The 211,064-nt window shown below is 40.2% G+C and overlaps 2 protein-coding genes across 7 annotated transcripts; both read left to right on the top strand.

Moving 5' to 3' along the window:
• The first annotated feature begins 4,136 nt into the window (after window positions 1-4,136).
• Window positions 4,137-155,000, top strand: DNAJC6 (DnaJ heat shock protein family (Hsp40) member C6). Of its 4 annotated transcripts, none has more exons than XM_045477706.1 (19): window positions 4,137-4,323; window positions 106,650-106,800; window positions 108,150-108,199; window positions 108,299-108,447; window positions 120,041-120,163; window positions 124,748-124,881; window positions 125,623-125,817; window positions 126,653-126,770; window positions 128,485-128,564; window positions 129,423-129,616; window positions 129,722-129,802; window positions 132,174-132,608; window positions 135,040-135,174; window positions 139,694-139,762; window positions 141,232-141,351; window positions 147,557-147,820; window positions 150,078-150,220; window positions 151,775-151,951; window positions 152,643-155,000. In XM_045477706.1, the coding sequence occupies exons 1-19, from the start codon at window positions 4,209-4,211 to the stop codon at window positions 152,742-152,744; spliced, it is 2,835 nt and encodes a 944-aa protein (XP_045333662.1). In that variant the 5' UTR covers window positions 4,137-4,208; the 3' UTR covers window positions 152,745-155,000. The 4 variants fall into 4 exon arrangements, with proteins under 4 accessions (XP_045333662.1, XP_045333663.1, XP_045333661.1 ...); XM_045477707.1 differs by lacking the exon at window positions 4,137-4,323 and adding an exon at window positions 14,415-14,632; XM_045477705.1 differs by lacking the exon at window positions 4,137-4,323 and adding an exon at window positions 52,723-52,933.
• Window positions 155,001-159,618: 4,618 nt separating this feature from the next.
• On the top strand, window positions 159,619-176,399 carry LEPROT. 3 transcript variants are annotated; one of them, XM_045477722.1, is made up of 4 exons: window positions 159,619-159,643; window positions 164,726-164,801; window positions 170,705-170,891; window positions 172,544-176,399. In XM_045477722.1, the coding sequence occupies exons 1-4, from the start codon at window positions 159,634-159,636 to the stop codon at window positions 172,658-172,660; spliced, it is 390 nt and encodes a 129-aa protein (XP_045333678.1). In that variant the 5' UTR covers window positions 159,619-159,633; the 3' UTR covers window positions 172,661-176,399. The 3 variants fall into 3 exon arrangements, with proteins under 3 accessions (XP_045333678.1, XP_045333676.1, XP_045333675.1); XM_045477720.1 differs by lacking the exon at window positions 159,619-159,643 and adding an exon at window positions 159,907-160,039; XM_045477719.1 differs by lacking the exon at window positions 159,619-159,643 and adding an exon at window positions 161,114-161,466.
• The last annotated feature ends 34,665 nt before the right edge of the window (window positions 176,400-211,064 follow it).

Raw genomic sequence — 211,064 nt, forward strand, 5'->3', positions numbered from 1 at the left:
ATACAGGGAAGGATGGTGGCAGATCCCAGAAGGAAATTTTTAGATTATCTGATTAAGTCCCCTCCACTAAAGGGAGTGAGGGTGGTTGTGGTGATTAAAGAAGTATAAGCTAGGAGAAGGGACCAATATTTTACAGATTATTGGGGTAATCAAGACTAGGTTCCAGGTGTCCTAACCCCAGGGTCAGGTAAGAGGACCTAGGAGCCAAGGGCAATCCTAGTCTAGGCTATGAGTTGGTGGCATGTGGCCACTATTCCTGAGTAGCACTGTTAATTAGATCACTTCTTCCGGGGCCTGTTTCTTTAGACTTTAGTCTGGATGCCATGGGGAGTGAAGGTTGGTGCAGAAGAAAAGTCAGCTTGTTGCTGATAGAGAAGATACTCGCAGTTTCCATGCTCTTCCCGGTCTCTTCCACTTTCCCTTCCTTATTGTGTATCTTCCTATTCTTCTGGATTAGAAAAAGAATAATATAGGACTGTCACATTAGTACTTTTTGAGTGTCATTTATCTAGACCACTAAGGGCCTCATACCAAACCGAAATGTTAATCTAGCCTTTCTTGACCGACCTGAGTCGCTGTGCTCCTGTGACCTTTCGAAGTCCTCCTGGAGACCTAGCAGATGGTCCCTGGCTTCCCACAGTGAGCCAGGGCTCATGATACAGTTGAGTGTAGCCATGAAGGCAATCTAGGTTGAATCCTGGCTCAACCTTTTTTTAGATATTGGAGCAAACTATACTAAATTGTAGATATGTAACTTTTTTAAAAAATTAAAATTTTATTTTAAAAATGATTATAGGTTCACATGCAGTTGTAAAAACTAAAACAGAGATCCCACAATCACTTGTTTTTAATATAATGGTAACATTGTGCAAAACTCTAATCTAAAATCACAACCAGTATGTTGACACTGACACAGTCAAGGTTACAGTAACAGTTCCATCACCACAGAATTCCCTGTGCTGCCCTTTTATAGCCACAACTACCTCCCTCATTCCTTGCATCCACTATATATTCTCTATTTCTATAATTTCTCCATTTCAAGAATGTTCTATAAATGGAATCACACAGTATGCAAGCTTTTGGGATTGGTTTTTTTAAGTCAAGAAAATTCTCTGGAGATTTATATAGTTTGCTGCCTGTAACAGTAGTTTGTTACTTTTTATTTCTCAGTATCATTTTGTGGTCTGCAGGTACCACAACATGTTTAACCATTCACCCATTTAAGGACATCTGACTTGTTTCCAGTTTTGGGCTATTACGAACAGAACTTGTATGTACATTTGTGTATAGGGTTTTGAGTGAACATAAGTTTTCTGAATTTCTGAGATGGGTACCCAAAGAGTACAATTGCTGGTCTTACAGTAGTTGTTTGTTTAGTTTTATAAGAAGCTGCTAAACTTTTCCAGAGTGTCTGTACCATTTTACATTCCTACCAGCAACGTATGACTAATCCAGTTTCTCCCTTTACATCCTTGCCAGCATTTGGTGTTGTCACTCTATTTCCTTTGAGCCTTCCAATAGGTGTGTAGTGATATCTCGTTATGGTTTTAATTTGTATTTCCTTAATGGTTAATGATGCTGCGTATCTTTTCATGTGCTTATTTACCATCTGTATATCCTCTTTAGTGACATATCTGTTCATGTCTTTTGTGCATTTTCTAATTGGATTTTTTTAATGTTGAGTTTTGAGAATTCTTTATTTATTATAAATACGAGTCCTTTGTTGGATATGTAGTTTGCAAGTATTTTTGCCCAGTCTGTAGCCTGTCTTCTCTTCCTCTTAAAGTCATTCACAGACCAAAAGTACTTAATTTTGATAAGGCCCAATTTATTAATTTTTCCTCTTCTGGGTCACGCTTTTAGTAACAAGTCTAAGAACTCTTTGCTTAGCTCTAGATACTAGAAGATTTTATCCTACTTTGTTTTCCCAGAATTTCTATAGTTTTACATATCACATTTAAGCCTGCAACTCATTTGACTTGATTTTTGTATGAAGTTTGAGGTTTAGTTTTGAGGTTCATTTTTTGCAATGGATGTCCAGTTGTTCTAGCATTACTTGTAGAAAAAGCTATCTTTCCTCTATTGGGTTGCTTTCACACAATGTCAAAAATCACTTGGGCATATTTATGTCTATGGGTCCATTTCTGGGTTCTTTATTCTGTTTCATTGATTTATATGTCTATCCCTCTGACAACACTGCACTGTTTTGATAATTATAGTTTTATTGTAGGCCTTAATATCAGGTAGAGTAATTCTTACCACTTTATTTTCTTTTTCTGTGGAACTTACAAAATATACCCACGTATCTTTATCCAGATTCACCTATTATTTACATTTTGCTGCATTTCCTTATTACTTGCCCCCCTACAAACACAAATGTGCGTGTGCGCGCATATATATATATATATATATATATATATATATATATATATGATACTTTTTTCCCCTAAACCATTTAAAGCTAAGTTGAATGCATCATGACCCTTTATTCCTAAATACTTTAATGTGTATTTAGGGATATTTTCTCACATAACCACAGTGTACTTATCAACTCCAATCAATTTCTCATTGGTAAACACTTTATCTACTCTGCTATCAATATTTCGATTTTTTTGAAAGTTGGCCCAGATGATAAAAGACTCCACTACTTGGTGTGGTCTAGGGCCAGGTATTTTTGTTGCCAGGTCTCCTTAGCCTCTTTTAACCTAGAACATCTCCACAGCCTTTCTTCATCTTTTAAGATGTTGGAAGAATACTGTACCACCCCCGCTCCCACTTTTTATTTTAATGTTTATTTATTTTTGAGAGAGAGTGAATAGGGGAGGGGCGGGGGGGGCAGAGGATATGAAGCGGGCTCTGCACTGACAGCAGAGAATGGATGCGGGCCTCCAACTCATGAACCCTGAGATCATGACCTGAGCCAAAGTCGGACGCTGAACGAACAAACGAACTGAGCCATCCAGGGGCCCCTACCATTCCCACTTTTAAAGTGCAGTCCTCATTTGGAGTTTACCTTAGATTTCCCTATGATTAGATTCAGGTTGTGCATTTGTGGCCAAAATATTACAAATCTGATGTGCCTTTCTCTAGTGTAACACATCTGGAGGCATTTACATTTTATCTGCCTCCTTTGGTGATTTTAATTTTGATCACCTGGTGAAGCTGTGTATGATATTTGGGCCTTGAAAAATGGCAGTTTCATGATTCAACAGGCATACAACTTTTATTAAGGCTTTATATGTGTAACCTGTCCTTTCTGATGCTGTTTGTTTTATCTGTAAAGTGTGGATATTAGTAATTTCTCTCCCCTTGAGTATCTTTGGGAGAGTTAAATAAGGTAATGTATGTAAAATCTGGCACATAAAAACCACCCCATAAATATTAGTTATTCTTACTGCAGCCAGACAAGCGTTAAGGGATCTTGATTTGGAGCTTCCTCCCAGACACTTCCAATTACAAGTAAAACGGAGACAGAGACAAAGTGGTGTGGGGCAGGGGGTCTCTGCTCTGCCATTTTGGGTTCCTCAATTGTAAAATGGGAAAATGCCTCCCACCCCACAGGATGCTGTGAGGTTTAATAGCATGTATGTAAAAGTGCCAAAAGTGACATAGAATGGGTTCTCAAAAAATCATGAGCTGTTGTAAGAGGAAAGTAGGAACATCTGTTAGATTTAAAAAATACATATTTTTTAAATACAATGTGGGATCATTCTGAGGCAACAGGAAGGTATGAAAAAATACAGCTAGAGCCCAGAACTTGGGAAACGTCACCATTTACCTCTGGGCGGACGACTTATAACCTCCGCGAGCTTCAATTTGATCATTTGCAATTTGGGGATAAAATCAGTGCACCTCCCCGGGGGTTCCGGTGTTAAGGAATGATGCCTCGCGGGACCTGGCACTCCATCGACGTCTCTTGAATGAAGGACGGGGGAACTAAAGCGTTCACCTGCAAAGCCGCCGGGCGCTCCGGGCTTCCCTGGGGGGCGTCTCGAAGCAGCGTCCGCGCGTCGGGCCGCCGCACCCCGCAGGCTGGGCGCAAGGCGCCGCCCCCCCCCCCCCATCCCCACCCGGCCGCAAGCTCCTCCCCCGGCGGCCGCGTCCACCCCGGCGACCGCCCGGCACCTGCAGAAGCGCGGCGGCGGGGGCAGCGCTAGGCCACCCTTGGGCGGCGGCGGCGGCAGCGGGGGAGGGGCGCGGGCGCACAGATGGGAGCAACTGAGAAGGGCGGCAAGAAGAGCCGGAGGCTGTTTTCTTCGCTGCGGCCGTGGAAGGCGACCCGGCGGCTGTGGAGGACGCGCTCGGCTCCCAAGGCGGCGCAGGGTGAGTGTGGTCCTGCCGGGGGACCTGTTACCGCGCGCGGCCGGCGCGGCCTCGACTGCAGGGGGGCCGCGGTGGCTCCCGCAGCCGTAGGCGGCGGCTCGCGCCCACCTCTCCGCCCCTGGGACCTCAGGACCGGGGCGGCGCGGCCAGGATGACCCTCGGCCCCTGTGACAAGACCACCCCCCGCCCCCAGCTTTCCCGGGGCTGCTCGCCGAAGTGCGGGGGCCGGTCTGGCACTGTCCCCTCTCTCCCTCCACCCCTTGGCCCCTTAGGCATCTGTTGTTGGGCCGGGTGGTTGCAGCTTGTTTCCCGCAGAAGCCCCTGTGTGTGCGTTTGACCCTGGACAGAAGGAATTCAGGGTGCCTTGGGGACACGGTTTACTCAGGTTTGTGTCTCGCCCGACACCTGGCCGGGTGCCTGCAATGCAGTAGCCTTTTGGGGGAATGAATCCGGACCCAAGGCTACCTTCAAGGTCTTCTCCATCTAGACCCACCCCCTTTCCAACCTGTCTGCGGTGATTCCCTGTTACCGCCTGAGCTCTACTCCTAAGAAACTACTTCCCAAACGCATTCCACCCTGTCCCCACGAGGGCCTTAACTCACATTTATTCAATCACCGATGCACTCCATTCATTGTGGCCACAGTTTTTATTGCGCTCTTGCCGTGTGCCAGGGCCTGGAATGAACAAGGTAGGCAAGGCCCAGCTCTTGGCACTACTTCTAGAGGGGGAAACAGACATGACACACCTAAAACGGCTTAACATCCCCATTACCAATTGCTGTGTGTGCTGGGAAGGAATCCCACAGTCTGCTGGGAGAGGGAAAAAGGCAGAGGCGCCCTGGCTTACACAGCCAAAGGATGGACAGGGAAGACCTCTCTGAGGCAACATGATTTAAGCGGAGACCTGAAGACTGAGTAGGAGTTACTCCAGCATGGAGCCTGGGGAGAGTGTTCCTGCCAGAGAGAAATACAAGTGGGAACATTCCCAGTGTGCCTGAGCCTAGCAAGGGGAAGGTGAGGGAGGCAGGACCTGGATCAGGGTCTGGGTAGGACATGAGGAGGAGCTTGGTTTTTCTTTCTAAAGTGAGCTGGGAAGCTACTGAAGCGTTCTAAGCCGGGACATGACCTGATCTGCTAGCTCGCTGCCTTGTGCGTGTTTGTAATGGCCATCCATGCCTTATTCCCTCAGCCCGCCTGTCCATTAGGGGTGCGCAAATGCCATTTTCTCTGTGAAGGCCTTCCTCAGGTTTCTGCCACCTGTAACCTCTTCTTTTAGTATGTCCTCACCTCTACGGCATCTGTCACTGTTCATCTGGTATTTTAGATTCCACGTGGGCAGGCTCTCATCTACTTCATCTTTATATCCCCTACCAGGCTAAGTCCGGGCTTGGTACCTTCTAGATACCTGTTTGCTAGTATGTGTGTGAGTGTGTGTGTGTGTGTGGTGTGTGTGTGTGTGTGTGTGTGAGTGAGTGTGTGGGGGGGGGGGAGGTGGGGGGGGGTAGGTTCTGTCTTGTTCTTTCTGTTTCCATCATCTGAGGATTCTTTTTCTGAGAGACTGACATGTCTTGATTTCTAAAATGGCCGACCTGACCCAGGGCAGAAACTACATTGCACCAGGGCCCTGTCATAGATACAGTGGTCACCCCACCCATCTCCACTGCAGGATTGTTTTGAAGATTAAATGAATTGATGAGCTGAATGTGTTAATCATTGTAAAGTGCTGGCACACAGTAAACATTCTGAAGCTAAATTGGTTGAAGAGCAAGAATTGTCTTTTAAATATTTATTTATTGCATTAGAAGACAAGCTTTTCTGTTGTCGGTCGTTAGAGCAACACTGGCTTGGTATGGTCATCTTGCTGGCTTTCAAAGAATGGGTTATTACTTTTAGTCAATGCACAATTAAATTCCTTCCACACTGCCATTGAACTGTTGTTGAAACTTCATAGGCCTGAAGGCTGACCACCCCTTTTCTTTAGTTTGCCTGAGGAGTCCAAGTGAAGGGTCATTGCAACAAGTATTCCTTGAGTGATAATTATATGCAGAGTGTAATTCCAGGTGTTGTGTGAACGTTTACGAAAGAGGACTAAATGGACTTTCCCACTGTAGTAAAATGGATTAGAATAAGTTTTCTAGTTCTATAGTTTTTTTTTTTTTTAATGTTTATTTTTCTGAGATAGAGAGCACCAGCAGGGGAGGGGCAGAGAGAGAGCGGGACAGAGGATCCCAGGTGTGCTCCACACTGACAGCAGAGAATCCCTGCAGGGCTCAAGCTCACTAACCCAACTGTGAGATCATGACCTGAGCCCAAGTCGGTGCTCAACCGACTGAGCCACCCAGCTGCCCCTCTAGTTCTATGGCTTTTAAAGCGAGGTCTATACTGTGTACATAGCTGTGCTGTTCTCTCTTCTTTGTTTCTGTCCTAGAGTTCACCCATGGCTTTTTGGGCATCATTGCCATGCCATACCTCTTTTTTCTTAAGTAAGATCTTGGTCGATCACTATATTTCTCTATTTCCCCCTCTCCTCTACAACCATTGTAATGTCTTACATTATATACTTTACAGCTTATAGAATAGGTCAACTATAAGATCTTGTTTCATTTTGACAGCACCCTGGAAGGAGGGAGGGCAGATGGTGTTTATTTCCCCCATTTTATAGATGAGAAGGTGAACCAAGAGACAGTGACTTGTGGGAGGCCATATGGCTGGTGAGTGGCAGAGTCAGGCCTGACTGCCCATACGTTCTTTCTGCCACATCTCCCTCCACGAAAATGCAGAGAAGTAAAATCAATAAATATCTTACAATGAAAGAAATCCATGTCCCAATTTTATTTGATATCTTTTTTAAAGGTGGTCTGAATTTCTCATAATGATGCGGCATCATTTCATAATTGATAGCCACCAATTTGGGCATCTAGAATCATATACTTTGGTGCCAGACTCTGATTTGAATCTGCCATCAGTAAGTGGCACAGTAATAAGCCATATGATCTTGGGCAAGGTGCTAAATCTTTCCAAAACTCAGTCATGTATCACATATGTAAATAAAATAGAGATGATATAAACATAAACAAAAGAGAGATGGTAATTCCTATGTCATAAGTTACGGTGATGATCAAATGAGTTAATGTATATAAAGTGCCTGGGACACAGCTCACAAGGTGGTAGTTATTATTTTTATTAACATTAGTTCAGATAGTCTACCATACAATCACATCCCAACGATGGTTAGTCACGAGGCTGGAGAGCTCAGTAACCTGTGGGAATAAAACATGGCTGGAAGCTCGTTAGGGGCAGCTGTTCCTTCTGTACTAACCAGGAGGTCTTCCACACCACCCTTTTTTTATTCCACCAGGGTTGCAAGTGAGAAGTAGTTTAGCTTTGGGGGACTCTTGGCATCTTTTCAGCCCAACACTGTGTCCTGAATGCAGCAGATATTCAATAAATTGTGTTTTTAATGAAAAGATCCTTTCGGATATGGAGGTATATCCAAAGAGAATGCACCTGAAATTTACCATATGATCATTTGTGACTGTAAGTAGGATAAATACCTAGAAGGACAATTACTGGGTTAGAAGTATATGCTTTTTTAATTTGGAAAGATAGCTGATCTCCATACACATGTGCTAATCTCGTTCCTACCAGGAGTGTGTACGATTCTTGATTCCTTACATCCTGTCAGACTTTTTAATGCTTGCCCATTTCATGAATGTGACATGGTGCTGCACTGTTGTTTTATATTAAATTTCCTTGACAAATAATGAAGTGAAGATCTTTTCACATGAATATTGGCTATGTGTGAATAAGGCCTATTCATCTCTTTTCCCATTTTTTTTATTAAAAAGTTTTTTTTAATGTTTATTTATTTTTGAGAGAGAGACACATACCAAGCACGAGCAGGGAGGGGGCAAAGAGAGGGAGACACAGAATCTGAAGCAGGCTCCAGGCTTTGAGCTGTCAGCACAGAGCCCAACGCAGGGTTCGAACTCATGGACTTTGAGATCATGACCTGAGCCGAAGTCGGATGCTTAACGGACTGAGCCACCCAGGCACCCCTCCCATTTTTTTTTTTTTTAACTTGATGGTTTGTCTTTTTCTTATTCACTTACAGTTCTTTAAATAGTCTGGATACTGGTGCACCTGGGTGGCTCAGTCGGTTAGGCATCTGACTCTTGGTTTCAGCTCAGATCACAATCTTATGGTTTGTGAGTTCGAGCCCCACGTCAGGCTCTGTGCTGATGGTACAGAACCTGCTTGGGATTCTCCCTCTTTCTCTCCTCCCCACTCCCCACACTCTCTCTCAAAATAAATAAATAAACATTAAAAAAATAAGTAAATACTCTGGATATTAATCATTTGTTGGCTTATATGTCCAAACAACTTTAAAAAATATACCTAAGCATTCAAGCTTTTCCTAATGGGAATATGAAGAAGCTGTTTCCAATGGAAATTAACCCTCCAAATGCTTCCAGCCTTTCTAAAAGAACTACATTTTAGGCAAATATCAAAACTTTTAGGTTACAGAGAAGGAAGTGAATAGTTGGTGAAAGTATTTTTTAAGAAGTAGACCTTGAAATAATGGAAGAAAACTGGCTCTGAGTTTCTCCCACCAGAAATTACCTCCCCCCAAGCCTTGGTGGGGCAAAGAGCCCTTTCCTGAGCTGCAGTCTTCCCCAGGAAAGACAGAGATTGGAACTATAGCCAGTCTCTGTCAGCATATGTGCTTTCCAGGACAAGTTACTTGGAGAGGAGGACAGGTGATCTTCAGTTAAATTCCTCACTGCCATTTTCTAGCCATATGCCCCTAAAAAAGTCACATTGAGTGGAGATAATGATTACTACCTAGGGATAATTGGAAAGATCAAATGGGATCATAAATATGAAAGGTCTATGTAAATATGAGGATATTTGCTAGGCTCTGTGAAGTAATCAACACTGTGACAGAGTGGAAAAGACTCACTGACCTGTGATCTTTAGGCTCTCTTTCTCCCCCTAGCATCTGTTCTGCATACAGGTGCATGATTGTTGAACAGTGGTTATCCAAGCGTGGTCTCCAGAGTAGCAGCATCAACATCTCCTGGAACTTGTTAAAAATGCAAATTGTTGGCTCCCACCTCAGAGCTACCAAATGAGAAACCAGAAGGAGGGTCTAGCAATATGTTTTAAAGTTGTTTTTTTTAAAGTTTATTCATTTTTGAGAGACAGAGTGCAAGCGGGAGGTGGGTTGGAGAGAGACGGAAACACAAAATCTGAAGCAGGCTCCAGGCTCTGAGCTGTGAGCACAAAGCCTGACCAGGGGCTTGAACTCACAAGCTGTGAGATCATGACCTGAGCTGAAGTGGGACACTTAACCAACTGAGCCACCCAGGCGCCCCTAGAGATCTGTTTTAACAAGGCTTGCAGTAATTTTGATGTATGCTAAAGTTTGAGAAACTCTGGCCCGGTGGGATCTGCAAAGGCTTTAAAGTCAGCAAATGTGGGTTCTAAATGTTAACTCTCCCATTTGCCATGAGTAACTTCCAGCATGACCAAGTTACTGGGCCTCTCTTGGGCTTGCAAACTCTCATCCATAAAAGGAAGATGGTATCACCTCCCTCACAATGTTGTTTTGAGAAAAAAGTATCCTAGCTGCACTTCTTTTTAGTTATGTATCCTTTGGCAAGTCACTTTTCATTTCTGCCTCACTTTTTTCTCCTCTAAAAAAGATGGAACGGCAAGTGTTAACACAACTGCACTGCTTGCTGTGTGCCAGCCACTGTTCAAAACCTGTGCTTATTTTTATGTTATTTAATTTTGATGGTAACCTTCTTTTACCACCTCTGTTTTACAGATGAGAAAATTGAAGCACAGAGAGGTTAAGTAACGTTTCCAAAGTTATGCACTGGGATGCAAAGCCAGGCAGTGTTCTGTGAAAGTCTTTGCTTTAAACACAATGCTTGGCAAATAAATTCCCAATAAACGTATGAAGATGATGTTAAGAAGAGTGCCTGGGACAGAGCTGGTGTTCCAAGTAGCAGTTCCTTCTTCGTTGTCTTGTAGCTTGGCTTCATGCCACCTACCTAGCTTTTCTTACAGTCATGCTGCCCTCCTCTGTGGTGACCCTCATCACAAACCTTCCTCCACCCCCAGTCAGCAATTTTTCTCTCTCTGTTTCACCTCCTTTATGGCCAGACAGATGCTCTGAGCAAACCATACAGGGGCTTGGCTGGATGGAGGAAGATTGAATGTGGCAGTGCCTGCCATCACCACCTCAGCATGTTTTGGGAATGGATGACTAAGCTAGAAGAGGGTCGGGGCAAGTCATTGAAAGGTCATTAGGTCTGCCTAATTTGGAACATAAGCTTCAAGTCTCTTTTGCTCTCAAATTTCCAAGAGAACGTAAAAGATCTTTTTTGCTCAGTTTTTCGTCAGAGTAAAATTTACAGCTAGGAAGTTGAACCCACAATATTAACAGCCACATTTTCTCTTTCGCTTTTGTTTGAAAGGGACAATAAAAAGCCTTATTCTTGTTCAGTTCAGGGTTTCACTCATTGTTCTTGAAAATTCCATTTGGTCTTGCTCTCAAGATGGCCTCCCTTACTGGGCATGAGTCACTGGTCTGGTGACTCAGAAGTGGCATCAACCAAGACAAGGCCTGTGCAGAGCTGTGAAAGGACTTGGTGGCCAGTGGAGCCTGTCTGAGCTTTCGCTAAATCCAGTTATTGAGATAGGGGATCGTTTCCATTAATGGCTGTTTACAGTGCTCCTTGGTACCAGCTTATTTAAAGTGTGGGGTCTGTCAGAGACATTGCTTTATTTTGGAAAGCTCCAAGGCTTGAGCCCATTCTTGTCTGGGTGGGACCTTGGGGTTTACTGTGGGGTAGGACAAGGCTTCTGAGAATTCGCCTGACCCTGCTTGGACTGGCCCCAGAATCAGAGGTCTAAGGCTTCTATAAATATTGTAGCAGGAGGGGAAAATAAAGGCTCAAAAAGAGCCTTTGAAAAGGACTTTGAACTTTGAACTTCCACTTAATTTTCTTTTAATTCAATTAAGGATGGATAGAGAGATGAACAGATACGTGATAAAGCAAATAGAACAAAATGCATCATGCAATGCTTCCAACTTTTTTGTATGTTTGAAACTTAAAAAAAATTTTTTTAATGTTTATTTATTTTTGAGACAGAGAGAAACAGAGTGTGAGTGAGAGAGGGGCAGAGAGAGAGGGAGACACAGAATCTGAAGCAGGCTCCAGGCTCCCAGCTGTCAGCACAGAGCTGGATGCAGGGCTTGAACGCACAAACCGTGAGATCATGACCTGAGCCCAAGTCAGACGCCTGACTGAGGCACCCAGGTGTCCCTGAAACTTTTCAAAATTCAATATTGGGTAAAATGTTAGGTACCCTAGAAATGACCACACTCTTGGAAAACATTGCTTCCTTTTTAATATAAATGGCAGCCCTTTTTTCACTTCCTTGTGTTTTTTCCTGGGAAGCCTACTTGATTAAAGCTCACCCCCTGGAGGGAACAAAGGCCTTTATGCCAAGGCCTTTATATTCTTTCTGATGTGTAACTCTCACAGTAGCCCTACAAGCTAGTTATTATTTTCTGCATCAGGCGCAGAGGGGTAAATTTGACCCAGGTCACAAGGTAGTAATATTAGTCTAATGGCATTTATGGAGCCCTCACTTTATGTGTCAGGCTCTGTGCCATGTACTTTATACATATACATATATATATGTGTGTGTGTGTGTGTGTGTGTGTGTGTGTGTATATGTGTGTGTATATATATGTGTGTGTGTATATATATATATATATATATATATACACATATACATATAAATAAACTCTTTTCAGCCTCACCCAACCCTAGGAGATAGGTTCCATTATTATCTGCATCTTACAGATCAGGAAATGTAGACAGAGAGAGGTGTAGGAAAGTGTCCTGGCTTACTTTAGGGGCCAGTAAATGACAGAGCCCATGTTTGAACCATCTCTCCTGCATTATGGCCCCTGCCCTTCTATTGAAACCCAGGCAGGCAGGCGTTGGCATTCCTCTGCTTAATCACTAAATCAGCATACCTTGTAGAAACCTCTTGCCCTGAAGCCACAAGCTTCTTGAGGACAGAATGCTTTGCTCAGCAGCTGTGTCATTCATTCCCAGTGTTCAGGGCAGTGCCTGGCACAATGACTATTTATTGAATGAAAGAGTGCACAAATGGTGGCCTCTCACCACCTACTTCTTGTCTCCCCTCTCTGGCCCTAAAGTGCTCCTAACTGGGCACATTTTGGCTGTCCTGGACTTGGTCCTTGGCAATGGAGTTGCCCGTTTCTTTTACGTGGTCAGTGCACCAACATGGTTCATTTGGTGGCCAGCAAGGAGTTCCAGTGAAGGCAGATTTTCCTCTCTGGTCTTAACTTGTCAAAGAGGAGCATAAAGGTATTATTCACTGCCAAGGAAAGATGGGAGCAAAAACCAAATACTAAAAATTTCCCCAAACTTTCAAGGAGTCTTTACAGTGTGGTAGCTAGAAATCAACTCCAGGACCCCTAGTGGCCAGGACAGGTTTTTACTCTGCAGCTATGTTTGACTCTTGGGCTACAATGACCAGATGAACACTAGCAGTTAGTTCTCTTAGCCCAAGTATGTTGCTAATTATACCTTGCTTTTGTATAGGACTTAGTGTACCAAGTACCACATCTGTTCTCCCTTTTGATCTTCTGAAAAGCCTTGCACACACACAGGACACATATGATTAGCCCTACTTTACAGATGAGGAAACTGGTGCCAGACAGGTTGTCACCTACCCTACACCACTCAGTTAATAGTGTGGAGACAGGTCTTCAACTCTGTTATCTTGACTCCTGCTCCAGCAAATTTTCCACGTCAATATTGTGTTTCACCCAGCAATTTCTGGGGATGAGAGCAACAGGTAGGTGTATTTCTTGTTATTGCTCTACTCACAACTTAGTGAGGTCCTGAATTGGGTCAGTTAATGTTTTTGGAGATCAGCTGACTGATCTATAGTGGGGAATAACCACTACCCATCACCTACAGAGCAACTACGGCAGAGGAGGTCAGCTCAGGTCATTATCTCACGGTCCCACTGAAGCAGGTCTGAGCCTGCTTCAGATTCTGTGTCTACCTCTCTCTCTGCCCCTCCCCTGCTCACACTCTGTCCCTCTCTCTCTCTCTCAAAAAGAAATAAACGTTAAAGAAAAAAAAAGGACAATGTCTGAATGAAGATGTTCCAAAGGGACTATGATGACACTGACCCATGTTTCATAAAATAAATACCTCCTCTAGCCACCCTGTCTAAAATGGCATGTGTGTTACTTCATTACCATGCTTCATTTTTCCTCATGGCATTTATTTTTATTTATTATATGTTTATATTTGTTTGTTTAGTGTCTGTTTGAATACCCCCACCAAAATGTAACAGCTATGAGCAGGATTTGGTCTGTTTTCGGTACTCTTGAATCCCTAACAGATGGAATTCTACCTGGCACAAATAAACATTTGTTGAACGAAGAAATGAAGGAATGAATCCTAGCTATGTAATGATTGAATTGGATGATTGAAAGATTTGCTTGAATCTTCCTTGGTCTCTAAGAGAGGGCTTTTATGGTCTCATCCCCATTTCTGGCTCAGCTTTAAGAATCAACTTACACCTGGATAAACTGGGTTCAATAATACGTGTCCATGCAGCAGACACAGGTCACCATACTACACTGTAGGTCTCTGTACTGTAACAGCCTGTGGGCAGCTTGAGGACAGGGACTGGTCCCCTTCACTGTTGTATCCTCACTACCTAGCATAAGGCCTGGTCCACAGAGAGGTGAAAGAAATATTTGTTGAATGAATGAATATGAAAGAGAAAGCACAGGTCTCTTAATTCCCTCCAAAATTAAGGTCTCTGTTTGAGAATACGCTGGGCACATGGCACATGGCACAGACATTCACCTTTCAACCGGAACCAAGTCTCTAGAGAGCCGAGGAGGCACTAAGCAGTTGGTTCCCTAACCTTAGAGAAGGAAAGGCAAGCCTAGACTCCAGATCCAGTTCCATGCCATGTTTTGGAATTTGTGTTTACGTCGGCCTTCATCCCCATCCTTTCAGCTCCAGCATAAGCAAAATTATCACCCCGCACACTGACTTGCATGCAATTATCAGAGCTCGGGTGCTCTTCCGTTGAGGGACTTCGCCCCTGAGATCGCTGACTTTCTGTGAATGACAAATCAAAAGTCAGGTTTGGAGAACCAGCCCGACTTTCCTGCTCATTTGCAGCAGAGGGAGGAAAGAGAGAATGAAAGATTCTGAAAATAAAGGTAAGGGGTCAACTGCAGAGGGGAGGCTAAAAGATGCTAGGGATGAGATGTCACTCCACAGATATATTTAGTTTGTATTAATGGCTGACTATAAATTACTGTGTATATGTTAGTTTAAAATTCTAGTTATATAATAAACATGACTTTTTTTTTAATGACTGGCTTTTAGTTTCCAAATATTGTGTCATTCAGTTTTCCATATTTGTGCTACCAAATAGAACAATATTTTTGCATTCTTCATTTAATCCTGGCTGGGTTACAGATACTTCCATTTCACAGATTTTCTTATAATAGCTCCCAGGATTTTGACAATTTTATTTTGGGAGAGTTCACAATAGTTAATTAATATGTAGGCTTTCGATGCATTATTGCAATTGGAATATCTGAAATACTTCGGACTTCTGCAGTTTGGGTTCACAAGAAAAACATTGACAGATAATTCCTTAACGTCAATCCTTTAGGGAGGACCCAACGGAGAGCCATCATTGACCTTCAGAACTGTTTATCTTGCAGAGATATTCGGATGCAAACTACCCCCACCCCTCCAGCCTCCAGCCTAGAGACGTCCCTGGTACCTTACCCCCTACCCTCCAGCCCTTCACTCTATTTCTGTCTGAGCCATGGAGGGAGAGAGAAAAGGATTTAAATGAAAACTCAGGGAAGGGCAGGGCTCACTAAAATGAGCCAACCAATTTTTTAGTTCAACAACAGGGATTCTGGAGGATTCTGATGTTTTAAATTCCGAGGCTCCTTAAATTTTCTGCCGCAGTTGGGGGAGGAGCGATAGACCCCAAGGTCTCCGGAGACTCCACGTGTTCCCAGACCCTGTTCCCGGAGGGAGCCCTTCCTTCATGCTGCGTTGCTCCTGCTCCTTGTCCGGGTGCCGGTGGAAGGCTCAGAGGGGCCAGGCTCCTGGGGAAGCACACCCCCCTTCCCCCCGCCTCCCTTCCAGGAAAGCTCCTGGGAAGCCGCCGCAGCAGAGGACGCCATCTCCGCGCCACCGTACCCAACCCCTGCTTCCCGAGCGCTAATTTTAGGGTTTGCCGGTCTCCCTTTGCCCCCCCCGCGGGCTGTCGGTTTGCTCGCACCGGAGCCACTGCGCAGCAGTTAGCACCCTACCCTGTTTTCCCTGTGCGCTCTGCGTTAAGGAGGCCCCAGCATTTTGCCCTTGGGCACCCGGGCTGGGGTGCGCAGGTGGAGTCTGGCATGCCGCGCCCCGGGGAGGTTACTTGCTTCCACTGGGTCTCTCTCCCACGCGAAGTTGTTTGGGTGACGGGGGAGACGACACATGCCCCCAGCCTTTTCCTTCCTGTACGTAGGGCCGCCCGGCTTGGGCTTCCCCAGACCAGTTCCCAGCTGCTCTCTGGCTTGTTACAAGATTCTTACCGTGTGGTGGCCAGTGATGTTTATTACACACCAAAAAATGAAAAGGAAAAAAAAAAAAAAAAAAAAAAGCCATAAACAGCCTGAGGCCAGTGAGGAGACTGGCATTTTAATCCACTAAACTATAATGAAGTCTCCAAGCAATGCTACTTTCTGTAGTGAAGCTTTAAAAGAGCCAGGGGTAGCTGATGTTGGTAGTTATCAACATCTAATAGGCTCTGGATCATTCACATCCATGTATTGATCTGTGTGGTTTTGATGTTCAAATTTTAATTAAGCAGCCATAGGTGAGGGAAAAGAGCTATGTAAGCATGGGCCTGGCCAGTGGAAAGAGGGCCTCTCCACTGCCGTTTCCTAAGCCAGCCTCTGGTGAACAAATAAAACCTGTGCCTATGTAATTAAAGTATTTCAAATGAACTTGAGAGTGTTGGCTTCCCCTGTGTTGATTTCAGTCAGTGGCCAGAGAAAGGGTTTTTGGAAAGAAAAAAAAAAATTGCTTATATGCCATGTCATGCTAGGCCATGCTCATGTTTTAGAAAAGTTAAGACTGCCTCAATTGGACGCTCAGGATGAGGCTAATATTCAGCATGGTTTGGAATTTTAACACTCAGTTTCTCAGCGTGTCAGTGTGTTTTAAGGTTCACGTTTCTCGCTGCTTTTTGAGGGGAGGTGGTATTTAGAATTTTTGTTTCCCTTTGTTTTGGAAAGAGCTTTGAGGATAGTTAGGTTCGGGCTTGTACCACCTAACTTATTAAATGTGACCAAGGACAAGACCCTTTGTTTCTTTGGATCTTAGTTTCCTTATTTCTAAAATGAAGAAATGTTAGACTGGATCATTGCTCTTATGATTGTGGGTGTAAGAAAAGAATCTAGTGAGTCTCCAGCAGCATTTTAGAAAGATGACGTAGCACAGAAGGTATCAGACACCACTGCACCCAGTGAGGGTAAACACTGTTTTCTGAAACTTGTTTTAGATTCTGTGCTTGTTTATGTATGTAGGTATGGGCTGCCTTGATATCAGGTCTGTTTCTTACTGTGAATCCCAGCCGAGAGTTTTAGAAACGCTGAAATACAGCACAGCGTATTAACGTGGTTTTCCGGGAGTCTGTGAAATGCAGTCTTCTATATGCATGTCCATTTTGTTTATGTTTGAGGAGAACGTCAAGAGTTTTCCTCAGATTTTCAGAAAGTTCTAAGATCCCCAACAGGTTCAGAATGATTGTTTTTTTAAGGTCTCCCAAGACCCTTCCAAGCCAATTTATTAATGATCATAGACTCTTTCCAGGGCCAGGAAATAGGTGTGTGTTGACAGAGACCAGCTGAGTATACAGTGTGAGGTGGCCATGCGCATGCGCGCGTGTGTGTGCATGTGTGTGCGTGTGCGTGTGCGTGGCATCTGTGCCGGGTCGTGAGGAAAAGGTGTGACCATGGTAACCAGACCATGAGAGCTATTTCTAGGTTCCAGAGTACCAGTTGGTGACCTGAATATGAAACGTAAATATCTAAAAATTAGTGTTTTTGCTGAAAATACCACAGAAAAACTATTACAATGTTGTGAATTATTTCAGAAGACTGAAAACAAAGAATCAGATAAAATCTGAAGAGATTGTCAGGGGAAAATAAATTATCCAGGTATTGGTAGGCAGAAACTGAATTTTTATAAGCTATCCTCACATGACTAATGTTCAGTAAATGTGGAGTTGGGATTTAACAAATGTCTTTCTTTCTTCTCCTTTTGGGACATCTTGTCTTAAGACGGTTCAGTGAGGCTTTTAAATACAAAAGGTATTGTATAACATTTGCCCTGCATATCTCAAAATGGTTTGTAAGCCAAAAGAAAATATTATGTATGAGGCACCTAAGAAGAAAATAGTTGAATGCATTAATAAGTAGATATTGGCAAACTTGACAGTTAATTAATAATAATAACCATAGCTGCTACTTGATGAACAACTAGTATGTGAAAAGCTCTCTGTGAGGTGCTTTATTGTCACAACGCTGTAAGGCAGGGGGTATTGTACATGTAAAGAAATGGATTAAGAATTTTGTAGAGGGACACATAGTAAGTAGCAGACTTAGGATTCAAACCCAGATAATTTTACCTCCCAAATCATACACGTGGTAGTCAAGGGCTTGAGCATAAGTCACATGGTGAAATTGCATACTTACTACTAAAATTTTCAACGTCGTCTATTATTAGAATTAACTTACTTACTATAAAAAGGCATAGGAGAGCCTTGAAAAATGATGGCTTTTGACTAATTTTCTGGATTGTTTATTTGGAAAATAGGTGTTCCAAGTCAGCTTGAAATTTCCCTTTTATTTTTAGTAAGTTCTCTGAGTATTTTATGCAACAAGGTTTTAAAAGTAGTGATATGAAGGAATAGGAGGGGAGAGTTTGAAAATTTGGTTGGGAAAAATTTTTTTTCTCCAAGAGTTTAGGGCAAAAAGTTCTTTTGAACTTTGTTATTTTTCCATATTTTATCTCAGAATAACAAGCATGACATTTTTGGAGCAAATGAAGTTATATATAACATTTTAATGTGGTAAAACCAGGTGTAGAGCATTGTCTAGAGCATTGTCTATGTGGCAGTTCTTGAAAGAATGTGATTTTTCAGTGAAAGTTATTATAAAATCTGATTGAGTGTTTGAATATGGACAGACCTAGACTTCTGGGTGCTAAATATTAAGAAGACTGTGGTGTACATCCCCTCAGTCCATAATCCAAATACAGTAAGTGTAAGGAAATAAAAAAATGTTGTGACTTTTCTTAACCACTATGACTCTGTTGATACTTTTAGAGGAAACTCAAATTCCTTCAGGGATTTTTGTCATTGCTGCTTGTGACTTGGGTAGGTTGGAGAAATGATATGTTGGCTGGGATGATCTGTAAATGGTTGACTGATTTCTTAGTTTTCAGGGTTAGCATGTGATAAAACTGGGTTTTAAGGCTGGTCTCTACCAGTGGTTTTCAAATGGGCACAGTACTGCTTTCTGGGGGGCACACTGGAAATAAATAGGGGCTCTAGAAGCATTCATTGGGAAGAAACCAGAAATGTGGTAGATGTCCTGCAATGTTCCGGACTGTTGCATTCAGTGACCAATTATCTTGTGTCCTGTGCAACTTTCGAATGTTTTGCTGAACAGGTAAGTGAAAACCCTCTATACTTTTCTAAGCCTAGAACATGCACTGGTTTTACTCTGAAATATATATACACTGAAATTTCCAGGATTACAAATGCTGTGTAAATTGAGGAGAGATTATGCTTAATTTTGTTCAGAAAAACTACTTACCCAAAGCAATGCTGCTTGTATTTGAGAAACCAGTAGAACGCACCTGTCTCGTTCAGTCTAAAGTACATGTGTGTGACTGCGTTATTATATATTCTAATATAGTACTGCTTGAGCATTTGCATATTGAAATCCATTTGGGTTTTTAAAAAAAAAATTTTTTTTTTAACGTTTATTTATTTTTGAGACAGAGAGAGACAGAGCATGAACAGGGGAGGGGCAGAGAGAGAGGGAGACACAGAATCTGAAACAGGCTCCAGGCTCTGAGCTGTCAGCACAGAGCCCGACGCGGGGCTCGAACTCACAGACCGTGAGATCATGACCTGAGCCGAAGTCGGATGCTTAACCGACCGAGCCACCCAGGTGCCCCCATTTGGGGTTTTTTTTGAGTTTATTTATTTTTGAGAGAGTGCACAAGTGGGGGAGGGGCAGAGGGGCAGAGAGCAAGGGACAGACAGAGAGAGAGACAGAGAGAGACTCCCAAGCAGGCTCCGCACTGTCAGCACGGAGTCCGATGTGGGGCTCACATGACCAGAGCTGAAACTAAGAGTTGGACGCTTAACCGACTGAGCCACCCAGGCGCCCCTGTTTTATTGTAAATAACGTTTCTTTTACTTCTCTTACATTATAGTTGGCGTATTATATATATTTTTAATTTTGTGTATTATATATATTTTTTAATTTTGTTTAATTTCAGTTTCATTTTGAGATACTACACAGGGAAATACAAAATATTTTTATATCTTCATATATTTGTGTTATTCAGACTATATAAAATGACTTTATTTTGACCTCAATGATTTTAAAGAATTTGAGCCAACATTACAACTTTTGAAGATTATATATTCAATTCTATATTTCTGGTTCCTTAAAAAAATTAGAATAATCTACCACAATGGGATTGAGCTGAGCATAAACTTCCCTCTTTATGGCAGAAATACTGGGATATAGATGTCATAAGTCTTCTTAGAAATGATGTCACTGGTAATTGCTTTTATTTATGCTACTGTAACTGGTATTTTAAAATTTTATTTTCTATTGCTTGTTGTTAAGAAATATAGCTGATTTTTATTTGTTGACCTTATTTCAGTGGCCTTGCCTAATTCACGTATTAATTTTAATAGTTTTTAGATTTTTACAGGCAGTTATATTTCTGTGAATAATGACAATTTTATATCTTCCTTTCCAATCCTTAGACTTTTCATCACTTGCATTAGCGCACTAGCTAGGGTCTCTCTCACTATATTGAATAGAAGTGGTGATGGTGATTATCCTTATTTTGTTCCTCATCTCAGAGGAAAAGCTATCAATATTTGACCATTACTTAAATACAATATTTGATGCAGGATTTACCTAGGAACTTTTTTTTTGTTTGTTTATTTTTGAGGGGGGATGGTGGCAGAGAGAGAGGGAGACACAGATTCCAAAGCAGGCTCCAGGCTCTGAGCTGTCAGCACAGAGCCCAATGCGGGGCTCGAACTCACCAACTGTGAGATCGTGACTTGAGCCAAAGGCAGATGCTTAACTGACTGAGCCACCCAGGTGTCCCACTTGGGCATTTTTAAAATTCAGATTAGGAAAGTTATCTTCTATTCTTAGTATGCTAAATTTTTATCATGAATTTTATCGAAAGTTTTTTGTGTTGTGATATCATATGATTGTACTATTTTAATTTGTTAGTATGAATTACCTGCTTTTTGTTTATTTATTTTGAGAGAGAGAGAGAAAGAGAGAGGAAGAGAGAGAGAGAGAGAGAGAGCGAGCATGAATGGGGGAGGGGCAGAGAGAAAGAGGGAGAGAGAGAATCCCAAGCAGGCTCTAGGATATCAGCACAGAGCCTGACTTGGGGCTCTATCTCACAAACCTCGAGATCATGACCTGAGCCAAAATCAAGAGTTAATGCTCAATGGACTGAGCCACCCAGGTGCCCCTATGTTGATTTCTTTTTTGAGTATTAAATTAACTTTGCTCAGCTTAGTTGTGATATGTTATCCTTTGTTCATATTGCTGGATTTGACTTGCTAATATTTTATTGAGGAATATTTTTGTTCACAAGAGAGATTAATCTGCAGTTTTCTATTGTTGTGGCCCCTTGCCAGGTTTGGACATCAAGATTTTGCAGACCTTATAAAACAAGTTAGATGTTTCCTCTTTATTCTGTTATCTGGAACGGTTTTGTAAGATGGTATTATTATTTACATGTCTGGAAGAATTTACTGGTGAAACCATATGGGCCTGGAAATTTTGTTGTAGGAAGGTTTTAAAATATGGATTCATTTATTTTAATAGATATATATTTATTCAGATTTTCTATTTCTTTTTTGTGTAAGTTGTGTTTTTCTAGGAATTTGTCCATTTTATCTGAATTTTCAAATTTATTGGTAAAAGGCTTTCTTTATATCCTCTTAAGATCTTAATGTTTGTAGGTTATGTGGTTTATTCCTATTTTTTTTGTTGATGTCAGTATTTCTCTCTGTTCTTTTTTTATTTATTTTTATTTTTTATTTTTTTAAATTTACATCCAAATTAGTTAGCATATAGTGGAACAATGATTTCAGGAGTAGATTCCTTAGTGTCCTTTACCCATTTATCCCATCCCCCCTCTCACAACCCCTCCTGTAACCCTCAGTTTGTTCTCCATATTTATGAGTCTCTTCTGTTTTGTCCCCCTCCCTGTTTTTATATTCTTTTTGTTTCCCTTCCCTTATGTTCATCTGTTTTGTCTCTTAAAGTCCTCATATGAGTGAAGTCATATGATTTTTGTCTTTCTCTGACTAATTTCACTTAGCGTAATACCCTCCAGTTCCATCCACGTAGTTGCAAATGGCAGGATCTCATTCTTTTTGATTGCCGAGTAATACTCCATTGTGTATGTGTGTGTGTATATATATATATATATATACATTGTGTATGTGTGTGTATATGTGTGTGTGTGTGTATATATATATATATATATATATATATATATACACACACATACACACATACGTACACACACACACACCACATCTTCTTTATCCATTCATCATTGATGGACATTTGGGCTCTTTCCATACTTAGGCTATTGTTGATAGTGCTGCTATAAACATGGGGGTGCATGTGTCCCTTCGAAACAGCACACCTGTATCCCTTGGATAAATTCCTAGTAGTGCAATTGCTGGGTCGTAGGGTAGTTCTATTTTTAGTTTTTTGAGGAACCTCTGTACTGTTTTCCAGAGTGGCTTCACCAGCTTGCATTCCCATCTCTCTGTTCTTTATACTTGTAATTCTCATTTTTTTGATGCATATGGCCAAGGTTTTGTGAATTTTATTTATCTTGGCAAAAAGCTAGTATTTTTAATTTGGTTGTTCTTTTATATTATAAATTTGTTTTCCATTTCATTTCTTACTTGTATCATTATTATTTACTTTTACACTCTTTGATTCCAATTTTCTGAAATTTTTTCCAGTTTCTTAAGATAGAGGTTTACATCTCTGATTATCAATTTTCTTCTAAAAAATATTTTCATTTAAGTGTTTTGGTTTTTCTCTAAATAGCTTTAGCTGCATGCTGTTAGTTTTGTTATGTTTTTATTGTCATTTAGTTTAAAATATTTTATAATTTTTGTATTATTTAAATTTATATTGTTTAAGTTTAAAATATTTTCTAATTTCCATTGTGTTTTTTTTTTTTTTTGACACACAGGGTCATGTAGAAATGTACTTCTTTTTTAAAAAATCATTTATTTATCTTAATTCCAGTTAGTTAACATACAGTGCTATATTGGTTTCAGGTGTACAATATAGTGATTCAACAATTCTATACATCACCCAGTACTCATCAGAAGTGCCTTCCTTAATCCCCATCACCTATTTCACGCATCCTCCACCCACCTAGAAATGTACTTCTTCATTACCAAGCACCTGTGGAGTTTCTAGTTTTTTTGTTTTTTGTTTTTTTTTTCTTTGCTATTTGTTTCTACCTTACTTTACCTGTGGTCAGAGAACATACTTTGGATGATGTTAGTTCTTTGAAATCTGTTGCAACTTGCTTTGGGCCCTGTATATTGTCAACTTTATATATGTATGTTACATGTCTACTTTAAAAAAATGTGCACATTGAGGTTATTTGGTTCCATGTTCTGTATATGTCAATTGTCTCAATTTTTAAAATCTTATAGCACAGATCTTATGTATCCTTTTTTTTTTTTTCTCATTGTTTGTTGAGAGAGATTAAACTGTCCCATAATGACTTTGGATTTGCCTGTTTCTCTTTTTATATTTGCTAACTTTTGCTTTATTTAACTTTGAGTCTGTGATTTTAAGTGTGTACCATATACATTTAGAATTGTTGTATATTTATTGTGAAATGTCTCTCATATCTAGTAATGCTTCCTATGTTAAAGTCTATCTTTCTAATATTAATGGAGCCATCCAGTTTTTTTGGGCTATATATACATATATATACAATATGGTATATGTTTTTTGTTTTCTTTTTTTCTTTCTTTTGAGAGAAAGAGCGTGCGCACATGTGCGCACATGCATACACAGGGGAGGGACAGAGAGAGAGGGAGAGAGAGAGAATCTTAAGCAGACTCCATGCTCAGCGTGGAGCCCAATGTGGGGCTTGATCCCATGTCCCTGTATCATGACCTGAGCCGAAATCAAGAGTCAAATGCTTAACCAACTGAGCCACCCAGGTGACCTTGTAGATCTTTTTTCATCTTTACACTTCAATTTATTTGCATTTATGTTTAATCTGCATCTTTTGTAAGCAGCGTATAAATGAATTTTTAAAACTCCAGTCTGACAGTTTAGTTCAATTATTTAAAGCATCTAATGTAATTATTGATATATTAAGGTTTATATGGCTACCGTGTTCCTATTTGTTTCTATTTGTGTCCCATCTGTTTTACGTACCATTTTTTTTTCCTTTTGCTTTCTTTTGGATTGATCAAGCCTTATTTTAACTTTCTCTTTTTCCCCTCTGCTAGCATGTTACCCGTTTATTTCTATTTTACTTTTTGTGTATATGTGATTAGTCCAATCCTACTTTTACTTAATCACATTCCGGACAAAGGTGGGCTCTGAGGATACTTTAACTCTATTTACCCTGTCTTCCCTTCTCAATACCCCCTCCCCTTTTGTGTCTTTATTATAATTAATTTTAATTATATATATTTATGTATGTATATTTATTATATATATTTATATATATATACATATATACATATATATATTCAATCCTCCATGAGACATATTGTTTTTTAGTCACTCTCCATTGAGATTTACTCACATATTTACCCTAGCCATTGCTTTTCATTAATGCAGTATTTTCCCTCTGGTATCTTTTTCCTCTGCATAACAAACAAACAAACAAACAAACAAAAAACATTTCTTTTAGTATTCCTTGTAATGCATATCTGGTATAAAAGAATATTCTTAGTTTTTTGGTCTGGAAATGATTAGTTTTGCCTTTACTTTTGAAGATAATTTCAATGGATGTATAGGATTCTGGGGAAAAAGATCCTCCCCTTCATCCCCAGCACTTTAAAGATTCCATTCCAGGGCGCCTGGGTGGCTCAGTCCGTTAAGTGTCCAACTTCAGGTCATGATCTCGCAGTTTGTGAGTTTGAGCCCCACATCGGGCTGACAGCTTGGAGCTTGGAGCCTGCTTCAGATTCTGTCTGCCTGTCTTTCTGCCCTTCCCCCATTCATACTCTGTCTCTCTGTGTCTCTCAAAAATGAAAAAAAAAACATTAAAGAAAAATTTTTTAAAGATGCCATTCCATTGTTGCTGGCTTTCTTTCTTGGAAAATTAGCTTTTTTTTTTTTTAAGTTTATTTATTTTGAGAGAGAGAGAGAGCACACTCACAAGTGGGGGAAAGGCAGAGAGAGAGGGAGAGGGAGAATCCCAAGCAGGTTCTACATGGTCATTGAGCAGAGCCCCATGCGGGTCTCGAACTCATGAAACTGCAAGATCATGACCTGAGCTGAAATCAGGATTTGGATGCTTAACCAACTGAGCCACCCAGGGAGCCCTGGATATTAGTTTTATTGTTGCTGTTGATGTTGCATCATTTTTCCTTGGCAATTTTTAAAGACTTTTCTTCATATATTTGGTTTTCAGCAGTTGTCCTAGGTATGATTTTCCTTCTGTTTATCCTGCTTGGGGCCTTCAGCCCTTCTTGAATCTATGTGCTTGATGTTTTTTGTAATTCTCATGATTCTCTGCCATTATCTTTTCAAATATTGTTTCTGCTTTGTTCTCTTCTCCCATTTTGGGACTCTAATTACTTTTATGTTAGAACTTTTTACTCTCTTCCATACGTGTCCGATTCTATTACCTATACTCCTATTCTTCATTTCTCTGTTCTATTTTGGGGCTCTATCCCATGACTGTGAGATCATGACCTGAGCCAAAATGAAGAGGTGGACGCTTAACCAACTGAGCCACACAGGTGCCCTGTAAAGACCATGTTTATTAACTCCTATATTTGGGTCACTTGTGAGTCTGTTTATATTTTCTGGTTTTTTTCCTTGGTTTTCTTTCTTCATATGCCTGGCAATTTTTAAAAAAAATTTATTCATTTTGAGAGAGAGAGAGGGAGAGAGACAGAGTAAGAGTAGAGAAGGGACAAAAAAAGGAGACACAGAATCTGAAGCAGGCTCCAGGCTCTGAGCTGTCAGCACAGAGTTTGACGTGGGGCATGAACCCACAAACTGTGAGGAACCTGTGAACTGTGAGATCATGACCAGAGCTGAGGTCAGACGCTTAGCCAAGTAAGACACCCAGGTGCCCCTGCAATTTTTTGTTAAATGTCTAATATTGTGTATGAAGATGTTCTGGATGATGTCATCTCCTTTATGAGAGCATTTACCCTATTCTTTGCCCACAGTAGAAAGATCACCTCAATCTAATCAAGCACTCAGTCTAAGTGTGTTTTGCAGACTTTTAAGATTTGATCTACTTCTGGGTTTCCTAGGCCCCCGGGAGTACTGATTGAGAGCCTGAGATGTTTCCCTCAGCAGGTCCTAAACTCAATTTTTTGTCTTCCTGATACTGTGAGTCCACCGAATACTCTCCACGACCCAAAGTGCTCGTTCTGCCTTTGATTTTCTTGGCTTCTGAGCCTCTTATCCTGTGCAGCTCAGTTAACAATACTTCAAGGAGAAAGCTCATGTCAGGTTCACTTCTTTGAGCCTCTCGAGGATATGCCTTTTCAGTCCTGAACTCCGCTTTTTTGTTGCTGCAGCCCCATAAGAATGTCAAAAGTTCTGCAGGCTTCTCTGCCTTTTAGCAGCTGCCCTCTGCCTGGCTTCTCAACTTCTTGCCCCATGCCAAGAACTGGCAAATACCCTACAGAGAAAAATGGGCTTTCAGAAAGCTGGGCTTACCTCAGTGTGCCTCATGTCTCCCCAGGATCTGGATCCTCAAATCTTGACTGATCAGTAGCTCTACCTTTGCTTCAAACAGATGTTTTTGGATTTTATCTGTCTTTCTGATTGCCCTCAACAGAACTATTGGTCTGCTATATTCCACTCTGTTATAGCTGAAAGTTGAACCAGACCGTTTGTTCTGTTTCATTTATTTTTTATTTATTTATTATTTTTAAAAAATGTTTATTTATTTTTGAGACAGAGAGAGAGCATGAACCAGGGAGGGTCAGAGAGAGAGAGACACACACACAGAATCTGAAGCAGACTCCAGGCTCTGAACAGTTAGCACAGAGCCCGACGCGGGGCTCAAACCCATTAACTGTGAGATCATGACCTGAGCTGAAGTTGGATGCTTAACCAACTGAGCCACCCAGGCGCCCCTGTTCTGTTTTATTTTATTTTATTTTTTTAATTTTTAATTTTTTTAATTTTTTAATTTTTTTTTCAATATATGAAATTTATTGTCAAATTGGTTTCCATACAACACCCAGTGCTCATCCCAAAAGGTGCCCTCCTCAATACCCATCACCCACCCTCGCCTCCCTCCCACCCCCCATCAACCCTCAGTTTGTTCTCAGTTTTTAAGAGTCTCTTATGCTTTGTCTCTCTCTCCCACTCTAACCTCTTTTTTTTTTTCCTTCCCCTCCCCCATGGGTTTCTGTTAAGTTTCTCAGGATCCACATAAGAGTGAACACATATGGTATTTGTCTTTCTCTGTATGGCTTATTTCACTTAGCATCACACTCTCCAGTTCCATCCACGTTGCTACAAAGGGCCATATTTCATTCTTTCTCATTGCCACGTGGTACTCCATTGTGTACATAAACCACAATTTCTTTATCCATTCATCGGTTGATGGACATTTAGGCTCTTTCCATAATTTGGCTATTGTTGAGACTGCTGCTATAAACATTGGGGTACAAGTGCCCCTATGCATCAGCACTCCCGTATCCCTTGGGTAAATTCCTAGCAGTGCTATTGCTGGGTCATAGGGTAGGTCTATTTTTAATTTTTTGAGGAACCTCCACACTGTTTTCCAGAGTGACTGTACCAATTTGTATTCCCACCAACAGTGCAAGAGGGTTCCCGTTTCTCCACATCCTCTCCAGCATCTATAGTCTCCTGATTTGTTCATTTTGGCCACTCTGACTGGCGTGAGGTGATGTTCTGTTTAATTTTAATGTGGGCTCTATTAAAAACTAAAAACAATGGAGCAAAAAACCCCCAAGATATCAATGATATTCTAAACATCTTCTGTAAATAATAAAGGGTGGGTGCAATTGATAGTTACAGTTTCTTGCTTTTTAAAAGCGTGTCAGTATCTTCTTTCCCCATATTTTCTCTGAAATGTATATATATTTGCGTGCCTTGTTCCAGAGAATATGTGTAACTAAAAGCCTTTTTCATTTTCCCGAGTCTGGTCCTCCATCCAAATGTTTAATATTTTTGTGATTTTATGATTTGGAATTGTTAACTCTTACCTCCCAAGTTCTCTGTGATTCTAAAATTCACAAAATAATTTGAATGCTTACATTACCGTAAGTTTTAGAAAAACTGATTCAAATATTTTACTATAGCTGAGTAGGTGTTTTTTTCAAAGTCCTTGTCCAGATGCAGGGTCATGCACAGTGCTGGCCACACCCATGAGCTTCATCTTGCTGCCCGTGTCCTCAGTTTCTCGAATTCAAGTTCAGTTCATTCTCTCGCTCATATTTTTTGAACACTTGTGCACTATACTCCTTCCTTCTCAAATACACATTTTTATAGTTCTAGGAAATAGGTCAGGGTAATAAATAGCTCTCCTCAAATGTGGCATAAAACTGAAGGGTGACTGAGTGATTGGTGCATTACCCATTTGTGGAAATGTTTTTCATGTTTCCTCAAATTTCCTGTTAAAATCAAACAAGCTAGCACACATTTTTCAGTCTTTTCAGATGTGTTTCCCTACTCCAGTACTGGTAATGTTCTATTCCTTATTTTGGCTACTGTTTTTTTAGGTCCATTCAGTTTGTGAAAATTCATGAAGCTGAACATGATTGGATCACTTTTCAGTATGTCTGCTGTACTTGAATAAAAATTTTTGAAAGAACTAACGTTTTCATGTTAAATACAAAAAAGGAAGTGTCAAGGACAGAAGAGCTTAAGAATCACTGATCAAGGTTGTCCTCCAAATCCCTAAAATGATTAGGAAGGAGGGAACCAAAGCTTGGAAAGGGGAAGCTGCTTGGGGGTGTGCAGGGACTGTCAGCTAGGTTTCTTACTCCTGGTTCTGTCTTGCTTTTCTAGGGGGTTGATTCAGAAAGAGGACAAGGAAAGATCCAGCCTGCACTGGAGCTGGATGACATTCTCAGAACCCCAAATGTACCTCACATGAGTCAACACTTAACTCCCCACCCTTTTCCTGCCCTCTTCAACCTCTTTCCTGGTCATTAAAAAACAGACACTTTTATTTCGTGTGACCTTGAAGATGGTTATTACCTAAGAATCACTTGACTACATATGCTTAGAAAAAGGTAATTTGTGTCTGTGAAATCTAACAGGATCCCAGCACAAGGTACTTTGTTTCCCTTTTAAGCCATTTTTAGTTTGGTGCCTGTGGTTTAAATTTAGAATACTTCTTCCAAACTGGGGGTGGGGGTGCAGAGATTGAACCCAGCTGTGACTCTTGCTGCTTGGAATAAATGGGAAAATATGGGAACCAGTGTTAAAAGGAGAGGATTTCAAAAGAAGGGGCTGCAAGGGAGGGAAATTGCCTTAATTGGGATAAAGGAGGGGAAGGAACAGTGGTTGGTATCTCCTCTTTCCTTCCTACTCTTGCAGGATTTGGCCTACTGAAGATGTGGTGAGGATGTTTTATTTACACACACACACACACACACACACGCACAGGCACACACACATACATAGACTCATAGCCCTTGGAATTGATAGTGGATCATTAAATCATCCTGGATTCATTTTACTTTCTCAAAGACTAGAGTTTTGAGTTCCCAGCATGCTGTTCCTTCTGTCTGGAATGTATTTACCCTCCTCTTTCCAGGCTTAGCTCTACTCTTTCAGGTAATAGCTTACTCTGTGAGGCTTTCTTTAACTCCACATCCCCTCCGCATGCCCTGCCTTATAGCATACTTCCCGAGGATCCTGTGTTTTCCCTTTCATGTCACTTCTCATAGATTTAGTTACTAGAGTAAGTTCTGGCACACCATCAGCCCTCCGTACATACTGTAAAATGGAAGGAAGGAAAGAAAAGGGAAGAAGGGAAGGAGGAAGGGAGGGAGGGGCAGGAAAACAAAACAAAAAAAAGAAAGCCATGTTTTGTCCCTGCTCTTAGACTAACAAAGTGGGCAAGTTCCTTAACTTCTGAGCCTTAGTTACCTCATTTTATAACTGAAATAGTAATACCCAACTTATAGGGTTGTTGTGAAATTAGAAATAATACATAAAAAGCACCTAGGACTGTTCCTGACACATAGTCGGACACAGGACTGACTCCATTCAGTGTAATTAAAATGTATATATGTTCTCAAAAGAAAGTATGAAAATTCAGAAAAGCACAGAGAAAGCTGTAAAACCATCTATTAATCCATACTTTAGAGACCACTATAAAAATTTGGATGTATCCCTTTTCTGTGCATATTTTTGTATTTCCATATATGTGCTTTATCTTGTTGAGGCCATATTTACTTTTTTCCTACATGACTGCTCAAACATCTTCAACTCTTTAGTATCTGCAAAATACTGCAATATTCAAAATATTTCACAATAGTAAATAGGCCTTCAGTTGTTATAAGAAGATTTAGGGGGCGCCTGGGTGGCTCAGTTGGTTAAGCATCCAACTCCTGATTTCAGCTCAGGTCATGATCTCATGAGTCTGTGAGTTTGAGCCCTGTATCAGGCTCTGCTGTGGCCGTGCAGAGCCTGTTTGGGATTCTCTCTCTCTCCCTCTCTCTCTGCCTCTCCCCCGCTTGCTCTCTCAAAAATAAACAAATAAACTTTAAAAACAAAAGAAAAAAAAGAATATTTAGAAACTGGCACTTTCACCTTTCAGACTCTCCTTTTAACAGAACCATGTTTAATTTAGGAGAATAATCCAAATGGCAGGGTAGACAAATTATATATGGGATCGTGCTCGCTTTGGCAGCACATATACTAAAATTATATATGGGATAGGGTACAAATTGACATATATATATACACACACACACACACACACACACACACATATATATATATACACACACACACATATATATATTTGTTTACATAACCTTTCTTATTTATTTTGGTGAATTGGAGGATTTTTTGAGATGTTTAAATAAATGAGGAGGCCAGGGAGAATGAAAACTCCATTGACCTGGAGGTTCAGAGGCCTGAATTTTTTCCTACTTACAGTCTAGGTCCCAACGCAGCTTGACTCAGTGACTTCACATTTGGGTCTTCTTTTCCCCATCTACGTAAATGAGAGAGTGGGTTTGGATATAGAGATTTCAAGCTGGGCTTTCTCGAGTGCTAGAGTTCTGTGGAGATTTTTTTTTCATATGGGGTAAGATTTCCTCTGAGGAAAGAATTGTACGGCTTAAAACAAAGAAATAAACAAACACCAAAAAATTTAAGTTGAACATTTCTAATAAAATTCCAATGAGCTCTTTTCTTTTTTCTTGTTTTACTGAGATATAATTCACATACCCTAAAACTTGCCTTTTTACAGTACTATACAATAAAGAGGTTTTTTAGTATATTCCCAACGTTGTGCAACCAATCACTGCTAATTCCATAACATTTTCATTGCCTGCAAAGAAACCTGGTACCCATTCATGCTCTTCCCTCTTTTCCCCTTTTCTGCAATCCCTGGCCACTGCTAGTTCACTTTCTGTCTCTATGGATTTGCCTTTCTTTGACTTCTCATATAAATGGAATAATACAACATGTGGTCTTTTGTGTCTGGCTTCTTTCACTTGGTATATAGTATTTTCAAGGTTTATTCATATGGATAAGTACTTCATTCCTTTCTGGTCAAGCATTTTAGGAATTTTTTTTCCCCCAGGCTTGGAAGAAAAGTTGATCAGACTACTAGAGGAAGTCCCATAATAGTAGATTTCTTTATCTGTACTGTTTGTTGAGAGGTAAACCAATTTCAGTATTTCAGGCTTTTAAGTAGAAGGCTCTATTTAGTGCATGTGAAAAACCATTTCAGCTCTCCACTCCCCCCCCCCCCCCCCCCCCCCCCCCCCCCCCGTCCCCACCCCAACACTCCTTAAAGCCACGAGATAGATATACTGATTGGTCAGTTTTGTTTTCCTTCTTGGGTCTGGGGGAGTCTTTTATTGCTGAGAATGTATGAAGTGATTCTTCCCAATTCAGTTGGTCAATTAAATGTACTCTTTCTGAATTTTTAAAAATTTTGTTTATTTTTGAGAGAGAGAGAGAGAGCATTAGTGGGGTAGGGGCAGAGAGAGACAGAGAGAGAGAGAGAGGCCCAGAATTTGAAGCAGGCTCCAGGCTCCAAGCTGTCAGCACACAGCCCTGACACGGGCCTCAAACCCACAAGCAGTGAGATCATGACCTGAGCTGAAGTCAGTCGCTTAACCAACTGAGCCACCCAGGTGCCCAGGGATCTACTCTTTTTGAAGACCCATTTTGAAGAGTAACTACTAATGTGAGGTCTACCACTATAGATTACTTTTGCTTGTTTTTGAATTTTATGCGAATGGAATCATTCAGTACCGAATCTTTTGTTCTGGCTTCTTTTTCCCCAGTGTTGTATTTGTGAGATCATCCGTGCTGTGTGGTGATTGTAGTACATTCTCATTACTATACAGTATTCCAGACAGTAAATACACCACTTTACTTTTTTCATTTTAATTTTGACAGACAGAAATTTAGGTAATTTGTGGTTTTGGCATAGTACAAAAAGTACTGCTATGAACTTTCTCTTTGTGTCCTTTGGTGCACTTATTTCTGCTGGCTGTGTGCTAAGAGTGAAATTGCTAGATCATAATGGACGTGTACATTAAGCTTTAGTAAATACCACCAAACAGTTTTACAAAGTGATTGCACCAAGTTTTACTTCCATCATCAGTGTATGAGATTTCTAGTTGCTCAACATCTTCCCAACATTTGATATTACCTGTTTTATTTTTAGTTTTATTTTAGTGATTCTGGTGGGTGTGTAGTGGTCTATCACTGTGGTTTTAATTGGAATTTCCATGATGAATCTGAGATTAAACATCTTTCCAGTAGTTGATTGGACATTTGTGTATAGTTTTTTGTGAAAGGCCTGATTATGACTTTTGCCAAATTTTCTGCTGGGTTGTCTGCCATTTTCTTATTGATTTGAAAATTTCTTATTGATTTACATATTCTGGAAGTGAATCCTTTGGATATGTGTGTTGCAAAAGTTTCTTGCACATGTGGCTTGCCTTTTCTCTCTCTTAATAATGTCTTTTTTTTTTAAATTTTCTTTTTTCTTTTTTAAAATTTATATCCAAATTAGTTAGCATATAGTGCAACAATGATTTCAGGAGTAGATTCCTTAATGCCCCTTACCCATTTAGCCCATCCCCCCTCCCACAACCCCTCCCGTAACCCTCAGTTTGTTCTCCATGTTTATGAGTCTCTTCTATTTTGTCCCCCTCCCTGTTTTTATATTCTTTTTGTTTCTCTTCCCTTATGTTCATCTGTTTTGTCTCTTAAAGTCCTCATATGAGTAAAGTCATATGATTTTTGTCTTTCTCTGACTGACTAATTTCACTTAGCATAATACCCTCCAGTTCCATCCACGTAGTTGCAAATGGCAAGATCTCATTCTTTTTGATTGCCGTGTAATACTCCATATTGTGTGTGTGTGTGTGTGTGTGTGTGTGTGTGTGTGTGTGTGTGTGTATACACCACATCTTCTTTATCCATTTATCCCTCAATGGACATTTGGGCTCTTTCCATACTTAGACTATTGTTGATGGTGCTGCTATAAACATGGGGGTTCATGTGTCCCTTTGAAACAGCACACCTGTATCCTTGGATAAATTAATAATGTCTTTTGACAAACAAATTCTTTAATGTATACTTTATTAATTTTTGCTATACTTAATACTTTTGGGGTCTTGTTTAAGAAATCTTTGCTTGTCTTAACATCATAAAGATATTGTTTTATGCTTTTTTCTAGAGGCTTTATTATTTTAGAGTGTTTTTATCTAAAAACTTTTAAAATTCATTTGTTCGTATGTCAGCCTGATCTATTAAAATCACTAAATAGATGATGTTTAAAAAACATTAAATAAATTTAGATAATGACTTTGCCACAAACTCCCTACCTGTATGATCTTTGGCAAGGTAGATTAGCATTCTGAACTTATCCTCAACTATAAATGGGATTAATAGTATCTACCTAAAAGTATTGTTGTAAGCATCACATGTATATGTATACATCTATATGTAAGGTATTAACAAAAATTCAGCTGTTATAAAAGACATTTTGGGGACAATTTAGGACATTTGAATAAATATTAGGTATTAGATACATGGGGGAATTATTATTAATTTTGTGGTTGTGTAGGAGAATGTCCTTATTCAGAGATGCATGATGAAGAATTGAGAGAGAAAGTAATACGATGTCTCAATTCATTTGCAGTAATTTCAACAAAAAGAAAAAACCCTCAAATATCTAGATAAAGCAAAATGTTTTCAGTTGTTGAATCTAGGTATTAGATATGTGGGTATTGTGAAATTCTTTCAACTTTGTAGTATGTGTGAAAATTTCATAATAAAATGATCAGGGAAAAAGTTAGTTATTAGTGAAGTTATGGCAGGGTGCCTGGGTGGCTCGGTCAGGTGAACATCTGACTCTTGATTTTGGCTCAGGTCACGATCCCAGGGTCATGAGATTGAGCCCCATGTTGGCCTGTGTGTTGAGCATAGAGCCTGCTTAAGATTCTCTCTCTTTCTCCTCCCTCTACCCCTCTCTCCTGCTCATGCTTTCTCTCTCTCTCACTCTCTGTCTCTCTCTCTCAAAAAAAAAAGTTGTAGCATTCTATTATTTAACATTTTTTCCCCAAAGCTAAAAGTACATAAGGACATAGTTAAGTGGATTTTAAGTAATTGACTTTGTTCTCTTAGAAAGGAGATGAAAATGTATTAAGAATAAATGTGAATTCAAGTATTGCCATCTTGAGTGGGATAAAGCTGAGCTATTTCCATAAAATAAAGGCATTGCTGGGACTATAAGGAAGGAGAGGGTTAGGAAAGGATCTAGGATGTACTTAGTGCCCATTAAACTACTCTGCTAGATGCTATAAATATCACCTTTAATTTAAAAAAAGCAACTCTTTGATGTAGGCAATATTAGAAATGTTCAACATGTTTTGAATAATTTGGCTAACACAGCTACTGGATGGTGGAGTCAGGATTTGAACCCAGATCTATGTTTTGTCTTTTTCCTTTCCTCTCTCCCTCCCTTTCTTGTTTATGATGAAGATTGTATTGTTCTGTTTTGTTTTTTATTTTTTTTAATGTTTATTTTTAAGAGAGAGACAGAGCACGAGCAGGGGAGGGGCAGAGAGAGAGGGAGACACAGGATCCGAAGCAGGCTCCAGGCTCTGAGATGTCAGCACAGCACAGAGCCCAACGTGGGACTCGAACTCATGAACCGCCAAATCATTACGTGAGCTGAAGTTGGACGCTTAACTGACTGAACCACCTAGGCGCCCCTTGTTTTGTTTTTTAAATGCATGCTATGCTTTTCATTGTAGAAGCTCTATAAAACACATATTAATCATTTAGGCTTGCTGCATAACAAACCACTCAAAACTTAGTGGCTTAAGACTGTATTTATTCAGCTCACAGTTCTTTTGGCCAGGAGGTGGGCTCTGCTGGGCAGTTCTGATCTGGGCCCGTCTTGGCTGTTGTCAGTGAGGCTTGCTTGCTGTCATGTATGGGATGACTGGGCCAGTTCTTCCATGAAGCCTCCCAACCTATGGCAGACTAGTTTGAGGTCATTCTCCTAGGGAAGGGGAGGGGAGTCCAAAAGAGCAAACACGAGTACACCAGGCCTGTTGGTTGGGTCTAGGCTTAGAACTGGTACAATGCCACTTCCTCTCTTAGTCCCTTCCAATAGACTGGGTAGTCTAAACAACAGACATTTATTACTCACAGTTGTTAGGCTGGGAAGTCCAAGGTGCCAGGAGATAAGATTCCTGGTAAGAGCCTTCTTCCTGGCTTGCAGAAGTCCACCTTCTTGCTGTGTCCTCACATGATGGAGAGAGAAAAAGCTCTCATCTCTCTTCTTTTTATAAGGAAATTAGTCCTTCACTGGGGACTAATCACTGGGGTCCCATGCTCATGACCTCACCAATACCTAATTACCTCCCAAAGCCCCTACCTCCACATAGCATTTGGGGCTACAGTAGATGAATTTGGGGGGGACACAGCCATTTAGTCCATAACACCCTCTGTTGTTCAAAGGAAGTTTTAAGGCCAGTACAGATTCAAGGAGTGAGGAAGTAAACTCTACCTCTTGATAAGAGGAAATGTGAAGGAATGTTGCAAAGTGGTATAGATGGCAAGGAGTGGCAGTGGGAGGTGGGGGATGAATGCAGCCATTTTTGCAAACAATCTTCCAAAACATACAAAAGCAAGCATCTTTTAAATAATTCTAAATACTACTATGAAAGTATAATTACTGTTAGTATATTGGTGTATTTCCTTCCATTGTTTTGTCTATGCACATATAGAGACAGACCTTTTTCTCTTGTAAAAAAGAATATGATTCATATCTAGAATCTGATTTGTGTTCTGATAATTTCCCTTAACATTATATTGTAGGTATTTCCCAAGCATTAAATATTTCTTGACAGTGTGGTTTAATCTATGATGCATAGGAAGCCAACAATAAATTTCTGTGTTCTAGGCACTATGTTAAGCACTTTCACAGTTATCTTGATTAGAAGCAAGTTTCTTGTTAATTTCCAGGATTTATAATCTGCTGCTTCAGTGAAAAAACAATGCATTTTATGTGATGAAATGATCCAGAGAAAATTATAATAGTTAAGATATTATCAGCAATTCCCATTTTTTCCTGTGAAAGCTTAGCCTGTCAACTATAACTGCTGAGGAAAGGGCAGTTTCCCCCTTGTAAATGGTGGGAAGATTGGGACACTGACAACAGATGAAAGTTTGTGCTCTGCATTTCTCGCTGATGCTTAAAGACACCAGTTTGCTGGACTAGTTCAGGTGTTAAAGTTACATTGTTGGCTGTTGAAGACTGTTTTGGTGAACAATTTTATTTGCAAAATTTTGATTTTGATTCTGCGAACAGAGTGATAGCTAGTTAGACAAAAAGGTGTAGTGGAGGGAACACTTCCATTTGTGATAGTAAGAGATTCATGATGCTCTTGAATCAATAGATACAGAGAAGTTGGGATTGTTCCCATATGAGCACCTCTGTCCCATTGGCAGGCTCTGTGTCCTGAGTGATCAATCAGAAAATATAGCACCCATGCTCCAAGGCCACCTGTCCAACCCTTTCATTTTATAGGTGAGGCCACATCATTATTACTTATTTGATCTGGCTGTATTTCAGAGTCATGTTGAGCATCGGTTCTTACTGTGCAGTTAGCATAATGTGATAAGGAGCATAAAATTTGGAGGCCAAAGACCAAGATTCAAGCCTCGGCTTTCTATTTTCTAGCTGTCAACTATGAGAAAATTACTTAATTTCTTTGAATTTCAGTTGTCTCATCTATAGTTATAAAAGCTTCAGTCTTCTTAGAGTTACTGTGGAGATTGACTGAGACAATTTATATCTGCACTAATACAGTAGCTACCAGCTCCCAGTGGCCTTTGAACACTTGAAATGTGTGGCTCATCCAAATCTAGACGTGTTGTAAGTGTAAAATGCACACTGGGTTTTGAAGCCTTGCTTGAAAAAATATAAAGTATCTTGCTGATTACTGATTTCAACATGTAGACTACATATTGAAATGGTGATATATTGTGTTCCTTGAAGTAAATAAAATATATTAAAATCAATCCACTTGTTTCTTCTTCTTCTTCTTCTTCTTCTTCTTCTTCTTCTTCTTCTTCTTTCTTCTTTCTTCTTTCTTTTTTCTTCTTCTTCGTGGCTATGGGCACCTGGGTGGCTCAGTCAGTTAAGCGCCTGGCTCTTGATTTCATTTCAGGTCATGATCTCATGGTTTGTGAAATCAAGCCCCACGTCAGGCTTTGCACTGGTAGCACAGGGCCTGCTTGGGATTCTTTCCCCCTCTTTTCTCTCTCCCTGTCTCTCTGCTCCTTTCCTGCTCTTTCTCTTTGTCTCAAAATAAATAAATAAACATTAAAAATTTTTTTTAAATGTGGCTACTAAAGATTTAAAAATTATATATATGGGGGTGCCTGGGTGGCTCAGTTGGTTAAGCATCCGATTTGGGCTCAGGTCATGATCTCACACTCTATGAGTTCAAGCCCTGTGTCGGGCTCTGTGCTGACAGCTCAGAGCCTAGAGCCTGCTTCAGATTCTGTGTCTCCCTCTCTCTCTGCCCCTCTCCTACTCCTGCTGTCTCTCTCAAAAATAAATAAACATTAAAAAAATTACAAATAGAACTCATATTTGTGGCTTGCATTATGTTTCTACTGGTTAGCACTACACTGCCTGGAAATTTCCTGTAGAACATAGTGTACAGAATAAGTGTGAGCTATAGCCACAAAAAGTATGGAAGGTTTGAATCGGTAGGGATTCTAAGTGATAGCATAAGATTATTATTTTACTAAATTTCTAATGCAAGCTTTATTTAGGCATCTTAATTTTTCCTCTTAAAGTGTAGCAGGGAAAAGAGAGGAGTGATAATCCAGCTATGTAAGCAAACAGTAACGCCAGTACATTAAGATGATGCAGGCATTGTGCTAAGTATTGTCTTAGGTGGGATTCCTTTGGTACGTGTGGGCCTCTTGAATTCTTAGTATATAACTGCTGGTTTTTTTTTTTCTTCTCTCTTCCTCTCAAATTTACTTCTTCCTTCTTGACAACAGTGTTCTCTCAGTTGACTTATCTCCCTCCACATTTCACAAAGTGTGGCTCTTACTACTCCTGACCGTCATCCTTATTCTAGGAGAGGACTCAGACCTATTCTCCCTGGTTTTAAATTGAAAAGTCCTGTGAAAAGGCCAGGTTGACCTAGCTTGGTTTCAGTTAGCTATCCCTGGGCCATGGCTCTAATTCCAATGCCAGACGAAGAAGATTTTCCGGTGAAAGACTTGGTTAATAAGAGATTGAGTGTATACTGCACCTACCTTAGGTAATTTAATAAGTACAGCTATTCTGTGGGGTAATACCTCAATTTATAAATGAGGAAACTAAGGCTCAATGATGTTATATATTTTGTCCAAGTTTAAACATCCAGGCTGGAATCTCAGATCTGTCACCAAAGCCCATGTTCTTAACCACTACACTGACAGAATTTGAGAAAATTGGGTTGTGTTGACTTAAGTTTTACTGAATTAGCAATTTGCTATTTTCTCCCCGACCAAACTGTTTTCCACTGAAATTTGTGATAGGAATGAGGGTAAGGCAACTGGCCCCACAGTAACATGCAGTAAATCTTTCCTGAATTGAAACCTATACTCCTGTGCTCTCCAATCTTGTATCCAAAGCTTTAAAGGTCACAAAAAAGGTCTACATTAATTATCTTTGTAGTAATGAATTTAAAACATATTTATCACCACTTGGGCATTTGCTTTTGTAATTTTTGATCATACACTTTTTTCTTTTTTTTTTGGTGCCTGTCACATAGTTGGCAATAAATATTAGCTACTGTATTTACCATACTAGCAAATGTTAGCTATTATATTTACATTAATAAATGTTAGCTATTATGTTGATTACATTAATACATATTAGCTACTATATTGTTAAAAATCATATCCAATTATACCTTATAGCATTTCTAATATCATTATTATTTTTTGCAACAGCTTTATTGAGACCTGATTTATGTACCATATAATTAACTCATTTAAAGTGTATCATTCAGGGCTCCTGGGTAGCTCAGTCAGTTAAGTGTCTGACTCCTGATCTTGGCTCAGGTCATTATCTCACGGTCTGTGGGATTGAGCCCCCATCTGTGCTGACAGTGCAGAGCCTGCTTGGGATTCTCTCTCTTCCTGTCCTTCCGCTGCTCTCTCTCTCTCTCAAAATAAATAAATAAACTTTAAAGGAAGTGTATCATTCAGTGGTCTTTGATACCAGAGTTGTGCAGCCAATCACATACTTTCTTTTGAGAACTTTTCCATCTCATTTTTCACCAACACATGATTTCCTACAGTCTATACAATATGGGCATAGTGATTTCAGAGGCAAAGATGAAAGGGCCATCTTATGTTATTTATAAACAATACCTGGCTCAAAGGAAATACTCTTTAAAAATGATGATCCAGGGGCCCCTGGGTGACTCAGTTGATTAAGCATCTGATTCTTGATTTCAGCTCAGGTTGTGATCTCACAGTTCATGATATTGAGCCCTGCTGTTGGGCTATGTGCTGGCTGACATTGCAGCAGCTGCTTGGGATTCTCTCTCTCCCTCTCTGCTCCTCTCCTTCTCACATGCATGCACTCTCTTTCAAAATAAATACATTTAATAAAATAAAAAATAAAAATGATGATCCATAAGTCTTGCAAGAAGATGATCTTGAGTATGTGAATCTCCTAGTCAGGTTAAAAAGTACATTTCAAACAAAAATGATTTTTTTTGAATGTTTATTTTTGAGACAGAGAGAGAGAGAGAAAGAGATCATGAGCGGAAAGAGAGGGAGACAAAGAATCTCAAGAAGATTCTGTACTATCAGTGCAGAGCCCGATGGTAGGGCTAGAACTCACGAACCATGACATCATGACGTGAGCAGAAATCAAGAATTGGACACTTAACCTACTTAGCCACCCAGCTGCCCCCAAACAAAAATATTTCAAAATACTATAAATCTAGGCACTTTCCATTACTCAGTAGAAATGGTTTTATTTACATAGGAAACTAGCAATAAGTGACAGTACTGGCAGAATCCATATTAAGCAGTGCAGTGGAAAGCTAAGAGCTCTGACCTGTGCTGGTCAGAAAGCCAGCCAGTCCCTTATATGTAGTTCTGAGGTGTGACGTAGAAACAAATGCAGTGACTAATGTTCATTGGATGCTAGGCAGTATACAGAGCAACTTTCCCTTATGTCTTTCATGGACTCTTCTCGGTGGCAGTGATCATTCTTCTATTTAACATGTATATATCCGTGTCTGCATTGTGTCAGGCATGGAGTTAGAGCAAGCATGGCTGTGCCATCATGAAGCTTATAATCTGATGTGGGAAGTCATACATCTAACAGGAAATTTCAATACAAGTGTGTTATAAGTGCTATGTTAGATGTACAGTGTTCTGAGAACTCTGGTTTTGAGAACTTCGTTGGTTTCCTTGGGGAAGTGCTATCTATGCAGGGATCTGAAGGGCAAGCAGGAATTGGCCAGACAGGGGATCATAAAGAAGCTTTATATTTAGACTTAGAATGGAGAGAGGGGCAAGTGGTGAGGGCTGAGTAGCTTATCTTAAAATGTGAGGAGTTCATGATGTTAAATACCTTAGACAGAGGGCAGCTGGAAGCCCTCAAATGGTTTTAAGCAGCTGAGTCACATAATTGGATTTGCATTTCAGAAAGCCAAAAGTGAATCAATTTGTTCACTTCCCGGTCTCAATATTCTTATCTTTAAATTGAAAGGAATATCCTGCCCTTTATAGCTCCGTCCAACTTTAATATTCCATAAATTTCTGCTATCCTGGAAAAACTTAATTCCATGCTGATTTCCACATCTTTTGGGCAGCAAGGCCTTACTAAGATTATGATTAGTACTTGAAGAGGTGAGGTATGTGGGGATAGGGGTGAATGAAAGTAGGGACAGGAAGCTGAATGGATGATATATTATTTCCACTGGGAAATAAGGAGACAGAAAGGTTAGGCAGGTTCCTCTGATAGTCTCCTGAAAGGGAACTGGTGGGTGATTTTAATTTCTCAGTACACAGTGGAAGGGCACCTTGCCCCATTACAATATAATGAAATATGATGTTCCAAAAATTAAAGTGCTTCATATTGAGATATTTACTGATGAAATAACAGAAAGTCTGGAATTTGCTTAAAGGTAGTTAGGGATTTATACGTATAAAACATGATTGGCTGTGACTTGGTAATTGTTGACGCTGAATGATGGGTACAAAGGGATCAATTATATAAATTCATAATTTGTATATGTTTGAAATTTTCCATGATAGTAAAAGATAAAATAATAAAATAAAGATCCTCTGACTTATTATCCAAATTCCTTATTATTTTTAGCATGAATGGAGAAAGAATCAGACTCTCTCTCCCTTGTTCATATTGAAATAGACTCAGGACTACTATATCATAGCACTGACACTTTGCTTTAAGTTTTGTATCAACTTTAGTGGCTTAAAATGTTACAGACTGCATTGAGATTATGTGGGCAGATCAAGGAAAGAGAATTACACCCCACAGAAGGAGCACTTCTTTTAGGGATTTCATTGATGACATAGGCAGAGCTCTGTAGCTCCGGGCTGGGTCTAAGAAGGCAGTCTCTGGATAACAAGGTGAGGTGGAGAAATCACTGGCTTTGGAGTCAGGCATAAGAGACTCAGCTATGTGTCAGTTGAAGGATAGTGACAAGAAATAACAAAATAGATAACGTTCATTGTATTGTGCTAAGCTCTTTATGTACTTTATATCATTTGATTCTAATGACTGCTCTATGAGTTAGATGCTACTATTTTACAGACGAGGAAGGTGAGGCATAGAGAACTTATTTGTCCATAGTCATATAGACTAAATAATTGCCAGTAAACGTTGTGGCAAAAAAACAGCTGAAATCCAATGGTTAGGTTGCATTTTGTGTCACAGTGAAGATTAGCTTTGGGTGCACATCACAGAAAAAAGCAAGTAACAGTGGCTTAGAACAAAATAGTTTTATCTTTATGAAGTCCAGAGATAATCAGTCCAGGGTTGTCATGGTTCTCTGGGAATCAGGTTCCTTCTATTGCTTCATGTGGAAGTCTTCCAACCTCGTTTACTTCATGGTCCAATATGGTGCTGGAGCGCCATATTCCAACCAGAAGAAAGGGAAAGGAATGGAAGAAGAACATGAAACCCACCTCCTTTTCAAGGATGCATACCAAAAATTGCACATATCATTTATACTTATATCACAAAATCATTATTATTATACCACAACTTAGTCTCACGTGTATACCTAGCAGATTATAGAAAACTTGCTTCTGGCAGGTCCAAGACATGAAAGATGACTGAGAAATATATTTGTTGGAATAGATGGCCATGTGCCCACCCAAAGATCAAGGTTAGCATAGAAGAAGATGGAAAAGAATATTGAGGATCACTGACAATCACTGTTTAGCTCACGCTCAGCTGTGTGTAGATCTCTGGTCTCCATGGGTATGGTAATCCTTCTCAAAAGACCTTTCAGGTTTAAATGGGTAAATAGATTAAAATAATAATAATAAAACCCCAGGCAATTTCGTGCCCAGGAAATGCTAGTTTTTTCCCCCTTCAGTGAAATAGGATTAAGTGGGTAGCAGTGGTTTGGTGCCCTGGACACTCAGCACCCAAGGAATGGATTCTACCCACATCTGAGGTGATCATTGTTTTCCTTATCACCATCATATAGGATTTGTCACATGCACTAGGGCTCAAACTTTAGGCACCAAAGGGTGGTTACAGAGAATAAGCACCTACATGTTAAGGATGTTGAACATAAAATCATATATAATGAACTCAGGGTCAAACATGGGGATATCTAAGATTCAGGGAAACTTTTACTTCAGTGTAGATTTGTACTTGCTTTGAGGAGCTATTTACCACATGAACATTTTCAGTTTGTTATTCCTTAGACTGAGAGCAATTGAACACAGGGCCAGTTTACGGTAGTCTGTCAGTGTCTGTCCATTTAAGAAGCTGATTTCCTTGCTCATAAAATGACAAATGAAAGAAACAGGGGCTTCTATGAGTTACTCTTGAAATGGTAATGTAGGTGTTACATTGTTAAACCATGAGCGGGTCCTTGAAAAGTCAAGGGTAAATTGAATCTTAGCAAGTGGAGCTGCGTTTTAAGTGAGCTTACTAAGAAACCCATGGTGAATTTTTCTGTAAGTTAAAGACGGCCTTTCAAACTTTTTTTTTTTTTTTTGCATTTTCATTCGGTTAGCAGATACTGAACACCGATTACTTGGCAAGCACGACGTTAGGCCTGGTAAAATGTGATGAATGTTGTCTTTAGCTACCAGAGGTACTCAAAATACCTGAATTATAAATAGACAAATAATATTCTCAGGTTAACAGATAGTCAAATAATAGTAAAATTTGTTGCATCAGTTCTAAAACAGCTTTTAATATATTAACACTTGTGCAATCTTGAAACCTTTTAAAGATGTCATATGTATATCATAAGTCGTGTATTTTTCTTAATGCTTTTCAAAATGGACGATTTCTTAGATTTGATGAAATGCAGCATTTGAGTAGGGCTTTAGTGTTAATTATGTGATTTCCTGGACCTTATTTCATTTGATTCTTTCTGTGAGGGAGGACAAGTAGTCTCTTCAACTTCATGGAAAGGGAATGTGGCTCTGAGTGGGAAATTAGATTATAGAACACCTACATGTGGAGAGTCCTGAACTCATAGTTGTATTTTTCTTCCCAAAGAAAAAATGTCTTTTTAATCTGCATACACATATATTTATACATGTACACATGTGCAAACACAACGGGGGGATAACCTTCTTTCAAAGCGAGGGGCTTTCTTTTAATGAATATGAAGATTATTTTTCCTTCTAGTGATTAAAACTAGGCCAAAGAGTAGCCAAATATCAATTTTCAGGAGCACAATATATCAAGTCCTCTAAGCCAGATAGTTACAAAACAAGATTGCCTATTGGGAAGCCACATACATTGAAAACTTGCAGGTTTCACTGAGCAGAACCTACCCTGTGGATAGTAAAGCAAGGGGAGTTCTGGTAAGGTGTCCCAACCATTTTTCACTGGCCACCCTTAGGTCAGATCCAAGAAATGACCCAAAGAGCCATTCAGCATTCACTTTGACCCCTGGAATTGTCCCCTCAGACTGGTGCAGTGGCCAAAGCATAATCAGAAAGACTGGATTTTGAATACTGATCGCTAGCTGTATGAGCTTGGGCGAGTAACTTAACCTCTCCAAGTTTGCCTTAAAAAAAGGGGTAACACCTTTGCAGGTGGTTGGGAAGGTGGAAATTATGGTAGATAAGGTACCTGGCAAATGGAAAGTAACTAGTGACAGTTATTTTTATTACTGTTAGAGATTCAAGGAGGCACAGGTTTGGGGGTATTGAGTTATCTTAAAAAAAATGCCCTGGCTGGAAAATTTGTCCTGTCTTGTAGGAGACCCAGCATTCCATCAGGCATCAGGAACAGACAACCTCATTTCCAAGGAACTATTGTGGAATAGTTGAGGTTTTCCTCTATTAAATATTACCAGCTCACTCAGTTTTTCCAGCATATTTCCTCATCTCTCTTGTGTATTGCTCTATGTGTAACTCTTGACAGCTGCCACTATTTAAGCATGTGTTCTGTAGTAAAACCTTGATTAACTGGGACTTAAAACTGGAACACTTAAACGGTCATGGTTTTTCCCGCTGGGCTTCATTTGGAGAAGGAAGGAAATGACAGCTAAAGTTTTGAGAAGGATAGGAAAATTTGAGAACTAGCAAGAATCCTGTAATCAACACCTTCAGTTTTACTGCTAAGAGGAGAATGATTATCAAGGCTACTCTGCTGATTAATAATAGAGTCAGGAGAGGATTCCAGCCCATTGCTCTTTCTTCTGGACTGTGGCCTAAAGATGTGGCTTTTGGCATCTGTCTTGGTGCTGTTACTCCTATAGTTCTGGCCACTACTGTAGAAGTCTCAAATTCAAATGCCTTCAAGGGCTGACTGATGGTAAGAATGAGTGGGGCAGGCTGGGTATTTCACATGGGGAAGTGGTGGTGAACTATGGCACTCAAGCTGGAGCCTATGTACCTTCTGTGGAGGCATGTAAGCTTACAGTGAAAAAAAAAAAGACAAACAAAACATGTTTGGGGGCCAGACATGGCCTGTTGGTCCTCAGTTTGAGCACTTTGCATTGTTTATATCCATAGACCTTTATTCAATAAGGACATAATCTGAATTATATACCTGAGGCATGTTGCCAAAGAGAGTTTCAATGCTATTCATTGATTTATGTTAAAGCATTAAATTGAAGAAATGCATTTTATTTTATTTTTAAATTTATTTTATTTATTTCAATTAATTAATTTATTTTTTTAATTTACATCCAAGTTAGTTAGCATATAGTGCAACAATGATTTCAGGAGTAGATTCCTTAATGCCCCTTACCCATTTAGCCCATCCCTTCTCCCACAACCCCTCCAGCAGCCCTGTTTGTTCTCCATATTTAAGAGTCTCTTATGTTTTGTCCCCTTTCCTGTTTTTATATTATTTTTGCTTCCCTTTATGTTCATCTGTTTTGTATCTTAAATTTCTCATGAGTGAAGTCATATGATATTTGTCTTTCTCTGGCTAATTTTGCTTAGCATAATACCCTCTGGTTCCATCCATGTAGTTGCAAATGGCAAGATTTCATTCTTTTTTTTTTTTTTTAATTTTTTTTTCAACGTTTATTTATTTTTGGGACAGAGAGAGACAGAGCATGAACGGGGGAGGGGCAGAGAGAGAGGGAGACACAGAATCGGAAACAGGCTCCAGGCTCTGAGCCATCAGCCCAGAGCCCGACGCGGGGCTCGAACTCACGGACCGCGAGATCGGGACCTGGCTGAAGTCGGGCGCTTAACCGACTGCGCCACCCAGGCGCCCCGAGATTTCATTCTTTTTGATTGCCGAGTAATACTCCATTGTGTGTGTGTGTGTGTGTGTGTGTGTGTGTGTGTGTGTGTATACCACATCTTCTTTATCCATTCATCCCTCGATGGACATTTGGGCTCTTTCCATACTTAGGCTATTGTTGATAGTGCTGCTATAAACATGGGGGTGCATGTGCCCCTTTGAAACAGCATACCTGTATCCCTTGGATAAATACCTACTAGTGCAATTGTTGGGCTATAGGGTAGTTCTATTTCTATTATTAATTTTTTGAGGAACCTCCATACTGTTTTCCAGAGTGGCTGAACCGGCTTGCATTCCCACTGGCAGTGCAAAAGAGATCCTCTTTTTCTGCATCCTCACCAACATCTGTTGTTGCATGAATTGTTAATGTTAGCCATTCTGTCAGGTGTGAGGTGGTATCTCATTGTGGTTTTGATTTGTATTTCCCTGATGATGAGTGATGTTGAACATTTTTTCATGTGTCAGTTGGCCATCTGGATGTTTTCTTTGGAGAAGTGTCTATTCATGTCTTTTGCCCATTTCTTCACTGGGTTATTTGTTTTTTGGGTGTTGAGTTTGATAAGTTCTCTATAGATTTGGGATACTAACTCTTTATCTGATACGTCATTTGCAAGTATCTTCTCCCATTCTGTCGGTTGCCTTCTGATTTGCTGATTGTTTCCTTCCTGTGCAGAAGCTTTTTATTTTGATGAGGTCCCAGTAGTTCATTTTTGCTTTTGTTTCCCTTGCCTCCGGAGACGTGTTGAGTAAGAAATTTCTGTGGCTGAGGTCAAAGAGGTTTTTGCCTGCTTTCCCCTGGAGGATTTTGATAGCTTCCTGTCTTACATTTAGGTCTTTCATCCATTTTGAGTTTATTTTTGTGTGTGGTATAAGAAAGTGGCCCAGGTTCATTGTTCCGCATGTCGCTGTCCAGTTTTCCTAGCACCACTTGCTGAAGAGACTGTCTTTAATTCATTGTATATTCTTTCCTGCTTTGTCAAAGATTAGTTGGCCATACGTTTGTGGGTCCATTTCTGGGTTTTCTATTCTGTTCCATTGATCTGAGTGTCTGTTCTTGTGTCAGTACCATACTGTCTTGATGATTACAGCTTTGTAATACAGCTTGAAGTCTGGGATCGTGATGCCTCCTGCTTTGGTTTTCTTTTTCAAGATTGCTTTGGCGGTTCAGGGTCTTTTCTGGTTCCATACAAATTTTAGGATTGTTTGTTCTAGTTCTGTGCAGACTGCTGGTGTTATTTTGATAGGGATTGCAAGAAATGCATTTTAGAAACCTGATCATACATAATAATTTTTGCATTTTGCCACAGAGAGAACAGAGCCAGAACTCTTTGTTGTCCAGTTATGTAGGCAAGTGCATTCAGATGTCACAGTGGGTAGGACATTTACAATTGGGACCCTAGGACCCCTTACTACTGCTATACATAGACATTCAAACATTTATAATTAGAACCCATAGTGAAAAATACATTTATGTCATTATTGAGGAGAAACACAAACATACTTTCACCACACAAACTCAAAACAGTAGTTCAAGAAACCATATCTTACCATATGCCAAAAACCGATGTTTTCTGACCTGTTTCATTTAATAATGGTAATGAATTGCTAAGTTTATTTTATAACCTAGTAAACCACAACGTACAGTTTTTAAAAAATCACTAGACTAGGTGACACAAATGCATTTTATTTGTTAATTTATTCACTACTTTATTAATTCAGTAGATATTTACTCAATCTCTAGTGGGTGTGAGGTGCTCTTTTAGACATCATGAGGGATACAGACATTAGAAAACATGGATTTTGTCCTCAAGGAGTCTGAAATCTAATAGGAAAGAGATGCATAAAAATATCTAAAATGTCAAGGCAGAACAATTTCTACATTATACATAACGTTTTTATATTAGCCTAATTTTACAGATGGGAAATTACAATTTTTTTTAAAAAGTTACTTATCCTTGGGGTGCCTGGGTGGCTCAGTTGGTTGAGCATTAGACTTCGGCTCAGGTCATGATCTCACGATTCATGAGTTCGAGCCCCGTGTCGGGCTCTGTGCTGACAGCTCAGAGTCTGGAGCCTGTTTTGAATTCTGTGTCTCCCTCTGTCTCTGCCCCTCCGCCGGTCACACTTTGTCTCTCAAAAATGAATAAACATTAAAAAAAATAAAAAAGTTACTTATCCTTATAAAAACAGTAGAATGATAGTGATAGCAGATAACATTTGTTATGCACTAACTATATGTTAGGTACTGATTTAATTCTCACTACAGCCTTATTCTGATAGTACTATTCTTATGCTCATTTTACAAAGGAAGAAAGTGAGGCAGAGAGGTTAAGTACTTTAGGAGATACAGCTAAAAGAGTCTGTGGAAATAGGTTTCAATCCTAGGAAATATGGTTCTAGAACCTCAATTTTAACCGGTATGTTATACCTGGAAATTTAAAAGCATGGATCATATTCCCAGATGGGTCATGGCATATATCATCTTCTACTCCCACCACAAAATATTGTGACATTTGTTGTGATGGGAGAGTATTTTGAGGGGGTGGACGTGATGGGCAGGAATAGGGCCTGAACATTCCTCAGTGTGGATAACCTTTACCAAGTTAGTAAAAGTGACTTACTAAGTCAGCAGTAGAAAAGGCAAAGGGAAAGAATGCTACCCCCAGATCCCTGAAGAGGGCATCTAATTCTTTGGCTCTGTTCCATATGTGAGGTCGTATTGTCGAGATAAAATAAATTGTGGAGCAATCTTGCTTTTGGAAAAGCAGGAGAGTTTGGCTCTAAATGTTCACCTTGGATTTTACCAGTGCCATCTCCCTTCCTTAAGCACAGGTCCTCATTCAGAATAACACAGACAAATTTCCATTAGTATAATCCTGGAAAAAATAATACTGTCCTTTATTGAGCATCCCCCCAGGGAAGAACTAGGACTATTGTGCATTGAGGACACAGCCGTGCCCAAGCCAGCCCAATAATAGTGATAGTAGTGAATATTTGTTAAGTACTTACTCTCTATGTGTTAGGTACTAATTTCTTACTTCAACTATACAGTGATGCTGTTTTTACTATGCTGTATTTTATGGAGTAGAAAAGTAAGCTCCTCATGCATAAGTGAACTCTTTATGAATTTGATCTTTAGGATAGTAAAGACAATTTTAGTGTCAAAATTGGTGTGTATTCCAATTTAAGCCCCAAACTAGTTTTTAGACTGTTGTAAATTAACATAGTTATTGTATTTTCCTGCCTTTGTATGTTCTTTATATCCTTAATTTTGTAGGGTCATTAATAGTTACTCCTTTAAAAAAATGTTTATTTATTTATTTTGAGAGAGACAGCAGCAGCAGAGGGGCAGAGAGAGAGAGAAAAAGAGATCAAGGGTTTTGGGGGGGGGGCAGAGAGAGGGACAGAGAGAATCCCAAGCAGGTTCCATGCTGACAGCATGGAGCCTGACGTGGGGCTCATCTCACAAACCATGAGGTCATGACCTGAGCCCAAATCAAGAGTTGGGATACTTAACTGATTGAGCAACCCAGGTGCCCCAACAGTTATTCTGATTAATTTTATTTATGTTAAATTAATGTCAAGAAAAAAATTCAGTGGTCCCTTTAGCCCATTCATGTTTTTCTTTAAATTTGCAAACTGGGGAGATAGATATCCAGAAATACAAAGGCATATGTTTCATCTTAATTTCTTCCAGCAGTATGTCTGGAACTCTCAAAACAGTTGAACAAAAAGAACTGAGAGAGCTCTTTTTGAAAATAATTATTTTTCACTTTTGAAAAGTGGTCATGTCTAAATTCTCTTAATCCAGTGATTATAAATCCAGAATTTGCCAAGGTATATGATGGATTCTAGGTATTTACTCTCCCTGTGTCTCAGTAATGAATTAAGAGAGAAGGAAAAGTGCAGAAAAAGATGATTTAAAATGTTATTGGAAAATATGTATTTTCTAGACTTCATAGAGTATTACTTTAGTCAAGTACATAAAATAGCTCAATCTGACAGATTTGGAAAATTAAAAGTATGAAATCTGTGTTTAAACTTTTATTACAGTTTTAACTGCTCTCACTCAAGTTGTTTGATCTTGTAAATGAGCATTAACTGCAATTTGTGATTTGGGTCACACCAGACCTTTTTCAGATACTGCACTTTGGAAAGCAACTGGTCAGGGAATTGAGGTCTTCCCAGAGGGACTGGAGGAATCTGCAGCATTCTTGGCCTCTACTGATTCATCCTATTCTTCTAAGACTTTGTGTTTGGGTGGTCCTTGAATAGGCAAATGTCTTTCAATCCAGTTAATTTATGTAGATCTATGTAGAGCTAGAGTTTCTTGGAAACTTAGGGTCCCAAGTCATTTGGACCCAAGCCTCTTAGACGTTGTTTGATTTCATGTCCTTAAGTGATCAAAATAACAGCAAGAGAAAGCCACGAAAGGTGAGAAGGCAAAAATGCCTTTGTGTATGGGCTTAAGCAAATTTTATATGCATGCACTTTTTTCTTGCTGATCCGTGATGAAACTCTGCCAAATGACTTTTGAAAAGCTCTTTACTTAGTCATTGCAAGTCCTAACAGGGAAAAGTATCATTTTAAACCAGGATTTTACTTGAAATGATAAAAATGAGAGATACTTCTGCAGTATTAGTAATTCAGGTGAAAATGAACATTTGGTAATTGCATTTTGAGACTTAGAGTTATGTCCAGGTTTTGCAAGCCATGAAACATATAATGCTGGGGTTCTCTTTAAGAATAAGAATATAAAATCACAAATATAAAATTAGGTGCATAACCTTGCAAAGGGCTTCTGCAAGAAAGGGGCTTTGACCCTTCAGCTTGATTAACTTTGTGATTAATTCTGCACTGATAATGAGTGACTGCTTTCTTTGTTTTCTGAAAACTATGAAAGAAAAAAGGGGGAGGGGCTAGAGAATGGAAAGAAAATCCTTGTCTAGCTTGCTTCCTAACCATCCCCTCAAGCCAACTGAGTGGTATAGTCCTTTCTCCAGGTCCCAAGGTAAATGATGTCAGAACTGAAATTGCACCTGATTCGACCTCCCCTCCTCCCCCAATTATTCGTTCAACAAATAGTTCCTGAAACAGTCACATCTACTCCCAAGGTGGAATGGACCCTGTCTCGTACTTAGAATAGCCAGCTTTTTGAAATCTCACTTAGGGATCATTCCCATTATCCTAAATGTGCAAAATACTGCTGTTTCTTTCTGTGTTAGCATACATATAACTGGCATTTAACATGCGTTCTTTTTCTGTTCAATTAAGTTACTAGTCAGTCCTCCAGGACGATAACCTTTGATATGCCGAATCTTCCAGCAAATATAGGCTAAGTTATACAAAATGGGCGTGTCTGGATTTTACCAAGAGACCCCCTCGTCCCCAAAGCTTACCAAACACAGACACCCAGCCTCTTTCTTCTTTACCTCGCGTGCGAAAACACCCACTACCCGGGTCGTAGTAGTTCCCTCCCCCTTCCACCACGCCCCATTTTCAGCCCTCAGCCCCCCTTCTTCAGAGTCTCCCCTCCCTTACTCTGTCTCTTTTCTTCCCTCCCCGTGGGCCAGCCGCGCTTGGAGCTGCCCTGCTGCGCGGCGGGGCGACGCGGCGACACCTATAGGATTGCTTCCGGGCACTCCCCAGCCAGAGGGTGGCTGGCCCGGGTCCCGGAGCTCGGCAGGGCCGGCGGCTCCGCGGCGGCGCCGAGGACGCGCGCACCCGCTAGCCCTCCCGCCCGCGCCCTCTTTTTCAACCTCGGTCGCGCCGGGCGCCCAGAGCCTCTCTTTGCCCAGGGCGGTGGCTTTGCCGCGCGCCCCGCCAAGCTCCTCTCTGGTGGCCGCTCCCTCTTTCACTCATCTATGCGTCATGTCGGACACTTGATGGTTTTTTTTTCTTTTTCTTTCTTTCTTCCTTTTTTCCTTCTTTTTTTTTTTTTTTTTTTTTTTTTTTTTTTTTTTTTTTTTTAATTCCTCCTTCGAGCCCTTTCCACCTTCCACCTCCCCTTCGTTTCCCAGGTTGATTTTTTCCCCCCTCTTCTCTGGGCTTGCTCATGAGTCTCCTCGGGAGCTACCGGAAAAAGACCAGCAACGATGGTTACGAATCCTTGCAGCTGGTGGACAGTAACCGGGACTTAAGTGCGGGAAGCGGCGCGGGTGGCGGCAAGCAGAGAGTGAACGCCGGGGCGGCGGCGGCGCGGAGTCCCGCCCAGCAGCCTCAGGAACGCGCCAGCACCATGGACAGCTCAGGTAGCGCTGGCGGCGGGGTGCGCCCTGCTAAACTCCACTGGGTCCTCCAAGAGGCGGCCCACTCCGCTAGCCCGAGGCTCCCACCTCAGCCTTGGCCTGGGAGGGGCCGGGATGGAGCGAAGGCATCTAATACCACCAGGGTGTCGCGTCTCTAATTTCTCTAGTTCCTGGAGCTAGGAAACGTTAGATCTGTCTTGAGGCCCAGTGACTGTAGAGCGCCTCTTAATCTCGCTAGGCTGCTGAATACACCAGCTGGAGGCGGGGAGAGGAGGGGAAAGGGGAGGGAAGGGGTGGAGGCGAGAAGGGAGAGGGTGGCGCGAGGAGCCACTGGGAAGGAGGGCAGGGAGAGCAGCTGCCTTCACTACCCAGCTGGATGAGGGGGAGAGGTGAAGGAGCAAGTGCGTTGAATGTTTTTGCAGCCTGCAGACGGTATTTATTCCAATTATTATTCTCGTAATGCTGATGTCATTTGCAATTCTGTAAAGCTGTGCCTCTTCTCAATTTGACTGTTTGCTGGGGTTAATGCTGTTACCTTTCTTGAGCAATTTTTACCTTGAGCAAATTTTTATCTAGAGATCTTTTACACAGCTTTAGGCTTTGTACGATGAAATTTATTTCATCGGCTATTGACTTTGATCTTATCTTTTTTGCATTGAGTGTACTAATGTATCATAAACTTTACATGTAAGGAAAATGAAAATGCCTCTAAACTTTGTATCTGGGCTTGCAACCTTCGTTTATAAAGCATTTTGACAAGTTGGATTTCTCTCTGTTGGAAATGCTCTTTTAGTGATTTCCATAGCAAAACTGTCATTTAATATACGTATGTTGGACCAGGGGTATTATTATAGCTGTTTGCTCACCTTTTCAAGGAACCAGGATCAGAGGATTGTTTACATAGAGATAATTTATAATTGAAGTGCTCAGTGTTTTGTTCTACACAGGTAACTTTAATATATTGGACAACTGAGGAATCCAGAGGGAAGATTCATGTTGGGTTTTTTGGGAAGTAATGAAAAGAAACTGAATTTAATTCCTGCACTTTGGAAATAAATGCTTGTTTCTTTTAATCGTGTAATGGCTCTCCCTGGACTACCATTTTCTATTTTCCTCATCCCATAGGTGGGATAAAATATTGTTTACAGATGTTCAAGTGTCCTGGCCTGAAAACATATTTTACCCATACAAGCTCTTACTGAAGTTAAATAAGGTGTTGGTGCAGTGTTTTCTCAGGACCATTTTAAATTAAAGCTAAAGTTACCCGAAGGGACTAATGGTTCTAACAGCTTTGGTGTTGATGTTGTACACGGGTATTTGATTTATGATTTTCAAATCTTTGATAAAGTCCAGAGCATCTTTTGCCTGGATGTGATCTCTTTTAAATCTTAAAAAAAGATTCATGCATTCCAAATGATGCCATCATAATCCTTTCTGGAACGTAGTGGACAAGTACACGCATGACTGAAATGGAATGAACAGTTTTCAAATGAGTGAGGGAGAGCCCCACTTCTGGAAAATGAAAGAAATATGAAATTTTGTGTAGTTTTCACTTTACATAGGGATTTTTGTTTTAAGAATTGGAATTTGTTTTTAAAGTTTGTTACATCCTAGAATAAATTTAACACCTATTTCCTGAGTCTGTTATATGCCAGGTACTGTGCTAAGGACACTTCTGGCCTTTAGGGGGCTCATATAATAGTAGTAGTAACTCAAACACACAGCAGCCTATATAGTAAGTTCTGGATTTTTGAGGATTGTCTTTTTTACCAAATCACTTTTTCAATAGGTTTAGAGAATAAAAATGAATTGATAAACTTTTATAATGGGAAAACATTTTATTAAGAATATTGTTATCTCTAAAGTGCTTTGCTAGGAGTTGATTCTTCAATTTGATCAAACTAGCCTTGTATGAAGAGGTTGCAGGGATTCCTCCCTTTCCCCACTCCTCTTTCTGGTTAGGGGAATGTTGTGGCTGCCTTAGGGCAGTACTATTTATCTTCTGACTATTTTGATGCATAATTGCAATCGAGCGAAGTCTGGGAGGATGCTCTTTGTTCGGTTTGGATGAACGATTGGGTCCTGAGAGTGGGGTTTCTTTTAGTGGGTAGCAAGTTTCATTGACTAGTGCCACTATATCAATCTTGTCTAATTATAGTTCTTTCTTCTCAGATCCTCAAAGAGTGGCCTTCTGCAGTGTAAATGTATCCATTTGTTTAAGACATTTAATTAAACTCATGGATCATTTCTAAAGCAGCAGTGATCTACCCATTTATTCAACTCATTGTACTGTGACATGCTAGATAGAATAGGTGGTTCATGGGGCTTTTGGTCTAATAGAAATGTTTATGAGTAGAAAAAGTATGTCTAGAGGATTTAAAAATAAATCTAGAGGACTTAAAGCTTAGTTTTAATAATACCCTATGCTTGTATAACTATTTATAATAGGTGGAACATTTTATCTTTATCTTTCTATCTATCCATCTATTTATATCCAAGTTAGTTGGCATATAGTGTAAAGATACTTTCCGGAGTAGAATTTAGTGATTCATCACTTACATGTAACACCCAGTGCTCATCCCAACAAGTGCCTTCCTTAATGGCCGTCACCCATTTAGCACAATCCTCCACCCAGTACCCCTCCAGCAACCCTCGGTTTGTTTTCTGTATTTAAGAGTTTCTTATGGTTTGCCTTTCTCTCTGTTTTAACCTTATTTTTCCTTCCCTTCTCCTATGATCATCTGTTTTGTTTCTTTTTTTTTAAATTTATTTGAAGTTTATTTATTTTTGAGAGAGAGAGTGTGAGCACATGACGGAGTGGAGGCAGAGAGAGAGGAGAGAGAGAATCCCAAGAAGGCCCTGTGTAGAGCCTGACATGGGGCTTGAACGCACAAACTATAAGATCATGACCCAAGCTGAAATCAAGAGTCTGACACTTAACTGACTGATCCACCCAGGTGCCCCATGTTTCTTAAATTTCACATATGAGTGAAATAATATATTTGTCTTTCTCTGCCTGACTCATTTTGCTTAGCATAATACATTCTAGTTCCATCCACATTGTTGCAAATGGCAAAATTTCATTATTTTTGACCACCGAGTAATATTCCATATATATATATATATATTCACACACACACACACACACACACACACACACACACACACACACACCATATCTTCTTTATCCATTCATCAGTTGATGCACATTTGGGCTCTTTCCATACTTTGGCCATTGTCGATAGTGCTGCTATAAACGTTGAAGCGCATGTGCCCCTTTGAATCAGCATTTTTGTATCTTTGGATAAATACCTACTAGTGCAATTACTGGGTTGTAGGGCAGATCTATTTTTAATTTTTTGAGGAACTTCCATGCTGTTCTCCAGAATGGGTGCACCAGTTTGCATTCTCACCAACACTGCAAAAGTGTCCCCCTTTCTCCACATCCTTGCCAACATCTCTTGTTGCTGAGTTGTTAATTTCAGCCATTTTGACAGGTGTGGGGTGGTATCTCATGGTGGTTTTGACCTGTATTTCCCTGATAATGAGTGACATCAAACATCTTTTCATGTGTCTGTTAGCCATCTGGATGTCTTCTTTAGAAAAGGTCTGTTCAGTGGTGCCTGGGTGGCGCAGTCGGTTAAGCATCCGACTTCAGCCAGGTCACGATCTCGCGGTCCGTGAGTTCGAGCCCCGCGTCGGGCTCTGGGCTGATGGCTCAGAGCCTGGAGCCTGTTTCCGATTCTGTGTCTCCCTCTCTCTCTGCCCCTCCCCTGTTCATGCTCTGTCTCTCTCTGTCCCAAAAATAAATAAACGTTGAAAAAAAGAAAAAAAAAAAAAAAAGAAAACGTCTGTTCATGTCTTTTGCCCATTTCTTCACTGGATTGTTTTTTGGGTGTCGACGAGTTGGATAAGTTCTTTACAGATTTTGGATACTAACCCTTTATCTGATATGTCATTTGCGGGTATCATCTCCCATTCTGTTGATTGCCTGTTAGTTTTATTGATTGTTTCCTTCTCTGTGTGGAAGTTTTTTATCTTGATGAGATCCCAGTAGTTCATTTTGGACACTTATCTTATTTTGTTTCCCCAGAAATCTGTTAGGTAGGGTAAGTGGCATATGTCTAGTCTTAGAGATTTGATATCAAACATCTGCACTATTGTTACTAGCTGTAGAACCTAGAAAAATTTTAAGCCTCTTCCCCATTTATAAAAGAATCATAATAGTTGTTCTTAAAATAGAGCTTTTAGTTTGAGGCTTAAAACAACATTAGGATACATTTGCAGTTTTTCTTTGTGTTGCTGTCAGTGTCTTTCCAATTAGATGAGGAAGCTTATTCTTAGAGATGGTAGGAGACTTGTTCAAGGTAAAATAGCTACTTAGTTGACAGCAAGATTCAGGTTTTCTGACTCTGAGCTTTAAGTTTTTCTCCATTGAACAGAACTGTTTTCCTGTGTAGGTAATAATATCAACTAATTATTGAGATGGAAACAATATTATCTCCTTGGATTTCCCCTCTGTTTTTAGATGAAAGAGTGACAGATGTTCACAGAAGTATAATGACTTTCTAAGTCAACAGACTCTCAAGTGGTAGATTCCAGAGCAGCCCCTAAGCCAGAACTGTTTCTAGAGCTGTCTGCCTGCCCTGGCTCACTTTCTCTTCATTTGAATTATTCTTTAGAAAAGATTGTCATTCAAAGGTCATCCTCTCATTTCCCAGATGGCACTGCAGTTTTCCCAGTTCATTAGCTCAGAAACACCATATTTCTTTTGTGCGCATTTCACCTACCATGGAAAGCAGAATCCACAAATGTAGAACTCCCAGTCTTGAGTCACTCAATTGTTCCAACATTAGGCTTTACTTACCAAGTTTGTAATGACAAGCCATAAAACAGAAGTCCAATTAAAAACTGTTTCCAGATTTTAATGGGACTTAAGAGTATAAAGATAATGAAGAATGCTAAAATAAAATACTTTCCTGTTTAGTATAAATCTGATTGAAAGCAAAAATTACCTTTAAAAAATCCTATTCTGTAGGATGTAGTGTTTAAACACAGCATCTACATTTTAAATCAGGCTTTCAGGGCGCCTGGGTGGCTCAGTCAGTTAAGTGGCCAACTTCAGCTCAGGTCACGATCTTGCGGTCCGTGAGTTCAAGCCCTGCGTCGGGCTCTGGGCTGATGGCTCAGAGCCTGGAGCCTGCTTCTGATTCTGTGTCTCCCTCTCTCTCTGCCCCTCCCCCATTCATGCTCTGTCTCTCTCTGTCTCAAAAATAAATAAATGTTAAAAAAAATCAGGCTTTAACATTATGAAGTATTTATTTGGATAACTTCATCCTCCGTTGAAATAATATAAGCATATATGTGCTAATATCCCTTTCTTAGGAATACCTGTGCATTTAAGGGTCTTGTAAGGTGAAGGGAAAGTAATTTACTAATTTATTTAATGTGTGGCTAAAGTTTGAATGTTTCTGGATAGCCATTTAAGGATGCATCTGTGTCAAAGTTCAAATTTGCTTGGAGACTGCCAGGTTTCATAGACTTAAAAGGGGAATCTTTTGAATCGAGTTTTAGAAAGATGACCATATAGTCTATGATATGCACCTTCTGTGATGGAGCTATCACTGCCTTTGAGGCTATACGTTTCCACTCTTCTCATCCTTTTATTTAAGCAAAATTGGACTTTTTGCTCTCTAGATACAAAATAAATCCAATCCCTTACCCACATGGCCACCCTTAGAAAATTAGAGAACATATCCTGTTTCTCTTCTTAGTCCAGTTTATTTCTAATCATACATATATATGTATATATATGTGTATATATGCATGTGTGTATATGTATGTGTATACATGTATGCATACATATATACATACATATACATGCATACACACATATACATATATACATGCATACATGCATATACATATATACATGCATACATACACATATACACATATACATACATACACATGTACATATACATATATACATACATGCATACATACATGCGTACATATACATGCATACATATATACACATACATATATATATAAACGTGTGTATATATAATATATAATTTTTTTAACTTTAGCAAGGTTTTTTAGTCAATTTTTATTATAAAAGTTTTTATTATATAGGTTTTCCATGCTCTTGTTAAAAAAAGAATTAAGGGTTACAGAAAAGAATGCAATGGAAAATATAAAAATAGGGGCACCTGGGTGGGTCAGGTGGTTAAGTGTCCGACTTCGGCTCGGGTCATGATCTTGCAGTTCGTGGGTTTGAGCCCTGCATCAGGCTCTGTGCTGACAGCTCAGAGCCTGGAGCCTGCTTCAGATTCTGTCTCTCTCTCTCTCTCTCTGTTCCTTCCCCACTCGTGCTCTGTCTCTCTCTGTCTCTCAAAAAAATAAACGTTAAAAAAATTTAAAAAAATAAAAATAGATGTCCATAGGATTGCAAATGAAGAATTTAGTGGTGAATGTTTCTGTTTGCTTCTTTCTCTGCAGTAAGGAGAAATAGGGGTGTCTGAGGTAACTGAAATGAATATAGTTGTTTTTCACTTTGAATCTTATAAATAAGATATCTCTCTTGACTTACATATAACATAAATAATTTTAAAATGCTAGAAGTAAAGGAAGGCAGGAAAAAAAAGCAGTATTGACTAAGACTGATTACATCCTTATATGACACCAATATAGAGATTGGAGAACAATATAATTGGTACCACTTTATGACTTCATGGAATAATATCTTGCCAATGAAAATATATCCCCACTGCTCTCAGGATAAAGCTCAGAACTGGACTTTATCTTAACTGGACATCGGAAGCCCATCATGGTACCTCTGCAAGCCAGCCCAGTAGAACTTCTTGTCCTTTCTCCCCTGGTAGGCCCTCCCACCCCCATCTCTATGCTTTCATGTACACTGTTCTCTCAGGTTAGGCCAGCTTCTCCCATAGCCACCTAGATGTCCACTTTTCCAGGTTATTTTCTACTCATTCTTCAGCTCCTTTACCCCTGGAGGCTGCATGGGATGACCATTCTCCCTGCGCCTCCAGCAGCTTGTATGTCCCTGCCATACCTCTCATCACACTGGTTTGTGATATGTTGCTTGGCCTATCTTTCCCTCTAGACTGTAAGTAAAGTTCAGAACAGGGCTGTGTCTTACTCACCTTTGTCTTCTTGTCACTGCGTGGCACTGATAAATACTCGAATGAATAAAAGCATGAACTGATTTTGAATTTTTAAAAAGGGCATTTTTAATGAAATGTACCCATCCAACTCAAAAAATAAGCATACAGCTAGATTTTAATAGAAATGAGGCCAGACTTAATAGAAATGAAACTGTTGGCAGAAAGCTAGACCAACTCAGTAATGAGCATTTTTCATATGCAAGGACACTAGAGGGGAGAGAAAGATAATTAATACATAGTCCCAGACCCCCAAGAGATTTCTAATGTGGAAATGTAAAGAAATAATAAGCTTACCAAAAGACTGCTTTTTTGACAAAAAAAAAATGCATTGTATTATGCCATTCATCATTAAGATAATTTTTTAGCAGAAAAAAACCAAAACTAAATGTATATAATTTTTTTAAATGAACTAACAATAGATGATTTTTATCTGTAGATTTGTGTGTTTCTTCATCAGTATCACAAGTTTGGAATCTTCACTATTTTCAGGTTTATTATTAAAAATTTTTGGGGTGTCTAGGTGGCTCAGTCAGTACGTGTCTGACTCTTGGTTTTGGCTCAGGTCATTATCTCACCATCATGAGATGGAGCCTTGTGTCGGGCTCTATGCTGACTGTGGAGCCTGCTTAAGATTCTCTCCCTCCCTTTACTTCTACCCCTCCCCTGCTTACCCTCTCACTTTCTCTCTCAAAGTAAAAATTCTTTGTTTCACCTTTGGTCATCTGCAGTTGTAGGTAAGCATTATGGTAACCTTTTATAACCTGTACTCACCATTTTGAACTCCTTTTGGAAAGAGTCTATAATTTTGAGGTGAATTAAAGAATCCTGGGGTTTATTTTTTTATGTTTATTTTATTTTTGAGAGAGAGAGCACAAGGGGCAGAGAGAGAGGAAGACAGAGACCAATACAGGACTTGAACTCACAAACCCATGAGCCGTGAGATCATGACCTGAGCTAAAGTCAGATGCTTAACCGACTGAGGCACCCAGGCGTGCAAGAATCCTGGAGTTTAAATTGTACATTTCCTCATTGGCTCAGGAGAAAACTAAATTATAGTTATTGTATACTAAACAACATTTCTTGAAATTACTTAGAAGCTTTTGACAGAGCAGTTCAATGTCTGAATAATAAGTTCTTCATGGTCCAAGGAATTAGGAAATTTCATGACATGTGCCAAGAGATCTGGCAATTTCTACTTCGTTTATTGGCTTTACTTGACATCTACAGGCCATAGCCTAGTCCAAAATAGCTTTTTATTTCAGTAATACATCAAAGCATAATTTAAAAATGTACTAAGGATAAAAAATTAAAATTCAGCTGTGTGTGATGTTAACAATGCAAATAACCCCACAAGAAAGCAATCAGATGATTCAGTGCTTGCTATGCAGGTTGGGTATGCACATGCAGAAAATTACCGTTGACATGTTCAAGTGTAGTACTATACCTGGTGGCTGGTGAGTTTGGCACGTGTTACAGCCACTTTCTGATTTTAGAAATGTTATGCTGTAGCCTGGGTGGCTTGGTCAGTTAAGCGTCCGACTCTTGATTGGCTCAGCTCATGATGTCACAGTTTGTGAGTTCTAGCCCCACATTGGGCTCTGCACTGACAGAGAATCCCTGCTTGGGATTCTCTCTCTCTCTGACTCTCCTCCACTCTCTCTCCCTCTCAAAAATAAATAACTAAATTAAAAAAAAGAAAGACACGTTATACCGTAAAAGAAGTGCATTTCAGAATTGGGTATATTTGGCAAAAGGCAGGGCGAATAAGTGGTATAATAATAGACACATATAGTGCTATGGAGTGCAGAAGAATGATAATTTCAACCAGTGCGACTAGGGAAGGCCAGAGTAGAAAGTGCTGTTTGAGCGGGAGGTCAGTAGGTAGACAAGGAAAGGAAAATTGATTTGGGCTGAGAGCTAGGGCATAGTGGCATCATCATACATGCATGGTGTGTTGAAAGAACTACATTTAGGCCTGGAAGCTGGAGCCTATATGGGTTGGAAGAGCTACAGTGGATGGCATTGGGAATACAGATTGAACCTAGATCGGGGTGAGCCAGCTGAGAAGGTTGGACTTTATTCTGTAGGCAATGGGAGGATCCTGCAGATTTGGGAGAGGGGCTGAGGCAGGGCTGAGTTATCCACAGGCATAGCACCTAGGGATCAGAATAATTTTAAGGCCAAGAAAAATGTTTTAATTTTAATTTCTTTTACAAAGCAGAATAAAATAAATGAGTATAACTGTAAGGAATTAAGGAATTCGTTTTCATACCAGTGCAGTGAGTGGTGCCTGGGTGTCTCAGTTGGTTAAGCATCTCACTTCGGCTCAGGTCATGGTTTCATGGTTTGTGAGTTTGAGCCCTGTGTTGGGGTCTGTGCTGACAGCTCAGAACCTGGAACCTGCTTTGAATTCTGTGCCTCCTTCTCTTTCTGCCCCTCCCCACCATGTTGTATGTCTGTCTCTCTCTCAAAAATAAATGAACACTAATGTATATATTTAAATATATAAACATAAATATATATTTAAATATATTATATATATACATATACATACATATATATATACACACACACATATATATGTGTATATATATATATATATATATATATATATTTTTTTTTTTTTTTTTTTTTTTTTTAAATGGAGGAATGAGCACACGGGGGCAGAAGTGCCTAGGGCCCACAAAGGTCTTGCTGCAGTTCCAGAGAGAAGACTGTAATAAGTGAGCACTGGAGACATTCTGCAGCTGCATAAAAGATGGACCCCATCTGTGGTTCCCAAGTGTGTCCTGCCTGCATTAGATTTTCCTGAGACGCTGGTTGAAAACACAGGTTCCTGGGCCCCAGGGATTTATGATTTAGGGAGGGGGCATACTGACAGAGGGGGTGCATGTACCTGGGGGACAGGGAGAATAAGTAAATGCCCATTAGGTTGATGACCTGAGAAATAATGACAGCCCAGTGAAAAAAAGAAAGAAGTAGGTCTGGAAAGCATTGCACAAAAGAATGGACAGACTGACAGCTAAAAAGTGGAAGTGGAAAATGTGACCAGGGGTTTTCTATGCATCGTGAGCATACTAGAGAGAGGGCTGGATATGCTGTCAGGTTGGCACAAGGTTTCACCAGGCTTTCAGCTTTTTGGTAGGCTGCCCATTAGGCTGTGCAGATCTCCATGGGAGTGCTGTGGAGGAGGTAGGAGGCAGGAGGAGGGCCTGTGTTTGCCTAGCGGAGGAGTAAGGTAATCGGTGGAAATGCTAGAACTGAAATTCTGCAGCACTGGGCTGACTCCAGGCCAGTGGCCGGAGGCCAGGATGGTGTAAAGTAGCCAGCCTGCCCTTATGCCCATTCTCAGGGGCAAGCCCCAGGCTCTGGGCCCTTTCTTGGTGATGGAGGCACAGGAAGAAAGCTCAAACACCAGAGAAACTTGCAGGATGATTATTGAAGCAGGAATTCTTGGAAACAGACAAATGCCTGAAAAAAACAACACCCCGACCCCCAGAAATTCTCAAGGACTGCCTTGTGTCAGCCTTTGGTCACTTGAGCATCACAGCAAAAATCAGCAGGCTGACATTTCTCTTTGCTTATTCTCCCTTCGCTGTCTCTCTCTTCTGTGATCCTTCTTCCCAATATTCTCTTCCTTCTGCCTTCTCTTCCTCCTTCTCCTGCATCTTTAGCTTCCTTGCCCCCCTCTCTCTTCTTCCCCTCTCCTATCTGCATGTCTTCCCCTTTTCCCCAGTAAGTGAGTCAGCATATTGGGGAGACTTGGAACCCCATGCTGTAGGAAGGTGTGTGGATGACTGTAGTTCGGGGGGTATTTGTGTGGGGGTGTACATGTGTGACTTAGATCCCAGGCTGCTTGCTGCTTGTGATCCAATGAGTGTGAACACTGGTGTCACTTTCCAAATTGGGTAATTGCATCTGACCTACCTAAAATTTCACTTGCTGTTTCAATTAGCCAAGTGTTCTGCACTGTGACTTGGTGATGAGAGGTTTCATAAGCCTCCATCCCAGAGGTAGCTGCATTTCATTCAGATGAAGGAAAGAATTTTACTTACTAATTTGCAGCTAGGGAGTGCAAGATAATAACACACCATTTCCCCCTCGCTGTCTCTCCTACCTCACCCCTGCAGGAAAGCAGATCTTTCTCTTCCCTTCCCCTATTGCTAAAGCCTAGATAAATGGCTGTATTTTCAACCCTTTCAAGTCCAAATTTGTGGATGCTATTGAACAGTGGGGATATTAGGGAACCATGAGTTAGAAACCCTAGATGTAAGGTCTGGCTTTGTCATTTATAAGCCAGACGTTGTTGTCATTTATACCTGTGACGTTGGGCAGGTAATTCAAATGAGAAAAATCAGACTGACCCTGCCAGTTTCATAGGCAAGGGGGAAATGTGGGAATGTGGAGGAAAACACTTTGTGGTGGGTAATTCTGCATTCATTCATTTCATAAATGTTTCCTGACCGCCTGTTATATGCCAGCACTGTTGTAGCCATGGGGATACAGTGGAGGACGAGACAGATAAGACTTCGGTGCTTATGAGTTTATATTGTAGAGCACAAGACATACCATAAACCAGTAACCCAAGATAAAGGATTATAAGGTATGCTAAATGCCACTGAGGGGCTAGAGTGAGGGAGAGAAGAACTCAAGGTGGTGGTGGGGAGGAGGGAAGCCTAATTTACAGAGCACGATCCAGTAAGGCCTTTCTGAGGAGGTAGTATTTGAGGTGACATCTGAAGAAACAGACACAAACAAGAAAAAGAGACAGAGAGAGAGAGAGAGAGAGAGCGAGAGCTGTATGTAGAGCATTTCAAATACTAGGTTCAGCAAATGCAAAGACCTGGAAGAGGGGCCAAGGTCTGCAAAAGGATATGTGACTGTTAAAACCAGCACTTAGTGAGCTGGGAGGGAAGGGGGACAAGTGAAGTGTGAGTTGTATTTGTAAGAGACCATTTTGTCTGCTTGCATCAAGAAAGGATTTGAGGTTCCTTCATAGCTTCATAGGTATTCGAGACTGTAGACAGGATTTATATACCAGAGATGATATCAGTGACTATTACTGTTCAAAATTAATGGTCAACTTTTTAAAATTCAAATGAACTAATGTTCTCATAGCATCTTAGTGTTGACAAAGTGTTTTTCTATACTCTATCCTACTTAGTTCTTAGAATGTTGAATGTCCCAGTGAAATCAGTGGCATTAACAAGATTTTAGAGATGGGAAGCTCTGTAGAGGTCAGTGAGCTGATGTGCATCTAAACCAGCAGCAGGCTCCAGGTCTTCTAACATACTGAAGAGTGACACATTTGCAGAGGAAGAGAGTTGAGGTCTTGGGCACCCTGTGGCCAAGATCTATCAGCTACTTTAAACGGAGACAAGTTGGAGGAATATAACGGTAAAAACTGGATTTTAACTGCTAAGAAAATTGGCTTAGATTGCCTTGAAATGGATAGCAGTGGGGCACCTGGGTGGCTCCATTGGTTAAGCATCTGACTTTGGCTCAGGTCATGATCCCACCGTTCGTGAGTTGGAGCCCTGCATCAGGCTCTGCACTGGTAGTGTGGAGCCTGCTTGGGATTCTTTCTCTCCCTCTCTCTTTGCCCCTTCCCCACTTGCACATGCTCTCTCTCTCTCTCTCTCTCTCTCTCTCTCAAAATAAATAAATGAACTTAAAAAAAGAGAAATGTGTAGCAGCATTTCACTTTAATTATTGGTCTTAAAATCCAGCCACTAAATCCCCTAATGGGGTAGGAGCCTGGCTTTGTCTCTCAGTGTGCCAGGAGAGAACTGTCTCCATTATGCCTCATTGGCACACAGAGCCTGGGAGGCTTTCACACACTGTCTTGTTTTGTGATCATTTGCTGTTGTAACAGAGGACAGTTCTATTTCATATGTTGCTTTGTTTTCAGGCCATTGCATGAGAGCTGGGCTTCTTGTCTCTTAAAAAGCAAAACCAAACCCAAACAAAAGCTCTATTTTTGTTTATAGCAAGATACATATGTATGAAGAAAAATTATAAAACAATTTAGTAAGTTGTATAAAAATGGAAATAAAAATTCATTTCCTTCCTTCCCACCTTTTAGTTTTACTCTCCAGGTATAATTAATATTAATGGTTTCTTCTATGTACTTACAGAATTTTCTATGCATTTGAAGCTTATACACAACCACATAGACACATGCAGATTCCTGCACACTGACACATGTTTGCATACACATTCATACGTAATAAATACCTGTATATTCTTGAACCCTTCTATACATGCTATTATAGAACTCGATGTTTACTTAACACTATGTATTGGATAACTTCGTGCAATAGTATCTAGGGATATACCTCATTTTCTCTAATGACTGCTTTGAATCCACTGTCCCAATTCTATTGGTGGGAAGCAAATATCTTTTGAGTATATATTTATGTATATGGTATATGTGGTACACCCATGGGATAAATTCTTAGAGGTGGAGCTGCTAAGAAAAAGAGCACACACACACATCACATTATGATAGATCTTGCCAGGTTACTGTCTGAAGAGCTTTGTACTAACTTAAAATTCTACTAACTTAAATTTCTACTAAAAGTATATACAACTACTTGTTTTCCCAGAACCTTGTTAAAACCGAATGTTGTCATGAAACTTCTTAATCATTGGCAGTCTCATAAGTGAGAAATTGTGGTAATGGTTCATTGAAACTGGCATTACATTTTTATACTTCCTTGAGTTATTTTTGTCATTGGAATTGGGTTTTAATTACTTTTTATTACATAGGTAATACATATTTAGGGTGAAACAATTTGGAAAATGCAGAAGAGCACCAAGGAAAAAATAACTGGTAAGCTTGTTTTCTGTAGGTGACCACTATTGACATTTTGAAATATGTCCTTTTGTCTCTTATCTGTGCATAAAGTATAAATGAAACGATGGTGTTACCTTCTTTGTTCTTCACTGACTGTGGCTACTTGTTTTCTTGTGAAATATTGCAATACAGCACTGGGTTTGGAGCTAGTGCTTGTTCAGACTCAAGTTTTGACATCACTGATGAGCTTTGTGACCTTGGGCAAGGCATTTTACTCCTCTGAGCCCCTCTGCAAAACAGATAATGTCTTTTTTACCAGATTGGTAGGAAAATCCGATGGGGTAAGGAGTAGAAAAGTACCTAGTGTATTCCCTGCCCTATAGTAGATGCTTCATAAATGTTGGCTGTGTCAAGATGTTGGCGTGAAGTAAGAAAGTAAGACCATGTTGGCAGTATTTTATTATCCTGGGGTTTCTCCAAAGTAGATCATGTTTCTGTCTTCATTCTACAAGGTTCTGAGCATTTTCCTCATTATATTCATATTGGGATTGTTTATAAGCTTTGAGTCAATTTGTGGTCACCATATAGTCCTCATAAATGTGTAGCGTATTTCTTACTACAACTCTTGGTTGAGGCAGTTCGCAGGCTTGATACATGACGGGGTGCTCAGAATAGCCCAGTTTAAGGAGAATTTCTTTGTTGTTGGGGGGGGGGGTAAGGATGAAATGAGGAACTTTCTAAGGATGAAAGGAAATTACCACTTATGTTCTAAGTATAACTAGGCATTGCTTATTTTTATCTTTATTTTTTCTCCCCAGTGTTTCCACAAAAGCTAATTCATGTAAAGACATGGTTCCCAGTGAGGGGCTAGTTTATACCTCCCCCCACATGGGACATTTGGCAATGCCTAGAGACACTTTTAGTTGTCACACTTGCAGGGGTGGGTGATGGGTTGTTACTGGCATCTACTGGGTAGAGAGGCTGCTAAACATCATACAATGCACAGGACAGCTCCCCACAGCAAAAAATTGTCTGGCTCAAAATGCCAATAGTGCAATGACTGAGAAACCCTCATACAAAAGAAATGAATATATTGATTATGAGTTGAAGATGGTGAACTTGGTGAAGTATGTGTCCATGGGCCCATCAGGTACTGTTCAGCACTACATATTAAACTATATCTAGAAGGAATTCTTCCTGGCTTCAGGGAGATCCTTCACTTTTCAGAGAGATGGTGTGGAAAAGGTCTAAGCTGTGAAATAGTTCTTTGCCTAGGGCTATTCCCTAAAAACCCCTGAAGTCCTAGAGAGTTCAAGTTCCTGTCTCAGTTTTCTCAGAATCCAAGATACAGTTCCTTTGTTCATTCAAGCATTTATTCCTTCAGAAGACACTATTAAAGTAACTATTAGCCCAAGTAGTGTGCTCTGAGATAAAAAGAAAAAGAAACAAAAGCCATAGTATCTCCCCTAAAAGAGCTTAGAAGACATTATTGTGTTTAAGAACTCAGATCTGGATCTGTGATTCCTAGGTTCCTGCCTCTGCCATCTGTAATCTACGTGATTTGAGTCCTCATTTTAGGATGAGGTTAAGAATATCTACTTCATTTTATTGTTGTGATGATTAAAATGATAAACTGGGTATTTTTTTCCTCAAATTTTTATTTAAATTCTGGTTAGTTAACATACAGTGCAGTACTGGTTTCAGGAGTAGAATTCAGTGATTCATCAGTTACATACAGCACCTAGTGCTCATTACAACACGTGCCCTCCTTAGTACCCATCACCCATCTAGCCCATGCCCATGCCCAACTCCCTCCATCAACCCTCAGTTTATTCTCTATCTTTAAGAGTCTCTCATGGTTTGTTTCCTTCTCTTCTCTTCTTCCCCCCTCCCATATGTTTATCTGTTTCATTTCTTAAATTCAACATGTAGGTGAACTCATATGGTATTTGTCTTTTTCTGATTGACTTAATTTCACTTAGCATAATACACTCTAGCTCCATCCATGTCATTGCAAATGGCAAGATTTCATTCTTTTTGGTGGCTGAGTAATATTCCATTGCATATATACCACATCTTCTTTATCCATTCATCAATCAGTGGACATGTGGGCTGTCTCCATAGCTTGGCTATTATTGATAATGCTGCTATAAACATTGGGATGCATGTACCCATTTGAATCTGTATTTTTGTATCCTTTGGGTAATTACCTAGTAGTGCAATTGCTGGATTTTAGGGTAATTCTCTTTTTAACTTTTTTTTTTCAACGTTTATTTATTTTTGGGACAGAGAGAGACAGAGCATGAACGGGGGAGGGGCAGAGAGAGAGGGAGACACAGAATCGGAAACAGGCTCCAGGCTCTGAGCCATCAGCCCAGAGCCCGACACGGAGCTCGAACTCACGGACCGTGAGATCGTGACCTGGCTGAAGTCGGACGCTTAACCGACTGCGCCACCCAGGCGCCCCTCTTTTTAACTTTTTAAGGAACCTCTGTACTGTTCTCCAGAGTGGCTGCACCAGTTTGCATTCCCACCAACAGTGCAAGAAGGTTCCCTTTTTTCCACATCCTTGCCAACACCTGTTGTTTCTTGTGTTGTTAATTTTAGCCATTCTGACAGGTGTGTTGTCGTATCTCATCATTCAAACTGAGTATTTAGAACAATGTCTAGCTCAATAAAATTTTAGTTGGTTTTGTTATATTTATTTTACTACTACTGGAATCTTGGAGCTTTATGGATTATCTAGTTTAGGATTTTCAAATTTGATTAGTACTAGATTCCTTTTCTCAATAAAGCATTACCCAGACTACCAATATATGAAATATGTGAAAACAGAGCAACTCTTTTTAAAGTAAGGATGGGAGGCTGGGACACTGCTTTCTTGGGACCACTCTCCTCTCTCTCATAATTGCCAAAGCTGAGGCTGTGGAGATTCCACTTTGACAACCACCAGTCTCAAACAGTTAACTCATTTTTAAAAATTTTTATTTAAAATTTTTTTAACATTTATTTATTATTAAGAGACAGAGCATGAATAGGGAGGGCAGAGAGAGAGGGAGACACAGAATCCAAAGCAGGCTCCAGGCTCTGAGCTGTCAGCACAGAGCCCGACACGGGACTTGAACTCACAAATTGCAAGATCATGACCTGAGCCAAAGTTGGACGCTTAACCAACTGAACCACCCAGGTACCCCAAACAGTTCACTCATTTTAAGAGTGAGGTACCTGAAGTCTGGAGAAAGAAATGATTTAAATGAAGCATGAGGCAAATATACGAATAACTTTCATGTACATGTGTCAAGCACAGAAACAATGTTCTAAGAGGGAGTTCAGAGAGGGCAGAGACAGGATCCTTGGTTAGGTTGTATTTAGAGTCAGTGTAAAGATTGGGTAGGATTTTTAAATTTTAGATAAGGTAGGAAATAGGGTTTCAGGGGAAAAATAGAGTGATAAAGGGATGGAAGAAAAAGCATTGGAGTTCTTACCCATATCTTAGTAAATTGTCTTTGGTTGCAAGTAATAAAAGCTTATTTCAAAACATCTAAATTGAAAACCAAAGGAAGGGGGCTGTTGAAAATTCACAGGGTACCTTCTGGGTCCCAGGACCAGGATGTGGAACTCAGCTTCACTTGCTGAGAGCCTTCTGACAGCCTCTCTCTTTCTTGTGCTTCATGGTTCTTGTTTTACCCTCACCTGTACATTTGCTTCATTCTTCTTTCTCTCTCTGTAGACCAGTTTTCCTGTCTTCTTTGTGTACATGGATACCCCAAACATGACAAGTTTATACATCACTAATTCAAACAATCAGTCTCTATGGACCATCTGTCTCTGAATCTCAAGCTTTAAATTCCAAGAGGGAGAATCCAGTTGGCTTAGCAGGTGTTACTTGTGTACCTCTCATCCAGTAGTTGTAGCCACAGTAGGGGATGTGAGCAACCTGTCTTGTCATGTCAACATGGTTGGCGAAGCCCTACTCAAGGATGAAAAAGGAACAGAACTGACCCTCACACTGTTCCTTTAATATCAGTTGCAGACAGGCATCTAGGCAACTATAACTAAGTATGAGCAAGAGAGAGCAAGAGTGTGCATGCACTGGACTGGGAAGGGGCAGAGGGAGAGAGAGAGAGAGAGAGAGAGAGAGAGAGAGAGAGAGAGAGAGAGAGAGAGAATCCTAAGCAGGCGCCACACTCAGCACTAAGCCCAGCATGGGGCTATATCTCACGAACTGTGAGATCATGATCTGAGCCGAAATCAAGAGCTGGACGCTTAACTGATTGAGCCACCAAGGTGCCCCTAGAATGTACCAAAGTCTTAGAAACTTTTTTCCTCTATAATTTCTTCATTTATGCTTTTTCTACTTTATTCTTCAAGGTCAAAAATGATTTAGAGCAAGATTGGTGGCTCATTTTTTTTTTTCTAAGCAGCTTTTGAAATTGTCCTGTGTCCTTGCTTCCTAAAGTGAGAATAGGCACATAGTTTTCATAATTATAAAATGATTTATATGTGACTGTGTATTTGTTTTAGGAGGACTGTTTGGGCAGATGATTTCTAAATTTTTTTTTTTCAACGTTTATTTATTTTTGGGACAGAGAGAGACAGAGCATGAACGGGGGAGGGGCAGAGAGAGAGGGAGACACAGAATCGGAAACAGGCTCCAGGCTCTGAGCCATCAGCCCAGAGCCTGACGCGGGGCTCGAACCCACAGACCGCGAGATCGTGACCTGGCTGAAGTCGGACGCTTAACCGACTGCGCCACCCAGGCGCCCCTGGGCAGATGATTTCTAAAATGCTTGCTGATTCCAACATTTTGGTGTTTAAGGACTTGTTCTCGTTCATCTCAGTAGTGTCAGCAACCAGTCAGATTTAATTTATTGTAGAATTACTTATAATAGGAGAAATCTAAAAACAGCCTAAAATGTTCCAAATAAGGGAATTGGTTCAGATAATTATGATATACCTATATGGTATTACTAAGTAACCATCAAAACATAATTGTTAGGGGTGCCTGGGTGGCTCAGTCAGTTGAGCATCTGACTTTGGCTCAGGTCATGATCTCATGGTTCGTGGGTTCAAACCCCACATTGGGCATTGCACTGACAGCATGGAGCCTGCTTTGGATTCTCTGTCTCCCTCTCTTTCTGCCCCTTCCCACCCCTCAAAAATAAATATATAAAACAATTTAAAAACAAAATTGCTTAAGGAATTTTTACTATAATGGGAAGATCTTTTAAATATAAAATATGTGGATTAACAAGGAGCAAACTATGTTAATTAAACTATAAAACCACACACACATATATATATGTATATATATATTTATATATACATACAGGAAAATCATTGTAAGGGTGTATACTAATCTAAAAATGAAAGAATGAGATCAAAATATTACAAAAGGATATTTGGGTCATAGGGTACCAGTAATTCCAACATTTTATTTTTTATGCATTTTGCTAAAGTTTCAATAGTAAATTGATATTTCGTAACTGCAATTTTATATAACTATATTCTCTTTCTGTTGCTACTTTCATAACTGAAATTTGTATTGAAATAATTATAGATTCACATGTAGCTGTAAGAAACAATACAAAGAGAGCCTTGCAAACTTTGCCTATTTCTCCCAACAGTAATATTTTATAAAACTGTAACATAATATCACAGCTAAGATATTGACGCTGATACATTCCATCTCATATTTCCTTGGGGCGTGCATGTGTGTGTGTGTGTGTGTGTGCGTGTGTGCGCGTGCGCGCGCACGCGTGTGCACATTCTGTGGTATGTATCAGTTGTGTGAACTCATGAATCCATTACCACAGTCAAGATACTGAACAGTTCCAACAGCACAGGGAGCCCTCCTGTTGCCTTTTGTAACCACATCACACCCACTCCACTACTAGTCTCTTAAAAATGTGTGCAGAGCATGTATTTTATTTTGCTTTTTCATCTGAAGCCATAGTTGTGGAACCTTAGACTAGGACAATTAGCAGTCCTGTAGTCACTCAGAATGTGGGAGCTTTGTAGGTTTGAAAGGTTTCATGATTCTCCACCCTTCTTCAAATATATTATCAACCTGAATTCTTTCTACCCTTTGCCCCAAACACCTTTTCCTCAGTAATGTCTGTCTTAAGTTAGCTATAATTTTCTGTGGAACCCTTATCTGACCTCTGGGTCAGATGGTTCTCCTCCATGCCCCGATTATACTCTGTGTTTAACATCTTGTGATACTCTTACCATCTTATAATTGCTTGTAGATAACCAAGAAATTTTGGATGGGTGGATGAGGCTTGGATAAGAGTTCTTTTTCCGTTTCTGATGAGTCTCCAACTGCCAGCTGCCCTTCCTCTTCTACTCTTTGCATTGCGTTTGATCCTGCTTGCATGACACATCATGTCACACCAAGTCCTGGCTAATTTGGGCTGTGCAACTATGCGCCCTGTCCACAAATTCCAGCCCTCTACCTACTGGTGCTTCCACCAGGATGACTGACTCCCATCTTCTGTACTCCTCACATTTTTCTCTTTTCTTCCTCCGTTTCTAAAGCTGATGTAATACTGATGATAACTGCTATAAAGAGCTGGGGGCCTAACACAGTGCTCTGTGCTTGCCATGTCTTATCTCTTTTCCTACAATATACTTTAAGTTATGTTTTACTATTCCCATTTTTTAAAATGAGGAAACTGAGACTCAAAAAAAAAGGTGAATTAGGGCACCTGGATGGCTTAGTCGCTTAAGCGGCCAACTTTTGATACTTGCTCAGGTCACGATCTCGCTGTCAGGAGATTGAGCTGCTCATAGGGCTCCACACTTCAAGATTCTCTCTCTCCTTCTCTCTCTAACCCTCCCCCACTTGCTCGTGCACACCCCCCCCCCCCCGTCTCTCTCTCAAAATAAATAAACTTTGAAAACAGGCAAATAACTTGTCCAGGATCATATAACCAAGTAAGTGACAGAATTGGATTGAGATACAGGACCGTCTACTATAAAGCCTGCTGGCCTGACCAGTCTGTAAGAAGGAGCTGAGTCTGTTTTCACTCCATGGTCCTCCCCAAACTCAGCACTTCCTCTGGAAACCTATCAACTCTCTGGTTGAATCCTTCTAGTCAGGTAACTTTGGACTTTGGAAGGCGGCCATTCTATTTCTAGATGAGAAGCATTGCTAGAAAGTTGTCTTTTTTTCTTGTTAAATACCCTTTATTTAATTTTTAAAGTTTTTTTTTTTAATTTTTTTGGGGGGAGGGGCATAGAGACTGGGAGAGAGAGAGAATCCCAAACAGGCTCTGCACTAACCGTACAGACCCCGATGTGAGTCTCGAACTCATGAACCGTGAGATCATGACCCGAGCCCAAGTCAGACACTTAGCTGATTGAGCCACCCAGGCACCCCTAGGAAGTTGTCTTTTGATGTTCAGTGTCAATCTGTCCTTCACTTTCACAGTGTTGTGTCCAGGTGGGTTGTAGTTATGTCCTGTGGTACAATGTAAATTCCTTTGAATCTGTAGATCCCTTGTGGGATGGCCAGAAGGTATTTTAATGATTTTCTGGTCTTATCTGTTACAGATGAGGAAACTAGAGTGCAAAGAGAGGAGCCCTGTTCAACTTACTACACTTGAGTTACTTGAAATCTAATTCTGTTGCTCTGGCTTACCTTTCTCCTTCTTGATCTTACACTCTTTCCTCTTGAGATGGGTTTTTCTGACCTTTCATTGCCCTGGTCATTGTCTTGTGGACACTCCTCAGCTGACCACTGTCCTCTTGTTTCTGGAACTGACCTCAATATTCTAAATTTGAGTTGATTGCCTAAAACCCTAAAGATTAATTCTGCAAGTAATTATGAGAACCTATTCTGTGGGTTACTTTTACATTTGCCACTGAGATCTCTGCCGCAAACATTTTTGCCACATAACTAATTGGCTATAAGGCAATTTTTCCATAAAAGACAAAAAAATTACTGGCTGACAGTTTGGTTTGACAGTTTGGCTTTTTCATCAAGCTGGTTGACAGTTTGGATTCATTTCTCTATTGACACATCACTCCCATTTTCATGTCATATAATTCTTAGCTCTTATAATAGTCTATATAGTGGCATAGAATTTTGGTCCTACATTTCCCATAGAGTTCTGGAATGTCTATAAATAGATTTGTGACAGTATGCCAAAACAAACAACAGTATAGAAGGCTTTCACAATGCAATAAAAAGCTTGGTTACAAATAAGCATCCTAATATTTGGAAATGGGTACCTCCCTTAATGAAGAAATTTTAGCAAAAAAAGAAAACAATGTGATGTCAAATGAAGAGATGAGTCAACAAGCAAAAAAATGTATAAATGATAAATGAACAACTTCAAAGGCAAGTGCTTAGGTATAGTCCACGAAATAAAATCAGTTACTTGCGCAGTATTGACATGAATCTACACACATCTTAAATTCATTCAATTCTTTTGTATTTTGCAGTGAAGTCTTTTTGTTTTTCATATTTCATTATGTAATTTTAAGTGAATGTCTTATTTTTCATGATTTTATATTTTACAGCAGAATTGCCTTATGGCCAATTAGTTGTATGATGAAAATGTTTACAGCAAAAGTGCTTGAGACAAAGAAATCTATGGCAAAAATGCTTATGGTGCAAATATCATGCATATACTTTGTGCCAGGCACATTTCATAGCTCTCCACCACATTCTGCCATTATTCTTCCTCTCTACAATACTTATGAGGCTATAGAGCTTTGGCTGCATGTAACAAAGGCCATCATAACTATGGCTAAAACTGATGGAAGCTTATTTCTTGCCCATATAAAAGCCTGATCTGGGATGGCAGCTCTACTCTATGAAATAATGAGGGTCACAGGCTTGTCTATCTTACTATGTTTTTTAGGATATTACTCTTTTCCTCCTTCTCCAAGATGGCCAACCAACACGTTTGTTTTCCAGCCTACGTCTTCCCTCTAAGAAACACCCTGGAAGTTACATTCTCACTTCCATTCACATCCTGTTGGGTGGAACTTAATCACATGGTCACGCCTTGCTAAAGGGAAGCATGGGAAATGTAGTCTTATTTTGGGAGGCCCCATGACCAGCTAAAATATATTACTAAGGAAGGGGAAGGGGAACTAGATATTGGTTTAGCAGATAGCAGTCTCTGCCACCCCTTTCCTCATGTTTCAGCTCCAGGAAAACAGGCCTCAGGTTGGTACTCCAAAGCCACTACCCTTCCAGGCTTTTGAAGTTCCATTTCTAGGAAAGATGACAAAGCAGGGCTCCCCCAGTGGAATTAAGAGAAATTCTCAGGATTTCATGAAAAATTGAAATTCAGAGTCTTTGGTGAGGAGGTCACAATGGTAAAAATGGTTATCATTATTCAAACTTACTAATTATTTGCTATGCTTGTGTCAATGCTTAACATGCATTATCTTATTCAATTCTCAGAGGAATTTTGGGAGACAAGTACTGTTATTAATCCCTAATTTACAGATCACATTTTCAGAGAGATGAAGTAACTTCCCCAAGCTTGCATAACAAATATGTGGTAAAACTGCCACCTCTGGTGGTGTGCTGGTGGCCCGAGGTCATTGCCCTCTCCACTTTGATGCCCAGCAAAGCAGAGTTGCTCATTAACACTTCATAAAGCCCTCTCATGTTCTTCATAATAATCAGGTACTTCTAATTATAACCTGAGCAGGAACTGTTGTTTTAAATAGGTTATGAGCCTCATGTTGAAGGGATGGGTCTTACATCCTTTTGCTGAGTCTGAGCTCAGTAAAGAAAAAAAAAAATTGGTGACCAAATTGGCAAAGGCTGTTGTTCCTGTGCTCCATCTTGATGTCAGTAGTGTTCCTTGAGATATTTTCTTTTGCATGAGGAAACTGAGGTGCAGAGATTACAGGATTTATTACCTATGGTAGGGCTGGGATTTGACTCCACATTGGTCTGAGAGGACCAATCATTTATTCCTTACAATCATTTAAAGAACCAGGAAGAGGTTCCTGAAGGAGGAATAGCAAAAGCAAATGCCCTGAGTGAGACAGAGGCAAGAAATAAACTGGGATCTTGTTTGAGCCTTATATATTTTAGAGTTTGTTACAGAAGGGGAGATAGAAGCTCATTTTCAGTGGTACCCCCAACCCACCCCCAGGGGAGAGTCAATGGCTATTTTGGAGAGTATCCTCAGTGATGTTGGGGTAAATGCGATCGTGCTTGTCAAATTTTACTTTCCTTAGGTATCTTCGGAAGAGTGATCAGCAGTTTCCTTGATGAAGTGTTGTTCGTTTTTGCTTCATTGAACTCACCTTTGGAGGTAGTTACATTGGCATTGTTCCTTTCTGAATTCTTTAGGGATCTCCCAGAGGCTTTGAACATAGAAAGCAGTGATGTTTTTGATATTAGCAGTGGTTCATAAAAATACTTGGATCGCCCTTTGCTTTGAAAATCCACTCAAGCCTGTAAAGGATGGAAAATCAGATGATTACACCAGAGCCTTAAACTTGTGACTTATAGAAAAGTGGAGCGTACTCAAAGGGTGTTCTATTGGCAGAGGTGCTGAGCTGCTCTGAAAACAATGGCAGATTCTTTTATTTACAGTGACTAGAGCCTCACAGATGTGCATCAACTGGCAGCAGTCCATCCATTGCTAGCAGATTTGCACATGGTTCCAGTTTGGGCACTTAGGTTCTTAACGTAATGTTAATTCAGTCATTCGTATTAAGGTTTGTAACATACCAAAGAGTTCTTAAACAAAAAACCGAGCAAAAACCCTCCACAATCCCAGTAATTAATTGTGGGAATTTGATAGTACATTCTAGACTTATTGTTTGCCTAGGCTCAGCAGAAATCCTTTTGATGTACTTCCAATAACAATAAAAATAACAGCTTGGTGAAATAAATGGACTCTTAGGTGGAGAACTGATGTTCTGGGAAGAGCTCTATCTTCTAATTGCATTGCTCTTTGGCATTGTCCATGAGTATAAACCATCAATGCCTTATTTTTGGTTGATGAAGGGCTTCCACAGACATCATTTTACTTTATTTTTACAACTGCCTTGTGAGCTGAGTATAATTATCTTCATTTTGTGGCTGGGGAGAATGAGGCTCAAAGGGGTAAGTGACTTGCCCAAAGTCACAGCATAGCTAGCAGGTGACAAAATAAGGACTACAAACCAGATGTTGTGTTTATAGGCACAACTTCTAAAAAAAATTGTAGCTTTAAAATCTTAAAAAACATCAGTGCTACTTTTAGAACAATGGCTTAAGGATTTCTTTTCTCCATGAATATTGCTTCAAATGTTTTAAGGAAATAACTGCAAATTCTGTTCCATACTAACCTTGATAACACTTTCTGTAATGTTCCTGGGTCTAGAATTCCTCAGGACTATATGATTTTTCCAAAGCTTCGGTCTTTAATATTGATACCACATTAAAGGCAGAGCCTGGAGAATCATTATATGGATTTGTTGATTGTTTACATGGCATTTTATTTTTTATTTTATTTTATTTTTTGGTAGTTTTATGGTTTTATTAATATAGTTTTTTTAATGTTTACTTATTTTTGAGTGAGAGAGAGAGAGAGAGACAGAATGTGAGTGGGTGAGGGGCAGAGAAAGGGAGACACAGAATCTGAAGCAGGCTCCAGGCTCCGAGCTGCCAGCACAGAGCCTGACACCAGGCGCGAACCCATGAACTGCGAGATCATGACCTAAGCAAAGTCAGGCGCTTAACCGACTGAGCCACCCAGGTGCCCCTGTGGTTTTATTAATATAAATACGATGTGCACATAAGCTGTCTATTCATTTTATTTGCTGTGCAGCCTGGCATTGGGGTTGGTGACTCTGATGGCCAGCTGGGCTGCTCTTTCCACAGTGGCTTTGCGGTTCTTGGAGGAAACATTGTGAGCAGTCTCTGTACTGTAAGATTTGTTGCACATCAGCAGCACTTCAAGTCCTTGATGTTGTGGTCTAGGAACTTCTGGAAGCCACTGGGCAGCATGTGCTTTTTCTTCTTGTGGCTCCCATAACCAATGTTGGGCATCAAGATCCAGCCTTTGAATCTTCTGCTCACCCTATCGCCAGTGCCTCTGGGTTTCCATAGTTGCACTTAATTTTGAGATATGGGTTTGACTGGTGCCAGATGAACTTCTTGATCCTCTTGGGCTTCACCAGAGGTCTGAGGGTGGCCATGATGCCGGGTAAGACAAGGCTGCCACTTGTGCAGGCAGCACTGAGGAAGAGACAGGAACTGCATGACCTAAAAGAAGACTCCCAGATGAGATCATACTTGCAAAATTTTCTAGGCAGACAGGAAGACTGCAAGTGTAAGGTGCAATCATGTTTGACGCTAGAACTAGGAGAACATAGACTACAAAACCCTTAAGCCTGACAGTCTCTGGCAAGGTGGTAAATCATGTGAGGTCTCTTAGAATGGCTTTTTTTGGGATAAAACACAAAATGTAAAATATGCAGAGTTGTTGCCGGAGAGAAGACAGCATAATACTCTCGTGATAGCACAGGGAATCTCTAAAAGCATGTACAGTGTTCAGAAGAAAGCCAGAGAATGGGCTATTTGGAGAACCGCATGTGGATTCCTGGGACTGGAGCAAGGAGCTGGAGAATTAGGGAGGAATGTAGGAGGTGAGACTGTATGAAGCTCCCAGGTCATTTGAACTGCTGTTTCCTGGAGCACCTACAAGTTTCTAAGAAGGGCTGTGATAAGATTAAGTTTGTGTTTTAATGATGTCTCTCTGGAGAGGACTGAAAGGGTTCCAGACTGGCAGTAGGGAGACTGCTTAGTAGGACACAGGCTGGGGATGGAGGTGGCCTCAACTAAGGCGCTAGCCAGCTGTGGGTTTGTACAAGGTGGGATGGATTTGGTGTTTGCCTGTAGGAACAGGAGGAGGAGACAAGGTTCCTCTCAGATCTCTTTGTATTCACCCATTTTTGACATAAAACCTTTGTTGCCACTGGGGCTTTTGCAGTCAATCAACAGAGTTTTGTTGATTCTTGAACAGAGTCTTTCCAAATAACTACTCCCACCCCAAGCTGCTAATGCCCTTGGGACTTTTTTAATTCAAAGAACCTTGTGGGCAAATGATGGCCTTATTTGTGTATGTCCATATCTCTTTATGCAGGGACATTTTATTCTAATCCAGGAGGAAACATCTATCTTAAGTGACTAACTAGAAGTATAGTGGTTCAGCTTTAGAAGGTGATAGACCTTCTAATGTATATACCATAGAAGCACCAAGTCACATGCGTTTCTTTAAAGATAATAACAAAAGTGGTAAGGATGTCTATCACTAAAATTTGAAGGCCTGTTATATATAATTTGAGGCTCCCCATCACCTACAAGACAAAATTCAAGTGTCTTAAAGGGCCATACAAGCATTCCATAGCGTGTTTCCTACCTACCTCACTACCCTGTGCTCAACACTCAGTGAAATATTGCTGACTAGTTGATAGTTCAGAAATTAAAAACAAAATTAACATGTTCATTAAGCCAGACACTTTGGGAAATAATGGTGTCCCCCAAAACTATGTCTATCCTTTTATGGAGCTCCTTTTCTAGTAGGCAGAGACAGAAAAAAAAATATATATATATATACATATATATGTATATATATATATATATATGTATATATATATGTATATATAAATTAGAATATGGAGATTGGGGGTGCTACTTTATTTAGGGTGATCTAGAAAGTCTCTCTGAAACAAAAGAACATTTAAGCAGAGACCTGTAGGAAGTGAGGAAGCACGCCAGGTGCATATCTGGGGGAAGAGTGGAATAGTAAGTGCCCAGGCCCTGAGACAGCTCTATGTTGAACAGAGGTGCAGTGTGGCTGCAGCGAAGAGACAGGGAAAGAGACGTTGGAGATAAAGCCGGAGGGTGTGCAGAGCTCCCCTTACAGAGCCATGCAGGCCATTGCAAGAACTTTGATTTTTACTCTAAGTGGGGTGGGAAACCAATGGAAGATTTTAAGCAGAAGAGCAACATAATTTGCCTTATTCCTTAGAAACTTGTTGCTCTTAGTTTAGCAGACTGCAGGGAGGCAAGGGTGGAGGCAAAGACACCAGTTAAGAGGCCACTGTAATAATTCAGGTGACAATTGATGGTGACTTAGGTCTATGGTTGGTAGCAACATAGGTAGTGAAGAAAGGTGGATTATTTCTTTTTCTTTTTTTAATGTTTTTTGTGTTTTTTTTTTTTTTTTTTGAGAGAGACACACACAGAATGTGAGCAGGGGAGGGGCAGAGAGGGAGACACAGAATCTAAAGCAGGCTCCAGGCTCTGAGCTGTCAGCACAGAGCCCTACCTGGGGCTCAAACTCACAAACTTAGATCACGACCTGAGCCGAAGTCAGCCACTTAACTGACTGAGGTCCCCAGCAGCCCCTTTTCTATATTTATGTGTGTCTATAAAATATTGCATTATAATTATGGCATGTAATGTATATAATACGTAAATACATACAGCTTCCTAACTGCAAATATATATATAAGTAGGAAGGGGAAACAACAAAAGTAGAAAGGGAAACGCTTGTCCTTGTCACTTAGCTTCAACTGTTATTGACTCATGATCAATCTCATTCTTCTCTACCTGTACCCGCTTCTCTGGATTATTATGATGTAAATTCCAGCTGTAATGTCATTTCATCTTTAAACATTTCAGTGTGTCTCTAAAATATAAGGTCTTCCTTTAAAAACATTATCACAGTGTCCTCCTCAAATCTAGAATGTTAATAGTAATTCCTTAATATCATCAACTATCCATTGCGTTCAAATTTTCCCAACTCTTTTAAGTAGGAGTCTTATTTTTTCCTTTCTACACTTGAATAAGGACCCAAATAATGTCCACGCATTGAAGTTGGTTGACAGATCTCTTGGTTTTCTTTACCTTCTGAAATTTCTTCTCCATCTCTTTTTTTGTAATGTCTTTGTTGAAAAAAACAGGTTATCTGCCCTATAGATTTGTTTCAACACCCTGATTTTACTGGCTGCATCCGTGTGGTATACAACCTATTCCTCTGTCCCTGTGTTCCCTGGTAGTTAGATCTAGAGGTTTGATCAGATTGAGATTCAGATTAGATTCTTGCAAGACTGTCTCACAGGTTGTGTTTTGTATTTCCATTGGGGGTACATAATGCGTGGTTGTTTCTGTTTTCCTGATCACTGTCTAGTTCCATTTTCTAGGAGTTGTGAAGAGTGAATTCTATCATTTCTTCTCTATTTGTTAGCTGGCATATTTCTATGAAAAGAAACTCCCCTCATCAGATATTTGGTGACCCTGAAATACAGTTCATTCAGCAAAGGCAGGAAAAGGCTCAATTCTTTCCCTTTATTTTTCAAAAATAAAGAACTGGTTCCCTAGCCTTCTCCAAGGGTGGTGAATGAAGTTTTTTTGTCTCTTTTCCTCTTTATCTTATTGTTATGAACTCCTGTTTATAAACATATGATGTTTCCATCCATTACAGTTACTATTCTTACTGATGTTCAAATAGACCCATCTTTGGCCAAAGCCAGCCTCTTATGTTGGTGTCTGAGTCTTTTTGACACACTGTGGTAGTCATCCCCTCTTTCCTTTCTTTCTGATATCACAAATCAGGCTCATTGTGTACATTTTCTGCTCCAATCCTCGTTTTTTGTTTTTTTGCTCCAATCTTTGAATCAGACATTTTTTGAAGGGCTCTAGTTCCTTTTTTTTTCAGTAGGATTTCCTTTTTAAAAAATGTATTATTAAAATTTTTTTTTCAGGAGTAGAATTTAGTGATTCATTACTTACATATAACACCCAGTGCTCATCCCAACAAGTGCAAAGGGTCTAGTTCTATATAGAGGGAAATGATGTTTCAAGACCACGTTCTTGTAATGGGTGCTCACTGCTACCTAGTTAGTTGTCGTGTCTAGCCCTCTTCAGTGGAAAGAGTTAGAAACAGATTTTTTAAAAAGAAAAAACACATCATGGATTACTTATGATATTTCCAACTCAAATTCAGGATTGTGGAATTTTTACTTAATTCCATCAGTTTTTTACATTGTTATGTCTTACGTCTGTATCTCTTTTCTCCTGTTCAAAAATCCTGGTTCTCAGTTATACCAATATAATTACCTATTTTGCCTTTTGCCATAATTTACAGTCACAGAATAACAGTACCAACATTACCACCAAACCAGTTTAAGGTTGTAAAAGGTTGTTTGGTTGTTTTGTCTTGTGTTTTGGTCTGGATATATTTCACTTTAAGACAGTTACTTTGTGTCTTCAAGTCATTTGAGGTAGTTTCTGTCTGTGTGGTTAGTGGGCTCATTTGCCTCACTTTGCTCTCACTTTTTAGGGGTTGCTTTTAAATTCATGTTTGTAATTATATATTTACTTAGTTTCAAATTCAAATCTATCAAAAAAGTTGTATTTAAAGAACTCCAGCTTCTATCCTTGCTCCTTATACCCTGTTTTCCGCTCCATAGGTAGTTTTGAGGTTATCTTTTCCTTTGCAAATATGAGGTGTGTGTGTGTGTGTGTGTGTGTGTGTGTGTGTGTGTGCATGTATTCATTATACATCTATATATAGATATATAGATATATCTACATACATATCTACGTATCTCCTGTGTATAACATTGGCCTTCCCATGTGGTATATACTCTTTTTGTTTATGTTTGTGTGATCGGTAGACTGGCAGCAGCTTGATGGCAGAGGGATCATGCTTTCTTCTGTTTTCCCACCACCCTACACAAAGCCTTTCCCTAAGTAGCAACTTAATAAATACGCAAGTAAATGAGTAGACTGGGTGCGACACTAGGTTCTTTTACGGGTTTTGTGTCTGATTTTCAGAATAACTCCACAGGGTAGATGTTGTTATCCCCTTTTACAGATGAAGAAACTGAGGCACAGAAAGGTTCAAGCAGCGTATCTAAAATAATAGCTAGTAAATTGCTGAGCTGGAGTTTGGACCCAGGTCTGTCTGATGCCAGAGGCACACAGCCCCACCTGTTGTCTAGGTCTGGATCTAGGTATATTCATTCAAGAAATCATTGTGAGACACTGTCAGCACTTTGTCTTTATTAGCTGTGTGACCTCAGCAAGGAAGACTGCCTCTTTCTGTTTCCACATCTGCAGAACACAAGATGGTAATATTATGTACCTCATAGGGTTGTAAAACTTTTAGAATAATCCCTGGCACATAGTAGGCACTCAAATGTTAGCTGATTTTGTTACTGTGTATTTTTACTAGCAGGATGCTAGAATATTCTCTGCACTGTGTATGCAGTCTTGTCTAACCCACCCAGCTGGACTTCTAGGAGCTTACAGTTAGTTAAAAAGGTGAGATGCAGATGTTTAAAGGTTACAAAAAAGGGCACCAAGGGAATGGTCAGTTTGAGATTAGTGCCAAGTGCAGGGAAAGAGGACAGAAGGAGCTAGCAGCTGGCCAGTCTGTTACATAACAGCCCCCAGCAGGGCCTCCCAGACAGAAATAGAAAACAGGAGCCAGGATCCAGATTTGAATGCTTTTGTTTGACCAGTGCTGCCCCTGGTGGCAGTTAAATTTCAACTCCGTGTCCAATTTGGTAGTGCCCTACTGGTTCCTTGCCTGGTAGCGAATTGCACACTCATGTTGTATAGAGTCTGTGAATTATGGAGTCACCAGTGTTATAGACCTTGTGGAGCAGCTGATCCCATCTCCTTGTTTTACAGAGGAAGAGATTTTGCCCAGAGAGAGTACGCTGTCTGCTTCAGGGCACACTGGTATTTGGAACTTGAACTCCTTTGTTTCTCCTCCTGAGCCAGAAAATACAGATTCCCAAATGCCTGGGTTCAGGCCAGTGAGGGAGTGGACCCTGATGTGGACGTGCGTGGGAGAGTGTTGGCTCCACCCCTGTGCTGTGCCCATCATCCTGTCCTTGGCCAGTCCAGGCCTCCACCCCTGTGACGAGCCCAGTGACAGTGGCTGCTGAGGGAACAGTCGGGAAGCCCTAGGGTGTAGCCATCTCTGGTGCCTGGTTTGTGTTGGACAAGGTCTTCCTGGGGCCCTTTCAGATGTACCTCCCCCAAGCACTGTTGGTGATGGCACTGAGACTTCTACTCTTGTGTTGAACAGGGGAAATGAAGAATGTGGTAGTAAAAGGACGTGGGATTTAGAGCCAGGTAGACGTGATGCGTGTTCTTATGCTGCTGTTTGTTCGATGTGTGACTTTTATCCAATTATTTAACTTCAGTGAGCCTCGACTTTCTCCTTTTTGTTTGTTTTTTTTTTTTTAATTTTTTTTTAACGTTTATTTATTTTTGAGACAGAGAGAGACAGAGCATGAACGGGGGAGGGGCAGAGACAGAGGGAGACACAGAATCGGAAACAGGCTCCAGGCTCCGAGCCATCAGCCTAGAGCCCGACGCGGGGCTCGAACTCACGGACCGCGAGATCGTGACCTGAGCTGAAGTCGGATGCTTAACCGATTGAGCCACCCAGGCGCCCCTATTTTCTCCTTTTTGAAATGGGTATAATAATATCCCCTTCAGCAGGTTGCTGTAAGGTTTCACATATGGTAGCCTCTTTGAAGCACCTGGCAGATAAAAAATGCTCAGTAAATGATAGTTCCTTCTTCTCTCCCCTCTCCATTTCTCCCTCTTTTCCCTCCTCTCCTCCTTCCCTCCCCCCTCCTTCTCCTTCTCTCTCTTTCTCTCTCTCTGTGTCTCACTTTCTCTCCCCCTCTCTTCCTGCCTCCCTTCCTGCCTCCGTCTCCCCCAACCCACCTTCATTTAAAGCTGCTTATCCTCAGTGAGGAAGTTTGGCATACTAGGCTTCTTATGTTGGGCAGGTTATGTAACTTCTGTGAGCCTCATCTCAATACCTGTAAAGTGGGATCAAGTCAGCCTTTTTTGCAGGGTCCCTGTAAGGGTGAAATGAATCGGTGTGTGCGAAGCATGTGGCTTAGATCTGGGACATAGGGGGAGCCCATTGAAGATTAGTTTCCCCCAGGGTTGCCACATTTGCATGTACCACTGTGCTATATACAGGCTTTTGCCAGTGGTCAGGTGGGGACTGAGATCAGATAACAAAAAAGCTGTTATCACCCTTTTCCAACATGTATAAAGGTTTTGTTTAAGCTGGCTGTAATCTCATTTCCTCCTTGGAAAGAAGGAACCCAAACCTTTCAAATGCATCCACTAACCCACTCTTTTACCATTCTTTGGGTTTTGCGGAGGACATATTATTCATGATGGAAGGCCACCTGCTTTCAGCCTCTCATGTTGTCCCTCTTTGACCAAGACTCTTTTTTTGTGGTTGTCAGTGCCCATCTTTGAAATCTCAGAGCCTGTGAACTCTGATTATGTTATCTGGGATCTAAAAGGCACCAAGGGAGACCAGGCACCGCTAATGATTTATCCTCTCTCTCAGCCATAGCCTTCTCAAAGAAGGCTGTGACCATGGGTTTGCTAGTGCTAATGTGCTTTTATACCTCAAAGCACCTTGACAAAGTCTGTAGAATGGTTCTCTGGGGAAGATAGAGAGCATGTTTGCAGGTTAGCTCTTTGAGCTCTTACTCTTTCCCTTTCTGGGTGCCCTGGCTGCCATTTCTGGAACGCTTGTGCATGTGGTTAGTGAACACAAGAAGCAAAGTCTGAGTAGCTTTTGACCCTGAACACTGTGTGTGCCTGTAGGGTGAGTAGCATTAGGCAGCTAGAAGGGGCTATTTAAGAAAGGGCATTTTTTTTAATTGAAATATATTTGACATATAACATTATGTAAATTTAAGGTATATAGTATGTTGACTTGATACATTTATATATTGTAATATGATTGCCATTATAGCCATAGCCCTTGTATCATGCCACATAATCATCATTTCTTTTTTGTGACTGAAATAATTAAGTTCTAGTCCCTTAGCAAGTTTGATTATAATAGTGTCATTGTGTATATTCACCATGCTGTGCATTAGATCTCTAGGACCCACCTACTACTTGTTGCACGTTTGTATCTTTTAAACAACAAACGGAAGCATTTCTCTACCTTCTCTACCTTCCAGCCCCTGGTAACACCATTTTACTTTCTGTTTTTATGAGTATGGCTTTTTTTAGATTCCACATATAAGAACATCTTTTTTTTTTTTAAGTTTATTTATTTATTTATTTTGAGAGAGAGAGCAAGACAGAGGCAGAGAGAGAGGAAGAGAGGGAATCCCAAGCAGGCTCCGTGTTGTCAGTGCAGAGCCCGATGTTAGGGCTTGAACTCACAAACATGAGATCATGACCTGAGCCAAGTCAGGCGCTTAACCAACTGAGCCACCCAGGTGCTCAAGAAAAGAACATCTTAAGCCACTGCCAGCATCCCTTTATATGACCACCAAGGTCGCATGAGAGACCATAAGCACAGCTAGACCTTGGCTTTCCTCTCCTATCAAATTCTCAGAAGGCAGTTTTCATTTATTTGTGCCTTTTCAGCACCTGATCTGTCTCAGTTTTTCCCTCCTGAGTATCTGGTGTTAAAAGATATCCTTCAATTATACCAGAGCACACATCAGGCCTGGATCTGGCTTCTCTATTCTCCAACAGTGTTTTCCGGTTTGACCATTTCCTTTTGTGTCTTATGCTTTTAACAAAGTATCATGAGATGAACATGGGCTTTGGAGGAAGACAGACTTGGGGAAGAGCTGTGGCCATGTGACCGTATTTCTGTCTTGGGTCCTCAGTTTGCACATCTGTAAAAGGGGGATAGTAAGGTTTACCTGGCAACATGATGTGAGCAACAAATGAGATAATGGATATAACGCTTGTAGGACCAATTCCCAGCAATCAGAAGGTGATTAATAAATGATAGCTACTGCCATTTTTTTACCTTGCAGAGCTTCAGAGCAATTGCTGCAGGTTTAAGAGTGAAGTGGAGCTCTTGATTTCTTGATAGACTTAATTCAGTTTGATTCACTGGCCTGTTTTGCACTGTTTACCCTGGTAGGTGTCTTACTGGGTGCTTGGTACAGAGATACAAGCTAAGCACTGTCTATGTTTTCACTAGGCTTTTCTTGCTGATTCTCAATCAATTTGTCTTGTTGCAGCTTCAACAAAGGCATTCCCCCACCCCTCCCAGTAATTCTAAGCAACTTTGTCTGCTCCTTTGAAGGTTAATTTGACCTTCAAGCCTTTGGGGACTTGAGGACCACTCACCTTCCAAGTCTCACCTCCCACCCTCTAACACACCCTCCACATCCTCCCACTTCCCCAAGGAAACAGCATGATATCCTGGTTCCAACACATACCACAGTTGGTGCCTTAGTTAGTCACCATCTTAGAGTCCCCTCCTTCTCTTCTATAGAGGAGACTGTAATGCCCATCTCTCAGTGTTGGGTGATGATTCATGCCTGTAAATCTTTGTCCTAAGAGCAGATGGACTCACATAGACCAGACTACAGGAAAGAGACATACAAGAATCCGAAGCTGCCAAATGCCAAGCAGAGACAGAAGCTACTTTGAACTCAGGAAGGTCCTGGGTGTATAGTGACTTGTCTGTGCTGTTTGTGGTGCCTTTTCTGCAGCCAGCAGAAGAGAAGCACATGGCTCTTTCCCGTCCCCTCCAGGCTTCTTATAGTAGTGGATGGTGGCAAAGATGGGATGATGGTGGTGGTACTTACTGAGCATTTCGTGTGTGTGTGTGTGTGTGTGTGTGTGTGTGTGTGTGTGTAGCAGTTAAAATTATTATCTCAAAATTAAGGTTCAGAGAGGTTACATAGCACCCTTGAGCATGTAGAAGACAGGGAAGGTAGCTGAAATGATGCCTGTGGTTCCTCCAAACCCGACTTGAGACTCTTTTCATGGTTGGGTAGCTAGTATGCCAGGGAAATACCAATTTTATGTCTGTCTTCTAAGCAACAACCAATGTTTGGCTTAGTTTTCACTGGTGTATTTCAATTGTCTTCCTGCGGGTAGAGAAACAGGTCTTGGAAAATTTAATCTAGCTGCCAGCGCTATGCCTAGAATTCAATTAAGTCCATAATTTCCAATTAATGGGCCTTTATGCCAAGATTGAGGTCATATCATTAATCTTGCTTTTATCTTAGGCTTTCCACTGTCATGATTTATAGTGAAGTTCAGCCAGTCTTGTCAGGGTTATAGGAGCATAATTAAGCCAGAAAGGCAGCCAGAACAGCTAGTTAATAGTTAACGCGAGAGCCAGGAGGGACCCCTTCCTTTGCTTGGTAAGCCTGTCTCGGGCAGCATGGACTTCCAACTGGATTTCCAACCATTTCCTGGATTTCTGATCTTTGTTTAGTTCAAATCCCCATGTGGTAAAATCTTCAGACAGGGAAACGATTCCACTGTCCCAGTCGGTGATCCATTGTGAGCAGTGTTCTAGTTAATTTAATGCCACCACATATACTTCCCCCTTAAGTTACCATTTAAGTGTAATGAACAGTAGGCTTTTACAAATGGTGGCTTTAATCTTTGTGATGATTCTATGAGGAAGGTGTCATAGGCTTTTTCTTTGCCTAAAGTTTATACAGATAGTAAATGGCCTTTCCACTAAATTGGTGGAAGAACTTGGCAGTTCCTACATGCAGACCATTCCTAAGTGCCCGTGGCTCTCTTTTTCTCATGGTTGTTTGCCCAATAGGATCTTGCCCACTTTCCCCTATGGGAAAAAGAAGATAGGCATGCATGGGCAAATACTACTTATGATTGCTTTCCAAGTGACAGATGCTTTAATGACATAATGTCATTACCTCATTTAAACCTCATAACACAAATTGAAGGAAGATATTATCTGCTCCCTTTTACAGTTGAGGAAACTGGGGTTTAGAGAGATTAATTAGTCTGCCTATTATTACACAGGAAGTAAGGAAGGTCAGTGTCATGAATCCAGATTTGCAAAAGCTTAGCTCCTTTCAGTCACATCATTTGTACCAAATGCTTCTTCCTTTTTCCTTGTTCTCTAGGAGTGCTTATTGTTGGGTTGACACTCTTTGGGATAAGTAGCACATAGAGGGCCATTTTTTGAAAGCAGAAGGTCCAAAGAGAGGTTTGGAACCAACCTACTGTCTAATAGGTAAGCGTGTGCTCTTGAGATTTAGCCCACATCTGCTGTGTGCCAAGTCCAGACCCAAGTCTGTCCAAGTACTGGAAGCCAAGCCCTGTCATTGCCTTTGATTGAATTTGCAGTGTTTGGTTTTCCTACACGAGAGGGGAGTGGTCAGACCTTTATGAGAATGTCTTCACAAGCCAATTCCATGCCAGGTGCTTTGTCCTTGACAGTAGTGAGACAGAAGGGTTGTGGGTTTTCTTTGCCCTTAGGTAACAGATGTTCCTCCCAATGCTTGCTGTGGTTTGGTTTTGTTTCTTTGCCTTTTTTTTTTTTTTTTTGCTTTGTTTTGTTTTGTCTTTTGTTTGTCCCAGGATTCACCTTCAGAATGTTTCTGCATTCTCTATTTAGTTAGCATTTAGATGTGTCCTTACTCTGAGTTCACGCTAGCCTCATTGAGCGTCTTTATGCTTGGCACGACTTAACTACAGAGGTTCCCACTAACACATTTATTTGATAATTAGGTGCCGGAGGTACTGCTCTGAAATTTCCTTCAGGTGCCCTCAGACAGAATTATGGCTTTTGAAATATGTCCTAAAGGATGTGCTATCCCTGGGGGATTCCACTTGTCTGAGGCAATATTAATCTGCTCTGGGAACAGCTTCTTGGCCATCTGCTGATAACTGTTTTTTTATCATTTGTTATGTAAGTGTGAGGACCAGATTCCATAAGCAGCTATACAGAGAGCAGGTAAAAGTTCTTGCTCTTTAGCTTGACTTTCAAGTATTCTGGGATCTCAGCACCACCCCCACCCCCCTTCCCAGTCTCTCCTCCCTCTGCCTCTGCACACCCTCCACATCCTCCCAGCTCCCTGCAGGATGTCCCCGTTCCAGGACTTGCCTCAGATACGTTACTCACCATCTCACAGTGCCCCTTGCTTCCTCACTGTTTGGTGGACCCTGGGATACCCGTGTCTTTGTGCTCTTAGTGTGGATCCCCAGGTCTGTTATAATTGGTGCCCAGTTAAGATCAGCTTCCTTTTTACCTATGTCCCTTTAGCCCGTTTCCACCCAAACTGCAAATCAAATACCACATCTTCCATAAAGCCTTCTTCTTTCCTACTTCCAGTGACGAGCATCCCTCTCTTCAAGCTGGGCATAAGCACTTCTGAACTCCTGTCCACTTTATATGTGTATATATAAATAATATTTGGTGAGTCTGAGCAAGAGACAAGCAGTTAACAATTCTGGTGCAGCTCTATGAGAGATATTAGAGAAAAACACATTAATGACTTCAAGACTATGTTTCAGTGTTAAGTGGAAAAAATGGCGGTCCCAAAATGCAGATAGTATGAGCTTACTTCTGTGTACGTGTATACAGAACATACAATATGTATGTGTGCACGTACATAAAAATGTAGAACTAAAAATGCAAGGATACACGGTTCTCCAAAATGTTAACAGTGGTTACCCTTATTTGTTTTCTTATTTTCCCCTCTGCTTTAATTCTGTTTTTTTTTTTGTTTTTTTGTTTTTTTGTTTTTTTTTTTTTTGGTTTTAGTGGGCCTCGGGTGCAGAGAAGTGAATTAATCATACTGCTTTGTGGTCTTTAAACTACACGGATGCCTCTCTGGTTGACTCTAGATTCTAGATTTCTTTTTTTTCCCTCCCCATCCTATCCTCATTTTTTAGCCATCTGTTCTTTTTCTAATGCTCTGGATATGTGTACCTTGTGTGTACCTAAATTTTCCATGTTGAATATGACCAACCTCTGTATTACATACATCTTACGTTATTATGTAATTATATATGTATATTTTGTATGTTATATAACAAAATACAATATAACATGTCTTTTATATGCTATATAAGAAAATGCAATATAACAAAAAGTTATATATATAACATATGTATGATATATATATTTAAATCTGAATGAAAACCTTCGGAAACTGAAATTCACATCCTCTGTCTCATACCTTTTTCCCCCTTTCCCTCCCTTTCTTTCAACCTCGCCATCACGTACACACATGCAAAAGAAAATTTCTTGAGCAGTTGTACTTCCAGCTCTAAAACCCCAGGATTCTTTATCCTGCATATTAGTAGATCCCTCCCTTGAGCTCTGTGCTACATGGTTAGTCATAGAGTTCTCACTCTGACTTGTCCTGAATAATTGAGCATGCTTCCCTCCCTACTTCTTACTACAACACTGCACTTGAGAAGAGAATGGCCATGGCAAGGCAGATAATCCTATGGGACCAAGGATAGTATTTTGTGGTGATTCCTTATCTTTTTCCAGACAGTCTGGATGCTATTCAAGTATATGGCAATGGGGACATAAGCTTTAGAGCTAAAGGGGTGTGTGGTGGTGGTGGTGGTGGTGGTGTGTGTGTGTGTGTGTGTGCGTGTGTGTATATCCACACACATATACATGAAAACTTATTGAATGTTTACATTTTAAATATGTGAAGTTCATTGTATTTCAATTTTCTATATGTCAATAAAGCTGTTTTTTTTAAAGTTAATTGTAATGGTGTTTGGAGAAAATCATTTTATCTTTCTGATATATCTATTTGAGGCATGGGAATACATTGCTAATATCCCATTGAGTACTGAAATATTATGAGTGTAACTTGCTTCCTTTCATGGCCCAAGCAGGACTTCCACTTATGTTCTGATGAAATGAAAAAAGCATGGGTATTGTGATTAGATAAACATTTGTATACCCTAGCTGAGTAACCCTCTGTGAATGAAAATGCCTCTTTGAGACACATTTTCTTATCTGAAAAACAAGAGCAAAAATATCTCTCAGTATTGCGTGGGAGAGTGTACGTTCCTAGCCTAGTGCTTAGATTGTAGTAAGGTTCTTTGGCTATGTGTGACATATGTGTGTGTTTTGTGTAGTGTGTAGTATATACACATCGACCCTGATTTTGTAAACAACAGTCAATATCCATCTACGATAGTTACTGTACCTCTGGAGAACAATGGTTGGATCTTTGTTTAAGAAGTCCACTTGCAGTGGGAACTCCAGGATCTCTATCCAGGAGGGGCTAAGATGAGACAGCCTCATGGAAGGAAAGGGGTTGAGAAACTCATCTTACAGCTGCATTTGAACAGCAAACAATGCTTTTCTAAGATTCTATGAATATCTGGGGGTTATTTGGGAGGACTGTTAGAATTCTCTTAGTCACCTTTTGAGATTTCTGTTGTCTTCCCTCTTTCCAAAAGGAGAACTGAAATGTTGATTTCAGTGTTGTTTGACTTTTGCTTTGCAGTATTCTTCAAGCAGGCCATCAGTCCTTTGCTATCTCTGTCCTCCCTCACAGACAGGGTCAGATAACAGTGAGGATGTTTTCTCTGTCTCAACAAGAAGGCTAGTCATTAAGGGAAATGTCATAGTCCATTTAATGCAATTTTAGCTCTGACCTTTTGGTTAGAGAAGGGAGAAAAAAAATTGATAACCCCTTACTTCCTGGAGTTGAGAGGCCATGTGGTAAGCAGAACCCTTTCTATTTCTTCAGAGTTCTTTTAGAGGTTCTGATCTTGCTAAATAGATTTGATCGTTACTATTTCATAATGGTGAACCTCTTTATTCAGTTCAAGTAAGTGTTTGAGAGTAATAAAAATCTTTCACATAGATCTCTTTTTCTGGCACACCGTAATTAAAATATTTGTTGAATCAAATTAAGCAATATCCACGTATCCGTTGTTTTATATGAGAGTATATAGAATTTGGACTGACAGCTGTAGCCTGATTCCAGTGATCCATGCGGAACAAAATGTGTTACATCCATTTAGCCGGAATTTCCCCAGCATCAACCCTGTGCCTTGCTTTTATTCTACACAAAGTCAATTTTGGTTTCATGGTAGTCTTCATTTTGATTGCATTTCTCATTCTTTCTTCTCTCATCATTCTTTCTTTTATATGTTGGATTTTTTTCAGTAAAGAGTAGCTAGTGATGATTATTTAATTATCTCCCCTTATCTATCTGAAGATAAAAATTTCTCCTTGGCCTTTTTAAAAAAAATTTTTTTAAGTATTAGCCTTCCATACAGTAAAGCTCTTGTTGAGTTTCATGAAATTCCCATCTCTCAGGCAAGAATGCTCAGTGGGTTCTTGAAGATACGGTACTGCAATCAGAAATTCAGAGAAGTGTGAGGGGACAGTAAAAGCATTTGGTTTTATTTGCTGTCTACATTTAGTCAAAGGCCAAGTCTCTGCCAAGTTGAGCTGCTTGGTCTTTCTTGCCACCCCTTCCTTCTTCTTATTCCTGTATTCCACAGCAGCCCGGTTTCATATACATTTATTGAGCGCCTTCTGTGTATCAGGTATTAGTGCCAAGATTTTAGGGGGCTGTAAAGAAGTGAAATATTGTCCGTGTTATTGAAGACTCAGAATCACTGGGATTGAGTGTGGTGGGTCAGACCCACTCATAAATAATTCTTATTTAAGTCAGACTGCCTAAATTCTAGGATGGGGGTCCAAAGTGAGGTGGGAGAATGGGGCCATGAGAGACAAAGTTCTTTTAAAAGATGTCAGGATGGGAGGTATATAAGAGCAGAGGCTTTGTTTGGATCCAGCCAAACTTGGGTTCCATTTCATTCTGCCACGGCTGGGACTAAACTTCACCAAAGCCTCAGTTTCCTCAGTGGGACTCCTACCTGCCACTGTGCTTAGTGTGAAGGTCTAACTCCATAGTTTATGGAAACTGCTCAGCAGAGTGCCTGGAGTATGTGTTTAATAGACGGCCTTTTAAAAAAATTTCAGTCTAGTTAGCATACAGTGTTATATTAGTTTCAGGTGTACGTTATAGTGATTCAACACTTCTCTACATTATTCAGTACTCATCAAGATAAATGTGCTCTTAATAGGTCTTCACCTGTTTTACCCATTCCCCCCCCCCCCACCTCCACTCTAGTTACCATCAGTTTGTTCTCTATAGTTAAGAGTCTGTTTTTTGGTTTTGTCTCTTTTGTTCTTTATTCTGTTTCTTAAATTCCACATATAAGTGAAACTATATGGTCTTTCTCTAACTGACATTTAATTTAGCACTACTCTCTAGATCCATGTATGTTGTTGCAGGTGGCAAGATTTCATTCTTTTTTATGGCTAAGATTCTACTGTGTCTGTATACCACATCTTCCTTATCCATTCATTTATCAGTGGACACTTGGGCTGCTTCCATAATTTGGCTATTGCAGATAATGCTGCAATAAACAAAGGTGCTGTATCCTTTTGAATTAGTGTTTTCACATTCTTTGGGTAAATATCAGTGGAATTACTGTGTCATATGGTAGTTCTATTTTTTGGGAGGCCCTTCAAACCTTTTTCCACAGTGGCTGCACCAGTTTACATTCCTACCAACAGTGAAGGAAGGTTCCTTTTTCTAATACATGACCTTTTAAAAATGATGATAGTGTCTGGGCTGTCTGGGTGGCTCACTCAAACGTCTGACTCTTGATTTAGGCTCAGGTCATGATCTCATAGTCATGAGAACAAGCCCTGTGTTGGGCTCTGTGCTGAGCATGGAGCCTGCTTAAGATTCTCTGTCCCTCTCTCTCTGCTCATCTCCCCACATGCATGTGTGCACATGCACATACTCTCTCTCTCTCTCAAAAAATGTTTTTTAAATGATGATAGTGTTAGAGTTTTAGAATTGGGGGGGGGGAAGTATAGCTCCCTTTTATTTTCTAAACAAATACACACGTGCGCATATAGCTATTTAGCAGGTGATAATATTTATAACACAAATTATTCTAATTTTCATTTCTTTGTTGTTGACTTTGGACATTCTCTAGAGTGTCCCTGTTGCTAGCTAAATGTTCACCATTGCTGAGCCGCTGTTTGACATAGGGAATGGCATCAGATCCTTCCAGCGGCTTCCCAATTAATTTGATTGTCGTAAGAGCCCCAGGACCTTATTCTGGTCAAAGAAGGGCTGGGTGTACCATTGATTTGTCAGGGCCGTGATGCAGGTGGATACTAGCGCTTCCTACATGGTCTGGGCCTTCAAAGCCCGAATTGTTGGCACCACCTGTTCTGTGGCCTGTGCCTGCCAGCGCTGAGCTCTCTGGAACTGCTAGTAGGTGCTGCACATGCCCAGGCCTCTGCCCCCATTCATTAAAGCAGCTGCCAGATCTGTCCATGTCTAGGATGGCTGCCGTGCAGTGACTTGTAGTTTTCTAAGTGACTTACAGTTTTAATAGTTCATACTGTGTGCCAAATAGTGTGGAAGTATTTCAGTATTTCAAAAACCAGTACCACTGAATCTGTGTGAACCTGGATATTAGCATAGCACATAATAGTTTCCCATACCAGCCACCAGATCACTTCAAGATGAGACGAGGAAACCCCAGAACTATGAAGAAGTTCACTTCTGTTAAACATTCAGGATACCGAACTACTGCGAGTGAGGAGTTTACATGTGCTGTAGCGGAAGCTCTGGAAAGAGGTTCTGTCCTTGTTGTCCAGTCTGGCTTTATCAACCCTGACACTGAACGGCATGATCTTTTTTTTTAAAATTTTTTTTTCAATGTTTATTTATTTTTGGGACAGAGAGAGACAGAGCATGAACGGGGGAGGGGCAGAGAGAGCGAGACACTGAATCGGAAACAGGCTCCAGGCTCTGAGCCATCAGCCCAGAGCCCGATGTGGGGCTCGAACTCACGGACCGCGAGATCGTGACCTGGCTGAGGTCGGACGCTTAACCGACTGCGCCACCCAGGCGCCCCAGGCATGATCTTTTTTTGCTGAGCCTGTGAAATTTTGCTGGAGACAGCCTTTTTCACCGCTTAATTCTTTCCATTCCCCAGAGCCGCCTGGTAGCTATCATTTACTAAGGGCATACAACACAGCAGGCACTATGCTAAGGGCTTATAGAACTTTCTTGTATGGTCCTCACCACAATCCTATGTGATATTCTCTTAATGCTTTCCACTTACAGATAAGGAAACCAAGACTTTTATTAGTTCCTTAACTTCTGCAGGCTACACAGCCCGCTGTAGCAGAAGTCAAATCCAAACCAGGTCTAGCTGCTTAAAGCCCATATTTGACTGTGGTGGCTTTATTCCATTCCTAGCCTCTTGTTGGCACAAGGAATATTGTTTTTTTGTTTGTTTTTGCTTAAAGTTATTTATTTTTCTGTGAAATTGCTATATTTAATTGGATTTTTGTGTATTTTGTGGCAGGCAATCCAATGACTCATTTACATGAGAGCTGAATTTCTAAGAATTAAAATAAAAATTCCTGGTTGTTTTTGAAAATCTCACCATTTAAAAATCACATTGGGGGTGCCTGGCTGGCTCAGTCAGTAGATAATGTGCCTCTTGATCTTAGGGTCATGAGTTCGAGCCCCATGTTGGGTGTAGAGATTACTTAAATAAATAAACTTAAAAAAATCATGTTGACATGCATGGTCTCACTTGATCCTTTTGATGCCATGAGACATGTAGGAAAGTTTTTGTTCTCAATTTGTTCCCATTTACAGAGGGAGAAGAGGTCTGAGAGGAGTACAATATCATGCTTAAAGCCACAGAGTTTTTAGGTAGAAAAGTGAAGTGTTCAGTCAAGACCTGTCTCCCCAGTGTCAGGCTTTTTTCTAAGCTGTCCTGAACTAGGGTGTAAGAGGAATAAGGTGTAAGCAGCCTTTGATTCTGGAAGCCAGGGCAGTGGGCTTTTTCATGGTAGATCTAGTTATTATCCCCTATGTGATCCATTTCTCTAATTGCAGGAAGCCAAGAGCTGAAAAGTCTGCTATAAACAAGGAAGGATGAAGCCTTCTGTGATGATGACACTGGTTCTCTGCTTCTTGCTGAGTGTCCTGGAGAAGGAATAGTGTTTTCCTAGGATAGGAGCTAATAGTGCATCTCTGCAAGGTCCCAACTTTGTAGAAGGTAGGAAAGGACATTTGTGGCATTATAACAAATAAGTACAGAAAATCATGTCCCCTTGGTGAAAAGGAGCATGAACACGAACAGACAGATCATCATGTCAAAATTCAGGTTATCAGTCACCCTCAGATGGGCTGAACGCTATGACAACTCAACATGACTAGACCTGGATGACAAAGGTGTTCCAGAATTGAGAAGGTGATGCTCTACAGGATTGTCTTTGTGGAGGCTCAGAGGACCTAATGAGAAAGGCTGATAGCCCAAGAACTTCCAATTTTGCCAAGGGTCCTTTGCCATCTCTTTCCTGTCCTGATGTATTGGATTAGCTTGAGTGTTCTCACCAGAGCTGAGACAGTTACTACCCTGATGAAGCAGGGTCTTGGGTCTTAGAAAAAAAATCAGGTACTGAAGGATACTCCTGGCAAGTTTCCATTCCACTTGGAGTGAAGGCTCCACACAGGGCTCTTCGAGGGCTTGTGGGCAGTGTTGGCCTCCATCTTACAGGAGGGGCTGGGAAACCGTTTTGTGGCCATGAACTCTGATGAATTGTGCACAGAGGATGGAGGTCTCCACAGCCACTGAGAACTGACATACTGAAGCTTAACAGCATAGCATTTGGCTGTTGTCTTTATTTTATGTAGCTTGTTTTTTGCTGTAAAACTTATTAATGTGAATTATAGAAAATTTAGACATTCTAGTTCAACAACAACAAAACATCACTTATCATTCTCTTACTTAGATATCATTGCTGTAATTATTTTGAAAATGTAGCAGCTAAGAGCCTAGACTATAGAGCAGCCTGCCTGGGTACAGATTCTGGCTTTACTATCTCTGGGACCTGGGGTGGGTCACTGATGTGTCTTTGCTTCAGTTTCTTCATGGGGAACATAGGGACAGCAATGGTATCTCCTTCATAGGGTGGTTGTGAATATAAAGAATTTTGACTAGTGCCTGATACCTAGTAGGCATTCAGTAAGCTTGACTTGTTATTTTTATTTTATGTTCATTGAATTGTCTAAATTCTTTCTCTAAACTCAAATAATCTTCTTTTGCAAAAATGAGATTTTACTTTGTGTGTTTTGTATCTTGCTCATTTTTTACTTAATTCTTTGTCATGAGCCTCTGTACTCTTCTACCAAGTGGTTTCAATAGCTAATTTTGTGGCATTGTTAGAGGTGCTCACCCACTTCTCTTACTGTGGGAGAGGTACATTATTTATAGTCTTTCGCCTTTATAAACAATAATATATTGTCTATAATATATAGCAAACCAGTGAATATCTGGTTTGCTAAATCTTTGCATACCATCCTTTTCTTTTGATGGCAGTACTTTATGGGGGAGCCTCCTTTCTTGGGGGTCACTAAGCAAAGTTGTATGCAGCGTAGGGTGCCATGGATACATATTTATGTGAGCAGTAGGAGCATACATGGAGAATGTTCCAGGGTTCTAACAAACAGTGCATGCAGCCTTGGAGACGGTGAGAGTCTGATTTTTAGATGATCAAATATTTGTATTTTTTAATAGGTTGGTACCATGGTGCTCTGTTCTAGCACATAATACAGGTCTAAATTTTCTATAATTTACATTAATAAGTTTTACAACAACAAAAAAAAGTTACATAGAATAAAGAAGTTCATAATACTTCTCATAATAGTATTTTCTTACGGCTGACAAATCATTAAGATGTTAATGAAAAGTAGCCACGCCTACTTATCCTATTTCATAAAGTCAGTTAAGACCAGCCTTAACGCTTGTGCTAGTCTTCTTAAAAATATATTCTATTCCAAATAAGTATTAAACCAGCTCAAATATTTTTTGGAATGAAGCATGATATAAATACAGACAAATAGCTAACTCACAGTCCAGTGGGAAGCAGAGATTCTCTCCCAAGAGATACAAGCTTTGTGTCACTCACTCTCCAAGGGAGAACCACTCAGATTCTACCTGTGGTGAGTTCCCATGACTTGGGAGCAGTTGGGATGCTGTGTCTTGTCTCCTAAATTAGGAATCCTAGGAAAAACTTGTGTATCCTTAGAAATGACACGGGGACAGGGTGCAGTTTTTTTTTTTTAGCGCTGGTCTTTGGTGGGTTTACATTTTAAAATGACAAGAGAGCATAGAATAAGAATCTACTTGGAGCCTTCCAGGCACAGACCTGGATCTTTCTCTTTGGATGGCACTCTCATGCTCTATCAGCTCTAACTTCGCCACCTCCCACCCTCTAAGACCCACAAATCCCTGAGGAACCTTTAGTAAACTCAGGGTGTTTTCCCACTAGTTGCCATTTAGTCATAGCATTTAGAAGTATGTTGGAGGTGGCAAGGTTTGGGTTCCTCAAAATGCAAGTATTTTCAACCAGCTAGTGCAGGGATTAGAAAACTTTTTCTAAAAAGTGCCAGATAATAAATACTTTAACTTTGTGGACCATGAGGTCTCTGTGACAGTGACTCAACTCTGCCATAGTAGCATGAAAACAGCCACAGACAGTATGTAAAGGAATGAGTGTGGTTATATGTATGAGTGTAATAAAACTTTACTTATAGATACTGAGATTTGACCTTCAAATAATATTCACCTTATTAAACATTTTCTCCTTTGACTTTTTCCAACCATATAAAAATGTAAAAGCCATTCTTATTTCACAGACTATACAAAAATAGGCAGCAGACTGGATTTGACCCATGAGCTATAGTTGGTCAACCCCTGATCTGCAACAGCCATTATTTTTCTTCTGCCTTCTGTGTATTACTTTCTGATTTCACCATTTCCCTCTACTGTGTCACTTTTTTTTTTGAAGCCCCTCTGTGCTTTCTCTTAGCTGAGACTTACATAGCCTTTGGAGAATCTATTCTTCTGGCCCTCATGTAGCTCATCAGGGAAAGCCAGAATACCTACCTAAAAGAACCATTAGGGCAAATTCAGATAATGTCCTTCTTCTCTTTTTTGTGTCCTGACTAATTTGACATATAATATGGGTATATAAAGGCTACAGGTAAATTCTGCCAAGTGGGTCTGGTTTCTGCAGGGCTCTAAGGTTCTAATCAACAGTGGGTGCAGCCTTAGAGATGGTGAGAGTCTGATTTTTAGATGATCAAGGATATTTATATCTTTTAATGGGTTGGTACCATGGAGTTCTGTTCCAGCACAAAACAATAAATTATATTTAAAAAGAAAAAAAAGAGTCCAAGAGAGGTCTGAACAATCAATTTGGTGTCATCTCTTAGAACAATGGTATATAACAAGGGTATTCAGGCTAGAGTAGAAACTTTCGATGGAAATGGGGGAATTACAAACATTTTATACCACTCTATCCTCAATATATTTAAAATGAAAACACAGTACAGATTTTTTATGTGAGGATGTGTTTAAAGGGAAATAATATGCTCTATGTCATAGAGAAACAGAACCCAGGAGGACATTCTCAGATCTGTAATTATAGTCCTAATCTGTGGGGCTGCCCGTCAGATCAATTGCTGGCATTTTATTTAGGGCCGTGAGGCAGTGGGGGCGACACAGGCTGTCTGCCTAAATAATGAGATTGGTTTGGTTGGTCTGACAGATGCCGTGATTTATGGGAGTGTTTATTGTGGGGACATCTGCTGCCGAGGGCAGCCAGATGAAAGGCATACAGGCGGGAGGTAGAGGAGGGCAAGGAACAGGGGAGGGGTGGTTGTGTGTAAGGCAGGTAAAGACCACCCCAAGCACAGCTGTTAGAACGGAGCTGCTATGGAGCTGTAAAATAGTGGGAGATAGTAGAAGTAGCCTGGGCTTTGGATTGTGCAGATCTGGCTTTGAATCCCTGGCTCTGCCACTAGTCAGCTGAGATTTTAGGAAAGTTGCTTCCTTTCTTTGAGAGTTCATTTATTCATCTATAAAATGGGGATAATAAACATTCTACCTCTTTCCCACTATGTGAAATTGTACTAACAAAAAAGTCCAGAGTTCCTGTACATAGGGGAACTCAGTTAATGGTAGACATTATTCATATTTGTCCATGTGTCCACTTGTTTGTTTATTCACCAGCATCGATTGTTCTTTGCAATTTCTAATAGAGCCGTATTTTCAAGCAGATGCCTAATGGTGACTTAGGCATTAATGGCTTTTGTGATGAGGATGAAAGTACACAATAGTCAGCAAGTATTTATAGGTACATGTATTGCCATTCAGATGGCACATAAGAGTTTAGTGGGAACCTGAAGTATGATTTAAAGAACAGCTGCCTGGGGCTGCCTGGGTGGCTCAGTCGGTTAAATCTGACTCTTGATTTCAGCTTAGGTCACGATCTCACCGTCCCTGAGATCGAGCGCTGCGTTGGGCTCCATGCTGACAGTGTGGAGCCTGCTTGGGATTCTTTCTCTCCCTATCTTTCTGCCCCTCCCCAACTCACACTCTCTCTCAAAATAAGTAAATGAGCTTAAAAAAATATAAAGAACAGCTGCCTGGCCAATAAACACAGTGAAAGATACACAACTCGCTAACTGGGGAAAAATAAAACAAGACCAAAATGAGATCTTGCTTCACACTCACCAGGTTGGTAAAATGATAAAGTCAAACAATAACCAAGTGTTGTACAGCACTACTAGTAGGAGTTTAAACTGATATGACTACTCTGGGAAATGACTGGTCAATATCTAGAAATCTGAAAATGTGCATATCCTTCTTGCTAGTAAATTCTACTCCTACATATAACCTAGAGAGAATCTCCTGTATATAATCAAGGCAACGTGTTCATAACCACATTGTTTGTTACAGTAAATGACCCGACCGTCCATCAGTGGGGTATTGGATCATACTTTAAGTGAGATAAAGTTACAGGTAGCACCATCATAGAATAATTTTAAATCATAGTGAGGAAAGAAAGAAAATTGCAAACACAAAGCCATTTATAAACAGCTTTAAACATGGAAAACAATATTAATATATTGCTTATGGATAACTACATATATAATAAATGTTTAAAGAAATTTGGAATGATACATATCAAAATCAGAATAGTATTAGGGAAAGAAAGAGGGATGTGATTGGAAGGGTTGCCTAAGGCTCAAATCCAAACCCTACCATTTACTCACTAGCTGTGCACCCTTGAACAAGTTTCTTAAGCTCTCTGCCTCAGTTTTCTGACCTGTGAAAGAAAATAATAATAATATCTTCTTCACAGGTATGCTTTGAGGATTAAATGAATAAATATTGGTAAAATGCTTAGAATAATACCTAGCAGATAGTTCAGTGTTACATGAGCGTTCGTAATTATGGTTCTCATTACACGAATCTTTTATCTTTTATTTATTAAAAAAACCTTAAATATTGCAATTTTTCATTTATAAATGTTTAAGTATTTATTCTGGTAAGTGAGGACTGTTGTTGAACATAACTACAGTATTATTACCCCTAAAAAAGTAACAATAAACCTTTAATATCAAATACTCAGGAAGTGCTTAAATTCCAGTCACCCCATAAATGTGATTAATTTTTTATAGTTTGCTTGGATTAAGTTCCAAACAAGATCTGATCTTTTAAAAAAATTTTTTTTAATGTTTATTTATTTTTGACAGAGAGAGAGAGAGAGAGAGAGAGCGCACGAGCATGAGTGGGGGAGGGGCAGAGAGAGAGGGAGACACAGAATCGGAAACAGGCTTCAGGTTCTGAGCTATCAGCACAGAGCCCAATGCAGGGCTCGAACACACCGACAGTGAGATCACGACCTGAGCTGAAGTTAGATGCTCAACCAACCGATTGAGCCACCCAGGTGCCCCATTGGCTGATTTGTCTCTTAATATATTTTGATCTATAGATTCCTCCTCCAACTTTCCTTTTTCTTCCAATTTATTTTTTTCTAGCTTTATTGAGGTATAGTTGATATATAAAAATTACACACATTTAATGTATACATTTTGATGACTTTAAATATGTGTGTATACCCGAAAAACAAATAACCCAGTGAAGAAATGGGCAGAAAACATGAATAGACACTTCTCTAAAGAAGACATCCGGATGGCCAACAGGCATATGAAAAGATGCTCAACGTCGCTCCTCATCAGGGAAATACAAATCAAAACCACACTCAGATATCACCTCACGCCAGTCAGAGTGGCCAAAATGAACAAATCAGGAGACTATAGATGCTGGAGAGGATGTGGAGAAACGGGAACCCTCTTGCACTGTTGGTGGGAATGCAAATTGGTGCAGCCACTCTGGAAAACAGTGTGGAGGTTCCTCAGAAAATTAAAAATAGACCTACCCTATGACCCAGCAATAGCACTGCTAGGAATTTACCCAAGGGATACAGGAGTACTGATGCATAGGGGCACTTGTACCCCATTGTTTATAGCAGCACTCCCAACAATAGCCAAATTATGGAAAGAGCCTAAATGTCCATCAACTGATGAATGGATAAAGAAATTGTGGTTTATATACACAATGGAGTACTACGTGGCAATGAGAAAGAACAAAATATGGCCCTTTGTAGCAACGTGGATGGAACTGGAGAGTGTGATGCTAAGTGAAATTAGCCATACAGAGAAAGACAGATACCATATGTTTTCACTCTTATGTGGATCCTGAGAAACTTAACAGAAACCCATGGGGGAGGGGAAGGAAAAAAAAAAAAAGAGGTTAGAGTGGGAGAGAGCCAGAGCATAAGAGACTGCTAAAAACTGAGAACAAACTGAGGGTTGATGGGGGGTGGGAGGGAGGGGAGGGTGGGTGATGGGTATTGAGGAGGGCACCTTTTGGGATGAGCACTGGGTGTTGTATGGAAACCAATTTGACAATAAATTTCATATATTGAAAAAAAAATATGTGTGTATACTTACGATACTATTACCGCAATCTCCAAAAATCTCCTTGTGAAGTATTTTTTATATGAATACTTAACATGAAATCTGTCTTCTTGAAATATTTTATTTATTTTTTATTTGAGAGGGAGAGAGAGAGCATGAATGTAAGTGGGGGAGGAGCAAGGGAGAGGAGGAGAGAGACTCTCAAGCAGGCTCCGTGCCCAGTGCAGAGCCTGAGGTGGGGCTTGGTCCTGTGACCCTGGGATCATGACCTGAGCTGAAATCAAGAATCAGAGGCTTAACTGACTGAGCCACCCAGGCATCACCCCCCTCTTTAACATATTTTAAAGTCCATTATAAATATTACCGTTTAAAATAAAGTAAATAAATATTACAATTTTTACAAAAGAAGATATGTCATCATATAGTTGAAAAGTGAATAATGATTAAAAATAACATAAGAATTTCAGGGTGTGACATAATAATAGTTAGCTGCAGTCTGTTGGCCCTAAATATATTAGGTTCTATGCTAATAGTTTTATATGCACTTATTTAACCTTTCCCTATGAAGAAGGCACTATTTTTATCCCAATTTTAGAGTCAGAAAGAAAGAGGCTTATAAAGACTGTTACTTCCAGGGTGTCTGGGTGGCTCAGTCAGTTAAGCCTCTGACCCTTGATTTCAGCTGAGGTCATGATCTCACAGTTTGTGAGTTCAAGCCCTGGCAGTGCAGAGCCTACTGGGGATTCTCTGTTTTCTCTCTCTCTCTCTCTCTCTCTCTCTCTCTCTCTGTCCCTCCCCTGCTCTCTCTCTCCAAATAAATAAATAAACTTAAAAAAAAAAAAAGACTGTTACTTCCTTCCCAAGGTCACACAGGAGTAGCAAGGCTGAGCCAGAACCCAGCTGAGAATGACTCCTGCTCTTGACTGCTAGGCTGAAGAGGCTACCTGGCCATTGTTTACATTAGCCTCCTCTACGCAGGTTCCTTCTTTCTTCCTGTATCAGCCTTTGTAAACTAAGTTGTGTTATGATGAGGAACATTCCCAAAATGGAATGGGGGTGCTTCTAATAATAAAGGGTTGGTCATCACTCATCCCGCATGTTCATTGAAGGTCAGCTGGGAGCTCTGCCACACTGTTTCCTATTCCAGGACCTGGGAGTCCTGGACAGAGCAGCCATGATCTCAAACCTTGCCAGTTGCTAGGGCAAAGAAAGAGAGAGACAGGGACAGAAACACAGAGAGGGAATGAGAACTATGGGGAGTTTCACACTCACAGTTAAGTGCTGTATCCTGAGTGACACACAGTACCTACCTTCACTGACATATCATAGACTAGAGTGGTGGTTTTCAACCAGGGGTAGTTTTGCCTTCCAGGGGATATGTGCCAATGTCTGGAGACAATTTGGGTTGTCCCAGCTGGTGGCAGTGGGGTGCTACTGGTGCTATCTAGTGACTAGGAGCCAGGGATGCTGCTAAATACTCTACAATATACTGGGCATCCCCACCCCCATAGCAAAGAGGTATTTGGCTCTAAATGTCAATGGTGCCAAGGTTGAGCTAACCACAAGGGACCAGAAGGTACAATTTTGTGAAGCTGTAAGGAATGAAAAACTGAAATACTTGATAAATAATACTGATGATCACCATGCATCCTAAAAACTGTTAAAAGGCCCCTGAGAGGTTATTTTCCGTGATGGACGTGAAGAATGACTTAGCAGGAGAGGCATGAAATGAATCTTCTAACACTTTCAACTCCCTCGCAGGGCAGAGGAGGGCCCTGCACACACATCTAAGCTAAGCTGCTCTTCCTCTGATGTGGGCATTGTCTCAGAGAAGTATAATGAAGGCCACATGGACAATTACATTTTTTCTAATATTCATGTTAGAAAATGTGAGACAGCAAAGCGCTTCCCTTGGTCTCCCAGGCCCAGCAGCACTGCGTAACCCAGAGTCAGTAAGTTCTGAGAGCGAGCATAACTTACAGGAATATCTTTCCTGGTCTGCATATGTTATGGGAATGAAGAGAGATCGTGTGGTCTGTGTATCAGCTCCATTTCTGTTTTTCATTGGCAGGTGCCTCATCCCCAGACATGGAGCCCAGCTATGGGGGAGGTCTCTTCGACATGGTGAAAGGAGGTGCAGGGAGGCTCTTCAGTAACTTAAAGGACAACTTGAAAGACACCCTCAAAGACACATCTTCCAGAGTTATACAATCTGTTACCAGGTATGTGCATTCTTCCCAGTTGAGTTAATGGACCTCCGTGCCTCCAAAGGATCTTGTTACCTGGTTACCAGCCAACTGATTTTCTGGCTCAAGGACTGTCAATTGTGTGATATAATTGCATGGAATCTGATCAACCAAGCAATGTCATTGAAGCCATAAAGTTGAGGCCTGCGGAAGCTACAAGCACAGGCCAGGAGGACTCAGTGCATTTTTATATTAAAATATAGTGGTTGCCATCCCTGTCTTTTAAATCCAGCATCCTGGGTTCTAATGCATTATCTGCCCTTGTTAGCCATGTGATCCAGGCAATTTAATTAACCTCTCTGAGCTTGACTTTTATACTCTGGTAGGATTAATGTCTTTGGTTGGTTTGAGAATTAAATGAGAAGTTAAATGAGATAATAATGCACATGCAATCTGAAAAATACTCATTGGATTATAATGGAAACATTTATTTTTTGTATCTTAGTAGCTCTTTGAATCTTGTTTAGTGGAAGACATTTTCTACCCTTCTGCTATATGAAAATTCTTACAAGCAGGACATATGAATTCTATTTTATTCTTAGGTATTAGAAAATTCTAAGATCACTTTAGGTTGTAATATGCAGTTTTTTTAAAAAAAATTTTTTTTTTCAACGTTTATTTATTTTTTGGACAGAGAGAGACAGAGCATGAACGGGGGAGGGGCAGAGAGAGAGGGAGACACAGAATCGGAAACAGGCTCCAGGCTCTGAGCCATCAGCCCAGAGCCCGACGCGGGGCTCGAACTCACGGAACGCGAGATCGTGACCTGGCTGAAGTCGGACGCTTAACCGACTGCGCCACCCAGGCGCCCCTGTAATATGCAGTTTTGAATCATAAATTCAAATGTCAAGCCCGAAAGATTAATCAAGATTTTAATCTTTGTTCAAAGGCAAAATTTATCCCTTACCAGCAATTGCCAACCAGGGCCTGGTGGACAGAGAAAAGATATCCCTTGTTGTTTCTCCATCACTTCCTTACCTACCCTCTCACTGTTCACACTTACAGGAGATGTTCAAGTAGGCAAAGAGGCTGGAATAATCAGTGTTAATGAATAAGCACTGTTTTCTATTCTGAGATTGATTCTGTTCAGGAAGTGTCACCTACAAAGGGTATTGGGGTACATCAGTTGGAGTGGTAGATTTACGCTCCTGAGGGTATGGGTTGCTTCTCTCAACAATTATCCTTTGTTAGAGAGAAGGCCTTGAGCTAAGTAAAAACACCTACTGGATGAAGTGTCCAAGTCATGATGGGCAAGTGATCGAGAGGGGGATATCCTGGCATATTTGGATCACTTTAATGAGCACCCTTTCCTGTCTTGCTTTTAGCTACACGAAGGGAGATTTAGACTTTACTTATGTTACCTCCAGAATTATTGGTAAGTTTCTCATGTTTATTAACAGCTCAGCTTTCAGTTGCTGCTCATTGCAACAGCATACCCATTTAACCGATATTCTCTCTCTGTGATCCCTCCTAGTGATGTCCTTTCCTCTGGACAACGTTGACATAGGATTCAGGAATCAGGTGGATGACATCCGAAGCTTTTTGGATTCCAGACATCTTGACCACTACACGGTGTACAATCTGTCACCCAAGTCTTATCGAACTGCCAAGTTTCACAGCAGGGTAAGGGGTTTTAGCACTGGGATGCCATGGTTGAAGATGTAACAGGGTATTTTTCCCTTTAAGAGATATCCTCAAAGCCTTTGTCCTCAGACACACAAAGCTGATAAACTATACACTCTGGACACTTCTAGCCACGAAGTATTTATTAGGCTGCTACAAAATATTTTGAAGATTTTCCTTGGGTGAGGACATTTGCAGGAAAAGTTTATCTGTCAATAAGATACCATATAATTTGGGGTCTCAGATCAGTTGTGGCTGTTTGCTTAGTTGTTACGGCACATTGCTCTGAGGCTCAGTTGGAGATGGAGCTGCTATGGAGGGCAATTGGTGACCCTTCTACTGTAACGCTAATTATGCCCTTAACCTTCCCTTATTGCTACTTAGGCGTCATGATGCATCAGTGTCACTAGACCAATATAGACACCACTCAGTATAATGGAAATAGCTCTCTGACATTCAGTAAAGGTGCTTTTTTCATAAGTAGAAAATAGCACACAAACAGTCCACGCTGTGGGTTTGGTAATACTATTACTAATATTTGGAGCTTTTACACTGTCCCCTGAGGTGGATGGAGACCTGGGGCACAGAGAATTAAGGTGACTTGCGCAAGACCATTACCACAAGCAGGTGGTCTAAGGCTTGCTTGTGTTCTTAACCATTGCTCTGGGCCGACACTATTACTTGGGAAAGCTGGCTTATCCTCCTAAGGAACTTTTTGAATAAGGCAGGGAAATATTCCTAGTTTCTGCCTGGTTGAGAAGCCATGAGTGTTGGCTTAGGTTTGAATCTGATGTGAAGTCTGATCTTTCTGGCCAGGGAGTTCTCGATTTATTCACTGAATTAAGGCTTTTTCTCTTTCCAGAACATTTTCAAATATTTTGATTTAGCCTTAGATGTGATTGGTTTTGCAACTACATCTGGGTCTATTCCTAAATATAAAGGGTTTTCCACACAATGGACCCTTGAAAAGTGAAAATTTATTTTAAGTAAGCAAAATTATAGCTGCCTGTCCATCCTGTGTATCTCAGCTTTGATGCTAGAACACATTTTGCTCCAATTTTAGTTGCCATTGATAATCTTTGGGTTTCAGCTTCCAGATCTGTAAAAAACACAGGAAGGTTGGCCTATATGTTCTCTAAAGCCTCACCTGCCCTAATGTTCAATGACATAAGGGACAGTTTTGCTAAGGACTCTCTTTTCCGTGAAGGTTCCCAGAATAGGCAAGAGGAAACCTGGTGGTTCTCAAATGTTAGTGAGCAACAAACCACCTGGAGGGTTGGGCAGACACCCAGGCCCAGAGTTTCTGCTTTAGCAGCATAGGAGAGTGGTGGGAATCTGCACCTGCTAACAACTTCCTGGGCGCCGCTCCAACTGCTGCCCTGGGGACCACTCTCGAGAAGCACTGATAAAACCATTCTGAAGCAGTTTGGTCTAAATTGCTGCTCTATAATGGAGATTTTAAATGCAGCTCTTTTAAATTCCCTATAATTAACTGCCTTTCTCACTCTTATCCCATCTATTACCTGATTCAGAGCAAGTGAATTAACATCAAACAGAATGTGGGTAGATATTCCATTTCTAACATGCAAATCTTTTGGATTGATTTTTATTGTTTGAGAGTCAATGTCATCATTTTCATAACTGAAGAACTGTGGAACACCCTTCACAATATTCCATAGAAATTTTATTTAATCATGGAAGATCTGTGATAATCTGGAAAAATTTTTCTCTGAAAGTAAATAAAGATATAATTATCATTGTAGAAACATTCATATGTATGAAGATGTCTCTTTGTGTAGTATTTGTTTTTTCTTTTTTTTTTTTTATTTTTTTTTAACGTTTATTTATTTTTGAGACAAAGAGAGACAGAGCATGAATGGGGGAGGGTCAGAGAGAGGGAGACACAGAATCCGAAACAGGCTCCCGGCCCTGAGCTGTCACCACAGAGCCCGATGCGGGGCTCCAACTCACAGACCGCGAGATCATGACCTGAGCCGAAGTCGGCCACTTAACCGACTGAGCCACCCAGGCGCCCCTGTTTTTTCTTTTTAAGTTTATTTATTTTTGAGAGAAAAAGTTCAAGTTGGGGAGGGGTAGGAAAAGAGAACGAGAGAGAGAGAGACAGAGAGAGAGAGAGAGAGAGAGAGAGAGAATGCCAAGCAGGCTCAGCACTGCTGGCACAGTGCCTGATGCAGGGCTCAAACCCATGAGCTGTGAAATCATGACCTGAGCTGAAGTCGGATGCTTAACCGACTGAGCCACCCAGGTGGCCCTTTGTGTAGTATTTGTAAAAGCAATCTCTATAAAGATATTTAAAGCAAGGCATCTATTAGTGCAACTGCATATTTTGTGACCAGTCTTAACAGTCTTACCAAAAGACCAGGACTTACATATTGAACATCTGTCCTGGGCTGCCCTCATTTGCTCTAGAAGAGCAGGAGGGATGTTTATTTTATTTGCTACCTAGGAGCGTGCTTGGCATGGCTAATATAGGTTTCTCAGAAGAATGAATGTGCCAAGAATTGTTAAACATATAGATATAAAATAAATATTTGGTTCTTGTTCTCAAGACACTTAAGCCTAGCTGAAAAAGAAGCCAAGACATGCTAAAGACAAATGCAAATAATATTTACAATCCATACTGAGAGAGTTTGGGGAAAGGAGACAGCAGTGAGAGCTGGACCTTAAGGCATGAATAAGTCTTGCCTACTTATGAGTGTAAGTGAAAGGAATAGGGTTATTTCCTCTCTGTGCAAACCGTAGAATGTGTCTTAAGTAGCTCTTCATGATCTTGTCTTATCCCTGCCTCTCCAGCTTCTTTTCCACTGTTCTCCATGGCCTAAAAAACTCTATACTCCAACCAGGGAAGACACATGCTGTCTCTTTGCATGAGCTGCTCCCTCTTCCTAAGAGGCCCCCATGCGACACCCCTCACCCATCCTAACAGCCTAACTTTGCTAAGGGGAGGGTTTCAGTATACCACAAGTCTTTTCCAATTCTTTTCTCAGAAACACAGGCTTGCACTACCTCTTTAGCCTCTCTCAGATAGTCCTAGAACTTGGCAGAATGCAACTGGACCCTCCAACCTAACTGGTTCTCTCAGCCCTCAGTTGTATCTCAGGAAGACAGCCCCCAAACCTTAGTATTTTCATCTGAGCTCTGTTTTGGATTTGGCTGCATCTCTTTTCCGGGCCACAGTCCTTTCTCTCCCCAGCACTAATGCTTTGGTGCATCTTCCAGTGCATGAGGGCTAGAACCATTTCTTCCTCCTTCCAGGATAATGGAGTTCTAGGTCTGCAATTGAATCTTATTTTATTTTTAAAATATTTTTTTAAATGCGTATTTATTTTGAGAGAGAGAAAGTGTGAGTAGTGGAGTGTCAGAGAGAGAGAGAGAGAGATGTCCCAATGTCCCAAGCAGGCTCCACAGTGTCAGCACTGAGCCCAACGTGGGGCTCGATCCTACAAACTATGAGATCATGACCTGAGCCAAAATCAAGAGTTGGACCCTTAACCAACATAAACCAAATCTTATTTTATTTTATTTTATTTTATTTTATTTTTTATTTTATTTTTAAATTTACATCCAAATTAGTTAGCATATAGTGCAACAATGATTTCAGGAGTAGATTCCTTTGTGCCCCTTACCCATTTAGCCCATCTCCCCTCCCACACCCCCTCCAGTAACCCTCAGTTTGTTCTCCATATTTATGAGTCTCTTCTCTTTTGTTCCCCTCCCTGTTTTTATATTCTTTTTGTTTCCCTTCCCTTATGTTCATCTGTTTTGTCTCTTAAAGTCCTCATATGAGTGAAGTCATATGATTTTTGTCTTTCTCTGACTAATTTCACTTAGCATAATACCCTCCAGTTCCATCCACGTAGTTGCAAATGGCAAGATTTCATTCTTTTTGATTGCTGAGTAATACTCCATTGTGTATATATATAACATCTTCTTTATCCATTCATTCATCGATGGACATTTGGGCTCTTTCCATACTTTGGCTATTGTTGATAGTGCTGCTATAAACATGGGGGTGCCTGTGTCCCTTCGAAACAGCACACCTGTATCCCTTGGGTAAATGCCTAGTAGTGCAATTGCTGGATCGTAGGGTAGTTCTTTTTAGTTTTTTGAGGAACCTCCATACTGTTTTAGAGAGTGGCTGCACCAGCTTGCATTCCCACCAACGATGCAAAAGAGATCCTCTTTCTCCACATCCTTGCCAACATCTGTTGTTGCCTGAGTTCTTAATGTTAGCCATTCTGACAGGTGTGAGGTGGTATCTCGTAGTTTAGATTTATATTTCCCTGATGATGAGTGATGTTGAGCATTTTTTCATGTGTCAGTTGGCCATTTGGCTGTCTTCTTTGGAGAAGTGTCTATTCATGTCTTTTGCCCATTTCTTCACTGGATTATTTGTTTTTTTGGGTGTTGAGTTTGATAAGCTCTATAGATTTTGGATACTAACCCTTTATCTGATACGTCATTTGCAAATATCTTCTCCCATTCTGTCGGTTGCCTTTTAGTTTTGCTGATTGTTTCCTTCGCTGTGTAGAAGCTTTTTATTTTGATGAGGTCCCCATAGTTCATTTTTGCTTTTGTTTCCCTTGCCTTCAGAGACGTGTTGAGTAAGAAGTTGCTGCGGCCAAGATCAAAGAGGTTGTTGCCTGCTTTCTCCTCAAGGATTTTGATGGCTTCCTGTCTTACATTGAGGTCTTTCATCTGTTTTGAGTTTGTTTTTGTGTATGGTGTAAGAAAGTGGTCCAGGTTCATTGTTCCGCATGTCGCTGTCCAGTTTTCCCAGCATCACTTGCTGAAGAGACTGTCTTTATTGCATTGGATATTCTTTCCTGCTTTGTCAAAGATTAGTCAGCCATACTTTTGTGGGTCCATTTCTGGGTTTTCTGTTCTGTTCCATTGATCTGAGTGTCTGTTTTTGTGCCAGTACCATACTGTCTTGATGATTACAGCTGTGTAGTATAGCTTGAAGTCTGGGATTGTGATGCTTCCTGCTTAGGTTTTCTTTTTCAAGATTGCTTTGGCTATACGAGGTCTTTTCTGGTTCCATACAAATTTTAGGATTATTTGTTTTAGCTCTGTGAAGAATGCTGGTGTTATTTTGATAGGGATTGCATTGAATATGTAGATTGCTTTGGGTAGTATTGACATTTTAACAATATTTGTTCTTCCTATCCAGGATCATGGAATCTTTTTCCATTTTTTTGTGTCTTCTTCAATTTCTTTCATAAGCTTTCTATAGTTTTCAGTGTATAGACTTTTCACCTCTTTGGTTAGATTTCTTCCTAGGTATTTTATGGTTTTTGGTGCAACTGTAAATGGGATCGATTCCTTGATTTCTCTTTCTGTTGCTTCATTGTCGGTGTATAGGAATGCAACCAATTTCTGTGCGTTGATTTTTTATCCTCCAACTTTGCTGAATTCATGAATCAGTTCTAGCATTTTTTTGGTGGAATCTTTTGGGTTTTCCATATAGAGTATCATGTCATCTGTGAAGAGTGAAAGTTTGATCTCCTCCTCGCCAATATGGATGCCTTTTATTTCTTTGTGTTGTCTGATTGCAGAGGCTAAGACTTCCAATACTATGTTGAATAACAGTGGCAAGAATGGACATCCCTGTCTTGTTCCTAACCTTAGGGGGAAAGCTCTCAGTTTTTCCCCATTGAGGATGATATTAGCATTGGGTCGTTCATATATGGCTTTTATGATCCTGAGGTATGCTCCTTCTATCCCTACTTTCTTGAGAGTTTTTATCAAGAAAGCATGCTGTATTTTGTCAAATACTTTCTCTGCATCTATTGAGAGGATGATATGGTTCTTGTCCTTTCTTTTATTGATGTGATGAATCACATTAATTGTTTTGCGGATACTGAACCAGCCCTGCATCCCAGGTATAAATCCCACTTGGTCATGGTGAATAATGTTTTCAATGTATTGTTGGAGCCGGTTGGCTTATATCTTGTTGAGGATTTTTGCATCCATGTTCATCAGGGAAATTGGTCTATAGTTCTCCTTTTTAGTGGGGTCTCTGTCTGGCTTTGGAATCAAGATAATGCTGGCTTCATAGAAAGAGTTTGGAAGTTTTCCAAATCTTATTTTAATAAATGTAGATGGCATGGGGTGCCTGGCTGGCTCAATCAGTAGAAGATACACCTCTTGATCTCAGGGTTGTAAGTTCAAGGCCCACGTTGGATGTAGAGATTACTTAAATCTTTTTTAAAAAATTTAAAAAATTAATGTAGGTGGCAGACTCTTCCATAAATACCAGTGTTGGAAAAGACCAAACATGAGACTGGTTTTATTTGTAGACTCACAGGAGTCCAGCTCTGTCTATATCCCTGTGTCTTGAACCCTGAACTAAGTCACTTTACATTTTATTGTGTGATATGTGTTTGGGAATACGGTGGTGGTGGCAGAGATAGGCTGTTTCCATGAAGATTTCACTTTGCTGAGGGGAGTCATTCTATATTTTGATTAGCTTTTATGCTTAGAAGCCACATGGTTTGACAGGAATTGGATGAAATAATCAAATAGCAGCTTTCTTAGGATTTGCATGTGTAACGGAATGTTAGAATAGGATTCATATTTAGTCTCCATTTTTAGCAGAGACCCCAACTCAATATATGCCAGATTGCCCTGCTTTCAAAGCAGCGTGCTAGAGTGCCTACTCAGAACTGCACAAGAGGTATTGGACATTAGTTTTTTGTTTGTTTGTTTTTTTAGTCTTCTTAGCCAGTTTCCACCTTGAGGAAATAAAAATTACCAATGTTGACAGTAAAGTCCTGGAGACCAATGAGATGCATTATCTAAAACAGGTATTCTTGATCTGAGTTAAAGAAATATGGGTCCACCTGTGTATTTAGATCCATGGATGGGCTTCAGAGAGTTTAACCATTTCTTCTAGCACCCCACTTTTTTTTTGATGGTAAACTATACATGACACAAACTTAACCATTTTGACAACCTATAAGAGTACAGTTCAATGACATTGAATACATTCACAATGTTGTGTAACCATCACCACTGTCTATACCCAAACCTTTTCCATCATCTCCCAAATAAACACTGTACCCATCCACTCTGTAGGTGCATGTAAACTGCTTCACTTTCTGCACAGGTTTTGAGCTCTGCTCAGAATATCAGGAACCACTGCTTTATACATTTCTTGGTATTGCTGTTGGTAAGAAGTAGAAAACCAGGTGAATGGCCACTGCATGTTGCCTGGTCCTAAAGTTCTTACGTTCTGATCGCACTCCAGCACCACTTGGAATGTCCTTCCTCCTCCTCTCAACCAGGAAGAAAAGGATGCTGAAGGAGCCCTGTTAATAGCATAAAAAAATAAACCCAGTTGATTCCTTTAGACTTTTCCTTCATTTTGATTGTTTCTAAACTACATAATCTTACAGGATTTCTTCCCTTTTGAGAACAAATTGATTTTTGGGAAATATGCTATCAATTTGAACTTATTTAAAGGTCCATCTTTTGTTTGTTTGCTTTCCTTTTCCTTCCAGAGCTCACCAGAGGTCACCAGAGCTCCCAGTTGTTTCTGCTGTGGTGTGCTGGTTGGTGAGAGGTGACTTTACAGGTTATACTTCATCTCTCCCTCTGCCACCATGCTTCAGTTTTAAGGAAACTGAAAATATGGCCATCACTGGAAGCCATAACCACCCACAAATGTGAGGTGGAATTGCAGTTAATAATCACCATCAGACAGTGTGATATAATAGAAAGTACATGAGTCTTATCAGTAATTTTTATTGAGATGACAATTTTAAGCTTTAAAAATTACCCTAGGTTCACATCTCAGCTGTTCCTCTTCCTGGTTAAATCTCTTCACTTCACCCGAGATACCATTTTCTCCTGTATGAAATGGGGATGACAATACGAATACCTACCTTGCAAATACTTAGAAATTCTTTTCTGTAGTTTTGCCATAATGAATAAACTTGATAGCAGTGTCTACCCTATAGTAAGCATTCGGTAAGTGGTAGTTATGATTGATGTTAGTAATACTAAAATGCCACAGTAAATGATTGACTAAAATCCCCCTGTTTTCCAAAAATGGTGTAGATTCTTAAAATGTGGTATGGCTCTTGAGTCTGATTCTCTGTAGTACCTTTTGCTCTTGTGCTTGGCAGGTGGGATGCTTCTGCCATCGATGAGCCCATTCTTGTGGCAATGGAGAGAGAAAAATCAAATGGCATCCGGCTGTGGTGCTGTTTTGGCTTCTTTCCCAGCTGGGTGGTATCATGGCAGCCTGTAATCCGTATGGCATTTTCTGATGCTTGGCAGCTCTGGGAGGTGTTTAGAGAGACTGGAGATGGCATCATGAAGTGTCACATGCCCAAGGATTGTGCTGCTTATTGCCTGAACCTGTGAACCCCAGGGAGACACAAAAATAGCTTACAGTGATTGAATTCCTTAAAATTTTTTTTTGGTTTTGTTTATGCTTTAGTGTTTTTTTCCCTTTTAGACAGAGTACATGTTTTTAAAAAATTCTAATTGTATGTTTGCTTAATGGTGTATAATTATAGATCAAGTAAATATGTAATTATGGAGTACTTTAAATTAATATTATTTACTTGATTGATTTAATGATTCTGGAGCTTTTAGCCTTTTGTGCTGAGAACAATTTAGCCAACTTTTAGCTGAGACTTATTACAGATATTGACATTTAGTGTTTGTATGGTTGACATACAGTTTCTAAAAGGTTTAAAAATACTGTCTGGAAAAGCAATTGTTTCATACTTTTCCATGATTCCAGCTTACAACAACAGCTAATTTGATTCATCTGCCCCTTCCTTGAGATATTGTACTTGTAGACAAATCTTAGTATGAGAAGCGATTGCCAAATGGGGTTCATTCCTTTGTTCTTTCAATCATTCGTTCACTCAGCAAATACTGAGCATCTTCCATTCAACTAACACAACAACTCTGCAGTTACAAAACGAGTAAGTTATGGTGTCTCTTCTGGTGAGGCCTAATGTCTAGAGGGGGCGACAGAGGTAAACAATTAATTTGAATACAGTTTGACAATACGCTGGCATTTACTGCGCTTATGTTGCTCTACTTAATTCTCATTACTCTTGTAATGCCCATTTTCACTTTACACACAAGAGACTGGGGCTCCAAGAGATCAGAAACTTGACTACAGTTAATCAGATCATAAGTGGTAAAGCAAAGTTGAAAACCCGGCCTGTGGGTTTAACCATGGTGCTCTACTGATAAAAGCTGTAATAGATGAAAATGGACAAGGGCATGGGTACGAAGAAGTAAGGTAACTAATTTCTGCCTCTGGGTGTTAGAGAAACTGTCAGTAACAAAAGAGCACTTGAACTTGGGTTTTAAAGGATGAATATGAATTTACTAAGGGAAGAAAAGCATTGCAGACAAGAAGCAGCTTGTACAAGTGTACATTTTGTTATTTCCCTGATGGCAGAATTTATCTTACCAACTCTTCTTTTTTTTTTTTTTTTTAAACCAATATATCATTTCTGTTCCTTGAGAACACAGCAGCAGGGAATCCATTTGGTGGTAAAGAATGGGCCAGAAACAGTCTTAATTCATGTTGGGTAGAAGGGGCAAGCTGTTCTGGAGTTTAAACTGGCAGAGGCCCAGTAGTGGGTCACCCTAGATTGTTTAGTAGCTGTGTCAAGCATTTCAACTACTTTGTTTAATAAACCATACCTGTCATTGCTAAAGGTATAGGTAAGTGAGTACCTGGAAGCACCCCTGCCATTACCCTACAATCATCTTGTAGAAAAAGGTACAAATTAACCAAAAAAATGGGCCTTCTTGGCATCCCCAGAGAGAGACACTTGATAGCGAGTATCTGGTTACCAGAAAAGGGTGAACCAATAGATTGCTCCTGCCTCCCTTTGCCCACTGTTAAACATTAGGGATTTGAGATATTCGTTGTTGTTGTTGTTGTTGTTGTTGTTTAGGCCAGTAGTGTTGCAGAGTACTTTCTGATGACACCATCCATATAAAATCTAGTCTTTTTTCAGAATTCCCTACATTAGCAACCAGCCTAAGCCGCCATCATTCCTGACTTGGGCTCCTCAGCAGCCTCCTGACTGCTCCCCCTGGCTACTCTCATGTCATCCGCATCCATTCTCCGCACTGGCTTAAGAGGTCTTTGGAAAATACAGATGAGAGTCACTCCTTCTTAAATATTCTCCCAGCTAGGGGCGCCTGGGTGGCTCAGTCGGTTAAGCGGCCGACTTCAGCTCAGGTCATGATCTCGCAGTCCGTGAGTTTGAGCCCCGCATCGGGCTCTGTGCTGACAGCTCAGAGCCTGGAGCCTGTTTCAGATTCTGTGTCTCCCTTTCTCTGACCCTCCCCCATTCATGCTCTGTCTCTCTCTGTCTCAAAAATAAATAAACGTTAAAAAAAAAAATTAAAAAAAAAATATTCTCCCAGCTGCTAACAGGACCTTGAATGATCTGGCCCTTCAGTCTGCTTTTTTGCCATATGGGATTTTATTCATTTTATTCAAACATAGCTGGCTTTATCTGAACTCAGGGCTTTGTACTGGCAGTTACCGGATTCGATACTGATGTTAATAGCTAATATTCCTTAATCACTTTGTGCATGTCAGGTACTGGGCTGAGCCCTTGAAATACATCCTCATGTACTAACCACACCCTATGAGGCGGATAGGTAGGTGCCACTCACCACATTTTTGAAAAAAAAAAAAAAAGGTTAAAAGAGGTCACAGAGTTTGTCCAAGTCTAAACTTCTCATTTTTTATTATCTAAATTAGTAAATATCTAATCATTTGGGACTCATACCTAGTATTTTGAGGCAAATGATAATCTCTACCAGTATAGGCTTGTCCCGCAATGATTTATACTCAGAGGACCTGGGTTGCTCTCCTGGTCCTGACTGGCAGCATGACTCTAGACAAGACAGACTCTGAGAGTCTGTTTTCTCATCTGCAGAATGGACATCATGTTGATACCAGTCTTGTACGATTGTGATACTGCTCAGAGCCAAACAGAATTCCAGGAACATTGCCGATGCTCTGTAATGGGTTAAATGAACACGTGTGTTAGATGAGTGAAAATACTGAAGGTTGCCCCATGGTGTTGTGGATTCCTTCAGTAAGACAGAAAGAAATAAGAGCTCTGAGCAAGTGTAGTTTGGCTCACTCTGCAGCTCTTTTCATGTTCTCATGAGAGCTGGAATAAAATTAGGGATAGTGCAGGATTTATAAGATAATACTATAATTAAGTATCCAATAGGCAGGTCAAAACATTGTATTCTTAATAGAAGTTAAATGCATTGTAACCCTACAGGATTAAAAAAAAATCCAAATATGTAGTTTAAATGGTCTATCTTTAATTTAAAATATACCTCAAAATTTGTTTTTATACCTTTACTGGAATGGAATCTTTTAACTAAGAAATTGCTATATTAAACAACTCTTCTTTATGTGTTTGAACCCTGTTCACACCTCTTCCTGGCTATATTAAAAGAGAATGTGGTATCATATTCCAGAAGTTGTTTAGTGTGATAGCTGCGTATGGAGAGGAGTCACTTGGGGAATTAATTTCCTTTTGCTCTGTTCCCTTAGGTCTCAGAATGCAGTTGGCCCATTAGGCAGGCCCCCAGTCTGCACAACCTTTTTGCTGTGTGTCGGAATATGTATAATTGGCTACTACAGAATCCCAAAAACGTCTGTGTTGTCCACTGCTTGGTGAGTAACCTTTGTTGTTGTCATTTGTGGTAGTTGGGTTTGGTTTGGCCAAATACAGCTGGCTCTATAGAGGCTGGTGAACAGGTAACATTTAAGCTGAATAAGCTTTTTGAATCCCTACTTAGGAATTAGGGGATGTGAAGGATATAAAAATGAGGGAAGAATTTATTCTTCTTGCCTTAAAGCTTGAGTAATAGTGAGAGAGGCAGATACATACACGTAATACAGGGCCTCTACAATGTGCTAAGTATTATAAAAGAGGTAGAAACGAGGACTGTGGGTACACAGGCAAAAATACCATTGAGTTCTGTGTGAATGAAATTGATAAACACATTGGAATATTTATCTTTTTGTTTTTGAGTGAAAATGAAGTTAAGAAGACCCCTATGCCTTTGTAAGTAGTCACATAGATTGTATTTTACAGCAATTTCTAGTGGGACTGATGAATTTTCCGACCACTGACTTCTTAGAGTCCCTTCCCCCAACTCTTCTCTGGTGGCCTCTTACCTATTGTTTAAAAGTCAACATCTGGTAAAACTCTTTCTGACTCTTGAGTATTTTCACTGTATGGACATTCCCATTGTATATCTGAATGTCTTCTGTGGCATCTAATATACTGCATCATCATGATCTGGTGGTGTGCCTGTTTTCCTACTAGACTGTGAGCATCTCACAGGCAAGAACTGTGTCTCCTTTACCTTTGCACCCCAGGTCTGAGAGGCTTGAATAAATGATTGAATACATGATCAAGTGAACACACAAGTGGAATCTGAGCATAAATAGTGGAATTACTCGTTCTTTTTTTTTTATTTTAAAAAAAGGGTTTTTTTTAAACATTTATTTATTTTTGAGACAGAGAGAGACAGAATGTGAATGGGGGAGGGTCATAGAGAGAGGGAGACACAGGATCTGAAACAGGCTCCAGGGTCTGAGTCATCAGCACAGAGCCCGATGCGGGGCTCGAACACACAGATCACAAGATCATGACCTGAGCGGAAGTCAGACGCTTAACCAACTGAGCCACCCAGGTGCCCCTACTCATTCTTCTGTAAACTTCAGGGTGGTTTTTTTTTTTTTTTTTTTTGCTATGTGATTACTTGATGATCTTCTCCCTCCTTCTTGAGAGCCAGTTGGCTAAAAGAGGAGGAAAGTGAAAGAACATATTTTCTTCTTTTCATCTCACATCCCCAAACTCTTGGCAACAAAGGAAAAATTTCGTGTCCGCAAACGGCCAAAGGGTTTTCCTGTCGGAGGCACAACAGATTGTGCAACAGAACAGATTCCTTTCAGGGACTAAGCAGCTTTAGGCACTTTGGTGATTTTCTCTTCACGCAAGAAATTTCTAAAAGTTCAGAGAGCCAAAGTCTGACAGCTTTGTAAGGGAAGATGGCTCAAGAGAGAGAAGAGGCTTCCAGTTCTTATGATACAATCTTGAAGAATAAAAAGCCAATGAAGAAGAAAAAGAAGCAAAGGATTATGACACCATTGCTGCTCTCTAGCTCACTGAAAAAGGGTACGCATGAGTCAGACATCTGCACCAAGTCTTTGGGACATGGAATTGAAGCTGGAAATGGGAGCTTTTACTTTTGTCATATATATTTCTGTTTTATTAAAAATAATAAGCATATACTCATCTTTTAATAAAAACTAATTAAACTGTTGAAAAGATTTGCATGGTAGATAAAAGGAGGGGGACACATCCAAGAACCATGAATCAGTTAAGAGTATCAGGAAGGCTAAATCTAAAAGAATTAAGATTAAGAAAAATGTCTTAAAAAAAAAGGAAAAACCTGTCCTTGAAATAAGGACAATAACAAATGCTTGAGGCACATGATATAATCTTAACTCTTTTATTCTGTTTTCTTTGTCAGGGGAGCAAATGTCAGGCTAGGACAGTAGTAACAATGATCATTAAGACAGAGCTGATAGGTAGTGAGATAGTAAAGGAGCCTCACAGTACTTTAAAAATAATCCACTCTCTAGACTTAAATTATGTCTCAGAATGCTGAGAGCACTTGGAAAAGCAATCATGGATTCCTTATGTAATATGAGGAAACAGGAAGAAGAGGTGCCAGGCAAACAAAGACAGGAGAGTTTTTCCAAAATACGGAGGAGGTTTATCCTGGAAAGTTACAGGCTGGTGAACCTGATGGCACTTTAAGGCAAAAGTCTAATATAAATCTTTGCACAGATGATTTTAAACTCTTAGGAAAAAGGAGTCTTCATTGGTTCATTATGAATGTGCATATCAAAACAGCTGAACTTTTACAAGACCAATAGACTAGTAGGGATAGCTTATTGTATTCCTGCAAGGTATTTCCCAATTTCCTATAATCAAGATAGAGAAATTTGGGCTAGGTTACTATACATCTAGTTGGATTGTGGCTCAGTACTTGCTTCCAAAGGTAGGTGATTAATGGATCAGCATCTTCCCAGGAGAAGGTTGCGTTTGGTTGCCCTTTTAATTAAAAGCAGTGATGAGGATGTGAAGATCAAACTTCCAGTATTTCTCAGAAATGGGAGGGTCATATAATGAATCTGGATTTTAAAAGCCTTTGCAGGTTGGTTGTTTAACGGAAACTAAGAATGTGAAATTAAACACAGGATAAATGTGAAGTCCTGAATCTTGTTGTAAAAGATTAAATATATTTGTCTCTTAGCTTAACACATCATTTGAAAAAGAACTAGGGGTTTTAGTAGATAGGAAAATCAATAAGAGCTTAGGGTGTGACTTAGCCTGCATATAAACTAGTTTGGCCTAGGATTATGTTAGTAAAAGCATAGTGTCCAGAATAAAGGAGATGGTATTTCCTCTCTAGTTGGTTGGAGTGCACCTCATATTTTACATTTCACATCTGGGTAGCACATTTAAGGTTGTTGTTTTAAAATGGGTCTGTTCAGAGAAACTTCACCAAATGATGTTTCTTAAAATGGAATATCAAGTGAGGAAGAATCAAAGAAATTATATATTAGTTGGGGTCCTTTAGAGAAACAGAACCAATATATAATGCATTTATTATAGGAATTGGTTCACACAGTTACAGAAGCTGAGAAGTCCCACAATTTGTTTGCTGTCTGCAAACTAGAGAACCAGAAAAGCTGGTGATGTAATTCAGTCTGAGTCCAAAGCCTGAGAACAGGGGCTCTGATGTCCCAGGGAAGAAGGTAGACATCTCAGTTCAAGAAGATAGAAAATCCACCCTTTCTCTGCTTTTGGTTCTATTCAGACCCTCAACAGATTAGGTGATGCCCATGCACATTGGTGAGAGTACAATTTTTTAACTCAGAGTCAAACGCTGATCTCTTAAAAATTTTTTTTAATGTTTATTTTATTTTTGAGTGAGAGAGTGAGAATGAGCAGGGGAGGGGCAGAGAGAGAGAATCCCACGGAGGCTCCACACTGCCAGCACAGAGCTTGTGTGGGGCTCGAACCCACAAACTTCAAGATCATGATCCGAGCCGAAGTCAGACACTTAACTGATTGAGCCACCCAGGCACCCTGAATGCTGATCTCTTTTCGAAATACTCTCATAGACAATTCTAGAAGTAACGTTTTACCAACTGTCTGAGCATCGCTCAGCCCAGTCAAGTTGACACATAAAATTAACCGTCACAGATTGGGTGTGCCTTTAATCTGTAAAATGAAAGAGTTGGTGGAAGGGGAGGGTATTTCAGATATGTGAAAGACTACCCCAGGAAGAAAGAAGTAGGTTTACTCCTTCCTGACAGAAGAAAAAACAAGTATCATTGAGTGGAATAGACTTCAACTCAACATATTCAGGATAAAGAAGAACTTTGTAAGCTGGGCTGGGCTTGGTTTCTTCAAGTAGCAACAAGCCTCCTGTCACTCAGAGTGTTCTAGAAGAGCCTGGGCCACCATCTGTTAGGAATGTTACATGTATTTCTCCACTGAATGTGGTTGAATCATGTGAAGCTTCTTTATTTTGTATCAATCTAGAAACATACTTTGGGTAAAATATATACATAGCATATTCCAAAGAGCAGTATTTGCCTAATCTGTGAACTCTACCTCCAGCTTGCAACCAAGAGACCTCAACTACTAGTTCTGATCCTATGAGTCCAAAGTTACTTTGAAGATTAGACTATTTTCCCATAAATATATGCAGATCAAATTTATGTTGCTTGGTTTCTTAGGTTAGTAGAGAGTCAGTTTTACCCTAAGAATAAGCCTTCCTTCCTGCTTTGTGATTTGAAGTGCTTGGGACAGAGTTTGGTTTTCAAGTGAACACATTTTACTTTAAGTTTATTTATTTATTTTGAGAGAGAGTGAGGGAGAGAGAGAGAGAATCCCAAGGAGGCTCTGTGTTGTCAGTGCAGAGCCCAGTGCAGGGCTTGATCCCACGAACTGTGAGATCATGACCTGAGCTGAAACCAGGAGTCGACACCTAAGTGACTGAGCCACCCAGGCACCCTCGGGTGAATAATTTTGAACTGAAAATCATTCTGTTAAGAAGAATTCTCCTCATTCTCTCTTCCCTCTTTTAACTGCAAGTACAGCCATTCTCTGTGGTGAGTGGCTGACTGGGCCACGTTTGTGACAGGTTTATGTATCTTCCTTGGCAGGATGGACGGGCAGCATCGTCAATTCTGGTTGGTGCTATGTTCATTTTCTGTAATCTCTACTCTACTCCTGGCCCAGCCGTTCGATTGTTATATGCAAAGCGACCCGGAATCGGACTGTCGCCGTCCCACAGGAGGTAAAGTAAGCTAGATGCAGGGTAGGCACAATTTCTAGCTGGTATTGTGCACTTAAGAAAAGGGAAACCCTTTTTAGGTAATTGACTTATTATACTTCCGTTACTTGCAGTTTCTTCTTTTTTCTTATTTATTTATTTAAAAAATGTTTATTTATTTTGAGAGAAAGTGTGAGTGGGGGATGGACAGAGAAAGAGGGAGAGAGAGAATCCCAAGCAGGCTCTGTGCTATCAGCACAGAGCCCAACGTGGGGCTTGATCCCAAGAACCACGAGATCATGACCTGAACCAAAATCAAGAGTCAGACGCTTAACTGACTGAGTCACCCAGGCACCCCTTCTTTTCTCTTATATAATTTCCCCTTCTTACTTTTTTTGAGTTAAAAATGCTTCTGATGATAAATTCTAAAATTTTTCCAAAGCCGGCTTTTAGCTGATAAACTTAACCTGGCAGATCAAATAGGAACAGATATGCCAATGTGAAGTTAGTATAAAGCTCCCATAAGCCTTTTTCATTTAATAAATTACCCCTTTACCAGTTCTTTGGGGGGGGTGGGAAATACAGTCATGTCACTAGATAAAAGCTTTCATAAATTGTTGGTTGCATTCTCTTTTGGTAGTTAACGTTTAAGAATTTAACACAGTAAATTGTTATTGTAAGTTAGTAATTTACAAGAATAGACTTCATAGCCAAGATTGATTGCTTCTTTGGTCTGACCCACAGAATGTCAATCTTCTGTTTCAGATACCTGGGCTATATGTGTGACCTCCTAGCAGACAAGCCCTACCGCCCTCACTTCAAGCCTCTCACGATTAAGTCCATCACTGTCAGTCCAGTCCCTTTTTTTAACAAACAGAGAAATGGATGTCGTCCTTACTGTGATGTACTGATTGGAGAAACCAAAATATATACGACCTGTGCAGATTTTGAACGAATGAAGTAGGTCATGATACTTTTCTTCACTTCTTCTTAGGAATTGCTCATTTCTTATCTAGGTTGAATTATATTCTTCCTGTGAGGAATACATCATTGTGAAAAGGCTGATATTAAAAAAAAAAAAGTTCTATGTAGGTTCAATCCTAGAAAAGCATAAGTAAACCAAGGGATGCTATGGCTCCCTTTCAAATGGAAATATAAGCTAAGGGACTAACATGAATTATGAGGGTTAAGACAGTGGTGGGGACAGAGGACCTACATGCTTAGTTTCTAGGTGAGCAACTAGGCAGATGGTGATATAATGAAAGAAGTTACAGAATCCAGAATAAAAAGCAGGTGCCAGTAGGAGGTGGTAGGGGGTATGGAGAGAAGGGAGTAGATGGTGACATAAAATGAAGTTAGTTTGGAATAGGTTGAATTTGGGAATTGGTATCTAAGACCCTCACAGAGCATGGCTTTGCAGTTTCTATACTGATCTTGGTTGGACATTTTTGTTCCCTCTGTCTCTGCTTTTACTATTAATTTAAAGTTAGGAAACAACAAGTATATCAGGGCTAAGTGTATTTGAGGATTATGAGATCTGCAGAGTAGGGATGGGCAGTCAATTTATCTGAAGTCCAGATGGGACAGGGGAGGGGGTCTACCATTAGACCAACACCATCCTATGGCAGAACCAGTTTGCACCCATGGCTGTGCTCCTGACTCTGCTTAAGATAGGAAATGGTTCTTGGGCCCAGTCTTGGGCAATAGGTCCTTTGGCTTGAGCCACAGAGGACTATACCTATGTGATCATACAAGATTGGACTCTTTCAATGTATATTTTTGTCTCTGTTTGTAGAGAATACCGTGTCCAAGATGGAAAAATCTTTATTCCCTTGAGCATCACTGTGCAAGGAGATGTGGTTGTTTCCATGTATCACTTGAGGTCAACCATTGGGAGCCGACTACAGGCTAAGGTATGGTTTCAGGAAGAATCATGGCATAAACTCTTCTGAGCCTTCAATAGGGTATTTTATTTTATTTTATTTATTTTATTTTAAAAATAAGCTCATAAACCCAGCATGGAGTTTGAGCTCATGACCTCAAGACCAAGAGTTACATGCTCGAAGCACCTGGGTGGCTCAGTCAGTTAAGCATCTGACTCCTGATTTTGGTTCATGAGATGGAGCCCTGCGATAGGCTCTGCGCTGACAGCATCAATCCTGATTGGGATTCTCTGTCTCCCTCTCTCTTTGCCTCTCCCCTGCTCACACTCAGTCTCTCTCAAAATACATAAATAAAAGTTAAAAACAACAGAGTTCCATGCTCTACTGACTGAGCCAGCCGGGCATCCCTTAATATGAGGAGGATTTTAGAGTATATTCTCTGTATTACTTTGGGCTTGAGTGACTTGTGGTTTTAGAATTAGAAAGAACCTTTAAAGATGATTTATGTCTGTTTCCCTCATTTTATAGGGAACGAGACTGAGAATGTGATTTGCCCAAAGGCCTTGGCATGATGACTTTGCCAGAAACTGACAGCTCTGGAACTTGTACCAAACCTTGAGCTTTAGAAGCTTATGCCCTTTTGTATAGTGTCCCATTTGGATCAGTGTGAGAGGAGATATTTCTATTAAGGATGTAGGATTAAGTAATTATAGTTTTTCAATGTTTTATTAGAATAACATTCATATAACATAAAATACACCCTTTCAATGTGTACAATACAGTTATGTTTAGTATTTTCAAAAGGTTATACAGCACCACCATATCATTCCAGAACATCATCATCCTCAAAAGGAACCCTATACCTATTATCGGCCATTGCCCCTCCCCTCTTCCATCCCCTGGGCAACCACTGACCTACTCCCTGTCTCTAAGGGTTTGCCTCTTTTGGACAGTCATATAAATGGAATCTCATACAATATGTGGTTCTTTGTGGCTGGTTTCTTTCACTTAGCATAATATTTCTGAAATTCATCCATGTCGTATCACGTATCTGTACTTCATTCCTTTGTATGGCCAAATAATATTCCATTGTGGCTATATCACTTTTTATTAATCTCTTCATCAGTTGATGGGCATTTTGGTCGTTGCCTCTTTTGGGATATTATGAATAATGTTATAAGTAATTGTATTTTAATTCATCATATATTTGCCAAGTGCATGCTCTGTGCCAGCCATTGCCTTAGGGGTATAGGATTGACAAGAATAAGACTGTCTCTGCCCTCAGAGAGCTCAGCCTAGCAGGACAAATTCACCACATGTACGAATATCCACTCACATAGTAGAGGTAGGATGAGATACTATAATGGGAGTGGTCTGCTTTAGTCATTGGTGGCTACAGAGAGGATATGAACTTTCAAGGTGGCCGTTGAAGGATGAGTTCATTAGGTTGCAGCAGGGGCATCCTGGAGAGAAGGAATGGAATGAGCCAAAGTATGGCAGTATGCAAGAACATGGGACATTAGTGGAAGAGGCAATGGCTTGCCAAAGCAGAGTTCATGGAGATGAGAGGCTAGAAATGACGCTGGGCCATTTCCAAATGGGAAGGTCACTTAGTGTTCATAATAAACAGAAGCTCCAATGTAGAAACAGTTGAGGGTGCATGGCTCCCCAAAGTATAATTTCTTGATGCAGTTAGTCCCCTTTCCCTGGTTGATTGTCACGTGCTTCTCTCGTGTATTTGTAGGTGACCAACACCCAGATATTCCAGCTTCAGTTTCATACTGGATTCATACCACTGGAAACCACAGTTTTAAAGTTCACCAAGTGAGTGCTACTTGGACCGAAATCCCTTTTCAATATAAGCAGCTGGGAAATGCTGGAAGCCAAATACCCAAGGTTCCTTTGCTCTGTGCTGCAGCAACCCCTGGAATCCTGTGCTGCAGGACTGTTGAGTGTAGCTTAACAACACAGAGAGCCTGGTTGCATTTCACAGCTTGCAGTTGGGTATAATTTGTCTTGAGTGCAAATGGATCAAAGACTTCAAATAGAAAGGTCTAAAATTCCATGTGAGAGGACAAGACTGAACAAAGAGGAAACAAAGTATCAATACTGTGGCCCTTTGCATCTGTGTATCCCTTTGTGTTGTTCAACAGTGTTGGCAGTTTAATCAGTGGTATGATATGAGCAATGACCCTTGAGACAGGATGCCAGGCTATAGCACTAAAGCAGGGTACCCTTCTGTACCAGAGAATGAACCTTAGTTGCTTTATTATAATGTGGTTTAGGGAACTCAGAGGGATGGCTGAAGCCAGGGTGATAGGTGAGAGTTGTGGGAGTCAGGGTAAGGGTAGTCATTCAAGAGCTCAGGGTGGCAGCTGGGGACTATCTCACTATGTTAACAACTAATTTAGCCTTGCCTGGGCATACTGGCTGGATTTATTGCCCTACTTCCTAACATGCTTTTATATGCAGTAATATCCAAATTCTTTAGTTGTACTTATTATTCTCCCGTTTCCTCTAGTGAGGCCAGAAGAGTAAAGTACCTTATCTGGTTAGTGATTGATTTTTCCCTAGAAATGAGTCTTAGGGTTAACCTGAGTCAACCTACAATGGTGTCTGTGCTGAATATCATGCTGGATCCATTGTTTTTCACTGATCTTCTTCTTTTAAATTGCTATTTAGACCTGAATTGGATGCATGTGATGTACCAGAAAAATATCCTCAGCTATTTCAGGTGACTCTAGATATAGAACTACAGCCCCACGACAAAGTGATAGACTTAACCCCACCATGGGAACATTACTGCACGAAAGATGTCAATCCCAGCATCCTCTTCTCTTCTCACCAGGAGCATCAAGAAACTCTGGTCTTAGGAGGTATGAGTCACCTGGTGGTTTTGTTTTCAGGACAAAGCCTCTGTGTTATTATCACTTTGACTTATTTCCTATTTCATTGATGCTGCATGGCCTTTTCTCTTGCAGGACAGGCTCCAATAGATATCCCTCCGGACAACCCCAGGCATTTTGGGCAAGGTGGCTTCTTTTCCTCTCTCTGTTGGCAAGGTACTTCTAAGCATTTCTCTAAGTTACGTGGTTAGATACTTAAGTCATGTGGTGATTCTGTAAACATGGTTTGTTTTCAAAGCAGCTTCAAAAAAAGAAGCATTTAGAAGTCATCCCTGTTCTTCCTTACTTCACACTGTCCCTGCTCATTCTTTTTTCAAATCAGGCAGTTTGAAATTACCTCTCTACTTTGAACTTCATGGATACTCTTAGACTGATGTAAAAGGCCATTTAAAGCTGAATTCTACCTTTTCTTTCTATGCTGTCTTTTGGATTACATCTTTCCTGGACTTATGAATCAATGTGATATTTTCTAGGATTTCCCTTTATGCTGCCGGCACACGAATTAACAAAAGACTCTATCTCCTGCCCTTGAGTACATATTCTGAAAATATAAAATCTGGCATTTCCCCCAGAGGGATCTCGCCACTAGGAGGGCAGATCTAAGCTTCCCCCGATGCAGAAAAGGCAAATACTTTGCCCATATGTCTCTGCTACATGCTTTAACAGCCATGGCAAAAATTGGTCTCAATCATAGTATCCTTTTCCACCAAACCTGGACATGTTTTTAGAATCTCTCCAACATAACACTTCAGATTGCTGCCATCGGTAGACTGGCAATGGCATTCTATCCATACACATTCGCCTCCTTGCTATAGAGTTTGCTGAGGTTAACTGCAAGATTGAATGTAGAATTGAATCGTAAGGACTTTGTGTAAGAAAGGGGTAGGAAAATAGCTTTGACAACGCTCTGGTTAGAGTTTTCTTGGTTGACCTTTCTTCACTGTGCGAACATGAGACAGTATTCCTGTTGCCTATGGAATTTTCCATGTTTCGTGAAAAAAAAAAGTTCACGGAATTCCTTTGAATTAAAAGCCTTACTTTCAGAATTTCCTCCTGGGAAATGGGAACTCAGAGGGATGGCTGAAGCCAGGGTGATAGGTGGGAGTTGTGGGAGTCAGGGTAGGGGTAGACATTCAAGAGCTCAGGGAATTTCCTCCTGGGAAATGGGACCAATAGCATAAAAAAATTGGAAAACCCAGTGAAATCTAGATAACAGGTTGACTCCCCAGTTTCCCCCAGTAACAAGTCCCCTCCATCTTCCCTTCCTCACATAAGGGCTTTTAATTAAACTTCACTTTTTCCTCTCCACTGACATTGTAGTAATTTAGAAGTCATTCCTGTTAGTAGGCTCTGAAATAGGTTTTAGCAGAAATGCACAATTTCTTATCTGAACTTCACAGAAGTATTTCAGGAATGCAAAAGTTTTTTAATTTTAGGCGATATGGGATATAAATGGTATATTACTCAGCATCCCCAGCGGCATCTCAGACAACTTGTAATGGAGCGTATTAATGTTTCTGCAGTGAAACATGTAAAAATAATCACTTTGGGTGAGATAAATGAAGAGTATACATAGGTACGTATCAGTTCTGGTCAGATTTTTCCACCAGCCACATTTGTTCTAGACTTAGGGAAACCTTTCCCTTTTCATAGCTTTTTGCATTTCAGAATCGGGAATTAGGGATGTGGATCTGCTCTTGATTTAGAATGTGGGTCTACCTAACATTAAATAACCAAGTTTCCTTGAAGGATCTGTCTCAAGGAGGGCCTGGAACATCACCCATCAGCCTCTCCGTCCCTTCCCCAGAAGAGACCTCTTCCCTGCTGCCCACTTTATGCTGAATGTATCGCCATCCACGATGGTATAGGGACCATCCTGAGCGGAATCTCTGTGGCTATTCACTGGTTAGGTGTGTGGTTGGTTTCTACTCCTGACTGTGGGAGGAAGGCCTTGCTTTTGGCTGCAGGCCACATGAAAAAAAAAAAAAAAAAAAAAAAAAAAAAAGAGGAATCAGCAAAGGATTAAGAAATTATGGGACTTCTTTTCAAAGCACCTAGAAGAGTACCCAGAAGATGATAATCATAATCATGAACACTTAGGTACTACTTAATATTGATCTGAACACTTTCTGTTTATCATCTCATGTAGTTCTCACCATAGCCATTGGAGTTAGGTACTATTGGTTACCCCCATTTTGCTGAGGAGGAAACCAAGGCACAGAGAAGTAAAGTAACTTTGTCAGTGTCACAGAGCCAGTAATTAGAGCTGGGATTCAAACCCACCCTGTCTGGCTCCAGACTTCCTGCTTTTCCCTGCTCCACGATACTGCCTCTCGGCTGCTCAACAAAAGGTGATTGGATGATGGGAAATACATCCAGCAGTTTTCTATTGGTAAGGGTCTGAGAGCATTGTTTGCTCAGGGCTGCCGCTTCTCTCTTTCAGAGTTATGTACCAACTCTAACTCACAAAAATCAGTAATGCTGGGGCCAGTAACTAACTATTTATTGGCATATTGGCCTTCCTTAGATCAGAAATCGGAAAAATCATTCTGTGAGGAGGACCATGCTGCCCTAGTGAATCCAGAAAGTGAGCAGTCGGATGATGAACTTCTGACCCTTTCCAGTCCACATGGCAATGCTAGTGGTGACAAACAGCATGGAGCTAAAAAGCCCAGCAAAAAGCAGCAGGAGCCAGCTGCCCCTCCACCCCCTGAAGATGTGGACCTTCTGGGTCTAGAAGGATCTGCAGTGAGTAAGAACTTCTCTCCGCCAGTGGCTCCTCCCACTAATTCTGAACTGCTGAGTGACCTGTTTGGAGGTGGAGGTGCGGCGGGGGCTGCCCAGGCTGGACAGTCAGGGGTGGAAGACATGTTTCATCCGAGTGGACCTGCGTCTACCCAGTCGACACCACGCCGCTCTGCCCCCTCCACCTCTGCATCTCCAACCCTAAGAGTGGGAGAAGGTAATTTTTTCCATGTTACACTAAACCTCTCAATTTTGAATTGGAACCTGTGGGCCAAGCAGGTAGAATTGAACTTTCCTAATAAGCTAGACTTTTCTGGTCTCCCTGAAAGTCCCTTAGAGGTCTCTGTTTTCAGTTAATGGGGAAATGTCCATTTTGGTAGGACAGTGTAAGAGTGAATATTTGAGCTTTTCGCCCTTTCTTTGTTTTTGTTTGTTTGTTTGTTTGTTTGTTTTCCTCCAAAGCTTCAATCTCTGAGCTGCTTTAGTTACTTCTTCTTGGAGATGTAGATTGATGAATTATTACTAATAATATTTGTAGTAATAATATTACTAATAATATTTGTGGGCTACTTACTATTTGCCAAACATGGAATTTAACACTAAACATGGATTCAGTTATTATAAAAATCTGGCAGTTAGGTGCTTTTATTATCCCTATTTTTTAAAGTTTATTTATTTATTTTGAGAGAGAGAGAAACAGAGCGCACAAGCTGGGGGAGGGGCAGAGAGAGAGAATCCCAAGCAGGTTCTGTGCTGTCAGTTGCGAGCCCAACATGGAGCTGAACTCATGAATTGTGAGATCATGATGTGAGCTGAAGTCAAGAGCCAGACACTTAACCTCTGAGCTACCAGGCACCCCATCCCTATATTTATAGTTGAGGAAATGGAGGCTTAGGGTCAAATTAGTAGCATACATTTATACGGCTAATCATTGGTGAGGCCAGGGTCCAAAACTGGGCCATTTGACTTGAGAGCTCGCTCTTAGTTTTTCTGTAATGTCTTCCTGGAACTGTAATTTTCTAAATCCACTTTGGTTATGCAAGGGAGTCCTTGGTTACCTCAAGATATATTTAAGGGACTCATGCCAGCCGCACAGCTGACTGTAGCAGATGAGCCCTTGCCAGTTGGTGCCCACGTGGTTCAGCTTCACTCTGCTCATTGCTGCAGACTTGACCTTTCCTGTGACTAATCATCCGCAATTTTTTGAAATTTGCAAAACACAGTAGATGGCTAAGCATTTTAGCTGCCCCTTCTTACCTGATATCACTATTAACCAAGATGACATCATATTAGGAAGAGTAAAGAGAAATGTCTCAGCTCTTCACTCATATGGTAATATGCGGGTACTTCCTTTCCCAAGCTAATCCTTCAGTTCTCAGAAGGCTCTGGGTGGTCTTGATTTGTAGTAGGTAGTTCAGTTGGAGGCATTCTTTGTAAGAGTGAGTCTTAAAATCCTGGAATGTGGTTGCTGAGGCTCAAACTCCTACATTAGTTATTGATGGAGCCACGGTGGTATCCTGGTGCCCTGAATCCCAGGCTGTTTCTTCTATATTTGGCTTCCTTTTATCCTGTTCTTACTCACCACAGTGAATTAAAGGTGTCAGGGAAGAAAAATCTGCAAGATCCAGACTATCATAGTACTCAGTCATGTTTCAAGACCATGTACCTTGTGTGACTTTATTTAATTCATCACAGTCCCATGAAGATAGTTATGTTCTGGTGTCAGAGCTAGAAGGGATCTTTGAGAGACATTAGTTAAATCTGTGCCTCAGGTTGTAGATAATGAAATTGAAGCTGGATATATTGATTGACTTGGCTTTCTGAACCTCAGTTTCACTGTCTATAGAATGAAGATAATACTACTGTGTGATAGGGAGAGACTGAGAATCAGCTGAAGTATTTTTTATGAAAGGCAATGTAAACCCTAAGAAATGATACAATATTAGTTTTATTTATTTATTTATTATTTATTATTTATTTATTAGTTTTATTTTAGTTGCCAGAGATCTCAGCTGCTGGCTTTGTTCCAGTCTTCTTAGTATATTCACAAACTTGTCCTCACTTCTCTAAATCTGCATCTAGTTTCTAGCAAGTTATTGAGAGGCAGTGTTTTGGGAACAGCATTTGAGTTACATAGCAACACTCATTTTCTCCTCTCTTTCACTTTCAAGCGAGCCAAAGACCACTAAAAACATAAAACTAAGCAAAGCCTGGTCAGTGAGGTTTTCTAATGTTCACCTTAATAGCAAACCCCTCCTGCCTGGTATTTGTCCATTAATTTATTGAATATAAGCACAGTTTATTCATTGGGCATCTCCTTTGGTCCAAACATGGTTTTGCCACTTATGGAGGGCCCAAGAAGCCCTCATTTATAGTGTTGACGGATCTTCCAATGGATAAATCTACAGTCCTCCTTTGTCCACAAAGATGGGATTCTTCCTGAGGTCAAAAATCCTTAGGTTCCATTGTTGGCCCTGGAGGAAGTTTTAAGGATAAGATGGGCCTGTGGAGCAGCCCAGAATGCAAGCTTCATCCCAGTTTTTCAAATATTTGGCCTAAGGCCTGGCAATAGTGGCAGCTCTTGAATATTTATTGAATGAATGAACTCACAGGACAAAGAAACACATTTTTCCTTTTCTTTTTCCTAGGTGCCACCTTTGACCCATTTGGAGCACCTTCTAAACCATCAGGTCAGGATTTGCTGGGTTCTTTTCTGACCACATCTAGTGCTTCCAGTGACCCCTTTCTTCAGCCTACAAGAAGTCCTTCACCTACAGTGCATGGTAGGAACATATTTTATATTGTGTTCAGTGGAACATAGTTTTCCACAAAATAACAATAGGTTCTCAGATATAAAAGCATCCAGTAGGTGTTTGTTTTATTTTGTTTGGGGAGGCCTATATAATGCATCTCTCTTTTTTTTTTCTTTAAAAAATTTTTGTAATGTTTCTTTATTTTTGAGAGAGAGAGAGAGAACACAACAAGTGGGGGAGGGGCAGAGAGAAGGAGACACAGAATCTGAAGCAGGCTCCAGGCTCTGAGCTGTCAGCACAGAGCCCAACATGGGGCTTGAACCCACGAACCACAAGATCATGACCTGAGCCCAAGTCAGACGCTTACCCAGTTGAGGCACCCAGGCGCCCCTCTCTTTTGGAAATTAACAATTAAGTTAACATTTTATTTTATTTTTCAGAATACAATCGTTCTATTTAAATTCAAAATGAAATGTGTAGGCCTATAATTTTTGCAAAAGAAAGGAGAGAAAACACATTTGTTTAAAGCAGCCTGTCAAAAGATGGTATGTTTGGGAGGGAAATATTATTGGTATCTTTAAATACCTTTACAAAGAAAACTCACAACCCTCTGAACTAAGTAGATCAAGTATTTTTATTCATTTTAGAGAAAGATACTGAGACAGATAACTATTGACTCCCTTAAGATGAAGTATCTAGTTAAAAATAGAAAATATACCAGAACTTTTATCTCTTAATTCCCAGGGTGATATATATTTTTCTCAACTCTGCTGCCTCACTCTGTGCCCATGCAAAATACCAACAAATCCTGCTTAAATTAAATCCATATGGACATTGAAGTCCAAAGTAGTATCAATAAACAGGTTAGTTTTAATAGCCTTCGAATGGTTGCAGAACATATTGTAGACACTGGATTTGAACAATTAGAATTTAATCATTTTTTTTTTACCATGTATAAAAGTTTATTATTTTATTTTATTTTTTAAAAATATAATTTATTGTCAAGTTGGCTAACATACAGTGTATATACAGTGTGCTCTTGGTTTTGGGGGTAGATTCCTGTGATTCATCGCTTACATACAACACCCAGTGCTTATCGCAACAAGTGCCCTCCTCAATGTCCATAACCCATTTCCCCTCTCTCCTGACCCCCCACCAACCCTCAGTTTGTTCTCTGTATTTAAGAGTCTCTTATGGTTTGCCTCCCTCCCTCTTGTTTGTAACTATTTTTTTCCCCTTCCCTTCCCCCATAAAGTAGTTACATTAATATTTTGAAAGCTCTGGGATATCTTGAGCACATGAAATGTGGCTAGTCTGATTTTAAATGCTCTCTAGGTATAAAATACACACCAGGTTTCAAAACTTAGTACAAAAAAAGAATGTAAAATATCATTAATATTTTCATATTGATCACAGAAGATAATATTTTGACTATATTGGGTTAAATAAAATGTATTAAAATTAATTCCATCAGTGTTTTTTTTTAAATCTTTTTTGATGTGACCACTAGAAAATTTTGAATTCCATGTGAAGCCCACTTTATATTTCTCTGATATCTACTTGTAAGTGCAAAAGGGTATGATTTAGGTAACTCTGATTAAAACTGGAGCTCTTTAAGTGGAGGACAAATGACTTTGAGCTAGAGAATTGTAGCTTATACCTGATGTTGAAGGCTATGGAACAGTACTGGCCTCAACCTGGAGGGTGAGGTCCTGTGGAAGGCATCTTGTGGAAGGAGCTCGCCTGGTGAATTCAGTCTAGTCATCAGCTTGACTTCTTGGAAGCCATGCAAACGCAAACAGAAGATGAATTGTACAACTTTGGTCAAACTCTAACTTCACTAAACATGAGAACTCATTCCAGGAATAACTTTTGTGGGTGATTTCCAATTGGTCTTAAATCTCAAACTATTTGAAGTGGGTCCACCGGACAACATACAAGAAATTCACCTCTTACCCTTGAATAGTTCCCACTGAAGAGAATCTCCTGATTGGAAGCTGGTTACTTTGGGATGAAAGATGCAGGGATAGAGGTTAAACCTATTGTTTTTGATCACTTATTTAAAATGTAAGTCATGTCATTGCTGTGCTGAAAATGTGTCTTTATGCCACTCAGCATGGAAGTTAGAGTCCTTAGAGGCCTTTATGGCCCTATGTGCTTTTGACCTGAGTGGTGTGACCCATATCCCCTCCCTCTTGCCCTCTCCATTCCAGCCATACTGTCCTCTTGCTGTTGTACCGGCTGTCCCCTCTTCCCCAGGCATTGGTGTGATGAACTTCTTCACCTCCTTTGATCTTTCTCACCTGGCACCTTCTCAGTGGGGTCTGCTCTGACTGTTCCATTTCATATCACAACTCATCCCTGTGCCCGGACTCTAGATTTTCCTTTCTGCTGTATTGATCAACTTCCAAAATCCTCAATAATTTACTTACATGTTTTGTTTCTTTTTTTGTTTCCCATCTCTCCCCACTAGAATATGAGCTCATAAAGGCAAGGAGTTTAGTTTGTTTTGTTCATTAATGCTTCCCTAGTGCCTAGAAGAATTATTGGTACATAGTAGATGTTATCTATCTTACCATATAATATGTAAATATAAAATGAATTAACTCATTTTTTTCCTAAGTCTCTTTGAGACATAGTTAGTGATAGTGTTAATAAGGTTATGTATTTTCCTGACTTTAATACTTTGAACTTATTATTTTCATAAGGATACTATCTTTTGTGTCCCATAGGTATGGATGTTCATAGTTCAGCATGACAATTCTGGACTCAGTTCTCTGTTTTTTGTTAATTGGTTAGAAGATGTTTATCACCCACTTGAAGCCAGTTAGCACCTCTTTGTTTTGCTGTTATACTTCTTGTTTTATCCTGTGTCATGCCAGACTGAAAGGAATTTTCCACTATCCTTTCTGGAAAAAATAATTATTCCACTGTTAGCGGGTCAGTTGCATTATCTTCATACAGAATAACATATAGGTCAGACTCAGATGTCAGATTAGGAGGTCAAATTGCCCACCTCTGACTTCTATAAGGTACCACTGCTCTCTTCTGAACATCAAGAAATACTTCCTGCCTTTGAGTTCTACAGATATTTATTGAACATCTACTCTGAAGAGAACAATCACTTGGGGCATAGTGTGGAATAGAAAGTAAATAACCATAATTAAAAGCAAAATAGAGATTGAAAGTGTTAGGTAATTACCTTTCCATTTGTATATTCCTGTATCTTCAACAGATTTTAAATTTCTTGAGGACAATGTCTTTTAGTTCTCTGTTCCCTTGTATGGTGCCTTGCATATGGTAGATGGTCATAAAGATTTGTGGGCTTGATTAGTAACAAAGTTGGAGTTCTAACACCTATTTCTACATCCTAATTGAATATAAGACTACGATCAGAAGTTAAAGAAATTAAATAGCAAGTGTTAGTGAAATTGTTTAATTTCTATCACATTTTTCGTGGGTTACTATGGTAGAAGAGGAATAGAAAGGAAAGAACTCTTATGGCTGATAAGGACATGTTCTTTTTAACTTAATGATGGGAAAGTACAAGAAGTCTTGTACAGACAAATACAAGACTTGGTAGTGCTAATTTTGGTACTCTGGTGGTGGTGGGGTGTGTGTGTGTGCGTGTGTGTGCGTGTGTGTGTGTGTGTGTTTAATACTATTTGCCATGTAAGTTTAATGTTTGCATTTTACCCACTGATTTTATGGACAGAACCTACAGATGCCTTAGAAATAAATTCTTTCTTATGGGACCTTGTTTCTTATTTGGATTTTATAGGTTCAGAAAACCTATTGGTTTTCTACCAATGTAGAAATGGTTACTCTACCAATGTGTATTCCTCTAATATACCTGATTCTTTGTAGCTGAACGTTTCTTTTAAATCCTGCATTTGGAATTTTGAGAGGGGCCAGCGTGATTTCTTTTGAAGCTGCAGTAAATTTGTTTTGAGTGACAGTAGACTCTCTCTGACACCAGCATGGTGGATGATGTATAGTTGCTCAATACATGTTCTGACTGACTCATCATTCTTTGTTCAGTCACAGCAGAGGAGAAAACAAAATTTCAGTTCTAAGCTGATCATGGCTCTCCTACACTTATTAATACCAGCTTAAGGCAAATTGAGTTTAAGTTTCTTTTCATCTTTTCTTATTGGCCACTGACTTTGTGTTAAATGTAGAGGTGGGACACACAAAGGTGAATAAGATAGTTCTTGCCTTCAAGGAGCTAACAATTTAATGGAGACAGACATATGCACAGTTATAATTCCAAGTGTGGATGGAAGTAAAATATAGGTAAGCCAAAGAAGGAAGAGTAACAAAGAGTATATGGGTTCTACCAACTGTCACGTAAGTAACCATACATGGAGACCCAAAGATACCAATATTGCAAAATGTTTGGAGAGCTCAGAAGGAGATGAATCATGTGGGGCCATGGCAGGTCACGCAGGCTTCATGGAAGGGACAGTATTTATCTGTGTGAACTCAGAAAAGTGGGTTCTCAGTTATTTTGTGACGATTCTTTCTCTTCTCCCCATTTCGTCTGCAGCGTCTAGTACACCTGCTGTGAACATTCAGCCAGATGTTTCGGGAGGTTGGGATTGGCATACCAAACCAGGTAAAAGTCAACAGGTTATTTTTGTGCATATTTAGCCAACTGCTAAAGCATAATCCTTCACTGAGGCTATAATGAGTACTTATTGAGTATCATGTAGCTCACCTATGTAATTTCCTAAAGACTCACATTCTCATGGAGGTTTTCACACTGCCTTTGATGGCATGACAATAGTGTGTTTTATACATTATTTATAACTATTCTCAGTTTCATTTGCTGAATGTCTGTCTTGACAATAGAATTAGACAAATCTGGGTATACAGCTAACTCAACCACTTAGCGACACTTTGATTTTTTTATAAGCCTGAACCTCTGTTTTTTAAATCTGTAAAATAGGGTTTATAATTCTTGTCCCACACAGCTACATGTTTTTTCTAATACACATTTTTTTTTATTTTAAAGAGACAGAGAGAGGCTGGGGGTCAGAGGGAGAAAGAGAGAGAATCTTAAGCAGGCTCCATGCTCAGTGCAGAGCCCGATGTGGGGCTCAATCCCACAATCCTGGGATCATGACCTAGCCAAAATTGAGAGTCGGATGCGCAACCAACTGAGCCACCCAGGCACCCCTGTATAAGTGAAATAGTTCATATGAAATTTTCTGGCATAGAGTAGGTACTGAATAATCTGAATAGTCTTCTTTCTTTTTTTAAAAAAAATTTTATATTTATTTTATTTTTGAGTGAGTGAGAGAGAGAGAGAGACAGAGACAGAGACAGAGCGTGAGTAGGGGAGGGGCAGGGAGAGAGGGAGACAGAATCCAAAGCAGGTTCCAGGCTCCGAGCTGTCAGCACAGAGCCTGATGCAGGGCTCGAACCCATGAACCGCAAGATCATGACCTGAGCCAAAGTCGGCGCTCAACCAACTGAGTCACCTAGGTGCCCCTGAATAGTCTTTCTCAACAAAAGGTTTGTTTTAGGGCTGAATTTGTCTGTAATAAATAAATTCTCTTTCTCACGGCTAGTATGGTATTTCTTGAGAGCCATCTTCATGTGATTGCATTTCCAATGCTGTGCAGGTTAACACACACACACACACACACACACACACACACACACACACACACTATATGCTTATCACAGCAACTTTTTGAAGCGGTTGCTATTTCTTTATCTAACCAAGGAGAAAATGTTGAAGCTCAGAGAAGTTAAGCAACATGCCAAAAGTTACTCAGCTAGGAAGTGGCATTCAGAGCCAGGCCTGACTCCAAATCCCAGAGGAAAGAATGGAGTCAGGTGAGATTAGAGGTAAACATTGGATGTAGTAGTTTGCAGGGATGGCTAGGAAATGACATATGCCTCCTCTGTTCCCTGTCCCTGCTCCAGGCCACTACTCACTAGCAACTTGTAACATCTTTGCAAACCCTGTCCTAATTTTCCCTAAGAGGTAAAATGAGCAGTAGCCCTGGATTTGTGAATTCCAGAATTCAGCCTCCGACAACTAACTCATTTTCAATGATTTTATTTCCTTTTCAGGAAGCTTTGGAATGGGAAGCAAGTCAGCTGCCACCAGCCCAACAGGATCCTCGCATGGCACGCCCACGCATCAAAACAAACTGCAGACTCTGGATCCTTTTGCTGACCTTGGGACTCTAGGTATGAACTCAGCAGGTTAAGATATAAGTAACATTTACTTATGGCTCAAAGCCTCACATCTAAATCTTTGGTGTTACAACAAGCTGGTATTGTTACCTGGGACCTAGAATAGTACGTATCCTTAAGCAATGCTCTAAAATCTGAGACTGGCTTTTTAAAAAAAGGAAACAGGCCCCAAGTACTGGGTTGGAACTAACCCCTATTAAATCGTTTCTCCAGTGCCTAATTTTGGTTTAGTAGCATGAGTACAGTCAGAACTTCCAGGAGTACCCCATAACACAGTTTGGCTACAGCAAAGGTAATGAATGTGTACGGAAATGCTGAGAGAAGAGGCCAGTTGTATAGATGGTGATGTATAGGGCCAGCCATGCACAGGCCTTCCTGTGATGTTCCCCCTGAGATACTCACACTGGCATCCCTCTTCTCTCCACTGACTACAGTGCTCTCTGCTTAGTTTGTAAAATTCCATACAGAAAACAGACTCTGTATAGAATTCTCAAAGTGTTTTTCATCATATGTTGATCTTTTTTATTTTTAATTTTTTTTTTCAACGTTTATTTATTTTTGGGACAGAGAGAGACAGAGCATGAACGGGGGAGGGGCAGAGAGAGAGGGAGACACAGAATCGGAAACAGGCTCCAGGCTCTGAGCCATCAGCCCAGAGCCCGACGCGGGGCTCGAACTCACGGACCGCGAGATCGTGACCTGGCTGAAGTCGGACGCTCAACCGACTGCGCCACCCAGGCGCCCCTGTTGATCATTTTTGAGGGATAAGTGTTCCATGAGCAAGTGATTTTGGAAGCGCTAAGTTGCTAAGTTCTGTGGACTTGGATTATTGCAAAAACTTCTGAGCGTACCTGTTCTTGGTGAGGTTCCCCAAAAGGATACAGTTTGCAGGGTTCTCATCTATCTCACCAAGGAACCTTTTTTCAAGGAACAGCTTGTTGGACTAGCATATTATGAAACCTTTTCTTTGTCCTTTTTCCTTTCTTCTCCGTGCAGTGCAGAGTTAAATAAGGGGCTGGAGATAGCCCTCACACACAGCTTTGAATTGGCCATATTGATAGTTTAGATTCTCAAGAGAGTCCTTATGAGGCATTTAGAGCTAAATTGTCTTAAGGGAATAAGAACATGACTCCATTTTTGCCAGTAATTGTATTGGAATCTTAACCTTCCATCATACCCTCTTTAGAATTGTTTTTTCTTTTAATAACTCTTAAAATCATTTTCCTTTCTCTCCTTTTCCTTTGTCTTCCTTCTTAATGTAAGTTTCAAATTTTAAAATAATAACAGGTGAAATTCTGCTTCAAATAAAATCTTATTCACTGTTCATTTTTTTATTCATTCCACAATTATTTACTGAGTGCCTTCTGTGTGTTAACATTGTCTTAATAAAAACCAACCAAACAAGAAACACCAAAACAACATTCCTTCTTTCCTAAAGCTTATATTCTAGAAGAGAAATGAAATAGTAAATGAATAAATATGTGATATAATGTCAAATAAAAATAACAATTAATGTTTATTGGGGCTTTACTGTGTGCCAGGCACTATTTTAAGTGTTTTACGTTTCATTTAATCTCCCCAATAATCTTTTTTTTAATGTTTATTTATTTTTGAGAGAGAGAGAGAGCGAGCAAGCAAGCACAAGTCGGGGAGGGGCAAAGAGAGAGGGGGACAGAGGGTCTGAAGCAGGCTCTGCGTTGACAACATAGAGCCGGATGCAGGGCTCGAACTCATGAACTATGAGATCATGACCTGAGCTGAAGTCAGACACTTAACCAACTGAGCCACCCAGGTGCCCCTATCCTGAATAATATTTAAAACACTTGTTTTAAGTTTATTTTGAGAGAGAGAGAGAGAGAGAGAGAGAAAGCACACGCATGAGAGCAAGGCAGGGGGAGGGGCAGAGAGAGAGGGAGAGAGAGAATCCCAAGCAGGCTCCATGCTGTCAGCACAAAGCCTGACGTGGGGCTCGAACTCATGAACTGTGAGATCATGTCCTGAGCCAAAATCAAGAGTTGGATGCTTAACGAGCTGAGCCACGCAGGCACCACCCCCCCAATAATCTTTTGAAGTAGAGACTGTTATCCTCATTTTGCAGATGATGAGGAAACTGGGGCACAAACGATTAGGTCACACTCCCGAGTCATGGGTTTTCAGCACCATGATGTCTGGCTCTGGAGCTCACACTCCTAAGCCCTGTGCTAAGTGCTATGAAAGAAAAAAAACAGAGAGGGATGGTGAGTGATAGATGGCCTGGGGTGTTATGTCAGGTATCAGGTGGTTAGGAAAGGCCTCTCTGAAGAGATGATCTTTATAGGAAGTTCCTTTTAAAAATCCAGCATCACATCTTGCATTTAGACATCATGTCATTTTAGGCAACTTTAATCCGGAATCATTCCTTTGCCTTTTTTTTTTTTTTTTTTTTTTTTTTTTTTTTTTTTTTTTTTGCCTTTCATGACATTGATCCTTGAAGGATAGAGGCCAGTTGAGAAAGTCTCAATTTAGGTTTGGTATTAACTTTGATCACTTCCCTAAGAGGGTATCTGCCAGGTTTCTTTATCATAATGTTATTATTTTTTCCCTTTGTAATTGATGAGTTAGCTGGAGGAGATAATTTGCGACTACCCTATATGAGAATATTCTATTCTCTATCTGATTTAGCTACTGGTTTTAGCAGTCATTAATGATTCTTGCCTGAAGCAGTTATTACTGCAATGGTTGCGGAATTGTGATTTTTCTGATTCTTCCCTTCTTTCTACATATATTAATTGGCACTGTAAAAAAAAAAATTTCCTTTCCTTTCTCTCTCTGTCTCTCATCAGAATGGCCTAATAGATTCTTTTTTGATTCATTACTGTCATTATTTTCTCTAATGTTCATGTCTAAGATTTGGTTTGGTTTGTGAAATCCCCTCCTTTTTTCTGGATTCTGTGTTCTTTTCACTCAAGTTCATCATTTTTTGAAAACTTTCTTTCTTTTTTTTTTTTTTTTTTTTAAATTTTTTTTTCAACGTTTATTTATTTTTGGGACAGAGAGAGACACAGCATGAACGGGGGAGGGGCAGAGAGAGAGAGAGACACAGAATCGGAAGCAGGCTCCAGGCTCTGAGCCATCAGCCCAGAGCCCGACGCGGGGCTCGAACTCACGGACCGCGAGATCGTGACCTGGCTGAAGTCGGACGCTTAACCGACTGCGCCACCCAGGCGCCCCTGAAAACTTTCTTTCTTAACGGCACAAGATGTTCTAGGCTTGTTGTGAAATGTTTTCTCCCCAGTCCTAGAATCAGTCATTCCCCAAGGAATCCTTATTCCTTTTTGTGGAGAATGATATTCGGAAACCAGGATCTGTGCACTAAGTGTGTTCATTGGTACTGGGGTGGGAGTCACTGCTCTGCCTTTCAGGAGCTAGATAGAGATAGGAGATGCATGGATATAGCTACATATATAATCCCATCCAATACACAGGGGGCTCCTTTGCCTTGCCCTTTTCCACATATGTATTTTCCATTTCCCTGGATCTCAACAACATTAATTGCCACACAACAAAAATTTCAGAATAGCGACACCCATATCACTACAACAACCAACCTGTTGGGAGGAGTTCAGGAATTCTTTGTCATTTTTGAAATGTAATTAATTCTTACAGTCGCTGGGAAAACTAGTTTCCTAAATTCCTGCATGTTTCAAGTCACGTAACTTAGGAAACTTAAGTGACTTTCCTAAAGCCACACAGTGAACAGGTGTATAAGCAGGCCTACAAACCAGAATTTTTGACACCTAGGCAGTTGCTTTGAGGATTAAAATCAAACTTCCAATTACATAGCTGAAGTTCAGAAAAGACAAAAGACAGTGTCCTTCTCCTAAAGGTGTTTTCACATTGAACAATTCTGTTCCATACAGCAGTGCCTTAGTTCCTCCCATAGACATTCTGATCTAATTGGTCTGGCGGTGGCCTGAATATAGGGAGTTTTAAAAGCTCCCCAGGTGATGGTAATGCCCAACCACAGCTGATAACCAACTGCTGTAGCTTTTAATGAGGATAGCAGTGGCCTCTGGGTTTAGCAGCTGCTTTGCATTTTTGTCAGTTCCCTGCTCCGGTAGCATTAAAAATTAAATTTCTGAACATGGGAAGAGAAGATTCTGGAAGAGTGGGCATCAGAAAGTCCTACAATGTTGACGAGCCCCTTGAGAAAAGGATCTGCATTTGTCTTTTCACCACCGTTGTCTGCAGCCTAGCGTGTGAAGGATGTTCGATAGTGTTTTATAAATGAATGAATAAATGGCGGTGTAATGGGAATAAGGAAGCTTTTTTTTTTTTTTTAGTGTTTAGGCGTTTCCATATTTATTTAATTAAATAATGTATATATATCAGAAGGAAGATAGTAAGCATCCTTAGACTGTAAAATGAAATTCCAGTGCAGAATGAATACCAGCCTAAGGTGTATGTTGATGTGCTGTTGGCAGGAGGGCCCAGGTCCTCATGAAGAGACGCTTCATGCTAAGTTATGCACTCACAGGGGACAATGCCAAACCTCAGAGCTTCTGTCGTCACCTTTTCCTGTTACCAAGTATTTATTAAGCCCTTATGATATTTCGGTGTATTCTGGGCATATGAACTTGCATTATATTATAATGTATAATGTCTCTTAATTTGCTTAATTCATGGTTTCTGAAATATCTTCATATAGCCTTTGTGTCTTTATGGTATACCTGTAACATAGATGTAGTTCTGGTTTTACAAATGAAACTGAGACTCAAGGAGGTGAAGTTTTTTCACTGAGCTTCGGAAGAGCAGGGATTCTCCATAGACCATATTCCCAATGCCCAGTACTTTATGGCACACAGATGCTCTGTAAATACTGATGAGTGAATGTACGAATGGATGAATAAGTATGTGCATGAATGGGTGATAAAGCTGAGACTCAAACTCAGATTGACTCCAAGTTCCAGGGTCCATTATACAGCATTCCCACTGGGGAAAGAAGGAGGAGCCCCAGATCAAAGTAAAGGGAGAGATCTCTAGAAAGAAGAGATGGTAAGGGATAAATTGTAGTGACAGGCTCAGAGATTTGGGGAGGAATTAGGGATTATGGGTGCAGCAAATGAGCATGACATTTGGAGGAAGGATGCCTATAGTCAAGACTCAGCTCCGTTAACTAGATCATGAGCAAGTCAGGAAACTTCTCTGAACTTTGGATTTCCTCATTTTTAGAGTGGGGTCAGTAGTACTACCTACCTCCCTAAGAGTGTTGTATAGACTGAAGGAAGTAATAGACACAAAAGTATTTTGTACATGCATATTAGTTATTTTATTATCACTGTTACTTTGGGTTTGGTGCACGAAAGGCTTCCTAGAGATCACCACATTTCAGTTTCTCATTTTACCTCTTTAAACACAAGACACTGTTGGTCTTTGTATTTTGGAAACAGCCCAGCACGAATGCAGTGAGTACTTAAAAGTTAGGAGATTGTGGAATCAGAATTCTACTTAAATTCCTGGCACAAAGTAATAATCATTTTTTTAAAGCCTGAGTAAGATCCTTTGCCCAGTTCAAAGTTGCCATAGTGCTGGCTGTGTTTATACCCCTGCAATGAAATGCAAGAAGTGTGAAATTGAAACCTACTTGTGAATTTTCAAAACATCTTTGTTTACTCACGGGCACTAACCATGTTTGTACTTACAACAAACAATGATTAATCGTGATCATTGAAGTTTAAGTAGTACCTTGATGAATGAATGTATTTTCTTTTATTCTCTCTTCTTGTCAATTCGGTAGTTGTTATTTTTTTTTTTTTCCCAGTGAGAAATAGAATGTGCTTATAAGGTGGGAAGGAGAGGAGACATGGCAGTGTGGGAAAAGACAGGGCTTTTCTGGCTTGGAGTCCAAGACTTGGATTCAAGTCCCAGTTCTGCCACTGCTGGCTGTGTGACTTAGAGAAAATCACTCAGCTGCTCTGAACTGCGGTTTGTATATCTGAAGAAAAAGATGGGGTTATTAATATACACCTAGAAACATCACTGTGGGGATTAAAGGAAATATATGCCTGCAATTCCTTTAATTATTAGGAAGGTTAATTGTGCCATCAGTCAAGGTAATTTCCACTAAAGTCACTGAAAACAAAAACTTGGGACATAGAACTAGAGGTTACTCAAAACAGTATTCCTCTCTCTCTCTCTCTCTCTCTCTGTGTTTCCATAGGTAGTTCTTCCTTTGCCAGCAAACCCACCACACCAACTGGACTGGGTGGAGGATTTGCGCCTCTCAGCTCACCGCAGAAGGCATCTCCGCAGCCTATGGGTGGAGGGTGGCAGCAGGGAGGTGGCTACAACTGGCAGCAGACACAGTCCAAGCCACAGCCCGGCATGCCCCACTCCTCTCCCCAGAATCGACCCAACTACAATGTGAGCTTCTCGGCCGTGCCTGGGGGGCAGAATGAACGTGGGAAAGGATCAGCTAATTTGGGTAAGGGTGATGGCGTGTAGCCTGACTATAGGGTAGCCTGTGTTGTCATGCTACCTGTATGGATGCCTGAAGAAGGAGACAGAAAACAATTCCAGTATTTTCTGAGTCTATCTTTGGTTGTAGAGATACAACAGGATCCCTCCCTCCCACTCTGTGCCTGAAGCACCTGGGTTTACCATGCTCTTGACACTCATCACATCATTTTGTGACTTAGGCTAGTGCACTTGTCTGTCTCTTTCCACACTGACCCCTGATGGAGAGCAGGTATGGTGTCATGTGATCATTAGCACCTAGCTGAGGGCTTGGCGTGCAATAAGCACTAAACGAATACTGAATGGATGTGAGTGGTGGAGCAGCTGGATCTTGAAGCTGTTATTCCTTTGGAAGAGCGGGGAGAGGAGGAAGGTTGGGAGCCTTGTAAGCTCTGTGTTCACATTTGCCCTTGGATCCTCATCAGAGGAGGATGTATGTCTTGGGACATTTATCTTGCTTATGCTCTGGTTGGCAGATGTTTCAGATCACTGGGTTTCCTACATGGTTTTTTCCTCTCTTCTGAGAAGAAAGTTAAAAGAACACAAAATGGGCCAACAGCTAAGGCTAGAGGGTACTCTGGATAGGATTCAGTCTCTTCTTTTTTCTTTTTTTTTTCTTTGAATGGGATTCTTGGTAACAAGTAAAAAAAATACTGTATTTTGCATAGCAGCGATGGTTAAATTTGAGTTTGTCTAAAGTCCTGTTATATTTCCCATCTCAATTGATTTGGTCATACTCAAGAGCTGAGTCTTTAGGGGCGTGGTGAAGAAACAGTCCTTTCTGTAGAACATGGAAAAGGAAATTCTACTTTTTCTAGTAACTGTAGCTAACGTTGAGTGCTTGCTGTATGTCAGGTGCTGTTCTAAGTAGTTTGACGCATTATTTCATATAATCTTCAAAACCAACTCCATGTTGTAGATGAAGAATCTGTGACAGAGATAAATGAAGTAATTTCTTAAACCCACACAGCTGTAAGTGACAGAACCAAGATTTGAACCCAGGCAATTCAGCTCCAGAACCCCTCCTCTTAACTGCCACATTCTACTTGATACGACACAGGTACCTTCTCAAAATAATAACATGACAGGGACTCTTTTGCCGGGAATATGTAACATCACGTTTGTTCTTTGGTTCACGATGGGTATTGCTTGCACAGTTCCATAGAGTCTTGTGGCTCCCCCTCTATTTTTATTTTGAGTAGATGTAGGGTAATTGTCAGCAGTCGGCAGATATTTATGCAGCATCTTAAGTGTAGAAAACTTTGGGAATTATGGAAGTGAACAAGACAGGCAGATTCCCTCACCTCAGAGCACTTGCATTTAGTGTGTGCATGTGTGGGTGTGTGTCCAGAACGTCTTACGGTATAGAGATGGCAAATGGCTTTCAATCCAGATGTCAACTTTGGTTGATGGGCATTGACAAGCATGGACTGCTGTGCTTCGGTTCTGTTTTGTTTTAATTTAATGAACATTTAAATAATCAGGCCCTATTCTAAACTCCTGAAAATGTTAACTTCTCAATTCTTACAACAACCCTGTGAGGTAAGTAGTATTGTTAACACCATCCCTGTTTTACAGATGAGGAAATTGAGGCCAGAGGATAATAAGTAACTTGCCCCAGGGTCCCACTGCTGATAAGTGTAATTCAAGCCTGGGGAGTCCAGGTATAGAGACTTTGCTCTTTGCCATCAAGCTAGGCTGCCTCTCCAAACATTGAGAAAGACTGTGAGGCCACAGCCAGACTTGGAGGAAAAGAGCGGTATGATGGGCTAGAGCTGTCAGTGGGTAGGACTAGAACTGGGCATGGTCAGGAAAGTGGTGGCATCCGTGGACTTCAAGTACCAAAAGTCCCATCACTGATACTAACTAGTTGTATAACTGGGGTGGGTGGGGTGGGGATGCATCATGAGTATTTTCAGCTATAAAAAGATGATACGGCGGAAATGGTGTTATGGAGTTGTATTTACTGTAACAATCCAGCCTTGAGTTCTAGCTTTGCTGTGGATATGGTATATGATTCTGGAAAAATCTCTTAGGTTCTTCAAGCCTCATTTTCCTCATCTGCCAAATGGGCATGACAGTCTCATACCCTACTCATTGGGTTAAGTATAAGAGGATTAATATATGTGAAAGCACCTTGAAGACTCTGAAGTGTTATGAGGTGATATGATTTTATGTTTAAGAGTAGAGACTATAATGATTTCTTTTGAAAACTTATATTGCAGAAGGGAAACAAAAAGCAGCTGACTTTGAAGACCTACTTTCTGGTCAAGGTTTCAATGCACACAAAGACAAAAAGGGGCCTCGAACAATAGCTGAGATGAGAAAGGAAGAAATGGCTAAGGAAATGGATCCTGAGAAATTAAAGGTGTGTGAGCTCCTGCCCCAGGGTGATTATTCTGTGTGAAAAAGTCCTGTGACAAGGTTATGGGTATGGAGCCTTCAGTGTTCCTGGTTCCCAGCTTCCTCACTGCTTCCCTCCATCCACTTTCAGCCAGAGCAGTTCTACTTTTATCTGTTTTGATTCTAGAAGTCTAGGTAAGATTGGATTTGCGGAAAAAAGAATATTTCCCCATTAAAAAAGATTTGCCAACCAGCTACTCCCAGTTTAGCTTGGAAAGAAAAGGGTGGTTTCATTATGTGGATGTATTGTGTGAGGTAGTGGAAGAGTTTTTGTAAAGATCAAGAGAATTGGAATGTTCTTGACAGACGGAGAGGTTGAATTCCTATGTGACAAAATACTAAGTATGCTGATGCCAGAATGAACTGGGAGATGGGGCTCTAATCTGTTACCGCATTAGAGGGTTTCCAAAACCAGGACTAGCACAGCCAGTCCATCTTACACATTTTGAAAAAATGTAACATATTTCCAGACAGATTTGAACATTTGTGAAGGATACATAGATTCTTAGATTCTCTTTTGAATACAATATAGGATCCTTGGTTTGCATTTACTTTTTGCTTCATGTAACACTACCGAGACTTTCTATTTCTTCCAAAGCTCTGTGCTCCATCTTGACAACATTTGTTCACTAGGCAAACTCTGACAGTTTTTTTCTATGGAAGAAAATAGTTTATGTCTTTTAAATGATGCTCGGTTGTTTAGTTGGTACATGGTATTTAATTGCTTGGGAGAGTAGGCATTATTAACCTTGGCTAAACCATTCATTCACCAACGTACACACTGAGCTCCTACTATGTGCTAAATGCTGGTGTGTTCTTATAAACCCTTCAACTTAATCACCTCATTTGTGCAACCTGAGAAGACTCAAACTGTGAACATTCATATTGCTACTTGGATTAATTCATTTAACAGTTTTCAAGTTTTCTTTTAAAGCTGTATTTTTGAAGCAGTCATGTTATTTGTCTCTTGAGTTATAGTCTTGGTAAGAAACAGTACCTTTTCTCAAACAGCTCTGCCTAATGGCAAGGAAAAACACACACACACGGGTGATTATGATAAAATATAGCACATATTAAGATAGAAACATGTTTAAGGGATTAGCCCAGAGAAATCGCCCCCCCCCCACCCCAACCGGGATATTTATTTAGTGTGTGTGTGCCAGATACTATACCAAACAGAGGCAGATAGCAGAGACCAAAATGGACATGGTCTGTGCCCCCATGGAGTTCATGCTTTAGGAGTGAGATTAACTCTGGGGTGGGGTAGAGAGGAAGGGATTCAAGCTCTCAAAGGCAAATGGTATGAAATTCCTGAGCAGGCTTTTAAAGGATGATGAAGGGTTAACAGGAAAGCCAAGGTAGGAGGTGAAAAATTATCCTAGGTAGAGAAAACAGCTTGGAGCATGCACAGTGCCCCATGTGGTTAATGTTGTTGGGGCAGAAGCCATTTCCAGAGGCTAAGTGGAGACCTTAGGGACTTGAAAACATTTCTATTTCCTAATTTCCTCTGCGTTTACAGATTCTGGAATGGATTGAAGGTAAAGAGAGAAATATCAGAGCACTTCTGTCCACGATGCACACTGTGTTGTGGGCTGGGGAGACCAAGTGGAAACCAGTTGGCATGGCTGACCTGGTAACACCTGAGCAGGTGAAAAAGGTATACAGGAAGGCTGTGCTGGTGGTGCACCCAGATAAAGTGAGTATGATCTGCCCTGGAAGAGCACTTCTCTGCTCCTTATTTCATTAGCTTATGACCATGTATTAAAACATCACACTCTCAATTTTCTGGTTATTAGGCCATTTAAATGATAAAGTCCATGGGCTAACATCAAGTATTTAAACAAATAGTTATACTTTATGAAGCAAGAGAAGAAATTAAACTATATATTACAATAATGGAATGGGAGGGCTTCCCTAGGTATATGATTTATCACTGACTAGTTTTTTTTCCAATTTTTAAATAAAGTTTATTTATTTATTTTGAGAGAGAGAGAGAGAGAGAGAGAGAGAGAGAATGCACACACACGAGCGAGGGAGTGGCAGAGAGGGAGAGAGGGAGCGAATCCCCGGCAAGCTCCACAGTGTCAGCATAGAGCTCAATGCGGAGCTTGATCTCACGAACGATGAGGTCATAACCTGAGCTGAAATCAAGAGTCGGACGCTTAACAGACTGAGCCACCATATGTGAATTTCTAAGGGGAGAGAGTTTTGGGGAGGTTATAATAATTAGGATCACATAGAGTGAGCTATAAAATAAGAAATGGCCTAATAGAAAAATATTTCAATTACTTAGAGCCCACATATTAGCAGTGAAAATTTTAATACAAATTAAATTTCGGTCTGTAGTATCTAATGTGTTTTGCTGTTCTTTTTTCTTTTTTCTACAGGCTACTGGGCAACCCTATGAACAATATGCAAAGATGATTTTTATGGAGCTCAATGATGCCTGGTCTGAGTTTGAAAACCAAGGTCAAAAGCCCTTGTATTAGTTTTTGAGCTTTTCCATTTTTGCTGCAGACCTGTGCTAATGCTTAGTGTGTGTCACAGTTCTGAAGTTTTCACAGGTGAACCAAAAACTCCAGTAACCTGTATCCAGTACTAAACTGTTAAATTACTCGTGAATTAATTACTCATTGATAAGGAATGTGGATGTTTATTTCCTCAAGTCCCCACCATAAAAGGTCCAGAGCAGGGAAGGAACTTTTAGTCAGAGGACCTTGTGGAGTTCCTACATTCCAGCCTGCCCTCTGGGGGGCAGACTCAGCATTTTGTGGGGAAATGGAAACCAGAGGCCACCAAAGGCATAACACCCATCTCATTGTCTGAGAATAGGATTAATGAGCAAAAGCTATGATAATAGAAGTACATGGTGGATTTTAACTAATGGTTTTTAGATTTTCTTGGAAAGACGTCATTAAAGCCATGGCTTTACATTGACTTTAGGAACACAACCACCAAGTATTTTATTTTTGTGGAAATTTACAATGGTCTTTAGCATAATACTGTATACGTCTTTGGGTCAAGAGGACAATGTAAATTGTGGGAAGTGATTGTATTACAATCCAGTGATTGCCAACCCTGGATAAGCTAAAAATTAGTGCAAATGCTGACTGAAGAAAACAGGGACTCTGTGGAGAGAGAAATCTTTGCTCCTGGTCAGAAAGTTGGGCTGCTACCTTCCTCTCCCTAGAAAACTGTAGTTGCTTAAAGAAAATGTCTTAAGGACGTAACTTCAACTCTAAACCTGATTTGGAAGAAACTTATCATTTTGTCATAAGGCTTCATGCTCTTCCTTTTGCTTAGCCAAGAAAATATTTTTAGCTGGAAACAGGTTGTAAAGCAGTTTGGCACACCACAACGTATCAGGACCAGTGTCTAGTAAGGAGTTCCTGTCCTCTAGTTTTGTGAGTGGTTGTGGTAAAAGAGTAGAAAACAACACAACACCAGTGACGAGACAGGTGCAGTTGGAGCGGGAGAGCTGTGCTCACCTTCGGACCGGACCGAGTCAGATGGCTGGTCAGGATTTGCTTGGAGGGACCATGTTCTCCTCCCCACCTGTTGAAACTGGATCCCTTGGATTATTACAGTGGGGGTTAGTGTTTTAAAAGTAGTCGGGGGTCTACAGGAACAACATTCATGCAGGGACATCTGTGAAAGCAAAGTAAGAATGAAACCTCTGCAGACTTCACACTGGTTGGATTGCACTTCAGTGTTTTGGCTGTTCCTCATTTTGAGGGATCAGCAGTTGCCATCCCGTGACTTGAGGGGGATCTCTTTTGGTGTGCACATCCATGATGTGCATAGTATATATATGCAAAGCAGATGGGCAAAAAGATTTCCATGCTAATCTTAAAAGGTTCATGCTCAATATGGTGAAAAGCTTTCAAAAGTTGTTTTTAAAAGACAATCATTTTTTGTTCCTATTTTAATTTTCTTGTGGCAAACTGTACCAGAAAAGCAGCATGTCAAAAATACTTCATGTTCTGTATAGAAATCTCTCTCTCTTTTTTTCTTGCTTGCTTGCTTTCTTTCTCTTCCTCCCTTTCCTTTTTTTTTTTGTTATAAATATTTATTATTTATTTTACCCTTTACTGACAATGTGAAACTCACAGAAAATGTTCTCCTTTTAAATATACAGCTGTAAACCGTCAAGGTAACCATAACAAACTAGGTGTTATTTATTAACGTATTATGAAATAATGTTTGAACCAGTATGTGCTTGTCTTATTTAAAATTGGAATGTGAGACATGTTGCTGTGACCTGGTTTTTTTTTTTTTTTCTCATTCACATTTGTAGATATTGTGTGAACTACAGTATATAATGATAATAATTAAAAGGATATTATGTGAATGTCACGTACATTTTGAAATGATAGAACTCTATTAGCTTTGTATCATGTTTGGATAATTCATCAATGTTCACAGTTTAAAACATCATTAAACATTATGTAATTAGCAATGAGAAAGAATCTTACCTAACTTATTAAATTTGGGATTTCCCTCATCTCTTTTCCAGATACATTATAATTCTGGACCCCTATTTATCTCAAAACTCTTAACATATGCAGACCAACAGATTTTTGCATTCCTTTTAAATATCTGGTTGTGACAAAGCTTGTTGTTGATCAGATTCACTGTTTCATTCATGTTATTGTAATATATTTTTTGTTTTGTAAATAAGTTACACACAACAAAATGTGATTGGTCTAAAATATTTGTAATGTATATTAAAAGGCTCAAAAATATTTGTAGAAACCTAAGTTATTTTTGCACTAAATATAAGCTAAGTTATATTTGGGAATATAATGACAGGTTTGAGTCATACCTTCTGACATGATTCGCTTTTTAGAAAATTAACGGGAAAAGAGCATGAAAACATTTAATACATTTGCACCGAAATGTAATCTGATAGGATTTCTGGATTTATACATTAACCACCTCCACTACCACCCTTTCTCCTACACACACACACACACACACACACACACACACACACACACACACACGATCATGCTACATAAACACTATGTTTCAAAAAGAATTGGCATAGAAATCCTGGTCTCCTGGATAGAATATTAATGAATTTTCAAAGCTGCGTTTGTATGCTGAGGCAAAGAAATTGATCTTGGAAGTCTGGGACTTTGTCATAGTAAACAGGACTGACCCTTGAAAAATGCAGGGATTAGGGTTTCTGACCCCACATGTAGTCAAAAATCCATGTATAACTTTTGATTCCTCCAAAGCTTAGTTAGTAATAGCCTACTGTTGACTAGGAGTCTCAGTGATAACATAAAGTTGATTGACTTCACATAAATGATAACATAAAGTTAATTGACACATATACATGTATACATATATATACTGTATACAGTATAATGTTCTGTATTCGAGAATATTGTATTCTTACAGTAAGATAACCTAGAGAAAAGAAAATGTTAAGAAAATCATAAGGAAGAGAAAATACATTTACTGTACTGTATTTACTGAAAAACATCCACGTATAAATGGACCTGTATGGTTCAAACCTGTGTTGTTCGAGGGTCAACTGTATTTCAGTCCTTAAGGATAGAAGCAGCGTGTTCATTTGGAAGCACATGCTGCAAATGAAAAGCATTTGAATCATTCTTTTACTGTCTCTGTCTGGAAGAATGTTCAAGTCGGATCCTAATGCCACTGATGAGACACCATTGTATAAGGACTGAACACAAACACTAAATTCCATAAACGGTTATCACAGCAACAGGACAGTTTCCCTACTGGAAACATCTATGGGGAAATTTAGGTCAAGTAAATAGGTTTTGGTTGTTCTAAAATAAACCATGATTTGGCATAATGGTACGGTATTGGTTTGAGACCAGAAAACTACATTTAAATCCTGGTTTTTTACTTCAGGGCTGTCATATTCAACAACTTTGTTAAACTAAGACTTAATCCTATCACCTGTATAATAGGGATATTGGTAGTAGCCCTACAATGGAGGCATTAGGAACTGTATATAAACTATTATCGAGTACTCATTAAATAGTAGATATTGTTAATGATCTGTAGAACAAAGTGCATCCTTGCAGATCAGTATTGGGGCTGGAATTATATCGAAACCTCCAGTTGGCTGTAGGGAGTAACACAAATAGAAAAAAGCATCAAAAGAAACTTGTGCCTTGGCCCTTATTTCTATATCCTTGGAATGATAGAGTTCTGTCTCCCTAAAATGGCAGAGATTTGAATTGTAGGTTTTGTAAAGGGAATGGCTGTGTGAAAAAGGGAAGTGGTTGAGAGTTAGGGAGGGAAACTAACACTGACTAATTTCAACAGTAGCATCACCTTTGGATTTAACTGAAGCACTGATTTGAGAGCCTACCCCAGTATAGATATAATGCCATTCCATCTATCTGGCAGGCACTGCCCTAGGTGCTATTCTATAGATTTGTTTTCTCATTTAATTCTCAAAAAATTCTGGGAGGCATGTTTTGTAAATCCCACCTCAGGAAACGGAAGCATGGAAACATTTATCCAGAGCTGGGGTTTGAGGCTAGATGTTAGGATAGGGAGAGATGGTACTATGGATGGTGAACTTACCTGTTAATTCAACCAATATTTTGTGTAAATTGTATGCAAGATACTAATAGAAATGTAAGGGAAAATCAAAATTAACAAATGGATTTGATTTCCCTGTTAAACATAAGAGGTTGTTGTTTTTCTAATTACTACAACAGATTTATATGGAGTAGTATACGCACTGTCTGACTTTAGAGTTGAACAGTTTTGAGTTTTATCTCAGCTTCTTTACTTACTAGTTCCTATTTGAGCCTCAGTTTTCCCATCTGTAAAGTGGAGATAATATAACCTACAGTGTGAGAGAACTGAATGCAAGGAGAGAATATGACGATTTAAAGTAGTTCTGAGAGAATATGACGATTTAAAGAAGTCCTAGGCAGCACGGTAGAGGACATGGATCTTACACATCCAAATCAGGGGTACGTTTCAGCTTCTAAGGTTTTATGTACTTTTTGGGGGACTCTTTTATTCTTGATGAAACATGGAATGGGTAAGTGGAAGAACAATTTTTCAGTGCAACATCTGGCAAAAGGAAAGCAGATGTTCTCAGGAGATGGTTAGAGCTTCTGGAAAGATGTTTTCTCTTCATAGTGTTTAGTAAACTAGAAAGGACAGATGGTGTAGGCAGAAACCTTGTTGAGAACTGTGATATTGTGATTTATGTATGTGATCATTCAGATGACCAAAGTATATATATCTGGTCTTCATCCACAGTTCCTGGCTTACAGCTCCCCAAACCCTTAGAATTTCCGTAAATGTAGAGAGTGATAAAGATTTCATTATGTTTGGAAATCGCCTAAGGATCAGGGCTGGTTGCCAATTGAGCCAACCACATTTTTAGAGGATTGGTACTTTCAGTCCTACCTCATGAACTCTGGGGAGGAGAGAGGGACTGGCGGTTGGCTCAATCGCCAGTGTCCAATGATTTAATCCATTGTACCTATGTAATGAAGCCTCCATGAAAACCCAAAAGGACAGTGTTCAGAGAGCTTCCAGTTGGCAAACACCTGGGAATGTGGGTAGAGGGGACACACCTAGAGAGGGCTTGGAAGCTCAGTGCCCTCTCCCCACACCTTGCCCTCTGGCAAGTTATTACCTGTACTTCTGATGGACTGGCTATACATCAGAGGTTCCCAGGACCTCCTCCTCATGTTTGATTAGTTTGCTAGAGCAGCTCACAGGCTTGGCATTATAGTGAAGGAACATATGGCTGACAGGCAGTTCCCCCTGAATACTTTCACTGCTGTTAGAAAGGAGTAATACTCAAAAGCGGGAAAAAGACATTCTGAAGGATCTTGAATAGATTGCAGGCTACAAAGCAGAGTACAATGTAATTCTGGATCTGCAAGGGTCTGCAATGAGCCGGGTATTAGCAACACAATGTTTTTAATAACTACCTTCCATCTATGAGGAGATATGGGAGGGGCTAGAAAAATGAACTCATAGGTAAACATGTTGAGACAATACTTGACTGTACAGTTTTGAAAAAGTAAACTTAATGGGGATCCTGAAAGGTGGCGGTGATGAGAATTTGTACTTCTCAAGCAGCCAAAGGAACCCCTTTATCTTTCAGTCTCTTTGAAAATTAAGAAAAAGCAATAGAAAGGGGGCAGTAGTTCCTGGCTACAATGAGGCATAAGTGGCCTGTAACCCAACCTCCTCCAAAAAGCTGGCAAGCCCTACCTTTTCTGAGCCTCTTTCCATTAAGGTAAAATAAAGCACTTGGATCAAATGGCTTTTAAGATCTCCTCCAGATTGTCCCCACCAAGACAGAAACTCTCTATTCCCGTGAGGAAGAGTAAATACAAAATGGCCCTCTGAGGTTTAAATTGGTCTTAGTTACCGGCAGACTTTGAGGTCCCAAGGTTTAAGAATAATAACTATTTAAAGGTTCATGAAAGCTTCAGGAGCAAAAGAGGTTATTAGTCTTTGTGTTTCTAAATAAACCAGGGTGTAAGAGAGAAAACGAGTGTTTGAAAAGTGCTAAAGTTCATATTAAGTAAGGCAAGTCCATCTTCGGAGAAAGGTCTCCTACGGACTTGTTCTCTGGTGCTCCCACCTCCAGCTAAACCGGCTGCAGCCACAGCCATATAAACGCAGACAGGCAGGCGCGCGCGCACACACACACACACACACACACAAAAGCATCTTGGGGCTCAGAGAAAAGTGCTGCTCAGTAAATGAGTGTCCTTTCCTTCGCTACCGGTTGTAATTTCCCCCCTTCCCTCTCCCCATTTTCTCGGTCTCCACCCTAAGGCCGAGATTCCTTGCAGCCAGGAACCGCGATTGCTGGGCCTCTGTAGCTCAGGACCTGCACTGGTTTGGCTGCCTTGGAGCGTCTTGGCCCGCGGACCCAGCGGTCCCGGAGGAGCCGAGGCCCCAGCCGACGGATTGAAAAGGATGGGTGTAGGGCAGGTTAAGAGATTATGCGTAGGGCTCAGGATCTGGGAGAAAGACTCCGGGAACAAGACCCGGTTTACAGACTGAGAGTGCATTTCCGGGACAAGCCCAGGACCAGGATCACTGGGTAGGCGGAGCTCTGTGAGCCGGGGGAGGAGTTGTGGACGATCTGGGCGGGGCTTTGCGTGGCAAGGGCGGAGCTCTGCGTGGCGGGAGTGGGTTTAGGACCTAGAGGGACGGGGCTCTGAGTGGAGGGGAAAAGGCGATCGGGACCCTCAGGGCGGGGTTCTGAGTGGCGTGTCAGGGAGTAATCGGGACTGGCAGTGGCGGGGCTGTGCGTGGTTGGAGTAAACTTGAACCCCACAGGGACCCGCAAGGGCCCGGCTCTGCGTGGCTGGCTTGGACAAGCAGGGGCGGGGCTCCATGTGGCTGGGTAGGTAGGAATCGCGACAGGCAAGGGGCGGGGCTCTGCGTGGCAGGGCTGGCCGAGATGGGACAGGCAGGGGCGGGTCTCTGCCAATTGGGTCTCGGACGAGCAGGGGGCGGGGCTCTACATCGCGTGGCAGGCGGAGATGAGACCTGCAGGGGCGGGGCTATGGGGGCGGGGCTGGAGGAGCTGGAACCCGCAGGGGCGTGCTCTGTGTGGCGGGGCGGGAAGGATCGGAAACGGCAGGGGCGGGGTTCTGCGTGGGGGGGCGGGGTTCTGCGTGGAGGGGCGGGCCCGGGGCCCGTGGTGCGACCCCGGGCCGGGGCTGGGCGGCCGGCGGGCCGTGGCAGGAAGCCGGAAGCAGCCGCGGCCCCAGCTCGGGAGACATGGCGGGCGTTAAAGGTAGCTGTTCCTGCGGTGGGGTGTCGCCGCCGTCCCGGGCTAAGCCTGGAGCTGCGCTCTCAGCGTGTGGGCGGGGAACGGCCTCCCCCAAGCCTGCCGCTCTCCCCTTCTCTCCGGGGGCGGAGGAGGCGCTCACCCTCTTCCTTCGCCCCGCGGGATGCGGGTGGAACCTCACTGGTCTGCACGCTCCTGCCGGTCTCTCCGGGACCTTCCAGGCGAGCCAGGAGCGGTGCCCTTCTTGGAGACCCGGGTAGACCAGGAGCATCACCTCTAGGCTCCTCAGTACTTCGGAGCGTACCCCCGCCCCCATCTCTGCTCAGTTTTAAACGGACTGGGTTTCCATTTCCCGACATGTCCACCCTGACGCCTGTCCTCCCTCTTCCTGCCGCTCCGCAGTTTCCAGTTTCTTCTAGAGCAGCCATTGTCTCCAGTCTTCTCGGCCCCGGGGTTCTTAATTCTTTCGGTACTGATGAGTTTTCCTAGTTGGGCAGAGTTGACTGCAGGCAACAGAAAGCCCACGGAAATGCTGTATTTCTCATAATTGTGGAGAATAGATTGGGTGGAATGTTATCGCTGCTTTCTTTAGTGTTTATTCATCTATGGACAGACAAGAAAGTAGTGTTTGTACAGAGAGTGTTCAACTACAGGGGCAGTTGAAAAAGGAGGTACCAAGAACGCCGCTTCCCTTATCTGTATGACTTTAGAGAAGTGGGGGATGGCAGCGGTAGGAGAGGCTATTGGAAGGCTTCCTGTTATTTTGGTAGGAAACCATTCGATTTCTGATGTTTGAATAGAGTAGTGTAACTTGTTTCTATGTTGGAGTTAACTTCCATCTTTGGAATTGGTAACCAAAGATCTTCCTAGTTAATCAACATCTGTTATAAACATGTATACGATATATTTGCATGCATGTGTGTGCACTCTGAAATTTATCTGAGTATGTGAGCTATTAGAAGACACATTGTATCATTATTTCTGGCTGACTTTTATATTCACCATCAGTTTAGTAAATGTGATTTACTTGGACAGTGTCCAGTGTGTAACGTGTCCATTTGAAGGCAATGCAGAAAAGGGGTGACCGATAGTATCCCAGTACTGGACTGCGCTGTGCTTAGTCATGCCCAGAAACTATCAAGTAATGATACTGTTTATGTGTGAATGTGTTAGAAATTGTGATGTAGTGAAAAGGAAGACCATGAAATGGAAAAGGACTAAGGGAAGGAAGCTACAGATAGTTCACTAAGGGGTGAACTATCTTACAGATTGAGGGACCATTGTATGCCTGTGACTTGGGATAAAAAGATAAAAGTTATTTTTGGGTGACAGAACTGGAAATGATTATATTACTGTTGAAGTGTCCAAGGTGTCCTTAGATAACAGGAGGAGCACAAAGATGGTGTTATGGATTAAATTGTATCCTTCAAAAGGTATGTTCAAGTTCTAACTCTCCAGTATCTGTGAATGCGACCTTATTTGGGAATAGAGTCTTGGCAGATGTTATCATTAACTTGATGATGATACTGGATTAGAGTGTGCCCTAATCCAATGACTAGTGTCTTTATAAAAAGGGGCGAGGGTCAGAATTTACACATGGAATCACAAGGAGAACACTGTATGGAGACAGAGGCAAAAATTGGACTGATGCAGCTAGAAGCCAGGAAACATCAAAGATTGCCAGCAACCACCACGAGTTAGGAAAAAGCGAGGAAAGATTCTTCCTTAGAGCCTTCAGAGGAAGCATGGTCCTGCCAATACCTTGATTAGAGACGTCAAGCCCCCAGAAGTGTGAGAAAATAAACTTCTGTGGTTCTAACGGTCCAGTTTGTAGTACGTTGTTAATGGCAGCCCCAGGAAACTAACACAGATGGGATAACTTAACCCTGCTCTGGGGAGAAAAAGGCAGTTCTTGAATTGAATCTAAAAAAATCAGTAAGGCGTCACCTGGCTAAGGAGGGAGCAAGGACAGTTTTTCCAAGTGGGGAGAATTGTGCCGGATCAACTCGTAGGCTGTGAAAGTGGCTGTGAAGGGGTGACACCAGCGTTGTGTATATGAGAGATCGCTGTCTGCTGTGTGGAAGATGGATTGGAAGAATCAAGGTTGGAGGCAGACATGAGATGGTGAGGGCATGCACCAGGGCAGTAGTAGAGGGTTCAAGAGAAGAGGGTGGGTATCTTAGTCCTTTAGGGCCGCTCTAACAAAAATACCGGAAACTGGATGGCTTACAGAGCAAACATTTGTTTCTCAATTCTGGAGACTGAGAAGTCCAAGATCAAGGTGCCAACAGATGCCCGGTCTGGTGAATGTCTGCTTCCTGGTTCATAGACATCTCACTGTGTCCTCACATGGCAGACAGGGCAAGGGAGCTCTGGAGCATCATTTATGAAGGCACTAATCCCATCCATGAGGGTCCCACCTTCATGACCTAATCACCTCCCAAAAGCTTTAAGTACCATCACATTGGCAGGAGGATTTAACATGAATTTGGGGAGGGAACACGCTCATTCAGTGTATAGAGGTGGTTTTGAGTGACACCTGGGAGGTTGAGTCACCTTAACTTGGTGATCTTCTGTAAGACAGAAGGTGATGATAGTGTTGGTTGGTCTTTCAGGATAGGACTTAAAGGGAAGAATGTGTTTGGAAGGAGAGGGTAGGATGTTTGGGTTTTATACATGTCGACTTTGAGGTCCTTGTTGGCTACCTGGGCAGAGAAGTCCAGATTGGAGTTGGAGGTGCAGGCCTAGGTCCCAGGACCTGTTCTGGGCTGCAGCATCAGATGTGGCTGGCCACTCGTGATACTAGGGAACTTTGGGTCAAACGCAATGTCTCAGCAGAAGGACAGTCTAAAGAAATGAAGTTGGATTCCTTGTTAGCTCCAACTTTAAAATATGGCAGAGGATGTTGATTCCCCCCAAAAAGAAAAAAGAATCAATCAACTGGAGATACATTTGTGAACCTTGAGAGATGGGTGTCACAGACCGGAAAGAAGAGGTCTCTGGTTCCTAGCTTTGAAGAAGGGAGTGATACAAAAGGTCAGGCACAGGGAAGGGATAGTGCCAACCAAGAAAAGACCATCTGTAATTGAAACAATATGCGAAAAGTTCCTTTTGTGCGTTTTTCTTTAAAAAGTGACATGTACGACATGGAAGAGTATAAAAATTAAAATTGGCAGTCTTGTCTTGTGCCCTAATGTCTGTATACTTCCAGATGTTTTTTTTTTTTTTTTAATTTTTTTTTTCAACGTTTATTTATTTTTGGAACAGAGAGAGACAGAGCATGAACGGGGGAGGGGCAGAGAGAGAGGGAGACACAGAATCGGAAACAGGCTCCAGGCTCTGAGCCATCAGCCCAGAGCCCGACGCGGGGCTCGAACTCACGGACCGCGAGATCGTGACCTGGCTGAAGTCGGACACTTAACCGACTGCGCCACCCAGGCGCCCCTTCCAGATGTTTTTAAAAAGCACCTTCGCATCTTCCTATAAAACAGTCTCCCTAAATCTCTTAAAGTAAAAGGAAGCAATCAAAATGTTAATTAATTTAGTGAATGACTAATTGTGAGTATTATGGATTTTTTTCAGAAGAAAATTTCGCTAAATTGTGTCTGGTGCTTTGAATTTATACCTTTAGCAAAGAATATTGCTAAAATGAGCAAGTACCTTCATCAGTCAGCGTTTATTTATGGAACACCTTCTTTTGCCAAACACTTCACATGGATTATCTCCTTTACTTCTCATAAGCTGCATGATAAGGTGGCACCATTATTCCCATTTTATAGGTGAGAAATTTGATTGAAAGAGGTTCAGTTTCTCTCCAAGGTCACACAGCCAGTTGGCGGCAATGTTGAGATTTGAACCCATGTTGGTGACTCAGAGCTCAGGATTTTTTTTAACAACGTTGATACTCTGTCTCCCACTCCGCAGCATGACAAGGACAAATAACGTTCCTACCCCCTCAGCGATTAGTGTTGAACAGATGCAGGGAATAAATATTTTATTTGGTGGATGCTACTTGGGAGTCATTTTCTATGAAAACCTGAAAGTAGTCTTCAAATACTTGAAGTACTGGGGTTGGGAGAGACAGAATGATCAAAGGGCATATATATATTACAGTGAGGCATTTTGGATATAATTTGAAGAAAGGATTTTCAGCATTTAGATACTATCAGAAGGAAATGATATGCCTCAGGCAGTAGTGAGTTCTCTTCACTGGAGTTGTGCAGACAAGCTGGTGGGCCTCTTGTGACAAATAGAGGGAATTTATATATTAGATAGGGGTTGGAAAATGCTTGAGACCTTTGTCACCTAGTAATTTTAAAGTGGTGGACACAGGCAGTCATTTGCTAGTCAAATGTGATGTCAACTAATGAAATAAATCACTACATTTGTGTAAATTGGGAACCTTTTACTTCTTTAAGTGAATGTTTTTGTTTAAGATATAACTCACATACCATAAAATTAACCTTTTAAAAGTGGAACATTCTATGGTTTTTAGTTTATTCACAAGTTTGTGCAACCGTCGCTACCATTTAATTCCAGAACACTTCACACACACACCGCCCCCCCCCCCCCCCCCACGCCCCAGAAGAAACTCCATACCCATTAGTAGGCACTCCCATTCCTCCCCTCTTCCCCCAGGTCCCTGGCAACCACTAATTGGGACCTTTTAACTCTTGGTTTTATTTTTCACAGCTCTTGTGGCATTATCCTTCAGTGGGGCTATTGGGCTGACTTTTCTTATGCTGGGATGTGCCTTAGAAGATTATGGGTAAGTGTTCATTTCAAAAAGAACTATTCTTGTTTTTGTGCGTTTGTCACTGTTCCTGTGAGTGTTAGCAAGTTTAGTGAATTTAGCGCCGGGCTCTAACCAATGAGTTAGTGAAGTCCAGGTCCATTTGTGGGTCAGTTATATTTATGCAGAGAAAAGCTCTTTTTAGACTTGATGTATTCATTTAGTAAGCATTTCTTGAACACCTACTCTGGACCCGCTGGGGATATAAAAAGTAAGAGATACAGTCCTGTCCTCAAGGAGCTTGCAATTTGAGTTGTGCCTGAGAGGCAGACAGGCGTCGGTCTAGTCCATAAGATGACAGCTGTAGTGGAGACATGTGCACAGTACACGGAGAGCTTTGAGAAGGTGTATCTGAGTTTCTCTGGGAGAGTCAGGCAGGGCTGCAGAGAAACGGTTGTCTTTAAGCTAGACTTTGTGTCTAAATAAGAGTTTGTGGGGCTGATGAATTAGGGGAGGGCATTCCAGGCAGTAGGAACATTCACCAAAATGTGTTTATTCAACAACTCTTGGTTGAGTGCTTACCACATGCCAGCCACTGTTATGGGAACTGGAGATTAAGAAATGAGAACAAAGGTCCTACTCTCTTAGAGTCTGTGTTGCAATGGGGGAGATGGACACTAAACAGATTTAAAAATGTCCATTCTATCAGAGGTAGAAATGTTATGAAGAATAAATGATAAAGGGCACAGAGACTGGGGAGAGGGTGGTCAGGGAAGGCCTCTCTGAGAGGGTGACTTGTGAGCAGAAATGCAAAGAAAATAAGGAAGCAGACCATGCCGGAAACTGGGGAAGGAGGACTTCAGGCAGTAGGAAAGTCATATGCTCAGGCCCACAGACATTAAGGCATAGAGACTCTCCAGGAAACCACATGTGGTTCATTATGGTAGAGCATAGAGTGTAGCTGGGATGAGCAATAGAAAGGTTGGTCAAGGATGTAGAGTCAGTCAGTCTTTAGGGCACTGTATGCCATGTAAAAGAGGTCAGATTTTACACTTCAAGCCATAGGAGCTGGAAAAATATCCTGAGAATAGGTTTGGAGGGTTAGGGGGTTTCTGTTTGAAAAAAGTCAGTCTGGCCAAAATGTAAGAGTGGATAGCAAGGTGCTGAGACTGCCCTCAGGACACACAGTAGGGCACTACTGTCATAAAGCAAGCAAAATGTCGGGCTGTGGCAGTAGGAATGAAATGAAAGGAAAGAGAGAGATCTAGGTGGCAGAACTAACAGGTTTTGTTAACTGATGTCAGGGTTCAGCAGGGGGAGAGGGTTCTGGGATGCCTCCCAGGTGATTGGTTGAGCATCTAACTGCACAGGAGATGCTGGGACTAACTTAAACCAGCTGGAGCTAGTTGTTGGGACATTTGATGAGTTCAGATCTCTCACCCCAGTCCTGGCCAGAGATTGTCTAAACACAAGAGGGAGCCGGTTGTAAGCAATAACTTCTATTTGTCCAGAGTGTTTGCAGCTGTTACCAGAGTCTGGTTTTTAAGGATATAAGGTATTACCCTCATTTCTAGCTGGGAAACAAAAGCCCAGCGTGGTCAAAGACTTAACCCAAGTCGCACAGCATTAAGTGGCAGAGATTGGACTCATGTTCTCACTCTCTTGACCATTATTCTACAACCAACTCTAAATCCAGGTGTTCTAATTCTCTACGATCCCTATAAGGTTTTTAAAAAAAAGAGCCATTTACTGCTACTACAAAGAAATTAATTTTATATTTAATGATGGTGACCCAGGATTATCCTGTACATCAGGAGTCAGCAAACTGGCCCACAGGCCAAACATGGCCTGATGCCTGTTTTTGAAATTAAATGTTTTATCAGAATACAGCCACACTCATTTATGTACCATCTCTGGCCACTTCTGCACCACAGGGGCAGAGTTGTGTAGTTGAGGCAGAGACCCCGTGACTTGCAAAGTCTAAAATATTTACTATTTGGCCTTTGCAGAAAAAGTTTGCCAATCCCTGGCCTACACGTTTTCTGAATAGTGTATATTTAATACCCAAACTTTGTATGTAAACAAGGTTGCTTCTACATTAATAGTTCTCATAGTTGAATATTGATCGCTTACTATGAACGGGAACACAGTGCCTTAGATTGTTGTACAGAGAACTCTCACTATATTCTAGGAAGTTAATAATTAAGAGCTCCTGGCTGTGGGCATGTCAGGTCATAGCTGGGTCTCTTCCAGACCTCTTCTTGTCTCTCTATCTGTGTTTCCTCACTGGTAAAATAAAGGCTTTGAACTAGATAATCTCTAACAGCCCCTTCAACAATATTATTTGGTGATTCTTGAAACCCACTATAATCCCTATAGTTTAGAATTAGGAGTTAGAATTTAGTGTGTACATCTTGAGTCCTCTTGATGAAGGGCATTTCCCCTTCTTGCTTTTTGGTTGCTGTCCCGTACTCCTAGATCTGTGGCTGAAATAAGCTTTCATTACAGTCTAGCTTTGTCACAACTTCTGCTTAGAGGTGCTGTCGGGGTGGACCTCCGTGTGTTACTGTGATGTGGATATTTTATTTTATTTTATTTATTTTTTTTTTTTTTATTAAAAAAAAATTTTTTTTTTTCAACGTTTATTTATTTTTGGGACAGAGAGAGACAGAGCATGAATGGGGGAGGGGCAGAGAGAGAGGGAGACACAGAATCGGAAACAGGCTCCAGGCTCTGAGCCATCAGCTCAGAGCCTGACGCGGGGCTCGAACTCACGGACGCGAGATCGTGACCTGGCTGAAGTCGGACGCTTAACCGACTGCGCCACCCAGGCGCCCCTAGATATTTTAAAGTGAATAGAGACTTTCCTTTTTTTTTTCTCTCTCTCAAGGAATGAAGCATAATAAACATCTGACTGATGGAGAAAAATATTTTTGAAGTATTTGTAGAGCAAATGTAATTGAAAAGCAGATGACAATTTTTAATAAATACAAAACATTAAAATTTGGGAAGAAAACTTTTTTGCATTATGGTATTATTATGTCTTATAATAAAGATTAGAGTATATCTAAAGTTTGTACTGGTAAGCATATTTAGTTTTATGATTTCCATACTTAAAATTCATTTTGTTCATTCAGTAAGTGGTAATGGAATACCTCATCTCGGCCCTGGGGATAAATGGTGATTGATCGAGACAAATTTGATTCTTGTTCTCATAAACAAGGAAATATCAAATAGGGATAAATGCTGGCAAAAAGTCAAGAGGGTGATGTGCTCAAGGGTAACTTGAAGTATTTAAAATGGATGGTCAGTCTTATTTCACTTAACATAATATCCTCTATGTCCATCCATGTTGTCTCAAGATCTTGTTCTTTTTTATGACTGAGTAATATTCTGTATTCCATGTATATCTTCCTTATCCATTCATCTGTTGATGGACTCTTGGGTTACTTCCATATTTCGGCTATTGTAAATAATGCTGTAGTGAACATAGATGTGTATATATCTTTTTGAAATAGTGCTTTTTTGTTTTCTTTGGGTAAATATGCAGTAGAGGAATTCCTGGATCATATGGTAACTCTCATTTTGTGAGGAACCTCCAGACTATTTTCCACAGTGGTTGCACCAATTTACGTTCCCACCAACAGTGAATAAAGGTTCCTTTTTCTCCACATCCTTGCGAACACTTGTTATATCTTGTCTTTTTTTTTTTTTTTTTAAGTTTATTTATTTATTTTTGAGAGAGAGAGAGAGGAAAAGAATGAGCAGGGGAGGGGCAGAGGGAGGGAGAGAGAATCCCAAGCACGCTCTGCACTGTCAGTGTAGAGCCCAGCATGGGGCTCAAACTCATGAACTGTGATATCGTGACTTGAGCCGAAGTCAAAAGTTAGATGCTTAACTGACAGAGCCACCCAGGTGCCCCCATGTTGTCTTTTTTTTTTTAATTTTTTTTAATGTTTATTTATTTTTGAGAGAGAGAGAGAGAGAGTAAGTGGAGGAGGGGCAGAGAGAGAAGGAGACACAGAATCCAAAGCAGGCTCCAGGCTCTGAGATACCAGCACAGAGCCTGATGTGGGGCTTGAACCCACGAACCGTGAGATCATGACCTGAGCTGAAGTCGGACACCCAAACGACTGAGCCACCCAGGCGCCTCACCCCCATGTTGTCTTTTTGATACTAGCCATTCTGACAGGTGTGAGGTGATATCTCACTGTAGTTTTGATTTGCATTTCCCTGATGATGAGTGACGTTGAGCATCTTTTCATGTGTCTGTTGGTCATCTGTATATCTTCTTTGGAAAAATTCTATTCAGGTCCTCTGCCCTTTTTTGATTGGATTATGTAGGTGTTTTTTGGTGTTGAGTTGTGAAAGTTCTTTCTATATTTTGGATATTAGCCCCTTTTTGGATGTATCATTTGTAAATCTCTTCTCCCATTCAGTAGGTTGCCTTTTCATTTTATTGATGGTTTCCTTCACTGTGCAAAAGCTTTTTATTTTAATGTATTCCCAGTAGTTTGATTTTGCTTTTGTTTCCCTTGCCTGAGGAGACATATCTAGGAAAATGTTTCTAAGGCTGATGTTAAAGAGATTACTGCCTGTGTTTTCTTCTAGGAGTTTTATGATTTCAGGTCTCACATTTAGGTCTTTAATCCATTTTGAGTTTATTTTTGTGTACGTTGTAAGAAAGTGGTCCAGCTTCGTTCTTTTGCATGTAGCTATTCAGTTTTCCTACTACCATTTATTGAAGAGAACAAATTGGGGTTGGGCAGAATGTGAGGGCAGTGGGAGATGCAGGCTTCCAGTCATGGAATGACTAAGTCACAGGGATAAAAGGCACAGCATAGGGAATATAGTCAGTGGTATCATAATAGCAATGTATGGGGACAGATGGCAGCTACACTTGTGAATATTGCATATTGCATAGGGTTGTCGGCATCACTGTGTTGTACCCCAAAAACTAAAGCATCAATTATACTCCAATAAAAAATAAATAAAATTGAATGATCAGGGAAAGCTACTTTTAGGAGGCCTCTCAGCTTAGATTGCACAAGAAGGAGCCAGCCAACGAGAAGACAGGGAGGAGAGCATTCCAGGCAGAGGGTTTTGCTAGTGCAGAGGCCCTAAGATGGGGATGAGCTCAGAGTGTTTCAGGAACAGAAAAAAGGCTGGCGTGGCTACTGACTGAGTATATAAAGAGAAGATGGCACAATGCAAATGGGAGAAGTTGGCCAGATCATGGAAGGCTTTGTAGGCCAGGGAAAGGAATCTGGGTTTTACTAAGCCTTTGAAGGGTTTCCAACGTGTATACACTCAGAAGATCTCTGTTGAGTTAGTGGGTGCAAAGTGGGTGCACTGTCTTGCGTTCTATAGGGAAAACAAAGGTGACTGAGTGAAGATTCTGCCTTCAAGAAATTACAGCTCAGGAATAACAGAAAACAATAAAGATTCTTGATTACACATTGTGTAGTTGTTTTTTTTTTTTTTTTTTTTTTTAACACAGGGTAAGGTATCGACATACTAATGGACTAGTAATTTTTAAAAATTTTTAAAAAATTTATTTATTTTGAGAAAAACAGACACAGCACGGGCAGGGGAGGGGCAGGGAGAGAGGGAGAGAATTCCAAGCAGGCTTCACGCTACCAGCACAGAGCCTGATGTAGGGGCCTGAACCCACGAAACTGTGAGACCATGACCTGAGCCGAAACTGAGAGTCGGATGCTTAACTGACTGAGCCACCCAGGCATCCCTGGACTAGTAATTTTTAATCATTGCACCTTACCTGTTCCTGGTATAAATCATCTCATGTACGAGCATTGACCATTAAATTAATAATTGTTTGACCTAGACGCTGAAGATAATTCTAACTTTGAAATGGCAGCATGTCTTTACAATGTAACCGTAACTTTTCTTTTTGGGTTTCTTCTGGGTCCATCCGACAGCGTTTACTGGCCCTTGTTTGTCCTGATATTTCACGCCATCTCTCCCATCCCCCATTTCATTGCCAAAAGAGCAACGTATGACTCTGATGCCACAAGTAGTGCCTGTCGGGAGCTGGCATATTTTTTCACTACTGGAATTGTTGTTTCTGCCTTTGGATTTCCTGTTATTCTTGCCCGTGTGTCTGTGGTAAGTTTTGTTTTCTATTGTTTTGTTCGGTTGTTGCTGAGTTTACTTCAGAACATCAGTTTCACTGCCATTGCTTAGGCTTAATTCTCAAATCCAGATGTGTTTGTAGTTTCTCTTTTCCATTTTAGATCTCCCTATCAGTGCCTTGGCTATGTTTTCAGAATGCTTTCTTTGTCTCTCTCACAACTTTTAGCCGGGGCATGTGATTTCTTGCTCTTTAAACTGTTTTCTGGAATTGTGCTTATCAAATCCTTGCCTCTTAGGGCGATCCACAGAGAATGTAATAGCAATGCTTTTCTGGTTCCAAAATGAACATCGCATCAAATTCTTCTGCATATAGGATCGTGAACACAGTTTCCAACTCAATACTATAGGCATATTTTAAGGGACACCTACATGGTTACAAGAAGATACAGTGAATAAGATGCCATCTTCATATCCAGTATAATTGTTTTCTTTTTGTCTCCAAAACACACATTGTGGGTATAATTTATTCACTTCTTTCTTTTTTAACGTTCACTGCTTTTCATGCTACTTGCTTTTATTCCCCCTAACTACATGCTGTTTCAATTTCATGAAACTCTTATTTGGGGCATTGGATCTTGGGGACATCTGCTATTTGTAAGATACCAGGAATAAGAGCCAGACATTGTCTGTGTCCCAGAGGCACAGAAACTAGCCTGATGGGTAAGTACACTATAAATGTATTATGTGTGATAATTGAAACATGATCACACCACCATAGGAGCACCAGGAAGAGAGAAATTCCAACTGGCATTTGATGTAGGCCTCAAAGGCTAAATAAGGTTTTGATTCAAGTAGGGAAGGCTGTTCTATGGAATGGCACCCAAGTGTGAAAATGCAATATGTGGAATAAATAGCAGTTCAATATGGCGGAGTCAAAAGGATGTGATTGAGAAGGAGGCTAGAAAGGTTGGGGAAGCCCACTTGCGCAGGCTCTTGAATGCTATGCCAGTTTGAACTCTATTTAGATGAGAAGCATTGGAGCTTCTTGAATGCAAATCTTCAAGACCTTACTCTCCTTGTGCTGTAGACTAATATTTAAGTTTGGCTGTAAGGATTTCTGTTTTATGAAGAAACTTTCATTGATGTTTTCTTTCTATTGCTTAAATTAAAACAAAATGCCCACTAGAGGGTACTCTCATCCCCTACTGCGCCTCTATAGAACCATCTGCCACGCTGGGAAGCTGTTTTCATTTGTATGCAGATTATTATTTAAAGTCTGTTCTTGCCTAGAAAAGAAACAGACCAATCCATAATTCTCTGCAACTCCTGTTTTCCTGAAAGGAGGCAATGGGTATAGATCTTTTAGTACCCGGTATTATAATTAGACCCTTTATATTCTGGGTGCTTTTATTTTACTTAAGGCAATCATTGTCTACGAAAACATGTTGAGAAATATGTCTAATGGGGAAAATGATAAGGATGATACAGACTTAATTATCAAGCATCACGAAGTAATTAGGCTAATTACTGAATAGTTCACTGTCTCCTGCCTGTTAGGTTATTAAGCCTTTTAGCAGTTTTATGTAATATTTCATTGGATGATTCTAATGCAGAAAATAACAGAGATTTTCAAAGAGTATGATATGAAGAAAGTAAAGATTTAATCCTCTTTCCTTGTGTTTCAGATCAAATGGGGAGCCTGTGGCCTTGTGCTGGCAGGCAATGCAGTCATTTTCCTGACAATTCAAGGTTTTTTCCTTGTGTTTGGAAGAGGAGATGATTTTAGCTGGGAGCAGTGGTAGCACTTTATTCTGATAAATTGCATTTTATTTCTTAGAAGTCATGCTATATGTATTTGTGTGCACATGTGGCCTTTTACTATGAAATTTCCTATGCTATTTTTTTATACCTTTATATCATGTTCACTGTAAGAAGGACTACAGGAGAGAAAGCTCAGTTTTGTTTCCAGCTAATAGACCTCTCCATGTACTCAAGTTGAATTCTTTTATTTGTTTGGCTCTTCATATAGTCATGGTGCTCTCAGAAGATATATTAACACAGTCTTGTACACAGCGTTCACTTGTGTGATGCATTTACATATTTTGCCTGGGGATGAGTGTGGGTAAGCAGACAGCACTGGAGCAAGTCTGTTCTACTCAGGACTTCTAAGATATACTTGTGGCCCAGAGAGACAGAGCGGCTCCCTCTTTGTGTTGTAGACCCTTGCCTCTCGAAGTGTGGTCCATAGAGCACCTGGCACCTCTTAGGAGCCAGTTCATACAGAATCAGAGGTCCCACCCCCCCCCCCCCCCCCCCCCCAGATCCAGTGCATTTTAGATGAGCTCCCAGGTGAATTACATGCACATTAAAGTTTGACAAGTGCTGTCATAGGGGAATAAGTATCACCTCTAGTGTCCTTGTCTTCCCTTTGGCCGAACCTCTTAACCTCTCTGGGTATTAGCTGCTCGTTTGTAAAAATTGTTTCACCTGCCTTCATGTTGAGGCCTACTTCAGAGTCTCTCTGGTATTTGTGAAATGTCCAAACCTGTATTGTTCCTCACATTTGTGGAATTGTTCTCAGTAGGGAACAGTTATGTCTTCACTGTCTGAAAGGCAATAGCTCTTTTCACAGAGCTGGGGAAACAGAGTAACTGCAAAGTAACAGAGTAACTGGGCTGTACCGAAGGAGGCCAGGCTGGAACCAGTCCCTGCTTTAGCAGGGGGGCAAGAGCAGATAGGTAATACTTTCTAACTTCCCTTTATAATCACACACTTCTCCCCAGCTCCTTCTCTGTACTGCGTTCCACCTCCATCCCCCCTCCAAACCAACACACTCCCAGCAGTTCTGATTTGCCTTTACTTCCTCACGGCTCTGGCTTTTCCTTTCTACAGGAACAGGAGCCAAGTAAGCAAACAGAGGGTGCCCAAAGACGCTACTTACTGTCTTTCATGCCTTGTAGATCTTTTTATATATATGTATAAAACCCCTCTGCCACTTTTAAGTGAATCATTGTGAGTACGTGCCACGCTAGATCCTGTAGTCAGTTTTTCTAGCTCAACTTTTGGTCCAAGATCTATAAAGAAAAATTTGGGAACTAGAACCACTTGATGAGAATACAATGATTTCAAAGGATTATTAATGTGTGATAACTGACATGCATTGAAAACACTAAAATTTTGAAGTTTGGAATCTGAGGAATTAGCATATCTTTTCGTATTCTGGAATGATCTGGGACTAGGAGAGATAAAAGTGAAACCTAAAAGGATAATGTGCAGTTATATTGTGGCCTTGTGCATAATTTTATGCTTTCTTTTCTTTTTTAATATATGAAATTTATTGTCACATTGGTTTCCATACAAAACCCAGTCCTCATCCCAAAAGATACCCTCTTCAATACCCATCACCTGATTTTATGTTTTCAAAGTTCTTTGTACATATAGAATTGTTGATGTTATTTCCAATATTTATAATTAGAAAAATTATATAGACACTTTATAATTTTAGCCAGCGTTTTTAATAGCACTTGCACTTACTTTATTGTAATAAATTTCTCTTTTAACACGAAAGAAAGTTTAATTTCAAAAGTCTTTATTCTGATGTAGCCATGCTTAAAAGATAAAAAAAAATAAAGTAAGAATCTCTTGGTGTTCTGAAATGGGTAGTTTGAGCAATACAGGAATAGCAATACATTTTAAGATATCATTTTGAATGTCTAGTTGGCTTGTAATAGCATTTCTTTTCCTAAAACGGAAATAGTGTTTAATTTATACTCCCTTTGACAAAAGTATCTTTGTTGCTTATACATATTTCATATTTCAGATAACCAAGGTAGCCTTAATATGTAGCCTTAAATAAAGCATTGCCTCTTGATTGTACTTCCAGAATGATATAAAGTACACATAGAGAATATTGGTAGCCATTCCCTAATAATGGAATGGTTTATTGAAGTGATAGATTATTGGATTTACTCTGTGTCTGAAAACAAACATTTATTTTTAGTGCTTAAGTGTCATTATAAATGCCAGTGGGAAGTATTGCTATGAATGTACAATACAGAAGTTTCCTTTTGATGACACACATGTTGGGCATTTCTTTTTCCTTATAAAAAGTTCATTTTTTTTTTCCTGTATGCCATAGAAAATATTTTGGAGATTCAAAGCACATTGCTTACATTCTAAAACTAAGAATACACATAAAGAATTGCTGACAAGTAAGTAATCTTATGAGGAAGTTCTTTATCATGTTCCAAACAACTGGTTTACAGGCAGACTTTGAAACACTTTCGCACAGGCCAAGCCTTCTGAGGGAGGCTAAACCCTGATATAGTTGACTTACAATGCTGAAGGTACCTGCCTGAGTTTTGGGTCTTGGAAACAGGGTAGCGTGGACAGGGTGGAGAAAGGAAAGCGGAAGTTTCCACCTCTTTTCCTAAGAACAAAGGTCTTCAAGTTTTGCAGCACTTTCCATCCCCTAATGCCCTTGGGGTCCAAGTACATTCCCCTGAGTTTTGTTGGCCTCCTCTCCTGACAAGGGGCCTTCCTCCCAGCCTGCCCCACCTCCTGGGGCTCCTCATTTTCCCAGATCACCCACCTCTCTACTTCTACCCAGTCCATTTTCTTATTATAGCTGATACAGTGCAGTGTGAAGAAGAAAGCAGTCTGGTCTACCTCTTTCCCAGAAAGAAAGGAGGACTTGTGCTCATCTCCCCCTCATCTGGAGCCCTTACCAGTGCCCCCAATGTGTAGTGACCATGCCTGTGGCGGCTGCAGTTTTGCAGGGGAATGCCTTGGAACCCAACGGCTCATTCACAGAAAATGGTAACGTTTCCAAGTACAGTGAAAAAGCATCCCAGTAGTTTATAGAAGGGTAATATATGGGTTAGGGGCAAACCTCTCATTCCTCATCCCTTCCTCTGGGTGGGTTCTCAGCTGGTTGTACTTTTCATGGTTGTTCCTGTTCCTCCACTTGTGGACTCACAGATTTTTCTTACAGTCCTCAAGAAATCTTTACCTCTGAGGTATTCCCTTCATGAAGACTCTTCTAGAGGCCACAACATTTCATTAAGTTAATACCATTCCTTATGCTCTCAGGGAAATGCTTAGGAGATGTCACAAAAATATGACAAGTTTGCAAAAAATCCAGATTTTGCATCATAATTTGACCAAATTTTATACGGATGCTAGCATTTTCCAAGCATAGTAATTAGTTCACAACTAGAAATTGTTATTTCTGTAAATGGATGTAACTTGTGTGTTTTTTTTTCCCCATTCTGCCTTATGAAATACCTTATTTGCAAAAATCCCAGTGCATAATAGCTCATTATGCTATTACAATCACAAGGTGCTTTGTAGTGGCCATGCTACCGGAATAGAGCAGTGATACGTGTAACCCCAAATATGATGTGAACGATCTCCAGGACTGCTTTAGGTTGCATTACATATGTATGATGAGGACGATTATTTTTTAAATAAAACTTGTTATTTATACTTTCACAAAGACTTTTATGTACGTTATTAAATTAAAATGTTTAATTTTTAGCAGATTGATTTCCCCAGTGTTTTTGTTTGGATAATCTTAATGTGCATGTGACTAGTGTTGAGCCTGTACTTACTGCGGTTGAAGAGAAGCTGTCCAGGCATATGCACAAACTGGAAAGAACCCAGGCCCTAATTACACCTGTGTTGTGGCTCACAATCCTGTGGGGAGACGTGGCTGTCGGGGCGTGCTTAATAATTCTCTGTATTGGAAAAGAGAGAGCACTTGATACTTTAAAAACATGCTGTACATACCCTGAAGAGTCTTTTTTTGTGCACTACAGAAAAAGAATGAACTGATGTAAAATACTACTTAAGGAGTAATGTATCCTTTTGCACCGAACGTTTGGGGAAGAGCTGGTGTCTTTCTCACCGGGTGGGGGGGTGGGGGTTAGGCAGCTAGGTGACAAACAGAGCTGGTTATTTCTTTGTTTTGCCCAACTAAGTGTAAAGCTAAAGTTTTAGTAGAAATTTAATAATACCAACATACCTATAAAATGCCGATAAAAAGAAAAACAGTTCCCAAGGAAACTTCTCTGGTCCAAGGGTTTGTACATATGCATTTTCATTTAGAAAGCACACTGGATGCATGGAGATTCCTCTGGGGCTGGGAATGGGTGCCTGGAGAAATCACGCACCTGGTATTTATCAGCATCTCCTGTTTTGAGATAAAAAAAAAAAAAGAAAAAACAACACACTTTCCTATTTGTTTTTTGTTAGCTAAATGTGAATAAAAAGGTCTGGTCCGGTAATTGTAATTGGAAAGTTATCTTCTCCTTTGTACTTCCTAAAATGGCTCTTAAAAATTTCCACTGAAGTTACCAGTTTTTGCAAAAAGAAGTAGAAAACAAATGTCTGTTTAAAAAAAAAGAACTAAAGTTGGTGAAGAATTTAAATTTCAAGACTTACCCCACATTTTTTAAAACGTGTAACTTCGTAGAGAATGAATTCCAATTCCTTTTAATTTCTCTGTAGTCATCAGGCATAGTGCAAAATTAATAGATGATCATTTTGAAATAATTATCCCTGTTCAATATTGTCCGTGTAGGCAAAGTGGTCCTAATCTTGAGGCTGCACAGTATCTTTATTGTTGGTGATCTCTTTATCAAAATTTGGGTAATTATAGATGTGTCACACACTCAAATTAATTATTAGATATTATTATATCAAAAGTTGTGCCTTCATTTATTTTTCAATCCTCGGAATAGCTTTAAACCGTCAACTCAACCTGAGCTGGATAACTATTTTACTTGATAATTTAAAGCATAAATGCATCTATGTTTCTGCTTCAATAGTATGTCCTCGCAGTTAAGAAACACATTTTATCACCATATTCTCTATCAACATTTATCTCCTATTTTTTCTATAGCTTAACAGTAAGGGGACATTGAAGGTTCTGGGGCAAATAGACAGGCTCTTTGAAGGTGGGGCCCTAAGACACATCAGAGATATATGCAGGATGTCACATAAAACACATTTTTGAGGGCTAATTAGTGGCATGGGAAGCAACAGGATTAACACACTTCCCACAAATTTAATTTGGAAGTTTATATATGTATAAAATACATTAAGGAGTAAACTTCATTTATGCAACAAAAACCCATCCTCTGTATCTGTACTCACTGACTTGGTGAGCTCATGCTGTCTCATGGTTTTAAATACCTTTTGTAGGCAACTGGCACACATTTTAATCTCCAGTCCAGACTTCTCTAAACCCCAGAGTTGTATAACCAACTGCCAACACAATCTCTCCACTCGGATGCCTCGCAGGCATCTCAAACCCAGCATGTCCAAAATCAAACTATAGACACCCTGGTTCAGTGTCTCAGAACAAAAGGCTTGGAAGCGTTTCAGAACATATTGCACATCCCACATGCAGTCCATCAGGAAATCTTGTCACTTCTAGCTTCAGAATGTGTTCAGAATCAAAGCATTTCTTATACCATCACTGCTAGCACTGTGGTTCAAGGACACTATCATATCTTGCCTGGCTTATTGCACTAGTCTCCCGACTGCTGGGTCCCCTGCTTTTGCCTGATTTCTCCTTCAGACTAGTCTCAACACCGTAGTCAGAGTGAGCCTGTAAAATGTAAAGCAGATGTCACTCTTCTGCCCCAGTGTCCTACCATCTCACTTTAATAATAAAAAGACACATAATCCAGTTTAAAAAAATGAACAAAGGATCTGAATAGGCATTTCTCCAAAGATAGGCAAGTGATGAATAGATACATGAAAAAAAATGCTCAACATCATGAGTCATCAGGGAGATGCAAATCAAAACCACTGTGTGATATCACTTCACACTTCCCTAGGATGGCTAAAATAAAAAAGACAGACAATAACAAGTATTGGCGAAGATACAGAAAAATTGGAGCCCTCATAAATTGCTGGTGAGAATGCAAAATTGTGTAACTACTGTAGAAGATTTTGGCAGTTCTTTAAAATGTTAAATATTGAGTTACAATATGACCCAGAAATTCCATTTTCCTGGATATATTGCCAAGAGAGATGAAAACACACATCATACAAAAGACTGTACACAAATGTTCATAGCAGCATTATTGGTAAGAGTCAAAAAGTGGAAACAATCCAGATGTTCCTCAACTGATGAGTGGATAAAGTGGTATATCCATACAGTGGAATATTTTCAGCCATAAAAAGAGATGAAATACCAATACATCCTACAACATGGATGAGCCTTGAAAACATTATGTTAAGTGGAAAAAGGCAGTTACAAAAGCCCACATATTGTATAATTCCATTTACCTGACATGTCCAGAATAAACAAATCCATAGAAATAAATTATAGGCATGTTGTTGCCAGTGACTGAGGGAAGGGAAAATGAGGAATGACTCTAATGGTCACAGAATTTTCTGGAGGTGATGAAAATCTTCTGGAATTAGTGGTGATGGATGCACAGCTCTTTGAATATACTAAAAGTCATTAGAATGTATATATTTTTTAGTTTTTTAAATTTTATTTTAAAGTTAACATAAGCAGAGGAGAGGGGTAGAGGGAGGGAGAGAGAGAGAGAGAGAGAGAAAGAGAGAGAGGGAGAAAGAGAATCTTAAGCAGGCTTCCCGCTCAGCATGGAGCTTGATGTGGGGACTCAATCCCAGACCCTAGGATCATGACCTGAGCTGAAATCAAGAGTTGAAGACTCAACTGACTGAGCCACCCAGGCGGCCGTTGACTGTGTACTTTGAAATGGTGAATTGCATGGTATTTGAATTTCATCTCAATTTACAAAAATCATAAAAAACAGTCAAACAAAGAATAAAAGATAGGAACAACCTAAATGTCTCATCAACTGTTAGGTGCGGTACAAACTTTTCATGGGTGATGAAGTGGTTCTAAATGGATTGTGGTGATGTTTGCACAACTCTATTAAAAACTGTTGAATTGGTGAGACAGGAAACCATCAAAACTCTAGAGGAGAAAGCGGGCAGCAACCTCTTTGACCTCAGCCGCAGCAATTTCTTGCTTGACACATCTACAAAGGCGAGGAAACTAAAAGCAAAAATGAACTATTGGGACCTCACCAAGATTAAAAGCTTCTGCACTGCAAATGAAACAATCAACAAAACTAAAAGGCAACTGACGGAATGGGAAAAGATATTTGCAAATGACATATTGGATGAAGGGTTAGTATCCAAAATCTATAAAGAACTTACCAAACTCAACACCTGAAAACCAAATAATCCAGTGAAGAAATGGGCAGAAAACATGAATAGACACTTTTCCAAAGAATACATCCAGATGGCCAACTGACACATGAAAAGATGCTCATCACTTGTCATCAGGGAAATACAAATCAAAACCACAATGAGATACCACCTCACACTGGTCAGAGTGGCTAAAATGAACAAATCAGGAAACTACAGATGCTGGCGAGGATGTGAAGCAAGGGAAACCCTCTTGCACTGCTGGTGGGAAAGCAAACTGGTGCAGCCGCTCTGGAAAACAGTGTGGAGGTGTCTCAAAAAATTAAAAATAGAACTACCCTACGATCCAGCAATAGCACTACTAGGAATTTACCTAAGGATACAGGAGTGTTAATGCATAGAGGCACAAGTACCCAAATGTTTATAGCAGTGCTTTCAACAATAGCCAAGTTATGGAAAGAGCCTAAATGTCCATCAACTGATGAATGGATAAAGAAGATGTTGTTTATACATACAATGGAATACTAGTTGGCAATGAAAAAGAATGAAATCATGCCATTTGCAGCAACATGGATGGAACTGGAAGGTATTATGCCAAGTGAAATAAGTCAGAGAACGACAGATATCAATGTTTTCATTCATATGTGGATCTTGAGAAACTTAACAGAAGACCATGGGGGAAGGGAAGGTGAAAAAATAGTTATAAACAGAGAGGGAGGGAGGCAAACCACAAGAGACTCTTAAATACAGAGAACTAACTAAGGATGGGTGGGGTGGGGGGGGGGTGAGGGAAAATGGGTGATGGGCATTGAGGAGGGAAGTTGTTGGGATGAGCACGGGTGTTGTATGTAAGCCAATTTGACAAATTATATTAAATAAATAAAGAGGGAAAAAATAAAAATGAATTGTATACTTTAGGTGAATTTTGTGGTATGTGAAATATATCTCAATAAAGTTGCAAAATATAATGAATGAGTGAACTCTCTGAAATACAAAAATAGTATTATTCTGTTATTCCCTGGCTTTGTGGGGAAAGATCTTCAGGAATCCAGCTAACACCAGGATAATTCAATTTATGAGGGGGTTTTAATTTAAACCTGTGTTGTCACTTTTCTTAAATTTTTTTTTTTTAATGTTTATTTATTTTTGAGACAGAGACAGAGCATGAAGGGAGGGAGGGGCAGAGACAGAAGGAGACACAGAATCGGAAGCAGGCTCCAGGCTCTGAGCCATCAGCCCAGAGCCCGATGCGGGGCTCGAACTCACGGACCGCGAGATCACGACCTGGCTGAAGTCGGACGCTTAACTGACTGCGCCACCCAGGCGCCCCATGTCACTTTTCTAGATTTTGTAGAATTTGTCTCATTTCTCAGATTGTTTTAAATTTGAAATTTTAAAATTTATTTTTATTTTTAAAACACTTCTTTTTTTTTTTTTTTAAAGGAGGACCCAAAATTGGGTAAGTGTCAGACCCCACCAACTTTAGGACACTCCCTGATCATAATAGTGATCAAAACAGACAAAAATACTTCCCATATAGAACTTATATTTCAGGGGAAGAAGAATTAAAACTAGATAAAAAAATGAAATATATGGTAGGTGCTGTTGGGGAACATGATCAAAAAAGACATGACCACAACTGACCCATAAGCTGGACCCAGATTCTTGGAGGCTCCTCACTCCCTCCCCTTCCCTTAGGATGTGGGTTCCACTTGCCTTCCTTGCTCCCAGTGGCTGCTCCAAGGACATAGCCTTGAGATGGTGATGTGATGTTGAAAACACCTACACAGTATACATGACCGAGCCCAGTTAGGGCCTCTTTATAAGCTTTTAAGATTTGAAGGTCGGGTACAGGGATCCCTTTCTCTGGCTACTGCCCAAGATAACCCTTTATGGAAGTTCCCTTTGCTATTATTAAAATCGCCACCTACTGACCTGAAGTGGCTGCCTCTTTCTTTGGTCTCTCCCTGCCCTCTGCATTAGGGGGGCTGGTTTCAGATTACACCAGGAAAACTCCTGAGAGGGTCATGAATCTACAGGTGCTATGGTGGGGAAAATATAGTAGGAAGGGCAGATAAATAGTATGTGGGGCCTTGTGGCTTTAGATAGGGTGGCGTGAAGCCATTGTAGTTCAGACCCAAAAAAGATGAGAAAGAGAGCAAGGGTTCAGAGGGCAAGTCAATCTTTGTACACATCCTTAATTAGTTCTTTAAGATGCTTTTCCAGAAACCCTAAGGTGGGTTGAAAAGTATATGCATTTTTTGGTGGTACCAAATCATCTTCTTGTTCAGCAGTTCTTTTTTTTTTTTTTTAATCTTTTGTAATGTTTACTTATTTTTGAGAGAGAGAGAGAGAGAGAGAGAGAGAGAGAGAGAGAGAACAGCGCAAGCAGGGAAGGAGCAGAGAGAGAGGAAGACAGAATCTGAAGCAGGCTCCAGGCTCTGAGCTGTCAGCACAGAGCCTGACGTGGGGCTCAAACTCATGAGCCGACCAGTGAGATCATGACCTGAGCTGAAGTCGGATGCTCAACTGACTGAGCCATCCAGGCATCCCTTTTGTTTAGCAGTTCTTGAGAATATTCTCCCCCTGCCAAAATATGTGTTTTCATATTTTAAAAGAATTACTAATTTATTCAGAAAAAACCCAACTTCAATGTTATTTTAAATGGAACATACATTTAAAACTGGTGATAGTGAATTGTTTTTCATACCTATTATTCTCTTTCTTTTGTGAATCACATGTATTTTAGGGCGTTTATCTTTTTATGTTTTAATTTTTGTTTAGGGAGAGAGTGAGGGTGTGATTGGGAGAGAAGAGGAGAGGGGCCGAGGGAGAGAGAGAATCCCAAACAGGCTCCACGTTCAGTGCAGAGCCCAATCTGATCCCACACCCGTGAGATCAAGACCTGAGCTGAATGAAATCAAGAGTGGGATGCTCCACCGACTGAGTCACCCAGATGCCCCAGGGAATTTCTCTTTTTTATGGATTTGTAAGAATTCTATACATATTTAGAATCAAAGTATTGTTTTTCTTCTATTCTGCAAATGCATTTTTTAAATGACATAATAATCTAGCAAAACGTAGTCCTGGGGTGTCTGGGTGGCTCATTTGGCTGAGCAGCCCACTTTGGCCCAGGTTGTGATGCCACGGTTTGTGAGTTTGGTTCGTGAGTTCAAGCCCCACATTGGGCTCTGTGCTGTCCCACAGAGCCCACTGGGGATCTTCTGTCTCCATCTCTCTCTGCCCCCTCCCTGCTCACACTTTCTCTCTCTCTCTCTCTCTCTCTAAATAAGTAAATAAACATTTTTTTAAAAAGGTAGTTCTGTGACTTTAAACTTTATGTAATTTTTTTACCCACAGAACCTTTTGAGTTTTGTGTAGCCAAATACATTAATTTCTTTCCCTAAAGATCTGAATTTGTGTGTGTTCTAAGAAAGTTCTTGTCTATTTCAAGAGAAGAAAAATACATTCCCCTAAAGCATTTATGGGTTCATTAAAGATACATTTATCTTTAACTCGCCTAGAATTTGCTTTGGTAAATGATAGGATGCAAGACTGGTATCTCTTTACCAGGTATCTTAGTTGGTTAACAAGTTGGCTAAGTAATGTGTTCAACTTCAAATATCACCTTTAATATAGAATAAAAATTTATTTCCACCTAGCTTATTTCTAGATTTTCTCTTCTGTTCTTCTTTGACTCCTATGTATTCCCGAACTGAAACGGTACCACATTTTATAAAAATGTATAGCTTCATAATATGTTTTTAAATTTGGTAGAATAAGTCTGCAGTGATTTTTCTTTTCATTAAAACAAAATTCCAGCTACCTTTGGCATTTGTAGGTGGAGAACGAAGTAGTATCAATAAAATAGCTCTTGATCTGTCTAGGAAGGGATGTGTTAGTTGGGGTTCTGACCAGGTCACGGCCATTGCTAAGGAAGGGAGTAAGCGTCCCTCTTAGATGGTTGAGGCAGTAGCAGTTTGTACCTGAACTGTAGTGACTGAATTTTGAAGACTAATGAAGGCAATGTCAGGAAGGCTTTTCTGTGTTCTCTCTTCTTTATTTTTCTACTCTTAATACATTTTTTCATTATGAGAAATTATCCTGATGCAAGTTGGAAACTGCTGAAAACAGTTAATTGTTAGGGGCTTTTTAATTCTACACCAAATCAATCCTATTACAACCCCCATTGTGTCTGACATAACCCAGGTGATTCTGTAGGATTCTTGTATTTCTGGGCGGCATTAGCAATTAGAGGAACTTAAATGAACATGTTTTATCAGGTGACATTGATTTTGCTTTGGCTTTCTGTATTTGGACTGAGAAATATTTTAATCAGGACAAATACAGGTAGCACATAATAGGAACTCTGAACATGAAATAGCAATTTAATTGATAGGGAGTTTCTTAGAGAAGGAGTCATGTAGTAAGATTATTTTAGATAGCTTTAGCTAAACATAGGTTTAGGAGATTAGATTATGACCTATATGTTAGCCTATGCTTTTCAGTCCTTGGTAATTAAGGACTATGTGGTGTCTTATTAAAGGTGTGTTTCATTGATTTTCAAGTTTGCCTCTCTCAACCCATTGGGAAATTCTCAAGTTCGTCCTTTTCAGTTTGTTTGGGTTTGACACGACTCTTAGCAACATGGGAATATTGTCTGAACTGATAATTAAATTAACTCACAGGTAGTCATAATACCACACAATTTATCCATTCAAAGTGCTTAGGTCAACAGTTTTTAGTATATACACAGAGTTGTGCGACCATCATCACCATCAATTTTAGAACATTTTCATCATTCCAGTTGAAATCTATACCCGAGAGCAGTCACCCATTCCCCAACTCCCTCATGTCTGAGCCCTAAAAAACCACTCACCTGCCACTTTCTGTCTCTATGGAGTCATCTATTCTGGACATTTCACATAAATGGAATCATGTAATTTATGGTCTTTTGTGACTGGCTGTTGTCACTCAGCATGTTTTCCTTCTTTTTATTCTATGTTATTATTAAAATATAGTTGGCATTTTCTTTTTTAAAATATTTTTTATTCATTTCTTTTTGACAAAAAATTGTCAAATTGACAAATAATTTATTGAAATCACTTATTTTTGACAAATAATTGTCAGATAAGGTGAACAACGCAATGTTTTGATATATGTATGAATTGTGAACTGATGACCACAAACTAATGAACACATCCACCACCTCCCGTAGTTATAATTTTTGTGTGTGTATGTGGAGAGAACACTTGAGATTTATTCCATACATGCATTTTAATATACAATGCATTATTAACTATAGTCACCACACCGTACATTAGGTCTCCTGAACGTACTCATCTCGTAATAGAACATTTGTGCCCCTTTGACCAGCATCTCTCTGTTTCTCTCACCCTCCCCTGCTACTCCCAGCACCTGGTAACAACCTTTCTATACACATACACACACACACACACACACACACACACACGTATATATACACACACACACACATACATACATACATACATTATATCTTCTTTATCTAGTCACCCATGGATGGACATTCAGATGGTTTTCATATCTTGGCAATTCTGAATAATACTGCAATAAACATGAGAGTGTATATTTCCTCCGGATATATACGATACAAAAGTTATTGTATATGTATAAAAGTGGGATCACTAGTTCATATGGTAATTCTATTTTTGATTTTCATTTTTTTTTAGAGAGGGCTAAGGAGTGAGCAGAAGGATAGGGAGAGAGAGAACCTCAGGTGTGCCTATTTTTTATTTAAAAAAAAAAATTGAGATATAATTGGCTCAGTTGGCATCTGGCTCTTGATTTCAGCTCAGGTCATGATCTCACAGTTGATGGGATTAGGCCCCACATCGGGCTCTATGATGACAGTGTGGAGCCTGCCTGGAATTCTCTCTCTTCCTCTTAAAGCAAGGAGCAAGTTTTCTACCTCTCTAGTCATTGATCCTTATCCATCATGAGTCACTGCTGAGATACTCATTGCCTCCAGTTACATGATCTTTTTAGGATCAGTGGTTTCTGCATCTTTGGGGCCACCATTAGTGCAAGGGCATCTCTAATGAGGCTTTAAACCAGAAAGCTCCTTTCCCTTTCAGGTCTTTCCACCTTCACAGGGTACTTCCAGGGATTAGGGCATGAGTCCTTGTTGCTTAAGGGATTGACTTAAAGGGATTGAAATTAATAGACATCCTGATTGCCAGGCCTGTAAAAGTTAGTTAAGACAGTGTGATATTGGAAAAGAGACATTCATATAGATCAATGGGACAGCATCAAGGATTCAGAAATAGGTCCACACATATATGGTTAAAATGATTTTTTATTAAAAAAATTCTAGGCTGAGAAGACAAGCAGTGAACAGGACAAATTCTTCTTCCTCATGGAGCTTACCTTCCAATGGGCAAGACAAATAACTAAATTTTTAAAGCTACCAGATATTTGAGTAATAAACGGTGAATGCTATGAAGATATAAATCAGGATAAAGGCATAGAAAATGACTTGCAGGACGGGCTACTTAAATAGGGTGGACAGAGGACTGTTGAGCAGAGACAGGAATAATAAGGAACAAACATGATATGGCCTATCTTTAGGGCACAATTCTGTTGTTTTGTTGTTGACTCATTCTTTCAATACTTTTTTGCTGAGCATGTGCCAGATGTTATTCTAGGTGCTGGGGATATACTAGTGAATAAAATAGGCAAAACCTCCACCTCCATGCAGTTTACTTTTTTGTAGGGGAAGCAAAGAATAAACTATACAAGCAAATCAAATATATGATATGTAGTGGAAATGCTAGAGCAAAACTATAAAGGAAGTATAAAGATGATGTGTGTGAGTATGCCTCTGGGTGTGCCCTGGTGGTGCTCATTTAAGATACAGTGCCCAGGGAAGGCTTACTTTGGACAAGACATTTGAAGGAAGTGGAGAAGACATATAGTTATGGGGTGGCAGTGGGGAAAGACGACCCAAGAAGAGGAACAAACAAAGTGCAAAGGTCCTAGGGTGGGGCTCTCGTTGTTGGCTAGCAAGGAGTACTCAGGGGAGGAGTGAAGGGTGCATCGGGGTTAAGATAGAGCCTACAGATTATTGCAACTTTGACTTTTACCTAGAGATGACAAGCCAAGAGAAGGATTTGAGCAGGAGTAGCATGCTATGACTTAAGTCTCAATGGGATTCCTGTGTTTCAATTAGAACTATTTTATAAAGAAGGAGAGAGAGAAAGCAAAACCCAATTTGCTTTTACAAATTAACTGTGTCTGTCTTTGAAAGAAGGAAAAAAGAGACCAGCAAACCACAGAAAACATAAATAAATGCATTTTGACAGAGGGCTAAAGCAATGACTGGTGAATCAGAGGCATAGAATCAGTTATGTCCAAAGTACTCAGGAAATGGCTTCCTCCCTAATTAGATCCTCGTTGTTAACCTCTGTGGAGATAAATTTAGCAGGCAGTAGGTGGAATGAGATGAGTTCTCCTGAAAACATGTTTCCAATGAGGTTGGCAAAGAATGTTGTGTAAAACCAAAATAACCCAAACTGTAACCTAATAGTATTGCCTTTGGTGAGCTACATCCCCAGCAGGGACCACTTGGCTTGTCGGTTCCTGAGGCACTAAGATTGAAGACGTTAACATTTGATGTAGCCGAAGGGGCAGGGATACAGTGGTAGGAGAGGGTTGGAAAAACCCGGAGGCATACTAACGCTTCGGTGCTATCGCCCTCTCGTGGCGACTCCAGGAATTGACTTTGGTGTAATTTAGTCATTTGCCGCCAGGACTCATATATTTGGTTAAGTTTAAACGGTCAAAAAAGAAAAAGTGACTTCTCAGTATTACCCCTTGGATTGCATTCATTTAATTAATTAAATGAGCTGGGGGAAAGTTGCCATTTTGTAGGCCAGCAGCACAACGTTTAGGTTTTGTTTACTTAAACTCAGAGGAGCCGTTTGAGTGTCAGGAGCCTTGGCGCACGGCTGCGGAGAGGGGTTGAAATGTTTTGCATAATAAAGCAGGAGGAATTTGGGCTTTGCCTCAGAATGTGGAAGGGCCTGTGGTTGTGGCGAGTAGGGAAATACGCGGAAGAAGTGCAGCGGGGGGAGGACAGAGAAATCCAGCTAGAAGGGCTGGGACCTGAGGCTGAAACAGTGCCCAGGAGGCGTTTCTTTGAGGCTGACAGTCCAAAGACTGCCTGCCTGCCTGCCTGCCTAACTTATTTATTTATTTAGTTTTTACTTAGTTTTTATTTTATTTTTAAAAATCTTTAATGTTTATTTATTTTTGAGAGAGAGAGAGAGAGAGAGAGAGAGAGAGAAGAGAGAGCTTGAGCGGGTGAGGGGCAGAGAGAGAGGGAGACACAGAATCACAAACACAGCAGGCTCCAGGCTCTGAGCCGTAAGCACAGAGCCCAATGTGGGGCTTGAACCCACGAACTGAGGGATCACGACCTGAGGAAAGTCAGACGCTTGACCCACTGAGCCACCCAGCTGCCCCAGCCCAATGACTTTTGAGAACCAAGGCTCCATAATCACCTTTCAGTTTTTTTGCCGGGCAGCGGTGAAGCCTTCCCTGCTTCACCACGACCCTCTCCCTTACCCAGACTCCCAAGCCTGGGATGCACACTGTTGTTGACACTGGTGTTTTGGGATATAGAGGAGAGGGGGTATTTAAGAAAAGGAGAATGAATGTTGTGGCCAATGTGAGCTAAGAGAGAGGACAGCCATCACTGTGTGAGTCACTGGGTAAGATAAAGAATTCAGAACAAAATGACCAAGAGGTGAGTGGGAGAAATGTAAGCCACCCCAAATGCTTCAGAAATGTTTGTTGGGGGAGGACCCTGCTATTTGTGGGCTGAGAATCAAGCCAATTTTGTCTCGTTTTGTTTTAAATTATGATTATAATGATAAATTTTAAAGTTATAACTTGGAAAGATAATTCCCCAAATTTTATAGACTTTGGGACACTGAGGTGATGATCTTTTGGTTATATGGGTGTATTATTAGCTAGCGCTTTGCTACCTGCAAGGATTTGGGACTCTGCCTTGAAAATTGTTATATGAAACATGTAGCTTAAAAATGTAATGAAATTCTTAGCAGCATTATTTATAAGAACTCAAACCTGGAAATAATCAAATACCCATCAGTGGTAGAATTGATATGTAAATTGTAGAATTCTCATGTGGTAGAATGCTGCACAGCAATAAGAATGAATGGTCTCTAGCCACATGTGAAGCTCTGAATGAATCTCACAAACAACGTGGAGTGAAGGAAACCAGATCCAAATGGGTACATATTGAATGATTTCCTTTAGAGACAGCACAAAAACAGGCAAACTAACCCTTGCTGTTTACTCTGGGGGCTATGGGGCTATGGTAACAGCAGGAGACTGGGAAGGGGGCTCTGGGAATACTGAAATGTTTTGTTTCTTGATCTAGTGGTGGAGACAGAGCAGTTTTAAATTTGTGTAAGTTTATGAAGTTATACATTGACAATATGTACACTTTTCTGTGTGTATGTGTAAAGGCAATTTTGTTCCTCCTGTGCTCCTCCTCTACTCTCACGGGACACCACACTCTGAATACTTCCCACACCAACCACTTCTGCCAACACCCAGCTGGGTGTCCTCCAATTTAAGTCAATTCAGACACTGTCTACCCGACATAACATCCGATCCCACAGGTTAAGGGCTCAGTCCCATAAGATTGTCCCACCCCCTTCAGATGTTAATCTCAGGTCCAGGTTATTACTTGAGCTTCTGGCAGATTGGCTAAAAAGCAGAGGTTCCCTTGATCTCTTCTTTGGGTTCAGTTCATTTGCTAGAGGAGGTCACAGAACTCAGGAAAAGTATATATTATCAATTTATTATAAAACGATTCAACGAAGGATAAGATGGAAGAGCTGTGTGGGGCAGGGTGTGTGGGAAGGAACATGGAGCTTCAGTGCCTTGTCTGAGTGCCACTCTCCAAGCACCTCCATGTGTTCACCAACCTGGAAACTCCCCAAACCCCGTACTTCTGGAATATTTATGGAAGCTTCATCACGTAGGCGTGATGGATCATTAACTCCACTTGCAGCCCCTTCCCTCTCTGGAGAATGAGGGTGGGGAGTGAGACTGAAAATGCCACACTTCGTATCATGGCTTGATCTTTTTGGTGACCAGTGCCCACCTAGGAGCCCTCCTGGAGCCCACCAAAAGTCACCTCATTAGAACAAGAGACACTTATCACCCTGGAAATTCCAAGGGATTTAGGAGCTCCATGTCAAGAACTGGGGTCAAAGGCCAAAGATTAGAATAAAAGATGCTGCTTGGGGCTCGTGGGTGGCTCAGTCAGTTAAGCGTCCAACTTCCACTCAGGTCACGATCGCACAGTTTGTGAGTTCGAGCCCCGCATTGGGCTCTGTGCTGACAGCTCAGAGCCTGGAGCCTGCTTCGGATTCTGTCTCCCTCTCTCTCTCTGCCCCTCCCCAACTCACGCTTGCTCTCTCTCTCTCCCTCTCTCAACAATAAATAAACATTAAAAAAAAAAAAAGATGCTGCTAGTGCTCTTACCACTTAGGACATTTCAAGGTGTTAGGAGCTCAGTGCCAGGAACCAGGGACAGAGACCAAGATACTATTTTTTCCTTTTATCTCACCAAATGATATACCTCAATAAAAAGCAAAACAAATAACAAACAAACACCTTGGGAATGCAAAGATCAAGTAAGTGTGCCCAAGGAAGCTGAGAAAAATTTCATGGAAGGGACATTCTACTCAGTTCAACACACACTATTGAGGGATTATCGTGCACGGGAGACCATGTACTAGAGACTGTGATGTATGGATGTACAAGGACTCTCTGAATCGCTGACTTACAGGGAGGAGGCATCAGCCATGATCCTGAGGCCCTCCCACTATAAGACGGATAGACATGTAAACATTAATAGCAATAGTCCGATTCTGGCAGCATGGTTAATTATGCTAACTTCTATCACTTGTTCCACATTTTGCTAGACACAGAAGGGCTAGAGAGAGTGAAAAAGAATAAACAAGTCATTATTTGTAGGTTGTACTATTATTTACTTAGAAAATCCAAGAAAATCTATAGATTATTAGAAAAAATATTTATCAAGCTTATTTTATACAGATCAACATAAAAAGCAATTGCTGGGTGCCTGGGTGGCTCAGTCAGTTAAATGTCTGACTCTTGATTTTCGCCCCGGTTGTGATCTCACAGTTCATGGGATTGAGCCCCATGTCAGCTCTGTGCTGATAGTGCGCAGTCTGTTTGGGATTCTCTGTCTCCCTTTCTTTCTCTAAATAAACAAACAGAGGAAAAAGCAATTTCTTTCCTACGTACCTAATTAGAATACAAGTTTCTAAATTTTTTTTTATTAAAAAAATTTTTTTAATGTTTATTTTTGAGAGAGAGAGAGAGAGAGCATGAGCAGGGAAGGGACAGAGAGAGAGGGAGACACAGAATCCAAAGCTGACTCTTAGGCTCTGAGCTGTCAGCACAGAGCCCTGCGCGGGGCTCGAACTCACAAGCCGTGAGGTCATGACCTGAGCTGAAGTCAGGTGCTTACCTGACTGAGCCACCCAGGCATCCCCAATTTTCTAATAGGAAAATAAATCTTTCCAAAAAATGTGCAATGCCTCCTTAGAGAAAAGTGTCGAAAATTTTGGGCAGGACATATAAGCATGACATGAATAAAAAGATATACTATGTTTAAATATTAAGGGATTAAAGAGTAAGTACTTAGTAAATATTGATATGTGGTTGAATGAGTTCATTAATGTTGGAAAGGACCATATCTTAGTCCTTCGTTTCGGTATCTTTTCTTCACATAGCACCGGAATAGTACCTGGCACACAGTAGGGACTCAAGATTATTGAAAGGAAGAAAACAAAGGAAGGAGAGGCAAGGAGGAAAGGATGAGTAACTTAAAAAAAATTTTTTAATGTTTATTTATTTTTGAGACAATGCGAGAGACAGAGTGCAAGCAGCGAAGGGGCAGACAGAGGGAGACACTGAATCTGAAGCGGGTTCCAGGCTCTGAGCTGTCAGCCCAGAGCCTGATGCAGGGCTTGAACTCACGAACCGTGAGATCATGACCTAAGCCGAAGTCAGACGCTTGACTGACTGAGCCACTCAGGTGCCCCAGGATGAATAACTTTAAATGAAAGGGTGGAATTGGGTCAAAAAAGTTAAACATTTTGAATTCTTTGTATTCTATTACAATTTTACATTTGCAAACATCCACTCGCTTCACTGTGATAATGTGTGTTTGTACAGTCGTCTGTAGTTTACAAAGCTGTTTCATTTCATGTTTTCATGTAGTTCACAAAGCAACTGTGAAAAACCAGCATCATCACTGGGAAATCTGGAGGTTCTCTAAGTCTTAGATCAGAAATAACCTGGCTATTACTCAGATCCAAGTTTTCTGACTTCAGGGGCCGTGACTTAGTACTATACAAATGCCAGCCTCAATGGACAGTGAGTTAGATGTGTGGGTTATGGATTGTTGCCCTAACTGAGACACCTTTGAGAGTGGAAGTAGGCACCATTCATTGCCCTGGCACAACAAGTGTAAATTAGGATGGTCTGGGCACATCTGAGATGAAGTCACCCTAACTGGATGAAAACTGGGTGTAAGTTAATCCTCCTTCTGGGCAGCACAGGTCAAAAGATCTTTACCAAGTTACGGAGATTGTAAATGCTGCCCCTGGCTACGTTTAATGAGTTTTGATCCAAGTCAATAGTAAATAACTTAATAAAGAGCAGCTTAGAATTAAAGTTTGCTTTTTGTAAGAGGAATGCCACCTGCTTGGAGAGGTTAATATGCCGCATGTGAGGCAAAGTTAAGTGTCATTCTTCCTTTTGGCCTTCTAACCCCAAATGACATTTCTTGTTCATATGTCCAACACAGTGTGAGTAAGCTAACATTGGGAGCTGACTGTAATTTTATCTTTCTTCTTGAAGTCTTTAATAATGTGAAGATAATGAATGGATCTGTGAGTAAACTCATTACTAGGAACAGTCAATACTTGTTTTCCTGTGAAGCTTTTGGTGATTGCATTAACTGAATAGAGGGTTTTCTTTAACTGCAAATCTTTCAATACATAGTATTAGCAATTTTAAGTTAGAGGTCACTAACTTGTAAAGATGTTGAACTTAGTTTTTTTTAAAACCACGTTCCATTTCTGCAAATAAACAAGAAAATTTCAAATTAAAATAGAAGGCTGAATCAATTGCTCAATTACATGTTTTAAAGTAACCCGGTAGCTCTCTAACAGGTGAAACTCTTAACATTGTAAGTATATAAAACATCAAATATGCAGATTTAATACAAAAACATTAATATTATGTGGTTGATTCTCTTCAACATTTCTTTTTTTTTTTTTTTCAACGTTTATTTATTTTTTTGGGACAGAGAGAGAAAGAGCATGAACGGGGGAGGGGCAGAGAGAGAGGGAGACACAGAATCGGAAACAGGCTCCAGGCTCTGAGCCATCAGCCCAGAGCCTGACGCGGGGCTCGAACTCACGGACCGCGAGATCGTGACCTGGCTGAAGTCGGACGCTTAACCGACTGCGCCACCCAGGCGCCCCAACATTTCTATGCTTAATTTTAAATCTTTCTGAGGGTAACGTTTATTTCCAACTAAGAAAAAAATTACGTCACCTCAAGTAATTTGGGAAGATACTATTTAGTCAAATGAGATTATATATAATGACCAGAGATATTAGCTGAAGTGCTGACTGTATTCTTGTCTGAAGTACCAATGAGTAATTTCACTTGGTTAAATACTTAGAAGCAGATTTTCTGGGTTGAATGGTAAATGTGCATTTAACTTTCTAATAAACTGTCATTTTATTTTCCAAAGTGGCTATACCATTTTGCATTCCCACCAGCAATGTAAGACAGTCCCAGTTCAGCATGCTTAATAGTACAAGAAATTGTTAGTTTTTAAAGTTTAGCCTTTTTAATAGGTATGTAGTGATATTTCATTGTAGATTTAATATGCATTTACCCTAATGAATAATGATGTTGAGAATATTTTTATAGACTTACTTATCATATCTGTGTCTTCAGTTAGGTGTTTAGCAAACCTTTGGCTCATTTCTTTATTGGGTTATTTGACTCATTAATATTGAATTTTGAAAATAATTTTGCCCTGGGCTTGTCTTTTCATTTTCTTAAGAGCATCTTTGGAAGAACAGAAATTTTAGATTTTGATGAAGTTTAATTAATCAATTTTTTTGATAGATCATGTTTTTGGTACCATCTCAGAAGGCTTTGCCAAACCTAAAGCTGTGAGAATTTCTCCTATGTTTTAGAAGTTTTATACTTTTAAGTTTTAGATTTAGGTGTATGGTCTATATGAATTAATTTTTTGCATAGGGAATAACTTATGAATCGAGGTTCTTTTTTTTATTTTTATTTTTTGTATATAGATATCCAATTGTTCCAGCACCATCTGTTGAAAAGGCTATCTTTCTCCTTGAATTGCCTTTGTGTATTTATAAAGAATAAATCAACATATGTGCGAGTCTGTTTCTGGACTCTACAATCTGTTCCATTGATTTTTTTATGACTACCATTTCACCAATACTGCACTGTCTTGACTAATGTATTTCTATGTATGATAAATGTATAATGTAATATATTTCTATGTATATATCTGAAAATCAGATAGTATGTTAGGTTTCACAAAAAGTCATGCTGGGATGTAAAAAAATGTTTATTTATTTTTGAGAGTGGGAGAGAGAATCCCAAGCAGGCTCCATGCTGTCAGTGCAGAGGCTGAACTCAGGAACTGTAAGATCAGGACCTGAGCCAAAATCAAAAGCAGGATGTTCAGCCAGCTGAGCCACCCACGTGCCCCCATGCTGGAATTTTTATTGGAATTGCAGTGAATCTGTAGATTGGTTTGTGTAGAATTGACATCTTAACAATATGGAGTCTTCTGATCTATGAACATGGTTTGTCTCTCCATTTATTTAGGTCCTCTTTGATCTCTTTCACTAGTATTTTGTTTTCAGTGTATAAAGCTAGTACATATTATATTTATCCCTAAGTATTTTATGTTTTTTATGCTTTTAATTTTTTAAAATTTCCATTTCCAATGTTTCATTGCTAGTATATAGAAATAGGATTTTTAAAAATCTGACTTTTGTGAGTTTGAGATGTCTTCCAGACCACACTCAAATTTAATAGTTCACTAGGACTCGCAGAACTCAGCAATATTGTCACAGTTATGGTTTATTACAGCAAAAGGATATAGATTAAATTCAGCAGTGGAAAAGGCTTATAGGGCAGGGGTCAGGAGAGATGACATGCAGAGTTTCAAGCTATCCTCTCCCAGTGGAGTTGTGTGGACAACATTTATTTTTTCCAGCCACAGTATGTTATAATATGCTTACACAAGCCAGAATTCTTAGTGGAGATTGACCAGGTAGACACAGCTTAACCCTGTGGGGCTAATGTCGTCTCCAGCCCTTCTAGAGTTGGGGATGGTTCCACGTGACTCAAGACTCCCACCAAAAATCACATTGTTAGCCCAGACCACCTGATGTGGTAGAAGGCCCTCACCGTAAGTCATAGAGTTAGCCTAGACTATCTGGCTTGACCTATGACCCCAAGTAATCAAAGACCCTTTTATCAGGCAGAACATTCCAGAGGTTTAGAGGTTACCTTCTAGGGGTCAGCCAAATTTTTCCTTAGGCAAAGTTAATTCTTGACTAGCTAATGATGTTGAGCATCTTTTCATATGTTTATCAGACATTTATATGTTTTCTTCGGAGAAATGTCTGTTGAGATCCTTTGTCCACTTTTAATTGGGTTATTTATCATTTTATCATTGAGTTGTAGGAATTTAATACATTCTAGATACAGGTCTTCTCTCAGATAAATGGTTGGCATTCTGTGTGCTGGTGTTGTCTTTTTACTTTCTTGGTGATGCCCTTGAAAACATAAAAGTGTTTAATTTTGGTGAAGTCAAATTATGTTTTCTTTTATTTTTTGTATATAAAAAAATTTAAATATCATTTCTTTAATAGGTAGAGGACTCTTTGAGTAATCTAATCTTGAATGAGCTTTGTCAGTTTGTGTTTTTCAAGGAATTTTTTTGTTTCATCTAAATTATAAAATTTATGAATCTAGAATTGTTTGTTGGATTTCCTTATTATTTGCTTAATGCCTGTAGGGTATAGAGTGATACCCTCTTTTCTCCCCCTTTCTTTTTGTTCAGTCTGTTTAAGGTTTATCTATCTATCTATCTATCTATATATTTTTTTTTTTTGCCATAAAACTAATAGGGAGTTTCCCTTTGCTTCCATATAAATTTAGCTTGGTCTTTTTGAGATAATCAGGTTTTGTTTTTCTTTTTTTTGGTATTGAATAGCAGAACAGATCCAAATTAAGAGATAAAGAACTACTCATATAGTTTCAAAACTGAAGTTGATAGTACATTTGTATCCAATCTGAGTAACTCTCCACAGCTTGAGTTTTTAGATCTCAAATGCTAGTATCTAGTGTAAATGCCTGACATTAAGCTTTTGTTTGCTGAGGCATCAAAGGATATCCATCTTGAATAAACATGTTGTCAGCTGTATGACACAGTTACCAGCAAAACAACCAGACAAGGGAGTGGGCTCCCCGCCCCACACACCCATGAAGTTCCCTGTTACAGAAAGTCCTGGCTCACCTAGATAACTGACTTTGTGAGTCTCCTGTCCAACATCCTAATTCCTGCTCTTATGCTCTTAATGCTTTAAATTAGCCAATGAACCCATGACACCCTAGACATTCTACACTCAGACTCTTATAAAGGCCTCAGATCCATGCTCTCTTTCTCTACCCATGATCTTGGTTTGGCCTTTGGGTGTGCTGTACCCTCCAGGACTTGTAGCTACAAAATCTTCTTCCTCAAAGTTCCGTGAAGGCTTTTGCTGATGTGTGTCTTTCAATCATAAGAATCTCAAGGGTTGGTCCAGCCACAACATTGGCTCCACTGGGGAAAATGTCTGTGGGGCTCACGAGGAGTAATACAGGTCCAGGCGAGTGCCTCAGGCATTCCTAGCCTAGAGCATCACCATCAACAGGTTAGAACAGATACAGCATTGGGTAGAGCTGTATAGTATTATACAGCCTATATTATATGAATGCCTGTAGAAATTTGGGCTTATAAAACTTGTATGGCAAACAAACTGAAATGGGACAACAGTGTGATACTGCTTACCTGCAGAGGGCCAGGTATAACTGCAAACATATTCTTCATGGTGATCGCTCTGATCCATGAGATTGGAACTGTGGTAGTAGCAACATTCTTTCATCCAAGAAAGCACAGTGCAGAGAACAACTTTGATAACTGTACATAATCCCTAAATCTCAAATTTAGATGAAAAAATTTAAGAAATTAATCCACACTGAGGGACACATTAGGATGATACTGGAAGGAAAGTCTTTCTGTGAGCTTCTGGAGGGTGCTTTAGCTCTCTTACCTCCCAGAGTCACCATAGTAGTAGAGTTGACCCTTAAACAATGCAGGCGTTAACGGCATTGACCCCCATGTAGTTGGAAATCTGCTTATAACTTTGACCTCCCCCAAATTAACTACTAATTAAGTAGTTAAGTAGCCTGATCTTGACCAGAAGCCTTACTAATAACATAAACAGCCAATGAACACTTATTTTTTATGTCATATATATTATATACTGTATTATTATAATAAGGTAATGCTAAATAACAAAAACTCTGCTGAATAAATTTTAAAGATCAAATTAATTCATGAATCAGGCATCATCCCATCTAACAAGTAGAGGGGAGCTCCAAAGGGTTATAGAAAAGGAGAAGTTTTTAAAGATAGAGGAGTGGAAAAGAGGAAATTATTTGCAATGGATCTATTGTTTTTTATTTGGCAAAGTTGCCCTCTCAAGGGGAATGGCATATCAGTAAATTTCCTAGTGCTAACCAGGAAATTCCCATGTTGACTGGTTAAAGGTTACATTTCTGAGGGGTTAAAATTGCAGTTAGGGTAGGGACCAGGCTAGTCTTGGTTTATGGACTTGAAGCCTTAACTTAAGTGGCATCAATTTGAGCCTGTGGTTTAAGCTAGAGAAAGGAAAATGTTAAGAAAATCATAAGGAAGAAAAAATACATTTACAGTACTGTATGGTATTTTTTGAAAATAATCCACATATAAGTGGACCTTTGTACTTCAAAACCATGTTTCAAGCGCAAACTGTACCTTCATTTATTCCTTCTTGAATGTTCTTCCTTTCTTTATGTAGATCCAAGTTTCTGGCCTACACTGTCATTTTTCTTCTCTCTGAAGAAACATTTCTTTCAAAGCAGATCTTCTGCTGACAAAATCCCTCAGTTTTTGTTGATCAGGTCTTTACGTCTCCTTCACTTTTGAAGGATAAAAGTATATCTGTTTTGCTAGATACAGAATTCTAGGATGGTGATTATTTTTCTTTCAACACTTGAATTAAATATATCTCCGCACTCTCATCTTGTTTATGTGATTTTAAATGAAGTCAGTGTAATTCTTATCCTTGTTCTTCTAAAGGTAAAGTGTTCCCCCGCCCCTTCTATCTTCTTCCAAGATTTACTCTTTGTCTTTGATTTTCTGCAGTTTGGATATGATATGCCTGTGTGTAGATTTTTTTGGTATTTATCATGCTTGGTATTCTCTGAGCTCCCTGAATCTTTGATCTTATAACCAAGAAGAGGTTAAGAAGACATGATGACTAAATTTAACACAATATTCTGGTTAGGGTCTTGAGAACAGAAAAAAAGGTATTAGGTAAAAAAGAAATATGAATAAAGCATGGGCTTTAGTTAATATTCAAGTATGAATAGGGGTGCCTGGGTGGCTCAGTCGGTTAAGTGTCCGACTTCAGCTCAGGTCATGATCTCGCATTTTGTAGGTTCAAGCCCTGTATAGGGCATAGGGCTCTGTGCTGACAGCTCGGAGCCTGAAGCCTGGAGCCTGAAGGCTACTTCTGATTCTATGTATCCCCCTCTCTCTTCCCCTCCCCAACCCGTGCTCTGTCTCTCAAAGATAAACATTAAAAAAAAATTTTTTTTAATCATGTATTAACATTGACTTAAAATTGTCACAAATGAACCAGACTAATAATGTAAGATGTTAATAACAGAAAATTTGGTCTGGGGTATATGAAAACAATCTGTATTATCTTAACAAACTTTCTGTGGATCTAAAATTATTCTAAAGTAAAAAGCTTGCTAACATAGTGGATGGCATAGGAAGAGTAATAGTTTTGTCTTGCAAACCAGGAGAAAAGAGAGTTGGAGCAAATTCACAAAGTACTAGGACCTGTATTCCTCTCTGCTATGGGAGGAAGGAGATGATATTTGTTTGAGAGAAGGGCTAAGCCAAATTGGGATATCCAGCTTGTTTCTGCTCTGCTGTCTCATGGCTCTTCCTGGGAAGAAAAATAGCTTCACAGAGCCATGTGTACCAGAAGATTAGATTTGCCAGTTTCTTGGTGCAAGGGGTGGTGGTGTGCAAACTCAGATGCCCATAGCATCCAGTTAGGTGATTTAAATGACTAAAGGAAGCTGGGTATAAGAACTGTAGGAGGGCCCGGAAAGGCAGCAAATAGGAGAGACAAGCCTTACACGAAAGAGCAGCTGCTGCTCAGTGCTGGCCAACTTTTGCTCTGCAGCAAGGTCAGTTCAGATGCCTTATTTACTGATATTTCAAATGAAGCTGGGAATCCAGGTGCAAAAACATTACATGTAATAGTCTACTTTTAAAACATTGGTGACTTTTTCAGAAATTTTTTTGTAAAGCATTATGCACACCCCAACGATACTGAAAGAAATATTTCTGTGGACATGGTCTATAACCTGAGCTCTGATGAGCCAGGTGGACCAATTTAGGGGAGCCAGAGCTTTGTGTAAAGTGCGAAGCCAGTCTGGGTCCTGGGCTCTCACAAGAGCTCTGCTCTCCTTCTCGACAGTTTCGATAATATAGAGAACAGCTGTATGGCATCCCTGGCAAGTGGCATGAGCAAAAAGTCAAGGCTTAGATCATCACAGGGTATGTCTAGGAGATCGGATGATTGAAGATTCATGAAGAGGGGAAATTGTTGGCCTAGAAAGTTGGGTTGGAGCTAGATTATGGTGGTCCTGGGCATTTGGACACTATGCTATTGGCAACATGTGACTAATCTCTGGCTTCTCTTGAAAGAGCCCAAGGTGGAAATCAGAAACTAGAATGAGAAATTGGCCATCCACACCTGGACGTCCCAGCCAGGAGAAAGGCAGAGTAAATGGGTGTACTGAGTCTAGTTAGAAAAATTGGATTCAGGTGAAAGAGACCATTCCTAACAAGCAGCCAGAGAGTGTTTATGCATATACCCTTGTGTAATTGTTTGATACATACATAACCTTTCTAACTGAGCTAGGTGGGCCTGTTTGGGGTCATCAGAACAGCTCCCATGGGCACCCCAGCTTTGTACCAATAAGGAGGGTTAGATTCATCCTCATTCTCTTTCCTGTCTTAGTGCCTCTTTACCCACCCACCTCCCCCAAGGATTATTACACTGATCCAGAGGTTTTGAAATGGAGAAACCTATGCCTGACCTGTGCACACAGCACACAGCAGTGATATTTAATGTGAGATTAGATCAGAGTCAGCCAGGAAGCTTTGTTAGGTATGGGACACAGCCAACAAAGTGAAAAAGGTTTATCTAGGGGGGAGTTTTTCCCTCTCTGCCTGGCTGTCCTTTCTCACCCTTCTTTCTCACTCTCCTTTAGGCATCCTTTCCCCCCCAAAACATAGTCCATAATGTCTGTTTGAATTGCTTGAAATTCCACTAGGCCACTAGATGAACACATTCCTCCCTAAACAATAGCATTATATTTCAAACTCCTTTTGTTCTAATCCTGGCATTTTAATAGCCCACAAGAGGCTGCAGTAACTACCCTCACCTTACCACCATCACCAAGGAGATCAAATATCATTTCTAGGATTTATTATAAACCCCCTGTGGTGAAAGCAGGAACCAGATTTCAAGAAACTGCCAGTTACTTATTTTAAGTAGGATGTTGCTAATGGTTGGCTGGTCCTTTTAACAATGAGTCAAAATTGGTGTTTTTGTTACTTCTATCCATTGGTTCTAGTTCTGTACAACAACACAAATCAGAGTAGCTCTAATATAATCATAATTATATGAAAGAGCATTTCTTAATAACAGAAACTATCAGCGACATTGAAAATGTTGTTATATAGTGTAAATCCCTACTGGGATCCTGTCCAATCCCTGGTCCCTTCCCAACAAAGCAAACAGAGGGAAATTTCTTTTCCCTCAAATAGAGGGAAATTTGCTTATGACTTTGCCATTAAGATTTATAATGAAAACTTTTTTTATGTGTATATTGTAGGAATGAAACTTTATGTGAAAGCTTAAACAATGACCATTTTTGATATCCAAATATGTGTTTTTTCTATCCAAACAATAGCATGGGGAAAGGTCCTACTCTTATTTCAAAAATGTCCAAAATTGTTTTATAATAAGTAATTTTCAACATTTATCGAGGACTATTTGAAAATTTTTAATGTTTCTTTATTTATTTTGAGAGAGGCATATAGCATGAATGGGGGAAGGGCAGAGAGAGAGAGGGAGAGAGAGAATCCCAAGCAGGCTTCACACTGTCAGCACAGAGCCCAATGTGGGGCCCAAACTTTGAGATGATGACCCAAGCTGAAACCAAGAGTTGGACTCGCGACTGAGCCAACCAGGTGTCCCAATCAAGGACTATTTGAAATCAAGCATGGTGAATAAAGTGGATGTTTGGGACACATGATAATCATTTGGGGAGGGGGCAGTAAACAGGCCTGAGTAGCAATCAGGACAGTCTTCCTTAATGAAGTTCAAAAACAACTTCTGAAGGTAATTCACACAGGGGAGCTCCAAAGGTGTTCTTGTAAATGGCAGTAAAGAAAGACAATACTCATGATGACTGGTAATCAAGTAATGCTGGATTAATGAACTATTTATTTTATATCAAACTTCCTTTGCTCATATAAAAGTTTCTATTTATTTATTGTTTTGGTCACCCTTGATTTGCCTCTGTGTGAGGAGAACCATGATTAAGGTAGGATCCATTCATTTATTCAGTGACTGCTTATTGAGCACCTTTTTTATGCCAGGCACTAAGGGTAAGATGAACAACACTGTGGGTTTGGTGCCTGCTTTCATGGATCTATGGTAAGAATGGGGTTTAAGATCAGGGAATGGAAAAACAAAAAACAAATCTTCAAGGCAAACCAACTGGAAACCACTGCTATCAGTTAAACATGCCCACATTTTGAGTTAAATTTTTACTTTTTCTCCAAAACATTATCTTGACAACATTATAGTCCTAGGAAGTATTAGGGAGTGCAGTAATGAGACTGTGGTAGGTCTTATGCCTTTATAATGTTTACATTTCTTGTGACCTTTGTGCACGAATGTTTTTGCCCATGTGGCCAGTCAAAAAATGATCTGGTTGACCTGTTTTTCCAAAAGACCTTTGATCAAACCTTTGATGAACAAACAGAGAATCATGTTTTCAAAAAGGATCTACCTACAAAGTTCTATAGTGTCATAATTTTTAAGTACGAAATGTGGACTAAAGTTGAAAAAAAAGCAGTAGTAAGGGACTGAGTTAAACTTTTAACTTTCAGAGGAGACTTACCAGAGTAAAAATTTAACATTGAGTTATCTTTCTTTAATGTCATAAAAAGTTAGCATACACTAGGGGCGCCTGGGTGGCTCACTTGATTAAGTGTCTGACCTTGGCTCATGTCATGATCTCATGGTTTGTAAGTTCAAGCCCCACATCAGGCTCTGTGTGGACAGGCCAGAGCCTGGAGCCTGCTTTGGATTCTGTCTCTCTCTCTCTCTCTCTCTCTCTGCCCTTCCCTGCTCACTCTCTCTCTCTCAAAAATATATAGACATTAAAAAATTAAAAAAAAAAGAGTTAGAATACACTCATTCATTCACCAAATATTTATTGAGCACCTAATGTATGCCAAACACTATCCTAAATATTGAGACACAATAGAAAAGAAGATAGAACTGGTATGTTACAGTTTAATACATAACTACAAATTTTGAGAAGATACAGAAGAAAACTGGGAGAGAACACAGAGACCTAATGCAGGGTAGACAGGGACGGCTCTCTGAGGAAGTGATGCCTTTAAGCAGAGACCTTGGATGAGTAGAAAATAATCTGGTCAAGGGTGAGGGGAAGAGATTTCCAAGCAAGAGGAGCTGCATGTAGAACAGAGTATATTGTGACTTTAATACATTTCATATTGTGAAAATTTTCCAAAGTTCAAAATAGAAATTCAGCATCCCATGATATTAGCAAATCTCGTCACTTTACTTTAGACTGGCCAGAAATATGTCAGGAAGAAAACTTCAAAGAGGTGGATTTCATTTTTGGCTTGTAAACAAAATGCTTAAAAAACACTTTCCCAACACTTGAGGTTAGTTTATAATTACCCTTTTTCATCACCCCGGATAAATTTCCAGACTTTAGTAACACAATAAAACCTTTTTTTCCCCTGCCTTTGTAAATAAATAAGCTACAGTGAAATCTGGTTCAAAAGGTAAAGCAAAGAGCATCCCAGGTCTTCCAAACATCATGTAAATTTGAGCTACTATCAGGCATTCATTAAAAAAAAAAGAAGAAAATCAGTTCACCAATGGCATGCTATTGTGAGGAAGTAAAAGGAAGCAACTCAGACCAGACACTGTGATTCATTAACAGGGCTGTCATTTGGGAAAAGGGGTGAAGGGTGCAACGTGGCCAAAGAAATTAACAATCAGTCACTCATTATTCTTTTTTTTTTAACTTAATTTTATTTTTTTAAATTTACATCCAAATTAGCATATAGTGCAACAATGATTTCAGGAGTAGATTCCTTAATTCCCCTTACCCATTTAGCCCATCCCCTCTCTCACCCCCTCCAGTAACCCTCAGTTTGTTCTCCATATTTTTGAGTCTCTTCTGTTTTGTCCCCCTCCCTGTTTTTATATTTTTTGTTTTCCTTCCCTTATGTTCATCTGTTTTGTCTCTTAAAGTCCTCATATGAGTGAAGTCATATGATTTTTGTCTTTTTCTGACTAATTTCACTTAACATAATACCCTCCAGGTCCATCCATGTAGTTGCAAATGGCAAGATTTCATTCTTTTTGATCACCGAGTAATACTCCATTTATATATATACCACATCTTCTTTATCCATTCATCCATCGATGGACATTTGGGCTTTTTGCATACTTTGGCTATTGTTGATAGTGCTGCTATAAACTTGGGGGTGCATGTGTTCCTTCAAAACAGCACACCTGTATCCTGTGGATAAATGCCTGGCAGTTCAATTGCTGGGTCATAGGGTAGTTCTATTTTTAATTTTTTTGAGGAACCTCCATACTGTTTTACAGAGTGGATGCACCAGCTTGCATTCCCACCAAATAATGCAAAAGAGATCCTCTTTCTCTGCATCTTCACCAACACCTGTTGTTGCCTGAGTTGTTAATGTTAGCCATTCTGACAGGTGTGAGGTGGTATCTCATTGTGGTTTTGATTTGTATTTCCCTGTTGATGAGTGATGTTGATGAGCATTTTTTCATGTGTCAGTTGGCCATCTGGATGTCTTCTTTGGAGAAGTGTCTATTCATGTCTTTTGCCCATTTCTTCACTGGATTATTATTTTTTTGGGGGGTATTGAGTTTGATAAGTTCTTTATAGATTTTGGATACTAACGCTTTATCTGATATGTCATTTGCAAATATCTTCTCCCATTCTGTCGGTTGCCTTTTAGTTTTGCTGATTGTTTCCTTCTCTGTGCAGAAACTTTTTATTTTGATGAGGTCCCAGTAGTTCATTTTTGCTTTTGTTTCCCTTGCCTCCGGAGACATATTGAGTAAGAAGTTTCTGTGGCCAAGATCAAAGAGGTTTTTGCCTGCTTTCTCCTAGAGGATTTTGATGGCTTCCTATCTTATATTTAGGTCTTTCATCCATTTTGAGTCTATTTTTGTGTGTGGTGTAAGAAAGTGGTCCAGGTTCATTGTTCTGCATGTCGCTGTCCAGTTTTCCTAGCACCACTTGCTGAAGAGACTGTCTTTATTGCATTGGATATTCTTTCCTGCTTTGTCAAAGATTAGTTGGCCATATGTTTGTAGGTCCATTTCTGGGTTCTCTATTCTGTTCCATTGATCTAAGTGTCTGTTCTTGTGCCAGTACCATGCTATCTTGATGATTACAGCTTTGTAGTATAGCTTGAAGTCTGGGATTGTGATGCCTCCTGCTTTGGTTTTCTTTTTCAAGATTGCTTTGGCTATTCAGGGTCTTTTCTGGTTCCATACAAATTTTAGGATTGTTTGTTCTAGCTCTGTGAAGAGTGCTGGTGTTATTTTGATAGGGATTGCCCTGAATATGTAGATTGCTTTGGGTAGTATTGACATTTTAACAATATTTGTTCTTCCTATCCAGGAGCATGGAATCTTTTTCCATTTTTTGTGTCTTCTTCAATTTCTTTCATACGCTTTCTATAGTTTTCAGTATATAGATTTTTCACCTCTTTGGTTAGATTTATTCCTAGGTATTTTATGGTTTTTGGTGCAACTATAAATAGGATCGATTCCTTGATTTCTCTTTCTGTTGCTTCATTGTTGGTGTACAGGAATACAACCGATTTCTGTGTGTTGATTTTATATCCTGCAACTTTGCTGAATTCATGAATCAGTTCTAGCAGTTTTTTGGTGGAATCTTTAGGGTTTTCCATATAGAGTACCATGTCATCTGCCAAGAGTGAAAGTCTGACCTCCTCCTGGCCGATTTGGATGCCTTTTATTTCTTTGTGTTGTCTGATTGCAGAGGCTAAAACTTCAAATACTATGTTGAATAACAGTGGTGACAGTGGACATCTCTGTCTTGTTCCTGATCTTAGGGGGAAGGCTCTCAGTTTTTCCCCATTGAGGATGATATTAGTGTTGGGTCATTCATATATGGCTTTTATGATCTCCAGGTATGATCCTTCTATCCCTACTTTCTTGAGGGTTTTTATCAAGAAAGGATGCTGTATTTTGTAAAATGCTTTCTCTGCATCTATTGAGAGTCAGTCATTCATTCTTTCCATTTCTATTGTCCCCTGTTCAATGAACTCTACTCTTCTGGATCTTTTTGTGATGACTATAAATAAAACACGTATGGGGCACCTGCGTGGTTCAGTTGGTTAAGTGTCCAACTCTTGATTTCGGCTCAGGTCATGATCTCATGGTTTGTGAGTTCAAGCCCTGCATTGGGCTCTGCGCTGACAGTGTGGAGCCTGCTTGGGATTCTTTCTCTGCTCCTCCCCTGCTCTTTCTCTCTCTCTCTCTCTCTCTCTAAAATAAGTAAACATTAAAAAAATAAAACATATATGATTACTGATGCCAAAGTCACCTGCTTAACAATATGAAGGGCCTGCCAACCTGGGATTACAAATTGTCCTTTGCTTTGATAGGCTTTTGTAAAGGGCATGTCCTTGAACCCACTGGGGAGTGGGTAAGATGCTGAGGTGTCTCCATGCACACTCACCCACTGTTGCATTTCAACACATGGCTCCCATGGCTGGTTGGTCAGCACATTTTGTAGATGAAAGGAAGCACATAAGTTCGTATTTGGTATCTCAACTTTTAAAGGGGCCTCAGAGAGCATTTAATGTTAAAACTCATCTAATGTAGTGCAGTATTTTCCTAAAGTGCATGTATAAATTTGACTAACTGCCCTCAGTTCACTATTTCACGAGGTAGCTAATTCTCTTTCCAGCAGCTGCCATTTTAAAAGTTTCTCCCTAATATCAAGGTAAAGTCCATTTTCCATACTTCCATGAGGAGCAGTAATAATACTATCTCATGAACACTTCTAGATAGCAGAGCTGGGCCAAGAGGCTTCCCATGCCTTGTTTCTAGTGCTCCCAGCAGTAGTGGCCGGAAGACTCCTCCTGAGCATTTTACAGATGGGGAAACATATGGTCACGTGGGCAAGACAGGTGGATCCAGTCGGGCTAAATCCAGTGCCTAGGCCCCTTCCTCAACACCATGGTAGTTCTGATTTCAGAATAGTGTATTTGAAGGCATCTCATAAACTCTTTTTGGCTTCCTTATTCATACTTCATGTGCTGCTTTCCATTGCTCTCAGGACAAACCATGACTAGATCTTTATAAAAGGTATATATGGATGAATCTAAAAGTTATACATGCCCAGAAAACTGCACATAGTACTCCAGTTGACATGTGAGTTTTGCAAAGAGACTTTCTTTATTGAGTCTTTTATTAATGGCATTTATATGTATGTATGTATGTATGTATGTATGTATGTATTTTTAGAGAGAGTGCAAGTGGGGGAGAAGCGCAGAGGGAGAGAGAGAGAATCTTAAGCAGGCTCCATACTCAGTGCAGAGAATGGCATTTATTTTTAAAAGTAACAGTAGGGGCTCCTGGGTGGCTCAGTTGGTTAAGCATCCGACTTTGGCTCAGGTCATGATCTCATGGATCAAGAGTTTGAGCCCTGCATCGGGCTCTGTGCTGACAGCTCAGAGCCTGAAGCCTGCTTCAGATTCTGTCTTCCTCTCTCTCTGCCCCTCCCTCTCTCTCTCTCTCAAAAATAAATAAACATTAAATTTGTTTTTAAAAACTAACAGTGGTGTATTAGTTAAGATAGAGATGGAGGTAGGTTTAACCCCTGGCTTTAATGCTTACTTTTTATAATTGTTGTGAGAATTGACATAATGCAGCTAAAAAACTTAGTCTGAGGCTCACAGCACTATATATATTCAATAAATGATAAACATTATTATTATTATTTCTTGCTTTGCAGTAAACCAAAATCCCTATGACTGTTATCAAGCTAGGCTTTCCCTATACCATGTTTGTAAAGTTGAATCTTAGATTTATCTATCTATCTATCTATCTATCTATCTATCTATATATATATATGTCGAATTTCAACATGGTTAAATTCTGGCCAATATTTCCAGCTTGAATCTTGTTTCTGTCATTTGATATATTAGTAATCCTTTCCAGTTTTGTGTTACCTGAAAATTGGTAAACATATTTTCGGCATTTCATTAAAGTTGTTGCTAGAAGTGATTACACAGTGAAATTTATGTTCCCATTTAGTTAACTTATACTGTTCTATGTTTGTTCCCACTTACTTGCTTCCACTGTTCTCAGGATTTAATACATGTTCAACAGCTACATGTAGGATTTTCCCTGTGCCTTTTAAAAATCATACACTTGTTATATCCCCTCGTGATCCCCTGAGTTTTAAGCCGCCTCCGACCTATGATGCTGTAGGTCTCCCGATATTGACATAGCTGAATCTATTAACTAACTTCTAGAGTGGAAACCAGACACCTGGGGTTCGTACTAGCCTTTCCATCTATGCACTTTAAGCTCTCTGTGGCTCCATTTTTGTACTTATAAACCTGAGCAAATATTTGCCCTTTCCTTCCTTTCAGTGCCATGGTGAAGATGAAATAAATAGTTGTAAAAGAACATTGCGTTCTTCAAAAAGCAGTGGCATACCATTTACAGATAAATTCCTCATCTAGTCACTATCAAAATAGCTAAACCACTAACTGTGGGCAGGCGAAGCCCCTGAGCAGCAAGCTAGTGTGGATGACACCAAACCTACGTGTTTGTCATCTGCATTTCACTCGGGGACCCGGACTCATTTAAAGCTTCGTTACACACATACGTTTGACAGGCTTGGCTCCTTCATTTCCTAGTCCATAGTCAAGTAGAGGTAGGTAAATTGAAAATAGCTGGGGAGATAAATTGAAAGTCTCAAAGGGAGGCACGTTGAAGGTAGCAAGAAACAGATAATCATTTTAAAAGAAAAAGAGAGGCAAAAGAGCTACACAAATTAGAAACTCGGAAGTACAGAAATCCAAGACCATTAAGTAAAGGGGAAAACCAGCCTTGAGCTGCTGAGTAGATTCCAAGAACATCACTGGATTATAATCTAGTACTGTCCATGGTGTTCAACATGATCACTGATTTCTGTGTTGGACCTCTGTGTTTTCATGTGCCCAGCTTTCATTCTGCTCTCTTTTGGAAGCAGCACTGTGGCCTTTGGAAAACTCCTTTCTCATGTTGTACTCTGTCTCAGAAGACCCATCACCCAAAGTGTCCTCTCCTCTCCTGGACAAGGCTGAGTGTCTGGTCTAAGCAGATCAGTAGCTTTTGGACAGGAATTTGCATGTCAAGCAGGGTAACTCATAGCTTTTGGGGGTGCTTCATCCTGGGACCCTGAATAGATACTTTATTTTTCCTTCCACACAGACCCTGAGAACTGCAATGGTTCCTGACCTTTTCAAGATTGGTTATCTAATTTTCCTTTAATTTGGGGACTACTCTGAAACATTCCAATAAAATATTTAGCTTAAAGGTACTTTTACGCTGCTCACAGTTTGTGATCTCTAATCGACACAGATTCATTAAAGGAAAGGCTCAATTTTGTTCCATATGCAGTGTTTAAAAAGCCCCAGGTATTTGTAATAAAAATTTTAAATATTTCCATCTGACTCTGTTAAAATAAATTTTAGGTTATTTAGCATTAAATGGCCATTTTAATTCTAAAGAATTTTCTCATTTCCTAACCACACCAGATAAATGAGCTGTGATGGCATACAAATCCAAGAAAAGACTGCATTTTATTGTTAAGTTTGAATATGTCTCGCTTAACTCTTTGTCTCAGCATGGCTCTGGTTAGCTCCTCATTAAAATGATGACTGATGTCATAAAAACAGCCTGAGGGTACATTTTAAATGGAAAACTTTAAGTTGTGGTTCAAATACTTTGAACGTTCAGCAAGTATCTACAGCTACGTTCTGGGGTACAGCAATGAGCAAGGTGGACACAGGCCCAGCGCTCATGGAGCTTGTGGTCAAATAGCCCAGTAAATGTATTCAGAATGAAAGGAAGAGTGGCCTTTGCTCCAAACAAGCTCATTGCCCAGGGCTCTGGCCATGTATTTCTCCTGCCTAGAAAATTTAATAGCTGACCTTTATCCACATCCTTTACCTATCTTCTCCCCATACATCCCATTCCTTTTTCAAGGTTAAGCCTCTCACAATAACAGTGATGGTAGCTAAACATTTATTTGCGCAGGATGCTAACCTCTTTATTTGGACTACATTATTTCTCATGGTGCACTATGAGATATTTATGTATGACTCCGCAGTAATCTAATTGATGAGATTTTAGGAAGATATATATATATGTATATGTATGTGTGTATACATATATTTAAATTTAATATATATTATATGATTATAGTATATATTATATTTTAATATTATATATGTGTGTGTATACATATATATATATATATATATATATATATATATATATATATACACACACACAAATTAATTAATTAAAATATTGAATTCATTGTGCTCAGTTTACTGGGATTCTTTTGACCATAGAACCTGAAATATTAGGTGGGAAGGAAACAATTTGATATCTGCTGTGCATCAGAATTGCCTGGGGAAGATTTTTTTTTTGTTTTGTTTTGGTTTGGTTTTCTTGAGAGAGAGAAAGAGAGAGAGAGAGCGAAAGAGCATACATGTAGGCAAGCAGGGGAGGGGCAGAGGGAGAGAGAGAGAGAGAGAATCTTATTTTTTCTTTCTATAATTTATTTATTTTTTATAATTTACATCCAAGTTAGCATATAGGGCAACAATGATTTCAGGAGTAGATTCCTTAACGAATCCCCCCTCCCACAACCCCTCTAGTAACCCTCAGTTTGTTTTCCATATTTAAGAGTGTCTTATGTTTTGTCCCCCTCCCTGTTTTTATATTCTTTTTGCTTCCCTTATGTTCATCTGTTTTGTCTCTTAAAATCCTTGTATGAGTGACATCATATGATATTTGTCTTTCTATGACTGACTAATTTCGCTTAGCACAATACCCTCTAGTTCCATCTACGTAGTTG

This window comes from Leopardus geoffroyi, chromosome C1 (genome assembly GCF_018350155.1).
Source record: "Leopardus geoffroyi isolate Oge1 chromosome C1, O.geoffroyi_Oge1_pat1.0, whole genome shotgun sequence".
In the NCBI taxonomy this organism is placed as follows: Eukaryota; Metazoa; Chordata; class Mammalia; order Carnivora; family Felidae; genus Leopardus; species Leopardus geoffroyi.

What these genes read in the sequence shown, in the direction of transcription:
- DNAJC6 (XM_045477705.1), top strand. Translation starts at nt 52,738, where the DNA reads ATGAGTCTCCTCGGGAGCTACCGGAAAAAGACCAGCAACGATGGTTAC. An exon ending in TTCCTCTCTCTGTTGGCAAG is followed by an intron (nt 129,803 to 132,173) that starts GTACTTCTAAGC and finishes GGCCTTCCTTAG; the next exon opens with ATCAGAAATCGGAAAAATCA. An exon ending in TGGATCCTGAGAAATTAAAG is followed by an intron (nt 150,221 to 151,774) that starts GTGTGTGAGCTC and finishes CTGCGTTTACAG; the next exon opens with ATTCTGGAATGGATTGAAGG.
- LEPROT (XM_045477719.1), top strand. Translation starts at nt 161,433, where the DNA reads ATGGTGTTATGGATTAAATTGTATCCTTCAAAAG. An exon ending in TGTGCCTTAGAAGATTATGG is followed by an intron (nt 164,802 to 170,704) that starts GTAAGTGTTCAT and finishes TCCATCCGACAG; the next exon opens with CGTTTACTGGCCCTTGTTTG. An exon ending in TTCTTGCCCGTGTGTCTGTG is followed by an intron (nt 170,892 to 172,543) that starts GTAAGTTTTGTT and finishes CTTGTGTTTCAG; the next exon opens with ATCAAATGGGGAGCCTGTGG.